Raw genomic sequence first — 288,358 nt, forward strand, 5'->3', positions numbered from 1 at the left:
AGAGTAATGATTTTACTGCACCTTACAGAATAACCCACTTTTTTCTCCTTGAGTAGTTTCTTCCAGAAGAGAATTGAGTCTATTAAATAAATAGTTGGCCAATAGTGGCCTAAAAAATCGATTTACAAACATTTATAAATAATATAAAAGTAAAGTCATTTTGAAATAAAAGTTGTCATAAACATGGGATGGCGGACAGTAAATAGTTAAAGGAATAAGAGGTGATAGAGTGTGAGTAAAGAATTTCAACCAGGTGAATAGGTAACTTTCCATGGTACACAATTTTTGGCACTGGAAAGCTTCTCCTACTCCATTTTCTCTAAACTGTCAACAGCCTCCAAAATTCCTTCCGGAAAAATCCTAAAATTATCTAAATCCAGATAGGTATATTTTTAGGCTGCGAGTATGCTGGATGTGAAGTTGCACTTATCAACCCTAGAAAGAATGTAATGTTCCTTGTTACTTCAAAGCAACCAGATTTAGAATCAACACTGATTTTACCAACACAAATTTTAGTGTTGGATTTTAGTGTTGAATTGATTTGCACTGTAGAGCAGAGGAAGACTGACACCATAGGGGGCTCTTGAAGCATATGGCTTTGTCCATCTGGAAAGGGGGTAGTGTGCTATTGTTGCCAAAGTTTCACTGAATGTTCTGGGTTTAGATATGTCTAAATAAAAATAAAATAAAATATGTGTATTACACTTCAGTAAAATGTTTAATACTTTACAGTCATACTTGAAGAAAATTTAAAGGATAGGTCTATCCTCTATCCTGGTCTATTCTGGAAATTTTAGTGTTGGAGAGAAGCAACTTAAAGTCAGGGCAACAAATCAGCACAGGTAAGGATTCTCTAACTTTGCCAGAATAATAAAAAATGGTTGACAGAAGAAAGACTGCCTGTAAGATTTCCCTGATTACTGTTGAGGAGGAAACATTGACTTTACCTAGCAGCTAAGAAATTGTAGTACTAAAGAACCTTGAGCACAGTAGCTTTATTTCTTCTCTTAACCACTGTGTGCCCAGAACACAGCACAGTGTCTTGCATGTAGTAGACACCCAAAATATTCGTTGCAAGTTTGAGTGGATAGGTTACACAATGTCCATCTACCAGCACACTCTGAGCCTTGGCTACTCTTGCTACTTAAACAAGGCTGAGTTTCTGTCTTTTAATTTTACTCTTGGATATTTAACTATTAAGATGACATAATTAGTATTCAATAAAAGGTGGGGAAGGTAAATGGAGGACCTCTTGTCATTTCAACGTCATCCTGACTCCATATACTTTCAGAGAAACTCTTCTAGGTTTCCGTTTTTAAAGTTATAACATTAAGAGCTTTGAGCAAATGATTTTTTAAAAATCCAGTAAACATTGTCAATATAGCTCTGATTTATTGATTCCCTTTTTTCTCTTTATTTCTTTAAATATGCCATGTTTCCTCTGGATTCCCTTTTCTGTTTCTCTTTTTCTCTCCCCGTTATTTCTCTTTCTCTTCTCCCTCTCTTTTTCTTTCTATCACTCTCTCTCTCTGGTTCTTCTGTCTGACAAATCACAGAATCGCTTTCTTTCTCTCTACTCTATATATAGATAGATATATACTTACATATCTTTCTATATAGAATATATACATTTATAGTTATAGAAATATATATTCTTATATATTTATAGATATATAAATATATATTATAAGACATAAACATATTGTATCTATATAGAGAGATCTCATCTTTTAAAAAATATAAAATGTATAACCTATAGATACCTTAATAAAGTCACAAAAGTATGGGATATTTACCTTATTTACCTTTATTATTATTTTTTTCTTCCAATCATTACTTTAGGTTCAGGGGGTACATGTGCATGTTTGTTACATGGGTAAGTTGCATGTGGCTCGTGTTTGTTGTACAAATGATTTCATCACCCAGGTAGTAGCCAAAAGGTAGTTTTTTTATCTTCATCCTCCTCTCACCCTCCACCTTCAAGTAAGTCCCAGTGTCTATTGTTCCCCTCTTTGTGTCCATGTGTACTCAAGAGATATTTACTTTCTGACTTAAGTAGCTGAATAATGTTAGAAGTTCCTAATGTTTCCACTTTAAATGAGTTTCTATCATTAGTAGATTAAGTGATCCCTGGAAATATTTTGTCAATTATATGTCACTACCTTGAACCTGAGAGCCTTTTATAAATGTTTGATATAACTTTCATTAATGAGGTTTATATTTTCCTGAAATGAAAAAAACAGAGATTCCCATTTAATAACATTTAATAAAAGTGTTTACTCAATATGTTGTTTTCCTCAGTAGGCAAATAACTGAAAGACACTGAAGTATTGAATAAAGTGTTTATGGTATTTTGTAAGCATATAATATAGCCTTGATTATGCACTGAAGAAAGTGGGGTTTTGGAACATTGTCATGGTGGCTGAGAAAGTTTTTTTTATAAGAAGTCCAGCTCTCTTTGGGGAGGTAGTTATGAGCAGTGCCTGAGGCGTCAGCAAAGCTGCAGTCTCCAGGAACCTCACCAGCCTGGCCTAGAGCTCCTGTAGGTTGCATTATTTCATTACTTATTATGGCTGCAAAAAAGTTTAGTATGAAATGTATTATATAACTGAAATTATGAATTTCTTGGTTAAAAATGTTTTGTGACAATAATCCAATTCAAAAACTATTTTTTGAAAAACAAAGTTTGACCATAAGAAAAAATTACTATTTCCTTGTTTCCAATTTTCTTTATTTAAAAACATGCCTTTAATGTAAAATTTATATGTGCTCAGGATAAAAAAATCAAATACACCTGACCTTCACTCTTACTCCCCAGAGGCAGCTACTGTCAACATTTTCTTGTGTTTATATAGCTCTCTTCATGTGTGTATGGATCTTGCTTTCACTCATTATGCTTTTACATTTTTTCATAATGAAAAATATCGGTCTGTTATATTACAATCTGTCATAAAACCCATTGAATGGTTATGGTATACTTCATTTATCTAGCCCCTTGTTCACGGACAATAAAGGTTTTTCAGTTTTTTAATTAATATCAAACTGTTGTATTAAACACTCTTGCATTCATCTTTGCCTGCTTGAATTAGTATACTTATTTTTAAAATGTTCTTACAAATGGAATTGTTGGACCAAGAGTTTGTGTACTTTAAACTTTGATGGATGGTGCTAAATGTTTACTCAAAGAGAATGTACCTATAGACATTTCCCCATCCACTTCAATATTGGCAGTATTGCACACATAATCTTTTCCTATCTGAATGATAAGAACTTGAATCTCACACTGATTTACATTCCATCTTAGGAATGAAGTAGCACACCTTTTCATGTTATTAATGATATTTCTCTTTCTTTTCTGGCAGATTCATAATGTGAATACATTTTTAATTTGCAGACCCTCAATGAGTCCTCTTAGTTTCTGCCAAGTTTCTTTACTAGCTAGCAACAAATGATTCTTAAAATAAATTACATGCCCCTTCACCACTCCTGGCCAACAGTCCAGAATCAGAACAATAGTACCTCATTCAGAAAATGTTATAGGAAATAGAAAGAGAAAGGTGGGGAACTGGGGAGAGAAAAAGAAGGGACAATGAGAGGGGTCAGACTCCTGAGTGTTGTAATTTTGAATTCCACACCTACTGAAAAGAGATTTCTTTTAATGCTCCTGTCCATCAATGTAAGAGACTGACAGTAATTCCAGAATTTTCTCTGGCTCTCACCATCCGTCTTCACCCAGGCAGTAGTAGTTTGGATGGGTAAGGAGTCAAGAACTCTGTAGAAACATTGTAGTACTGCACTGGACTTGAAACTAAAGGTAAATGTATTCCTCAGTGTCCTCCTTTAACAGCATATTTGTAAATAAATAAGGAAAATATATGCACGTATAATCCTCTTACTTCTCTGTTTACCCTTGTGGAAAGCATACACCTAGGAAAATGATTTCAGTCACCAGACTCTCCCACCTTGCTTCTGTAAACTGTGAGTGAAACATGTCAGGCAGACAGGGTGTTCTAATAAAATTTGTTTTTTTCTAAGCATGAGTTGCTCTAATATGACTGTGACTGCTTTCACTTACAACACATTAAATGACATCCCCTCACCCTATTTATGTGTGAGGACTATCAAGTAATAAAATTGAAAAATCACACAGTAAAATTAATCTCCTCACCTCGTTGCCACCATGCAGACAGGGCTTTCCATTCATGTTTCTTGTTTTCTAAAAGTAAAAACTGAGAACAAATCTAACTTTTTCATCCATTATGATTTATCAGTCATTATCGTATCATTTCTTGCCTCATGTACTGCTCACTGGCCTGTGCTGAAAATAAAAATACTTAAGAGAAGTGGGATTGATACACAAAAGAGCAATGATGATAATATGGGAGGAGGAATATAAAGAATCCTAAAAATGATAAAAAGAATCAGTACTTAATCTCTTTTAAAATAAAGAAGGGGCTCAAATTCTCCCTCTTTTGCTGTAGAAAAATTATTTATAGTTCTGGTACAAAGAGGCAGGTTCTAGGCAAGGAACCACTGTCAGCCCTGTCGCTCTTGAGGCAAATGTGAGGTCTCCTGATTAGTAATGAATGAAGATGCTGGTCCTCCTTCAATTGTCCATGTGTCCTAGAGGTGTGTATCCATTTTTCAACATTGATGGGATTTAGAAAGAAAGATCTAAATCTTTCTTTCCCATAAGAAAGTGGACTTATGCCCATAAGAAACCCGTGGACTTATGAATATGCAAGAAGAGCTTCAACCTCATTGGTTTGTACATTTAAGAATCATTCTACTATATCCTCCTTTATTCTTTCTTTACTATTATCATTTTTTAAAAAAATCAAAAAATCAAACAAGTATCTATGTTTAATGCAGTATGACATGCTAGATATGCAAAAATCTACCCAAGTCCACATGTCTGTATTCTCAGTTTATAATCTAAAGCAACACTAACCTTTAACAACATTTTGGAGTCGGTGTTAGAAGTGTTTTTTATTAACTGCAAACAGCAAATTGCCCAGCAGCCAGGGGAATGAGTCAGCAGCTTTTTAATAATTTTATTTACCCTGAGAAAACAAAATAACAGGTTTTCATTGAATAAATATCATTCCATGTTTATTCAATTCCAAAAATAAATTGGGAGAAATTGTTTTTCAAAAATTCCAGAATTCTTTAATCTGTCTTTGAAATCAGAGTTCTTTCTTACAACAGAGTTTAGAACTCATTTTTAAAGTACTGAGGAACTAATCCTTGATATGTTTAAGCAATAAATTTCCTTTGGTCCCTATTTTAGTCATTTCCTACATTCCATGAACAGGATGTGGGAGGAGTGGCTGTTTCCCATTTATCTAATCTATCTCTAACCTTGGAGACTAAGGTTAAATTCAACTCCTTTCTTGTCCATGGGCTGACAGGCGGGAATCATTCAGCGATAGCAACCACCCACTTAAATTTTTGTGTGAGACATTATCCTCTCTAGATTAAAAATGATAAAGGGCAAGAGGAAAAAAATCTATGTCATCCATTCAAACATACCTGAAATTTCTCTGAGCAAAGAGAAACTATAAATAGCTTCAAAGTGGTAACATGCAAATATGAATTTTTCTATCATGATTATCTTCTTTTTGTTAAATGTTTAATAATAGTGTAATAGGAATAATCTCCTTTCCTTCAAGTATGAAGATGACATTATTAACTTTGCAACATTGGGCCTGTAATTTGAATTATTGTCTACGTAATGAGGCAATTTGGAAATTTTCTATTCATTATAATATAAAAAGGGATACATAAACATTAACACTCAGCTTAAGATACAAACATCTGTAATGGAGGCTGGAAAGAGTATTTACATTTCATATAGGGGTAAGGTACAAATAAAATAATAAGGATTAATGGTTTACCTATTTTCAGGGCCAAAAGACTTGTGAAAACCTTGCTGCATTTGTCATTTGTCTGTGGATGGCTAGACTTTTCACTCTGTAAATGAGAAAAAGCAATTTTCACTTTTCTCACCAATTCCATGCCATCATCTCATTCCAGAAGAACTGCCTCTTGGGAACACGTGGTTAACTTGGGATTCTGGGAATTTGCTTTAGTAGCTTGTAGAAATCATGTAACTTTAGATATTTGTCTCACGATCTATATAAAAAGAATAAGAAATTAGAAACAAATAAAGAGGTGGAATTCTAATGGTGGTTTAAATAAATGCTGTTACAGACAAATCCTTCAGTTTTGAAAACCTTAAGAATTCTCTTGCATTCCCTACTTGCTTAAAAAGTAATTGCTGCCCATATTCTCTCATGTTTGAATTCTATAAGTAAATTTTAAAATATTACTTAATACCTATATATTACTTTGAAACAAACTAACATGACGACAAAAAGCACCCCAACTCCCAAATCGAAATGCGTAAGGAAACTGCAGTTAATCAGTCTGTGACCTTTTGGATACACTGTCACCTTGGGATATCATCTGATCCTTTGTTCTCTACCTTCTGCTTTTGATGAAGGCAGAGCGGCCATGTGTCTGCAGTTATTTATTAGAGACAAGAGGAATGCATATTAGGATATATTCATAAACATTTTTCATCTCTTTGGAAGATGACACAAATAGAAATATCATTACATTTGCATTTATAATCAAAATCCAAAAGGATTTGGAAGATGATTACTTTATAAGCAAATGCAAAATGAAAAGACAACTAAGAAATGCTTGCAGAAGTAAAGCATTCCCTGATGAAGTACTCTGTGGGTTAAATGTCATTCATATTTTAATTAAAGAACCAAACATGTCTTCTGAAATTCAACTGCCGAAGCTAGGTTTTACTTCATGAAAAGATTATAGGACACTTAGCAATTAGAGGTAGTGAGTAAAGGGAAGTCAAGTCTGATTCCCTTTCCTGCTCCTGTGATGACAAGTTTTTTCCTTGGAGAGTCAGCTTGTCTTCAGAAAGAAAAGACTTCCTGGTAAGATATTTTAATAGTTGGAATGATTCTTTAATGCCCTAAATCTCTACCCAGAAGATCTCACCAACATCCCGTTAGTAGGTTGGTGAGCACTGATCCCGTATGCTCTATTTTCTTTTACAATTAAATATAATTTATCTCTTAAATATGAGTATTTAATAATAATGATTGTTATATAGTATTTGTCACTATCTTTTAATTAATCATCTAATTACTTTCACTGTGAAGTGGCATTCACAATCTTCTGATCTTAATTTGGTTTCACAAACAAACTTTTCAACCAGAGAGAATGCATAATCCAATAACTTAAGTGTGGCTGTTGTATTTTTCCTCGTAAGTTGGAAAGTTTTGCCAGCCTGCTTATCAATAAATAAGATTTGTTACCGAGGTTGGGGTGGACCTGAGACTGCAGGTGATTGTAAAGGACTCAGTTCCCAGGGTTGACAGTCCTAAAGGAAAGAAACCAAATGGGCCATTACAGAGATATGAATTGTTTTCTTTCATTCTTGTTTCTAAACCCAAACCAGCAGGCCTAACAAATCAAACTGGCAGCAATAACTAGAAGCAAAGTATTAAGAAAAATCAAACATCTGCCTTGTTACATGTCATGAAATCGCACACAGTGGCAGGATTGCAGTCAGGTGAGGTCCTGGAGAGAGCACAGTGCCACTGTGTAGCAGCTGCTTAGCTACTTCTCCTATTTATATTGTGAAACATTAACTTTTTCTCTGGAAAAAGAGAAGTTTGGACACATCAATTTTTCTTTGGAAATGTCAGCTTCCCTTTGCCATTTCCCAGTCTCATGTCTTGTGATTGGTTCCCTGATATGCGTGCAGCTTATCACTCTTTTAATCTGTGAACCTTAGGATACCTGGCTAGCCGTGCACACTGTGTAGCATGTGACTGCTGTTCTTAAGGCTGGAATTATAATAATGTCTTTATTGACTTTTTGCCTCTTGCGCAGAGTAATGTATGAGAATCAGAGCTCAATTATTCTCTTTCTCAGAGAGAAAGAAATTTAAGAAAAGAGGACTACACACAATTTAAAAGAGTGTTCCAAGAACAAAACTAGTCAAACATGTCACCTTTCCATAGCTTATTTTGCATCTAACATGAAAAGTATGGTTTTGCATAGAAAGTAAATCAAAGATTGAATGAAAATTAGAAGACCTAGCTTGTAATCTTTGCATTTGCCACTATTTAAATGAAAATTAGAAGGCTTATCTTGTAGTCTAAGCATTTGCCAGTATCTGAATGAGTGACTCAGTGACTTAGGAAAAAGCATCCTTTCTGCATCTAAACTTGTATTTATTTTTATTATATTTCTTTTTTTTTAAGAGATGGAGTCTCGCTCTGTTGCCAGGCTGGAGTGCCAGTGGTGCAACCTCGGCTCACGGCAAACTCCACCTCCCAGGTTCAAGCGATTCTCCTGCCTCAACCTCCCGAGTAGTTGGGGCTACAGCCGCGCGCCACCACATCCAGCTAATTTTTGTATTTTTTTTTTTTTTTTTTTGAGACGGAGTCTCGCTCTGTCGCCAAGTCTGGAATGCAGTGGCCGGATCTCAGCTCACTGCAAGCTCTGCCTCCTAGGTTTACACCATTCTCCTGCCTCAGCCTCCCGAGTAGCTGGGACTACAAGCGCCCGCCACCTCGCCCGGCTAGTTTTTTGTATTTTTTTTTTAGTAGAGACGGGGTTTCACTGTGTTAGCCAGGATGGTCTCGATCTCCTGACCTCGTGATCCGCCCGTCTTGGCCTCCCAAAGTGCTGGGATTACAGGCTTAAGCCACCGCGCCCGGCCTAATTTTTGTATTTTTAGTAGAGACGGGGTTTCACCATGTTGTCCAGGATGGTCTCGAGCTCTTGACCTTTCTGTCTGCCCGCCTTGGCCTGCCAAAGTGTTCGGATTACAGATGTGAGCCACTGTGCCTGGCTCTAAACTTGCATATATCTTTTTTTTTTCTTTTCTTTTTTATTACTATACTTTAAGTTCTAGGGTACATGTGCACAATGTGTAGGTTTGTTACATATGTATACATGTGTCATGTTGGTGTGCTTCACCCATTAACTCGTCATTTACATTAGGTATATCTCCTAATGCTATCCCTCCCCCCTCCCCCCTCCCCACAATAGGACCCGGTGTGTCATGATCCCCTTCCTGTGTCCAAGTGATCTCATTGTTCAATCCCCAGCTATGAGTGAGAACATGCGGTGTTTGGTTTTCTGTCCTTGCGATAGTTTGCTGAGAATGATGGTTTCCAGCTGCATCCATGTCCCTACAAAGGACATGAACTCATCCTTTTTTATGGCTGCATAGTATTCCATGGTGTATATGTGCCACATTTTCTTAATCCAGTCTGTCATTGATGGACATTTGGCTTAGTTCCAAGTCTTTGCTATTGTGAATAGTGCCGCAATAAACATATGTGTGTGTGTGTCTTTATAGCAGCATGATATATAATCCTTTGGGTATATACCCAGTAATGGGACGGCTGAGTCAAATGGTATTTCTAGTTCTAGATCCTTGAGGAATTGCCACACTGTTTTCCACAATGGTTGAACTAGTTTACAGTCCCACCAATAGTGTAAAAATATTTCTATTTCTCCACATCCTCTCCAGCACCTGTTGTTTCCTGACTTTTTAATGATCACCATTCTAACTGGTGTGGGATGATATCTCATTGTGGTTTTGATTTGCATTTCTCTTATGGCAAGTGATGATAAGCATTTTTTCGTGTGTCTTTTGGCTGCATAGACGTCTTCTTTTGAGAAGTATCTGTTCATATCCTTTGCTCACTTCTTGATGGGGTTGTTTGTTTTTTTCTTGTAAATTTGCTTGAGTTCTTTATAGGTTCTGGATATTAGCCCTTTGTCAGATGAGAAGATTGCAAAAATTTTCTCCCATTCTGTAGGTTGCCTGTTCACTCTGATGGTAGTTTCTTTTGCTGTGTAAACTTGTATACTTCTAAGAGCCAGGCATGAAGTTCAGTTCTTGGATAATATGCCAAGTCAAGACTTATTTTTAAATACACATTCTATATGTAAGATAACATGGTAGTATGTTAATATGTACACTAAAATATTCCTTAGCTGTGTCACAATTCCTAATCCCTCTTTCGCTTTGTACGTTCATCTTTTATTTAGGAGAAATCAAAAGCCACAATTTGAAAACTTTAGGATAGAGTTCAGTGTGTGATTCAGCTTCTATTATTGATGTAAATATACAACTATACTGTTTTCTACTCTTTAACACTCCAAAAATATCCATAGAACTTAGTGGGGGAAAATTAACAATAACCTCCTTTGCCCTCACAAAATGTAGTCATTAAGTAAGGCACAGTCTTTTATGGATACATAAGGACCTCATTCAGCAGTGCCTTAGCTGAGAAGTTTTTGCTTTAAAGTTCCACGTAGAAATGTGATGTGACCTAACAAAGGCAGATGAATGCAGTGTGAGCCAACGCCGGGTTTTACAACATTTAAAAAAAATTAGCTTTACTAATTAGTGCATTTGAACTAGGTCCACATACACTGTGAGTTTTCACTAACATTGTTGAATGTTCTGAAAACAATAGTTACTTTGTAAAGAAGTTATAAAACCACAGAGAGGCTGTAAGTAGTCACATTTTTATCCATTTATCAATTTTCTTGTATTTAATATTTTTAATGCATGCATACAAATTTGTGACACTTAAGTTTTCCTTTGGAACTAGCTATAATAAAGAAATGTCGGTCGACTCCTCATAGTTGGTCTGTAAATAAAAATTCCAAAGAAAGAAAAAGTTATCTCCTCTACCTCACAGAATCTGCAGGAATTATAAAAGCCTCTCAGGAAATCTTGCTTGTTTTTCTCTCCTTTATACTTATTTCTCTTGAAAACAGAATGTCTAGAACATGGTTGAAGTGAGTGACTGTGTGGAACAAGACATGCGTAGTTTGTGTGGGATCCAAACAAAGCTAGGGCCATTAGAGCCATGTCAGTTTCACTGTTTTTAACCAGAAGAGAGAAGTTCAGAGGGTATTTCTAATTCACTCCTGTTTCCAAGTGAATTCAACCTGATTGCCGTATTTGCAGAAATGCTAAATATCTGATTTTAATCCCAAATAAATCATAATTTCCAGAGTGAATACTCTCACAGCAACCTTAGCTCTGCTCTCCTATGCATAAGGATTATTCTAGGCACAGGGTGTCTCATTACAGGGTTATGTAGTACAGCATCTTGACCACTCTGAAAATACTCAATTACAATAGCAGCCATTTTGAATCTCTATATCTGACTTCGATTGTGCACTTTCTTCTATTTGAAAGACAAAAAAATAAGTATCATAAGGTTATTTTCAACAAGCATAAAGACTTGTCAACTTAAAGATTTTTTCTCTTTCCTCTTCTTTCTTCCCTATAAATGTAGCTCTTACATGTTTTGGGAAAAGATTCCAATTTAAATATAATTAAATTAGGCCAAATAAGAACAGAAAAGATATTCTTATTAATTTCTCATTTGTAAATGATTTGAATTGAGAACATATTCAAGAAGAGTCAAAAAAGTAAGAGAGATAATCAGTTTCTAAATATATCAATAAAGACTGAATCATCATTTACAGAAAAATTACTAGAAAAATAATTACAAAAGTTTCTGATTTCACTTATATTTTCATCTTTATCATTTCTCTCTGAGACAGAACAAAGGTAGCCTTAATTCAATGAAAATGATTTATACTCATATCTTAGGCATACTCGTTATTTCATACTTCACCCAACTTTAGTGTGGTATAACTAGTATGCCATTTGGAGGCAACAGATATCAGTGGGACTCCCAATTAAACTCCTTGATAGTTGTTTATATTTAACCGCTTTCTAACTCAGTGTTTTCATCTGTAAAATGGAATGACGACACCCTTCGTGCTTTGACAAAGGATTTTTGAAATAATAAAAGCATTGAACGCAAACTTGCACATAGTAAACATTTAATACATATTATTTTCATCTACCCTGTCCTCTCATGTATGTGTGGTATAATTTTCATCCAAAAAAATACATTTGTTTGAAGAAACTACTACAGGCTTTAGAACCATAGATTGATTAAAGTTGCAGCTATACCACCTGTTTTGTAAATTTGTAATCTCCAAATCTTAATCTTTGCATTTGTGAAATGAGAATAGAAATATCTACTTTGTGGAATTTTCAGTGATCCAGTGTATAAAGTATCTGGGATAGTCCCTGTCACTCGATAGAGCACCGAGAATGGTCACTGACACATTTTTCTGTCTTAATTTTGTTTTAAAGAAGACAATGTCAGTAGTATCCAAGGTCATGCTGGAAAGAGATTAGTCATGAATGGAGTGTGAGAAATAAAAACAAGCAGATTAGAAACTCAAAAATTGTGATGAAAGTATATAAATATAATTTTTGATGATAAATGATTGTCATTCATAATGAAAATAGGAACTTCTTCCTAATTTAATAAGATTCTGTATTAATTGGATGTAAAATACATCACATTGTTTTCTGTCACTTGATTTTTCTGTTTTTGAAACAAAAATACACATCATATGCATTCTATTCCTCATTTGTTATTTCTTACTTGAGGGAAATAATTTTTTCTCTTCAGACCAACTATAAACATGGCAGTATTTCATAAGAAAGTAAAAGTACATAAGGATTTCTGTCTTCATTTATATGAGACTTTGACAGATAGTTTGCAACCTTTTTTTTAAATTACGTATACCTTAAATAGAAATTACATTCTTTAATTTCCTTTTCTCTTGAGGTTTCATGGTAAATCAATTTGACTATTATATATACATGGCAAATAAATCAATAAATTATCCTTATTAATTTGGTATACTTAAAAGATCTACCAAATGCTTAGAATGAAATGAAAATTTACTTATTCTAATCTGCCTTCTGGCAACACACATAAGAATGCTCCTTAAAGCCAGTCCAAGGTAGCTGGTTTTAATATCAGAAAAACTGTAATAGCCAGAGAATACAGAATTAGAACTAAAATGCCATGCCAAATTGGGCCTCTAGGCTACAGTCTATTCAGATCTCACTGGCTGGAGGAAAGAAGCTTTATCAGACATTTCTATAAGACTTCAAGGTTAAGGTCACTGGTGACACCTTGATGTTAGAGTTTAGAAAAACGTCAGTCTACAGCACAATTCATTCTATTTATTAAACTCAATAAATATTTCTATCTGCCTTCAGATTAAGCATAAATATTTATTGAGTTTCTTCTCTGGACCAGACATTCTTCTAGGTTTGAGTTAGCAATGAACATAACAGAAAAATATGCATATATTCATAGAGTTTATATTCCAATAGCGGGAGAAAGATAATGCATAAATAAGTAAACTGTATGATAATATCTGTTGATAACAATGGAGAAAATAAATTACAGGGGAGTTCATGGGCTGTTAGAGTTGGGGAGTGTTCTAATTTCATATAGAGTGTCCAAAGAAAGCCTCACTGAGAAGCTACCATTTTATCAAATGCCCGGAGGAGGGGGAGAGCACAGCAGAGCTGCATGGATATCTTGATGCTGGATGCCATAAAAGCATTTCCACAATATACTCGCAGCAATCCCCAGTATGTGTAAAGGCCCTGAGTGGAAGCAGGTCCTACATTAAAAGCACAATAAGGAAAGCAGGACTGTGGGAGCAAAGCAACTGAAGGCAAGGTGGTGATAAGACAGAGACATGATGCCAGTTAGTGATTCTGGGCCATTGTAGGGATTCTGGCTTTTATTTAGAGTGAGATGGAGAGCCACTGGAGGGTTTTTAGAAGAGTGTCACAATCTGACTTGTATTTTAAAACAATTCATCTGTCTTCTAGGGTCATCTGACTTCTGGGGAACTGTAAGTCTTGTATTTCTTTATCATTGCTATTTCATTTCTATCCCTTCTTTTGAAAAGTGAGTTGATTGGGAGGAAAGGCTTGCATTAGCTCCATACTGAGTATAAATTCAATACTTTCACTGGATTTCCAGAGCTCAGTGTTGTAGAAATGACTACACAGAGAGCGAGTAGGAGACTATTTCAAGTGGCTCAGGAGAGATCAAAATGGCTGGGGTCAGGAATGAAGCGGGAAAGGTGGTGATATGGTTTGGATATATTTTGAAAATAAAGTCCCAAGCACATTCTTTCTCAGTATCTTAGGTCAGCAACATTATAGAAACTTCCCACTCTAAGGAAGTAGAGTTTCCTGGAAAGTCTTTATTGCTTAATTAAGTAGGGAAAAATACTTTCAAGTGGTCTCCTGAGTCTCTTCTGATTTCACCATCCTTAGCCCTACTGGAATGCCAGGATTCAGCAACTCTTCTGGGTGAGTAGGTGACCAAAAACAATGATCTCTGGTTCCATATTCATTTAGGAATGTTGTACTTGGCACAATGGATTTCCAGTGGCTAAAGGCTTATTTCCTTAGGTCAACATACCATCTGGCAGTTAACAAAGACTTTCTTTATAAGCCTTAAGATATAGGACAAGCCAGAGCAACACTGAGCTCTGGAAATTCAGTCGAAGTATTGAGTTTATACTCAGTGTGGAGCTAATGCAAGCCCCTCCACCCAAACAACTCACTATTCAAAAGAAGGAATAGAAATGAAATAGCAATGATAAAGATATACAAGACTTACAGTTCCCCAGAAGTCAGAACCACAGAACTTTCTGTTCAAGTAATTCTACAAAAATTAACTTTGCTTGCTAGCAAGAGAAATTAGGACTTAATACCAGAGAATAAATCTTTATGTGCCCTCAGTGATATAATTGCTTTTTTCATTAATATCTCATGTCAAGTCTGAGATTTCAATAGTACTTCATTATGTTTATGTATTCATACTTTGCATCGCCATCCTGATTTTAAATCCCTTCAGAGGAAGTACTGTATCTTGGGATGCTTTTACTCAACAGGTATTCCACAAATGTGTTAATCTAATACATATTTTACACAATTTCTCTGGTTTCTCAAAGGATATTTTAAAGTCAAATATGGCAGTACATACTTTAGAATATTCTGAGACAGCAAAACACAGATATTTATCGTCATGATCATTGCTATGTTCAAGATCACGTCATAAGCATGAGAATCTTCATTTTCAAGCAGTGTCCATTGTCACTGAATGTTGAAGCTAGTGCAAAATGAAGCCACACACACATTGACAATGTCAAGCACAAGTGATGTAGAGATAACAAAAAACATCAACTGTGGGTCAAATATTGTGCTAATCATGTCAGTGCATTAACCCATTTAATATCAGAGTTTCTAATAATATAACTAGCATTATACATTTTTACTATGTGTAAACATGTTTTTAAGTGTTTTGCAAGTATAAAGAAGTCTTTCCCTGGTTTTATAAATGAGAAACAAAGAATTTGAAGTAACTTAAGCAAAGATTTCTACCCAGGTCATTCTGGTGCTAAAGTGTATGTTCTTAACCAGCACACAATGAACTTATATAATGACATAAATATAACTAAACATGTGTGTTTGTGTGTATAGATGGATTTATACATACTTTTCTGTTGTTCCATTTAAATGGTTTTGCTGCATGTTGTCTGCATCCCTTGATATATCACAACCAGAACATACACATTGCTCTATTCTCTAACAGCAGTAGCATTACAAATTTTTCTGTTCAGTACTTAAGGATGTGTAAAGAAAATGGTGTAGGTTTTGGAGCAAGGTTATTTTGCTTATTATGTTGCCACAAAAAGCATCCAAATATAGCATGGGATTTCTAGAATGATATGAAGAATCTCTTTAGGCAAAATAATGTGACTAGTTTTTTTTTTTTTCATTCTCCCATACTTAACGTATATGCTGCAGTTTCCAAACTCTCAGCTTGAAGTTAAGACACCCCACTTTAAAGCATATGTTAGGTAGATATAATTTCCATTAATAACATATGATAGTTTATCAATTTTATAATTATAATGATATGTTTGTATATACTTATTAATAATGTAATTATGATAATGTAATTATTTGTGTTGTTTTTCTTTTCTTTTTTATTAAATAAAATTCTTAATCATGGGTCAGCTCCTTTTATGTGTTGAGTTTTGGCCAACAACATGAAATAAACCGATAGATGAGCTGTGAAGGGGATATTGCATCATTTCAGAGTAAGTAAGTATATGCATATATAATTATGTCGATAAAGCTACAGATTCGAAGGAAAGAATACTTGCTGTTGGGAAAAATACTTTTTGACTATGTAGATCTCTAAAATTCTTTAATAGAATGAATGCCCACAGTACAAGTGATGCAACATTTTCTGGTTTGGAATAATAAATTAAGGAGAATATTAAACATGGTCCTGTTGAAATTCTTACCCTTAATTACAAATGCCTAATCAATTATTGGTTATATATTAAATTTGTACCTGTCTAATAAAATTACATCTTATTTGTTGGACTCATTTCTTACGATGCATTCTTAAGAAAGTGGGTATTTTGGAACATAAAAACAGTCTCAAAGCCCATAAACAACTGTGTGTAACGTCCTTGGGAGAGGTTTGCTGTTTAATTTGTTTTGAAGGAAGTAATTGATTTTCTTGGCAGATCTGATAAAAAATAACAAAGCTTTGATTGTCTAATCTAGAGGTCATGTCCTCCTCAGAAATCATCAGTGCATAACTCCAATTTAAGTGAATTCAAGTTCTCCTGGGACTGTATTTTGATATATGACTACAATATGATATCATGAAGCTCCACTACCACAAAAGTACTCACAGATCATAAATCAGCAATGCATATGTGTGTGTGTTTATGTATACACTTGTGTGTGCATATAGACACACATAGGTCACACAAAAGAAGAAACTTTCTCTAGAAAGAATAAGTCACTAGCAGGCATTATGAATACTTCTCTAGTGACTTTCTATTAGTTCTGTGTACTTCCATCCTAACCAGCTTAATTAATCCTCAACTTACGAAATTTTACACACTTTGATCAATAGTTTTCTTTTTATGACATACCATATATGAAGATAGAATTTGAAAGCAAAATAAGATTGTAAAGTTACTTTTAACAAATTATGAAATGAAATACAATTAATTTACAAGTTTCATATATTGTAAAATTATTTCAATATATTTATTAGAGGAAGTCTAAAAAGACTTTTAATCTGCAGCAGTCATTAAAAATAGGTGGACTGAAAAATAATGGGAAATGAATTTATTCAAAATCTTTTCCACAATTTACTTTTTAAATTAAATAGTTCATATTGTCACTTCCATTCATACAAATTAGTATAATTTGGGAACTGATAAATTAAATAGATAGTGTAGGTCTAGTATACGTTGATTCAGTAAAGCTTGTGAAATAAATATCTTTAATATCCACACTATCCTTGTCAAACTCCAAGGCAAGTTCAAAGGAATAAACATTTATCTACTTAGTTCTGGTCACATGATATTGTGAGCATTACATCCAGTTCTGAGCACTATATTTAAAGACACACACTCTCAAATAAAAGTCATTTAAAGGAGATCAAATGGAATGGTGAGAAATCTGGAAAGCACATCACACTGTAGATGGCATGGTGAAGCATTTGAGGATGTAAACTCTGCTGCAGGAAATAATGGAGTTTAAAACCAAGTTCCATCACTGACTAGCACTTGACCCTTGCAAGCTCTTTAATTCCTGTGACCATTACTTGGGTGTTCCTCTGTAAAATGATGCTCTTCATAAATATTCATAGGTGTTCTGTGATAGTTAAGGAAATTGTACATAATAAAATTAGGAAGGTATTTAATACTAACTAATATTATTATTTTTATATTATATTACCAAATGGCTTCTCCAGAAACAAACTCATGGTAAAATCATAAATAATTTTAAAGCATTTTTAGGTATGTCCTTATGAAAGAGATTTATTCATTTTTGGACCAGAAGACATAACTAGAAAGTTCAGTAGAAAGCTACAGGAAAGGCAATCGATTTATTTTATATTGAAGATTCTCACAGCATGAAACTCTTGAAAATTAAATAAGCCACCCTAAAAAACAGTGAGATCCCTAACATTACTCTTCTTTAAGCAGCAGCTGGAAGCTTATATAGCAGGGAAGGGTTAAAAGGAAATTCTACTATGATTAAAATGTTACACTGGATAATATTTTCTCCTAATATTCATGATTCTATGACTTAATTATTTGAGTATTGACACCAGTGTTCTTCACAAAGCAACTGTTTAATTCTGCTTGATTTGTCCAAGTAGAATTTTAGGTTCTGGTTAAAACACAGCATAGAAAAGTGGAGGGAAAGGCCAAACTTCCAATATGATCATTGGGAAATAGCTTAGGAGGCTGCCGTTCTACATGTTTACAGCAATAAGGAGTGGGTGCTGACTGTGATGCTGATGCTGAGAAGATGGCTTTGGGCTAAAATAATGGATGCTTTAGTCTGTCCTTTTGAATTGTTGCTAATACTTTAATATACAGAACCACACTATAGGGAGAGTGAGAGAAAAGCAGGATAAGAAAATCCCAGGAGTAAAGTCATTACTTCATAAAGTTCTTAAAGAACAGAAGAAAAAAAGAGAGGCAAGAGTGGTGGAAGAAGAGCACTTTTAGGCTATTCCACAAAACAAAAAAGACTTTCCCAGTGAAGAAGATATAGAAGGAGTGGTTTAAAGGTGGGATATATGAGAAAAACAACTGCCACAGTCACTAAAGTCAGCTCTAACAGCAAAGCACAGTGCTGAGCTAATAACAACCTGAGCTGCAATTTAAAAAAAAAGTTTAGAATCCAGGTCATGGAACAGAATCAGCCACTGTATTCGGTATAGAATAGACCACATATGGGTATTAAATTTAATTTTGTGCATGATATTTTAAGACAAACACTGACCTAGATTTGGTTTAGAAGAGAAGATGCAAAACAGGAAATTACTTGGAATCATGTCGTAAACTGAATGGTTAAAAAAACTAAAGAAGACAAAGCTTTGGAAAGAGAATATAGGTCCCTTAAGATATCTGAAGGATTCTCATGTAAAAATACCATTTCCATTACCTCAGAAGGCTGAAGGGAGTCAGCAACTAGTGCTTACCCACAATGGAAGGAACCAACTCATGAAACAGATTCCTTGCTGCTGAATATATCCAGGTAGATACTGGTGGATAGAAACTGAATTAGATGATGAAGATCTAAATTCATAATTTCTATTTTAAAACAGTGGCTTGTCTCATGTAAGAGAGGTGGAGGATTAATTCTAGACTAGTGCTACTCACATGACATCCTAAGTATTAGTATTACATCCAATTCTGAGTACTATATTTAAAGAGGCACATTCTCAAATCAATTCTAGACAGTGGTTCCCTATTATTTTGTAGTGATTCCAAATCTATTTCTTGAAGCTTTCAGATATGTATAGGGTGGGAGATAGGAAGTATGAATGATAAATCTGCAGATTTCTGAATAGTGAGAAGGAGGCAAAAGACTGATGGATGTAGATGGGGAGAGGTCACTGAAAGCAACCAAGAGTGCAGTAAAATAGGATACATGGAAGAAAGGAGACAGAAGTCTGATCAGGACGTTAGTCATATTTCATTCGACAATTGTTTGTTCGAAGAATACAACATGTTCTGAGGTACTGTTCTAGGGCTACAATGGCAAACAGAAACACTAAGGCTATTCTCATTTACCTGTTTAAGCCTCCAGATCCAGAGAAAAGATGGATTTTTTAAATCTTGAAAAGATTCATTTAAAGGAAATTTCAATTGAGTTACTAAGATCTACCACTTAAAATTATTATATTTTTAGTGGAACACATTGATTTTAAGACAGCAGTACATATATAAAGTATAATACTGAATGGAGGAATTTTAGAAGTGTATATTAATTTGGACAGGATAGAAATCATATAATGGGTAGAAATGATAATTAAAATGTAAGATAATGATATGAAAGTAAGAGGGCCATTATTTTGAAAGTATCACAGACTTCAGAGATGACATATTTTGTCCAGTGTAAAGGAAATATAAATTTTTATATTAAAATAACTATTGCTATTTCTTTTTTTTTTATTTTATTTTATTATACTTTAAGTTCTAGGGTACATGTGCATGACGTTTATATCATGTATAACTCCCCAATGCAATCCCTCCCTCCTCCCCCCTCCCCATGATAGGCCCCAGTGTGTGATGTTCCCCTTCCTGAGTCCAAGTGATCTCATTGTTCAGTTCCCACCTATGAGTGAGAACATGCGGTGTTTGGTTTTCTCTTCTTGTGATAGTTTGCTAAGAATGATGGTTTCCAGCTGCATCCATGTCCCTACAAAGGATGCAAACTCATCCTTTTATATGGCTGCATAGTATTCCACGGTGTATATGTGCCACATTTTCTTAATCCAGTCTGTCACAGATGGACATTTGGGTTGATTCCAAGTCTATTGCTATTTCTTTTATCTTTTATTGAATAAAGCAACCACAAGTCTTTTTTTGCCACAATAAATTTCCTAAATTTTAGTTTGCCAAAATACTTTTAGTCTGCTACAAGTAATTTTCAAAGTTTGCAAACTCCAAATTGTTTTGATTGGTCTTAGAACTCTAAACAGGAGGACAATTTTTTCGCCTCAAATATTTCTTAAACTGTTATTGCTTCTTAGTATAGCTTAAAATCTGCATAGAATTAGCAGGGAAACATTTTTATCAGTTTTCATTCACCCAAAATTTTAAAAAATATCTGCTTAAAAACAGTGGACCCTCATATAACTCTGTTTTGTTTCTTCTTTTGTTCACACATTAGTACCAAGGGTTATGTCAACTAAGCTCTGGAGATGAATTGCTACACTAGCACTGGAAGATAAGTCTCCCACAGTGGCTTGTTAAGGCTTATCAGCAATTTTATTTTATGTATACTTTTTATGTGCACACGTCATAAATGTACAATGTGAAAACTTTACAAAAATCAAACACAGTAAGCTACTGACACCAAGATGAAGAAATAGGTAATTACCAACACTTCAAAACGCCCCCTCTTTGCCACTCCCAGACACTAGTTCCTCATACATAACTACTATCTTGACTATTAACACAAAAGATTAGCTTCCGCCATGTGTAAATGAGATAAAAAAATACGTGTTCTCTTGCCTCTGAATTTTTTCACTCAAAATTTTGTTTGCGAGATTCATTCATTGAATAGTATACTGTTTTAGTTCATTCTCATTGTTGTGTAATATTCTGTGGTATGAACATGTAACTATCCATTCTATTAATGGATATTTGGTTTGTTTCAATTAGGGCTATTAGGAATAGAACATTCATATAGTTGTGATTTGATGAACATATCAGTCCACTCTGTTGGGTATATTCATGGAAGTAAAATTTCTGGGTCATAGCTATATATGAATTTAGCTTTAGTAAATGTCAAAACAATTTCTAAAGAAGTTGTACCAATATTTCCTTTCTTACCAGCATTGTGTAGTTGCCCTACACCCTTGCCAACACTGAGTATGCTCAGCCTACTTCATTTTAGCTGTTCTGCTCAAGGTGTTGTGGTATCACACTGTGATCTTCATTTGCATTTTCCTGATGAATAATCAATTTGATCACCTCCTTATTTGTTTACTAGCCAGTGGGATGTTCTCTCTGGTGAAGGCCCTATTCAAATATTTGGTCACTGTTCTATTGTCCTTTGTATTTCTCCCACTCTGTGGCTTTCCTTTTCATTCTCTTACTGGTGTCTCTTGATCAACAGAAGTTCTTAATTTTTGTGTTGTTCTATTTACCAATATTTCTCTATGGATTCTGTTTTTCAAATTCTCATTCTGTCTTCCATGAGATAACTTGCCAATTTTTTTATTATTGTTCTCATATCATTGGTCAAAATACTTAAGGTTGACAACCCAGAAAGAATTTGGATATGTGTCTAATATTGAGCCATTGCAATTTGACATGTGTAACATAACATAAACTAGTTTCTGGGCATCATAATAAAGGAATTATTTATGAATTCATGGTATGCTCAAATCTTAGAAAAAATTTGCCCTTTCAGCACTTTTGTCTTCCATCTGCTATATGGAAGAAAATATATATTGGTAGGATATCTTCAGTTTCATAATTTTTTTCTAAGGATGAAAAATTGGGAAGTAAATAATCTCATTGCACACCTATTATCAGGAAAGCTCCTGGTCATCTTTGCAGATGGAGGATCTTATTTAAGCAAAATTTAACCCTAGATATAACTTAAAACTCGTAAATGCTTTGATGATTTCCATCAAGAATGATGGCTTGCATGGACATTAACAAATACACGAATTTTTCAAGTTTCTATTTTCTTACATAAGTTATTAGTTCTGAAGAAGTAATGTCTCCTAACAGAATTTGAAAGAAATTCTGTACTAAGTGTTAAACCAAGTGAATTTAACACTTGGTTTAAACCAATAAATGTATACTAATATTTCAAAAACCATTTATTGGCTTAAACCAATAAATGTATGCTAATATTAATTAGTACACATTACCAGAAATTGATGTTAATATTAATATTGTTAGATATATTTCTGTATCTAAAATTGTAAATATCTTTCACAGTAAACTAGATAAACTTTGTTTTGAAATTTTTATTCTTTTCTATTCATTCACATACCCAATTAAATGATAGCAAGTTTTCTCAGAAGACTTAATGTTTTTTCTGGATGCCATAAAAGTTGTCAAACCATCCTCTAGGCAATGAAGGAAGTTGTATCAGTTCTAAGCCTTATAACACTAATATTTTACCATTGTTTAATACCAGTACTTGAAGCCAGTTCACAAATCAGAGATATTATTTATCCTGATTACTAAAGATGGCTGTATTTTCATTGCTATTTATTACAAGGATAAAAACCTTTGCTCTTCAATCTGTGGTATAGATATTATTTAAATGTTTTACTTCAAATGTTTAAATTACATTTAACTTAAATGTAATTTAAATGTTATAATTTAGTTATTGTAATGTTACATGTAATCTTTCACTCAGTTCACATTTGGAAGTTGCCTAAATCCACTTTCACACAGGAAAAATAAAAAGTTACATTATCATTTTTTATCACAGCATTTTTCATTGTGCATTATAATTCAATTGTATCCATTATTCAGGGGTTAATGCAAAATATAAATTAATGCCTGAAATCTATAGAGAGTAGATATAAGAAAAACAAAAAACAAAAAACTGACCAGCCTCTAGAACAATGAATCACTGAAGAATAGAAAATCAGGGCAGAGACAACATTTCAAGGTCATAATTTTTAGTGCTCTCCTAGATTCACTAAATATATAAGAGTAATTAATGTGGGCAAAGCCATATCTGATACAATGGGATAAAAGACTACTACTAATTCCAAGTTATGTCACCATTCTACCGGGTGAAGAAACTTACCTTATTAAGAGTTTATATGACATAACGTCCATTTAGTTCATCAGTTGTTTATTTGTTACTGTAGGCAATGTGCTGAAATTGATGCACAACTGAAAAAGATATCTCCTTCCTCAATTAATTAAAAAAGACAAGGAAGAAGAAGAAATAAAACACCTTGTAAGGAAACCACTATATTTCAAAAACTATGTATATACTGTGTGTGTATATATATATTTGTATGTATATTTCAAACTATATATGTATAGTTTTTGAAATATAGTGGTGTACACAATGTATACACAAATATTTCAAAAGCTAGGTTCTTTATATACATTCTCTCATTTAATTATTGTAATCATGACAAAGAGGTATTTTTTTCTTCTGTTATACATATAAATAAGCTGAAGTTCCACGTAAGTGGTGTGCCCTAAATCATACAGTTAGAAAGTAAAACCTAATTCTGTGTGGCTTCAGTGAACACTTCACAACATCAATTTATTCCTATAATCTAAAATAAAAGCCTTAAATACTACACCAAGGAAGTGCTACAATAATACAAAATAGCAAACAGCACGAGATTATATATGAATGGTAAGATCAAGAAAGGTTGTCTGAAGGGAGGGCTCTTCCACAAGATCTTTGAAAGAGAAGTAGGATTGGAGAACAGAATAGACACTCTTTCAGAAAAGGGTATTAGAGGAATAAAGATGAGAAATTAAAGAGAAAGTCTTGAGAATTGATTTTTTGAAAATCAATCAAATAAAAATCTCAAACAAAATGTCAGCCAAACAAAAGATAAATTCAGTAAACATATAAACAGACTCCCTTACATCCGTTCTGCCCTCCCCACATTTTTCTACATTGCAGTCAGGCTAATCTTGAAAAACACAAGTCTGACATCTCACTATTCTGTTTAAAACCTTCCCTGACTGCATTAGCCTTTAGGGTAAAGTCCAGCAAAAAGCTCAGAAGACATCAGGATCAGGTCCTCTTTCCTTTGTCACTTTACATTTTAGCCATAGGGACTCTATTTTAATTCCTTAAAACCACCATGCTCTTTTGAGCCTCAGGTTCTATTGAATACTGTCCCCTCTACCAGAAATGCTTCTCCCTTCTTTCTGTGCACTTGTTCGAAACCTATTTTTCTCAGACTCTAAACTCCTTAAAGGCAGAGATCATTTATTTGTCTTATCTGCTGCATTTACCAGAGCCGTCTGACTCAGATTTTTATTTTTTCATCCAATACATGTAACTATGAACTATGAAAGACCCTTTAGAAAGTGCCATTTATGGGACCTAAAAGCCCTGGCATTGCCAGGTAACAATTCTTCCTTGTTTCAGGAAGAGAGAGAATTAAAGGACTACTAACTATTGTTCTCAAGCAAGATTTCTGGATTTCTAGGCCCCTTCCAAAAGATGGGATGAAAAGCTCTAACAAAGGAAGAGACTATGCAATATATATTAAATCTGTTTTACGCCTCTTTGTTAAGAAATTTTTATTCTTTTATTTATTTATTTATTTATTTATTTTTTCTGAGATGGAGTCTTGCTCTGTCACCCAGGCTGGAGTACAGTAGCACGGTCTCGGCTCACTGCAACTCTGCCTGCCGGGTTCACGCCATTCTCCTGCCTCAGGCTCCTGACTAGCCTGGACTAGACAGGCGCGCCCGCTACTACGCCCAGATATATTTTTTACATTTTAGTAGAGACGGGGTTTCACCTGTGTTAGCCAGGGTGGTCTCGATCTCCTGACCTCGTGATCCACCCTCCTCGGGCTCCCAAAGTTCTGGGATTACAGGCGTGAGCCACCGCGCCTGGCCGAGAAATTTTGATTCTTTAGTAGAGAAAAATCAATACCAGATGAGGTAAGAATGTTGTGTCTGAAGATCACCAAGAAACATTAATATCTGCCAAGAAGATATAATAAAAGGGGTCAGAACACTCCCCAGGAACAATTGCCTAGTTGGGCTGACAAGGGCTTTGACAATGTAAGGGGCAACCCCATTGTCTCCAACCCCGTAGCCAAGGTAGGGAGCCCAGCTCTGGGGTCCGTATTAGTCCTAAATTACAGCACATCATCTTTAAGGAAATGAAACACACAAATAATGGGTCCACGGGCACAATTTTACATAGGAAATGAAAACATCATTAAAAAAAAACTTTTGGCCCAGTGTTTGCCCTTAAAATTTTGTGATTTTTGATGCATTAAAATAAAATAAAAAGAATAAAAGTAGTCCTACCCAGAGATGAGAGGCAGCCCTAATTTGGATAAGCTACAGATTACCATGTGCTTAGCCTATGATAACCCTTTCATAAATATTTGTTGAATTAATAAATAGATTTATCAGCAGAGGTGATGTCAGCCTAATTGGGTATCTAACAAATGGCTTAGGCATAGTAACTTGTTAAATCTATAAATACATTGGGCTGTATATAAATAAGCCTTATATTAATACAGAGTTGTTATAAAAATATTGGGCAATTTAAGTGTATTTTCTAACACTTCATTAAATTTTTTCAAACAGACAAATTCTTTCATCATGATGATAAACACTGATGCTCAGTATCATGGTTTCAATTTATTATTATTTTATAGTCTAAGAAGAACTGGATTTTGCTTGGATAACTTGTTTTCTGAGTCTTTTTTTGTGGGAGATGGAAGAGATAGGAAGGATAATTGATCTATTGTAAAAATCTCAGGATATTTCTAAACACAAGGGAGTAGCAGAGGTCTCAATTAACTTTGCTTCTTTGAACTCATCTCTACCCAGGAGAGGTGAGAGACACAATGTGAAATTATAATGATTTACTCTATAGGATGAGATCATTCATTTATTTTCTTTTCTGGTTTTGAGAAGCCTCAAATCTCACCAAAAAAAAAAAAAAAAAAAAATTTCATGAAAAGATGACTTGTTACTCCATAACATAAACAGAAAGATACTGTTTTTAGTGGTATCAGGTTACCTCTGTAAGAGATCAAGTACTCTTTTATTAAAATGATTAATAAAAGTAATAAAAACAACTGACATTCACAGATTGCTTATTATGTGCCTTCTCTGTACCAAGGGCTTTGTTTAGATTAATCCTCACCTTGACTCTGAGAAGCAGGTGTTTTTAACAAAAGTACAACCCCTTTTTACAGACGAAGAACCAAACAAACAAAAAGTTTACATATGCTGCTCAAGGTTACCCAGGATAGTGGCAAAGCTGAGGCCTGGTTTGTCTGATTCTATTGTACATGTTAATAACTCCATTGTACATCATAGAAATCTCTCTTTATAAAACAAGTATGGATCTAAAGTATATTAATCACCTTCAATATTTCTTCCATCAACTTATTTAGTAAACAAATTTGAACTGACATTTAAAAGAACAATGAGAAATGTCTTTTTTGAATATATGAAGTGAGATATGAGGAGAGTAACCTGTTCTTGGTTTCTGAAATGCAAATATTAATTTTCTAACATGAGAAAGAGACCATTTGATATTTTCGCAAGTCATTTGAGGTCAGGACATCAAGTCATTAGGCTGAATCATATGAAATTGTTAGTGTTATAGGTCAAAACTGGTCAAATATTGATAATTTCAAGTGATTCAACCTAGTAGCTCTCTGTTTCTGGTAACAGTAAACAATACAAATTAAAAATTATATGTATAAACTCAGAATTGCTTAGGCACAGCAAAGGGAAAGAAAAATCAGAAGATAAACTTCCTGTATTCAAAGACCATAGAATAAAGTCATACTGAAAAAAACCAGGGTTAAAGAACATGCCAAATATGTAATTGTTAGATCATCATGGAGTTGTAGATGGAGAAATTTACAGAAATTTGAATAAGTACTTGGATGTGAGCTTTGAGAAAAAGAATTGACAGAGCGGAGCCATGGACCTCTTCTAGGCAGAAGGGAACAGCATGATAAAGAGCAAACAAATGGGGGCTGTCATGAGGCACAAAATATTAGAGGCCAGAAAAAGAAAGAACTGATTGGATCATTGGGGCTGTGCGATCCACAAGCAGGACAGGTTAGACAGGTAAGAGAGAAGAACTGAAAGTGGGAAGAGACACCTGGACTTGATTCTGCTAAAAGTCATACTAGGCATTTCCAGGATTGCATTGGTAAAGTTACACACACTGGGAAGATTGAATGAGTAACAGGCACAGTGTAAGAGACTTGGAAGCAGAACAATTGATTAAAGACTAGTTATATGGTCCAGGACCAAGAGTGTGGATCTGCATCATGGTGGTAAAAAAGAGAGCAACATTTTGAATTCAGCATGTTGAACTAGAGACACAATTCGAAAGAAGAAGTAACAGGATTTGATTTCCAATTTGACTTATTTGTGGAATAGAAAAATGACTCTAAAATATTGAGCCTAAGTGAGTTCTTAAATGGGAGTTTTGTTGTTTTAAAACTAAAATGACAAGACAAGTGTACAAGGTTGAGGAGATAATTTATTCTAATATGTAAAGTAATAATAGCTTATTATTTGCTGCTGTCTCAGACACTGAGTACTAAGCAATATACATACACACTCATCATACATATTTTTTCACAATTCCTTAAACAGTATTGAAAGATAAGTATTAATCAAGTATTAATATTTAAATTTTATAACTAATAAAATAGAGATTAGAGAGGTTAAATAATTTTCCCAAAGTCACATAGCACTAAATATTTATGATTCCCAAAAGCCTTTGTTGTTTTATCTGTTTTAACCAAGTAGAATTTGAAATGACAGCTGAACCTCTATGTTACTGTATCTTAAAGAGGGCATATAACAGAGGACTAGAGCTAGAATGAGAGACTGAATATTTGGGTTTGGAAGTCATTAGGATTCGCTGAACTTTGAAAGTAGGTCATCACTTCAGGGTTGAGGAACACAAGAGGAAAAAAAGGAAATAAAACTAAAATCTGGAAGTTACCTAGAATGAGGTACAGAAAGTAGAGAGGGGCAGATCAGGAATAAGGCAGAAACAGAGAGACAGAGTGCCAGAGAAGAAAGTACTAAGCCGTCTAAGTCATTTGTTTAACAAGTATGTCCCCAGCTAAGGAGCAAGTGAGCTGACATCTGAAAGGTCCATTGGAAGTTCAACAAGTATAAAGTCTTCCGGCCAAAGGGAACTGTTTAAGTAGAAGGGGGACATATTCAAAAGATGAATGTCAAGAGGGAGCAGAGATTGCGGATAATAAGCAATGGAGGGCTGAAACTAGAAAAGGCAGTTTCTGCAGATATTTTGCCAGATTACAGTCCCATTAGCTATCTACTTTTTTCTGGATCAAGTACTTTTTTTTTTTTTTTTTTTTTCTGGAACATGCACTGTCTAGTCTCTCAGTTTTGTTCTAGGTTTCTGGTTATCTTAGTCAGCTCAGACTGTCATAACAAAATACCATAGACTGGATAGTTTGAACAGCAAGCATTTATTTCTCACAGCTCTGGAGACTGGAAAGCACAAGATCAAGGTGCCATTCAATTTGGTCCCTGGTAATGGCTGTCTTCATGACTTGCAGATAGCTGTCTTTTTGCTGTGCCCTCATATGGAAGGGTGAGAGAGAGACAGTCAGACAGAGAGAGATAGAGTGTACAAGCATAAGCTCTCTAGTCTCTTCTTACAATGTCACTAATCCCATCACAGCAACTCCATCCTTACGACCCCTTCTAATCCTAATCACCTCCCAAAGGCCCTATCTCCAAATACCATCAAATTTGGGGTTAAAGCTTCAACATATGAATTTAGTTGGGAAGCGGGGAGGTCACAAACATTCCATCGATAACAATGATCACAGAGGCAGCTTCTATTTGTACCTAACTATAAGAGGGCTGCTGCACTGGTATTTCACTGACCTTCCCCAGAGTTTCATTTGATAGTAAACAAGACCTTTTCCTGAAAACTTCTAAAATTTTTAAAATATAAAAATTGCTGATGTGATTTTTGCTAATTAGATTGCCACCCTAGAATATAAATTATAACATCAATAGAGAATCTTGGCATACCATGCCTGACATAATGTACCTCCAAAGGTATGAAATAATGAAAATTAGTGGGAATTTTAGGGAATATTGAGGGAAATTGATTTCTCAACAATTTTCAACTCTAAAATTTTTGATTATTTGGTTCTTTCTCTATTTTCTATAGTTCTAAAATGTAGTAGAACAACAGCAGAACGCAAGTCTTTGCCCCATGAGAAAAATAAAACCCCATAGCCCTGTTTCAATTTCATGGTCATAAAATAGGGAAAAGAGAAAATTAGTGATCTTACTTAAAAGAGAACCGCACCCCTAAGTCAGCATGCTAGGCAATTTCCCCGTTGTTACTATATTTTCATAAACAGCAGATCTTAAGGAAGCCATATTTGCCACAGCAAATGAATTGGGGGGAGCAGCTATCCACATGGTTGATACATTCAGTATCCTTTGTTTGGAAGTGTCTTGGTCTCCTAGCAACATCATAGGGAAATCTATCAGGGTTATGAAATTAAATGGCTATGTAGGCGGAATACCTGTAGAGTGTTCAGTTCTATGAAAAGCTTTCACTAGAAATTATATACATATTGTGCAAAATGTTACAGTAACATAAGGTTACGGTAGAAATTGTTCAACTCCCCCATAAGCAATTTACAGTTCCAGCAGTACCCAGTAGTCAAGGATCTACAGTGCACAGAAAAAAATAAAAGAGAAAGACACTATACGAAATGCCAGTTAGGTTAATTATTTATGACTGGGGAGACTTTCCTCAACAAAATAAAAAATAAAAAATAAAAAAAAAAAACAATTTAAAAAAATATTTCAGGGCACCCTGATCTCCAAGCTCTTCTTTTGTTAAAACCTTCTCCCAACTTTGGGGGTAGAAGGAAGTGAAACATTTTCTCCTGTAAACAAACAAACAAATAAATAAGTTAGAAATACAAAATTCAAGAAGCAAGACTACAAAACCCTGCCCTTTTGTAGCTACTGGCTGTAGCTGCAAATCAAATCCGAGCCTGTGCTGGTCTGCTCCCTATTGCCTAGTTTCTCATATTGTATCTGAGAGACAGCTGCAGGCAGACTCCTGGGCTGCAACTCCATAATTTGGAGTCCTAGAGAAGTGGGTCCTAGGAGCTGCATGTAACCAATCTGCCCTGGTGATTCTTGAGAACTATTCCTTCCTGTTACAGAAAGTGCTCTTTTTTTTTTTTTTTTTTTGAGGCGGAGTCTCGCTCTGTCGCCCAGACTGGAGTGCAGTGGCCAGATCTCAGCTCACTGCAAGCTCCGCCTCCCAGGTTTACGCCATTCTCCTGCCTCAGCCTCCCGAGTAGCTGGGACTACAGGCGCCCGCCACCTCGCCCGGCTAGTTTTTGTATTTTTAGTAGAGACGGGGTTTCACCGTGTTAGCCAGGATGGTCTCGATCTCCTGACCTCGTGATCCGCCCGTCTCGGCCTCCCAAAGTGCTGGGATTATAGAAAGTGCTCTTAATGTGTCTGTCCCATTCCTTCATTCAGGGACATTATCTTTCTTTGCTGGGTAAGAAAATGTGCACTTGGAAAGGGCCTATCATGTTTTCCTTCGGTGGATGCTGTTAGTCCGAACTGCACCATTTTTTAAACCCCCTGTCATTTTGCAGGCCTTGGTCAAGGTGGAAAATGCCACAGGGGTTTGGGCCTGAGAAATAGCCTGCCTAACCACCTGACCACAAGGCACAGGAACATCTTTCTTTTTTTTCTTTTTTTTTGAGTCAGAGTCTCGCTCTGTCACCCAGACTGGAGTGCAGTGGCATGATCTTGGCTCACTGAAACCTCCACCTCCCGGGTTCAAGAGATTCTCCTGCCTCAGCCCCCTGAGTAGCTGGGATTACAGGTACATGCCACCACGCCCAGCTAATTTTTGATTTTCAGCAGAGATGGGGTTCCACCATGTTGGTCAGGCTGGTCTCGAACTCCTGACCTCATGATCCGCCCGCCTTGGCCTCCCAAAGTCCTGGGATTACATGTGTGAGCAACTGTACCTAGCCACATATGAACATCTTTATCATACTCTGCAGAGCAAAGGCCCACTTGAAGGAACATCCCTATCAAATCTTGCTGGGCAAAGGTACAAGGAATATCCTATCACATCCCACTGAAAAAAAGGGCTGAACCATCTAATCATAGGAACATCTTACCAATATCCTGCCAGGCAGCAGGCCATACAGCCTAGGCCCCTCCCCACCAAAATTATAAATACCCCGGGCTGTAAGCAGCGGTGGTCTCTGGCATTAAGCTGCTCCCCTACCTCTGCAGGTTTATGCTGGACGTAAATGCCTGCATTTGCTGTTAAGCCACTACTCTCTCTCTATTTTTATTTAACCCTCATCTTCCCTTCAAAACCTATCAAATGTGACACGCTAAAATATCCCTTTAAATAACAAGTTTTTTCTCCGTTCATTTATTTACATATATAATTTTACTCATTTTTATCTTCCTCTTTCCTTTCAACTAATTTCATCAAACCTCAAACATTTACTGTTTACTGTGTATCCACAACAAAATTGCAATCAAGATCAGTTGTTTAAAAATGTAAGCAAAATTTAGGTATTGAAAGACTTTTTATTTTGGATTTTAATTATACTAATAAAAGTTAATTGCTTTATATTATGTATGTTTATTTGCAGCTTAATTGTAAAAGGTTTTTAAAGCCATCAAAGACATGCAATAGAAGAATTAAAATTTTTTAAAAAGGTTAAATTATTTTGACAATATTGGAAAAGTATGAAATACTCTGGGACAGAGGAGAAGAAGATATCTATCTTTTCTCTCTCAGTTTTTCTGCACCCCACACCTGTTTTTCTCCTGGATAAAGGACAAGGAATAGGAGGTGGAAAAACAATGACCTTGCCAGGATACTACAAATTGATCTTTTATATGTTTAGTTAGACTAGGACTAGCTTCCTGATGAAAGTACCTGCTACTCCAACCAAATAACCTAAAATCTGATTTAATTTTGTCAAAATCAACATTCCAAGTTTTCCCAATCTTAGATGGGGAGAGGAGGAAAGAGGACCTGGGGTAGGGAGCTATGTAAGAGGCCTGGTACAAACTCAGTGATAGTCTAGAACTGTAGGATAAGTTTCCTTTGAGATTCAGCATCAAGATTTCTAGGGGAGGAGGGTGTCTTAGTCCATTGGACCTGCTATAACAAGATACCATAAACCAGGTAACTTATAAATAACAGAAGCTTATTTCTCACAGTTCTGGGGGCTGGAAAGTCTGATGCCAAGGCGACAACAGATTTGGAGTCTGGTGAGTGCTCTTTCTTGTTCCCAGATGGCAGCTTCTTGTTGTGTTTTCACATGGCAGAAAGGACAAGGCAGCTCTCTGGAGCCTCTTTTATAAAGATACTAATTCCATTCACAAGGGCTCCACTTCATGACCTGACCACCTCCGAATGTCTCATTTTCTAATACTATCACACTGGTGATTAGGTTTCAATATGTGAATTTGAAGATGGGGGAGTGTCACAAATATTCACATGATAGCAGAGAGATTCCAGAGTTAGCTTATGTATTTGACATTTGTTGTTTCTGTTGCCCATAACTGAGCTCCCTTTCTGTAAGGGTCACCTTTCATTTCACTACAGAAGCCAAATGGGAGAAAGTATTTCCTCTTCCTACTCTTTGGCAGTCAGAGCTTGGGCATAGGAATCACAACTCAGAGACACCAAGGTGCAAAGTGAGAGAGAAATTCTTTGAAGCAGGTGTGATGGAGTGAAGATTCAAATAGCATGCAGAGTGATGAGTAGTTAGTGGTGCAGAGTGATATCACTAGCAGCCGTATCCTAAGCAGAAAGTCCCCGCAAAAGGATTTTTACCTTTGCCTTGAGTCTTTTGGTTATAATTCAAGCTTCTTTCTTCATCCTTCTCATAATTTTTGTGATCTGACACCTTCTAACAAATTCTTTTTCTGTTTATGTTAATCTGAGTCACTTTCTGATTTCATGCATGCAAACTTTTACTAGTATGGGCATGAAGCTGGGTCACAAATAATGGGGGAGAAAGGTATGACAGAAAAAGCCTCAGCTTTGGAAGAAAATATTGGCATGGATGAGTTCTCTAGCTTGGATCCTGGACCTGTGAGTAAACATGGATCATGACAGAGAGAGAAAGTTAGATAGTAGCTCAACTATTAGTAGATACCTAAACAGGTGAAATTTATTCCTGAGGTGCCACCAAAACTAGGGGAAAGCTATTTTCAGAACCTACTTGATCTAGGCCTAGAAGGACTTCTAATGTATTAATTAATTAATTTACTCAATCTATCATTACTGAAGACCTGATGTGAGCCAGCCTCATTTGTTAGACATATAAATAAGAGTAATGGTAAACAAGATAAACATGGTACCTATCCTAGAGAAAATTACCAATGAACAAGACAGACATTAAATAAATAGTTTAACATATAGTTGATCTTCTTTACTCAGGTCCTATATGAATTCATCTACTTGCTAAAATGTATTTGTAGCTCTCAAATCAATACCTGCTGCTTTCAAGGTCATTGCTAGACAGACCAAAAGCTGCCAAAAGCTGGAGTCACCAAATGCACAAGCTGCCAGCTGAAGTTGAACAAGAAGATGCTGTGCTTTCTTATTTGTGCCTTTTTGTTTACCAGAGATGACCAGAGTATGGAGAAAGTAAAGAGTGCAGTGTAGGGCAGTTCAGGAAGCTCTCTGGCTTGGGAATCAGTCGTAGTGAACTTGAATCTCATCTCTGGCATCTGTTAGTGAGGCAGCCTTTTTCCCCTTGGAGTAATATACATTGTTTGATAGTTCAGTGTTCGGGGCATAACTATGGCAAATAATGGGAACTGAATGTTATATATGTCAATAAAACGACATTATGGTGGGAGTACAGAGAAAATCTTATGTCTGGGTGTTATGGTGGGAGTACACACACAAAAAACATAATTTAATCAAGAGATCAAGAAAGGTCATCAAGAAAAAAATCACATTAAACTAATGCCTGAAGCATGAATAATAATTATTGCAGCAAAGTTGTGGAAACACTCTAGACAATGGTGCAGATAGAGTGCTATGGCCTGGCAAAAATTGAGCATAGTGTGAAGAAAGGAAAGGGGAAAAGTGTAGCTGAATAGGCAACAGGAAGTTAGTTCATTCACGCCATGTAGGACCTTTAGGGAAATTTGAGCTTTACCCTATGGACAATGAGAAGCTATTAATGGCATAAAGCTAAGGTTTGGCCAGGTTTTTCCAGCTGTTATTATCCTTGTTTGACAACATCAATTTAGGTATATAAGACAGACAGGAATCAGGATGGATTAATACTTCTTGTGAATTTTGTGCTAAAATTGATATTAAAAGCACATCTAAGATGGATCTGTGTAGTTTCTGATTCATGTTGCCAAGCCCTTTCCTAAGGGAAATCAAAAGAATTGCTGACTAAATGACTCTAGAATTAAAAGTAAGATCTCCTGGCTGGGCGTGGTGGCTCACGCCTGTAATCCCAGCACTTTGGGAGGCCGAGGCAGGTGAATCACGAGGTCAGGAGATGGAGACCATCCTGGCTAACACGGTGAAATCCCATCTCTACTAAAAATACAAAAATTAGCCCGGCATGGTGGCGGGCGCCTGTAGTCCCAGCTACTCGGGAGACTGAGGCAGAAGAATGGCGTGAACACAGGGAGGCAGAGCTTGCGATGAGCCGAGACTGAGCCACTGCACTCCAGCCTGCGTGACAGAGCGAGACTCCGTCTCTAAATAAATAAATAAATAAATAAATAAAAGTAAGATCGCCTTAATTTAACAGATTATTTAAAAAATAAAAGAGTAATTAAAATATTATTTGCTATTATATTAATTTATTAAATAAAATTTAATAAATATTTTTAAATTATGTAATTATTATTAATTTTACGTATTTTTAACTATAATTTTAAGTGGCTTTAAAATAATACTTAAAACACTTAAAATTAATAATTTAATAGTAAATTAATAATAGAAATTACAATTAATATATTATATAAGTATAAAAGGTTTGTTAATACATTAGTAATTTATTAATAAATTGATACTTTAAACTAAACTGTTTTTAACTATTATTTTTATGCTAGAGAGAGAAGTTGTCTTTTTCAAGTTTAGAATGTAACACAATTCTGTTTAAAAAACATGAAACTTCAAAGTTCTCCTAAACTATTTATTTTTGCCATAAGATCTATTGTTGCTTCTTCCCCAACATTTGGAAGTCTACTAAACATTTTTGATAATTTAAATAAATTCTATCAAACTTAATTTACATTCAATAAAATTTCCATTTTTTGTAGAGAGTTTGACGAAACTCACCACGATCAAGATTGAGAACATCTTTATCACCCAAGCAATCCCCAGTGGAACTCTGCTGTCACACTCTGTTCCTACTCAGGCTTTCTGGAACTATAGGCTTGCTTTGTTTAGAACTTCATATAAATGGAATCAGTATGTACATATTATGTCAGCTTTGGTGCCTGTCTTATTTCAGTTACCCTGAGTTATTGAGACTCTGTTCAGTAATTTTCAGTCTTTTTCCTCTATATACTTCATTTTGGATAATTCCTATTGTTACGTCTTCAAGTTTACTAATCTTTCTTTCTGTAATTTCAAATATGATTTTAATACTATTCAGTGTAATTTTTTATGTTAAATACTCTATTTTTAATCTCTAAAACTACTATTTTGAATTTTAATATCTTGTAATTCTATACTTATAATTTTAAGTTTTTCTTTAAATCTTTGAGTGTATTTATATGCCTTACATCAGTTCTTTTAAGAGCCTTGTCTACTAATTCTATCAATTCTGTCATTTCTGTTTCTAGTCTATTGGCTGATTTTTTTTTCTTCTGCTTATAGGTCATATTTTCTTGCTTTTTTTACGTACCTGGTAATTTTTACCTGGTGCTAGATGTTGTGAATTTTACTTTGTTGAACACTGGATTTTGTCAGGGATCTTTTTTCCTTTTTATGCATTAGATTTTTTTCTGATAAGAATTACATTCCCTGAGAATCAATTAGATAATTTCAAGACTTCTATGTTAAGCTTTGTTGCAGTGAGCCCAGAACAGTTTTTACTTCTGGGAGTAATACAGTATTATTACTAAAGTGCTGCCTTTTTGAACACTATACCTAATGACTTGCTTATTATGAGGTCTCTCTACTCTTGCTGGTGAGAACACAAACTATTCCCAGTGTAAACTCAGAAAACTATACTACCTACTCCTCTCTGGTGTGTTTCCCTCACTCAAGCCTTGGAGAGTTTCATCCTACCACATACAGATAAATATAATGAGTCAAAAGTATCCCTCTGCAGATGCTGAGAACCCCCTTAGAGAGCAGCTTTCTTTTTCTTTTTCTTTTTTTTTTTTTTTTTGGTACTCTGCTCACAAATTGTGTCTGTCTTGCTTCCCCAGACTCTGATTACTTCCTGTGGGAAGTAAGTTCATGCAATTATAGTGATACAGGAGTGCTGGGAAGGGAAGAGCATGGTCCCTTTAAGTGGTATAGAAGTGGGAAAGGGAAGTGCTGGGCAGAGGAGGGCATGGTCCCTGGCTAGGGCTCCACCCCCACGGACCTACATGAGGACAGGCACTGCTGCCTTCTCGCCCAAATGTTACATTTCCCAAGACCACTCTGGCCTGCCCCACCTATAGAAACCCTTGAGACCATAGCAGGCAGACATAAGCGCTGGACATCATGAGGAACACGTTGTCAGTAGAAGACATAAGTGGGGCTGGTCAAGAGCACGCCAGTGGAAAAGCATGCCAACCTGCAGACCGTTGGGTCATTGACTAGCAGAATGAGGTGGAGTTTGACGGGGCAGCTGGAGGAGAGCCAGGACTGACCAGGGACCCAACTCCAGGGGAAAACCGGCTCTCTTCTAGCTCCCCTGTCTGCTGAGAGCTACTGCTACTCAATAAAAGCTTGCACTCATTCTCCAAGCCCACATGTGATCCAATTCTTCCAGTACACCAAGGCAAGAAATGCTGAAATACAGAAATCCCTCTGTCCTTGTGATAAGGAAGGGGGTCTAATGGAGCTGGTTAACACAACTGCCTATAGACAGCAAACTGAAAGAACACCTTGTAGCACATGCCCACTGGGACTTCAGCTGTAAACATTCACCTCTAGACACTTCCATGGGGTCGGAGCCCCACAGTCTGCCCGTCTGTATGCTCCCCTAGAGGTTTGAGCAGCAGAGCACTGAAGAAGTGAACCATACTCCCATTCCATGTCCTGCAAGGGGGACTAGGGGGCATTTCTCATTCTAATAGAACTCACCTACATTGTATCTCCTCTCTTCTAGTTCGTGATTTAAATTTCCTGTTAGCCAATGTCTGAAAACACATGTTTTATAAATTTTGTCAATTATTCTAGTTGTTTACAGCAAGAAGATAATTCTCATAGCAATTAACTTTTCTCAAACAAGAGAAAAAAGGAGAAAATATATACAATTATACTGTCTTTTTAATTTACCTGTATAATGATCTTTACTAGTTTTATTTGTATTTTTGCATGATTCAAATTACTGTCTGGGGTCACTAGCTTTCTGCTTAAATAATTTACTTTAATACGTCCTAAGGTAGGTCTACTACTGACAAATTCTCTCAGCTTTTGTTTATCTGGGAATGTCTTTATTTTGTCTTTATGTTTGAAAGAGTTCTTCTGAATAAAAGATTATTGATTAACAGTTTTTACTTTCAGTACTTAAACATGTTATTCTACTGCCTTCTGGCTATGATTATTTCTGATGAGAAGTCAGTGATTAGTCTTATTGGAATCCTCTTGTATGCGATGGGTCATTTTTCTCTTGTTTTTTTCAATATCTTTCTCTTTATTTTTGGCTTCCAACATTTTTTACAAAGATATGCCTGAGTATATATCTCTCTAAGTTTACCCTACTTGAAAATTGTTGAGCTTCTTGGATAGCTAACGTTCACCATCAAATTTAGGGAGTTTTTTCATTATTTTTTCAAGTATTTTTTCTATCCCTATTGCTCTCTCCTCTGTTTCTGATACTCTAATTACATATATGTTGATACACTTAATAGTGTTCTATATACCTCTGAATCTCTTTGTATTTCTCTTCTTCTTTTCTCTCTGTTCTTCAGATTGCATAATCTTTATTAACCTGTCTTCAAGTTTGCCGAATCTTTCTTCTGCCAGTTCAAATTTGCTGTTGAAAGGGTGCCCATTCTCATCACTCCTGTTCAACATAGCACTGGAAGTCCTAGCCAGAGCAATCAGACAAGAGAAAGAAATAAAAAGCATCCAAATAGGAAAATAAGAGGTCAAACTAGTTCTCTTTTATAGATGATATAATTCTATACCTAGAAAACCTTCGACTGCCAAAAGGCTGCTGGAATTGATAAAGGACTTCAGTAAAGTTTCAGGATACAAAATCAATATACAAAAGTTAGTAGCATTTACATACACCAATAACGCTAAAATAGCTACAAAAAAGTACCTAGGAATACATCTAACCAAGGAGGTAAAAGATTTCCATAAAGAGAACTACAAAATACTGCTGAAAGACATCATAGATGACACAAATGAAAAAATATTCCATGCTCATAAATTGGAAGAATCAATATTGTTAAAATGGCTATACTGCCCGAAGCAATCTACAGATTCAATGCTATTTCTATCAAACTACCAACATCATTTTTCACAGAATTAGAAAAAAATGACTCTAAAATTGAAAAGGAAGTTAAGAAAAAGAGAGAGCCCTAATAGCCAAAGCAATCCTAAGCAGAAAGAACAAAGCTGAAGGTATCACATTACCTAACTTCAAACTGTGCTATAAGGCTACAATAACCAAAACAGTATAGTATTGGTAAAAAACCAGACATACAGACCAGGGGAACAGAATATAGAACCCAGAAATAAAGCTGCACATCTATAGCCATCTGATCTTTGACAAAGTTGACAAAAATAAGCAATGAGGAAAGGAAACTCTATTCAATAAATGGTGCTGGAATAGCTGGCTAGTCATATGCAGAAGAATGAAACTGGACCCCTACTTTTCACCATACACAAACATCAACTCAAGATGGATTAAATATTTACATGTAAGACCTCAAACTATAAAAGTCTTAGAAGAAACCCTAGTAAACACCATTCTGGACATCAGCCTTGGCAAATAATTTATGACTAAGTCCTCAAAAGCGATTGCTACAAAACCAAAAATTTACAGGTGGAATCTAATTGAACTAAAGAGATCTTGAACAGCAAGAGAAACTACCAACAGAATAAAAAGATAACCGTAGAATGGGAGAAGACATTTTCAAATTATGCATCCTAAAAGGTCACATATCCAGAATCTATAAGGAAGTTAAACAATTCAACAAGAAAAAACAAATGACCCCATTAAAAAGTGGATAAAAGACATGAACAGACATTTTTCAAAATAAGACATACAAGTGGCCAACAAACGTCAAAAAATGCTCAACATCACTAATTATCAGAGAGATACAAATGAAAACCACAATGAGATATCCTCTCACACCAGTCAGAATGGCTATTATTAAAAGGTAAAAAAAAAAATAATAGACAATGGCAAGGGTGCAGAGAAAAGGACGTGTTGATACACTGTTAGTGGGAATATAAAGTAGTTCAACCACTTATAGAAAATAGTTTGGAGATTTCTCAAATAACTTAAAACAGAATTACCGTTCAATCCAGAAATCCCATTACTATGTATATATCAAAAAAACTCACTCTATCAAAACAACACATGCACTCACATATTCATTGCAGCACTGTTCACCGTAGCAAAGAGATAGTATCAACCTAGGTGCCCATCACCATGGATTGGATATAGAAAATGTGGTACATATACACCATGGAATACTATATAGCCATAAAAGAGAGCAAAATTATATTCTTTGCAGCAACATGGATGCAGCTGGAGGTCATGATCCTAAGCAAATTAATGCAGGTAGAGAAAACCAAATGCCACATGTTCTCACTTATAAGTGGGAGCTAAATATTGAGTACTCATGAACACAAAGATGGAAACAATAGATACTGCTAGAGGGGTGTGGGAGGGAGTGAAGGAGACAAAAGCTGAAAAACTAACTATTGGATATTGTGCTCACTACTTGGATGATAGGATCATTTGTAACCTAAACCCATGTAAATGCAATATGGCCCATGTAAAAAACCTGTTTATGTATACCGTGAATCTAAAATAAAGGATGAAATAATTTTGAAAATAAATAAACATTTTAATAAGTTAATTTAAAAATATAATTATAGAAAAATACCAAAATAATACTTTTGAGGTTCTCTGGTGCTTATTGTAATTTTTGACTCCACAAAGTCCGTTTGATTCTTTTTAATAATTTTTATCTCTGTACTGATATTTTCTAGTTGATGAAGCATCATCCTCGCCATCTTCCTTTAATTCTTTAAGCATGGTTTCCTTTGATTCTTTGAATATAATGTCATAGTTGCTTTTGGGCTGTTTTGTTCCATTCATCTATGTGTCTGTTTTTATGCCAGCATCATAATGTTTTGATAGCATTTGATAAGGATTGAATTTTTCATTTATTTGCATCTTCTTCAATGTCTTTCATCAAAGTTTATAGTTTTCAGTGTAAACATTTTTACTCCTTGGTTACATTTATTTCTGTATATTTTTATTATGTTATTGGAATGGGAACATTTTCCTGACATCTTTTACAGAGAGTTCATTGTTACAGTATAGAAAAGCAACTAAGCTCTTTTTTTATTTCCTGGAATACATTTTCAATTACATTATCTTTAACTTTTTTATTCTGAAATAAATAGTACAGCAGTCAAAGAAGTATGATTTAGTGAACCATATAAAAAACACAAATTATAAAAAAAACATTTATTGCAAAAGATTGATCTTCTTCCACGTCAGTATAGCATACCAACATAACCTCAAGCAAGGCTTTGCACGTCTACCAAATAATCCCATGAGTAGCAGGGTGCCAATTTTAGTTTATGTGACAAAGTGTTGGATAATATTTCAAGCACAGAAACTTCTCAAGAGTTTCTTTCATTAACAAATACCAAGCAGTAATAACATTGTTAATAAACACCAAGAATTATCCTTAGCAAACTATCAGAGGAACAGAAAACCAAATACAGCAATTGATTTTTATGTGTTGATTTTTTCTAATGCAACTTTAATGAATTAATTTATTGTTCTAAAAGTTTTTGGTGGATTCTAAGGGGTTTTCTACCTATAAGATCATGTCCTATGCAAAAAGAGATAATTTTAATTTTTTCTTTCTAACGTGGATATCTTTTATCTTTCTTGCCTAATTCCTCTGGCTAGGATATCCAGCACTATGTTTAACAGAAATTGTTAAAGTAGGCATCCTTGTCTTCCCTAATCTTAAAGGAAAAGCTTTCAGCTTTCACCATTATGATGTTAGCTGTGAGTTTGTCATATATGGCCTTCATTATTTTGAAGCACATTCCTTCTTTACCTAAATTGTTGACAGTTTTTGTCATTAAACGAGTTTGAATATTGTTAAATGCTTTTCTTACATCTACTGAGATAATTATATGATTTTTATTCTTTTGTTTGTTTGTTTGTTTGTTTTTGAGACAGAATATCGCTCAGTCGCCCAGGCTGGGGTGCAGTGGCGCGATCTCGGCTCACTGAAAGCTCCGCCTCCAGGGTTCACGCCATTCTCCTGCCTCAGCCACCACCCCCCCACACCCCCCCCCCACCGAGTAGCTGGGACTACAGATGCCCGCCACCACACCGGGCTAATTTTTTTGTGTGTTTTTAGTAGACACAAAGTTTCACCGTGTTAGCCAGGATGGTCTCGATCTCCTGACCTCGTGATCCACCCGTCTCAACCTCCCAAAGTGCTGGGATTACAGGAGTGAGCCACCATGCCCGGCCAATTTTTATTCTTTATTCTGTTAATGTGGTGTATATTTTTATTTCCATATGTTAAATAATCCTTACATTGCAGAGATTAAATCCCACTTGATGATGATATATAATCCATTAATGTGCTGTATGATTCTGTTTGCCAGTATTTTGTTGAGGATTTTTTGCTTCTATGTTTATCAGGGATATTTGCCTATAATTTTCTTTTTCATAGTGTCCTTATCTAGATTTGGTGCCAGGATAGTGCTGGTCTTACAAAATAAGATTGGAAGTGTTTTATGCTCTTCAAATTTTTGGAAGAGTTCAGGAAAAATGTTTATGAATTCTTCTAGAAATGTCTGTTAGAATGCACCAGTGAAGCAGTCTGATCCTGGGCTATTCTTTATTGGAAGGTTTTGGACTACTGATTCAGCCTCCTTACCCTATAGGTCTGTTTAGATTTTTTATTTCTTCATGATTCGGTGTTGGTAGATTATATGTGTCTAGGAATTTATTCATTTATTCTATGTTATCCAATTTGTTGGCATATAATTCTTCATGGCACTCTTTTTTTGTATTTCTGTGTTATCAGTTAAAATGTCTTCTATTTCTGATTTTATTTACTTGAACTTTATATCCTTTTTTTCCCTTAGTCTAGTTAGATGTTTGTCAATTTTATTTATCTTTAAAAAAACTTTGTTTCAGTAAATTTTTCTGTTGTTGTCTACTGTCTATTTATTTCTGCTCTGATCTTTGTTATTTCCTTCCTTCTGATAACTTTGGGCTTGGTTTGTTTTTCTTTGTCTAGTTGCTTGAGGTGCAAAGTTAAATTGTTTGAGAGCCTTCTTTTTTCTGTAGGGATTATTACTGTAAACATCCTATTGAACTGCTTTTGCCACACCCTGTAAGTTTTAGTACATTCTGTTTCCATTTTTGTTTATCTCAAAGTATTTTTAGATTTCCATTTTGATTTCTTGTTTAAGGCATTGGTTGCTATGGAGTGTGTTTTTAATTTCCACATATTTTTGAATTTTCCAGGTTTTCTCTGGTTACTGATTTCTAGTTTCAAACCACTGTGGTTTCAGAAAATACACTTGATATAATTTACATAATTTTTAATTTGTTTAGACTTGTTTTGTCACATAATATATGGTCTATCCTATTTATGTATGCTTGAGAAGAATGTATATTCTGCTACTCTTGGATAGAATGTTCCATATGTCAAGTACATTTGGTTTAAAGCATTGTTCAATTTCAGTGTTTTCTTATTGATTTTTGTGAAGATGATCCGTCCATTGTTAAAAGCAGGATATTAAAATTCCTAGCATTATTGTCTTACTGTGTATTTATCACTTCTATTCTGTTAATAGTTGCTTAGTATACTTAGGTTTTTTTGACATTGGGTTCATATCTGTTTATTATTGATATATCCTGAGGCTCTCTCAGACCTAGTCTGTGCATGCATCTGTTCCACACATCTTGTTCCCTCTTGTGGGAAGGGAAAATTTTTAATATTGTATGCCTTCTCTTGATCCCAATAAGCCAGGCCAAGTTCTGTGAACCTCTCATTTATTTTTCCTTGGGTATTGTCTGAAATGTGCACTTTGTATGCCTTCTCCCAGTCCTGCTCAGGCCAGCTGTCTGCACATACTCAAAAGCCATCTGAAGAGGCTCACACTTGCCATCCATGGGGATGCATGTGGGATGGTGGCTGCAGAAATAGGGAGTGAGTTGTATGGAGCATCGAGGGTGCCCATGGACCAATTGGTGGGGATCTCTAGGTGAGGTGTCCCAAGCAGCTCATGGGTGGACTTTCTTATGAAGTCCGTGAAGTGGTTTGTAGGCTCCATGGTCATTTGTTGAGGACTAAGTCCTGCCTGCTATGGATCCCTGCCTGTCTTTCCTGTTCCCAGCCCCTCTTAACCTCTCAGCCATGCTGATTACCTCAGTATTCAGGGTGGGACAAGTAATAAGTGGGTTCAGGATGCCAGGTACTCATTATTCCCTCACTTTTACCCATGGGAGGAATCGCAGTCCGAGGAGGAAGGTCTCACTTGGCATTGAGCTGGGCCACCTTGGGGGAGGAGTGATGTGGATAAAGTGACATTCTTCTTCTTACCCTTATCAACACATCTATTCTCAGATTTTTTGCCCCAACTATGTGCTGGAACTTCTCTGCTAGGCTCCTGGATTCCATAAAGGTATTCTCATCCATAGGTAGTTGTCAAAATTGATGTTTCTATGAGGAGATGATGGTAGAAAACTCCTATTCTGCCATCTTGCTGATTTGTCTCTTCTCTCTCTCTTTTTTTTTTTTTTTTTTTTAGGTACAAACTATTCTCCCAATAAATAAAGTATGTATTTATATTTTAATTAATTCTAAGAATTGTATCTATGTCAACTTTGAGGTAAAGGATTTGTGAGGTAAGAGATGCAGAACAGTAGAGGAGCACAGGAAATTGGCTTTGAAATCAGATTGCTTAGATGTAAATCCCGGTTCTTTATGCCACTTATTAGATATGTGATTTTCAACAATTTACTTAACCTCTCTGTGCTTCTTTTTTTCTCCTTTTAAAATGCAAATAATAACTGTACTTAGTTCAAAGGGTTGAGAAGGTTAAACTAGTTAATTTATGTAGAGTATTTAGAATAATACTTATCATACATTAAGTAGACAAAGTATGTAAAGTCATGTTTATTTTTAATAAAAACCTTTTTACATAGACTTGCAGAGAGAAGTAGAACTGCCTTCAGTATTGACCCTGTGCAGTAGGCTGATTAGGTGACATTATAATGAGCATATGTGAAAATGTGGCACAGAGCAGTGGATGACTTGCCTATGCTCATACCATTGAGCAGTGACTGGCTCAGGACTAGAGCAAGATCTGCTGAATGAATAAATATACTGCATCACTTACCGTGTTACTGAGTTAATTTTGAGTATAAAAATGATAAATTGCCGCTGGGCATGGTGACTCACACCTGTAATCCCAGCAGTTTGGGACTCTGAGGCGGGTGGATCACTTGAAGCTAGGAGTACAAGACCAGCCTGGCCAACATGGCAAAACCTTGTCTCTACTAAAAATACAAAACTACTTGGGCGTGGTGGTGCATGCCTGTAGTCCAAGCTACTCAGGAGGCTGAGGCAGGAGAATTGCTTGAACCCAGAATGTGGAGGTTGCAGTGAGCCAATATCATGTCATTGCACTCCAGCCTGGGTGACAGAGTGAGACTCTGTCTCAAAGATAAAAATAAAAATGAAAATTAAAAAAATAGCCAGACATTTGTGGCACACACCTGTAGTCTCAGCTACTCCAGAGGCTGAGATGGCAGAATCAGCCGAGCCCAGGAAATCGAGGCTGTAGTGAGCCATGATTCCACCAGTGCCCGTCTCTCAAATAATAATAAAAAATTGCATTTGAATAGAGTTTACTGTTTTCATGTAACTTATCCTAGGTACTTTAACAAGAGGGGGGATAAGCAGTGCTATGTGAACAAAGGGATGTCACTGTCCTCTAAGAGATTCCAAGTCAAAGGCACACAGCTATTGAAAGGTAGACTAGGACTACCTCTAGGGCCAGTACACTTACGTCTCCACCAGGCTGCTTCAGCACACTTGCTGTCAGGACAATCATATCATCTCCTACTCCATAGAAACGTCTTATTTCATATTTACAGCACTATTCAGTCAGGTGAATGGTGACTATTACTCATAAAATCACCAGTGCTCATTGAGAAGGCTTGGGATTACAAAAGCTTACCATTCCTGTTCCACAAATAAGATTTTAATGTTTCAGGAGGCAATTTGGGGCTATTGCTTCCATTTTTTTTTCCAGTTGGGTAATTTACCCAGATGGGTAGTTTAAACATGGAGGCCTTTGCAATTCTTCCATCTGTCTGCTCAGCTAGGTTCACACTGTATTTTTTAATAGCAAGATCTTACTCTATGACTTGATTTCTCTCAATAAATAAGATATTACCTGCACATATGTTCACAAAGTAATGTGGGCACTGGCTCACACACTGATTTACCAACCTTATGCCAAATTCCTCAAATGTCAAAAGACATAGCACATTTTTAATCAAAGTTTTAACCAGTTACATCTCTGTGAAATATCATGAGTCACATTGTATAATTTTTCATATTTTTTTAAAGTTTTAGAGGTAGAAAAATGCCATGTAACATTCCCTCATGGATTAAAATATATTAATGTCAATATTTTACAAAAGAAACACTCTGCCACCTTAATTAGGGTATTTAAGTACTGCTTATTTGTTCAGTGAAGATTGATTTTTCTCACACTGGCTCTTATTGTGTTTGAATATATTTACACAAACAAAAACAGCTGACTCACAACATGAGTTGTGATGATATTCATATAATATTTAAAATGTTTAACTTTTCAAAATATGAAAATAGTTTATTCCTGTTTAAGTTTTTAAAACTACACAGTCCTCATAAAATATTTTTTAGGAGGCAAAAAATAAAAATCACCCATCACACTGAAAGATAACCACAATTAACATGTTTAAAACTTACTTCCAGATATTTCAGAGATATACGAATCATTTGCAATATTCTTTTGTAACTTTGTTTTCACTCACAAGTATTTGTACTTACATTTCCATATTAACAAGTACAGATATATAATAACCTTTTTTCTTTCATTGAAACAAGTTTATAGTTTTTGGTTAATCTTCTACTACAAATGTAGTTTTTCAACATTAGACCTCCATTCAAAGCCTTCTATTATTGGGCAATACAAGGTTCATTTTTGGTTAGTTTTAGTTTTACCTTTGCTATCAATTCTTGGTCCCATCTACTCTTGTTATATACACAATACATTTGCCGTATGATCTTGGGTATATATTTTAATGTATCTTTACAAATCATATAATGTTAGCTTGTAGGTACATATGTGTTAATTTATTATATTAGCAAAGAGTAATGTACACCACCACAAAGTACACTAACAAATTAAACAAAGCAAGCCACACAGGAATACAGTATTATTCATAATCTCCACTCACCAATGTTTTTCCTGTGACCCATTTTGACTGCAGACACTGTCTTGAACATGTTTTGCGTGGTTTTACCCCATCATTGTGCAAAAGAAGCAAGCACAAAACAACAAGTCAAAGGAATTTTTCTCTGGCACTTCCACATTTTGTTCAAAACCTGAATAAATTGTTTCTCCATCTGCAACTTATGAAGATGTTTTCTCTGTCTTTATCTTTTTAATTCATCCTGTCCTCTTCTTCAAAACTCTTTCCACCAAACGACATTCTTCTTATTTCAGTGTAAGAACTTATATTTTACAATAGTGTTTTTTAAAAAATGTATTAATTGTAAATTTAACATTTTTAAATGGTGCCATGTGTTTATTAGAATTATTATTATCTGTGTTAGAGTTCTTTTTATAAAACTGTAAAGCTTTGGAGTGAGCTGTCTCAATCTCATTTCTTCCATGAGCCCTGTTATTGTTATTTCATGAGTTTTCAGTTGTGTTGTTTATTTCAGGAGCTCATATATTGTGTTTCCCTATGAATGGGCTGCTATTTTACTGCCAATCTATATTTGTGCACCTGTAACTTACTGACTTGTGGTATTTATCAGAGTGAAATTACTGGATAATAGGTTGTATGAATATTTAATTTAACTACACACTGAAAGATTTATTTTCAGAATGGATGTAATGGTTCCTATTTCCACCAATGTTTCCCCCATATGATGGTTTTATAAGCTAAATAATATTCCATCTTATGGAAGGAGGTACCATAATTTATTTCACTATCCCTCTATTTTGGGGCCTTTGTGTTATTTCCACATTTTGATATATTATATTAAAACTCATAAATATACATATGATATGGTTTGCCTGTGTCCCCACCCAAATCTCATCTTGAATTCCCACATGTTGTGGAAGGGACCCACTGGGAGGTGATTAAATCATGGGGGCTGGTCTTTCCCACACTGTTCTCATGAAAGTGAATAAGTCTCATGAGATCTGATGGTTTTAACAAGGGTAGTTTCCCTGCACAAGCTCTCTTCTCTTGTGTGCCACCATGTGAGATGTAACTTTCACCTTCCACCATAATTGTGGGGTCTTGCCACCCACGTGGAACTGTAAGTCCAATAAACCTCTTTCCTCTGTAAATTGCCCAGTCTCAGGTATGTCTTTCTCAGCAGTGTGAAAACTGACTATTACCACATCCTTGTCTTTCTAAGTCTTTGTCCAGCGTTTTGACTATTTTAAAATATAATTTTCTAAAAGTATAGAAATAGTGGATGAGAAAATAACAAATGTATAATGTTTTCGATACATATTGCCAAATTGCTTTCTAGAAAGTTTCTGCCAATTACATTGCCCATTGGAAATTCCTCATGTGTTCACTCACAAAATATTTATTAAATACCCACTATTTTCCAGGTACCCTTTTGGGCCATTAGAGAGTCAACAAAGAGTGAATCACCATTATTTGGGGGAGTTTTGTGGAGGTGGGAAGCTAAAGAGGGATAGAATCTCAGTGGGAATTAACTTCAGGGTCAAGCAACATTGAGGTGGACTGGTGGAAATATTTTTAGAAAGACAAGTGCCAAACATTGAATTCTCTATTCACATTTCTCATACTAGGGTTCTCCATCTCTACCTTCAGTAGTCTTTTACACATGCAAATGTTGTGCAAGTTGCACTTTATAAAAACTGAGAAATGAAATTGTATTCTACTTCAAGACTGACACAGTTTAATAGAAAGACAAATGGAGTAGTATGGAAAAACAGACCCTAAAACTGAACTACTTCAGTGAGCATACAAGCTCAAACATGGATACGATGAAAACACTTCAAAGATATCTTTGGAATGTGATTGCTGCAATGTATGGAATGGGAGTTCAGAATACCCTTACTTGAGTATTAAGGGACAGGGTGATTACATTAGCAGGTATCTGGGCAACATTTGTACACTCCATGGCTCCCTAAGATCCAGGCCCTAGAGAGTGCATTATCTACCCTATCCAAAATGGAGTGCCTTGTCCATCCTGTCTAAAACTGACCACACCTACAGAGACCAGTTTTGACTGCAATTAGGATATCAGATAAGACAGCCTCTGCTCACATGTTCTTTCCTACAATACTGCATGCTGGGATAACTTATTGTTTCTGATAAAGTGCAATCTCATTTCATATCAATCACATCTTTCCACTACTCAGTACCTACATTTATATTCCTATGAACTGAAAAGTAAAAAGTTACATTACAAACTCTGCTGTGAAAGAAGACCCATTTCTGTTGATGGGCTTAGCAACCTTACATAAATTGAGTGATTGCTCTGAGAAAATATGCAGCATGTAAACCTACCAGCAATGTTATCAATTTATTCTTCTCTGATAGATGCAGGGCAGAGTGTCAGTAGGTCCATGTTTGGGAGTCACAAAAATTATAGATGGGGAAGATTACTTGATGCGGGAGCCTTATCAGGAGATACAGATTGTTACCAGCAGCAAGGAAATGACTGTTACACTTGCAAACGAGATGCTTTATTATATGCTTCACTCAGTCATTGTAAACATTTCTGGGGTGTCTTTGACTAAGACATACCTTTGCCTATGCATCCTTTTGAAAATATTTATGAGGTACAAAAGTAGAAGTCAGCTTTGACACTAATATCAATCTTGACTGTGTTCCAAGTCCAAAGTTGATTTATTTTTCTGGGAGAGGACCATGAGAAAGAAACTGATATTCCTATTAGGTCACTACTCCAGTCACTGGGGACAGCTCATTGTAATATGCTTATTTGTTTTTATCTTATCTTTGTAGACTTTGTAAAGAATAATGTTTCCACAGCCTCCTAAGGAGAATTCATGTACACGTATATAAGGAAAGTTCTTTCATAGTGTAACTCCCTTTTATTAATTGTCATAAAAACATGTTTTATTCTTTGCTAAACTCTGTAATCTCCATCGAAGTCTGCAGATTTCCCTTTTTTCAGACATTAAATTCCTTGTAAGAAAAATTAAGCAAAAAATACACAGCAAATTAATGCCTATCACTAGGTCTGGAGTATGTGTAATATTTAAAATAGAGAATATTACTCTTTATTTCTTTCATTAATTACCCTATTGGATGTAAAATGAAAAAAAGGAATTTTTCCCTTCTAAAAGTCATGATTTTTCTCTATTTGATAAACATATTCTAGAAGCCAGACTTTTCAACTTTTTTAATATTTTTAATAATTACAATCTAAAATCCCTATTCATCTCTTTCCAGACCACATCCTTAATCCTAGATACTGCAAAGACCCAGAAGAAATAGAGAATAATGAACTATTTCTATCAAGTAGCACTAACTTACGAAGACTTGAAAAACTTTGATAGTTTGAGATAAGGGAGTCTGGGGCTTAAAGAAAGAGAGTCATTTATTCATTCAATAAACATTTATGAAGGGCTCATTATATGTCAAGCACTGCACTGGGTGCCAGAGATAGAAAAATAAACAAGACATATTTAAACTATAAAATAATATGTACTCTAATGGTGTTAATAGTCACCATGTATGCAGTATTTGGCACAAAAGAGGGAAGTTTCCATTTTTTCTTGGGGTTCGGGAATCAGGAAAGCCTACCTAAAAGTTTCCAAAATTGAGATTGAAAGATAGGTAAATCTTTGTCAGGGACACAAGACAAAGAAAGGAAAAGTAAAAGAGGAAAAGAATAAGGTCTCATCCCTTAGGGACCACAGCACGCAAGAGGGTAGCTAAATAAATGTGCACTGAACAATTATCTACACATCGTGCACATGTCCTTACACATCAATATTCTCTGCCTTCAGAATTTAAGTCCGAACCCTTAATTCAACAAGGGAGTTTTTGTTGTTGTTTTTAAGGACCATAAAAAAGTAAATACTTAATGACTGCTTTTTGGTAAAGAGAAGTAAAAGAGAAGGAGGAGCAAAGGGTTATATTTCGATTTTTTACAATTTGCAAGACTCTGCCTTCCTTCCTCACTGCCGATTAGATAATGGGAAAAACACTGAGCCACTTTCTATCAGAGGCAAAAAACAGTCACTTGCCGGTTGTCTGGGCTGAGGTTCCTCTGAAAGTCTGGTGCACTGTATTGTTCTTTATTTCTTTAACCTAACAGGAATGAAGAACATATGTGCTCTTTTCCTGATGGAAATTGTGCCTCTCAACTTTGCTACAACTCCATCTGCATTTCAGCAGAGAAAAAGAAAAACACCATTAAACAGGAGCTATTTTCTTCCGTGAGATAATCAGAGTCTTCTACTCCTTCACTTCCAAACACAATCAGCCAAAGCAAAAAAAAAAAAAAAAAAAAAAAAATGAGCGTCTCCGTGTTCCCCCAGGATCTGAGGAGAGTTCTCTGACTGATGGGGTATTTGGGCTTTTGCAATGTTACAACAAGAAAAGGGAATCACAAAGGTAGTAAGTAGGAAAATGAGAAGAATTAGCCAAAATTGTTGTTTTGTTTGATGAAATGGTCAGAGAAGGCTGGGAAAATGAAGAGGAGAGAAAAGTCACAGGGAGGGGATGGGGGCAGATAACAGAGAATGCAGGAAGTAAGAACCTGAGGGAGGCGGTGGAGGAGCTGCAGGACATAATGGAAGTAGCCTGGTCTTAACAGAAAAGTTTAAGAAACTATGCTGCCCTCTATGTATTTAGAGCCCCTTCACAGCTCTCATGAAGTACTAGTAAATAGATTGAATCATTTTAAATATACCTTGATTTTTCAGGACTCTATTTCTTTTATCATACCTGTGCTCCAATATTGGACCCTATAGCTCGTTTCACAGGCTTTATGCCTTGACATGGTCAGCCATAATATTAATCCTGCTCTGCCCAACACAGTAGCCACCAACCACGTGTGGCTATTCCATACTTGAAGTGTGGCTAGTGTGAATGGAGATGAATTACAAGTACGGCATAGACACAGGATTTTGAAGACAGTAACAAAAAAAAAAAGGAATCAAAATATTACATTAATAATTTGCATATGAAGTACATGTTGAAATGATAATACGTTGGCTATACTGGGTTAAATAAAATATATTATTAATATTAATGTCATCTGTTTTTTTTTTTTTTCTTTTAGCATCGCTACTAAAAAAGGTTCAAGTTACATATATGGCTTGCACTTGTGGCTTGAATTATATGAATTATATTTTTATTAGATAGTGGTATACTAATTTATAATGGAAACAAACCATAGACTATGACTGCACATACTGTGTGAGAAGGATGTTGTATTAGGTAGGATTCTCTAGAGGGATGGAACTAATAGGATATATATACATATGATATTTTCATATATATACATATAATCATATATGATTTTATATATATACTATTATATATGATTTTATATATATATATGTAAAAGAGTTTATTAAAGATAATTGACTCACACAATCACAAGATAAAGTCCCACAATAGGCAGCTTGCAAGCTGAGGAGCAAGGAAGCCAGTCTGAATCCCAAAACCTCAGAGTAGGGAAGCCTACAGTGCAGCCTTCAGTCTGTGGCTGAAGGCCTGAGAGCCCCTGGTAAATCACTGGTGTAAGTCCAAGAGTCCAAAAGCTGAAGAATTTGGAGTCTGATGTTCAAGGGCAGGAAGCATCCAGCATGGGAGAAAGATGTAGACTGGGAGATTAAGCCAGTCTAGTCTTTGAACATTCTTCTGTGTGCTTTCATTCTGGCCATGCTAGGAGCTGATTAGATTGTGCCCACCCAGATTGAGGGTGAGTCTGCCTTTCCCAGTCCACTGATGCAATTGTTAATCTCCTTTGCCAACACCCTCACAGACACACCCAGGATCAATACTTTATATCCTTCAATCCAATCAAGTTGAAACTAAATATTAACCATCACAGACTTTATATGAGATTTTCTGTAGGATATGAAGCATTATAATATAGCAGTTGAGTTCATGAGAGCTGGAGTACATACTTCTGTGTTTACTCCTGACTCCAGTATACATGAGTATGTGACCTTGGGTAAAACATTCAATGTCTTTGGGCCTCTTTTTTGTAATCTCAAAATTAGTATTGATAATAATACCTTCTTCACAGGGTGATTAATACAGATAAAACATTTAGAACAGTGTTTTACAAGCCTGGCACATAGTCATAATTCAGTAAATATTAGCTTTCATTATTAATATTATTAAGGAGGGAAGACAATGAAAATGTGCAGTGTGCCCTTCTAGATTTTGTTTTATTTTATTTATGTCTCTATAACTTCATGAGGACAGGGACTATTTTTGTTTTGTTCTCTTCTTTACATGCAATAGATAATACAACGTGTGGTAGGAACATATTTAATAAATGTTGAATAAATGAGTAATGAGCAAAGAATTAATTAATGGACAGTACAAATAAACCCATTTTAGAGAAGGGATAATTGAGGTTTATGAAATTTCAGAGGTTAAAAACGTTGAATGAAGTCACACGTAATTCATAGATGTTAGAACCAACATTTAAATCCAAATTTACATGAACACACACAATCCATGAATTCAAGGAACATTCTGTCGAGTTAGAGAAATAAAATGTATTTTAAATAAATACAAAGCAACATTAATACTACCAGCCCATAAACGATGTTATTTAAATAACCTGATCAATGCTTACTAGGGAAGTTGAGTGTAGGAAGACTTCACATATAGCATGGGTGGGCAGGAAGAGCTCAGAAGAGATGGGATGGAAGCCAGATCCCTTGAGAAGCCTCGAGCTTGATTTGGTGGGTGCTTGGTTTGAGGAAAGGGACCACTCCTTGCAAACAAAACAGACTGAGCACAAATGTGGAGGCTGGAATCCCTAAGGAAGGACTTGAAGCTCTGAAATGGCTCTCTTTTCCTGGAGAAGAGAGTACATGTAAATGTACTAAATAAGATTTAGGCAGAAACAGACTTGGGATTAGATCTTAGACTTTGAATGAAGAACAGACTAAGGAGTTAGCAGTGTATCAAGCAAATACTGGAATATCACTATTTTCTTCTTTTGAGTATAGTCAACACATAATAGTAGCAATGTAGAGAAAGAAGTAGGAGAAAAGGGATATTGGAGGTGGGGAAATAATTAAAAAGACTTGAAAAATCCAGCCATGAGGTAGTAAAGGTAAGCATTAGGGATTCAGAAATAGGAATGGAAAGAAAGGGAGCAATTTCAGAGATGCTGAGGACTTCAAGGATTTAATCTGAATGATTAGTCACTAAAAGTAAAATATGTGACCCAATTAAAGGACAATTAAGTCTCAAAACGTATGCTGTAAGTAGAATGGGATTTCAATTCTTTTTATTCTTCTAGGATTTTTTAATGTATTCATTCTTTTTTTTCTCCTATCTTACATATAACCCACAACTGGTCTGTCACACGGTAGCCATATTACTCAAAAATGCCTAATAAACTGAATTCCTCCCTTTATTCCTATGTTTTACCACAAGCTTTTCTGTTATTTTATGTAATTGTTTTTATCACTGGAGTTAATTTAAGAGCTCCTGTGGTGGCTAAGAGTATTCATTCGCAATTCCTTTCTTCCCTTTCCTTCCTGTCTTGGCTTCCTGCAGGTAGAATATACCATCTCTCTTCCTCCAGCCCAGAAATCTCTACCCTGACATCTAACATTTAATCTGTATTTTAAAAGATGACCAGCTGCTACTAAAATTGCTCACAATTAAGAAATTTTAATAAAAAGTATTCACATTTTAGGTCTCAGCTTAGAAAATACATTGTGAAGCCTGCTCGAACTTTCCAAAGCTGCTTTTTAAATCTAATTTTACAGTTAATCTTCTTAGAATTCAATACTATAAATTGTCTATTTTTGACAATTCATAATATTGTCTTTGTCTCTTCTAGCTGCTATAACAAAAGACCTGAGACTGGATGGTTTATAAAGAACAGAAACTATTAGCTTGCAGTTCTGAAGGCTGAGAAATCCAGGATTGAGGGGCCAGCATCTGTCAAGGAACTTCCTACTGAGTCTTCCTTTGGAGGGAGGCAGAAGAGCAAGAGAGGGCAAGAGGGAGTGAATTCATTCCTACAATAATGGCATTAGCCCATTCATTAGAATGAAACCTTTATGATCGAAACACCTCTTAAAGTCCCTGTCTCCCAATACTTTAAAAATGGCAATTAAATTTCAACATAATTTTCGAAAGGGACAAACATTAAAACCATAGCAGTCTCTCTCATTGGTCTGCAACTTTTGAGGACAATGACGATGCCTTAATTATCTTTTCAGACCCAGTATCTAGAATATTTAGTACTTTTAGCAAACTAAAATATAAATACATTTTTATGTTTAAATAATAAAACAGAAATATATTTTTATATTTTTATATTCACTTAATAAACAGAAAAAATAAATGGCTAAAGCTGACATTTCTTTTTCAGTGCTTTTTGCTATGCTGGGTCCATATATGCATTCTAAACTTTCCACATAATTTTAGAAGTTTTTTTTTAAACTTCTGTCAAAAATTTTTAAAAGCCTGTTGAAATTTGATAAAGATTGAATTAAATTTATATATCAAATTGAGCAAAATTGATGACTTCCCCATATTGGGTCTTTCAGCTATCAACATATTCTACCTCTCCATTTCCCTCAGAAATGTCATATAATTTTCAATGTGAGGTTTAACATATCTTTTGTTAAATTTATAACTAAATATTATAGGTTTATTGCTTTTTGAAGTGATAATTTTTAGATTTCTTGTTTTTGTTTTTGATAGAGTATTAAACCACATTCAATTTTTCTATATTATCTGTCTTCCTTGTAATCGTACTAAACTTATTTTTAGCTCCAACAGTGTTTGTATTCTATGCATACCATCATGTTGTCTTTCTAAAGATATTTAATTATTCCTTTACTTTCTTTTGTTTTAATGTTTTTTTCCATTTCTTCAGTGCAGTGACTAAGTTTCCTAGCATATGCTAAATATAAGTGGACATCTTGCCTTGCTCCCAAACATAAGAACGTATTTATTCTTTCAATACTAAGTATGATGAAGTACGGTATTGGCTGTCAGGTACATCTTCTGCATCTATGGCAATTACATGTGATTTTTCTCTTTTATTGTGGTAAATTACATTGATATTTTTGAAAGGTAAATTAACCCTACAGTACTGCCTGAGACAAACCCCACTTAGTTATGATAATTATTCTTTTACTTGCTTGCTAGTTTTGATTTCATTGCCCAATATTGTGTGACGAGAAGGTTAGTCTAGAACCCAGTAACTTCATCATGACCGGATGCAGAAATGGCCAAACCAACATCTTTAAAACTTCACGGGACTTGAATAATCTTGACAAGCTCATTGTAATGCTCAAGAAATGTCTCACAAGGTGAATATTTAAATTAAATTGCAGAGCATATTATAATGTAATGAATGTACTCTGCATTAAAGCTTTCTGGGGTTGCCATAACGGTACTACAAACTGGGTGCCTTAAAGCAAGAAGAATTTATTCTTTCACAGTTTTGGAGGCCAGAGGTCTGAAATCAAGGTGTTAGCAAGGTTGATTCCTTCTGGAGGCCCTGAGGGAGACTCTGTTCCATTCGTCTTTCCTAGCTTCTGGTAGTTACTGGCAATCCTTGACTTTCTTGAGCTTGTGGAGATGTTATTCCAATCCCAGCCTCCATTGTCACGTGATATTCTCCTTGTGTGTCCTAGTGTCCAATTTCCCTCTTTTTAAGGATACAAGGCATTGGATTAGAGCTCACCCTAATCCAGTATGACTTCTTCCCAACTTGATTATATCTACAAGGACCTTATTTTAAACTAAGGTCACATTCACTGGTTTCGGAGAGACATGGATTTTGAGGAGACAGTCCAGCACACACTTGAATTCCGTATTTGATTATGCTGGTGTAGAACTAAGACCCTCTTCTGAAATAAAGCTTTTGATAAACTGTATTTTAAGGTTAAACTGTTCTGTGTGCTAACACAGAAATGTTAACATAGGCAGAGTCTCATCTCTGCTGACATGAAATGTTCCTTTACTACATATGCTGTTGGGTCACTCAGGGACTCATAAATCTTGCTCATTCTTGCAGAGAGATGCTTACATTTAGGTGGTGGTTCACAGGAGATTAGGACCTAAAACCAAGAGGAGCACTCTAGAATTTTATCTCATTCTAGAAGAGATTGACTTGGCTGAATGAAAGACTGAGTGAAATAGACAATTTCTATTTTTAAGATTGGATAACTCAGACCTTAAAAAATCTAGCCACACACAGAGACATACACACACACACACATATACATATACGTGTGTGTGTGTGTATATATAGTTTTGATTTCATTGATACGTATACATATATATGTACGTGTGTGTGTGTGTGTATGTTTTATTTATTACTAACTTTTATTTTCACATAAATACATTTTATTATGACTAAAGGGTAAGGTCATATTCTGCAGGTAGACAGTGATATCTCCTTTAAAAGACTGTACTTTTCCAGTCATTCACTGTGAAAAGAGACAGATACTAGAAGAAGAAATAAGGAATTGAAGTCAAATTCAAGACACAGATAAAGTGAAAACATCATCTTTTCTCTGTGTCGAGAATGTCCAAAGCTTGGACAATGATTTTAGAGGATCTTTAGGGCATTCCTGGTGTGGGATAAGCAGGCCACAAGCAAATGGCCTGACTAGAGAAGGTAGGGGAAGTGCTTTGTAACTAGGTAGGAAGGAACCTTGTAAGAAACACCAGGGGCATGAGCCACAGTCTGACAACTGTGACTTGCAAAATGCAACTTGAAAGTTACTCTGTTTTGTGATTCCCTTCTGTTCTCCTAGAGCTTTCAGTAAAACCCCAGGAGGTTAAAGTGTGTTATCAAATGTGCTGTAGGGAATTAATAGTCTGTATTTACAACCATCTGAGAGAGTAGACCCTCTGTCCGCCTCCCCTGCTGACTCCTGCCACCATTCACGATCAAAGTCAACTTAGTGCATAACAAATATTTGAACCAGAAACATGAACCCTACAGGAAATGACTCAGTGTATTAATGGTAGCCCTTGGATGGAGGAGAAATGAGGAGTGCAGAGCCAGATGGCCACAGAGGAATACTAAGGACAAGAAAAGGAAACATACCTGAGACATCCCTAGCTTCCACCTGCCCATTCTCTGACTCCTGAACACACACACACAAACACACACACACACACACACACAAACACAGAGAGAGAGAGAGAGAAAGAAAGGGAGAGAGAGAGAGAGGAAGTGACATAGATCATAGATAAACAGAATGAGGTCTACTAGTATGGGCTATTAAAGGGTAGTAAGGAGATGATTTGGGAGTTAACTGTTAATACAATCTAACTTGTAGCAACCAGCCACTCAGCTGGGGAGGCCTTCCTGAGAATGTTAAAGTATCATATTGAAAAAAGAAAATGGAAAAGCGAAAGGTGAGTTAGTGAATATACACCTAGCATACTAGTCAGCTTCATGAGTCTGGTTTATTTATAACACGGCTGGGCCCTTTCTGTTGCCCATGGCTGGGATGTTAGTCTATGGTAGGAAGGTTGACTTGGACAATAGGACACATGAATGGTCTTTCAACTTTCTCCTCAATCTGAAAAATCACACTTTCAGGGTCATACTATTTTCTCTTCTGTTAACGCAAACCATAATAATTCCAATTTTTTTCCTAAAGAAGTCTTAACATACTTCTGAAGATCTGAACAGAGGAGAAAAGTATGACTGAGGCTATCTGTCACTGTTCTGAATAGAATCATTCGCCTGAAGCAGCTGAGGAACACGTTTGTTTTTCTTTTTCTATTTTTAGTTGATTTTTTTATAATTTTATTTTTTGCTGCCTTCTTGTTTAAAAGTTAAAATCATGTGTTCTCAAGGATGCCTTTGCTATATGTGTTGAGATGTTATGCATTTTCCCATTTTTGCTATGCTGGCAAAAGAAACAATGACTTCTCAGGATTTCTATGATACAACAGCACTGTTGGGATATCAAAATACCATCAATCCTACCCCAACTATTACTACCTCACACAGTGTTTTAAAACACAGACCTCTACAGTTTTCTTAAGGATCTCCAGACCTAAGTTCCTTTAGTTGTATAACCTGCTCAAGTGTTTCATAATTTTATTGGACTGTACCTTTCCTAAATTCTGCTCTAGCTACTTTAGTTTGCTATTTTCTTCACTACCATAATTCCCCAAACTGTAACTCCTCAGATTTTTAAAAGGTGTCATTAAAGCATCTTGTTCTTCCATATGTAAGAAACTATTTATATATTAACTGTATGTCCCTGTCACTATGCTATGACTTTGGAGAATATAAATGAATCCTTATTCTATTTTCCTTAAAATTTATTATGAAACGGTATTTTAATACATCAAACTATATATCAAAGTAATAGAAAATAAAGTCATGTGTATATATATACATATATGTATTTGGAGTCAAGAAGATTTGGTAGAATTTAAATAAAAGGCTGCAGGGAAAAGCAAACAACTTGTGAAATAAGACTCAGAGGCTATAATATGAGTATGGTGTTTGTTGGGGACTGTCAAGAGACTCTCCTGGCTAGAATTAAACTGGCAAAACCAGTATGATAATTAAAGACACACTCAAGGAAGGTCTGGAATACCTGAATGAGGAGGTTAGATTTAGGAATAGCATTGCTAAATGTGCTTAATCCATTTTCACTACATTCTGTGGCTTTGAAGTATCAGGAAAATTAGAAGTCCAAAGCTACTTTAAGCAGTTAAATGGAAAAATGATACATTCAAACAGTTGCTAAATAAATTATGTAAGTGTAGTTGAAGTAATTACTATTCTCTTGGGTGAACTGACTTTTTAAAGCAGTTCAGAAATTCACTGATATGGGACATAAATGGAGAAACAGTGAAAAAGGAAGAAGAAACCAACAAAATGCTTCCTCTACGTATTGGGAAGTAGAAAGTTGCTGGGCCCATTATATCTTGTATAATGCTACTAGAAATAAGTAGCAGATCAGGCTTGAGAATGCAATTATCACTGAAATTTTAAATAGATGCTTAATATAAACTGCAATAAATAAACTGAAAAGGTACAGAAGCCTTTCAAAGAAGGGAGAAAGTTTCTTTAAAAACCGCAATTACTTAAAGATTCAAAAGTCTAAAATAAGTTAGGCTTATTAAATTAAATGAGGACCTTTAATGAGGACTTAAGAGACATTTTTAAAACCCATTTAGCATTCTAGAGTATTCCTGCTAAATGGCCTTTGAGCTATCTTGAATAATTTATAGTAGCCTTTGGCAAGTTATCCTTAACTACTCACAAGGTTCACTATAAATGGTAAAGAGGCCCAGATAATAGAGTGCCCTATATAAAATTAAGGAGAGAGATTACAAGTGGTGCTGATCAAACTCATCCCACTAGTATTCTACTCTAGGCCACATGTTAAAGGAGTTTAAGAATGGAACATTTTTCTTAAGAGAAGCTACAGGAATGGGGTGATCTTAATAACTTTTCTTAGACACATATAAGTTGGTGCAAAATCTCTTTCTGTGGCTTGGATTGTTCTGAGTGTAGCAATTAAAGGAGGTTGAGTTGGGTATTATGTACTATGGAATTATGTGAGCAAAGGAGATATATATTCCACTAGCCTCCACCCCTTTTATAGAGCATTCACACTGTGGCTTCTCTGCAGTAGAAATTACCCAGCTCCTGACTGAGCAATATGCTCTGAGCCTTTTATTTTAGAAATCTGAAGGTGGAGTAACGATATCTTATTTACAGAAAGACCTAGGCAAAGGTATGAGAAGCGAATACAAATGTGTTTAATTGTTTTAATTTACTATCTTGGTCCATTTGGGACTGCTATAACAAAATACCATAAAGTGGGTAGCTTATAAAAGACAGAAATTTATTTCTCACAGTTCTGGAGGCTGGATAGTCCAATATTGAGGTGCTAGCATGGTTAGTATCCTTAGAGAGCCCATTTTCCAGTTCATAGATGATGGCTTCTGTCTATTTCCTCCCATGGTGGAAGGGAAAGGCAGCTCTCAGGGGCTTCTTTTATGACAGCACTAATCTCATACATGAGGGCTCTGTCCTCATGACCTAGATGTCTCCTAAAGACCTCGCTTCCTAACACCATAAAGATGATTAGATTTCAACATTAGAATTTGGGCAGAGGGGAGCAGATCATTTGAGTCCAGGAGTTCCAGAACAGCCTAGGTAACATGGCAAAACCCCATCTCTACATTAAAAAACAATTAGCCAGGCATGGTGATGTGCGCCTGTGATCCCAATTACTCAGGAGTTTGGGGCAGGAGGATCTCTTGAGCCCCGGAGGCAAAGGTTGCAGTGAGCTGAGCTGTTGCTGTTACAGGAAAGGGACCCCTATCCAGACCCCAATTGAGGGTTCTTGGATCTTGTGCAAGAAAGAATTCAGGGCGAGTGTGTAAAGAGAAAGCAAGTTTATTAAGAAAGCAGAGGAATGAAAGAATGGCTACTCCATAGACAGAGCAGCCCCGAGGGCTGCTGGTTACCCATTTTTATGGTTATTTCTTGATGATATGCTAAATAAGGGGTGGATTATTCATGTCTCCCCTTTTTAGATCATATACAGTAACGTCCTGACATTGCCATGGCATTTGTAAACAGCCATGGCTCTAATGGAAGTGTAGCCGTGAGGACGAACAGAGGTCACTCTCATCGCCATCTTGGCTTTGGTGGGTTTTAGCCAGCTTCTTTACTGCAACCTGTTTTATCAGCAAGGTTCTTATGACCTGTATTTTGTGCCAACCTCCTATCTCAGCCTGTGACTTAGAATGCCTTAACCACCTGGGAATGCAGCCCAGTAGGTGTCGGCCTTATTTTACCCAGCCCCTATTCAAGATGGAGTTGCCCTGATTCAAACACCTCTGACAGTGCGTCTGCACTTCGGCCTTTGTGAAAGAGTAAAAGCCTGTCTCAAAAAAAAAAAAAAAAAAAAAAACAGTATTTGGGAAAGACACAAATATTCAGACCACAGCTCTCACGTAAGTGGAAAACAATACTATCTGGCCTCCTCAGTGCCTCAGAGTGAATTCCTAGATTACCTTGGAACATGTCTCGGTTTAGAGAAGAGCCATTTAAATGACCCCCTCTTTCTTTACTATTGTAAAGTGAGGGCCATCCATTGGCTAAGCTGGGTGTAAGGATATAACAGACCTAGGAGAATTAGCCTAGAGGCCTCTTACTCTCAAGCCTAAGGAATTGGTACATTGATTTACCTCAGAATCCCAGCACTTATCCAAGGAAAGAAGTCCCAACCCAAACCCTTGAGAACAAAAATTAGGCAGATGAATTGGAATGGGTCAGAATGGTACAAATGAAGGCCCCATGGAAGAGAATGACAACAGCAACAACAAAATCCTGAAATTAAACGTCACTGAGTTAAAAATATATTTATGTAAAGTAGATATTCCATTCATGATGAGGGTCGATTACTTATGGTCATATTCAGGTGTTAATTCCATCACCACTAGAATGCAAGCAACATTAAGCCAGAAGTTTCTGTTGGTTTGGTTAATTGCTGTCTCTCTAGAACCTAGAACCTAGAACCTAGAGGAGCAACTTATATGTTGTTGAGGTGAGAAATTCCCTTGATCCAATAGTAGCCACTGAGAACACAGTGAGTCTGATTATGTCTATCTGTTTCTGTTATATGTTGCATCATTCTTTCCTACTGATGGTATGGTTATGAGGACCAGAGTTGAGGAAGCAGCTTTAAAATGCCTAGAACTTGCTACATGAGAAAAACCTGGGGTAAATGTGCATGAACACAGCTATAACTTACCTGATCACCTAGTGAGCAACGATAGATTATATCTGCATGTATCAGGTGGAGAATAGAAGAGCCAAGAACGAATCACCAATGGGTGGCCAGTTTAATTTCATTGGAATATTGGATAGTTTAAGAACATTGAATGGCTCAGGTATACATAGTGCCTACTTGGTCTTTACATCCATTTTATGAATTACTCATACATATTCACTCTTCTTGCTTTTTGTCTAAATATGTATGCAAATTAGTTGCTCCTGTAGTTAGTTTCATCTATTCTTCTTATATATTTGTTTCTTTTATTTCTAGAGCAGAATGGAATATTCATAAAAAACACAGTGAGCACATCACATACAAAGTAGGCACTCTGTAAACATTTGTTGAAAGAATGAATGAATACATGAAGGATTGGTCTTGACATAGCATATGGCATCTAACAGAAGATTCCTTGGGCCCAGTCACTCTTGCAGAATTATTAGGCTTCAGTAAAATGGCTGAGTATGGAAACTTAAGATAAAAAGAATTGAATAACATAATAAGGCATGCCATGGTCACCTGAACCCATGAAGGTCCTCCCAGTTGTAAGCATTGTCTTTTACATCTGCAATATCACTTCAAAAGTGATAATATAAAGGAAGCACCATATTGGTGGACCGATGAGATTCCAGTTATGTTTCCAAAGGACTGTCAAAGAAGACTTTTTTTATTGTAGAATGCTAAGGTGCAGACAATTTTAGGCAAAAAGAGAAGAAGCCGGACTTCCTGCAGTCACAGTATGTACAAGTAAAGTAATTAATTAGACAAATGTAAAAGCTGTATCTGCATTTGCATTCCAAGTTGGTGTACTGGGTTATAGACATTACAGTAGGAAATCCAACATTTCTCTGGTCAGTTTTCACTGACCAGTTTAATGTTATTTCTGATCCATCGTGTATTTTGTAGTTAAAACATATTCATTCTCTGAACCAGGGAACAGAGATTGAAAATTACTTAATTTTCTCATCCCAATCTCTAAAAAAACAACTAAAAATGACTTTAATAATAAATATCTGATACAGATTCTTTATTGTTTCCATGTGTTCATTTGTCAAAGTAAACCTATGCATTAACATGGGTATATGTAAAATAGCAATGAATGTTATGTTCCTGTTATTTTCATATACATTTATACTTAAAGAAACACTAGCTGGCAATCCCAGCACTTTGGGAGGCCGAGGCGGGCAGATCACGAGGTCAGGAGATCGAGACCATCCTGGCTAACATGGTGAAACACCGTCTCCACTAAAAATACAAAAATAAATTAGCCGGACGTGGTGCAGGCACCTGTAGTCCCTGCTACTCGGGAAGCTGAGGCAGGAGAATAGCGTGAACGTGGGAGGCGGAGCTTGCAGTGAGCCAAGATAGTGCCACTGCACTCCAGCCTGGGCGACAAAGTGACAAAAACAAACAAACAAACAAAAAACACTAGCTGGAATACTTATGCTACCCTAATGTAGCAGCCATATAAAGACGAGACCTGACTTGGAATCTATGAGATTTTTCTAAATCTCAACAGTTTTTTACTGACACTGTAACACCTGATTTGAAAGGCTATGGAGAAATATTTTAAGTTCTTGAGCAATAAGAAAAAGTATTTGTGGAATTTGTAGAAAGGACAGTCTGTGAAGAATGCTGTGAAGATGAGGAGATTCGCAGTTATCAGCAAAGTATTTCCTATTGCTGGAAACCAATGGAAAAGTGACTAGAAGGAAGGGTGTGAAAGCATGGTCTCCTCAAGACTGTTCAAGGGAAGAATCAAGCAGCTGGGGCCAAGCTGGATATAGGAGGAGGTATAAAAAAGGACTTGCTAGTTGATTAAAAAAAAAAAAAAAAGATAACTTTTGAGAAAATGGGTTAACCAGTAATGGTTTGTTAGTTTACAAAGAGAGGCAAGTTGAAAGAATTGTGTTATTTTTTTCTAAGCCCTTTCCAGTTCTTTTCTTTTAGGTTTAAATGATAAAATTTCACCAGATGTGATGGCTCACTCCTGTAACCAAGACATCAAGGTGGCAGGATCTCCTGAGCCCAGCACATCTAGACCAGCCTGGGCAATGTAGTGAGATCCCATATCTACATAAATAAATAGATACTGTAAAAAGGCAAATATTATCAAAGATGGTTTAAGCATAAATGGACACAATGCTTAGAAGACAAGGATGCTGTGCTTTGGAGTTTCAACACGCTTTATTCTGCTGTACTGTTAGTTTTTAGGATTGTTACTTTTACCTGTGCCATATTGCTGATGTACATTTTTAACTTTTGTTGCTTTTATCAATCCTTGTCAATTCTGAAGAAATTCTTCATTTCTAGAGACTTAACTATGGTAAAAAAATCAACTGACAAGCACCTAGTACATTGCACCCTGTGGGCCTTCAATAAGCACTTGTTTTCGAACTGCCTGGCTGAAAGTGTCTTCAGGAACATAGGCAATAAACCCAACTGCCTTAAAAATAACAGATGGTGGTATCTAGTAGGCGTTCCCCCTGACGTCTTGTTAAATATACAACTGATGTCAGGAGACATTTGCATCTTGTTGCCTATTCAAAGCAAGTAATACTTCAGTCATTTGCCAACATATGTACGTATGTGGGAGAGAATGAACTCTAGTCACATTGATTCCTAAGCACCAGAGACCTGTATAATGATTAGGAAAGGTCAGCCACAAAGAGGGAGTAGTTGACAGTTGCAATCTGAATTGCAAAAGAGATGGAAAGCCAAAAGGATAAGATGATGTGAGGTTATAACAAACTTCGATAGTTTGAATTGATGAGTCCATCACTCAGTCTTAAGGAATGTATGATAAGAAAGTGAGGAAAAATGGAAAGATGAAAGCAGGTACATGTAAAAATTGTGCCATATGTATTCCTGCCAGTTATCTTGCCAAGGCACAAGTCTGATCATTTTATTTCTTTGCTTAAAACCCTATAATTAATAAGAAAAGAAATTGGACATGAATAATAAATTTGGGGGTGGATGAAGCCTCCTAAACAATAGAAGAAAGAACAATAGACTTAACTACACAAATCTTTAAATTTTCCTACATATAAAATAAAGCTCAACTAAAAAATGAGGAATGTATTTTCAGATACTCAGTGTTGACTTGTTAATGCATAAAATGCTTCTAGAAATAAGAAAATCATTAAACACTGACACAGAAATGAGCAAATCGTATAACGATATCATTCTCAAAGTAGAAAATATGTGTAACTCACAACCTTTCTCTTTTTCAAAAAAGTTCGAGTATTTCTAATCAGAAGAATATAGATTAATGCATTTTTACCTACCAAATTAAAAAAAGATTGCTTTAAAAATAAGAGTACATAATATTATTTTAATAATAATATTTTCTAGTAGAACAAAATGAACAAGGTTTTTAATAATCAGAGTACTAATGTTTTAAAATTTTAGTTCCTCACCTTTGCCTCTTAGCAAGTCATACAAGTTCCTCTATGGTGGAGACCCCATCCCATTCCAGATCATCTCCAACCATCTCCCTTCCAAGTTATTGTCTAGCTAACGTGGAATGTGCAGTTCCCCAAATGTCATGGTTTTTCACATGTCTGTGACAGAGGCAGCCATACTAGAATGTGTTGCGGGTTTGTTTACCCGACAAATTCCTATGAAAGCCCCTCCCTCAACACACTCCACTCTCTTTAAATCTTTGCAGCAGCACTCCCATTTTCCACTTCCTTCTACTGCCTCAACCCTTCTGCATCTTGATCATGTTCCTTTTATTTTATATTTTATACCTCATTTTAATAATTGATTTATGTATTCATCTTCACTTAATTAAACTATAGGTTTCTCGAGAATAGGTGTAGTGTTTTAATTATCTCTATATCCCAAGTTTCTACCACAGAGCTTGACAGAAGAAACTGTTTGCTGATATGAGTTGAATTAAAACTTTAACATCAATATGCTGCAGTGAACACATAACTTTAAACCATCATTGTATGCACACAGACACACACATACATACACGTTTTCTCTGTAGGTGCCTACTTTAAATATTTTGTTAAACTGGAGGTTTTATATAGGCAATTTCCGCCGGAGTTTTTGAAAATATAAAACTTCTATTATTTAATTACTTTAGTTCACCAAAGTAAATCCTCAAAGCTCAAGAAATCTCATGGCTTAATTTCTTTCACTCTGGAACTGCCATCAGGGAAGCATAATATAAACAGACTTAATGGCTAACTAAATAGTGCTGCAATAAAAACCCAATACTTAATACGCTAGTTTGCTTCCCTAGGCTTCGTGACTTGTTCAAATATCAAGGAGGCATGCTCAGTTATTTTCACCCAAAGTTTCTTTCACTTATCCCAGAATTTTTTTTTTTTCCTGCTAGAAAAACAATATTTTTCTTGTAGTATAGTTTGAAGTCAGGTAGCGTGACGCATCCAGATTTGTTCTTTTGGCTTAGGATTGTTTTGGCAATGCGGGCTCTTTTTTGCATTCATATGAACTTTAAAGCAGTTTTTTCCAATTCTGTGAAGAAGGTCATTGGTAGCTTCATGGGGATGGCATTGAATATACAAATTACCTAGGGGAGTATGGCCATTTTCACGATATTGATTCTTCCCATCCATGAGCATGGAATGTTCTTCCATTTGTTTGTGTCCTCTTTTATTTCACTGAGCAGTGGTTTGTAGTTCTCCTTGAAGAGGTCCTTCACATCCCTTGTAAGTTGGATTCCTAGGTATTTTATTCTCTTTGAAGCAATTGTGAATGGGATTTCACTCATGATTTGGCTCTCTGTTTGTCTGTTATTGGTGTATAAGAATGCTTGTGATTTTTGCACGTTGATTTTGTATCCTGAGACTTTGCTGAAGTTGCTTATCAGCTTAAGGAGATTTGGGGCTGAGATGATGGGGTTTTCTAAATATACAATCATGTCATCTGCAAACAGGGACAATATGACTTCCTCTTTTCATGATTGAATATCCTTTATTTCTTTCTCCTGCCTGATTGCCCTGGCCAGAACTTCCAACACTATGTTGAATAGGAGTGGTGAGAAAGGGCATCCTTGTCTTTTGTTAGTTTTCAAAGGGAATGCTTCCAGTTTTTGCCCATTCAGTATGATATTGACTGTGGGTTTGTCATAAATAGCTCTTATTATTTTGAGATATGTCCAATCAATACCTAGTTTATTGAGCGTTTTTAGCGTGAAGGGCTGTTGAAATTTGTCGAAGGCCTTTTCTGCATTTATTGAGATAATCATGTGGTTTTTGTCTTTGGTTCTGCTTATATGATGGATTATGTTTATTGATTTGCATATGTTGAACCAGCCTTGCATCCCAGGGATGAAGCCAACTTGATCACTAACCAAAACAGTACAGTGCTGGTACCAAAACAGAGACATAGACCAATGGAACAGAACAGAGCCCTCAGAAATAATTCCTCACATCTACAACCATCTGATCTTTGACAAACCTGACAAAAACAAGAAATGGGGAAAGGATTTCATATTTAATAAATGGTTCTGGGAAAACTGGCTAGCCATATGTAGAAAGCTGAAACTGGATCCCTTCCTTACACCTTATACAAAAATTAATTCAAGATGAATTAAAGACTTAAATGTTAGACCTAAAACCATAAAAACCCTAGAAGAAAACCTACGCAATACGATTCAGGACATAGGCATGGGCAACGACTTCATGACTAAAACACTAAAAGTAATGCCAACAAAAGGCAAAATTGACAATTGAGATTTAATTAAACTAAAGAGCTTCTGCACAGCAAAGGAAACTACTGTCAGAGTGAACAGGCAACCTGTAGAATGAGGGAAAATTTTTACAGTCTACCCATCTTACAAAGGGCTAATATCCAGAACCTACAAAAAACTTAAACAAATTTACAAGAAAAAATCAAACAACCCCATCAAAAACTGGGCAAAGGATATGAACAGACACTTCTCAAAAGAAGACATCTATGCAGCCAACAGACACATGAAAATATGCTCATCGTCACTGGCCATCAGAGAAATGCAAATCAAAACCACAATGAGATACCATCTCACACCAGTTAGAATGGCGATCATTGAAGTCAGGAAACAACAGGTGCTGGAGAGCATGTGGAGAAATAGAAACACTTTTACACTGTTGGTGGGACTGTAAACTAGTTCAACCATTGGGGAAAACAGTGTGGCGATTCCTCAAGGATCTAGAACTAGAAATACCATTTGGCCTAGCCATCCCATTACTGAGTATATACCCAAAGGATTATATATCATGCTGCTATAAAGACATATGCACACGTATGTTTATTGTGGCACTACTCACTACAGCAAAGACTTGGAACAAACCCAAATGTCCATCAATGATAGAGTGGATTAAGAAAATGTGGCACATATACACCATGGAGTACTATGCAGCCATAGAAAAGGATGAGTTCATGTCCTCTGTAGGGACATGGAGGAAGCTGGAAACCATCATTCTGAGCAAACTATCACAAGGACAGAGAACCAAACACCGCATGTTCTCACTCATAAGTGGGAATTGAACATTGAGAACACTTGGACACAGGGTGGGGAATGTTACACACTGGTGCCTATCATGGGATGGGGAAGAGGGGAGGGATAGCATTAGGAAATATACCTAATGTAAATGTTGAGCTAAGGGATGCAGCACACCAACATGGCACATGTATACATATGTAACAAGCCTGCACGTTGTGCACATGTACCCTAGAACTTAAAGTATAATTAAGAAAAAGAAAAAGAAAAACTATTTTTTCCAATTTTATTTTAATTTCACAGGGTACAGGTACAGGTTTCTTACATGCGTATATCACATGATGCCAATGTTTGGATTACGAATGATCCCGTAACCTAGGTACTGAACATAGTACCCAATAGTTAGGGTTTCAACTCCTAATCTCCTCCTTCCCCCACCATAGTCCTCAGTTTCTTTTGTTGTCATCTTTACGTCCATGAGTATCCAGTGTTTAGCTGCCACTTATAAATGGGAGCATGCAATATTTGGTTTTCTGCTCCTGTTAAAAAATTTTTTTGATCACAGACTTTATTTCATTTAGGCCACCAAAGGATTTTCATTCTTGGTCTTGACATTGTTAGATTTTAAGATGAATTATTCCATCATAGACCACATGATATGCATTTTAAAATGTGATTAAAAAGGTGTGATTCACAATATCTTACTTAACAAAGATTCTTGGTGAATGTGTCTATATAAATTCATATCCCATTCATAAAAGATGGTTCTGAAACTATCATGGCTTTTAACATTTAAAACATTTTAGAGGGGAAAAAAAACTTTCTGAAACGTACTTTATGTTTTCTATATCTGTAACAAAGAAATCAGTTAATTGAAATTTTCTTGATGCTTCAGGATCATCAGTATGAACGTACATTGTTATTTTGTGCCCTAATTCCTTAAGATCAGTCATTACACATAAACCTGCTTGGTGATATTTTAGGATCTATCCCTATACTAATGAATTCCAGATTATTGTGCTTTTAGGCCTCTTTAACTTTCTTTGTTTTCAGCTGAAACCTATTTTTTGTTGTTAGTTAATTAGTCTGTAACTTATACCTTTCCAAGCTTGTTAAATTGCAAGTAGATTTTTCCATATCTGTAATTCAGTCAACTTTAGAATGACTGAGGGAGGCTTAATTCTATACTCTGGATACAAATGTCCCATAAGTTTATTTAGCAGGTTTTTCAGGTTATCTGGGTTGACTGGAGCATGTCTGACGGTTGGTCAATTGGGTCCTTCAGGGAGTTGACTGATTTAGGAGGGCAAGAAGTTTATTGGAGGGTATACCAGGAGGGAAGAAAGCAGGTTGGACAATGAAGGCCCAGATTGCAATGCAAATATAACAAATTCTGGGCCAACCCAACAAGGAGCTCTTTGCTCTGAAGCAAAGAACACCCATTAGAGAATTCTTTTGTTGGTCAGCAATAGCTGGGCCCTAATAGCCTGGCCAGTAAGGCTGGAGACTTCCTGGAAAGAGTGTGGCTTCAGATTGACTGACGAGATGGATTCTGAAGCCAAGGACAGCTGGGGGCTGTCAGCTGACTGCATTATTGCAGCTGGAAAGCAAGTTCTTTCCTTTTTTTTTTTTTTTTCTTTTTTGAGATGGAGTCTTGCTTAGCCACTCAGGCTACAGTGCAGTGGCGTGATCTCGGCTCACTGCAATCACTGTCTTGCAGGTTCAAGCGATTCTTCCGTCTCAGTCTCCCAAGTAGCTGGGATTACAGGCACCCACCATCATGCCCGGCTAATTTTTGTATTTTAGTAGAGACGAGGTTTCACCATGTTAGCCAGGCTGGTCTTGAACTCCTCACCAAGTTATTTCTTAAAGAGAAGTTCAAACATGCGTCCCTTCTTGGTTGCACTAATACATATGCCAACAGGAAATATGCCTGAAAAGTGAGTTATTTCTAATATTTTCTTGTTTCAAACAATGCAAAATAACAAATATTTCACAGAAACCATTTTTATGAGTGCAAAGATATCTGTTGGATAATTTCTGACAAATGAATAAAATATTTAGTATAGAGGTGATTTTGTAGATATTGTCAAATTGTTTTCAATAGGGGTTGGCTTAATTTATTTTCTCACAATCTCACCAACAAGTGTTTAGAGAAAAACATATTTAGGGTATTACCAAACTGGAACATAAAAATTGTTATCTAAGAAGTTTTAAATTTTTACTCTTGTTATTATTAATAATCTTGACCATCTCTTCCTATGGGTCCCACTATATAAAAAAGGTGCCATCTGTAGGGACTGGTAAAATAAACTGTGTGGCATACACTCATTGGGATTTGGTGTAGCTGTAAAAAAGTGAGATAACCACGTATTTGGAAAGCTACCCATGATATATTTTCAAGTAACTAGATAAGGTACAGAAAAGTGTTTATAGTATACTATCACTAGTGAAAGAAAGTTGCAAGAACATAAAAATATATATATTTGCCTAATGAGATAATTGATGCATACAGATGCAACTAACTTAAGTGGTTTTTTTATAATGGGTGAGAAGGGGATAAGTGTTTACACAAATTGACAGTGTTTACACAAAACATCATTCGGATTATATGAATATGAGAGATGAGAATTGTTATCCCAGAAGCTTTAATTTTCACTTCTGTTATTATTAAAGATCTTCAGCATCTCTACATGTAGTAAGACCTATTTTCATTTATTTTTGATGAATCGTCTGTTCATTTTCTTAGCTTACTTTTCATTGTTTTTTTTTTTTCTTACACTAAGATTTAAGAACACTGTAATATTGGGGATATTAGTGCTTCTTCTGTAGAATGAGTTGTAATATTTTTCTTGTCAGTTGTCTTTTAACATTATTATTATTATTTTTTTTGCCATGCAGAATATTCTACTTTCATGTAGTAAAATCAACCAGTCTTTTCTTTTATAGAGCCTGGATTTTAAATAATAGTTTAATTGGCCTTGCCTGTCCTAAGGTTGTAATAGATTTTTCCCAGATTTTTCTTCTATAGTAGATTTTTCTCAGATGCTTATCATTTCTTTTTTTTTTAATTTTTGTATTTAAATATTTATGAATTGGGGAATATCTTTATGCATGTTAGCTATTTATACAAATATGTGTTGTTCCATATTCTAATTTTACTTAATAAAAAGATTTTAAGATGCAGCCTTTAATATATACTAAATTCCTATATGTATTTGCTTCTCTTTCTGGATTTTCCATTCTGTCCTATTGTACTGTCTGTGTTTTCATGTATTTTCTTTTCATTATTGATGCACTGTATTATAATACTATGTTTTAACGTTTGGTAGGACTAGTTTTTATTTAAGCTACTTATTTTAAATGTGTTCTTCATTTTACTTGGTTTCTTTTTATTTATGATATTTAGAGTCATCTTTTCTGTCAAAAAAGTAGATTTTTTACTGTAATCAGATAAAATACATTGATTAACTTAGAAACAACTAACATCTTTATAACGCTGAATCCAACCAGGTACATAAGTGTTTCTGTTTGTTAATACAATCTCTATGTATTTCAAGAATGTTTTAGATATTTTCTCCTGTATATTTTGTATTTTGTATTACTATATCAAAATTGTACATGTTTTGGGTGTACATGTGATATTTTGATACATGTATACAATGTGTAATGATCAAGTCGGAGTAACTGGGATATCCATCATCTCAAATGTTTATCTTTGTGTTGGAGACATTACAATTCTTCTCTTCTAGATATTTTGAAATATACAATGAACTATTGTTAACTATAATTTTCCTACTCTACTATTGAATACTAAAATTAATTCCTTCTATCTACTGAATTTTGGTACCCATTAGCCAACTTATCTTCATCCCTTCTCTTTTGCATATGTCTTATCAAGTTAATTTCTAGACATTTTTAATTGGTGTTCTGTAGGCAGTTTTCTGATCTAGCAGATCTTCTGTTTAGAGGCTTTTATATATACATGAAGGGTAGCCATTTGTGAATATTTTTAATATCCCCAACCTTATTGAATTCTCATGTTTTTAGTTATCTTGCATTTCTAGTTTTACAATTATTTTTCTTAAAACAGTAATAATTTTGTCTTTTTTTCAACTTTTATATTTCCAATATATTTTTCTTGTCTAATTGCATTGGCTTGTAACTCCAGTACAATGTTAAGTACTAGTAGGGATAGTCAATATCTTTGTGTTTTCCTCATTTTAGCAGGAATTTCTCCATTATATATGATGCTGGCTTTGGGGATGATTATATGTAGACACACAAATTAAAAAAAAAAAAAAAAACCCTTGTTAATTATCTTTCAATTCCTATTTAGCAAGTAATAATTCTTACTTATCAAAATAGCTTAAGTTTTGTCAAATGTCTTCCGCATCTACAAGATGGTCATGTATTATGCTAATATAGTATATTCTATTAATGGATTTCTTAATATTGAAACATCCTTGTTTCTGTGAAATGAACTCCTCTGTTCAAGTTTTTTTACTCTTTTTGTAACCTAATAAATTCTATTTTTTATTTTATATTGACTTTTTAAAATTTAGATGCATAAGAAATGTTTTTCTGTAGTTTTCATGATGAACTATCCCTTTTCAGATTCAATGGCAAATTATATTCGCTTCATTACAAAAAAGTATTAGAAAGTTTTTCTGTGTTTTCTACATCTAGAAAAAGGTTAAATAGCATTCAAATTAATTACTCATTAAAGTTTGATAGAATTCCACAGTTAAACTGTCTAGACATGAAGCTTTTGTAAGATTAATCCTTTGACAACTATATTTGTGAAAATGCATGTGCACTTTTCTTTCTCTTCTGGGTCAGTTTGTAAATTATATTTTCCTAGAAAATTATCCCTTTCATCCAATTTCATATAACATTTGTATAGCATTTTAAAAAATTCTTAAAATTCTTTGTTATTTCTTATTCTAGATATGTGTTCATTATTGCTTTGTGATTACACTAGGTTGTTATATATTATCTATTAATAAATTTGCTTGTTTACATATTTGTTCTACCATTTAAATATCTTTTAATTCATTAAGATTTGTTTTTATATCTCTTAATTCTTTTTTTCTACTTTCTTTTTTTATTTTCATTTTTCTAAATTCAGAGTCATAGGATTAATTTATACCTCCATGCTTTAATTTTTATTGATAAAAGAATTCATAACTACAAGCTTTATTTTAAGCAAGGCATTCATTGTGTCCTACAGTTTGTCTCCATTTTTTTTAACTTGCTGAATTTAAAAAGATAGACATTTTACAGTTTCTATTTTTATGACTTTGTAACTGATATATTATCCCATCCTATGGCATTTAAAAACTTGTTTATAATATTTTTATTATTTAATTTATTGAAGTTTTATATTTTGAGGCACAGAATACTTACAATATTTATAAATGTACCTTTGACCAGTGAAAATAAGCATTCTCTGTTATTAGGGTATTAAGTCTGATAGTCGTCAGCTTTATCTTCTTGCTTATGACATTTAACATTTCTGAATCCTTTCTTTTATGGGCAGTTCTCTCTTTCACCAATCCTTTCTTTTATGGGCAGGTCCATATAAATGACTATGCAAACTTAAACTGTGTAAAACGTTTTTAATAATCAATTGGACAAATTATATTAGTGAATGACCTTAAAAATTTTTGTCAAAACGTTATGAAGTTTCTTACCATAAGTTATAAATGTTTTGGACTGAGAGAAGTAAATTAAAGCCTCATATCATTTGTGTGTTTTCCTTTTTTCTAATGTTTTCTGAAATGTCTGTCTATGAAACTTCTTACTATTCACAGATACAGTCATGGCATACTGCAACCTGGAACTCCTGGGCTCAAGCATTCCTCCCACCTCAGTCTCCTGAGTAGTTGGAACTGTGGACATGTGTCACCACACGCAGCTGAAATTATTTGTATAGGTCAATTAATCCTATTTGTATTTACAGAAAGGAAAGATAGGCCGGGCGCGGTGGCTCAAGCCTGTAATCCCAGCACTTTGGGAGGCCGAGACAGGCGGATCACGAGGTCAGGAGATCGAGACCATCCTGGCTAATACGGTGAAACCCCGTCTCTACTAAAAATACGAAAAGAAAAAAAACTAGCCGGGCGAGGTGGCGGGCGCCTGTAGTCCCAGCTACTCGGGAGGCTGAGGCAGGAGAATGGCGGAAACCCGGGAGGCGGAGCTTGCAGTGAGCTGAGATCTGGCCACTGCACTCCAGTCCGGGCGACAGAGCGAGACTCCGCCTCAAAAAAAAAAAAAAAAAAAAAAAGAAAGGAAAGATATGTCGCAATGCATTAATTATTAACGTAGAGCAGGGTTTTCTTCAGTTGTATCAATTATTGTAATGCCTTTAATGCTTCTTCTCTGGTCAGTGACAGCTTCGCAGGGCAACTATGATAATAGTTTTTATTAAAGTGATATAATTACAGCTGAGATTTTGATTAGCATCGTTAAAATTCCAGTCAATATTTTAGCTATGGATCTTAAGATTATTCTGAAACTGATTATAATTCTGATCTTTAATTCCGACATTAGAGATCATGATGCTTGTTTCATCTTTCAAGAGAGGTCAGCTATTGCTGCTATAAGAGTTTCATTTTTGCAATATATGGTTTTCAAACTATAAATTTGTACTTTAGGTATTTGTGCTTAAAACATGCATCATCAGCTACTAAGAGAAATGTTATAGTATCAGAATGCCTATTCTAAAAATTTTGTAAAAAATGTTTGATATTTGAAAAAAATAAGTTTGATATTTGAAAAAAGTTTGATATTTGTAAAAAATAAGTTGATATTTGAATTTGATATCTTCTAATACCTTTTTTCTTTGCTCTTCTCTCTCCTAGAAATACCAATTTCCTCTCCTGACCCCACTCTCCCAGTCATACTGTTTCCAGGCTGCCCACAACCTCCCACTGTAGGGATCCATTCTGACTTTTACTAAAATTTACTAGTCTACTACTCCAGGGCCTGCTCTCCCTTTAAAGTAATACTGAGTATTTGGTTCGACATCGTATTTCTAACAAATCATTCATTTGCATTTTATAACAGAATTTACAAGATTAAATTTTAATGCAAAGCATTCACCACTTTGGAATGAAATGTTTGTGTTGGTAATTCACTTTTTAAAATTATTTATTTCCATAGGTTTTTGGGGAACAGGTGGTATTTATTTACATGAGTAAGTTCTTTAGTGGTGATTTGTGAGATTTTGGTGCACCCATCGCCTGAGCAATATACACTGAACCCAATTTGTAGTCTTTTATCCCTCACTCCCTTCCTATCCTTTGCCCGAGTCCCCAGAATCCACTGTGTCATTCTTATGCCTTTGCATCCTCATAGCTTATGAGTGAGAACACACAATGTTTAGTTTTCCATTCCTGAGTTACTTCACTTAGAATAATAGTCTCCAGTCCCATTCAGGTTGCTGTGAATGCAATTAATTCATTCATTTTTATGGTTGAGGATATTCCATTGTATCTGTAGTCAATGATAGTGTATTTTACACTTAAAAATTTATTAAGAGGTAGAACTCATAGTAACTTGTCTTACCACAAGGAAAACAATTGGTAAATACTTTTATAAGATTATGAAGAAAGAGCTACAGTGTTCAGAAAAGGAGTTACTGACTCGCTGAAATAATAAGAAAGATTTTACCTGGATCTCTATGAACCAAGTTCTGAAGAATGAATGAATAAGAGTGTGCTAAAGTAGAGTTAGTCTCTACACATGCTGATGGTGGGAAAACTATGGAGAAGGCACAGAGAGGGGAAAAACTAGTGAATGTAAGGTAATGAGGAGTTTGACTGGGCTGTCCCATGGGGCACATTGATGACTGGACACCAAGAAAGAAGGCCACAAAATCATTTTTTGCTTCAGATTATAAATGTTCTTTTATGATTTTTAAAAAATTTTGAGTTTCTTCCAGGTAATGGAGAGTCAACAGAGATTTTTAAGGGGTAATATGGCAGGATAGGTTTGTTTTTTAATAAAAGATAAAATGGGAATGAAATATGAAAGATGGACTGGAAGAAGGAGAGTCCTGTGAGGAGGAGGCCAGTAAAGAGGCTGTCTCAGTAGGTCATAAAGAAGGTGAAGAGTGCCTAAGGGAAGAGACAGGTCACGATGAAGAGAAAACTTAAAATTGAATTGAAATCGTCTAGAGACTGGAAATAATGTAGTACTCCACCAAAGGAAAACATGTGAGTATATTCTCTGTTTCATTCTGTTAAAGAGAAAAAAACACACTTTGGGAGGAAAAAAAAGAGAAAAATTTAAAAACTCAATTTTCCACAGAGCCTGACTAGAAACTGTTATCTCTCACAGGTAAATATATAGTCAGTCCATTTGCAAAGGCTAATGGATGACTTAATTAAGGCCTGACAAGATTTTCTGGGACAAGAGATAAAGGATAATTCCCATTTAATAGCCCCCTTTAGATAAGATGATAGTGATATTATTAATAATTTCTCCAGGCATTTCCCATCTTAATGAAGAATTAACACAGGAGCTCACCTTAACATTTGGAACATCTTGCCAAATAGTACAATCTGGAGTCTCTATTTTTGTTAAGTCAGAAGGCTTGATAGTTAGCCGTGGCAGGTTATTAATCTTTGTGTTGACTGCAAGCATAATATCAGAGTGGTGACTTGGCTGGGAGGTTTGTCAGAATGAATTGTTTTCTGAGATAGCAAATGGTTTGGAAATCATCCTCCATGACAGACTGAACAGACTAGAGTTTCAATTCTCTGTTACCAAGGTGGTGGTGAGAAGGACACACACAGGAAATTAACTCTCCTGGTTTAGCTGAAAACGACTATGCACTGGATGGACAGAGCACAAACTAACAACAACGATGAAGGATAAATAGAGGCAAGTGGGAAGTTCCTAATTAACTCCCATCTACTTCAAGTTAATTTCCCTAACTCAACATTATTGCACATATGAGGAAAGTCAATTTATGCATATCAAGACTTGATTTTATAATTTTGCTCTTGAAAAATGAGATAATCAACAACAGAAGGAGTATATTAACTAGGGACCCGGATCACAGTGATTCAGAGTGAGGAATCAGGTAATTGAATCTAGTCAGTTTATTCAGAGCAGGATGCAAATAAGTAATTTAGACATCTTGAATGAGCTCTGCCAAGTTAAAAGCCTCATGAAAATTTTGTAAATAGCCATACACTTTAATGTAATCTGAGAATAGAGGGTGGTTTACAATAATTTCAGATTTCTATTTAGCTATTATTATTATTATAGTTTTTTAAATGTTTCCCCTGACATCCTTCCTGTGTAAATGAATATGTCCCAGGGACACTCCAGTAAATGAGATGAACTAATGTAAAATATTAAATAATTCATGTCCTTGGAAGCCACTGAGACTTTGCTCATGTTTTTAGGTAAAGCAAACCAATGTTGTGATGCAGAAAAAGACATCTGCATATGAAAATATCTCAAGTATTATCTTTTAAGTCTAAATGTGTACTTAATTTAAAAAGAAGAAGAGGAAGCATGTTAAAGAATGCATCAGGCACCATTTAAAAATAGTAGAGATCACTAACAGGATTTTGATTTTTTTTTTTTTTTTTTGCAAGGGGAAAGGGGAGCTCTTTTTACTGCCTTTGGCATCATTTCTATGGTTATGAATTAAACTGGAGTGTAACAATGAAGTCAAGTGAAATATGGAGAGGAGCCTGGGACAAAGGAGGCAGTATTGTGGAGTAGGGGATAGTATGAAATTAATAAGGCCTGGGATATTTGTGTTCTTAGTCCTATTCCCATCAAAGTCTGACCTTGGGGTTGTTATATAACCTCTCGGGGATAGTGGGTTCTTGTCTGTGAAATGAAATAATAATAACATCAGCCTCATAGGGATGTTATCAAAATTAAATGTACAAGCAGAATTAAGTGTCTGCCACAGAGAAGGCACAGAAAATTTAGAAATTACCTAACTACTCTGTTTAGGAAAGGACTTTATACTGTCAGCTTTGCCCAAAAGCAAATTTCTACACATTTCTAGACATCCCTTCAGCAGTGACAGGGATAAACTAACGAGATTGTGGGTTAATTTGGAAACAAATTCCTTGGTTTTAAATTCTAACTCTGCCACTTAGCAGTTGTGTAACAGCTCTTCATTAAATTTCTCTTAGTATCAGTTTCCTCATCTATATAATAAATATAGTAATAATACTTACACCTATTGGATACTTGCAGGAATTAAATGAAATAATCTGCATTAAGAACCTAGTACAGTCTCAAGCACAGAGCAGGGACTCTAAATGTTACCTTTGATTATCTATTTATTAGCCCCACGTAAGTATAGCCATGAAAATTTTATCTGCCATAAGGGACAAACATAGAGAATGACTTTTCTGTCTAGTATATCATCTTGCTATGAAAATGTGACATATGTGGTTTGTTCCAAAAGGAACTCTTGACCTTTTAGCAAATAAGTCTGAGTGATTTCAATCACTGTTTGAGAGATGATACTTAAAGTTATTAGTAGCTACGCTTTCAATATTTGAAGGCATTAAAGAGTAATTGAAAGTGATCAAGTATTGAAGGAATGTCAACTCTTAAAACAAGGAGACTACTGGGTGAGCTTGCATTTGTACAGTTTTTCTCTTGTGGGAACACCCCAGTCCTTACTGTGTGGCAAGGCTGAAGACCAAGGAAAAGCCATATTGTTACTGGCTTGATGAGTCAAAGGACAGAATTTGGAACTGCCAGAGTGGCTAGAAAATAAAAGGAAAAATGAAGAAAAGCTTTTAATGCTGTATATTATCTGCCTAGGTCCTGAGCTGAACCTTGAACTCCATATACATGAAGGAGACATTAAAGAGAATCTAAAGACTATAGCTAGAAGGGTAAGATAAATGAGTCAAGATTTCAACTGATACCTACAGCAGGCATTACAGAATTCAGAGTTTGATTGCAGCCAAAGACAATATCTTGTTAAAATCAAGATAATCATTCTTTAGCAGCAGATTTCAGAATACAAAGTATCTATATTATTTATAATATTCAGCATATAATAAAAAAATCACTAAACATGTGAAAAACAGAAAATGTGGCCCATATTCAAGAAAACAGCAGTTAGGGCTGGGTACAGTGGCTCACACTTGTAATCTCAGCACTTTGAGAGTCCAAGGCAGGTGGATCGCGAGGTCAGGAGATCGAGACCATCCTGGCTAACACGGTGAAACTGCGTTTCTATTAAAAATACAAAAAATTAGCCAGGTGTGCTGGCGGGTGCCCATGGTCCCAGATACTCAGGAGGCTGAGACAGGAGAATGGCATGAACCCCAGAGGCGGAACTTACAGTGAGCAGAGATGGTGCCATTGCACTCTAGCCTGGGTGACAGAGCTAGACTCCGTCTCAAAAAAGAAAAAAAAGAAAGAAAGAAAGAAAAAGAAAACAGCAGTCAGTAAAACTGACTCTGACAGATTGGTATATATATATGAGCACTTTAAAGCAGTTATTATAAATATATTCAAGGATGGACAAAGAAAATATTATAAAAATCAATAAACAGATGGGAAATCACAGCAGATAAATGAGAACTATTTAAAAACAAATCAAATAAAAATTCTAGGAGTTAAAATTATAGTGTCTAAAATGAAAATGTCAGTAAATTTGAAGACACATTGAAAGAATCGTCCAATCTGATAAAACAAGGTCACAACATATATGTAATTGAAATTTTATAAGGAAAAAAAGAGAGATAATAAGAAAAATATCTGAAGTACTGATTATTAAAAATATCCCCAATCTGACGATAAACAACAATTTATAGATACAAAAACTTAAGTAAATCCCAAGCAAGTTAAAAACAAAGAAAACAACAATCCATATCACAGACAAAATCTTGAAAATCAAAGAGTTATGTTAAAGTAACAAAATGTCAAAAGCAGCCAGAACAAAATGACTTATTACATGAAGGAAGAAGGTGGTAACATTGATGACTGACTTATCAGAAAGAACAAAAGCCATAAGACACAAAAACATCTTTAAAGTGCTGAAAGAAAAGGAAAAATAACTGTCAACCTAGAATTTTATATTCGCAAAAATATCCTCTGGAAATGATGCCAAAATAAAGGTATTTATTAAATAGACAAAAATGAGGATTTACTGCTAAGTAAATTACATCAGGATGTAGAGAAATGACAACATATACATATGTGAATCTATAGGAGGTAAAGAAGAGCAACAGGTATGGGAAATATGTAAGAAAATATACTTTTTAAATAATTCTTTTAAAGATACATGCCTCTTTAAGAAAAATGGTGTAATACCCTACTATGGAGTTGATAACATATAGATGTCATGTATACACACAATACATGACACTAGTACAAAAGATGGGAGCAGCAAATGGAACTATACAGCGGCACAATTCTTATGTTTTATGTGGTACAATACTAACACTTAGTAGAATGTGATAGGTTAGGATTTATATTGTAATCCCTACAGAAAACACTGAAAAATGCTAAGATGTGTAACTGAAAGTACAGCAGAGAAATCAAAATGAAATATTTAGAAAACTATTAACTAAGAGAAGGAAGTAAAATGAACTAAATATTCATATTGAAAAGCAATGTTTTTAAGACTGGATAAGAAGCAAGACCTAATTATATGTTTTATAAAAGAGATGTAAGCTAAATATAAAGGAAAAGATAGGTGTAAAAGGAATGAATAGATGGGAAATATATATATATATAAAATTTGAATAGTAAACATAATAAAAATGGAGTCATTATAACAGACAAAATAGACATCAAATAAGGAGTATTGCCAGAGAAAGAGTGGATCATTTTATAATGATAAAATAATCAGAAGGGTATAGATGTGTATGAGCCTGAATATAGAATTTCAAAACTTGAATTAACTGAGCTATCTAGAAAGAAAAGTAAACAAATCTTCATTATATCTGGAAATTTTAACATCCCTCTTTCACTAGTTGGTGTAATAGTAATTGATTATAATTAATAGAACATATAGATAAAAAAATCAGAAAGAATGTCTGAAGAAGACTGGAACAATGCTATTAACCACTTTGACTTAATTCACATTTATAAAACATTATATGCAACAAATGTATAAAATAATTCTTTTAAAATGTACAGGACACATTCACAAAAAATGTTATGCTGTGTCATAAAGCAAGTCATAATAAATGTCAATAAATGTTACAGAATATGCATTTTAGTAAAAACAAATTAGAAATAAATAAGTCATGAGATATGTAGAAAAGCCCCAAATATTTGGAAATAAGTAACAGTTCTACTAGCAGGTCAGAAGAAATTACAAGAAAATTTAAAATATTCTGAAATTCATCATATTTTAATACATGTGATGCACTGTATGATAGTTAATTTATGTGCCAATTTGTGCTAAGGGATGTCCAGATAGCTAGTAAAACATTACTCCAGGTGTGTATGTGAGAATATTTCAGGTAGAGATTAGCATTTGAATCACTAGACTAAGTAAAGAAGATTCAACCTTACCAAAGTGAATGGGCATCATCTAATCCATTAAGGGCCTGAGCAGAACGCAAGGGTGAAGGAAGTGCTAATTCATCTCCCTGAACCGGGACATCCATCTTCTGCCCTCTGACTGCATTCCTGGTTTTCAGATTCAGACCAGAACTTACACTATGGATGCCCTCATCATCAGCACTACCAAGTTCTCAGACTTTCAGAGTTGGACCAAGACCTACACCATTGGCTTCACTAGTTCTCATGGCCTTCTATTTTGGGACTTTCTGCCTCCATAATTGTATGAGAAAATTCCCATAATAGATGTTTAGTTAAATTAATTAATGAGTTTATTTATTTTTAATATATTTTAATTATGAGGTCTGTTTCTCTGGAGAAACCCAAATACATAGCTAAAGCAGACCTAAGAGAAAAATTTGTAACTACTTATATAATCAATATTATCTATAAAAGCTAGAAACAGAGGAATAAAAGTCAACTTTAAGTAAAAGTAGAAGGAAGGATAAAAATGAAGATATTAGAAATCAGTGAAATAGATAATAAAAACTAGATAACTGACAAAGTGAAAACTTTGTTCTTTGAAAAGATTGATGAAATCAATAAAGCCCAAGCTATGATAATTAAAAATAAAGAGATAAAACAGAAATTTAAAAAATTATGATAAACTAGTATCAGAAATAAATTAATATGCATTTTATTATACAATAGCAAAATATTAGGAACTACTTTATGATTTAAGTAGACAATTTTCTTGATGTATACAGCTTACCAAGACTAACCTGAGATGAAATTTTTAAAAGTTCATAGTTATATTTATTAGAAAGGTCAAATTGGTTATCAAACACTTTCTCACAAAGAAAACTTCAGGCTCAGATGACTTCACTGTGAATTGAACAACACATTTAAGGAACACATTATACCAATATTAACAGAACTCTCTTAGGGAATAGAAAAGGAAGGGGCACTTACAACTTCTTTAAACAGAATAGAAAACCCTGACACTAAATTGATGAATACAGTACAAAGACCTAAAATTAATAACCAATATCATTTAATGTAGAGGCACATTAGCAATTTAATCCAACAATATATAAAAAGGTAGATATATTAGGACCAAATGGTCTCTACACCAGGAATGTAAAGATTGGTGAAACAAGCTGGGCGTGGTGGCGCATGCCTATAATCCCAGCACTTTGGGAGGTCTAGGCGGGTGGATTACCTGACGTTAGGAGTTCGAGACCAGCCTGGCGAACATGGTGAAACCCCATCTCTACTGAAAACACAAAAATTAGCTAGATGTTGTGGCACATGCCTGTAAACCCAGCTACTTGGGAGGCAGGAGAATTGCTTGAGCCCAGGAGACAGGTTGCAGTGAGCCGAGATTATGCCACTGCACTCCAGCCTGACCGACAGAGTGAGACTCTGTCTCAAAACAAACAAACAAAGAAGACTGGTGAAACATTCAAGTGCGTCAAGCAATATAATTCTCTATACTAACTGAATGAAATAGATGAACCAAATGATTAACTCATGGAGTTGACACATACATCTAAAGATACAGAAAGATGTAGAAAAACCATTTGGCGAAATTCAACACTCCTTATGAAATGAAATGGAAGGAAGGAAGGAAGGAAGGAAGGAAGGAAGGAAGAAAGAAAGAAAAAGAAAGAAAGAAAGAAAGAAAGAAAGAAGGAAAGAAAGAAAGAAGGAAAGAAAGAAAGAAGAAAGAAAGAAAGAAAGAAAGAAAGAAAGAAAGAAAGAAAGAAAGAAAGAAAGAAAGAAAGAAAGAAAGAAAGAAAGAAACTTCCAATTATGAATGGGAAGCAACTTCTTTAATCCAGTAAAGTACATTTATTAAAAACAAAAAAGCAAACACACATATTGAATGGTAAGAATCTAAAAAGTTCCCCTTTATATTCAGAAAAAAGAAAATGATATCTGTTCTCACTGCTTCAGTCAGACATTTTGCTAGTGGATTCAGAAATAAAAGAAGTAAAGGGCATGAAAACTGGAAAGGAAGACAAAATTTTCTCTTATTGTAGGTGACATGATTGCTTTCAAAATCTTAAGGAATCTACAAAACAATTTCTAGAACTAACAAGTGAATTTAGCAATGTCACAATTACAGAATACAAAATTTGATTGTATTTCTATATTCTAATAGAAAACAGTGGGAAAAAGGAAAATTTTAAATTCCACTACAATAATATGAAAACCTAAAATAAGATAAAAAGTAACAAATATTCCAAGATAGCTGCACTAAAAGCTATAAAACAATGCTGAAAGAAATTAAGACCTAAATAAGTATATAAACATGCTCTTAGAGAAGCCTCACTATTCTCAGTTCACCCAAATAGATCTGCAGTGGTAATCTGCAAGCACCTTTTGTTTCAGAATCCCCAAAACACCTTTGAAATTATTGCGAATCTCCAAGGACTTTACTTTTTGTAAGTTATATCCATCAACATTTACAGTATTAGAAATTAAAACTGAAAGAATGTTAAATACTAATTTAGTATTTGTTTAAAAATAACTATAAATCTATTACATTATCTTAAATATGTTTATTTTTTAAATCTACATTCTCTAATACAAAAGTAATCTAGGAGAGTGGAACTGTTTAAACTTTTGGAAAATCTGTCTGGCTAATAAAAGACAGAAGATTCTTGTATGCCTGAGGTACAGTTAATTGATGTGACATGTTGTTTTACTTGCAGTATATGAAGTAATACTGGCCTCATATAGATAAGTAGTTGCAGAAGGGAAGGGTATTTACGTAGGCTTTTCACATAACTGTAGATATTCTTCTTTGATATTATACTAAAACTTGCTGAGAAAATAAAGGCCCAGTTACAGTGCACTCTGAAAGGGATATGGCAAGGATAATGCATGGTCCTGTCAAAGTACACCGATAGGACCACAAATTAGGACAGGGATCTCAGAGAAGACGCTATAAAAAAAATGATGGTTAAACTGAAACCAGAAGATTAAGGAAAGAGTATCCCAGGAAAGGAAAATACTCAAGTGAAGACATGATAGATGCACAGATTCAAAAAGACTTGTGATGATCTCAGCTTAGTAGTTACACTGAGTACTGAGGTGGGGTGGGAGGTTGTTACGAAGAGTAACAAAAGATTAAACTGAAAAGATAACCGAGCTTATATGTGAAAGCTGTCCCTATGCAAAGTTAATAACTTTAGTCTTTTCTATAAAGATAATGAGAATTTATTGAAGGATTTAAGCCAAAGAATGACAGCTCATAAAACGTGAAAGTTTAAAGAAAAATTGATGAGTCAGTGTGCGAGCTACAGTAGAAAGGTCCAATACAGTAGTCCTGCCTTATCTGTGGTTTCATCCCACTTACCTGTGGTAAACTGCAGTTGAAAAATATTAAATGGAAAATTCCAGAAATAAACAATTCATCAGTTTTAAATCGTGTGCCAGTCTGAGTAGTATCATGAAATCTTGTGCCATCCCACTCCATCCTGTGCAGTATGTGAGTCGTTCCTTTGTCCAGCATGTCTATGCCTCTGTTACCTGCCTATTCGTCTCTTAGCCACTTTCTCAGTTATCAGATCAACTGTTGCAGTATCACAGTGTTTGTGTTCAAATAACCCTTATTTTCCTTAATAATAGCTTCAAAGCACTGGAGTAGTAATGCTGACGTATTGTTATAACTGTTCTATTTTATTATTAGTTATTGTTGTTAATCTCAAAGTGCTTAATTTATAAATTAAACTTTCACATAGTTATGTATGCATAGGAAAAAACATAGCATATACAGGGTTCTGTACTATCTGCACTTTCAGGCACCCCTTGCCGCATTTTGGAACATATCACCCACAGGGAAGGATAAACTACTGTAATATAAACTCTTAAATACATACATTGGTTTTGGCAATAACAATGTTGTTTGTGACTTCATTGAGGAAAAATGGCAGATGAGGCTATGTTGCAGTGAGCTGAGGCACGAATGGTGAGGGTAGGCTTAGCTTTCAAGAAGCTTGTCTGGGAGCAAAACGTGACAGGGCAGAAAGTAGAAGTGACTAATGGGAGGAAGAGGGTGAAGGGAAATAGCCAGTGTACCAACAAACATTAAAGCCATGAATCTGGAAAAGGACAAAAGATGAACCTTGCATGTGGTAGTATGCCAGGTCTACTCTAATAAAAGTAAAGAAGGATTGAAATGTATGCATTAATTATTTTTGAACTTATTTTCCTTACTATGTTCTTTTAAACAGCCTTCATATAGGTTGTGTCATTTTCCTCATGTTGCTTAGTCAACTTTTATCTCCCAGAACGTGTAGAAGTAAATCATGGTTGAATACTAAATACATAATTTTTAAACTTCAAATTAATCGTGTCTGAATGGCTGAGCTTTTATTTTATGCCAAAATCAGGGAGGGTTGCTTGCTTCATTCATTTATTTGAAGAATGAAAAACATGACTACATTCAGAACCGAATCTACTAGGACATTCATGTGAGTCCCACTGAAGTCCATACCTCACAAGCAACATATGTGCCTTATTTGTTTACTTCTTTTGTTGAGAGGATTTGGACTTTTTGTTTCTGTGGATTTATAATATAAAAATTCGGCTGGTTACAAATTCCAGAGTAGTGATTTTTAATACTGTTAAAATGGATAAAATCACTTGGAACCAGTTTATCAAATAGATTCAAAGAATCTTTAATATCATTAACTTGCCTAAAACTGAAGTGTAATTTGTTTTATAATCTGTTTCCCCACCATTTGTAGTTGTGAAGATGCCTATCATTTGAAATCTTCCTGCTGTAGCAATTAAGTGAGGAATACAAGCAGACTGGCTGAATGTTCCTTGATAACCATGTGGCTAATGAAAACCATTTGAGTTTATCAGTTGGAAACTCAGGAGCATGAGGATGACTAGAGTTTATAGCAGTCATTTCTCTCTTGTACTTCTCTGGGATGAACAAATAAATCTTTTCAGAAACCTTGAAGCTATAATAACTGGAGGCATTGCCATAGAAACAAAGCAAGAGCATCAGTAAATCAATAAGAAAAATATTCCAAAATACAGAATAACTGGTGAAAGTGGCCCAATTTTATAAAATGCTATATATTTTGATCCAGATGTATATGTGAGTATATAAGATATTTTGAATAGAAAACAATTACATTACATTCAAGTGTTATAAAATAGAAGATTAGTTTGATATGTGTGATTTTATTTCCACAGGTTTTTGGGGAAAAGGTGGTATTTAGTTACATGAGTAAGTTTTTTAGTGGTGATTTGTGAGATTTTGGTGCACCCATCACCTGAGCAGTATACACTGAACCCAATTTGTAGTCTTTTATCCCTCACTCCCTTCCTATCCTTTGCCCGAGTCCCCAGAGTCCATTGTGTTATTCTTCTGCCTTTGCATCCTCACAGTTTATGAGTGAGAACACACAATGTTTGTTTTCCATTCCTGAGTTGCTTCACTTAGAATAATAGTCTCCAAGTGTTGTGTCAATCTAGAGTAAACCAAGGCAGATTGATTTACCATGTATGACAGATTATACACTGGGGGCATTTGTTCTTAGGAACCAGTGATTGTGCCAGCTGAAAATGAAGACCTGCGTGTCAAAAACAAATAGGAAACACATTATTGGTATATGCTTTCAGAATTTGATTAAATAGATTATAGTATATTTGGGTCAATGGTTATAACACACTGAATTTGGTAGATATTTAGTTTGTGTGCCATTTATATTCACAGTTACATGTTTCAGACTCTTTATTTTTAAAAGTTTGATTTTCTGATGAATTCATTACTCACCACCATGAAATTGCTCCCCACTTGCTGTGACCAGAAGGTAAGTAAAAATCATCATGTTATTACCATAATAATTATAGTTTTACATATTAGTTCTGTACCTAAAATGCTTAAGTTGCAAAGATGAAAAAAAAATTTTTGTGTATTTAACACTGAAAGGATTTATTTTTTGAGCTTCCATGTTCCAGGAGATCATTTTTGTGTTATAATCTCTATTTTTGTGTGTGATGTGATTGTTGTATTCAAAACTGCAAAGAACCTTAGCTCCTTTCTGTAGATTTATATTGTCTTAGTTCAAACCCTTGGGACTCCAATTTAGTGGATAATCCTTGCTTTCCCACTTGCAAGCACCCTGTTCCCAAGGAAACAATAAGATTTTAATAAAGACTATTGGGCAATATGACAGCCCCAAAAAGACAAGGTCCCACAAACTCATGGCCACTTTGGAGCATAATTCAGTATTTCTCTTCCTTTTCCAACAGAAAATATTTTCCTAAAAGCATTAGCAAAAGCAGAAGTTTTACTTTTAGTTGGGGAACAAGATAGAAAATTTTGTATCATATATTAAATAGCAACATTCTATATAATCACAACTAGATGTCTTTATTTCTCTTTTATTCCACTACTTCATGTACTATGGCGTCCTCTTTATTTCCTTCCTTGTTCTCTCCTTCTCCTAGCCTCCGCCTCCCTGCATTGTCTAAAATGGCATCCTTTAATAGGATAACAACTAGCCACACACAGCTATTAAGGCTAATTGAATAAAGGAAAACATTTCATGATTTAGTTTCTAAGGCACATAGCTACATTTTAAGCAAGGAATAGTCACATTGGAGAGCAGCTACCACATTGGACAGCACAGATAATGCTGATCTAAAACAATTAAAATCTTGCTCCTAGCTTAGTATTTTATTTTTCCAAAAATGTAGAGAGAGAATGAGAAGAAAAAGGGGGAGGATAGAGGGGGAGAAGAAAAAAATCCATGTTGCTATTTATCCTTACTCTTGGAAGAAAGCAGTTGAAGAGCTCCTTGTTCCAGTAGAAACACAATGGTAACTTAATGCCAAATCTACTCTCTTCTCATCCTGGAGGAGGTGAGGGTAAGGGGATCCTATAAATTACGTCTTCAGTGAAACTAAGAGACAGAGAAAATTTGAAAACTACAAATTGCCTGTGTGGGCAACAGCAAGGAAAACCAGCAAAATCTGCACGGAAAGCTATAGCGGCACGGTAGAGAGAAGCGTGGAGGACGAAGGTGGTCTAGAGTGGACAGATCTCAGAAACGAGCAGCAAATATGAACTACTATAAGGAAAAAGTCCCTCTTAAATAGAAACTGTTGTGACAAGGCTGAGGACTAAAAGAGCACAATCACTGCAGCTGCTGTGACATAAGATACTGAAAGCCCTCTTGGATCCTCTTGGTGTAAGAAAGCACCATCTTTCAAAAGACAAAAGGATACCTCGGAAGCAAGGACTATGTTCTTAATAGGAGTGTTTAGTAAAGCTAGGTCAGAGGAGTATCAGAGGCATGGCTAGGCAGAGAAATTTCATTATAATGAAACAGTCCATCTCCCTAGCCCCAGATTCCTAGCAAACTGTCTCACTCCCTAGATTCCTGCTCTGACCCCCACAAAAGTCTCCTGCTAATATTTTGTCTGGAAATTTTAATTCATTCAAATATGAGTAATAGTAAACCCTACAGCATGCTGTAAGGGTTCAAATGTGTCCCCCAAAAAGTTTTGTTGAAATCCTTGTCCTCAGTACCTTGAGATGTGACTGTATTTGGAAACAGGGTTGTTGCAGATGTGTTTAGTTAAGATGAGGTCATACTGGAGTAGGGTGTACTCTTAATTCAATATAACTGATAGATTTATAAGAAGAGAAAAGACATGGAGATGCAAGAGAGAACACCATGTGGTGAAAAAAGGCAGACATTGTAATGTTCCAGCTGCAACTGAAGAAATGCTAAGGACTGCTGGCAAACTACCAGAAATTAAGACAGGCAAGGAAGGATTCTCTCCAATGGCTTTCAAAGGGAGCATGTCCCTGAAAGCATTTTGACTTCTGACTTCCAGCCTCCAGAACTGTGAGACAGTACATTTCTGTGGTTTTAAGCTATCCACTTTGTAGATTTTTTGTCACAGCCTTAGGAAGCTGATACAATCCTTTCAAAGATACCATAAAATAGGAAATAGCAACAAAAGGTATTTGTTTAATAAAAGAAAAAAACTTAACAGAAAAAAATGTTGCCACAAAAAGATACAAGTTGCAACACAACCTTTCACCAACAATATAGATACAATTACAGCCAAGAAGGAAATACCAGGACTCAGGATAACATGACTGGACAAGAGAAGCCGATGTCTAGACATATGCAGTAAAACTGTAGGATTTAGGGGAAACTATAGGATTTAAGGGAAAATGGAAGAAAAAGAAAATTAGAAATAAAGAATAAATTACAGAATCAAAAGAGATACTAATACCATAGAAAGCACAATAAGAGATGTAGGTGAGAAAAATGAGAAAATCAAATGAAAATTAATAGAAATAAAGATATAGAAAGTACTGGAAATAATATGATGAGTAAAAGGTAGGCCAAAGACATCCAAAATTCACATAATTAGGACCGCAAAGAAAATCAATGAAAGAGAAACAATATTTAAAATTTTAATTCAAGAAAACTTTCTTAAAGAATATTCAATCTGATTATTGAAGAGAAAGCTATAAACCAGGGAAGGGGTACATTACAACACAGGATTGTCAACATTGAGACATAATCTGAATAAAATGTTTAATTTTAAAGATAAAGAATCTTTGAGCAGCAGAAGGAAATATCAAAATAATTTTAGGTGAAAGAAAATCAAGCTGGTCAGACATCCCCCAGCATTTTTTTACTAGAAGACAGTGAAAAAAATATCTCCAAGGAAAGAAAGAAAAACACTCAAGAAAAAAATTGTGTCAGAGTTTTTATACTTAGTCAGACTGTCCATTGAGCATAGAGGTTATAAATAAATAAAACTTTTTCAGGTGCATCTGCAAGAACCTAAAGAGCATAATTCACATAAGCCCATCCTATTAAGAGACAAAACTCAACTAAAATATAATTTTAAAATAGCAAGAAAAGGACAGGTGGTAAGACTTTAATATACTTAAGATATATTTAAGATAAAAGCAAACTACATTAAAAGTGGTAAAATGAAAAAAAAAGTAATATGCTTCAAATTACTGACTAGTTTGAAAATGTATAGCTATTATCAAAAACACAAATAAAGGAGAGAAAAAAGTTGATAAGTGGCCTAAGCTCACCAATACTTTACCTGGAATAGCTACAAATTAAAAGACATCATTCAAAAGTGGCAAATGACAGAAATCTAACGCAATTGCCCATTGGTCTACCCAGTTGAACCCCACTGATTTTGCAAGATGATAGAGTGACACAAAGAATTTTACGCAAGACTACTTTCAAAAGAGTACTGATTACAATAGAGCAAGCAATAAAATGGGGACATTTACATATCAGAAGTCTATCATTTATTTAATCAAAGTTAAGCCTTGACATTCCAAGATTAATTGGTGTCATTTTCCCTTATGCTCTCTCTGTCTCTCTACTCTCTCTGTCTCTGTCTCTCTCTCTCTGTCTCTCTGTCTCTCTCTCTCTCTCTCTCTCTCACACACACACACACACACACACACATTCTTTAATACAGAGACCACTGATAATGGACACTATGTACATCAGTCTGAGGTCAGAATATTTCAAGTAAAATTGCACTTTGGCTACATAAATCATTGTCCAAGAAAATGGACCAATCTTCCAGTCATCATAGCAAAAGAAATTTGCAAATAGAAAGGGAATGCATAGGAATAGCTCAAGTAAAGGACGAGGCTATGGAAGGACAAAACTCAGCTCTGGGGAATCTGCATAGAAGGAACTGGTAAACAGTCTTTTCAGGGTGCCATCTTTGAGGGGAATGAGCCTTAACTCTTGCAAGTATTTTTGATGCTGTTCTCAAAAGTAAATTTCCAAGAAATTGTATGGATCACATGCTATAACACCAGATTGTATGCAATAGGTAAAATATAGCACCCCAAATGGAAGAAAATTTAGCAGGAAAAGGTAGAATAAATGCTGAGGTCTAAAGCAGCAGGTGTCCATTAGGAGGTGTCCTTTAGCAGGTGTCCATGGTCTTTATGCTTACACTGGTGGGTTGGGAGAAAGGGACCGACAATTCATTTAAATCTCACAGATGTTAGAGAAGCTAAAAAGTAGAGAAGCACTGATGAAAGCACAAGACATAGAAACAGTTGATGGGGGCTTTTTCCTACACATCTCCACCTCCTGCTCACTATTGTTTTTCCCAAACATCTTCCTCATCCCATATAACTATTCTATATTCACATTCACTCTTGCTTGTTCATGTCTTTCTCCCACTGGCATTTCGTGACTCCTGCCCAAGGATGTAAAACCTTTCCATTTATCTCTACTTTCTGTAATTCTGAGATAGTCCCTTTAAGATAATGCACCTGAATTTGCCTATATTTCTCATGGCATTAATGAGTAGTAGATGTCTATGAAAATTATCTGTTACCTTTCTAGGTACCTGCATTCATTTATCTGAAAGCTGTCTTGGATATTTGAAACCTTCAGCTCAAAAGAGTGTCTATGCTTATGAAAATGTACTAAATCCCCTTAAGTCAGAAGAACCACTGTTCAGAACCACAGGCTCCAAAGAACCACTGTTGGTTGGGAAGATACTGCCAAACCCATAACCAATGTGTTCAAGACCCAATAAGTTGGCAACAGTTTTTTCAAAAGTTTCACAATTTTATTTTCTGATTTGATAGTGTAAAATTTCCATCTGCTTTCACTTTGGAGCAGTTTGGAAAATACTAGAAAAAAATTAGGAGGTAACCAAATCATTCTTAGGTGGAACTTTATTTTTGTGATGACATAATTTGGAATTTAAATAAATAAAAACAAAAACAACACAAACAATATAAAGGCCGCCATATAAGCCATCTGCTACTAAAGGCCTTTGGCTAATCTTTTCCATATTTACTGCCAAGGGAGGTCCCTAACTTATTACAATTTCAAGTTTAGGATTCCAAATGGCAGCCTTTTAAATAGCAGCAAAACAGTAGCAGTGGAAACACAATAACACATACTTGTCATTTACAGGTCTGAATATTTTTATATTTGTAATAAGTATATTTTGAGATAAACACATGAAGATGAAAGAGCAGAATGACATTTTCATCATTCTTAAGCAGGAAAAAGATAACTATCTTTTTTTTAGCATGGAAACTTTCCACTTTTAGTAAGAGGAGATTGAGAGAAGGCAGAGTACACTGTCAGGTTCAATTAATTGTTGAAACCAAACAAAAATAGCATCTCATGGTTCCCATTGTTCTGCAGCTGTTGGCTTCATAACGCCTGTTGTCTCCTTCCTTATGACTAATCATCATGGTTGCCCAGTTTCCTTTCTTGATTTTCTGCCAGAAGTTGTGATGTGTCATAGAAAGAAAGGGCAACCCTCCAGGCATTTCTTTCCAGGTCTTTTGAGCACATCCATCCTGAAGCGTTTGTCTTTTTCTTCAAATTGCTGAATTTCTTGACCTCCCTGGACTGAGAAGCTGTGTTTGTGAATGTGCATGCTTCAGTCATTTGATAAGGGAGCCTAAGTAGCTTCCTGCTTTAAAGAAGTCAAAATAACGGGGGTCCTGAATGGAATGTGTGCACAAGTCTTCAGCCGAATGTGTTTTTCTTTTACAGAATCTCATCTTGCTTCTTGTTACTCTGTTGAACAGTTCTAGATTGCTAAAAGTATCAACTGCTTTCTGAGTTTAGCGATTTCTAAAAGGTTTATATCATGAGCACTTAAAATCCCATTTAGTTGAATATCAAAATTTTAGCCACTTAACTTTTCAGAACACAGAAAAGAACTTCAGAGTAAAAGGAAAAGACTGCTGACACAGTTGTAAAAACTTGATGCGCTAAGACTTAAGTACTTTTAGTATTAAGAAGAGTCTTACAATTTTGAACACTGTCTGGTGTATATTAAACATTATCTAAGTATTTATGGCATTATTGGAACTTAGGTTAGCTATTTTTAAATGTAAATCTAGCACACTTGGTTATTACGTTTCTGAGGAAGAAAGAAAAAGATTACCAATAACATTTTTGAATTATGGCAGAAGACAACAAAATGAGAATGTTTTAAGAATCTACGGCTGATATCTAGCTATAAAAATGTGACCCAAAAATTACAAAACACAATTGCAGTAATTGGTCCATTTGACTTGCCCGATGATGCAAAATAAATTAGATCACCCTTTAGAGACACCAACCTAATGATCATAGTAACTACCATTAAATTATCAAGGAAAGGTCCAATTAGGTTTCATTTATGCTAAGAAACCAATATAAAGTAAAATAAGAAAAAAATAAAGTTTCAAGGGGGCAGACTGAAGCACTAAGGATTTTCATACCTTGGAAAATCTACTTAAACAGGGCAGGTCATTCATCAAAGATTTTAGTTCTCAATGGGACCTTGCTGTATTCACTGATGCTGTCAGATCTGAAGATATCCTATCGCACAGTCTCATGCTTTACAAAGCAAAAACATTAGGGTGAACACAATCCCCTCTCCTCATGTTAGGCCATGTCTGGCTCTCTTAAAAAAAAAAAAGCTGTCTGAACTTAGAAAGCCTCTAACCTGCCTTCGAGGAGAGTGCAACTCCTTTGCTCAGAATGAGTCACTCAGTCTCTTTGTGCCCCACCTAACTGTTGTGGACGCTGGCCTTGCTTCCTTATAAGTTCATGAGGCAGCCTGGCTGGATTTATGATTCAGAGTAACCTTTAGTCCATCTCCTGCCTATGTGTGCTTCCTACAAGTTCTCTCCAGGCCACCAGTCAGTTTTTCCTCTTCTATCATCATCAAAACCACTCATGGCCACATTGTACCTCATGCTCATGCCCCAGCAGCTTTATACATACCCAGATCTTTTACCTCCAGGCCGTCATCCCCATTGTGTCCTCTCCCTGACAGGCAGCTTTCCCTTTCTAATAGCCCCAGTCACCTCCCACCACCTTTTCCCCCAGCTCAGTAGTTCTCAACTTTGGGCAATTTTGTCTCCCAGGGGACATCTGACAACACCTCAAGACATTTTTGATGGTCATAACCTGAGGAAAGACACTGCTGGCATCTAGTGGGTAGACACCTGGACTTCCATCCAACATCTTCCAATGTACAGGCCAGTCCTCCAAACAAAAAATTATCTAATCCAAATTGTCAAAAATGCCAAGGCTGGGGATGCTGCAACCTTCTCAGTCCTCATTCTTACATCTCAGAGCAAATCTCACCTCCCTTGAAACCTTCCCTGAACATTATTCCTCACTATAGGAGAAGGGTTATCTATCCCTACTCTTTTTTCTTTTAGTACTTGATATAATATCCATTCTTGAGGTCTCTATACCGTAACAAAATTACCTTTGTCTATGTTCCCCTCCAACCCTCGACACTCAACTGTTAGCTCCTTGTGAACAGGGGTGGCGTCTTTTTCATCCATATCTATCCAGCACCCAGACTAGTGCCTGGCTTATTGTAAATGTTTTTTAAAATGTTTGAGTGATTGAATTTAAAAGATTAATTTTGTTTGAAACTTTATGCCTTTGCTTTTTTGCTAGTCATTTGGCAACATTAGAGACCCCTTGCTGATCCCCAATAATCTTCTGATTCATTAAGGATCTTTAAATATAGAGTAAGTGATCCTCATCTCCTCACATTTCACTATGTCTGTGTTCGGGAGTTCCTCAGAAAGGATGGCATCTTTGAGGATAATCTTTGAATGTTGATAACAGTGCATTTAAAGTTAACTGAGAGGCCATTTTTAGCTGATAATAATCTGCTGAGTTGGATTTCTTATCTAGTTAACAGCATAGTCACTGAAGCCAGATTACTTGGGTTCAAATCTAGGACCTGCCACCTACCACCTGTGTGACCTTGAGCATTTTAATTAAACATTCTGTGCTTCAGTTTTCTTTCTGAAAACAAAATATGGGGATGATCATAATATAAAACTCATAGATTTGTTATGAGGATTACCTGAGGTAGTATTTGTAAAATGCCTAGGACAGTGCTTGGTACTCAGTAAGCGGTTGTTAAACAAGGTTGGAAGGAGAGGCTAGTGTCAACCCTCTGCTACTTGTGATGAATGCATCAAGCCAGGTAAATACATATCATTCTAAAATATAACTCTAGTTTATTGCATTTCTAAGGAAACTTGGATGAACACATGTTAAAAGATAAGACAATTAAGAGTTACCCATTATGTGTCTTAGACCAAAATGACCCTCCAGAACTTGTCAAACTTTTCTATAGGCAGGTGACAGAATGTCTCATAATCCCGGCATAAATACAAAAACCACTGATAATCTCTGATGGCCACTGCTGCTGCATTCTAATTTCCTGCTTCAAACTGGCATTTTAATCATTCTGCCCATAGCAACTAATGTCCTTTAAATTAGCATTAAAAATTCATTCTTTTGGTTTATCCTTCCTGAATCAAGCTAATTAACTATCAGCTCAGAGCCCTTTACATTATAACCTGAATGTGTTACATTTTCTAATTTATAATGCCTTATCTAGGCAAATTGAAAACCCAGAAAAGAGTGAATTAATTAATGTTAATTAAAGAGAACAGCATGGAACAAATGCCAGGTCAATCTTTGGAGTGTGCTTGGAAAGCCATTGTTGGGACTAATTTGCCCCTTTGCAGCATAGAACTTTGGACAGAAGGCTTTTCTGTGGTGGTTTTGTAAGGAATTAGAAAAGGAAGCCAGAGATAAGACTAGAAGTACCAATGAACACAGGTATTATACATCTGTATTTACACATACTGCATATGTAATATTTCATATTCCTATAATAAGAAACCAAATAATCAAATCAGTCCCTGAAGCTTTTCACATTTTTTTCTAGACTTTTTAATAGAAATTGCCTTTTATTTTTAATCAGCAAGTATTTTCTGAATGCCTCTAACATACAAAGTTTTATGTAGGGAAATACGAAGATAAGAGGATTGTAACCCAAACAACTTAAAAGTATAGAGCGGCACCGTTCAGTACCAATCTCTGATAATGAAATGTTCTATATCTGCACCATCCAATAAAGTTGCCACCTGTGCATATTCAGCACTAGAGATGTGGCTTGTTATTGAGGAAATAGGTTTTTTAACTTTACTTACATTTAAATAGCCACATGTAGATACTAGTTGTTGTATTATATGTCTCAGGTTTATAAGGTGAGAGAAACTGCATAATGTTTATTTTTGTCACTTAAAATTTTTCAAAGTTTGTCAGTGTTTCTTTTACGCCACACTATTGTGTGTCTCTCTTTCTGTGTCTTTGTCTCTGCTTCTCTGTCTGTCTCTTTCTCTCTCTCCCTCCCTCTCTGTCTCTCTGTGCCTCTCTCTCACACACACACACACACACACTAACACATACACACATGCACATACCTCTCGGAGGGATGGAGTAGATCAGAGTTACTGGAGGGCAAAAAAGAAAATGCCTGCATAATCAATGTTATAATTTTATAATTAAAAATGAGAAAAATATTTATACATATTATAGAAAAGTAAAATGGAGGGATGATTTAAAGAACACAGTTTTCAAAAGAAAACTGTACCTGTCTCCAAGGTGAAGTATCAGAATCTAGGAAGGGGTAGAAGAGATGCTGTGAGATTGTTATGTTGAACAAATAGGCACATGGGTTTACAAACTTTAAGAAATACTAAATTAGCTTAAAAATAATTAAAACATATTGCCCTAAAGGGCCAAAGGGTCCTTTCACCACATAAGACATTATATATAATCATTATTTCAACAGACATCAGAAATTCACTAAGCATTCTGGAGACCAACTGCCTTCATTCATCCAGAAGTGGTCCCTGAGTCCTCCACAAAGTTGCTGACACAATTCCTAGTTGTAGATATTGGACAGTATAATTTGGATTTTGCCCTAATATTCCTAAATGTGAACAAAGATATTAGGAATGTAGCTGTGAAAAACTGATTTAATACAGAGTTTAACAAACCACCATACATAAACAAAAATACGTTCAAAATACAATAACATTTTTTCAGGACATATAATTTCGACTTTAAAAAAAAATCCAAACCTATAAGTCAGTGGGGGGTATTTTGTAAGTAAGGGCTAAATTCCAGATTTGGTAAACTTATTTTATGTTCATCAAAGCTGGATTTCAGATTCAATCATTTTCTTCATTGCGCTATTAAATTATGTTGCCTTACTCACCCCCATCTTTTTATGCTTGACTTGCACAATACCAATATTGCCACCTATGGGTCAACATAATGTTGTGGGATGTTTTACATGACCACGATGAGGAAGAAAAAAAAGTACTTGGGGAATGAATCATTTTGGATAGTTGAGTTAGACAGCTACATAGGATCCATGCTTTTATATATCTTTTATTTAGTAGTTTCAGATACAAAGCCCCTTCAAAGATACTACACAAGTCCCTAACGTCCTAGCTACTGCACTGAAAATAATTAACATTTTTGATGACTACAGATAATTATCATCAATATAAATTACTATGCTAGATCAGAGATATTTCTCAAGTGCAAATTTGACCCTAGGCAGAAGCATCTCAGACTGTTGTCTCCTTTGAGTATTTAACTCAGTAGAATATTCAGTCACATGTCTAGACTCCCCGTTTGCTTTTCACTGCCCATAGTACATAATTCTACTTGTCAATTCCCACCCTTCATATGTTGATATCAATTTTCTATAGTTATAAACCAAATAACAATCCTAGTTAGAGTTGTTTACAAAATAAGGGTAATTGGAAACTGAATATGTGCCTGGAATTTATAAATCTTACTATAGGGATTTTGTGACTCTGATTTTGTCTCCTCACATAAAATTTTTGTAACTTGCTTCATGGATACACAGCTGCATTCCTAACAGGTAATGTAACTGAATAACATCCTGGATAGGTGACTCATTAATTACTTCTCATTTGAATTTCTTGTTATCACTTTCCATTGTTTGAATGACTTGTCATTATTAGTGATTTCTCTCTTCTTTTTACTTAATTTTTAATTTCATATGTTGTAATTCTTCATATGAGAAATAAAGTATCAATTTTTAATAAAAAAAGTATGATATTAAAAAGATGTGAAAACCTATTATTATCCCTAAATAATCTAATTCAGTTTCCATATACCATGTAACTGTTGCTAACAAATTTTTGTCTCCAGATTAGCAGAATGTATTATTCTGAGCAAGAGTTAATAAACTTTAATTAATTTTTATCTCACTGAAGTTTTAGATAAACCACATCTCGCAATCTGGCAGGCTCTTAAAAGTTAAATCTCTCCCAGACTTTAAACTTAGAAGTACCATAGTCAGGTGGTATAGACAAAGCCTTGGACACTTCTTTAGAGTCTCAAAGAAATTTGAAGTAAGCCTCTTAGTCTATCTGCCACCATATACTTTAACATTCATCATTAAAATTCTAATGTATAACTTTTCTGAAAAAAAGAGCTTCATTTAGACATTCATGATATTTATTTAGAAAAGTTCTCACTTATTATCTCTCTGCATCAAACATTTTAATGAATAATAAATAAACTATCCTATTAAATAAAGATAAATTAGATAAGTTGAAGAGGGGCTCAGAAAGTACCCATGAAATCCATCTTGGAAAGAGCACCAAGCAAAGAATGTTTCTCCAGATGCTATGTAAAGAAAAAAAGTTCCACAGTTTAATGAATTTGGAAAACACTTCATATCGTAACACGTTCTTAGCTATTCACAATCCACTTCACAGCATTAAATACTAACAATCACACAATGAAGAAATATAGTTCAATTTGTTTGACTCAAAGTTTTCAAATGTACTGGACTATAGAATCATTTCTTTTCTGAATGTCCTTTAGTGTCCAACTGAACTGTACCCTGGTACATGCTAGCCACCTACAGGCTACTCAGATATTTGCTTCTCCCCTCTTGTGAGGCCCATTATAGATTTATACCTCTTCACATCTTCAACAGTTAGGTATCACCAAATGACATGCATTTGTCCAGATGAATGTAGCAGATGTGACCTGTGTCACTTCTAGGCCAAAGGTTTAAGGGCTACTATGTAATTGGCTACATTCCATTTTCCCTGCCTTGGGCAACTAGAAAGCATATGTCAAGGTGTAGCCTGGGTCAGCCTGGGGCAGTAAGTGACTATAATGAGCAGAGCCCCATGGCAGACCTATAAGAGGTGAAAAATGAGCAGGAAATAACCTTTGTTGTATTAAACCTTGAGGTCTGGGGGCTACTCGTTATTGCAGCGTAATGAGCTCATTCTGAAAAATATATTGAACTGGCCAGCAAAAAATTTAAAAATATCAATGGACTTATAAGATATCCAAAATAACTTATAGTACCAGAAACAAATTTTACTGGGGTTTTTATAGTAACTTGACTTCTTTAAAAATCTCAGACATTTTAATAAAGGAAAGCTGGCTACATGAAGAAGGCTCTCTTGGTGAAATTATAATCGAGCCAGAGGGCCTCTGTTCATGTTTGGGCTGAGTACTGTAAAACTCTTGCAGGCATGCAAATACAAGAGCGTAGTTATTATACATGCTATTGGCTCACCTCCCCGATAACATTTCTCTTTGCACACCATTCCCCCAGAGCAATTCTATATTGTTCTTGCTACTCTTATAGGATTATAAGTTCGTAATGTATAAGTCAGTCTATGGACTTGATAAAGAGGCCAATTTAATGTTGTCACTGTTTTTCCTGAAAAACTAGCTTTCCTCATTTGCTTTCTGGACATTGATTAAAATACTACATTTTTTTTTTTTTAATAATTTGTGTTCCAGGCCCAAGTGGGAGTTCCAATTTCTTTACTGAATAAACTAGAAGTAAATGAACTTCTTTACTCATTGACTGAAGAAAGGAAAATTGATGTTATGTGTAAAGACATAAAATAGCTCCTCTTTTAGGCCAGGAATCAGGTTTCTAAATAAAGAAAAGTTTAAATCAGTTTACACGTACATTTGGTACAGACCTTTACTAAAACCATATTAAGAAAAAAAATTAACATGAAATTATTTCCCAGTTGTCAGAATCACATTTCTGTGATCTTTCCAGGCCTCCTCAATCTTTAATCCCTATATTTTTTGTTTGTTTTAACCTCAGAGCCCTGGAAAAACTGAATCAGTAACATAATTTAGATCAAACTGGAAGAATAATCGCTTATTTTATATTGAAGTAGTAAAGCATTCCCTTGATTTGTTAGGCCCTCCTGCATAAACATTCAATTTTTAGCCTTTTAGCATGTATGCATTCCTTTATGTAAGAATCACTAAATACTGAGTGTATATTGGGCATTGAAGAAGGCAGTCAATACATCTCTGCTTTTAAAACAAAATAGTGAACTGTACTTACTAACATGGTAGCCACTAGCCACCTATCATTATTCATGTTAAATTATTTAAAATTAAATAAAAATAAAAATTTAATTCCTTAGTAACACTAAACCTATTTTAAGTGTTCAATAGCCACATGCAGCTAGTGGTTACCATACGGGACAGTGCAAATATAAAAAATTCACATTATTTCACAAAATTCTATTGAACAGTAAAGATATAGAACATTCCCAACATCACAGAGCAGAGCTGCTACTCTATGTCCCTTACTTAAGATTGAGTTTGAGACCAGCTTGACCAACATGGTGAAACACCGTCTCTATTAAAAATACAAAAATTAGCCAGGCGTGGTGGTGCGCATATATAGTCCCAGCTACTCGGGAGGCTGAAACAGGAGGATCGCTTGAACCTGGGAGGCAGAGGTTTCAGTGAGCCAAGATTGTGTCACTGTACTCCAGCCTGGGTGACAGGGCGAAACTCTGTCTCAAAAAAAGGAAATAAGATTGTTATCAAATATTATTGTTCATAAACATGCCAGTTTCATTATCTAGAGCCTACACTATTGAATAAAACTTTCTATATGCAGTTTATCCTGGACAATGAGACTTACAGGCAGAGCCAGCTTGGAGACCTAGAACCAGTCTGCAAGTATCATTGCTAGATGCCACAGCCTTCTCCCCTGAGGTCATGGGGCAATGGGGTCCTCTCTGCTCCATGCCCAGGCAAACCATCAGGCAGTTGGAGAACTCACTACCTGGATCAGCAGCCTGAGTCACCTCACCCTTCCTGTATACAGACCATGGTGCAGCAGGGCCCTCTCTGCCCTATACTCATGCAGATCTCCAAGCAGTTGGAGCATCTGTTCATCAAGGTCAGCAGCCTAAGCTGCAACACACTTCCTACACAGAGATTGTGGTGCACGGGACCCCACTCTGCTCCAAGATCAAGCAGATCACCAGGTATTTGAAGCACCCACTTTCCCAGATTTGGAGTTTAGGCTACCCCCTTGTCCAGTGCAGAGACTTGAGGACAAGAAGATTACCTAGATCCATGCCTAGGCAGACCTCTGGGCACTTGGTGGCCATGCACTGGACACCCTCACTGGGCTAGTGCTTGTGCCAGTAATTGACAAACCTAGAATCAGGCCTGCCCAGTCTAGTACCACTCATCTTGGCCCTCCCAAAGGGGCTGAACAGGGAATCCAGACCTCTGTGCAATTAATGGATCATCCAATTGCCTGAAGCAACAGAGAGTTCCTCCCAGTAAAAAAGATATCAAGTGCATACTCAGCTGTGTTAGCCACAGATGACTCTTACCCATAACCATCATCTACTGATCTGTACATAAAACTGCAAAGTCCTGTTTAAAACATACTGACAGAAGTACGTAGAGCTGTAAAAGCAAAGTCAAAAGACCCTACCCAACATACTCTACCGTCACTTTCCCTAGGAGGAAGTTAAGGGAAAGAAAGAAAAAACCAATAACAATATAAAGAAAGAAAGAAAAAAAATCATGTTTGCATGAAATTAACTACAAAAATTAGTAGTGCCAGTATTGCTAGATGAGAAGAAACCAGTAAAAAAATTCTGCTACCATGAAAAATCTGAAATTGTGACACTATCAAAAGATCACATTTGCTCTCCAGCAATAGTACCTAAACCAAAATGAAAACTCAGAAATGACAAATGAAGAATTCAAAGCATGGATTGCAAAGAAGCTCAATGAGATCTAAGATGAGGATGGAAATCAACACAAAGAAAAACTTCCAAAGAAATCCCGGAAAGGAAAGAAAAGATAAACATCTTAAAAAGAACTCAGTCAGAGCTTCCGCAATTATAAAACTTACTTAAGGAATTTCAAAATACAATTGAAAGCATTATCAATAGACTGGACCGAGCAGAAGAAAGAATTTCAGACCTTACAGACCTGCCTTTTAAACTTACCCAGTCAGACAAAAACAGAGAAAAATTAATTTTTAAAACTAATCAAAGTATTTGAGAAAAATAGCATTATGTAAAGTGACCAAACCAACAAATTATTGGCATTCTTGGGAAAGAATGAGAAAAAGTAAACAGCCTGGAAAATATATTGGAGAAAATAGTTCAAGAAAACTTTCCTAATCTTGCTAGAGATGTAGACATCCAGATAAAACAAATCCAGAGAACACCTGGGGGATATTATACAAAATAAATATCACCAAGGCTTATGGTCACCAGACCATCCAAGGTCAAAACTAAAGAAAAAAAATCTTAAAGGCAGCTAGAGAAAAAGGTCAAATCACAAACAAAAGAACCCCCCATCAAGTTAATAGAAGACTTCTTAGCAGAAACTCTGTGTGCCAGGAGAGACTGGGATCAATTTACAACATTTTTAAAGTAAAGAAATTCCAACCAAGAATTTCATATCCCATAAAACGAAGCTTCATAAGTGAAGAAGAAATAAAATCTTTTCCAGACAGCCAAGCACTAAGGGAATTGGTTACCGCCAGACTGGCCTTCAAGAGATCCTTAAGGGAGTTTTAAAATGGACTCAAAAGGACAATATATGCTACCACAAAAACACATGTAAGTACATAGCCCACAGATCCCCAAAGCAATCATGCAGTAGAAACTACAAAGCAACCAGCTAAAAACCTCATAATGAGATCATAACTTCATGTATCAATGTCAATTTGCCAGCATACATTTTTTTTGCATTTATTAGTCAACCAATTTCATACTTATTCCTGTCAAATACTATAAAGTGTCAAAATTTAGCATAGGGGTTACAAAACTATAAACCCAGCCCAAAACAGAATAATCTTTGCTTGTGCAGTCTCTAATAAATAAGACATTGATAATGGTTCAATAAAAGTAGCTACATTTTAAACTTAGTAAGATTAAAATAACTTTTAATCCTGTGGCTTTAAGCAGTCTAGTCCACAGACAGAAAGGTTTGTTATTGTCTTTGTTTCAAAGCTAAACTATAAGTTCTTCCCAAAATTAGTCTGGCCTACGCTCAAGAATGATCAGGGATAGCTTGGAGGTTAAAAGCAAGATGGAGTCAGTTAGGTCAAATCTTTTTCACTGTCTCAGTTATAATTTTGCAATGACGTTTCTATAACTTTAAATGATGACTACTACAGTTTTCATAAATAATCTAGGTAAACTATTAAAATAAAATAATTAGATAAATGTAATAGGATAAATACTTGTAGACAATATCATCATAATTTAGAATCTAAAGTTATATTAAGTAAATATTTCATTATTTGGGTATTTTCCGATAAAAATATATTTATATGAAATCATTCTTTCTTTAAAAAAGTGTGTCCGGCCGGGCGCGGTGGCTCAAGCCTGTAATCCCAGCACTTTGGGAGGCCGAGACGGGCGGATCACGAGGTCAGGAGATCGAGACCATCCTGGCTAACACGGTGAAACCCCGTCTATACTAAAAATACAAAAAACTAGCCGGGCGAGGTGGCGGGCGCCTGTGGTCCCAGCTACTCGGGAGGCTGAGGCAGGAGAATGGCGTGAACCCGGGAGGCGGAGCTTGCAGTGAGCTGAGATCCGGCCACTGCACTCCAGACCGGGCGACAGAGCAAGACTCCGTCTCAAAAAAAAAAAAAAAAAAAAAAAGTGTGTCCTTTTTAAAAGAGTGAACAATTTTTGTCTAATTCAAAGCTTATTTAAAGGTTATACATAAAGCAAAATAAAAGGAACCAGGGAATGAGAGAGATGTAAAAGAAAGTTATAAAAATTAAAAGGTTTTTTGATAATAAAGCTTAAAAGAGAAATAATTTTATATGAGCAAGGATATTGTGTGGTAAATTTAATCCTAGAATAAAATGACTGGTTATTTAAAAAAGAGGAATCTTCAGGACAAATGAGAAACTCCAGCCATGTCATGAATGGTCTGTGTAAGTCACAATAGCAGGATATACATTAAAAAAATGTATGTGATCAAGTTGTCATAAACTAGGTTTTGGTTTGCTTAAGAAAAAAACTGGGATTAACTTTTTTTTTAATTAAGACTATTATATTCATTTATCTCTCTATATATGTGCTTTTAAAGTACTTGTGACCTTGAGTTACAGGGCTTTGACTCCTCAGTCTAAAAGGACACCAACTCCTGCTAAATTTTAAACACAAATGGCAAGTAAAGCCTCATCTTCAGGCCTGGTAGAAGATGCCAGTCAAAACAAACTGCATTCCTGAGACATAGAGCCAGAAAATAAAGCTACTGAATTCCTCAAGACCCAGTGACTATCATGGAAGAGGTGGTTGCGTGATATTGTGAGGGCCAATTTTAAGAGATGAAATAAGTTCAACCTCTCTATAAATTAATCATTAATATCAAAAGCACACTGATGCAAGACCAACATATAGGCCCCTGTGTTAGCATTAACTGACTCTTTAATAAATGTTATAAAGTTTATAAAAGGTTTATGGAAGTTTTGTCTTATGGTCAAGATTAAAATTTTATATAGTGTTTATAAAATTTTGAAAAACAAATTTAATTGGTTTAATGCTGTTTTTATTAGGGCTTATTGTCTGGAAAATTAAGTGTCTTCTCAAAGAATGAAGGTTTTTGACTTTTTTTGACGTTCTTGAGTTACCACTTTGGTCAAATAAATGACTTTATTTTACAATAACCTGTAATATCAAGTGTTTTAAATCTTTAATATTTGGCAAACTTTCCAAAGCCAATTAATAATTAAAATCAAATTATAAATGATGTCTTTTTCTGACCTAATTCATCCTTTAAAATAGTAGTTTCCTGAAGGTCCAGAATGACATAATTTGGCTTAGTTGGTATAGAAATTATACAGAAAGCATTGTCAAATATGAAATGGTGTTTGGTTTTCTTTGGACTGTATTTCTTTGTTCGTCTCTTTGTTTGTTTGTTTGTTTGTTTGTTTTTTGAGATGAAGTCTTGCTTTGTCACCCAGGTTGGAATGCAGTGGTGCAATCTCGGCTCACTGCAGCCTTCACCCTGCTGGGTTCAAATGATTCTCATGCCTCAGTGACTGTAGGCACACACCAAAATGCCTTGCTAATTTTTGTATTTTTAGTAGAGACAAGGGGTTGCTATGCTGGCCAGTCAGGTCTCAAACTTCTGACTTCAGCTGATCTGCCTGTCTTGACCTCCAAAGTGCTGGGATTACAGGCATGAGCCACCACACCTGACCTGGGCTGTATTTGTATAAATGTTATTGGCATGTGTTGCAAAATCATGGGAAACTCCTATAATTCTAATATAGTTTAGTGTACATTATCAGTAATAATTACAATTATTATGTTAAATTATTGTGTACCACAGAGATAACAAATTTCCTTGTCAATTGTGTCTTTGACTATGGCTGCCCTCAAATTTTCTGTCAACCATGAAGAATTGTTGCCTAGTTTTGGTCCTCTTTAGAAGATATTTTTATAATCAGCTATAAAACTCTAACAGGCACTCTTAAATGCAGGTTTCTGATAACTTTGGAAATTGTAATATCAGAATAGAGAAAAAACTTTCAGGACTGATGGAAAGCTGAAACATTCATGAATATCAAGCAGAACAGGAATTAACTGCATGAACTGAACTCATAAAAGACTGAAGGAATCTTTTTAACTTTTTGCTTAAAACATTGCTGATCCTTTTGTTTTTTCAGAGACAAGGAAACTTTTCTTCTGAACTATTAACAACTTTTAACAAGTTAGTGTATGCCTACGAATGAAACTTGGAGCATATTTTTTCTCTCTACCTGATTTCTCCAGAATTTGAAAACTGTTTGTGAGTATTCTCAATTGCAGCAATACAATATCAAATATCAATATCAAATATCAATATCAATATCAAATATCAATATCAAAAATATGCAATATTATTTGCATAAGTGAAATAGGAATCTATTTTCATTTGTAACAGGACACAATTATAATAACTGGTTATTCCACCAAGGCTTTAACTGGAATGGTGTGCTTTCCTGTAAGGAATTAAACTTGACTTAGGGAGCCAATACAAGCCCCTTGGAAAACTGGCCTCATACTTTGTCTACAGTCCCTGTACAGGGTTCCTCACCTATGGTAAGTAAAGCATGTCACTTTCTGACAAGCCCAGAAGCCCCAAGTTTATCTTGGGACTTTAAGAGGAGAGGATCACTCAACTCACAGGTATTTAACAGTACAAATCCAAGGCTGGGATCAGCTTTAAAAATGTCTTATCTAAGATTCCTTCTATGGAACAAAACTCCATCAAAGCCAATTTAAAAGTATATGTAAAAAAAATTATTATTCTTGCTGCACTATATACAAAAAATCAGGCCATGTATAATAATGTAAATCAGCCTAGCATGATTTGTCTTTAGGAAAAGTGGAAAACTGAAGAGAGAAAAATTATGCTCCAAAAACTATAGTACACCTGTTGTTAGATTCTAGTCTTGACTAATACTTTTTCGATTTTTATTATTTTCTACAGTTTGGACTGAGTTCTAATTTTTCTTGGCTACAAGTCTTCAAAATAATCTTTTCAATTATTTTCCTTCTTTTTTTCCCCACATTTTTTTCTAATTTGGAGTCACTGAAAACTAAGCTGTGCTTTTGTAAAGTCCTGTGAACTGAAGCTGAACAACTTAAACTTCAGAAGAAAATAACAGCAACCTATTGACATACATAAGCCACTTTCTTATCTGCCTAACTGATGTATGGACTTTGGAGTAATGTGGCCTATTTCAGTTTTCCAGGATTGATCTTTTGTTTATCATTGTTTTTCTCCCTTCTTCCTCGTATTTTCTCTTCATAGGACATAAGACTTCAGAATTTTCTAAAAATGAGCTTTCCTAATAACTCAGGACCTACCCATCTAGGAATAAATCATCCTAGCCATAAGAGATGAGATAAAACCTGAGATCAGAGACTAACTGTCTTCTAAAATGCTTTCTGCCAAAGATTTTTGAAAAGAAAAGGGGAAAAAATGTGAATGGAAAATATCTTGGGGCCCCAAAATCACTAAGCTAAAAGAAAAAGTCAAACTAGGAACAGTTTAAGCCAAACTTGCCTCCCATTCTATTCAGTCACCTCTCTGCTCATGGAGAGAAATGCATATCTGATTGCCTCCTTTGAAGAGGCTAATCAGAAACTCAAAAGAATGCAACCATGTGTCTCTTTATCTACCTATGACCTGGAAGGCCCCTCCCCACTTAGAGTTGTCTTGCCTTTCCAGACTGAACCATTGTTCCTCTTACATATGTTGACTGATGTCTCATGTTGCCCTAAAACGTATAAAAGCAAACTGTATTTTGTCCACCTTGGGCACATGTCCTCAGTACACCTTGAGGCTGTGTCACAGGTGCATGTCCTCAATCTTGACTAAATAATTGTTCTAAATTAACTGAGACCTGTCTCAGATTTTTGGGGTACACACTAAGTAGATATCCAAGAAAACATAAGTCATTTAATCAAAATGACACATTCCCTCATATGTTCATTGCAGCACTATTCATTATACTAAAGGCATGGAATCAACCCAGGTGCCCATCAACAGTGGGTTGGATAAAGAAAATGTGATACAAATATACCATGGAATACAACACAGCCATAAAAAACCAAAACGTTATTTGCAGCTGCATGGATACAACTGGTGGCCACTGTCCTAAGCAAATTAATGCAGGAACAGAAAATCAAATATCACAAGTTCTCATTTATAAGTGGGATCACATGTCCATTGGGTACACATGGATATAAACATTGTAATAATGGATACTGGAGACTACTAGAAGGGGAAGAGATGGGAGTGGGACAAAGGCTGAAAAACTACCTATTGGATACTATGCTCACTACCTGGGTAAGAAGATTATTTGGGCCGGGCGCGGTGGCTCAAGCCTGTAATCCCAGCACTTTGGGAGGCCGAGACGGGCGGATCACGAGGTCAGGAGATCGAGACCATCCTGGCTAACATGGTGAAACCCCGTCTCTACTAAAAAATACAAAAAACTAGCCGGGCGACATGGCGGGCGCCTGTAGTCCCAGCTGCTTGGGAGGCTGAGGCAGGAGAATGGCGTAAACCCAGGAGGCGGAGCTTGCAGTGAGCTGAGACCCGGCCACTGCACTCCAGCCTGGGCGGCAGAGCAAGACTCCATCTCAAAAAAAAAAAAAAAAAAAAAAAAAAAAGAAGATTATTTGTACCCCAAATCTCAGTATCATGCAATATTCTTATGAAACAAACCTGCACATGGACCCCTATATCTAATATAAAAGTTGAAATTATTAAGTAAATAATAAAACATTTAAAAACTGAAAGTCAAGGCAGTTTGAATCTTAGTGGTTGATCACTTGGCTCATGGTTTGATGAGTTGATTAGAATTAATATGAATTACAGGACACATTGTTTGTCGATCTTTGAATGCACTTGCATACCTGGGTTCCTCCTAGCGTTAAAAAAAAATCAAAGAAAATAAAGAAATGTTTGCATATTAAAATAAATCAAGAGATTTCACTACCTACAGATCCTTAAATATTAATTAAGGGATATACTTAAGGAAAAAGACAAATTCAATCCAAGGGAAAATTATGATGTACAAGAATGTTGTCTACAACATTGAAAAATATGTAAGAAATTTAATTACCTATTCGCTATAAAAAATAAACTATAAGAAAACTACGGACTATTTTATTAACTATGTACAATCCAATATTTTGTGATAAAAATAAAATTAAGGACTTCTAGCTTTCAGACTGGCATATAAGGAATTTAGAAGTTGCTACTCTGTCGTAATTAGTAAAGCTGAACAAACTGAAACTCAACAATGCTTCTTAGACTTGTCAGAATATTGAAATTATAGGACAAATTGCTGCTCCATAACCAAAGAGAGTAGAATATACAGAGAATCACAACTTACCCAAGCAGAAATCTACAAACAAAAATCTTTGTGGGAACCAGTACCAGGGTAAGGAAATCAGAATTGTAATTGACAAATTGCTGGAGGTTCAGTGTGGAACACATCTTGGAGACAAAATCTCCAGAAAGATATAATCATGTAAAGCTGCTGAACTTTTGTGAGTTTTACTTACAAGAGATTTATCAGGCTCTCACAATGAAGATCTGGGGAAAATCTTCTCATGCTCTGCCAGGAGGAAGGGAAAAAGAACCATTTGGAAATATGCCGAAGCATTCTGTTCTGTTTAACAAGGTTTGCCCTCAGGGGAAACTATCTAACCAGAGCCTAAATGACTGGGGTTTTATCAGAGCCTAATTGACTTGTAAAAAGGGAAATAACCAACTCCAGCATCCTTCCATATGAGAGAAGTTTGATACCTAATCCCAACTCACGCTAACCATTTTGTCCTACCTAAGGTAGGGGAGGGTACAAGGAAGTATGTGTGAAGTTCACAGTCCAGGGTCACAGTCTCACTACAAGTCTGAAACCTAATTATAGAACTATAGAATCTTCCCCTATTGCCAAATCTTACTACCTCATGACTAAAGGCTTACTTGCTCTAATCCCTATTACCCAGTACGTCATGTCAGGTTTTCAATCAAATATTACAAGGCATAATAAAAGGCAAAAAGACACAGTTTGAATAGACAGAGTAAGCATCAAAACCAGACTCAGACATGGCAGAGATGTTGGAATTATCAGACTGAGAATTCAATACAATAATGATAAATACGCTAAGGGCCCTCATAAATAGAATAGACAACATGCAAGAACAAATGGGTAATGTAAACAAATAATTAAAAAATTTTTAAATATAAATGCTAGATATCAAAACACTGTCACAGAAATGAAGAATGCCTTTTATAGGCTTATTAGTAGCCTGGAAACAGCTGAGGAAAGAATCTCTGAGCTTAAAGGTATTTCCACAGAAACCTCCAAAAAAGAAAATCAAAGGGAAAAATGTCTGAAAAGAAAACCACAAGACAGTATCCAAGACCTGCAAGACAACTACAAAAGGTGTGACGTATATGCAATGAAAACACCAAAATGGGGAGGGAAAAGAGATCAAGGAACAAGGGAAATATTCGAAACAATAATGACCTAGAATTTGCCAAATTAATGCCAGACACCAACCCAAAGATCTAGGAAGCTCTGAGAACATCAGCAGGATAAATGCCAGAGAAACGACACCTAGGTGTATCATTTTCAAAGTACAGTAAAACAAAGATTTTTAAAATCCTGTAAAAAGGCAGAGGAAAATAACAGTTTACCTATAGAAAGGCAAAGCATGACATCGAACATCTCAGAAACCATGTAAGTAAGAAGAGAGTGGTGTGCAATATTTGAAGTTTTGAGAGAAAAACCCACCAACCTAGATTCTGTACGCTGCTAAGTTAACCTTCAAAAGTAAAGTAGAAATAACAATTTTCCCAGACAACAACAATTGTCTTGAAATAAATGTTAAAAGAAGTTCTTTAGAGAGAAGGAAAATAAAATAAGTTAGAAACTTAGATCTACATAAAGGAAGAGCAATGGAAAAGGGATAAATGAAGGTAAAATGAAACTTTTATTTTTCCTATTAATTGATCTCACATAACAATTTCTTCAAAATAGTAATAGCAACATTGTATTTCATTGTATATGTTTATGTGTGTGTATATACATATATTTACATATATATTCTTGTGCATGCTGGTATTTTACCAAAATGAATTACATCAATTATAAAAGGGATGGTAGGAAAAATTGGGATTATTTTGTTATTATGAGGCACTCACACTACCTGTAAAGTCATGTAGTGTTATTTGATTTGATTTGATTTTTTTTTTTTTTTTTTTTTGAGACAGAGTCTTACTCTGTGGCCCAGGCTGGAGTGCAGTGGTATGATCTCGGCTCACTGCGAGCTCCGCGTCCTGGGTTCACGCCATTCTCCTGCTTCAGCCTCCAGAGTAGCTGGGACTACAGGCACCTGCCACCACACCCAGCTAATTTTTTGTATTTTTAGTAGAGACGGGGTTTCACCGTGTTAGCCAGGATGGTCTCGATCTCCTGACCTCGTGATCCTCCCGCCTCTGCCTCCCAAAGTGTTGGGATTACAGGCATGAGCCACCGCGCCCGGTCCATATAGTATTATTTGAAAGTGAACTTAGATTAGTTGTAAATGTATATTGCAAACTCTGGGGCGACTACTAAAAAAAATGTTTTTAAAGGTACAAATGATATGCTAAGAAAAGAGAGTAAATTACATTTTATAAAACGCTCAATGAAAAACACAAAAAGAATAAAAAATAGAAGACAAAATAAGAGCAAAGAACAAGGACAACAAATAGAAAGCGGTAACAACTATGTAACATTAAGAACATTACATTAGTAATCACTTTAAACATCAATGGTCTCAATGCACCAATTAAAAGGCAGAGATTATCATAGTTAAATAAAAAATAAGATCCAATTATATGTTGTATACAAGAAACCCATTTTAACCACAAAGACACATATCGGCACACCTTGTTTTATTGCCCTTTGCATTATTGTGCTTCACAGATATTACACATTTTTAGAAATTGAAGGTTTGTGGCAACCCTGTGTTGAGAAAGTCTACTGGTACCATTTTTCCAATATTATGTGCTCACTTTGTGTCTCTAGGGAACATTTTGACAATTCTCCCAATATTTCAAACATTTTCATTATGATTATATCTATAATGGTGACCTATGAGCAGCAGTCTTTGATATTACTCTCATAATTGTTTTGGAACACCCAGAAGGCAAACTTAATCATTAAATGTTGTGTGTGTTCTGACTGCTTCAATGACGAGGCATTTCACTGTCCATCTCTCTCCCTTGAGCCCTTGCTATTTTTTAAGAACAACCATATTGAAATTACACCAATTCATAATCCTACAACAGCCTCTCAGTGTTCAAGTGAAAAAAGAGTTGCACATTTCTCACTTTTAATCTCAAGCTAGAAATACTTAAGCTTAAGAAATACCTTGCTCAAAGCAAGGCCTCTTGTGCCAAATAGTTATCCAAGTTGTAAAACCAAAGGAAAAGTTCTTGAATGAAATAAAAAGTGCTACTCCACTGAACACATGCATAATAAGAATGCAAAACAGCTGTATTGCTGATATGGAGAAAGTGTGAGCAGTATGGATAGAAGATTAGACCAGGCACAACATTCTTTTCAGCCAAAGCCTAATCAATAGCTAGGTCCAAACCCTGTTCAATTCTTTGAAAGCTGAGAGAGGTGAGGAAGCTGCAGAAAAAAAAAAAAAAAAGTTGGAAGCTAACAGAAGTTAGTTCATGAGATTTAAGGAAAAAAAAAAACCCTCTCCATAACATAAAAACACAAGGTGATGCAGCAAGTACTGAAGGAGAAGCTGCAGCAAGTTATACAAAAGACCTAGCTAGGCTAATTGATGAAGGTGGCTACACTAAGCAACAGATTTTTAATGGAGATGAAACAGCCTTCTATTGGAAGAAGATGCCATCTAGGACTTTTATATGTAGAGAAGTCAATGTAGGGCTTCAAAGCATTAAAGGACAGACTGACTCCCTTATTAGGGGCTAATGCAGCTGACAACTTTAAGTTTAAGCCAATGCTAACTTACTATTTTGAAAATTAAAGGGCCCTTAGGAATTATGCTATATCCACTCTGCTTGTGCTCTATACATAAACAACAAGACCTGAGTGATAGCACATCTATTTGCTGTATAGTTTACTGAATATTTTAAGCCCACTGTTGAGACCTACTGCCTAGGAAAAAAAGATAACATAAAGAAAAAACAATCACAACTTATGGAAATAGAAGACATACTAAGAGAAATACAAAATGCACTTGAAAGTATCAACAACAGACTACAACAAGTAGAAGAAAGAACTTCAGAGTTCAAAGACAAGGCTTCAAAATTAACCCAATCAGGCAAAGACAAAAAAGAGTCAAAAAATGAACAAAACTTCCAAGACATTTCAGATTATGTTAAGCAGCCAAACCTAAGAATAATTGGTGTTCCTGAGGAAGAAGAGAAATCTAAAAGTTTGGAAATTTTATTTGCGGGAATAATTGAGGAAAACTTCACTGGTCTTGCTAGAGGTCTAGGCATCCAAATACAAGAAGCTCAAAGAACACCTGGGAAATTCATGGCAGAACAATCATTACCTAGGCACATACTTATCAGGTTATTTAAAGTCAAGATGAAGGAAACAACCTTAAGAGCTGGGAGACAAAAGCATCAGCTAACCTGTAATAGAAAATTATCAGATTAACAGCAGATTTCTCAGCAGAAACCTTACCAGTCAGAGGAGATTGGGGTCCTATCTTTAGCCCCATGAAACAAAATAACTATCAGCAAATAGTGTTATATCCAGCAAAACTAAGTTTTATGAATAAAGGAGTGATAAAGTCTTTTTGAGACAAACAAATCCTGAGAGAATGTGCCACTAGCAAGTCACCACTACAAGAATTGCTAAAAGGAGCTCCAAATCTTGAAGCAAAACCTCAAAATTCCATCAAAATAGAACCTCCTTAAAGCATAAATCTCACAGGGCCTGTAAAACAATAACACAACGGGAAAAAAAAGGATTTAGGAAGCAACTACCATGCAGAATAGTACCTCACATATCAATACTTACATTGAATATAAATGGCCTAAATCCTCCACCTAAAAGATACAGAATCGCAGAATGGATAAAAATCCACCAATCAATTATCTGCTGTCTTCAAAACACTCACCTAACACATAACGACTCCCATAATTTAAGGTAAAGGGGTGGAAAAAGATATTCCATGCAAATGGAAATCAAAAGTGAGCAGGAATAGGTATTGTTGTATCAGACAAAACAGAATTTAAAGCAGCAATAGAAAAAAAAAGGCAAAGAGGAACATTATATAATGATAAAAGGATTAGTCCAACAGGAAAATATCACAATCCTAAATACATATGCACCGAACACTGGAGCTCCCACATTTATAAAACAATTACTACTAGACTTAAGAAATGAGATAGACAACAACACAATAATAGTTGGTACTTCAATACTCCACTGAAAGCATTAGACAGATCATCAAGGCAGAAAATCAACAAAGAAACCATGGACTTAAACTGTACCCTAGGACAAATGGACTTAACAGATACTTACAGAGCATTCTACCCAACAACTGTAGAATATACATTATTTTCATCAGCACCTGGAACATTTGCCAAGAGAGGACATATGATAGGTCACAAAAAACGTCTTGGTAAATTTTCTGATTCTACAAAACAGTAAACTTAAACAACTAAACTATTAAGATTCCCATTGCTTACAAAATGATTTTCCTTTACATTCTCATCATGAATGCTATTTTAAGCATCAAATGCAACCATTTATAATATAAAACTTTGACCACAAGCTCTTGATTAAAAATTTAGTAATATTTCATCTACTTATTAAAATAAATCATTTCCCTTTGGTTGGAGAGGGGGAGTGGTTTCATACAATTACAAAGCCATCTTTAGCATATTGCTTATGTCTGGATCCATGTTACTGATGGAAAAGACATTCTCAGTTGATGTATTTTTTCATGCATTCATATGCATTTCTAAAAACTAATGCATGTTTATCTAATAATTTTCACTTTGTATGAGATGCCATGTGAAGAAATTGTGGAAATGTAGAATAAAGTTATAGCTGTCAAATTTCTATTAAACTCTTAAAAACAGCTCATGTTTGTCCTCTTGTTTTGTGGCCTAGCCTAATTGCAATGTAATGAACCTACAGGGTTCTCATATAGCTAAAGTGTTCAGTGCATTTCACGTGCTATGGAGGTGGGTGCTCTAAACAGGCTTCTCTTCCTGCTTTCAAAATACTTCGGCTTGACATTTGGACAGATTCTGTCATTGTTTAAACTGAGCAAAAAAACACGCAAAAGTCGTGTAAGAGATAACAAAGGAGAGGGAGAAATCTCATGTGAATTTTCAAGTTTCAGTTCATTTTCAGTGTAAGATTTTCATTTAAGTGAAAGTCACAGCAGAAAAGGAAACTTTTTGGAGTTTCTGATAATGCCAAACCGTATTTTTATCACTCTTCTTTGAAAATCAATGCCTTTGCATAGAAAATCAAATTCAGGGACCACAAATAATTTTCAGTGGGAACATCTAGTTGGAGATTGTTTTAACTGTATTGTGTTGTTTTAGATATTTTTAAAATATCTTTAGTGTTTGTTTGATCTTTTTTTTTCTCTTTAAGCTTTTAATTTGGTCTGAGAAAAGCTGAATGTTTGGGTGTGATGTTGACTGAGATGGTTTGGGGCTGCCTGTGGACATGATTAAACAGGTGGTAGGCTTCAGCAATATCCAGTTTTAATCAGTTGCATTTTGCACAGAATTTTGAGTAACAGTGAAAATTGTTGTCTTTGGAAAGCACAAAAGAAACCTGGAAAGGCCGTTTGGCTCAAGTAGCTACACATACACATAATGCATAATTTTCACTTCAGAGCTGACTGGAAGGAAATGCAGTCAGCTCCAATTATTACTGTTTACATACCCAGATAACCAAGAAACAGATATCCTTTCATGGGCTTGCCTTAGTCAGAGGCCTTTTTCTCTTGTCCTGAACCTCCAGGTCTGGGTGACATTGAAAATTACTAATCTATTGGCAATCAGTTCCTGACATAGTAAAGTTTGCTTTCATAACTGCAGCAAAGGGCATCATCTCACCAAGTCACTGCTGTCATGTGTGTACTGTACTATTTTCAGAAAAAATATGATAGTTTGAGTCCAAGTTATCTTGATTTAAAATTGATAAAGGAAAGAAATTATGAAGCATGTTATATAACAATTAACAGCGTTGCACTTTCTATATATAAAGTCAATATTTAAATAGCTTATTTTTCTCCAACGCTGTTCTTTAAAAAAATGTAAGTAACTGTAATATACCAGTACCAATATATTCGTGCACAACAATATGTTCAGCACAAGAAAGCTGTGTATTATTTTTAAATTTTTAAAAATTATTGTGATGATTTATTTAGCATAAAGAGAGGTGGACAGAAAAGTTTTCCTGTGTATTGAAACTTGTCTATAATTATGTCTTGTATATAATTATATCTATGCACCTAGAAAAAAAAAAGTAAATTTCTTCAGCTAAAAAAAAAAAATCTTGATTAACTTCAGAAAAAAAATTGTATCAAGTATCCTCTCAGACCACAGTGGAATATAACTGAGAATTATCTTTAAAAAGAACTGTCAAAACTATACAAATACATGGGATTTAAATATTCTGTTCTTAAAATGATCTTTGGGTCAAAAATAAATCAAGATGCAAGTTAAAAAGTTATTTGAACTGAATGATATTAGTGACACAATTTATCAAAACCTCTCAGATACAGCAAAAGTGGTGCTAAGAGGAAAGTTCATAGCATTAAGCCTACATCAAAAAGTTTGAAAGCGAGCAAATAAACAAGCTAACATCACATCTCAATGAACTGGAGAAACAAGAATGAACCAAACCCAACCCCAGTAGAAGAAAAGAAATAACCAAGATCACAGCAGAACTAAATGAAATTGAAACAAAAAAAGACCCCACAAAAGAGAAATAAAACACAAACTGGTTCTTTGTAAAGATAAACAAAATTGAGATTAGCCAGGAAAAGCAGGGAGAGGATCCAAATAAGCTGCATTAGAAACTAAATGGGAGATATTACAACAAATACTACAGAAATACAAAGATTGTTTAAGACTACTATGAACACCTTCATGCACATGAACCAGAAAATCTAGAGGAGATGGATAAATTCCTGGAAATATACAACTCTCCTAGATTAAACCAAGAAAAAAATAGAAACTCTGAACAGACCAATAAGAAGTAGTGAGAATGAAACAGTAACTTAAAAATTGCCAACAAAAAAAGTCTAGGATCAGATGGATTCATAGCTGAATTCTATCATACATTCAAAGAATTGGTACAAATCTTACTGAAGCTATTTCCAAAGATAAAGAGGGAATCATCTGTAAATCATTATATGAAACTATTATTACTCTAATACCAAAGCCAGGAAAAAATATAACAAAAAAAGGAAAACTACAGACCAATATCCCTGATGAACATAGATGCAAAGATCCTCAATGAAATACTCACTGAGTCCAACAGCATATCAAAAAGATGATACACAATGATATAGTGGGTTTCATACTAGGGATGCAGGGATGGCTTAATATGTGCAAGTAATAAATGTGATATATCATGTAAAAAGAATTAGAAACAAAAATCACATGATTATCTCAATAGACACAGAAAAGGTATTTGACAAAATCCAGTATCTCTTTATGATTATAGTCCTCAGCAAAATTGGCATGGAAAGGACATACCTCAAGGTAATAAAAGCCATCTATGACAAACCCATAGCCAACATTATACTGAATGGGGAAAAGTTGAAGGCATTTCCCCTGAGAACTGGAGGAAGACAATAATGCCCATTTTCATCACTTCTATTAACCATTGTACTGGAAATCCTAGACAACAATCAGACAAGAGGAATAAATAAAGCATATCCAAATCAGTAAAGATGAAGTCAAACTGTCGCTTTTTGCCAATGATATAATTGCATACCTAGAAAAACCTGAAGACTCTTCCATAAAGCTCCTAGATCTGATAAATAAATTCAGTAACATTTCAGGATACAAAATAAATGTACACAAAGTCAATAGCACTGCTATACACCAGCAACGACCAAGATGAGAATCAAATCAAAAACTCAGTCCCTCTTGCATCAGCTGCAAATGAAAATAAATAAATAAAGTACTTAAGAATATACCTAACCAAGGAGGTGACAGATCTCTACAAGGAAAGCTACAAAACACTCCTGAAAGAAGTCATCAACAACAGAAACAAATGGAAACACATCCCATGCTCATGAATGGGTAGAATCAATATTGTGAAAATGACCATACTGCCAAAAGCAATCTACAGATTCAATGCAATTTCCATCAAAATACCATCATCATTCTTCACAGAACTAGAGAAAACAATCCTAAAATTCATATACAACCAAAAAAGAGTCCACATAGCCAAAGGACGACTAAGCAAAAAGAGCAAATCTGGAGGAATCACATTACCCGACTTCAGACTATACTACAAGGCCACTATACTACACCAAAACAGCATGGTACTGATATAAACACAGGCATATAGACCAATGAAACAGAATAGAGAAGTCAGAAATAAAGCCAGATACTTACAGCCAACTGATCTTTGAGAAAGCAAACAAAAACAAAGTGGGGAAAAGACACCCTATTCAACAAATGATGCTGGGATAATTGACAAGCCACATGTAGAAGAATGAGACTGGATCCTCATCTTTCACCTTACACAAAAATGAACTCAAGATGAATCAAAGACTTAAATCTAAGACCTGAAACCATAAAAATTATAGAAAATAACATTGGTAAAACTCTTTTTGACATTGGCTTAGGCAAAGAGTTCATGACCAAGGACCCAAAAGCAAATGCAACAAAAACAAAGATAAATAGATGGAACTTAATTAAATTAAAAAGTTTCTGCATAGCAGAAGATATAATCAGCATAGTAAACAGACAACCCACAGAGTGGGAGAAAATCTTCACAAACATGTAACAATGGACTAATATCCAGAATCTACAAAAAACTCAAACAAATCAGCAAGAAAAAACAAATAACTCTATCAAATAGTGGGCTAAGGACATGAATAGGTAATTCCCAAAAAAAGATATACGAATAGCCAACAAACATATGAAAAAATGCTCAACATTATTAATTATCAGGGAAATACAAATTAAAACCACAATGAGATACCATACCACCTTACTCCTGCAAGAATGGCCATAAATAAAAAATAAAAATAAAATAGATGTTGGCATGAATGTGGTGAAAAGAGTACACTTTTACACCGCTAGCGGGAATGTAAACTAGTACAACCACTAGGAAAACAGTGTGGAGATTCCTTAAAGAACTAAAAGTAGAACTACCATTTGATCCAGCAATTCCATTACTGGGTATCTACCCAGAGGAAAAGAAGTCATTATGTGAAAAAGACACTTGCACGTGCATGTTGATAGCAGCACAATTGACAATCGCAAATTGCAAAAATATGAAACCAGCCTAAATGCCCACCAACCAACAAGTGGATAAAGAAAATGTGGTACCATTTCATGGTATATATATATAAAATATATAAAATATATAATATATTATGCATAATATATTTTATATTATGTATATAATATAATATATTTTTATATAAAATATAAATATATAAAATATAAATAGATATAAAATATATGATATGATCATGTAATATACAATTATATATGTAATTATATTTTATATATAAATCTTATATATAATATATATTTTATATATTTTATATATAATATATATTTTTATGTAATAATTTTATATAAAATATATATATATTTTAGAGGCTATTTTTACCAAACTTGTATATAACCCTATTTTTTATAGCTCTTTCAGGGTCTTTAAGAACAGAGAAATTGGTAAAGCTTTATTTTACAAGGCTAGAATAATTTTGATGTGAGGCCATACAAATAGAACAAAATATTATAAATAAATCTTACATATAAACATAGATGTAAAATCTTAAAATATTACTGTAAAAATTCAAAAATATATAAGAAAATGAACATACCATTATCAATTTTTAACTATTTCAAGAATTCATAGATCATTCAATATCTTTTCATAGCCCTTGCAGAGTTTTTAAGAATAGAGAACTCCATAAAGGTTTGATTTATTTTACAAGGCTAGAATAATTCTGAAGTGAGGCCATACAAATAGAACAAAATATTATAAGTAAATCTTACATATAAACATAGATGCAAAAATCTTAAAATATTACTACAAAAATTCAAAAATATATAAGAAAATGAATATACCATTATCAATTATTAACTACTTCACAAATGTATAGATCATTCTATATCAGAATATTCATTCACACATTAAACCAGACCAACAAATTAAAAGAGATAAACAATATAAAAATATCAAATATTTTGGAAAAGCTTTCTGCAAAAGTCACTTCTAATAAAAAGACAAAGAATGCTTATGAAACAGGTAGGGAAAGAACATTCCAAAACTTGTGAAACAAGATTTGTCAGATATCTACTGCAAACATATTTAATGATGAAATTTTAGAAACATTCTAAACAAAGTTAAGAGAAAGATAAAGATAGCTTCACTGATTGTATTCCACATATTAGGAGATACAGGAGTTGCTTTGGTGGTTCAGTGGTAGAATTCTCGCCTCCCACATATTTTGGAGATCCTAGTCAATGTAACAAGAAAATAAATTAAAGAAATTAAAAATTGAAAATAAAGAATTTAAACTTATTTTGAATGCAGAATATTTTATTGGTAATGAAGAAATTACAAGTAAATCCAGAAATATAATGTTAGAACCAAGGAGAGAATCTATAGTTTTCCAGGAAAACAACACCCAAGAACCAATAGTGTTAATATATGCAGTTAAAAACATTTTGGAAGACGTACTAAAATAAAAGACATAATTCACAATGGGAATATATATATATATGTATAAAACATGTAAATATACATTATACATATATAGACATACATTTGCATGTATGTCTTTCTAAAAATAAATGTATCAAACATCTTCACAGTGCTCAATCACAAACTCACTATCAGTTTATCCTATGTTCTACATAACTGAAGACTCACTAGACATGGTATATTCTCACCAGTAGTGACTACAGCACACAGCTAAACAGCAGCTGCAGTTTTATTATACTTTCTTCATACAGTATTGTTTTTACCCTTTTATAAGGTAAAACCTTTATAAAACTGTTTTATTATACTGTACCCTTTTACAAATTTAACTTTACATCTGATTGTTCTATATAATTTGTGCCCTTTCATAAACTTGCTTTTATATCTAATGGTTCTAAAGTAAAACTTATTTCCTCTTCAGGCCAGTTTTCAAAGGAATTTTATCATTCAATTTTTTAAATATTCAGTTATTCTTGATGATGGTGTTATTCATCTCTATGTCCAACTAAGCATACAACCTCCAACAAATCCTTTACTACTCCAAATAGCAGTAGATGTGATATTTGATATTAATGTGTTAACATTAAGCATCTATTAATAATAAATTATTATTTTCCCTCAATCTCAGAAGAGAAAGTATCCCTTTCCCATGTATTGTATATAATTTTAGGGAATAACTTTCTTGACTTGAATTAGTCCACACCCACTTCAAACATATCTCTTGACAACTGAGGACTTTCTGTGTAGTAAAAGTCTGCAGACTACATTTAAGAAGTTGCAAGACTGTTTTTTCATTTTTTAGTTAAGGTATAATTGACAAATAGAAATGGCAAGCATTTATAGCATACAACATAATGTTTTGATGTGTATGTTGTGAAATGATTAAATCAAGCTAACTAAAATACCCAGCACCTCTCTTAACTTAGCATTTGTGTGTTTGTGTATGTGGTAAGAACATTTAAGACCTACTGTCTTAGAAATTTTCAAGTATACAATACATTATTAACTATAGTCACCATACTGTACAATAAAATTTCAGAACTTATTCATTCTGTGTATAACTGAAACTTCATGCCCTTTGACTAACATATTATCCTTTCCCCAACTTCCCTGGCAACCAGCATTCTACTCTCTGCTTCTGAGTTTAGTTTTGTTTAGATTCCACATAGAAGTCAGATAATGAGGTATTCATCTTTTTGTGTCTGACTTATTTCACTTAAAATAATGTTCTCCAGATTTATCCAGGTTGTTGCAAATGGAAGGATTTTCACCTTCTTTATGGCTGACTAGTATTTCATCACATATTCTATATCCATTCATACACTGATGGGCACTTAAGTTGATTCCATATCTTGGTTATAGTGACTAATGTTGCAATAAGCATGGGAGTGCACATATATCTTTGAGATATGGATTTCAGTTCCTTTGGGAATGTGCCCAGTGGTAAAATTGTTTGGCCACATGGTAGTCCTATTTTTATTTTTTTGAAGAACATTCATAGTGTTGTCCATATCATAATACTAACTTCCATTCTCACAAAAAGTGTACAAGGGTTCCCTCTTCTCCACATTCTTACCAACACTTTTTGTCATTTTTTAATAGCCATTCTGGCAGATGTGATGTGGTATCTCATGATAATTTTAATCTACATTTAAGTTTCTTGTATATTTTGGATATTAACCTCTTAAATGGATGGTTTGTAACTATTGTCTCCCATTCCAGAGGTGGCCTTTTTCTTTTGTTGATTTCTTCCATTTGTGTGCAGAAGCTTTTTAGTTTGATGCAATCTCATTTGTCTGTTTTGGCATATAATGATCTCCATTGCTAGAGGAAAAAAATTGACAAAATTCACCACCCTTTTATGATAAAAACAACTTCACAACAAATTGGGTATGGAAGGAATGTACATCAACATAACAAAGGTTATATATGATAAGCTTACCACCATCATCATACCCAACGGTGAACAGCTGAAACCTTTTTCTCTAAGGTAAGGAATAAGATAAGGATGGCTAGTCTTACCATTTATTTCAACATAGCAATAGAAATTTTAGCTAGAGCAATTAGGCAGAGGAGAGAGTGAGAGAGAAAGGAAGGAAGGGAGGGAAGCAGGGATGGTGGGAGGGAGGGAGGGAGGGAGGGAGGATGGAAAGAAGGAAGGAAGGAAGGTAAGAAGGAAGGAAGGTAGGAAGGAAGGAAGGAAGGTAGGAAGGAAGGAAGGAAGGAGGAAGGAAGGAAGGAAGGAAGGAAGGAAGGAAGGAAGGAGGGAGGGAAGGGAAGGAGGGAAAGAATAAAAGGCATCCAAATCCAAAAGGAAGAGGTAAATTGTCTCTTTGGAGATGACATATTACATATAGAAAACCCTAAAGACTCCACAAAGAAAACTGCTGGAACTAATAAACCAATCCAGTAAAGCCGCACGGTGCAAAGTCAACATACAAAAATCAGCACTTCAATATACTACACTAACAATGAGTTATCTAAAAAATAAGTTTTCAAAAATCCCATTTATAATAAAATCAAAACACACTTAGAAATAAATTTAACCAAGATGAAAGATCTGTATGATGAAAACTGTAAAACACTGATGAAAGAAATTAAAGACACAAATAAGTGGAAAAATATACCACATGAATAGATTGGAAGAATTAATATTTTTAAACGCCTGTATTATATAAAGTGATTTATAGATTCACTACAATCCCTATCAAAATTCCAGTGGCAGTTGTAAAATTAATATAGAACCACAAAAATCCTTGAATAGTCAAAGCAATCTTGAGCAAAAAGAACAAAGCTTAAAGCATCACACTACCTATAGTATGTTTCAAAATATACCACAAAGCTATAGTAATGCAAATAGCATGGTGCTGGCAAGAAAACAGACATATGGACCAATAGAACAGCAGAGAGCCCAGAAGTAAATCTACATATTGCAGTTAATTGACTCTTGACAAAGGTGCCAAGAACACACAATGGAGAAAGGATAGATTATTTGACAAAGAGTGTTGGAAAAATTGTATATCCACATGTAAAAGAATGAAATTGTTATTTGTTTTACACCATTTACAACAATCTGCCCAGGTGTGGTGGCTGATGCTTGTAATTCAAGCACATTGGGAGGCTGAGGCAGGGAGATCTCTTGAGAATAGCAGGTCAAAACCGGACTGGGCAACACAGCAAGACCTTGTCTCTAAAAATAAAAATCTGAAAAATCAGCTGGGTGTGGTAGCACATACATGTAGCCCCAGCTACTCAGGAGGCTGAGGTAGGAGGATCACTTGAGCCCAGAAATTCAAGGCTTCAGTGAGCTATGATCATGCTGCTGAACTTCAGCCTGGGCAATAGAGCAGGATCCTATCTCAAAAAAAAAAAAAAAAAAAATCAACTCAAAATGGATTAAATGCTTAAGCATCAGACCTGTAACTACAAAAATCATAGAAGAACAGGTAGGAGAAAAGATTTCTGAAATTGTCCTGGAAACAATTTTTTCATATAATAAAACACAGGCAATAAATTTTGTTTTATTCTTTTAGGTTAGGATTGCTTTTGCTATTCAGGCTGATTTTTGATTCTATATAAATTTTAGAATAGTTTTTTTTTCTAATTCTGTGAAAAAAGACATTGGTAGTTTTATAGGAATAACATTGAATCTGTAGATTGTTTTGAGCAGTACGACATTATAATGATACTGATTCTTCCAATCCATGAGCTGGAAATGTTTTTCCGTTTATTTGTTTTATCTGTGACTTCATTCAGCAGTGTTTTATTGTTCTCCTCTTAGGGATCTTTTACCTCTTTGGTTAGATGGATACCTAGCTATTTTGTTTTGCTGTGTGGTTATTGTATATAAGATTGCAATATTGATTTGACCCTCAGCTTGAATGATACTGATGTATAGAAATGCTACTAATTTTTATGCAATGATTTTGTATCCTGACACCTTATTGAAGTTCTCAGTTCTAGAAGATTTTTGGCGGAATCTTTAGGGTTCTAGATATAGAATTAGAGTGTCACTGATGAGACATAATTTGACTTCTCTTCCTCCTTGGATGCCTTCTATTTCTTTCCCTTGTCTAATTGCTCTGACTAGCACTTCAAACACTATATTGAATATGAGTGGTGAATGAAAATGCCTTCTTGTTTCAGTTCTCAAGGGGAATGCTTCCAGCTTTTATCCATTCAATATTATGTAGGTTGTGGGTTTTTCATAGATGGTTCTTATTGTGAGGTACTTCCTCCAATACTTAGTTTCTTGATAGTTTTTAGCATGAAGGTATGTTGGATTTTACTGGAATCTTTTTATGAGTCTATTGAGATGTTCATGTAGGTTTTGTTTATAATTTTGTTTGTGTGGTGAATCACACTTATTGATTTGCATATGTAGAACCAAACTTGCATCCCAGGAATAAAGCCTACTTGATCATGTGCTGCTGGATTTGATTTGCCAGTAATTTGTTGAGGATTTTTGCATCTATGTTCATCAGGGGTATGGCCTGTAGGTTTCCTTTTTTGTTGTGTCTCTGCCAGATTTTTGTTTGTTTTAATGCTTGCTTCATAGAGTAGATTAGGGAGGAGTCCCTCCTTCTTGTTTTTTTGGAATAGTGAGAGTAGACTTGGTACCAGCTCCTCTTTGTACCTCTGATAGAGTTCGACTGTGAATCCATCTGGTCCAAGACTCTTTTTGTTTGGTAGTTTATTCTTGATTGAATTTTAAAAGTCCATATTGGTCAGTTCAGGGTTTTAATTGCTTCCTGATTCAATCTTGGGAGATTGTGTGTTTCCAAGATTTTATCTATTTCCTTTAGATTTTCTAGTTTGTGTGTATAGAGGTGTTCATAGTAGTCTTTGAGGATCTTTTGTATTTCTGTAAGATTGGTTGTGATGTCACCTTTGTCATTTCAAGTTGTACTTATTTGGATCTTCTCTTTTTTTCTTTGTTAATGAATCCTCTTTTATTTTTTTGAGACGAAGTCTCGCTCTGTCGCCCGGGCTGGAGTGCAGTGGCCGGATCTCAGCTCATTGCAAGCTCTGCCTCCTGGGTTTATGCCATTCTCCTGCCTCAGCCTCCCAAGTAGCTGGGACTACAGGTGCCCACCACCTCGCCCAGCTAGTCTTTTGTATTTTTTAGTAGAGACAGGGTTTCACCGTGTTAGCCAGGATGGTCTCGATCTCCTGACCTCGTGATCTGCCCGTCTCGGCCTCCCAAAGTGCTGGGATTACAGGCTTGAGCCACTGCGCCGGGCCTGAATCTTCTCTGTCTTTTAAACAAACAACTTTGGGGTTTGTTGATTCTTTGTATAGATTTTGGGGACTAATTTCTTTCAGTTCTGCTCTGATTTTAGTTCTTTGTTTTCTTCTTGCTTTGGGGTAAGCTTTTCTTTCTTTCTTTCTTTCTTTTTTCCTAGTTCCTCTAGGTGTGATGTTAGATTGTTAGTTTGAGGTTTTTTTTTTTTTAACTCTGTGAGGTAGGAATTTAGCACTATAAACTTTTTGCCATGTTTTTGTCTCTATTTTCATTTATTTTAAAGAATATTTTGATTTTTGCCTTGATGTTGTTGGTTAACCAAAAGTCATTCAGTAGCAAGTTGTTTAATTTCCATGCAATTGTGTAGTTTAGAGAGATGTTTTTGGTATTTATTTCCTTTTTATTTCACTATGGTCCAAGAGTATGATTGGTATCTTTTTGATTTTTATAAATTAAATTTATTTATCCTTCCTTTATGGTTGAGCATGTAGTCAATCTTGTAGTATAATTCATGTGCAGGTGTAAATAACGTATATTCTGTGGTTGATGGGGTGAGTATGCTGTAAATGGCTATTTAGGTCCAATTGGTCAGGTTTTAAATTTAAGTCTAGAATTTCTTTGTTTTCTGCTTCATTGATCTTTGTACCATTGTCATTAGGGTATTCAAATCCCCCATATCATTGTGTGGCTGGTTAAGTCTTTTTGGAGGTCTAGAAGTTCTTATTTTGTGCATCTGGGTGCACTAGTGTTGGGTGTATATATATTTAGAATAGTAAAGTCTTCTTGTTGAATTGAACTCTTTATCATCATGTAATGCCCTTCTTTGTACTTTTTTTCTGTTGTTGATTTAAAGTCTGCTTTATTTTATATAAGAATAACCAGTCTTGCTCTTTTTTATTCTCCATTTCTGTGATAGATATTTCTCTGGCCCTTATTTTGAGCCTGTGGGTATTGTTGAGTGTGAAATGGATCTTTTGAAGACAGCAGACAGATGAGTCTTGTTCTTTACCCAACTTGCCACTCTGAGCCTACTATGTGGAGGTATTTAGACCATTTACATTCATGGTTAATGTTGATATGTGAGGTTTTGATTCTATTATGAAGTTTTTTAGCTTGTTGCTTTGTAGTTTCTATTGTGTGGTTGCTTTATAGTGTCTGTGGGATATGTATTTATCTGTGTTTTCATGGTAGCATGTATTGCTCTTTTGATTCCATTTTTAAAACTCCTTCAAAGATTTCTTATAAGCCTGGTCTAGTGGTAACTAATTCCTTTAGTGCTTGCTTACCTGGAAAATATTTATTTCTCCTTCACTTATGAAGCTGTTTGGTGGAATATGAAATTTGTGGTTGTAATTTCATTTTTTTTTTTAACATTGCTGAAAATTGGCACCTAATTTCTTCTGGCCTGTGAGAAGAAGTTGTCTTTTGCCTAATAGGGTTCCTTGGGTACCCTGGGGTGATCTTTTTCTCTAGCTGCCTTACAAAATTTTTGTAGCTTTGACCTTGGATGATCTGGTGACTACATGACTTGGTGATATTCATTTTGTATAGTATCTCACAGATGTTCTCTAGATTTCTTGTATCTGAATGTCTACCTCTCTAGCAAGATTAGAAAATTTTGTCTTGAATTATTTCTTCAAGTTTGCTTTCCAGATTGCTTACTTTTTCTTCTTTTCTCTCAGGAATGCCAATAATTCATAGATTTGGTCACTTTATATAATCCATATTTCTCAAAATCTTTGTTTATTCTTAAAAATTATTTTTTATCTATTTTTGTCTGGCCGACTTACTTCAAAAGACAGGATTTCAAGGTCTGAAGTTATTTCTTCTGCTTGGTCCAGTCTATTGATACTGCTTTCAATTATATTTTGAAATTCCTCAAGCCTTACAATTCCAGAAGAATTAATTGATCTATTAAAGGTTTATATCTCTTCCTTCATTTCCTGGATTGCTTTAGAAGTTTCTTTGTGTTGATTTTACACCATATAGTGGATCTCATTGAACTTCTTTGCAATCTGTGCTTTTAGTTGGTTATTTGTCATTTATGAGTCTTCGTTTTGGTTAGGGACCATTGCTGGAGAGATAGTGTGATATTTTGATGGTATCACAACTTTCAGATTTTTCATGGTTGCAGAATTCTTGCATTGATTCCTTCTCATCTGGGGTTATTTGCACTACTAATTTTTGTTTGTCTGTTTGTTTTGGAAATTGATTCTCACTCTGTTGCCCAGGCTGGAGTGCAGTCACATGATCCCAGCTCACTTCAACCTCCACCTCCGGGGTTCAAGTGATTCTCCTGCCTCAGCCTCCTGAGTCGCTAGGATTACAGGCACCTGCCATCACACCCAGCTAATTTTGTATTTTTAGTAGAGACAGGGTTTCACCATGTTAGCCAGGCTGATCTCAAACTCCCACTGGGAGGCCAGTGATACACCCACTCGGCCTCCAAAATGCTGGGATTACAGGTGTGAGCCGCCGCACCTGGCCACACTACTAATTTTTATAACTATTTTTATGTGGTTAGAATTTTTTATTTTTCTTTCTTTCCCTATATTTTTATTCTTTTAAATTTCCCTTTCACCTTATCCCTCGGGGCGTAACTATAGAGAATGTTGGGTAGGGTCTCTGGAATTTGCTTCCCTAGGCACTTCTGCCAGCAGGTTTTACACTAGGCTGTGTGGTTCAGTCTGCAGGCCAATAGAAGGTGCTTAAAAGTAAGATCCTACTGTGGGCAATGTGGCTGGGTACATACTTGGTCCTTGTTTACTGATAAAAGCTTTCTGTTTCCTCAGACAATGGGCTGATCCGTGGAGTGACAGTGGTCTGAGCTCCCTGCTTAGCCCTGGGGTGGTGGGGGGCAAGATGGGTAAGGCAAGATTGGGCAGAGCTGCCTATAGGTCTCCTGATGCCAGACACAAACACTAGCACAGAAGGAGAATCCAGTGGGTGGTCACCAAGTGCCCAGAGGAACACCTAGGCATGAACCTGGAAAACTTCCTCAGCCCCAAGTTCTCTGCATGGTGGGGATGTGGGGGTGACCTACTGAAACTCCTAATTCAGAAGAGTAGGTGCTCCAAATACCTGGATATCTGCCTAGGCATGGGATGTAGATGACCCCACTGCACTCCTATCTCTACAGAGGGAGGGTGTAGTAGCTCAGGCTGTTAATTTAGGAGAATAAGTGTATTAGTTCATTCTCATGCTGCTTTAAAGTACTGCCCAATCCTGAGTAGTTTATAAAGGAAAGAGGTTTAATTGACTCACAGCTCTGCATGGCTGGGAAGGCCTCAGGAAACTTACAATCATACTGGTATGAGAGCCAAGCAAAGGGGGAAGCCCTTTAGAAAAATCCATCAGATCTCGTAAGAATTCACTTACTACCAAGAGAACAGTATAGGGGAAACTGCCCCCATGATTCAGTTATCTCCACCTGCTCTCACCCTTGACATGTAGGGATTATTACAATTTAAGGTGAGATTTGGGTGGGGACACAGAGCCAAACCACTTCAGTGGGCCTTCTGACTGCCTGGTGATCTGCCTGGGCTTGTAACAGAGAGAACCCCTATGCACCAGGATCTCTGCACAGGAAGGGTGCAGCAGGTCCAGCAGCTAATTCAAGCAAGCAGGTGCTCCAAACACCTGGAGAGCTGCCTGGGCATGGAGAGGGGAGGGCCCTACTACATCATGATCCATGCACAGGAAAAATGGGTCAACTGAGGCTGTTCTAGGTGAGTGGTGCTTGAAACACCTAGAGATCCGCCTGGTCATGGAGTGGAGAAGGCCCTGATGCACCACAATCTCTGTATTGGAAGGGAGGGATAGCACAGGTGGTGAGTCTGGCTGAGCTGGTGTCCCAAATGTCTGAAACTCTGCCTGGCCATAAACCAAAGAGGACCTCCCTTGTACCAGGATCTTTGTACAGGAGGCATGGAGTGACAGGCTTCTGAGTCAGGCAAGTGGGTGCTCCAAGTGCCTGGAGATCTGTTTGGACGTGGAGTGGAGAGGGCTCGCTTACACTTGGATCTTTGAAAAGTGGTGGTGGGGTGGCTTAAAATGCCAGTCTGGGCAAGCAGATGCTTTGAATGCCTGGAGACCTTCCTAGGCATGGAGCAGAGAAGGCCTTACTGAATCACAATCTATGAACAAAAAGGATGATGCAGCTCAGAATGGTGATCTAGGTGAGTGGGTATCTCAAATGCCTGGAGACTTGCCTGGATGTGGAGCAGAGAGGGCTCTGAGCACCACAATCTCTGCACAGAAGGGTGGGGCAGTTCAGGCCGCTGGTTCAACCAAGCTCCTCCAAATACCAGGACTTCTACCTGTGGGTAGAGCAGAGAGGTCCCTGCTGCATCACAATCTCAGGGAGCAGGCTGAAGCGCCCAGCAACACATTCAGACCAGTTCCAGGTTGAAAAGCTGGCCCTGGGTACAAGTCTTAGAGTCCAGAAGAAACTGCAACAGGGAAGAGCACAATTCCAGCACACACTGCTGAAGAACTTTCCATAAATCTGGCTGTCAAGGCCTCTACTCCACTCCAGAGCGAGCACTGCAATCTCTGGCTCGAGATTAAACTGTCTGCATGGTATGCTGCCAGGTTGCCAAAAAATGACTGACTTTGTGTACAGTTAGATTAAAAATGTCACCCTGCTCTTGGTCCAGGATCTAGAAAAGAGACTGCAGGTTTTCCTGGTGTTTCTCCCTCTGAGCATTTCCAAGCATCTTCCCAATTTAGCTCTAGGTCTTGAGAGAAACAAAGTATTCTCCCTTGGCCTAGGTTGCTCAGATCCCCAGTGGAAAAGTGAATCACACAGAGAGGCTCTCTGCCTATCATATAAAGGACTTTGCTCAGTTTTATCAGCTGGACACCATCACTGGCTCTTTCCGCCCATGTTCTCCTCCCTGGGATTTGGGACATCCTTCATGATTCTGGTGGATTCCTGTTTTTCTTCTTAAATTAAAGCTCATGGAGTTAATCTTTATGCTATTTCCAGGTGGCCGAAGCATGCTAAAAGCCTCTAATCTACCACCCCGGAGAAAAGAAAAAAGAAAGCGCTTAATTAAGACACAAATGTGCAAATTCCAGAATTAAAGATTAAGAACATTAACCATGTCAAAATGATAAACACCTATAGAGCAGATGCTTTCATAAACAAAGTAAAATCCACAGAGTGGGAGAAGATACATGCAATGCATGTAATGAGTGTGAAACTTGTCAGAAGCAAAACAGAATCACTTGTGTCAAACTGACAAATGGAGCTGGGAAAGTCCATGAAGAAGGGTGCTCACTCATGTTACCTGATAACAAGAGCTATTATAAAATACTGCAAAATTCATGATTTTGCACAAAAACCACTGCAACCTTACACAAAATAATACTCTATGAGGACATCTGCCCAGCCACTTCCTGTCCAACCTTGGGCTGACAACATCCTTGTTATTGATCCTTGTAGACAAAAATAATTATCTCAAAACAACCTGTGTACTCTTCCTCATTTTTTCTTTAAAAACCTTTACCTCTCTGAATATGTCCATTGAATTCCCATTGCAGTGCTCAATCACAAATTAATATCATTTTCTTTTAGGGGACATCTCTGTCTGTTATTTAGGTTGATACTAGGAAAAGATTAGAATTCCTCCAAATCTTTAAAGAACTCCTACAAATTCCTACAAAGAAAATCACTTCTATGAATTGATAATCTGATCAAAAAAAGACAGAAGATATAAATAGATTCTTCAAGATAAAATCCAAATGTCCAATAAATATATGTAATGACTCTCAATTTAACCTCAACAGTAATCAAAGCAATGAAAATGTGATACTATTGGCAAACATTACAAAGTTAGACTATGCTGAGATGTTGGTGAATATATGAATAAACAAACTGGTACAACCATGTTGAAAACAAATTTTAATTAAATTTGTTGCAAATGTCCATACCTACAGCCCATCAATAACACTTCTAAGTATATATTCTTAAGAAACTTGCTCATGTGCACAGGGAAATACACACAACAATGCCCATTATGAGATTATCTATAATAGTGAGTGTCTTAAAATGATTTAAATGCCCATCATCAGTATGATGGATAAATACATTACAGTATATTCATAGAATGGTTTAGAAGACAATTCTGTATGCCCAATATACGGAGCTAATGTTGAGTCATAAAGCATAAGCAAATCTGCCTCTTGGCAGCTAAAACTGAGATAGCAAATAAGATGCCAATAATAAGTCAATAAAACCTCAAATTTGCTGATCACATCTGTACTTGTGATATTTGAAATGTGCTCTTTCAAGGACATCTGTCAACATGTCGCAAAGAATAAAGCAAATGTCAGGTCAACATTTCTGGATCTCTGATATAAATGTTCCAACTTAAGGTATGATTGCTAATTAAAGAGTTTAATTTTTGCACTGCTTCTCTAAACCTCGACTTCATTGCTTTTTAACGTTCCAATTTATTATATCCCTTCTGCCTTCAAGTGTTCTCTTTCTTATTACAATTTAGCATAGACAATATATCTCCTGACCACTGAAGTATTTCCCTGTAAGACTCAGTTGACCCTGTTGTTGATTCTAATATTGGAGTAAGAAAATGCACTCATCAAGGAATATAAAAGATGTTATTCCACTTGTAGCCATTTCTTGACCTGGGAAAGAACTTACATCACACAATTTACTTGCATTCATTCCTAAATTTAGACATAGATAACTTTTTATCATCTGTGACTAAAAAAAAACCAGAAAAAATAGTTTTTTTCATTGTGATTAAATTATATTAAAAAGGCCGGGCGCGGTGGCTCAAGCCTGTAATCCCAGCACTTTGGGAGGCCGAGACGGGTGGATCACGAGGTCAGGAGATCGAGACCATCCTGGCTAACACGGTGAAACCCCGTCTCTACTAAAAAATACAAAAGACTAGCTGGGCGAGGTGGCAGGCGCCTGTAGTCCCAGCTACTTGGGAGGCTGAGGCAGGAGAATGGCGTAAACCCGGGAAGCGGAGCTTGCAGTGAGCTGAGATCCGGCCACTGCACTCCAGCCTGGGCGACAGAGCGAGACTCCGTCTCAAAAAAAAAAAAAAATATCAAAGAACAATAACAGGAAATATTTTCCAGGGCACTTCATAAGTCTCTCTCCTCTTCCTCCTCCTCCTCCTCCTGTATCCCTCATTAATATTCTTTACCTTCAGAAGTAAGTAAAATCCAGGTGTGACACTTGTAATACTCTAAAGACCTCAGGGTAGATTTGCTCCATCAGGCTGGGTAGCTGTTTTATCTCTTTATTTCTGAACAGTTCTATGTTCATCCCATACAATTTCTGAACTTCTAGAAGCATATTATTTGCAAAGGTAATTCCATGGAAACAAGATAAGAAGTGTCCTTGGCCCCTGGTCCTAGACCCATAGTTTGTCTCTAGTCATACGACATTCTGGCCTAGCCACTTGTCCTTGAAAGTTTTATTGTTAACACATATAATACAATGAGGTATGAAGTTCTTGCCCACCAGTCTCCTTACTCAACTCTTCTGTATCAAATAGACTGAATTGATTGGGTATGCAAGCCTGATTACAAAGCAATGATCCATAGAACTAACATATAGAAAGGAAAGGGGGTTTTGATCCAAGATCAAATTATGCCATAACTTTGCATGCACTGAAAGATGTTAGATCATATAATATTTGGAATTTGGTACATTTCATAATTCTATTGAGAAATAGGGCAGTGAAGAGTAGGAATAGGGTCCAGTTCCTGGGAAATAGGTTTGAGGGGAGTAAAACAGAGAGCAGATTCTCTGGTTGACTTGAGTTTTAAACTTTTAAGCACCACTATTTCCTAAACCCAAGCAGAAAGTGACCCAATCAGAAAGGGACTGGTTTCCCTACAGAGTTATACTGCCCTTTTGCATCAAGGAAGAACTTTATATGCTATCTGTATTAGTCACAGCAAATTAACATTATCTGCTGTAATGAACAATCCTAATTAAAGTGGTTTAACATGTGCAAAAAGAAAAATAAAGATTTAAAAAAAGTTTATTTTTTTGTTTTTGACACAGCTCCATGTAGGTCAGGCCCTCTCCTGAGAAACATTCCTTGAGAGAAAGACTCAGGAACCAGCCTCTTTCCACTGTGTTCCTTTTAGTTATCTTGGAGCTCTGTTTTTCCAGTTACATAGAGGAAAGAGAGAAGACGTGCACAAGAGTGCGTGAATGGAGATCACGTAAGTTGTTTGAGAGGCCAGATCTCCAGGGAGGATACATCACTTTTACTCTCATTTTGTTGGCCAGAGCTCAGTTCATGTAGCCTCAACCTTACTGAAATGGTGATTGTGAAACGTGGCTCTTCTGCATGTCTAAGAAGAGGAAGTAGGATGGTTGGGTATCTAGCAAGCGTCTGACACTCTATCTTCTGTGAGACAAATAAGAATTTTTCCCATTTTGCCAATAAATGCTGTAAAAGTTCCTGGTAAACTGACCAGCAGCCTTCTTACTGTTTCTAGTCACAAAAAAACTGGAGGCTCAGTTAAGTCAAATCTAGTTGTTGCTTGAAGTTTCAGCACACCCAGGCCTCTGAGACCAATCCCATTTCTTCTTAAGTTAATTTTAGAAATCTAGGTCACTAAATAAGTTATCAGCAAGAAGTCAAGTTTTCTTACACTACTGCTGTGATCCTGTGACCCAGTTTAAAATGGTTGGCCCTGGAGACAGACTGCCTGGTTTGCTTTCTGAATTGCTATCTATGTGCCTTTGCGCAAGTTACCTCATTTTCCTTTTCTGTAAAATTGGAATAATGTTATACTTAACTTGCTGGGGCTTTATTAAAAGTAAATTTGAAACTCTGTAAAAAGCAGCACAATGCCTAGTTTCCAAGCTATTATTATCATCATTATCATCATCATCATCATCATCATCATCATCATCATCACCATCACCAGTATTTGCCAATGTTGGATCACACTATAATGGGGCACCTGTCATATTACCCCAGAGCCTGAATGACTATCAATATTTATCTTAGAGTATGTCCAGGGCAAGTTGCTCTCTAGCTTTGGGCGAGAGGGCGGGTAGGGGAGGTGGTCTAGAGTGAGACCAAGAGTGAAATGGTAACAAATAGAGTCTCCCAAAATAAAAGATCTTGAGCCGCTTAAGCCAAAAGTCAATGGACAAGAGTGGATCAACAGAAGATATTCCAGGAAAAATCCAGTACTCATAGTTAGGCTCCAATATACAAAGATTCACTGCTGAGCCTGTGTGCATCAGGATTGAACGGACTCAAGAGAAAGACAGCTTGTGGCCATGTCAGGTCAGGTATCCAGAGATAAATGAACACCATGACTCTGTTCCAGTAGTGTGTGAGTGGGTAGAACAAACAAACAAACAAACAAGAGAAGAGTAGTTAGTAGGAGGGCCAACAGCAAGCAGAAAGAAAATACTTATACAGGATTCAAAATGATTTTGCTGAAGCTGCTTTTTATTCATATTTGATGTGCTGGGCTGTCACTTTTGCAGGTCTCTACTTTACTTTGCCATTCAATTTTCTCAAGAATAGAATCCTGCCTTGCCCTTTTCAGTAATCATACCCTTCCACTTCAGTCTGTGAGATGATTACCCTCTAAAACTGCCACATGTCTCCTGGGTCTGTTGTCTTCCTGGACCTTGGTTTGTTGCCATTTTAAATCCATCACTTCTTGGTTCCAACCATGCAGTGGTCATCTATTTGATTATGCACCATAATTTCTTTCCAGTACCTACTTTTTGACCCTTGAAAAGGCTATTGGTTTATCAGATCCTAGACTTTCAGGGCCTGGCTAGCGTTATTACCATTCACGTTCTCATCTTGCCTCTGCTTATATTTGGAAAATCCTCTCTCTAAGGAAGACACATCATGTAAGATTTAGCCACATCAAGAGTTCAGTCAATAGGAGAAATTTTACTTTATTGAAGCTTGTTAGATTTTGTTAAATTTGGGTTGAAGTTTCTTTTAAATGCTCTGGTATCTTCAAAAATAAATATTATTAGGTTGACGCAAAAGTAATTGCAGTTTTTGCTATTACTTTTAATATATTTTCCTTTAAATAAAGACAATTGTATTTATGCATAGATATATTGCTGGTAAATGTAAAAATTAGTATTACCTCCAAAGACAACAATTTGGCATTATCTATCAAAATTAAAAATTTCAGACTGGATGCGGTGGTTCACGCCTGTAATCCCAGCACTTTGGGAGGCCGAGGCCGGCAGATCACGAGGTCAGGGGTTTGAGACCAGCCTGGTCAACATAGTAAAACCCCTGTTTCTACTAAAAATACAAAAATTAGCTGGGCATGGTGGCATACGCCTGTAGTCCCAGCTACTAGGGAGGCTGAGGCAAGAGAAACGCTTGAACCCGGGAGGCAGAGGTTGCGGTGAGCCGAGATCAGGCCACTGCACTCCAGCCTGGGCAACAGAGCTCTGTCTCAAAAAAAAAAAAAAAAAAAAAAAAAAATTCTGCATTCTTTGAAACTACAATTTCACTTTTAGAAATTTTCCCTAAGGATAAAGTGGCTCTAGGATTAATGATGCATGTACCAAAATGCACATCTCAGCAGAGTCTATAAGAACAAAAGACCAGACACTACTTAAATGTCCGTTAATAGAATACTGACTTAACACATTTAATTAATTACATACAACACAATACAGTTATCAATAGTTATCAAGTATAACATATTCATTTATTGAATAAATTCAAATATTTATTGTGTAATTACTATATGCCAGGCACTGTACTGGGCATTAATAATGAGTGCAGTGAATAAAACAGTTGAAATTATTTACTCTCATGTAGTTAACATTCTAGCTGGGGGTCAGAGACAATAAACAAATAAATAATGATAGTCAGTTCTGTTTTTTTTTTTTTTTTTTTTAAGCAAGTAAGAGAGAGAGAGAGCATGGAGTGTTGAAATGTTATATTAAAAAAGAGAGGAGGTTTTTAGTACCAATATAGAATAATTCCTATTGTATATTATGTGAGAAAAGGAAGGTATATAACAGTATGTAAAACATATAAATGTACACCCGCAAGAGTATTTGCTTATATAAAATATCTCTGAAATAAACTAATAAACTGATAACATTGGTTATCTCCACAGAGGAATACTGGGTGAACAGGGGCAGGAGGGAAAATTTTATGCTTTCAAAATTTTGTATCATGTAAATGTATTTATTTTAAATAGCAAATTGATACAAAAACAAATTTAAATTCCATATACTTCTAATGTCCTAATATCAGAACAGTTATATTACATCTTTGGAAAATACGAATGGTTTACAGTTTTGGGTAACTACTTCTGATTATAAATATCTTAATAATATGAAAAAAATTATTCACACTTCTTTTACAAGTTTGTTCTACAGAATGACTTGATGTAGTTAGTCCCCATTCCAGAAGCCATAAGGATGAAGTCAAAGGGCAGGGATGAGGGTGGTTTGAGTAACTGTTTTACAGGGTCTTTGCTGAACACTCATAGTGACTTGAGTTAGCACTGTCATTGGCACTTCAAAGATTTGAAATGCTATTCAACATTTGTATGGGTCCAGTCCAATCATATAATGCATTTCAGGATTTGTGGAATTGACAAGTAGTACGAAGGAGAATTCTTTTATTTTTATTTTTTTTTTTATGATACTTTATGTTCCAGGGTACATGTACACAACATGCAGGTTTGTTACATATGTATACATGTGCCATGTTGGTGTGCTACACCCATTAACTTGTCATTTACATTAGGTATATCTCCTAATGCTATCCCCCACCCCACAACAGGTCCTGGTGTGTGATGTTCCCCTTCCTGTGTCAAAGTGTTCTTGTTGTTCAATTCCCAACTCTGAGTGAGAACATGTGGTATTTGGTTTTCTGTTCTTGCGATAGTTTGCTGAGAATGATGGTATCCAGCTTCATCCATGTCCCTACAAAGGACATGAACTCATCCTTTTTTATGGCTGCATAGTATTCCATGGTGTATATGTGGAACATTTTCTTAATCTAGTCTGTCATTAATGGACATTTGGGTTGGTTCCAAGTCTTTGCTATTGTGAGTAGTGCCACAATGATAATATGTGTGCATGTGTCTTTACAGCAGCATGATTTATAATCCTTTGGGTATATACCCAGTAATGGGATGGCTGGGTCATATGGTATTTCTAGTTCTAGATCCTTGAGGAATCACCGCACTGTCTTCCACAATGGTTGAACTAGCTTACAGTCCCACCAACAGTGTAAAAGTGTTCCTGTTCCTCCATATCCTCTCCAGCACCTGTTGTTTCCTGACTTTTTAATGATCACCATTCTAATTGGTGTGAGATGGTATCTCATTGTGGTTTTGACTTGCATTTCTCTGATGGCTAGTGATGATGAGCATTTTTTCATGTGTCTGTTGGCTGTATGAATGTCTTCTTTTGAGAATTGTCTGTTCATATCCTTTGCCCATTTTTTGATGGGGTTATTTTTTTTTTTTCTTGTCCATTTGTTTGAGTTCTTTGTAGGTTCTGGATATTAGCCCTTTGTCAGATGAGTAGACTGCAAAAATTTTCTCCCATTCTGTAGGTTGCCTGTTCACTCTGATGGTAGTTTCTTTTGCTGTGCAGAAGCGCTGCAGTTTAATTAGATCCCATTTGTCAGTTTTGGCTTTTGTTGCCATTGCTTTTGGTGTTTTAGAAATGAAGTCCTTGCCCATGCCTATGTCCTGAATGGTATTGCCGATGTTTTCTTCTAGGGTTTTGATGGTTTTAGGTCTAACATTTAAGTCTCCAATCCATCTTGAGTTAATTTTTGTATAAGGTGTAAAGAAGGGATCCAGTTTCAGCTTTCTACTTATGGCTAGCCAGGTGAGTTCTTATGAGCTGCAATGGGGCAGGCACATGCCTCTCACAAACTAAAGATGAGGAAACAGAAAATTCCATGGACATTCCCACAGATATTGTGGGCTGAGAAGTGTGAGACTCCTTTGGCTTAAGAAAGAGTTTTCACTAAAATTAAACAGTAGCTGCATTTTGTTCTTTTTGTTTCTTTCTCTTTTCTTCTGAAAGTAATATTCCCCCTTTAATCTGTTCCTTCCATTCTTGACTTTGTAGTCTTCCAAGGTCTTGAATGTGTAATAGACTCCTGGTGGGAATGAGATTAAGTTGCGAAATTCTGCTTTGAGTTACCAGTGAGATAGCTGGTGTCTTTTTCTTAGCCATTTAATACTCCACTACGCCTACGCTTCTGAATTCTTAACAAGCTCCTTTGCTGCTACTCAAGCAAAGCTCCTCATATGCTCTCAGACACAGAAAAGTGTAATTCACGAGTAACTGATACGTGTTTAAACTTTCCAGCTTCTGAAGCTTCATGTATGGCTTTTCTTTTGGCTGTTTATGATTGTGCAAATAGAATCACAAAACTAAAATCTAGAAGGAAGTTTATGTATCATTCAGTGCAAGTCCTCAGGTGAGTGAACTAAGGTCTAGGAGAACTAGCACACCAGCTTGCTCAGGAATCCACAGTAAGGAGCTGAGTCAGGGCTAGAGCCAAATGTTACCTCCGGTCAGTTGCTTTCAGGCATAATTCAGGTCTCAACCTTACCATGCATCTGCCAGCTCTCTTGCTTTCTTCTCACAGGAAACATAAGGTCCCTGGCTATTTCTTTTGATCTCCTATGCCTAGAATTACCTCAATTCATAATTCTGGTCATTTATGCCTCTGTGGATTAATCTTCTCACTGATATACTGGGAAGTGTATAATCAAAAACAATACCACCATTTCCTGTAGTTCTAGCTGGGGAAAAAGTTGTCTTGATTTATGCTTTACCAGACATTAGCCTTGATTCCCAGTCATTGCTGGGAGGGTAGGGAGGGAGTAACTTCATTATAATACCTTAAAAATAGCATGGCATCCAAGACATAATAAACCTCTTTGTGCCTGTGAAGTTTTTACCGCAGTGACAGCTAGATATGATTTTAGGTTCCCCAGAAGAAGACAATGAGACAAGAGTTTGTGTGCAAGTGATTCAGTACAGTTGGAATCAGTATAGTACTGTATAGGAGAAGCCTGTGAATGGATGAGGGACAGAAGGAAGGAAGGAAGGAAGGAGAAGACTAGCAAGAGTATAATTTCAGGTAAACGTTCAATCTCAGGTTCATCCTGCTGGGGAGCTCTGGAACCTAAATTAAACCTCAGATTTGTTCCTCCTTGGGCAAGGTTGCTGAGATTTTATAATCTGTGCCTGTCTGTCCTTGGTAAGGGCTATCCTTGAGGGCATGTTACCGCCATGGATGCTGGCTGACTGTGCATGCAGGCACCATGGTGCCAGTAGCCCAAGGGCAGTCCTTCAAAGAGACTCAGAGATGCCAGTCTCTAGGAGCCAAGCATGTTGAAGCCAGAGGATGGGCACACAGAAAGAGTTAGAAGAATCTGAGGATAATTGCTGGAGTACTGATAGCATCTGCTTGAAATATTGCTATATGATCTGTCCAAAATAGAATGGGCAAAAATATAATCAATTACTGAAGCCTGTTATTAAAAACCAGTTATTAAAACTTTGCTTTCTCTTTAAAACAAAGACTCAGCACCACCATATCTATATTTTTTTCTAAAATGCTTACATCTATTTCTAGAATAGATATATACACAAGCATACACACTCATATATAAATATATATATACACACACAACTAGGGTTACATATATTTGTTTAAATGTATTCATATAAATAAAAACATTACTCTTATTCACAATCATAATATTTCATGCCTCTAAAAATGTTCCTTAGGGATTTATTTTTCTCCATTTAAGTCTCACCAACTCATTTAAGATCCTGATGACTTTACTAGAACATGTTGGAACTATTATTTTATATACCTTTCAATTTACAAAACAATAAACAGACCAGATGACCAGTTTTTTCCTTTATCAGGCAAGTAGCAGTCATGGCTTGTTTGCATCTGTCTATTCTTTGACATGTAGTTAAAATGCTTTCTCTTCTCAAAATAAAAATTAAACAAAAGGGCATGCTTTTATCAAATATTTACACATTGGAAGATTAAAGAGTTAGAGAGATCTTCACTTCTTAGCAACCCTATCCCCATATTTTGCCTGTTTAATGTTGCCTACATTGCCGCTCAGGATTATCAACAATGAGAATAGAATATGTTTAAGAGCAACAGGTCCCCTGTGGCACTGTTTACTTATTTCTAATGTAAAATTTCCAAACTTCAGGATATATAAATAAATATCAAAAGCAAAACACCATGTGAAAATCATACATTTACTTGGGGCATAGACACATGGATTAAATAAAAGAATTTTTAAATAAAAAATTCTTTTTTAATAAAAGAATTATTTTGTCTGGCCTAAAAATCACATGAACCCAATATGAAAATACTCATATATATTGCTCAAAAGCTCTGTTGGCAGTTATATCTATTTGGTTAAGAGATCAATATATGCAAACAGTTATTAAATAATTACATTTATTTAGTTAGACCAATTATCTCAAAACATAAGCTCCATGAGTGAAACATAATAGAAGACAGTCTGGCTAAAAAGGTTGAGAACATTTTCATCCATCTCCTCCCCATCTCTAAGGTGGTTTAAATATCTAGGACTGGTCATTAAGTTATCAATAATCATGGTCTCTATATTTAATATTCACGCAAAACCCCCTGTAGACTTATTCTAGTGCTGCTAGCCATTTCACATCTTACTATTTAGAGCTCCACATACCCTTGTAAAGTATGTGAATTGTGCAATGATGCCAGGCTGCAGGGGGGGAGTGGGGGCTGAAATCCACCCATGCCCAGGAGCCAAGCTGTGGCCCACAGGGATATACCTACACGGAGGGGGTGCCTTTTCCTAATTAGCAAACGACACCACAGAGACTAAGGGCATTTCTGTTCATCTTGGTAACGTAAACATATCCAACCAGATATTCTTCTCTGTGGGTCTAAAATGTTAGCCTTCAGCCTAGAAAGAAACACTCTCAACAACCTAGAAATCAAATTACGAACAACTAATTATGTCATTTTCAAAAGATTCCAAACTTGGTTTCAAGATACCGAGTAAAAACTGTACATCTACACAGACACACACACGCACATAGACAAATATGCAGATATGTTTGTGTATAGGTGAAAATATACTTAGCTACAGAACAGATTCAGATAGAGGAAAAAATATTTTCTTATATGGGTCAGGTAACTCATTTCAACAGCCGCATTCCAGGATGAGACATTTTGTCATACAAAATGGGAATACTCACAGGGTCAGAGAAAATGTAGCCTTTTTAGATTCTGTAATTTCCTTAGATACATTCAGTACACCACCAGGATCCAACGTTGGCTTTCAAGACCTAAACAAAATTATCCCTCTAGGTTCCAAAATTAACCTAACTCTTTCACCAAGTGTTTATCACTAGTGTTTTATATTCATTAAATCCAAATGTCACAATGTATTTTTTATAGATAGATATAAATAATCTAATCCTTAAAATATCCAAACTGTCCTTCCGTGTCCTCAGGGAGCTTGTACAGTTTCTATAGTTATCAAATGTGGACAAGACAAGACTGACTGTCAAGTGTTATATCTTTTCATTTACCGTTTTCTAATTTATTTCCACCTCTTCGTTTATTAGATTCTGTTCCAAAACTGAAAAATATTACACATAGAAAATTGTTCCCATTTTTAAATCTAAATTTGGCTTTTCTTCTTTGATAGAAAAAAAGGAGTTTTATTCAATTGATAATTACTCTATCGGCTAATGGAGAACTGTCAAAAGTTTAACTCTTTCTTTTCTGAGCAGTGATCTTACTGTCATCCAAATAACAGCCAGTCCTGTAATCTTTCCATTTCTCTCACCCTTCCCATAGCCTGCTTAAACACAAAGACACAAACACACTCATACTTGTACACTCACATAGAGGGGCTAGAGAGAAAATCTATTTCTTTTTTTTTTTTTTTTTTTGAGATGGAGTCTCGCTCTGTTGCCCAGGCTGGAGTGCAGTGGCCGGATCTCAGCTCACTGCAAGCTCCGCCTCCCGGGTTTACGCCATTCTCCTGCCTCAGCCTCCCGAGTAGCTGGGACTACAGGCACCCGCCACCTCGCCCGGCTAGTTTTTTGTATTTTTTTTAGTAGAGACGGGGTTTCACCATGTTAGCCAGGATGGTCTCGATCTCCTGACCTCGTGATCCACCCGTCTCGGCCTCCCAAGAAAATCTATTTCTTTATCAGATATACTTATCCATCTATTGCTCTTGCAAACACAGGACCGAGGTTTATAAAAGTGTTAATTATTAGAGGAAGATGTAGGTAAATAATATAATGATACTATGAAGAAATAGTCTGGAACTTGCACTAGGCTACTTCTTATAGTAAATACAAAAATAATATAGTCACATCCCTAGGCATCATGCAGCTTGCCATCTGCTTAAGGAAATAATGTAATAGCACCTGAAATTATTAGAGAATGTGTTAGTACTACTAACATATTTGACTAAAAGTCGAAACAGAATTCAGACATTCAATGGTTTGCAGTGGTCAGGAAAATGTTCATGAATGTGAAGGAGCTTGAACTGAGTCTTCAAATGAGTAATATTTAGATGAGGGGAAGATTGGAGAAAGCAGTCAGAGCAAAGGACAAAGCAGAAGCCACATGGGGAGAGAGAGTTGAAGAAAACATGTGGGGCAGGATGGGGAAGTCGAGGGAGAAGACTAAAGGGACAGAAATAGAGAACATTCTAGAATATAAGTTTGCACTTTTCAGGTAGATGCTGAGCTGTATGACTGCCTGCTTATTAGTCTTACAGTTGGAATTAGAGTATCCTCATTTAAAACTACAGATTTACACATTTTCACAACTGTTCTTTGATGGAACGGTCCACCTCCAGGGCAGTCAGCTATTGACAATTGCTCAGGGAAGTAGGGAAAAAAAATATTTAAATAATTCAGTACGCATTTCACAGTAGAATTTTTCAAAACTGCAGCAATTTTGAAAATATAAACACTAAGCATATTATTCTTCCTTCCTCCCTCAAAGGACAATAGCCATGCTGTGTAAGAACAGGAACAAGTATATCTAGCTTACTGACTGTGGAGGCCGCAAACACGGCTAGTTCTCCTGAGAATTAGAAGCAAACTATCACAAGAACAGAAAACCAAACACCGCATGTTCTCACTCATAGGTGGGAACTGAACAATGAGATCACTTGGACTCGGGAAGGGGAACATCACACATCGGGGCCTATCATGGGGAGGGGGGAGGAGGGAGGGATTGCATTGGGAGTTATACCTGATATAAATGACGAATTGATGGGTGCTGACGAGTTGATGGGTGCAGCACACCAACATGGCACAAGTATACATATGTAACAAACCTGCACGGTATGCACATGTACCCTAGAACTTAAAGTATAATAAAAAAAAAAAAAAGAAGTTTAAAAAAAAAAAAAGAAGAAGCCCCAAGCCTGAGTTAAGTGGTATCTGTGAAGCACAAGTTAAATCATGAGATTTACATATGAAAAGCTGTGTGCCTTTCACCTCTGAGGGATATCAGAGATAGACTCAATTTCCTGGTTCTAAAGGCCAACTTAACGTGCCTATTACAAGCAGATACTCACGCTTTACCCTGTGAACAAATTCCATTTCAGTCTCCACAGCTCAGTAATAGCCCCCTCCAAAAGCATGCAACAAAGGAGTAATTCTCACTGTGTGTACCTTTCTGGAGCTGATGCAAGGACAAGGTGACATTTGTTCTGTTTTAGTCCTCTCGTTACTGACAATGACTCCTGTATTTTGTGTGGGCTTGACTAAAGCCACTGCATGTCAAACGTTGATGCTAATGATGACTATGGAGACTCCTGTCATTTACTCTCTAGTCCTCTGGCATTTCTGTTTCCACTTTGATTTCTTTTGTCTCACACTCTAAGAGAGGTTTTCTTCATGGCACCCTGCTTGGCAGGAAAATCTTGTCTGACCTGGAAATAGTGACATTGTGTTCTGGAAAAACCTCTGCAGGGAGTTAAATCAAAGGAAGAAATAAATGCAATACTCTGCAAAACCTGTCTGTTGGCACCAGAGATGCTCCCTACAGGGACTTTTCAGTAGAAGGGATCCCAGGCAGATGGGTGCTGTGCTGCACAGTGTTTATGCATGTCATCTACTGGTGTGCACAAAACACACACTCCAACATTTGACACAGCTACATTCCAGTTCCAGATTACATGTGAAACCTGACAAACTCATAACCTGATTAGAATAAACAGTACCCACCGCTGCTGTTTTTACAGTTACTATCATGTGTCACTTAATGATGTGGATTCATTCTGAGAATGCATCACTAAGTGTTATTAGTACCTCACAGTCCATACTTACACAAACCTAGATGGTATAGCCCATGGTAACACACCTAGGCTGTATGGTAATAGCCTATTGCTCCTAGATTAGCAACCTGTACAGAATGTTACTGTACTGAATACGGTAGGTGATTGTAAAACAATGACAAGTATTTGTGTTTCTAAATACAGCTAAACATACAAAAGGTACGGTGAAAATATAGTATTGTAATCTTATAGGACCACCATTGTGTAATGGTCATCATTGACCAATATGTCATTATTTTGGCACATTATTATACCTAAATTTTAATAATGTCTTTCATTTATTTTCCTTTGAAGGGGAATGATTTTTTAATATGTTGGTTTTGTAATGGTTTTTAGAAATGGTGCCTGAATTATGAACAAAGTGGTATGAAAGAGGTACATAAAATTGTTGTATAAACTCCATGGGAAGGGAAGAAAACTGGTTGGGTTTGGCAGTGAAAGGGCACTGGAAGACTGGAGAAGAGAGAGGCCAGAATATTTCTTCCCTGACTCCTCCCTGTTTTGAGGCTGTACCTCTGGCAGTAGTTCCATCCCTCCATACACGTCTCTGACTAGAGCCTCAGTCAGAATCTCAGCACTCCTTGGGCTCTAATGACTCTGTTTCCTCACCTCCTCCTCCAAATCTAGGGTTAACAAAAGCCTCCCACTATGCTAGTTCCTGAGCACCTCATCATCATTTGTTTGCTCAAAATTCTGAAAGTAGTCCCCTCATTGCAGTCTCTTTATTTGAACCATCTGAATAAAATTCTGTACCCTGCCAGGAGCCTGAACTGATAGGCCATCAGAGAGTGTTAGAACTTGGAGGCATCTTAGAGAATGGAGTGCAGTATCCTCATTTTTAAAACAAGGGAGCCAAGTTTCTGAGAAGTAAAGTGACTCGCCCAAGGTCTCACAACAAGCAACTAAATGAGTTGAAATAGACATGAATTTCAGGTCTCCTGACTCTTGGCCTGGCTCTCAGTTCCTTCCACAATGCCAGATTAGTTCCTGTGTTGTTGGCTTGTAAAAAGGGAGAATAAACGTAAGCATGTCAATCACATTGCAATGCAAATTTTATGTGTAAATTAATTTTTATTTATTGATATTTACAGAGGACTTTAGTGTATATATTAAGTAGATAGATGGCAACTGAAGACACAGAGCAGAGAGTTTTGTTATTGTTGTATAATTTCTGTGGTGCTGATGTTGCAGTTCAGTAGTCTTATTTCTCTACTCCAAATATAACACTTTTTTAAATGGCTCAGATACCTAAATTATCACATATTTTAATTTGATACAAGTGTAATAAAGTTTTTTAAAATTTATTCTTGTGCCATTTGAATAAAAATTAAAGGGTGGAGGAAGCATTTTTCTTCAAATGGACTCAAGAGTAATGAGAGCAAATCTGAAGGCCTGAGTTCTAGCCCCAGGCCCATCGCTGACTCAATAGCTTCTTTCTCTGGGTGTCAGTGTACACACCCTAACCAAAATTTATTTGAACCAATTAAATAAGTTTATCTAAAGAAATTAATTCTTATGTTCTTTTCCATCTCCATTATTCAATAATTCTATGAAAGAGAAAATACTCAAGAACCCCTTCTCAAGGACTGCCATCAATAAAACATGGAAAAAATTTCAAATAAAATTTTTGGCTTGCCTTTCACATTATTTTTATTTATTTAATTTTATAAGTACAAATAAGAAAAGAAAATGTGATACTATTTCTTTATCAGTGCTGGAATTCATGGAAAATATAATGCGAAAAAGTGGAATTCTGGTATCTCTTTGCTATGCTATATAATTGCTATATAATTGTGGAACGGTGTTGCTTTTAATGTTTTTTGGTCATTGACTACTTTCAGGGACTTTTATGGGTTGTCTACAATTTCAGGGGTCCACAAAATAAGTCTTCCATACACTCACCATCAAAAATTCCTTTTTACTAGTATGCAAATAATGATACATTTTATAATCACATTCCCATTTTCTTCTTTGCCCCAGTGGTCTTTTCTTGTAACGGTGAAATACTTAACACAGATTTCAGTGTGAAAATAGGGGTTATGTCCCAGTTTTTTTACTACCCACCTGAGTCGGTCTGACAAATTACTTAATTCTTTGTGTCTCAGCTTCCTTATCTTTGCAATAGAGCAAACATTTTGTTATTATGAGATAAAATTAGGTAATATGTGGAAAACAGCTCAAAGTACAGTAAAGTACTTCTCTAAATTGGTTACTATTTTTCTACTACATAACATAACACCTGACCAAGTAGGTGCTCAATAAATATTTGAAAAATGAATACAGTAGATAAATAAAATGGTGACTGTTTTCCTTCAAATTCTCTGTTAAGATTTAGATTGTTACCATGAGAGTTTATGTTTACTGACCTAGGTCTTCAACTTGGAAGTGTTGCTCATGATCTTAGTTACCTCTGTGTTAAAAAAAAACATTATGTTAAAAAATGCTAAAGGCTGTATTATACTATGAAGCAGTAAAAAAAACACACAAACAAACAAACAAAAATCTATTGAAAACTATAGCTTGAATCCTTTGGGTCAAGAATGAAGAATATCATTTTGTTATTCATAACAATTTGTTGTTATGAAAGTACCTCAGAGAAATAGTAACAGTTTTCTTTCCTTTCTTCTCTTCCCTAGAGAAGCTCACAGTTTTGTAAATGCATCAGTCGAATCAGGTTAACTTCTACCGAGGTAAAAACTAATTCTTAAAATCTCAGGGTCCTAAAGTAACTGAAGTTTATTTCTCACTCATAATCTATGTTTCTTATGTGTCTCTTAAGACCTCTGTTTTTTGTAATTAATCATGGGCCCGGGCTGATAGAACAGGTATCGTCTCAAACATTTCTAGTTGCTGGTCCAGGGAGATACAGTTCTGGAGGGTTTCATATAAGCAATCAGATTTTCCTGCCCAGAAGTAGCATACATCTCATCTGCTCACAGCTGTTGGTCAGAACTAGTCACACAGCCAACCATAGTGGCCTAGGGAGTGCAATCCTACCATATCCCCAGAATGCAGAGCACCAGAAATTCTTGGCAAGTTGCACTAATGACCACCATAGTAGGGGTATAAACTATTATTGTTTTAGATGATCTCAGTCTACACTTAACTCATTCACCCATTCAGAAATAGTGTTCCAAACCAAGCAAGATCTTCTCTGTGTTTTCTTTCTGTAGAGAAAGAGAAGCAGGAGATTGGGGAGAGAAATAGTCAGGAAAAATGGAGAAAAGAGAAGAAGAGAGACATAAAAGAGAAAAGTCAGGCAGAAAAGGAGGGAAGTAGGAAGGGAACAAATCAAAGAAAATATAATTATTCCAGAATATGTGTAATCCAATGAAAGGATGTTGGTAGCTACAGCATTTTAGAGAACCCCAACTTCTTTTAGAAATTTTCAGAATCCCTAGAGTTCTTTGGAGAGCTTTTCTGTTTTCTGTTTCCTAATCAAATAATTGTGGAAGAAGTTAATATATGATCATTTATTTTTAAAATGGTTTCACTGACATCATCCTGCAAGATTATTATCTTATCCCCATTTTATAAACACCAAACCTAAGGCCCTGAGGAGTTCAATGAAAAGTTGTCCCACTGCTGAATGATTCAGTGCTTATGTGGGTCATCTGGTGGAGGAGTATCGTGTTCAAAGGGGAAAGGGTCAGAGTGAAGAGAATTAAAGGGGAGAGAATATGGGCCCAAGAAAAGAATGCAGGAATGAGAAAACCCTAACTCCTAAGCTACTCTTACAATGTGGCAAAGGAGTTTTTGCTTGTGACTTTCTCTGGCCTCTTTTGGGCATGACCTCTTGCACTTTGGATGACATTTGAGATTATTTTAAAGCCATAACAATAATCAGAGAGAGTGGTCAAAAAATGGTAATGTATGAATTACATTTTCCCAGAACTTGTTCAGAACACAGGGCACAGGAAAGAACGTTTTGACAGAGTCACCTGTGCCAACTCCCTGCTGGTGAGCTCTGGGAGACGAGGTTTTGCAGAAGGACTTCAATCTGCAGGCTTGGTCACTGCCAAGAGCAGCAGATGGCACTTGCTGGACAGAGTTGCCTGTTATCCTGGGGCACCTACCCATATAGCCTGACAGTATACACGAAGTTCAGCTATTCTGGACAGGCCCAGGAAGTCTCCAAAGGAGGAAAATATTATATTAGGTTCAGTATAGTTTTCCCAGTGCATAGAAGGTACATAATCTCCTGATACATGTTTTTTGAATCTATATTCTATTTTTATATATCTACTTTTCTTACAAAGGGATATATTGTAATGTTACGCTGCAATATTCACATTTTTAAAGTATTGAAGGACAACTATTATTTTGAAGGTGAGATTTCAAATTTTTCCTGGGAAGAAGTTTTTGGCAACTGGTCCCTTGACAAGCATCCAAAGAGCCAATTATTGCACATAATTTTAAAAGCTGAAAAACTAATGATGATTTTATGGGTTCATTAACCTCATAGCATTGTTGGTGTGTTCTCACAGAACTCTGGAAGAGGGTGGAGAGGTTGGAAAGAGTGTTCCTGTGAGTATCCCACTGGGGAAATCTCTGTGTACATTTCTCCTTGGATTGTGTTAATAACTCAGCCCAGCGCAGAGCCCAAAACTGCTGGCGCAGCACATGGAAGGAGTTCCTGCTCCATCTCTCCTCTTGAGCCCAACCCATCTCTACTCCTGCTGAGAGCCCTGCCTCAGGTTGGCAACCCCTCTATGTGACTGTCAGAGAATCATACTTTTCCCACCCCTCAGGGGCACCACCCACAGGACTGCCATCTGCTTCTGGGTCCAGGAAAGGTTCTCTGCCTGCAACTTTGGAGCACAAATTCTCTGAAGATTCTATGGCCAAATTTTCATGGAGCATATTGACTTGGGGACAAGGTTTTAGAAACTCTCTGCTCACTTCCCAGCAGTGTGTAACAGAAAAGGAGCAGATGGGTGGGCATGTAAAATGTCATTGTTATGTTGTGGCCAATTTCCTCGTACTCATGAGACATTAAAGAGTAGAGAGCCACAATAATGTGTGGTGACCTATAAGGGCCTGGAGCTCAAAGTAGAAGCACACATTTAAATGGGTGCCAACTATATATATATATATGCAAAGATGGTGCGATATACTAGGGCATTGCTACTCAAGTGTGACCCTGGAACCAGCAGCAAGAGCATCACCTGGCAGCTTGTTGGAAATGCAGCATGTGCAGCTACTTAGTCCAGATGTATGGAATCAGAAACTATATTTTAGCAACATTCCTAGGTGATTTATAGACACATGAAAGTTTGAGAAGCAAACTGAGACACATTTGTATCCTTTGGACTATGTGGTACAATTGAAAGAACAAAGAATGTGAAATCAAAAGATGGGTGCTTGGTGAGGGTGATGATATAAATATAGTTACAGATAAGTTCCCCGGGTGAGGGGGAGAAAGGAAAGCAAAACAGGAGCAAGCAAAAGAGGGTCTTGGGCATCTTTCTGCTGTTCTCGGTCAGTACTCCTATGGCAGCAGAAATTAAATGTTCTCAACATGTACTACTGTGGTCCCAATTTAAGTGAATTTAATGTATTTAGCAAACACTTATATAGCACTTACTATATGCCAGAAGAGCTCTCAGCACTTTACACATATTAACTTACATAATCTCCATAACAAGTTTAGGGGGCAAGCATGGCTAGTGTGAGCCCCATTTTACAGCAAAGGGAACTGAGACACCTCCCTAGAGACACAATGGGGTTCAATAATTTGCTCACAGCCACACAGTCAGGAAGGAACAGAGCTAGGATTCAAACCATAGAAGTCTGCTTAAGGCTGGGTCTTAAACAGTAAGGTCAATTGCTTCATAAATGGCAGAGGTAATTGGAACCTGATCCTAGGCATTCTAAATGTGACTTTTGTTGGAAAGCCTTTGTTGTATTAGGTTGTTATATTTGCCATTAAAAATAATGGCAAAAACAATTGCATTTGCACTAATATTTATATTTAAAAATCGGTGCCACTTTTGCTTTCTGTTTCATCATATATTAACGCATATTATAACATAAAAATGATTCTTTTATTTACCTTTTATTGGCTAAAACTGATGTTTTCAGCCTCAGGCTTCACATAAATATTATAGTGTGGGTAAGCCTACATGAGAAGCAGAGACTTAAAACTTTCCCAAGGACCATCTGCAGCCAACAACAGCCACAAAGCCAAGCCCTGGGCCAAGAACATAACACCCTGAAGGTTCTCCTAGGCTGAAGGAAAGATTTCCAAACCACAACTTCCATTGGAAATCATAGTTAAGTTAGATAAGATAATCATAGATAAGAAATCATAGTTAAATCATATATGCAATCTGGTGGGGTTGTTTCTAACTTGGGGAAGCTTGTAAAATACAGTCTCGGTTGACATATTGTTCTTGTTCATAAAATGAACTGTTACTTTATACCTAGAGTATTCTTGTAGATCCTGCTTACCATTTTCTTTTTTCTCTGTCTTTTTTTTTTTTTTAGATGGAGTCTCTCACTCTGTCACCCAGGCTGGAGTGCAGTGGCACAATCTCGGCTCACTACAACCTCCACCTCCCATGTACAAGCGATTCTCATGCCTCAGCCTCCCAAGCAGCTGCTGGGATTACACTCGGGTAATTTTTGTATTTTCAGTAGAGACGGGGTTTCACCATGTTGGCCAGGCTGGTCTCAAATTCCTGACCTCAGGTGATCCACCCATCTCGTCCTCCCAAAGTGCTAGGATTACAGGCGTGAACCACCACACCTGGCCCTGCTGACCATTTTCAAAGACAAAAGATAAGTTTACACATTATGATCTACCCATTTGGATAACAATAATTATTTATCTAGTTATTATCGAACATTCAAATATTTAATGTGAACCTCAGCTATACACAAAAACCAAATAATGGCTGTTGTCAAAGATTTCAGAAGATCTTATGGAACATTTTTCTTCTGAAGTAGAAAAATACACACAATTCTCCATGTCTTTTCTTGTAAATACAGTCTCATGAAACAGTTTGGTTTGGTGATATGTAGTTCAATTGTAAGCACTAAGCACAGCTGAGTGTATTAAAATTTCTTAGTCAATATCAGAAAAAAATGTAGAACAGGAAGGTGCTACAAGAAGAGCAAGATTGCTGTTTAATTTCATTTTTTACAAAGTCTGAATCATTTGGCTTTATAAATATTAGAGTAAAATGAGAATCTCACCATCTGTAAAGTACAGCCTGCACCAGAGTGAAGGTGCTGGATGTGTAAGTAGGCCTGAGCACAAAAGAAAAGGAAAATCACCTTCTTTCATCAGGGCAAACTGAGCAACTTTAGCCTGGTGGTGAAGCACATGGGCTCAGGGCTCAACAAGCCTGACTGGGTGACTGATTTTCCCACACAGTAGTTGTGACTTCTTAGGGTTGTTTGAAGATTAAATAAGAACTGTATATAAACCATTAAGCACAACCCCTGTTTGCCTGGATTTACAATATGGTGCTCCCCATTTTCCAGCCTCTCAAACATACAATCCCATAACAAAAGTTTTATTAATCCACAGTCATGAGGTTCACTGAGAAGCCAACTTGATAAAGGGAAGCCTCAGTTAACAATTTTGTGCCACATAACATGGGTTTAAAATGTTCATGGAGAGACTGCAGTAAGGAAATTTGGACACTGACTAGGAATACTTGATAATTATCCCCTTTTTGAGCCAACAAATATTTACTGACACCAAGTTAATACCAACTCACTACTGTCTGTAGAGAGTACAAGGAGTCATGACCCCTGATTTCTAAGACCTAATATCCTCAGGAAAATAAAGCACTAAAAAAAAAATCTGTGATTCAGACTTTGTATGCCAATTGCTAGAGGTATATATGCTATGAAAGTTTCAAAGAAGGTGAGATTTCATTCAACAAAGCCAGTAGGAACAGCTTCAAAGGGATACAGAACTGAGCTGGGCTGGGCTTCCCAATGAAGGAATCCAGGCCTCTCACAGGGCCCCACCAGCCTGCTCTGGGTTTGGCTGCTAGCTCTCTGATCTCATCCAGAATTATGCTCCCTGACCTCACTCTGCTCCTCCTCTCTGTCCTTCTTTCTGTGTCTTCAACCTACCAAGTGTGCTCTGTCTGAGAACCTCTGCAATTGCTGTCACTCTTCCTGGAATGTTTTGCCCCACATTCTTGAATTGAGTAGCTCCTTTTAATTATATCTCAGGCTAAATGTCAGTTCAATTTTCTCTTCTGTTTCTCTAACAGTTGACTTTCTCTGCCTTCCCATAGTTTCTGCTTGTCATGAGACTGTCCAGCATGTGGTTGGATTTGGTTTGAGGTTGTTCTAGTGGCTTGACACAGTCCTCACTCCAATCACAAATTGACGCAGTCTCCATGTTTCTTGGCTTCAATTCTCAAAATAGGTGTTCTATTTGACGTCAGACCAGGTGTACTTCCCTGGCCTGGTTGTTTGAGGTCATGAGGTTGAGGTTATGGTTTAATAGATTCTTAAAGAGCCTATACGGAGGGAAGGTGGTAAATCTTTCTCAATACTCTTATCTACTATGGTATTTTCCTGACACCAAGGTTATTTTATTAATTCTATTATCTTTAAGTTTGTTCCTTTAGGTTTCTAAATATCCAAATGCATCATCTAAAATAATAATCATTTTGTTTTCTTTATGCCTCAGTTTCTTAATTAACAAATTTGAGGATTAATGACAATACTGTGCTCTTAGATTTGTTGTGATGTTTAAGTGAGTTAATGCCTATAAAGTACTTAGGGCAGTATTTAGCACAGAGCAAACACTCAACAAATATTGCCAATTGTTCTTACCATTATTGTTCATTTTCATGGCAAAGTCCTTTGTAGGACTTTTAAATTTTGAGTAAAGTGTGGGAGATTGGTGGAGTAGTATACCAGGTAAGAGAAGTTATCAGAAATATGCAAATATAAGGCATGATAACATTTTTAAATGTTAGATAATAAAATTATCAACAGGTACATTTGTTAGATATGCTGAAAAAAATATTAAACTTAAAAACTGATTTCATATGTTCCCACAGCAATATTTCTCAAAAAATTATTTGCTCCCTTTTCTACCTCCTTTTGAGCACTGTTGTCAATATTCTCTAAACACCTATTATATTCCTGGCCTTCATCCATGCAGTTGGGTTCCCCCTGGAAGAGCATCTCCAGGATGGTCAGGTAACAAGAGCGTGACATAAACTTTTGTTACTGAAAGCTACGAAGATTTAGGGGCTGTTAATTGTTGCAACATTACTCTGCCTCAGCTGACTGATAGACCATGAGTGAAAAACCCACATTCATACCTTTAAATAGATATTCTAAATTCTTTGAATACGAAGGTAAGTGAGAGGTCATCTAGCTGAACTAGTAGGTTCTAATGTCTCTAAAGAAGGAAAAACAAGAAATATTTAAGTAGCTATAGGCATAAGACTTAAGCAATGTTCTCAGAATTATCCTAATGCCCTACATCTAGAAAAATTAGTTATTTATATGTTGAAATGAAATTCATACATGTTATGCACCAATAAGTTTAACTTTCTAAAAATTTAAAGCAACATCCTAATTAGTATAAAAATGAGATATCAAATATATTGATGAGGTAATGTGGTTTCAATGTCATAATAAAATAACGTGCATTTCAACATGTAAATGGACAGACAAGACTATATCTGAAGGCATCAATGTAATTTTATAAAAGTACAAGAAAATGTAAGTGCAGAAGTCCAAGAGGCTACTGGAATTAGAATCAATGATAGGGTATTTAATAACACAGTAGATTTGTTATGATAAAGAAAAAAAAACCTTAATTAAAGTAGTGATTAAAAATTTAATTAAGTAATTAAAAAGCAAGTAATAATGTAGAAGTATATTTTTACAAATTAGCTGAGCCTTTCTTATAACACTTACATCAAAATAATTTACTCTATGTATCATGTTATGTATAGTAAAAACTGCATCAAAGAAAAGATATCTCTTACTTTAAAAATCCCAACATATGACAATGCATGAAGAAATATCTTGTATATAAAAAGCCTTTGGGCATATAGTGGATTATCACTCAGTAACAAAAGGTACAAATTATTGATACATGCAACAACTTAATTGAATCCCAAAGGCATAATCCTGAGTAAAAGAAGACAATGTCAAAAAGTTACATACTGTATGATCCAAGTTACATGGCATTCTTAAAAAAGACAAAGCCTATAGTGACCTTAACAGAAAATAGATCACTCATTGCCAGGACTCAGGAGTGAAGTGTGTGACTTCCCTGAGGGGCAACCTGAGAAGAATTTTTGGAGCAATGGAACTACTCTGTGTCTTGGAACTGTTCTGTGTCTACACACATGCTAAAACTCATACTGCTATACACACACACATACACAAAAGACACCAACTCTACTGTATGTTTATTAAAAAAACAAAAAGACTGTTGTATTAGTCAGGGGGTTCTTCAGACTAACACAACCAATAGGGTGTGTGTGTGTGTGTGTTGTATGTGTGCATAATAAGAGATTTATTAAAAGCAATTGGCTGGCGTGATTATGAAGGCTGGCAAGTCCAAATCTGCAGTGTGTGACAGCAGACTGGAGACCCAGGAGAGCCAATGCTGCTGATAAAGTTCAAAGACAGTCTTCTGGAGAATTTTCTCTTGCTTGGGAAGACAGACCTTTGTTCTATTCAGGCCTTCAACTGATTGTATGAGGCCCATCCACACTATGAAGGGCAATCTGATTTGCCCAATGTTCGCCAAGTTTAATGTTAATTTAGTCCAAAAATATCCTCCAAGCTGACACATAAAATTAATTATCACAACCCTGGATGCAATATACCTCAATAGGCAACTAGAAATTAATGGTAGATTGGAAAAAGAAAGGAATATAAGAAGTCAGGTTAAATCAAGATGCATGCAAAACATAAATAAATAAATTATGTCAACATAACTTTCACAACATTTATCACCTACTGACTTCCATATTTAAGAGTTTATGAGAGAAAAAAAGAATTTTTGAAACAGACTTTATTGATTATATTTTAAACAGACTTTATTAACTACGTGTAGTGATATTCCTGGATTGTTTTTCTGTCTATTTATTGAATAATGTTTATTTTTAAGTCAATCTGTTAAGGAAATCTCAAATTTTCAAATCTCTTTCATTCCAAGTAGTGCTCACTTTGTATGGTACTGTGTTAACTGAAACTGAGTATATCAGAATTGTGCAAAGCAAGGACACACAACTTCAATATGCACAGGTTTCAGTTAACTTAATGCCATGCAAAATGAAGACTACCTACACATATTTGACTGTAACAGCTACAAATGCAAGCTGACACAGGTGTATATATTAGCAGCTCTAATACCATAAATAGCATCATTGTCAGTGATGTGCATTTACAAAATTGTAAATCATTCTTGGTACATTTCCTAACAAAACAAAACACAATTCATTTTTAGTTTTCATAGTGTTTGCATTCCTAAGAAAATTGGTATGTATTAAATGCTCAAAAATTACATTATATGTATATCCCTAGATCCCTGTCTGCTAAATGTCAGAAGACCCCTCCCCGTACCATGAAACATAAGAATCAACCCCCGCCAAATTTTCAAAATACTTCTAAGAAAGGATACCCTCCAACAAAATCATCACTTACAGCTTTACAGCTTTAAGAAGATATCATAAAGATTAACCACTTAAAGTCCTAAGACAAATTAGACTATATTAAATTTCAGAAGATATTTTTTATACATATAATGACTGGACAAAGCAAGTATCTTACAGTTTGGGGATCTCTGACCTTTAACGTTCAGATTAAAATTGCTCATAAAATCTTGGTCCATTAGCAATTCAGACAGAGAGAAAGGCTACTTCTGTTCCTCATATACAGCGAATGCTCAATAAATTTAATTGAAATTCAAGGCAGGCAAACTTGGTTTTGCTTAAAAAAATTATTGGGATAATTGGCGTGGTAATTCCTAAACTGACTTTAGTATAAGGGAAAATAATTCACTCAAAAACGACAGATTTTCTTTATTTCCTTTGGTATACTATTAGTTTTCCTTTTGCTGCTTTACATCAAAACCAATAACTCCTGAAAACCCTATTCTCAAGGTAATGAGGAGAATCGTAAGAGAGGCTATGGCCTTAACGTAAACCATCCCAAGGACAGATTGAAGGTAAAAATCTTGGCTTTGAAATCATGCATTAAATGCACCATGTTATTCAGCTCACGACAATAGATACTTTGTTGTTTTGTTTTGTTTACTCAAAAATTTTATTTGCAAACTAAATTTCGGTAATACGTTGCCAAGAGAGTATAATTGTTATCTATGTAAATGTTTGTGGTAACATACTAAAACAGCAATTTACTACTTCAGATATTCTTCTGATAGCATCATTTCATTTTGGATCATTCAAAGACAGTTGGGTCCTTGATTATAAGACACACTGTCTCTATTTCTAGAAAAATAAAATAAAATAAAGAAATATGCTTCTAACGAATTGTTTATCACTTGATAATTACAGAGCCCTTGAAACTATTCTCTATATTTCAAGAACTCTTATTTTTTTTTCTCAGGATCAAGCAGTTCTTTGTTTTAATTTATTTTCCTCTTAAATACCTCCTGCTATTTAAGCAATAATTCCTTCCAAATCAATTGTTAGCAGCAGTTAATGACTGGTTGGTTAATTAATAGCTCAAAGCAAAGCTGAGGGTGTTCCGTGTTCTAACAAACCACCAGAGTCTAACTGGGGTATTATTGTTACTATACCTTGTAATCAGTGGCTTCTCATAGCATTGTGGCCACATATTACTTTATTTTTACTAAACAGGATGAGTTGAATGGGAAATAGGTGACAGCATTATAAAATCAATTACAATAATATACATATTCTAAAATTATTTGCATGTCCAGATTGATTCTTATTTCCATAGGATGTGCCAGAAGGCAGGGGGGTGAAATGTCAGCTTGTACTGGTTAGTAAACTCATTTAACTGTAGCAGTTTCCTCTCCAGGGCTCCAAGCCTGATGTATCTGCAAAAGCCTCATGGCATTTCAAATGTTTTCTGTTCCAAAATTGTAACACTGCACTCGCTGACAGCAAAAGGAAAGAAATTGTGCTGCATGTTTTCTGCCTGATAAACATACGGTTTACTTAATGACACCAGATATGCCTTCTGATTAGTTAATAAAGGGGATATGTGCTTAATAGTTACCGCAAGAACTTAAATATCAAGAGTCCTCAAATTCTATTCCTAATACCTCCTGCCTTGTTCTATGTGACCACAGGGAAGTAATTCAGCAACTTTGTGCTTTGTTACTAAGAATTCTAACAATCAACCAAAATCAAAGACAGCTATTCCAAAAATGAGCCTAGAGATGCTATAATGCCCTAGAGTTTTGCCTTATTAGAAATATGTTGATAAATGTGTTGCATGGAAATAAATGTCAGGCATATATTTTGTGATTTACTAAAGTAATGCTTTCACTATTCTATATGGTCCTTTCAACTACCAACTCCTTGAGACAGTATTGAAATGGAAAATGTTCCCCTATCCCCCTCGCAGGGCATGCGATGGGAGTGTGGCTCACTTCTTTGGTGCCCTGCTGCTCAAATCCCTATTGGGAACATGCAGATGGACAGGTTGTGGGGCTCCAACCCCATGGCTGTGTAGAGGATTGAATGTTTACAGCTCCTGAAGCCCCAGTGGGCGTGTGTTACAGGGTGCTCTTTTACTTTAGCTGTCCATAGGTAGCTTGTGTTAGCTCAATTAGAATCTCTGCCTTATCACAAAAACAGAGGGCTTTCTGTATCCTGGGATTCTTGCCTTGGTGTACTGGAAGAACTCAGTCACACCTGGAGAATGAATGCAAGGTTTCCTTGAGTGGAGGTAGCTCTCAACAAATGGGGGAGCCAGAAGAGGAGGAAGTGGGAAAGTGGTTTCCCCTGGAGTTGGGCCACTCAGCAGCCAGGCTGTTCTCCCAGCTGCCCTGGCCAAACTCTGCGTTGTTCCACTGGTCGATGACCTCCCTTCCTGCCAACGTCTGTTGGTGTGTTCTTCTGCCGGCATGCTCCCCTCGACGTCCTCTCGACGTCCAGCCACTTGTGTCTCTGTCCACTAGGGTCTCAGGGTTTTTATAAGCACAGGATGGGGGCATGGAGGGTCAGCGTGGTCTTGGAAAATGCAACATACGGGCACGAATGCAGGAGTGCCTGTCCTTACCTAGGTCCATGGGCACAGGTCCAGGGGGTGAAGCCCTAACCAGAGACCTGCCTTTCTCTACCTAGCACTTCTGTCCTCCCTCCCATATCAGTATTAGCAAGATAGCTCTGATTTTATCATTTATTCCTCTGTGTACTTACAAAATGTTGAGATACCAAAGGTAAATCTGTGTGGAGTTAGGGTATAAACATTAGTTAATATTCTGGCTTCTGTATTTCAATGTAATAAACTATTGCCAGATGAAAGTTGAGATATCACCATGGAATAATAAGTCTCAAATCCCAGTTTCAGGAATTTGCTGTCAGTACAGTATCATAGACTTTCAGAGATGATAGTGGAAGAAAAAGTTGATGCAGCTAGAAACAGGAATGAAAAGTATAGACTATTCCTGGATAGAGGACTCTGAAGGGGAAAGGAGATGGAAGATACATAATCACTGAAGAAAAAAAAAGACCACAATGAAGACTTTGTCAAATGTATAGCAAGTAAAGGTCACATTCATGTCATATATTCATTCTCGTGAGAATCACAAATAATGCTGTTGGCTGAGTCACAAAGTAAGTAAAACCCAAAGCTTGTGTCTCCTGTTCTCTGACAGTATTTCAAACTTGGTTAGCAAGCTGTTGCCCAGATTTTTGTTAAAGGTTATTCACTGAATCTCCAGTCCAGGTATATTTTATTATTTTCACAATTTCTAAAATTTCATTGTTCACTAAACTGCCTCAAATTGGCAGAATAAGCAAAACATGTCCCTTAAGATAATAAATGTCCAAGAAGCTTCCTGTCTGAAGAGATGATTAATGACTTAAAAGATTAAAATATCCCCAGAAATGACTTTTTGACTAAACCAGGTCCCTAAGTGGATTACCTTCCCATGAGTCTACCTGTAAGCTTTGAAATATGATGTTTCTATCAGAAATATAATAGATATTCTTTACATTGTAGCCATTTGAACAACATTTTCAGATTTTGGGGGAATAAATTTATTTAAATTTTGATTGGGGTTTATTTTAACTTTATTATTAATACTACAATTATATTAATGGAGAAAACTAACTTCTGCTTGCTGAGTATCTAAGCTATTCTAAGTGCTGTTCCTTATTTTATTTAACCCTACAATAAATTTGTCTGGTTAGTGTTTTTATATACATTTTGTTGTGCATACCAAAGATACAAAGGTGCAGAAATGTTAAGTGTTTTGGCCAAGGTCAGCCAGCTGGCAGTGAGCAGAGCCAGGATCCAAACACACGTCTGCCTGACTCCAACACTGTTATATCCAATAAGTGGCACTGACCCTTGAATCTCACATCAATGCCTAAATCAGAATGTGTTACTTCTGATGATGATACAATCATCCTTTTTGTCTTTCAAGTTCCATTCTTGTACAACTTTTGTTTTATGTTTTCCTAACTTCTAGGTCAAACGGTAGAAGTGTCTGGAGCAGAAGACATAGGGAATGCAAGGGCATTCTTGCCTTCTGCAGTCTTCCAGTTAAGAATCACATGGCTGACCCTGAAATAGAATTCCCCACCTTAAAGCTCATTTTGATGGCTCAGTGGAAACCTATGGCCAAACAAACCAAAAGCGATCAAGATATGGACCCAAATGCCACAAGAGCACTCAGGGTTTATTTTACTATGCTCAGGCGTGTTCAGGACTTGTTTTACCATATTCACTAGGCTTTACTGAGAATCAGTCATGGGAAAGTATACCATATAGTGCTCTGCAGAACTTGGTCTAGTAGTTCCACTGAAGGAAGACTAAAACAGTTCACCTGAGGCATTCACAAATGAGCACAATGCAATAATGTGAGAACCCGCAGCAACCTTTGGGACTTCTGAATGATCTTGGCAGTAATTATAGCTGTGGATCTTGAATCAGCAATAATACTTCTACATTTGTCAAAGTAAGGCGAACAAAAACCGTATACATGTTCTACTTGTATCAAAGGCAGATATTTTTCTTTTATTAATACAGCTTTTCTTTCATGTCAACAACCTAGACTTCTCTGCTTTAAGGCAGGCTGCCATGTAAGCCTGTCACAGCTATTAATTAGCTATGGGTTAAAAAGTTAAGCATAATCTATGACTCTGTGAATTTGGGGTCACCCTGTGGTAGAACATGCAGCAATATTTTAGTCAGTTGGTCTATGTTTACTTTATGTAAGAATGCAAGAAGAAATAAGCCATACACAATAAATTTATTTCTCACATACAAGCTAATCAATATATTTGCCTTTGAAACCATGCTAATTATCCACACAATTTGGCAAGTATTCAAAATACAGCAGCAGTGGAAACTAATGCAATAAAAATAATTTTCACACATTTTTCATTTTCTGTGAGAATTGTTTTTCCAATTCCCTTTCTAAGTGTTTATAGTTCATTTAAACTGTTTAATCTCTAACAAATTGTATTTAGAGAAGTATAATTTCTATTCCTTCATATTACATCATGGGCAAATAATAATCTAAGAATGTGTTGTTGAATAGTAAAGGAGGCAACTAGAGTCTGTTTGCAAGTTTCCAATTTGCAAAAGATAAATTTCAGGCCATGGCTCAGCTTCAGAAAGGGAAAGGAGTCAGGCCCAGATTGAGGGGACAAACTCATATTGGGAGGGGCTAATGATTGCAGTAGTGGATTGCTTGGCCTAAGTTGGAATCTTAGGGACAGTTTAAAGAGCAGACATAATTAAAGCAAGTCACCAACTGGGAGAAATACGCCTCTTGGCTAAGTCTACATTTACCCATTTACATTTGACTATGACTACCAGTGAGTGTGGGAAGGAAATGGAGGTGGTAAAGCTCAGGGTAAATCATGTTACAAACATTGGTAGAGACATCCAGTTCCATTCACTCAATTAGTTGAGGAAATAAGAGCCATCTCTTTTCTTTTTATTCATGAGCAGAGAAAAAAGTCACTTTACCCTGTTTTTATGTGAATAGCAATCACAGATATTTAAGTCTGGCCTAGAACAAGCAAACAAACAGACAAAAAGGCAAATCTTCATTATTTCACCCTGTTAAACTGTTTTTCCTAAGGTGTGCCTTTCATAACGATGGTTGTCATAAAGTTATGCAGTCAGAGCCAACAGAATATACTCTGCAGAACTAAGAAAGAGTAGCATTCAAGAGTTTCACTTAATTTTGAATATATCCAAGTTTTTAAAACCACTTATTAAATAAAGTATATTATCTTTTCCTACCTAGAAAGCATCCTTTAAAACCACCCGAAAAACCAGATTGGAATTTTGAATTCTCAGATGTCTTGTTGCATGATGGAAGGCAACAGGCTCAGGATCTATGTCCTGGACTGTGAAGCTTGTGGAAAGTTATTTTCTAAATCTGCTTCAATTTTCCAGCACGATTCCCAGAATATACAGATTAAAACTTAACAGATTATGCTCTACTTCAGAAAGAAAAGAGGTGTATACATATTTTGGAAAGATATCTATCCAAAATAGTTTCAGCACTCAAAAGAGTAATTTTTATTTGTCTGAAAATGCACTTAGAAGAATAAGCTCATTCCTAAGTAACCAAATAAATGTGAATTAACTGGACTTAACAAGAGTTGGGCTAATAGCAAACATACATTAAAAGGTTCTTGGCTTTTACATGTTATCTCATCACCACATGAAAATATTGGCTGTGTTTCGTGGCACGCACAGTCACAGCTTGATGAGGCTGACTGAAGGGCTTTTTTTCCTACAAGTAGCTTTCTTTATAGAAAATGCAAAACTCATGTTTTTTTGTAGTTTAATTTCTAAGTATTTTTTATTGTCTTTATTTTCTTTTCCTTCCTTCCTTCCTTCCTTCCTTCCTTCCTTCCTTCCTTCCTTCCTTCCTCCTTCCTTCCTTCCTTCCTTCCTCTCTCTCTCTCTCTCTCTGTCTCTTTCTCTCTCTCTTTCTTTCTTTCCTTCTTTTTTTTTTTTTTTTTTTTTTTGATGGAGTCTTGCTCTGTTTCCAGGCTGGAGGGCAGTGGCGCAATCTCACCTCACTGCAACCTCTGCCTCCCGGGTTCCAGTGATTCTCCTGCCTTAGTCTCCCGAGTAGCTAGGACTATAGGTGTGCACCACCACACCCAGCTAATTTTTGTATTTTTGGTAGAGACAGGGTTTTACCATGTTTGCCAGGAGAGTCTCCATCTTTTGACCTCGTGATGCACCCACCTCAGCCTCCCAAAGTGCTGGTAGTAAAGGCATGAGTCACTGCACCCGGCCAATTCATTTCTTCTTTAATTCACTCTTTCATCACCTATTATTTACTGGGAACACTTTCAGGTATGAGATCTACACGTATGTAAAAGACAAATTTTTGCCTTTGAAGGAATTATGATATTATTTGACCTACCCAGGATTAAATATTTACATTTGATAATATTCAAATGCTATAAAAATGTCTAAACACTTTCTCAAGAAAAACTGAATTACAGTAATTTGCAGAGATTTTATAACAGCAAGGCACAATTTGAAGAGTTCAACTTTATATATGGGAAAGCAACATCCTCAAGCAGGCCAACAGCTTCAATTGAGTTAATACTATTAGGAATTATTAAGCCTACCTTCCTCCTATGAGTAACTAATTTGTATTGAGCGCTCACTATAAGCAATTCTAATTTTCATGTTTATTATCTTATTTATTTCCTCATCAGAACTACATAGGATTAGAAGCCTCCATCCTTTCTCACAGGAGAGTATCATTTGCGACTAGCAGCTTTGGAAGAATCTCACAGCTTTTTAAATGTTAATTCCTGGCTAGAAAAAAAAAAAAGTTTAATTCTATGTTCTGTACAGTGTGTAACTCCATGTCGGTGCTCAATAAATGTTAAATACCAATAATAACTATGGTGGTAATCAGAATTTCTTTTCATATAAACTAGTTTGTCTCAACATTGTTTTTACCCTGGGTCTCCTAGTAATTGTCTGGCATTTTCCCTGCTGTTCTTGTCTTTTCTAATTACATCCTACTGACATGACTCTTAAAGCATCTTGAAGCAAATGGAAGAAAAGCTTAATGGTTTCTACACAGAAGGAGCAGCAGGACACAGATGCCTAGCAGTCAGAACAATAAACTCAAAAAAATGGGCAGGATCTTGCTTTGCTTTCATTCCTCATAAATGGAAAAGGGGAGGATGGGGGAGAGTGAGAGTACAAGAGAAGAAGGAAGAGGAATTTGCTTGCATAGGTTTACTGATGAGGGCAAACACAATTTTCTTTGTTTTCGTTTTATTGGGAAGAGTTGGTACGTTATTTAATTCACAGCCACACCATAAGGCATTTGCTTAGGGTTGGGTAAGGAAGAAGATGTGCATATAAATGTCATTCGTTGACAGATATTGAGCATCTATCTCACAAGAAACACACTTGTGGCCCAGTGGAGAAATATAAAGTTCACCCCATCTCCATCCTTAGAGTTGCAGATTGGAAAATAAATTATTTTCAGAGACCTACAGCTGGTTGTGGGGCTTTCTCCATAGCACCCTGGATTTCACATGTCAGGTAGACTTAAGAATACTGAAGTAATGTGAACTGTTAAAGCACCATTGAGACCGTCTTAACATAATGGTTAGTAGCAATAGTTTTGGGACAGTATAGCCTACCATATGCACTACTTAGGTTACAATGGAGTTGCCATAACTATATATGAAAATAACGAACATATATTGTCAGCCTTTTATGTGCACTTTTGCTTGTGCTGCTCCATATGATCAGGTGGCCAACTCTGTAAGGAAGCGTTCCCTTCATCATTTTCTAGTTGCAGAAACCATCTAATAGAGAAGTAACATTCCTAAAGCCACAAGTAGCCAAGCCAGGAGTTCTACTTGGGTCTATCTGACTCCATATTCAGTGTCCCTCTTGTTACAAGTGCTAGTGAATGATTTGAGAAGAAAAGGAAACAAGATTAAAAACTTGAGTTCATATTATTCTGGCCTTGTAGGAATGAGATTTACAATGTGTGCTTCTGAAGAAGTTGTGTGTGGTAGGGATGAGAGGGAATGGTGGGCGTTGGTAGGAAGTAGGAAACTTATCTTCTCCTTGGCCAACCATATTACAGTTTCTGTAGAGTATCACAAAGGTAGTGGAGTCAACAAGAATGAACAGAGAAGTACAAAACTATCAACACTAAGTGATCTAAAGAACAGCACAGGACCAGTTTTCAGTAGGTGAAGAGCAGTATCTGTAGAACAACACTTCAATATGGAGTGGGCAAGCCATTTACCCTCATCTGGCCTGAGGAATATCTGCATATCTGCTCTTTTTTTTAATGTTGTTTAATTTCACTGGTTATTGATCAGGAGACACAACCATCTTCATTCATTGGAAATTTACACTTTCACTTCTCCTATTATCACTGTCTGAAATGCCTTTTTAAAAACATTTTTCCTGGTGAAACTATGGTTATTCTTCAAGATGATCCTTCCCTGGTCTTCAGTCTGCTAGCAAAATTAATAATTCCATTAAGTATTTTATTTCTTCTCCATTAGAAATAGATTATTTGTTAGATAATCTAACAGAGAGGTTGTAAAAAGTATTTCTTCCACAATATTTTGAGCAATTCAAGATGTTTAAATCATATTTACATTCCAAGTTTTGGACATTCTGCCTACCTAGTACATAGCTGATATTCAAAATATAAATTCCAAAAAGTGAATAAAATTTCCATTGTCATTAACTCTGGTTAAATAGTCATGGAGGCCCATTTATGAAAAAAGGGCATGCATTGGTCCAGCTGTAATGAATACACTTTTATTTTACAGTATTTTATTTTATTTCATTGGTTACTTCCTTGAGGATTGATATTCAAATTTAAAAATGGTTTCATTCCCCCAAAGGTCAACCACTGGGCAGAGATTATTTAGAGTCTTCTAAGCCATAGAAAGAAATCCCTGAAAAAACTTATATAATCTTCCAAGGTCGGTACATAATGCTAAGCCCATTCATACATTCTTTAAACCAATATTTATTAAGTTTCTGCATTATACATAAGGAATCTGTCACTGCACAGCTGCAGTCCCTGCCTTCAGAGAGTTTATAATTCAGTGGGAAACATGGACATATTAAAACTTACAACAATAGTTAATAAATTACAAATGTAAAAATGTAATTGTGATAAGTTCTGTAGGAAATACATGGGTTGCCATCTAAGTATGTAAAGGAGGAACTCATCTTCTTTGGTGAAAGGGGATCTTAACAAATAACATGAGGTAAAATCATGGAAATAAATTAAGAAATTACTGCAGTAATCTAGGAAAAGATGATGTTCACTTGGGCTACAACTATGACAGTGCAGATGCCCAGTGTGGTGGGTACATTAGAAACATATTTCAAAATCAGAATCTGTAAGACTTTGTGATTAGGTAAGGAAGAAAGATGAAAGAAAAAGATAGATAGCAAGGCTGCCTCTCAGTGAATAATGATAGCATTTACTAAGATAAAAAGCAATGATGGGGGCAGTATATGCACTAGGGGACAGTATATACATGGAGGTGGAGTGTGCAAGGATGAGAAATTCAATTATGGACATTACATTAGGACCTTCTAGCCATGGAGAGAAAGAGTGTTATGTCAGTCATAAAAAATGGAAATAAAATGATGTAAATACAATTTTTGTCAGCCTTTGAATAAACTTTTAAAACAATAGTCTCCACTATTCTTGAGAAGACTGTGTAAAATGCAGTGGACTAATGCCATGCAAGGCTTTCCTAAAATTTTGAATACCTCACACATTTTGATAGATTTCTATATTTTGAATTCCACTTCCCTAAGATAAATTTTTAAGAAAAAGTCTTTCCCAGGCTCTTTTATAGGTAGAGTGCAGACATGTGCCTTAAATTCCATCAATCAGATGAATCTCCTGAGACTTTGATTTAGAACTGAGCTCCTTAGAACAGGAAGCCAGGCATCGATTTTTGTTGTGTGCTGGAATTGTTTTGAAGTCAATGGTGGCAGCAACAACCAAATCAGGCCAGTTCAGAAATGAAGCTCTGTTATTGCTCCTAAACACTTAGAGTCTGTTTCTCCAGTTCTCCCAGTGATTCTACGAACCATGTAATGTTCCCTAGTAACTGCCAATCTGTTTAAAGAAGAAAGAATTATTGCCTTCAACTAAAACAATTCAGTCTGATTAATATAGAGTGAAAGTTAATACTCTATTTTATATATATAAAAACATGTGTACTCCAAAACATAAAAATATCACACAGAGATGCTTTTAAGAAAATAATAATTTTAACTTGATAATGAAGTTTATGGAATTTAAAGGAATACTACCAAAAAAAGGAAATAAACGTCAAAAATTGCAGGAAATAAATACAGAAGTTAATCCTAATAAGTCTATTTATAGTTCATATCTAGGAGACAGGAAAGAAAAATGCAAAGATCTATGTATATAATTCTAAGTTAACAGATGGAAAATTATTACATAACACAAACACTCACACTACGCTTTCAAATTTTCAATTTATATCAAATCCAGGAAATGACTGCTGTAGCAAAGCCAACATGTAAAATGTGTGAATGGAATTTGATATGTTGCAATTGATATGTATAAATTAACACATTTTTCAATAGGTGTACTTACCTAAAAACAATAAATTGGTCTTGTGCAAACTATAATTAAGAACAAAAAACATAAGCTTTTAAAAAATCTAGATGTTCTTATTCCATCTAATTCTTCCCAACTACACACAATGCTCAGCCAGTCACCTGAAGTCTGCTCAAAAATGACACGCCAGTCTAACAAAATCTGAGGAATTTTCACCAAACCAGCAAATTAGGTTGGAAATAATATTTTGCTGTCTTAAAACCAGATGCAGATTGTCTTAAGAAGAACTAATATTTATTTATTGCCATCTACTTGTCCAACCTTGTATTAGGCAATTTCTTTACAGTATCTTATAGATGAAGAGATGAAGTTTAGAGAAAATTACCATCACACAACTAATGAAAGGAGAAAATTTGAGATTCAAGCAACTGGCTTCAAAGCCCTAGATAGATGGTGTGTCTCTATTGTATCACACCATCTCTGTGAAGATGTGGAAGTGTTAAGTGGTATAGCCTCTGGCTCCTACTAGCTAATATGCTTCTGAACTTGTCTTGCCCACCAAGACTGCCCTCTTCCTCTGAAAACTGAGTAAGAAGAGGGTAGTTCCATGGTTCATTTTTCCAGCTGTGGTTCGCCCCTCATGCTTTAGTCCTGCCAGGGCTGAGCCTGTCTTCAGCCTTTGATGATTGCACTCAGAAAGATCTCCTGAATCAGTCTGGTCCTCTACCTCACACCCCAAGTATGTCCTTTCTGTATTTTTCGTATATGTTTCCTATCTGCTGTATTCAATCTAGATCCCCCTTAAGTACTGTCATAGACATCAAGTTAGATTTTTCACTCTGTCTTGAATCTATTTAAATTTGGGGTGGGGCAAGGGAGAGTTCTTGATTTGACCTTGATGTTTTCAATTTACCTTCAACAATTTCCTTTCAGTTGGACCAATGCTTCCAGAATGCCAACGCTATGGAGCTAGAACTCCTCTAAACTCTATTCTAGAATAGCAAGTATTAAACAATTTTGTGACTGTATTTATACATGTTTATATATATTGTAACTAATATAATAATGTCTACTAAATGAAGGATCCCCAATGTGATTATAGCATCATCAAGTGCCATTTATATTACTTTACCTATTACAAAGCACTTTCACATTCATTGTCCATTGTTCATTGTAAGGTAGTAGATAAGTGTATTATACTGTTATTACAGAATAGCAAAGATCCAAAATATTAAATGACTTACCCAGTGGTACAGAGTTAATAGCAAAGTTAGTAGATGGATCAGGGTCTATAACTTGAGCTTCTTGATCCCAAATTTTATCCTTCTGGAAAGTAATCAGCACTTATGACAAGTATATCTGCCAGTGAAATTCACACAAATGTATTAGTGAAATACTCAGTTCCTGATAATTCAGTTTTAATGAGTTTTACAAAACAGATATGAAGAACAGAAAAATATTTCAGCATAGATAAAAAGTTATTAATTCTTCTCTGAAGTGCAAGTCAACCATATCAGTGTTTTTGTAAAGCTCTAAATGTATCTTGACAGTTGTGGGGCTGGTTTTTCCAAATTGGCAATTACATGTGATTGAAGCTGAATTATTGACAGACATAGGGGACTAGAAATATTTACATCAATATGTGCAGGTCTAACACATCTGCCTCACTGACATGAAATAATTTTTCATTTCTTTCTTCAAAAATAGAACCCAAATTTCCAAATTAATCCCTGAAGAAGTTTATAGTAAGGAGTGTAACCAATAGGGTAGGGCTGTGATAGAACTGAATGTGAGGTTATGAAATTAGCTAGTAATAGAGTTCAGAGAAAGGAAGAGATTGCTGTGATCTAGAGTAGGAACCAGCAAACTATAACCAATGTATCAAATCTGGCCTACCATATGTTTTTGTATATAAAATGGTTTTGGAACACAGCCACACTCATCCACTTACTTATATTCTATGAATGCTTTTGTGCTAGAAGGACAGAGTTGAATAGCTGCAACAAAGACTTGTTTTGGCCCACAAAGTCTAATCTTTACTCTCTGATCCTTTCGAGATTAAGTTTACTGACTATTGTTGTATAGTAATTGCACAAGATTTTATGGAGGTAGAAGAGTCACGCTTAGGTTATTGAGAAGACTGTAGAAAGGGTTGAAATGAGGCAATTCAGGCAGAGAACTAGAAAGGGCAGAGGCACATTAGTAGGCTGTGACTGAGGATGATCAAAAGATAGTAAAAAGTATTTATTAGCTCAAATGGGGGACTGATAATGGGAACTGAGGGCATGTACATTTGTACAAGTAGGTGGATACAATTTGGAGGACTTTTATGCCAAGCTACTTAATATCACTTTTTCTTGAAGGAGTTCATCGGCAAGCCACTAAAGGTGTAACCCAATTAAATTCCAGTGTTCTTGTAGCCCAGTTCTGAATTGAGAATATTCAAAGAAGATAGTCCAGAAACAAACAGAATTTTTAAATTTCAACTAAAGCAAATCAATTTCTAAATATTTTTCTAAGAGAATCAAAGGAGATCCCATTTGCAATAAAACCAACCCTTCAAAATTCTCCTTTTCATTTTTCACATATTTTCTTACCTTCCTTACTTTCTCCCTATCCCTAACTTTTCACCTTCTATTTCTCCACACCAACTCATACAACACTTGATATTATCTTCCCCACACTTCCCTGATTTCCTTGCCCTGGGCTTCATCTCTCCTCCTTTTTTCTGTTCACCCTCCTCTATTAATATATTATCTCTGCTTTATACAATCTTGTAGGCCCTAGAAAACATTAGACTCTCCCTATAGTAGGGACATGTGACCTTTTTTATACCATTGAATAGACAGTCTGGTGAAAGTGAAGTCTATGGGCCTTAGCTCAGAACAATGGTTTTTTGTTGTTTGTTTTTTGTTTCTTTTAACATAGTTTCACTCTGTTACCCAGGCTAGAGTGCAGTGGCACAATCTCAGCTCACTGCACCCTCTGCCTCCTGGGTTCAAGCGATTCTCATGCCTCAGCCTCCCGAGTAGCTGAGATTACAGGCATATGCCACCATGCCTGGATAATTTTTGTATTTTTAGTAGAGACAGGGTTTTGCCACATTGGTCAGGCTGGTCTCAAACTCCTGACCTCAAGTAATGCACCCACCTCGGCCTCCCAAAGTGCTGGGATTACAGGTATGAGGCTCCATGCCCAGCCAGAACAATGTTCCTAAATACCTAAAATAAAATATAGATTAGATCACAAAGGAAACTAAATATATTGAAATACAGTTATCAAAATATTAAAAACAAAACTACATCATAGCAATACAAATTCTTTATTAATATCTTGAGTAACAAAGCTGGTGATAAGATTAATAACTCATACAACTACAAAGTCATGATTAGTAGAAATAGTATGTTGAGATACCTGTAATAATCAAAATATGATATATGAATATCTATGATTTGTTTTCTTTTTCATTAGGAGTAGAAGGGTATGCCTGACAGAAGTGAATATCTATGATATCTGTTGGTGAAAAGCCCAGGAATTATTAATATTACTGTAGTTTGTTGCTACTTACATTTATAATTGAAAATGTTTAATTTTAATTAGAGTTCTGTGAAATCAGTGATGGAGTTTTTTTTTACCTTTTCTGTTAGATCTAAGTTGAAAACTTTCGAGAGTGAAGAAAGAGGAGAAGTTAAACAAGCAAAGGCAAGAATGTTTTTAATAGGTATGGGAAATCGGGGAAGGCTAGGAGCTCTCACATGGGAATAGTTTGTAACCACTAAAATTTCTAGGTAGAAGAATAAAATGGTGACAATGGGGCTTTATTTTGTATGCTGACAGCAGCATTCAAAATATATTGGCAAAAGCAGATGCAAATAAACAAGGCAAAAACGCTTTTGCAATATTCAATAGATGAGGTAAACTACATTGGTTGCATTAAGTTTGGGGGAAAAACAGATATTACTTGAATTTATTAATTATTTTGTTTAATTAGCTGACATCCTTAAATCAGGAGTAGATTATGATTAAGCAAATGTTTCCAAAGAATATTGAATATTTTGTTTCACAAAATAGTTGACCCCTTTAGCTCTTCTATACACACACACATAGAAAGAATACACAACTAGAGAAACTAACAAGGTTGTCAGAAATCTAGTGCACTGAAATTATCCAAAAGGAGATTATTAGAAAACTCTTTTGAAAAATAGACATTGTGAACAAAGGTTTGCCTGTATATCACGGAATAAATATTAAAGTTGGAGTTGAAGTTCCCACTCTCATTTATTACCATGTAATCTGAGGCAAATTCCTCTAAAAATCAGTGTTTTCCATTTTTAAAATGAGAACACTACTAATGATATTTATCCCTACAGGGCTATAGAGAGAATAACTACTTCATAAATGCAAAAGCACTAATCATGGTATTGGATACATTATAGTTAGTCAATATGGGTTGATTGTATTTGGAAAATAAGAGTGTATTAGATCCACGGATTAAGATGCTATCATTTAAAGTTATCTTCAAATGAAAGGTTTCCCATGTTCTCCTTTTTTTCTTGGATAAATCGTGTATTTGTTGTCCGAAAAAGAAAGTTATAATTTGGCTACCCATAAAATTTCCTTGATCCTGAGATAATACTAAGGCTATAACCTGTAAACATTCAGAGTATTAGAAAGCTGAATATCTAAATAGGGTACTTTGAAAGAATTTTGATTACATTGTATACTCCCATATTATTGCCTTGGTACAAAATAATTATAATCTTTGAACACAAGGTTTCCATGTACCAACCCAGCATTTCTGAAGCTGCATAGTCTCTGTGAAGACAGTGCTTAAAGTTACAAAATGTGGTTTCACATAGTTCTATGGATAACAAAAGTCAGGGTTAAAATAAGGCATTCAAGTACCATGCAAAAGCTGGCAATGCAGCACAGAAGGGGGCGGGAGGGGGTGGCTTAAACTCTACAAAATGTACTTAAAGATGTGCTCAGTTTCATCTGAAAAATAAAAAATAGTAGCTTTTACACTTGTTTTCTTGGAAAGGAAATCAGGTGATCTTCTGCCAAGATGTAAAGAGAACATGCACAACCAGCCTTCAAGACTCTTTCCAGAGGATATGTATTTTGACAAATTAATCATTTTTAAAACTCCATGTGCATTCTGCACTGAGAGAAAATGTTGGCCACTCTCCCTTGATTGGCCTGAAATCTTTTTTGTGTCAACCTTGTTTCACATTGATTTCTCTGCACATTTCCTCATTTTGGCTACATCTTTATACCTTCCAGATTTTACAGGCCATCGGCAGCTTCCTGCTGTCCATTACTTCAATTGAGAAAGACGGAACCATATAATTAAAATTTAAGTCAAGGTGAAAAAAATGTATGGTTTGTCTTAGCCTTCTCTGGATATTAACCTCCTCGAACTCAGGTGCTTTCCTGAGTTTGCCTGAGAGGCCCGTAAGTCACAGCTGGTCACTCATGTGACTCCAAAAAACACATCAAATCCTGTTCTTTAATTTTACCTATTGTCATGCCCCTCTGTTCATGGAGGTAGATTTTCTTTAAAGATTATTCTTGACTAAGACCTCATGACCACAGGTTTGTTACCACTTTTCTGCATTCTCCTTCCCAGCTCACATTTCAAGAGAATCAGAGAATCCTCATGTTCTTTTTGTAGCCCACACACTGACATGGAAACAACACTATTTTCTTCTGCTCCAAAAAGTTTGCATAATTGCAAGAGCTGTGTGTGGGAGCTGTGTAACCATGCTGCCACACGATGAAAGGCAAAGGCAATTTTTGTAATTCTGCTACCATTTAGAAGCACAGTATTGTAAATTTGCTGTAAAAGGATCTCAAAAATATCTAAGGCAGAGGTTGCAAATTCAAATGCATTTTGAGTCCAGGTAGGTAAAATTATTATGTAATGTTGTTATACGTAAGACAACAGCACAGAGGGGCCTCTGGTGAGTTTCTGCAGTCATTGAAATTAATTAAACACTGTGCTATCCTAACAAAACCTGTAAATGAGCCACATTCTGGCCATTGCACATGCCAGCTTTGTGACCAATAACTGGTCAAGCTAATTTCCTCCTATTCATGTAACCCTTGGTGAAGAATATACCTTCTCTATCGTGTCTTAGAAAGCAAAGTACTGATATTACATTAATGCTAAGAAAGTTTTACATCGCACCCAATATCCAAGCCAAGAAAGGTCCTGCAGGGATTTTTGTTTTGTTTTGTTTTGTTTCTGAAACATTTCCCTAGATGTCATCATTTCTGTTTTCAAGACACAATTGCAGCAAAGATTTTAATCACCTTGGATTTTAGTCTACCACTAAAACTTTCTAACTGTATCTCTACCTTCAAAACTTTATGCTGCACATAACCACAAAAACCATTTTCTTAAATATAGTGTGATAATACTGTTTCCTGGCCTAAAAGCCTACGGCTGACTTCAGTCATTCCTTATGCTCCTTCTAAATTCTTAATCATGAAGAAGGTTTCTATTTGGCACATCCATTTTCAGTTAAGCTTCTTCTTCTCTACTCACATTTAGATCTGTCTCTTGTGTTGTACAAGCTTGCTTAACACCCAGACACAAGTCCTGTTTCTGAATTTGGGCCCATTTGTACTCACTCTCTTCTCTCAGGAATGTCCTTCCTATACCTTTTTCATAAAACTATGCCTCTTGCTTCTTCAGCACATCACTCAAAACTCAAGGTCTCAACAAAAAAACTGCAGGCAAACTACAAAGATTTTGCTCACATAAGCCATGCAAGCATCACCTCAGCACTCCTGGACATATAGAGTTTCATCTATCATAGTTATACAATTAATTACACCAATTATACCATCAGAGGTATGAAATGGTGGCTAAATATGAAAAATTGAAGTCAGACAGGGTTCATATTTTCACTCCTTACTAGCTATGTGGCCTTGGGCTAATTATTTAACTCTCTCTTTTTAAATTTTTGTCATTTGTAAAATAAAAAGCTATCGTGAGATTCATTCATTCATTCAGTAAATATTTATCAAGTATCTGCTCCATGCCTAGAACTGTTATCATTGTTAATAATACAACAGTAAGAAATAGGAGAGAAAAAATATCTAACCTCATGGAGCTTTAGGTTTAGTGGATGATAAGAAAAATATGACACATTAACAAAAAGATTCTCACATAGTAAGCACTAAATAAATGTTAGCTACTAACAATATTATTAAGTTAAAATTGTTTGGTAACTTGAGGAAATTAGTAAATGTTTCATGGGGAAAATGTAATATGGTTTTAGTGCTAGCACTGCAAGAATTTTGTGAGCATTGAACTAGATGTTACATTTAAAGGACTTAGCATAGTGCCTGGACCATAACTAACAATTAGTAAATGGCCATTGCTGGTGTAGCTATTGCTGTTGTTATAAATGAAAATGTTCAAAGTATTCCCTTCCCTAGTATGGTGTGAGAAAGTTTAATTTGCATAGTCAAGTCATTAATGTTGTTGTTGCAACTGTCCTTTTCTCCCTTAGAAAAGGAGAAAATGAGACATTTCTAATGTTTCATTAGAATTGGCTCATGTCTCTAATGTCTCATTAGAAATGTACTTCATTAGAAATACTAGCTCACTTGGCCGGGTCCGGTGGCTCACGCCTGTAATCTCAGCACTTTGAAGGGCCAAAGTGGGTGGGTCACTTGAGGTCAGGAGTTTGAGACCAGCCTGGCCAACATGGCAAATCCCAGTCTTTACTAAAAATACAAAAAAATTAGCCGGACGTGGTGGCACACACTTGTAATCTCAGCTACTTGGGAGGCTGAGGTAGGAAAATTGCTTGAACCCCAGGAGGCCCAGGTTGCAGTGAGCCAAGATTGAACCACTGCCTGGGTGACAGAACTAGACTCTATCTAAAAAAAAAAAAAAAGAAAGAAAGACAGACAGACAGACAGACAGGAAGGAAGGAAGGAAGGAAGGAAGGAAGGAAGGAAGGAAGAAAAGAAAGAAAGAAAGAAAAAGAAAGAAAGAAAGAAAAAACTAGCTCATAGGATTCTCCACTGATGCTGTGTTTGTTGTTGCTCCTATCCCTGTGGCCACTTTTTAAACTTATTCATGTGATAAGAAAATTGCAAATTTTTTTTTTTTAAATACCACTTGAAGCATGTCAGTGATTGTGCATCTATGACAAAATACATCTTCCCGAGACCAAATGTGGCAGAATCTGTTGAGCAAAGTGCTGCATGCTGAGAAACAGAGAAGGAGCAGGTTCAAGAGAGTGTGTTCCAGAGATGCAAGAGACACTATTTATTGGCAATTTTGTCTAGATCTGATTTGTTTAATCTGACTCATTAAGACACAGCCTTGATATCAAGTAATTACTTTCCTTTAGATCAAGGTTACCTAAGGGAAATAGTCTTGACTTTGAACTACATAGCTGAAGTAAAAGGGAACTTGTTTTACAGATAAGTAGCCTCAAGGCAAAGGTAGGATGAGAGACAAACGGTTCATTGATAGAGAAATAAGGCTTGCAAGTGGCCCCACTTTAAGGCCTTTATGCCTTTATGAAAGGAATTCTACATTTTGCAAACTAAACTGACTGAACATACCTCTGAGATTAATCACTGGCGTTGTCAAAAAAGCCTTCTCTAAACTATTTTAAGAAGACCTCGGGTATCTATCTAACTCCTTCCCTTGCTGACTCATTTGACTCAGCTGTCACTCATACTGTGTAGAAAGAACCTGAAATCTTCCCTCATTTACTTCTTACAAAAGCCCCATTTTACTAATGAAGTAAATGAAGTTTAGTAATATTGGACATATTTCTCAAGATGAACCACCTGGCAAGTTGGTAGGTATAAGCCATAATGCAAACTCTGGTTTGTTGAGCCAGTGCTTTATTCTTGTGGCTCATTATGGTTTGGGGATTGCTTTCCTAGTATGAGTGTGGGGGACTTCCACCGTCACTGCCACTCACTGGAGTTTCAAGGCTCTGTGTTCCTTTGCTTGGTCATAAGAGTGTCACAGGAGCATGTCCTAATGGTGTTCGTATGGAATAAGTCAGATGAAGGTGGAGCAAAAGCTCAGTATTCTAATGACCTTGAACTCTGTTGTATGTCACTGGTGATGGTAGTGGCTGTTGACACAGGGAAGAGTGAACCAAGGGGAAACTAACTTGCACTAGGCTCTTGAATGAAGTGTTGGATGGTATTGACTCAAATGATATTCGAACAGTCACAGAGGATGTTTCAGCTCATACACAACTCCTAGGTGCTTTCTCCTGTCCGTGTGGCCCATTTAAGTCTGGTGACACTGTAGACCATTGCTATTCTAAGTGTGCAACTTTGTTACCACCTGGGAACTTGAAATAAATGCAAAATCTTGGGTTCCAATCCAGGCCTCCTGAATCAGTGTTTGCATTTTAATTAGATCCCAGGTGATCGATATGCACATTAGATTTGAGAAGCACTCCAGTGTGTTGCTTCTGTACAACCCTGAGATAGAAGAAATCTTTGTGAGGCTGCCTATGGTCTCATTTGTATAGGCCTGGCAAACTCTCAATCTAGCTGCTGTTCTGGGAATCTGCCTAGTAAACAGAACCCAGGTTTCCTCTCCTTTGGAGACAGCAATCCTTCTATTCCCATTACCTGCCCCCTGTCTTCTCTTTCCAGTTCATAGGAATGTTTTTTTTTCTACTCTGTGTGGACCCTAGCCTCTTTCTAATGTTTGTCCTAACATTTCCTCCATTTTTGCTTAGGTCCACTAAGGGCTTAAATGCTTTTGGAATGAAAGAACCTGAGAGATTAGAAATCTACCTCTGATTTCTACCTTGCCTCAATCTTCAGCTGAAGCAATTAAATAGAACTAATTTCCTACTTGAATTAGGAAAAAAGAAAGAAGTAAATGGGGAACATGATTAATTTATCAAAGAAGTATTCAACTACACTTATATATGATACACATGTTTGAAGCATGTTATCAACAGCATATTTCTGCTCATGTCATTGCAGTTTGTAGATTTCTATAAACACAGGCCTATGCCTTTCTAGCTTGTGTTCACATAGATGTTAGAAACACACCTGGAAAATTCTGATTAACTTAAAACACCTCTGGCTCTGAGATTACTCAGCTGGGAAATGAGCACAATTCCTTACACTTGGAGCTTACGGAGAGGCTGTCCAGTCTAGAGAATAGCAATGAGTGTGCTGATATTCATTACTTACTGTCTGTCACAACTATGTCACTTACTGGCTGGGTGGCTCCAAACAAGTTTCTGAACCTCTCTGTGAATGAGCATAATATTATTATACCTAACAGAGAGAGATTGTGTTTGTCTGTTTGTTCCTGAGACAGGATCCCACTCTGTCATGGAGGCTGGAATGCAGTGGCACAGTCAGAGTTCACTGCAGCCTCCAATTCCTGGGATCAAGTGATTCTCCTGCCTCAGCCTCCTGAGTACCTGGAACTACAGGTATGTGCCACCACACCTAGCTAATTTTTTTTTTTTTTTAAGTAGAAACAGGGGCTCTGTGTTGCCCAGGCACTGGTCTTGAACTCCTGAGTTCAAGAGATCCTCCCGCCCAAAGTGCTGGGAATACAGGCATAAGCTACCATGCCCAGCCTTGAGAGAGTTTTCATGTAAATGTTGCTACAGTACTGTCATATGGCATGCCTGATAAAGTTGAGCTTCTGTTATCATTTCTGAATTACTACTCATGAAATGTTGATTTTCACCTGTGGCAACTGAAATACTATGAATACTAATCTAGACTTTCAGTTTTGAAAATTATTATATCAAATTTTTAGTTGGCACATCATCATAATACTATGTTTATTAAGCATTAACTGTGTGTCACATTCTCATCCATTATCATGCATATTGCTCACAATTCTTGGGAGATTGTTTCTATGTTTATCTTGCTTTTTCCCCTAATCATCAAACTTATTTTTTCTTTTCCTGGGCACATAACTGGAGACTAGATGGGAAGCCACCTTTGCATGTTGGTGTGGAATGTGTGAAGAAAAAATATTTTGCTACCATGAGGGCTGGACCATTAACACTCAGCATGTACCATCCCATGTTCTCTCCTTTTCCATAGAAACCTGAGAATTATATGGTAAAGATGGAGGAGGTACAAGTTAGGGAGAGTTACCCAGTGGAACAGGTACAACCATCAACCGTTTTGAGTTTTACTTAAGTAAGAAATAAATCCCAACTGTGTCAAGTTTCTGTCATGTATCTGTTACAGGAGCCAATCTGACCTTAATTAATTCGCTTAAGAGGTTAAGTAGTTTATTTAAAGACATACAGCTTATAACTGGGGACAGTGTATACCAGATCTCCAAAGTCAGTCCTGTCAATCATTAAAGCTTATCGGCATCAAGCTTCACTTGTGAGAAAACCAAAGTGGTTCAGGCGTAGCCACCTGCCAAGTTACGCAGAATGGGAAACCCTAGAAGGGGAGGAAGCTGAAAACACTTGAACTGTATTGTTTTAGGAAGGAAGTGCATGAATCGACCAATGTATGAGCCCTGAGAGTGTCCCACAGCTGTCATCACATCATCTTGGGCAATGCCAATTTATTAGGAAAGCAATTGTGCCTCAAGGTCTTGTCATTGATTTTCTGAAGCCTGTTGTCAGTTTTACTTCTCTCTCTATCGGGGCATTGAAACAGTGACTTGTATGTTTGGAGACTCTAATGAGGTGGTAATGGTCTTATAAACTCTCCACAGAGCTCTCACACCTCTAATTGAGATTAAAGCTTGAGACTGGGGAAAGCCTAGGAACTATTCTCAGGGTGCATGCTCATGATGGCAAATGTTTTCTCAGTAGGCTGATGGGGCATCATTCTCTCTACCAAAGCCTTAAGGAATTAGGGCAGGCCTAACACTACTTGTTTGAACAGAAGCTCTATATCCAAACAGGAAAAACAACACCTGTAATAACAACAAAAAACACATGCCTGGCACATTACTGATACCAAAGCACTTCGAAATGTATAGTTTCAGTGCTCCTGGAATATAGGCATTGAGATGATCTCTATTTTATTGATGAGATTCCTAAGAATCGGTGAAGTTAAGTGACTTTACAAGAGTAGAATAAAATGAGGTGTAAACATTGTCCTCTTAACTCCAAATCCATCATAAAGCTATTGCAGCTCTGTATGTCTAAATTCTCAAAGATTCTAGTAAGTTCACAGTAATACACATCAATGGCACTGACTGTCACACTTTCAAAGGATGGAAGCTGACCTGTAAACAAAACATCTGTAGCCTATGAGTAGGGGTCTGTCCCAGGCATCATCTCTGCCTGGTACACTTGGGAGCATTGTCCTCTTTCTGCATCTGCCAGACTCAGGGGCCCTTCAGACCTGCCAGTCTGGTGCAATCATAGCTCACTGCAGCCTCAAGCTCCTCTGTTTTGTCTTAATTATTTGGCTATATATGAGGCATGCAGTCGATATGGCTTGTGTAATTAATTTTTCTAGCTGTAAAGTCAGGAAGCAGAACTGTCCCAGGCTCTGAGCTTCTCTCTTCTGCTCAGACCTCGACCTGACTAGCACCAACTGAAAGAACCCTGGCAGAGGGCAAGACAGCTTTCTCTGCTCTGCAACCCTCCCACAAGGCATATCCCAGGAATATGTACACATGCAAAGGGGAGCATCAGGTCTGTTATTTTCAAAAGACTTGTTACCACCAGTTTCATCTCAAAACCGAACTGTGAATCTGTCTTCCCACCTTGTAACAGTACATGGTTTAAAAAAAATCCAAAGATGGGCTAAAAATACCTGAGCCAAATGCAGTGCTTCTGTGAGAAGGCTGAGCACACCGGTGACATCCATGGTGAAGGCAGTGCCAACATTATATGCAACAAGTCACATCCTGATGAGTTAATTGCCCTAATTGAACATTAAGTTCAGTGGAGGAAAAGGGTATGCTAATGCATGAGTCTTTACTTTTTCACACATAAAATAAAACCCCAAATAGAGATTTAACATCTTAGAAAAACGTATGCAAAGATTACTTTAAAGGAAAAAAAGAATTGCTCAGATTTGCAGATGAGGATGTCTCATGAATAAAAAATAGTCATGTTTCATAGGTTTTAAAAGAAAAAAAAAGGACTATTTAGCACAGTTCTGTATCCTTCCCTTTCAGCATAGGCTAGAAAAGAGTAAATGTCCTAGAATCAGGAAGACCTAAGTTATAAATCCCTCTGCCCCTCTTACTGATTATGTGGCAATTGCCAAGTTTATTAACTTCTCAGTCTTGGTTTCCACATATGTAACATTGAGAATAATGTCTCTCCAGCTCTTTTGAAAATGAAATGAAGTGATACAAACACACACATACACACACAGAGCCTGGAGTCATCCCTAGTACATTACAGGTGTTCAGTAAATGTTGGTTGCTCCTTCACTCTGCATTGCAGGGGATTAAATCAAGAAATGGGTAGAATAAAGGAAAAGAAAAATGTAGGAAAGAAGGGTATTGCAAAATCTGCCCAAAGGCTGATCAAAATATTGGTAGAGGAAACAGAAAAATGTTCCCATTCCTCAAAGCTTCTTCAAATGTAAACATAGTGGAATCCATTATTTTTTCATTAGTTGAATTCTAAGCCTCCCTTAGGTGACCTCAAGTTACAACTAAAGGCAGGAAAAGAACCAGTGATGATAAAACAGGTAATATTAATTTGCTAGACCAAATATGCGTTCCTTGAAAAACATAGTGTACACATATAATCTATATATATATCATATAACATATATATCCTATATATATGTGTGCATGTATGTGTGTCTATACATATATACTAATATATATAAAATACCAACATTTATATCACTGAAAAATGATTATAATAGAAGCATTCAAAATAAGTCCAGTGGGAAAAATAAAATTCTTACTTCAATTGTTGTTGCCTTAGAAAACCACATCTTGTCTCGCTATTTTGATTATTTTGAGTTTTCCCCAGTATGTGCCCCAGGCAGGATCTGCAGGGTCCAGGACTTGCAGAGGAAGCAAGCTCAAAAGCTCTGCATACCTAAGTAGGAAACTGGAAGTCCTGGGGGCATTGCTGAAGGGTAAGGAAGGACCTGTGCAGAGACTACAAAGAGTAGACGGGAAGATACAAAATAATATCTATAAAGAACACAATGGTCAGAGAAAATTTTCTGGTGCTGCTGTTGGCTGAGGGGTTCTTAAATGTGGGATGTCAATAGTACATATTAAACTGTATGCTGGGGCTGTATAGTAATCCTCATTCATTGCCTCCAACCTTTAGAAAAACCCTATTCCACCCATTGCCTTCTGGTGCTATTTTGAAATAAAGAGGACAGAGGTCCATTTTACTGCTGGTTTTCCTCTCAATTTTTTGAAAAGGGCAGTCCAAGCAAAGAAGCAGGAAGAAAGAAAAACATGTCAACAAGTAAGAAACTGGAACAAGAGGTTACCAGGAGAAAAAAAGAGTCCCCTGAGAATTGAATTCTTGCTAATTATGGGCTAGGTGCTTGTGTCAGGGCTCCCTAACATCATCCCTAGGTTCAGTGCTTTGCTGCAAGGGTTCACAGGACTTAGCATATAGTTCTACTCAGAGCTATAATTTATTACAGTTAAAAGATATAAAGTAAAATCAACAAAGGAAAAGGAACAGGAGGCAAAGTCCAAAGGAAACAAAGCTCCCAAGAGACCTCTCCCAGTGGAATCACACAGAATGTATTTAATTCCTCCAGTAACAAGTCATGACAACATGTGTGCACCAGAGAAGCTCATTAGAGACTCAGTGTTCAAAGTTTTTATTGGGGGTTGGCCATGTAGGCACCCTGTGCCTAGAACATATTGAAATTCCAGATTTTCAGAAGGAAAGTAGGTGTTCAACATAAACTACATTGTTTGCACAGTTTAGACACAGTGAGTCATTCTTAACATGAAATGTTGGGAAGCTTCCTGGAATCCAAGTTACCAGATGCCAGTCAAGAGCCAACCTTGAAAGCAGACTTTCTAAGGATAACAGACTCATGCCTGCTTTGCTAACTCTTTTCTGCACATAGCTCAAGACAGTTTTTGAAATACTTTGAGAGCAGTATGACCCTCAAATCCTGGAAGACTAAAGATGCCAAGTGTCTAATATTTGGGTTACACAAATATTTTATAGAACTTTATTGTATAATAGGCACTATTACTTATACATTAATTTTATCTTTGCAACAATACTGAGGAGCAAGTAGTGTTATTTCACAGATAGGGAGTCTGAGGTTCATCAAGACTTAGTAACACTCTTATGGCTTTGCATTCAGGGTGTCATGGAATTGTGTTTTAAACCCAGATCTGTGGACTCCAAACTCACCACACTTTCCACTAATTCACAATACCAACACCATTTCTCAGCTTGGAACTTAAATTCTCATCCTCACCTCTAATCCACCTCTTCGAGAGCTCTGTTCCCAAATCTGAATAAATCCAACAATGAGACTGTGGCAGATTGTATTTCTGAAAAAAGGCACCAAGAATGTTTAGAGCTCCACTTGCTCTTCAGTCCTTGCCATTTTCCAATCAGGGTGTGAAGCCCATATCCCCCACCCTTGAACCTGGCCAGCATTTATGACTGGCTTAACCTGCAGAATGTGGCAGAAGTGATGCTGTATGGTGCGGTTGCCAAGGCTGGGTAGTAAAATGCTATAAAGTGTCCCTCTGGCACACTCTTGCTTTCTCTTGCTCTCTTTCTTTGTCTCTCTTTCTCTGTACACCTGGTAGTCTGAACTGACAAGTAAAACACACAGCTACCTGCTACCCTGAAGCAATCATGCTGGAAAAATCATATGAAAAGACCACACAAAGATAGACAGAGATACCCTAGAAGCCTCAGTCCCCAGCTGTTTGCTTCCACTCAAACAAGGCACCTGAAATGCAAGTGAGTGAAACTCAGGCGATTCCCAAATCTAGCCTTCCAACTACCCCAGCTAATGCCCAGTGGAACAGAAATAGACTGTCTCCACCAAGCCCTGTCCAAATTACAGACTTGTGAGATAAGTAAATCCTGTTCTTGTTTGAAGCCACCTAAGTTGTTTAAGTTTTGGTAAGGCTCGTTATGCATCAATAGATAACAGTGACACTGACAGGACAATAGCTATACATGTAAGAAAAAGTGGGCAATTTAGATATATTAAAAAAGTCAAATATATACATAGGCATACAAGACTGTTAAGATGCTTTATGTTTACATTGTAAATCTAATCTTTTCAAGATAAAACATTCCTAATAAACATAGTGCCAACCAGCAACATAATAATACACCTGAATTTTTGAAAATAAATGTAAATTTTGAACTTTTTACATTACTAAGGAGGAAATGATTTTAACATTTTCAGACAATAAATCATATTTAAGTAGGGTCTTGTTAGTCCAGTAATAAGTACCTGCCACCAAAGAATTGGGCATATGACCTCATTTAATGAAAGAGTTTCCTTCCTGGCAGACATGAGCTCCTATGTCTATTACATAACATCTGTTATAACTTAAAGGGCTGGGCCTCTTGAGAGGTAAAACAATTAGACCACTTGGAAAGTGGAGTCTGACCCCTGGGGGCTGAGAAGTACTAGAAACGCATCTTTGCTTGGACAGGTACATATGAAAGTGACAAGTCAGGAAAACTGGGGTTTGGAGCCAGCACTTGAGGGTAGGAAAATTCCTTGACACCTGAGCTGGGGGTGGCACTAAGTAAACTAATTGGAGGGCAAAAAAAAATAGGATGTTAATGAAGTGAGAGACTATGGAGTTTAGGCATTTGTCATTACTGAGGAGAGAAAATAAAACAAGGGCATTCTATTCATCTCAAGGAGAGCAGAGGTGCTTCATCTACATTTTCTGAATAGGTCTCAGAGAAGTGACACTGCCAGAACTGCTTAAAAGTGGTTTCCCACTACTCAGTAGGGTGGCACCAAGTGGAGTTACCACACAAGATGAGTCTCCAGAAAACAGCCATATGCCCTTTTACCTGGACACCTGTAACCACACCTACTGCTGGGGAACAGAGGAAGAATTTCTCTTCTTTTTTTCTTTTTTTTTTTTTTGAGACGGAGTCTCACTCTGTCACCCGGGCTGGAGTGCAGTGGCCGGATCTCAGCTCACTGCAAGCTCCGTCTCCCAGGTTCACGCCATTCTCCTGCCTCAGCCTTCCGAGTAGCTGGGACTACAGGCGCCCGCCACCCCGCCCGGCTAGTTTTTTGTATTTTTTAGTAGAGATGGGGTTTCACAGTGTTAGCCAGGATGGTCTCGATCTCCTGACCTCGTGATCCGCCCGTCTTGGCCTCCCAAAGTGCTAGGATTACAGACTTGAGCCACCGCGCCCTGCCGAATTTCTCTTCTTATTCCGTATTCATATGAGACTGACTTTGCTGTTGACTTAGAAAGAGTAGAATATGACCTCAACCCAGAACACACACTGGCAGAGATAAGCAAAGGGTGCACATCTGGCTCTGAGGCCACCTCTGTATGAAGGAGCCTGCAGGAGAGACCAACCTCATTTCATACATTTTCTCCACGCTTGTCCAAAGGTTTTTAAATTAAAATTAAACTGTACAGAAACTTCATAAAGTCCAGGGGTAGACTGTGAACCATACGTACAATAGAAAAAGTAAACTTTTCAGACAAAAAAGGAATTGTAATTATGATAATATTTTCAATTGTTTTTCATCCACTGTTCACCCCCAACAACTCTCAAATCTTACTCCTACAATATCTTACAGCCTCCAAGGATTTACAGTGTTTACACACAAAGAAATGCTTTTTGGTTTTTAGAAAGCTTTGAAAACAATACCTCATGCTGTTTTATTGATCTATACTTTTAGTGGTATTTGAATATTTCTTTTCATAGACTCTTTTGATATACAGAATTCTATGATTCTCCTCCCTTAATAATCCCACTCTTGGTATACACCCCCTAATAATCCCCCACCTTGAGTGTGGGCAGAATCTGTAAATGTGATGGGAAAGTCACTGTGTGATTGTTACATTACACCAAGACTCATGCAAAGCAGGCTAGAGAGCGCTTCCTATGGGCTTCGAAGACATAAGCAGCCACATTTTGAGAAGGCCACTGTGTGGCATCTGAGGACAAATCTTAGGAGCTTAGGGCAACCTCTGACCAATGACCAGCAAGAAGACAGGAACCTCAGTCCTACAACCACATATATGTGCAACATCCTGGTGACTAAGTATTATTATTCCCATTCTACAGATGAGGAAACTGCAATCCAAAGAAGTTATGTCACACAGCTAGTAACTGGAAGGTCTAGTATTTATATTTGTGTCTATCTTATATCGAGTTATATGCAGTTCTGGTTACATAAACGTATCTTACTTACAAATTCTAATTGGCCTTATTAGTCATAGTTCACATCAAATTGCTCCTACTACTTACTGATAAATATTTACACCAGCCCTACTTACAAACAAATAGTAACAGCACAGAACTTTGGAAAAGTCTGAACTTTATCCTGCACCCATGAAGAGTCATTGAAGAGATTTGCTTGTTGTTCTTTTCTTTTGTTTGAAAGGCATGCTATAATGGATTCAGTCTTTCAGGAAAATGCATATGGCCATAACTTCAAAGGACAGACTGGAGAAAGGACTGGAGTCACAGAGATCAGATAGGAGGTTATGAAACAGTTGTGGAATGAAGCATTGAAAAATTAGACAATAATGATGCAATAGAAATAAGAAGAGAACATATGTGAAAAAATCTTATGAAGAAACAATCAACAACTCTTACTGGAACGTAAGATGACCTTCAGCTCTCCAGCTAAAAGATGCAAAGTTGATTCATCTGATAGTAAAAAGAAAAAAGAAACAAATAGTAAGCAGCTTACTCTGCATAATACATGCTCTTTCGACAGGTCTGAACTGTGACGAACAATATGAAGACAGCTAATAAAACATTTCTGCTTTGTATGTATATTTTAGAAATCTCTGCTTATATACAATTAATAAGTCCAACACAATTTGGAGTGATTAAAGGTTGTATTGTCATTGTTTGTTTTTGAAATCAAATGCAAAGTACGTAAACTCTTTTTGAGTTGTTCACTATTTCCTTCAGAAAGTAAAGGAGAATGTCATTTTTTGCTATATCAAAAGAACTTGGTTATGCTTACTTTGTGTTAAGGGAACAAGTACTCCTTCAAGCAAGTTGCCATGTGACTTAGTGCTTGCACACATACACACACACACATTCTCATTTACACACAATCACACAGTTTCCTAGACCGGTGTTATAAATAACTTGCTTCTTCAGTACTTTTCAGGAGGAGTGACATGAGGCTTGGTAAATGTAAATTACTATTTGTTGGACTGTCTTAACGTAGAAACACACGAGCAAAAGGGTCAGTATTACAATGGGAAGACTGCTGACTTCACATATTTAAATAAATAATCTTAACATTGTCAAAGACTATATAAAGCTGTATTCATGTTCTATCACTTTCTTCTCTTGAATTCATTTAGTGCAAATAAAATGCAGGAGATGAGAAGGTAACAACGAAAGGAAACAAGAAAAGGCTACACTAATGTCAGGGACAACTGAGGATTTTGAAAAAGAGGAACAGTCTTTATATGTGGCAAAAATTTATTCATGGAAAGTAAACATCAAGATTCTGGGCATATTTCAAAAGCTGTCACTACTTGAAATGTGACAAAGCAGTGTAAACTCCAAAAGTCACAAAGTCATAATTTATTATTCTATAACATTGCTAATGTTAGATCACTTGAATGCTACCTTCCTAGGTACGAAGTTTCTGGATTTTTGCAAACTTTTTGGCTCAACTCCATGTTTTAGCCTGTGCCAAGAAAGTACAGAACTTACCATGGAGGTGAAATTATTTTACTTCGAGGAGAAAAATATAAAAAGAAACAACATTTGAAAAATGCTGATGAAATGTAACTTTTTCTCATAATAATTTTTTGGCATTTATGACAAAGATCGTCTGTTACTCACAACTTCCAGTGATTTTCATTATTGGCTTAGTTGTAACCCAAAGAACTGACAGCGGAAGGATATTAATGTATCTCTGAGCAGTGAGTAGCTGTTCTTAAAGTGATACAGAGGCAATGAGAGTTTGGAACACCTCATATTTCAATGAAATCCAATTTTCTCTTACAGGTTTCACTCAGTAGCAAGGAGGCACTCATATTGTTATGCTTAGATTGTAGCAGCATCTATAAAAGAGAAAAGACACTCTGCAATGATGTTTAGAGGTTTTGTGTTACTTGCAAATATACTTTCATCTTGTCCAGTTCCAGTGAATTCTAACCACTGAGGCAAGACCCCAGACTTCCAGTGATTTGTAGAGAATTATGTTACCAGTGGTTTTACATATCCTTTATGTCTGAATCCTCTAAGTTTTATGGAAGCATACTGCCAGGGATTTGCTTGCAGAAGGGAATAATATTTTACAGCAAATGATTAGATGGCAAGAAGGGCAATTTCAATAGGATAATATGTCATAAATCACTGGAAATATGGACATTTTCTGGTATGGAGGCATTTGAAGGTTCAAGAAGCTTTATAAATTCTACAAATATTTAATAGGTTCCTATCGTGTGGCTGCCCTTCAAAAAGCTCCCTACCTAGTCATGAAATCACCTCAGGCTATCTGAGGTCATAGGAGTTAGAAAACCTGAACCCTTTCTGTTAAATAGTCAAGATACTGGGAAGAAAATAAAATGGGAAGAATTTTGTTCATAGCCATTGAGGTATCTCAGTGGTGCCTTGTAGAAGCATTATCAGAGGTTTTCAAATCTGAGAGATAGTTCACAAAAGCATTTTCAATCCCCTTGTACAAATGTGGGTGTTGTTGCTATTGTTGTTCTTCTAGCAATCAACAAAAAGTCAAACATATTTTAAATATGACAAGAGCTTGAGATAATTTGATTTTTCCTAATAATACCATATTCTCTGAAAGAAGAACTTCAGTTTGTAGCAGGAAGGTTAAGGCACTCTGTTTTAAACTTAAGGTTTAGGAAAGATGTGAATATAGGTGTTAGGAGAATATGGTTCACTTTCAGGAGCCTCCATAGTTAATTATCCACTGATATCTGCTACATTTATTAATGTTCCACTGCAGGTTGTAACATGGCTGACTGAGAATTAATAAAAATCTGAATCTACTTAAGCCCAAATTGGGATCTCAACTTGATATAATTTGGCTGTGTCCCCACCCAAATCTCAATTTGAATTGTCTCTTCCAGAATTCCCACATGTTGTGGGAGGGACCCAGCAGGAAGTAATTGAATCATGGGGGCGAGTCTTTCCCATGCTATTCACATGATAGTGAATAAGTCTCACGAGATCTGATGGGTTTATCAGTGGCTCCTACTTTTGCTTCTTCCTCATTTTCTCTTGCTGCCACCATGTAAGAAGTGCCTTTCACCACCCGCCATGATTCTGGGGCCTCCCCATACATTTGGTACTATAAGTCCAATTAAACCTCTTTTTCTTACCAGTCTCAGCAGCATGAAAATGGACTAATACACAACTATTCTATCTATTGTATTTCAAGCTCACTCACCTAGATTAAGGGGAGAATCTCAGTTCATTTATTTGGCACTTAATCTATGTCAGATACAGTTTAACCATGTTATATAACCTTAGCAAATTCTTACAATAACACCACCAGGTATATATTATTAGTATCTCCATTTTATCAATATATAAGTGAAAATCATGCTCAGTTATTGGTGATTAAGCTGGCATTTGAACACAGAAATGACTTATTAAGAGCTGATTTTCCTACACCTATTATCAGACACCTTGCTACTATACTACTAGTGGAGTTTACTGAACAAATCATTTACATTAAAAAGGACAATTATATAAAGACAATGATGGTATGATTATTGGTAGCATCTTTTCACAGAAATTGAAGGCCACTGAAGCAAGGTGAGTCTAAGAAATTTTCCCAGGAACCTTTAAACAAATGAGTAATAGTAGTTCACAAAAGAGTTGACCAAAAGCACCATCTTTTACTAGCAGTGATATTGCTGCATGGGACATCATGCAGTAACTGCTTTTTCACCTTGACTATATCAACAACAGTCACAAATGTCCACGGGGAGATATTTTAGCCTACAATTCTATTTGGTGCAATAATAATTATCACTTAATTTTGCAAAAAGATTTAGGTGTTGTTTGAGAGAAGGGAGCATTGGCCATTCTATCTATTTTGTTTGTTGGCTTTTTTGGTCTTGATTTTGGTCAATCATGTTGATAATGGCAAATAAAAGTAGAAGTCTGAACTTTAGTCAATAGCAAGATATGTGGTTCTATGTGTGATGTGTTCGTTGCCCTTCTGGCATTTTAGCATTTTCACCAGGAGAAACTAAACAGGATTTTCCTCTCCCTGCAATGCATTCCAGTTCCTTCCTTTCACTCCTGCCTCTCCCCAGCTCCCACCACCACATTGCTGGAGGGGATGACTGGCCCAGCTGATCTAAATATACTCGGTTCTGATCATATTGCTTTAGAAACTGCTAGTAAAATTGAGCTGTAATGCATTAGAAATATCCAGAGATTTGACTCTCAAGGAAACCATGTTTTCTTTCTTCTAAATCCCAAGATGCCAATAGAAGAGCAAAATCAAACCTGGTAATGCAGAGACCCAAAGAAACCAGTGAAAATGATAATTATGCTTTTTTTTTTCTTCCTGGGGGAAGAATAATCCTTGTGAATTTTCCTCCTACAGAACAGAATGGTGTGGGATTCACAGGCTGCTTGCTCTCTCCTTTTTCTTGACTTCTTCAGGAACTTTGTATCCCTAGGAAAATGTGTGTTATATAAAACAGGGTTGACTGATCTGCCTGTGATGGTAGCAGGAATTTGTACCTTTGTTCTCTTAATGAGTATGTGCACTCAGTTGAGGATTAGCAGAAGTTGCCAGTTGCATTAGCACTGAACCTGAGCTTCCTCAACCACTAGGGAACTTAGCAAATCAATGCTTACTCACAAAGACACCCCAATCTTAACCACACCATCACCTCCACTCATGGAACACACACTACAGTTACCAGCCAACTGTGAAAAAGGAACAGGCACTCTGGAAATTAATCAGCCTCTTTCTCTCTTTCTCTGCATCCACATCAACACACACACACACACACGCACTTGCCACATATAAACACACAATTTTCTGCAACGGTATCTCACTCCGGAAACCAAGAGCTATCATAACCAACTATTGAAAGGGGCCTTTTAGAGATAGGAGGTAATGAGAAGATATAGTTGACCTACAATTTTTGAAGCAATCACCCTCTAAGAGATGAGTTGCTCTAAGAAAAGTAGTAGTTTATGTTTTTTATACCAGAACTTATATTCCAAACCCTATGTCTTTTTCTGTGGCTACCCTAAAGTCCAATATAGCACTGGTCACTTCTGCTAAAAAGTCATTGCACTTTCAAACTCTGTATGCTGTGGCCTTCTTATGGCGAAAAATGGCATAAACGTGGTTTCATCAAAGCTGACTCAAGTTGCTTGTGTCTTTTTTTAGTGGCTGTTTGTTTTCTTCATTGATGCACAGAAAACTAGAGTCCACCCAAGGACTTGGAGTGAAAAGAGAAATAAATTAAGGTTTCTGGGACTTTGATGAGAGTTTAGTTTTTCAGACTTTGCTTGATCCAATAGATGACTGAAACCCTGATGAGAGGTTCAAATGCAGAGATTTCACCATCAAAGCTCAAGTTTTGGCAAGTATCCATTTCCAACTCCACATTGATTTACATGGTCCTCTTGTATTTTAATTGTAAACGATCAACTTTGATTTATTTAATAATTTTGCATTCTCACTTGTTATAACCAAATATTTGCATTTCAAGTACAAAAATTAAAATAAAAAAACCATACAAAGGTTCTTAGCTCATTCAAAATGAAATTTCTAGGTTTTTATAATGCAAATTTCTCTTGTGGTCCAGCATTCTAGTCAGGAATGTCAGTGTTTCAAATTATTCCAACCTTCTTTTGTGGAGAGAAGCTCATCATATTCTACTCTCTCTAGATTTACTGCTGGCTTCTTTTTGCTAAGGTTGGATTACATTTGGCTAAACACGAGGAAATTTTAAAACAGCCCATTTGTAAATTGGGAATTGCCTGCCAATGAAACCCATATGTAATCTCAAATCCTGATTTTAATCAGTAGTTTTAGCTTTTCCACTAAGTAAGTCTATATGCCAGAATGCTCATGAGACAATCCTGAAGTGTCATTAGCATAATTGTGTGACGCCAGGGATTAAGAGTAGAACAGGTCTTGGCTGAAGTCCAGCTCTGCCACCAACTAGCTGTGTGACCTTGAGCCACTTACTTCATTTATATAAATCTCAGGTAGTAGCTCTCTCATTTGGCTTTTGTGAGGATTAAATACAGTAAAGTGTGAAGAATGCATTGTTTAATGCCTGTCATGTACTCAGTAAATATTACCTAATGCTATGCTTCTTCCCTCAAACTTTCAAGCACATTGAACATACATCATTGATCAAAAACCAGACTGGCATACGATTTCATATGAGAAAGATTCAGGCTAGCAGACAGCAGAACAATACTTTCAAAGTTTTGAGACAATGAAGTTTTTAACCTAGGATTCTATATCTGCTAAATTATCAATAAGATATATAAATGTCCACCAATCAATCACCTGGGACATACCTGAAGTTGAACAGGATTGGGTTAATTGATATATTCTGCAGCAAGGAAGACCTCAGTCCATGTGGAGCTATGGGCGACTCTGCAAGAGGATGTTAGGAGAATTCGTGTTATACAGTTTAGGCTTGTGCTGAATTATTTTGAATGAAGTTCAAGGAAGTATGGGTTTGGCTGCTGTCAGGAGGTAGGAATAATCCTATGATTAGGTATATTAATAATTTTCATCTAGGAGTCAGGAGAAATCTAGGAGTAAGAAGAATGTTTATCTAAGATTCAGAAGAAATGGAAGAGGCAGGTCTAAAGCTTAATTGGTATGGAAGTGGCAGTCATTCATGCTACCTAAGAAAGAAGATGTTGGATGTCTTTGTGATTTGCTATTTTCTGTGCTCAGACACAATTATGGTTGCCCTGCTTTTATTTGTCTCACTCTGTCACCAGCCTGGAGTGCAGCGGCACAATCTTGGCTCACTGCAACCTCCGCCCTCCAGGTTCAAGAGACTCTCCTGCTTCAGCCTCCGAAATAACTGGGATTACAGGCATGCACCACCATGCCTGGCTAGTTTTTTATTTTTAGTAGAGATGGGGTTTCACCATGTCAGCCAGCTGGTCTTGAACTCCTGACCTCAGGTGACCCACCCACCTCAGTCTCCCAAAGTTTTGGGATTACAGGCATGAGCCACCACACCCGGCCACAAAGTTGTCTTGTCTGATGTTGATGTTCCATGAAATTGTTCATGTTAAATAGGAAGCATCAGTAGTAGTACCACGCCTGCCTTCAGCTGACAGCATCTGTTCCTTCTCAGGTGGGAGGAAAGAATAAGGACATTTTCAAACATGCACAGACTCAAATATTTTGAATTACAAACACTTTTTCCTAAGAAGTTACTTAAGGAGGGGCAAAGTGCAACAATGGAATGACCAAGACTAAAGAGGATTTAGAATCCAAGAAATATTGGCACTGGGAAAGCAAATATTGACCACGGAAAGGGTGAGGGAAACCCATGAGAGGAACAAAGTCGGGGGGAAGGTAAGTCAGTAGAATACCTGTCTGAAATACAGAATTGAAAATATAGGCTATGATAAGCTAAATAGTATAAGAAATAAAATGGGAAATTAGATACTCTAGAAAACAAGTGTAATTAAAGTACCTTTTCTAGAAGTAATTAAATTCCACAGTCTGAAATAGTTAAATAATACAAACTTTTTAAATTAATTCTATTAGAAATAAACTATAGGCAGTGATTAGAACACTTCAGTGTGGATATTTTCAACCTTGATAATATGAAAATAAAATTTCAGATGACAGAAGTCTACATGTAGGAAAGATGGGAAGAGCTGAAGGAAATAGTAGAGCCAGTAATGTCATCAGCCTACACAGTGGGCTTCAGGAGAATCTAAGATAATTTGATGGAAGCAGTAACAGTGTTATTAAATTACTCGAAGTTATAAAGCAATCAATAAAGAATCTGAAAACTCCTGTTTAACTCTTTAGGAGAACGCAGAAAGGGGTGGTGGTATAATGGTATAATGAGGCAAATACTCATTTATCAGATCAAGAAATCTAAATTGCTCAACAAGAAACAGCAACATAAGCATATTTGTTAAAATTGTGAAAGTAACAACCAGAGGAATTAGAACCAACTAACGAAGGTAAAAGTTGTTGTCTCTAAGCAGCAGGTCTAGCATTAGAAAGGAATATACCATTTCCTCTACTAGAGGTAATAACAAAGAATATAATAACAAAGGATGTTATTATCTCTAAATATTTTTTCTATTTGATTTTTTTCACCTGCACTTTGATAAAATCCAGGTGAACAAAGAAAAGGAAGTAAAATGAGCATGGCAATGTCTTAATAAATATTTATTGAGTAAATTATTTACTTTATATTAAATATGAGAAAAATGTAGCTTAGAATCAAAATTTTATCAGTATATTTTTGAACTGTCTGGATCTTCTTTATGGTTTAAAACAAGGGGCAGAATTTTTTAATGTAATGTTGTCATCCCAGATCCAGCTCTTAGAATTCACTAGCACTTTTTCATCATGGGAAGCTGTTTTCTAACTCCACACCTTCTGAGTAATCAATGCCATCGAAAGCAAGCAGATTTCCTTCTGCAATAAACTACATTCCCTGTGCCATCACCTAAGCCTGCACCAACCTGAAGATCAAAGAATATAGAGACTTTGAACATAACATTACCTTGCTAAGTGCAGCTCCATAGAATTCAAGACACTTTAAAAAAAACAGCACAGTCCTCCCCACGTATGCCTACCCAAGGCCCACAGAGATCTCTGTGAGAATGGCAACCAGACACTTGTGCCTCTCCTTTCTACTGAAACTCTTCAGCCGCTCCCATCATTATTGTTGTTTAGATTTCAAGACTTTGCTGAATCACAATGCCACCATACAGAATAATTCTGAATGTCCAAATGTAAGATTACAAAGTAGGTTTCCCCAAATTGGAATGAGGTTTCTGCTTGGAAATACTTAGTCCAGTGGTGTTTGCTTTTTGACCACTCAGCATTAATTTTTTCCTTCCTAATAATATCACCTCCTTCCATTGGGTATAATTTAGTAGGACTAAATGGGGAAAGCTGGCCATCTCTAGCTAAGTTCATGATTCAAGGTAAGTCAATAGAAAAGTCTTTCTACAGAATCCAAATCCCTAGTAGAGGAACCAGGTCACCCAGGTCTTAGCTCACATCAGGTTTTTCCAAGGTCAGGCTGCTCCTACAAGAGAGGGTCATTATGGTTTCTGCCACCCAGCTTTCAGGGGTGCTTGAGATCTGCCTATATCCAAGATTGGGTCTCCAGCTTCCCATCAATCCTGTAAGACCGAGTGGTTTTTGACTAAGTTAGCTTTTGCCACTGAGAATCAAAGAATCCTAACTAGGCCTATAGCATAAACTGATACTTACATACTTATTGATAGAGACTTTCACCGAGTAGAGAATAATGCTATCAATAAACTGAAGATGATATTTAATATAGGAAAGTACAAAAGAGAAAATAGTGACTTCTTTTCTTTCCACTGTATGGTGACAACTGACTTTCAAATGTTTGTTTCTATGAGGAGCAGAAATAGAGGTGGGAAAGAACGAGGAAGAAGCTCTTGAGTGTACCCAGAATTTTGTGCAATTCTCCATGTGGTAACCACAATTCCAGGATGAATCAGAATGTAGCAATGACATTATTGCGGAAAATCATTTAAGTCTATTTTTCTCTAGAAAAGAGTAAATTATTCACAAATTATGGCAAGTTAATCATCTCAAGTAGCAAATCCACTAATAGAACACTCAACTTGTCACATCCCACCAATGGTTTTAACACTGAGTTTAAGAGCTGTGATCTCATTTTTTAAATGAGATACCTTTTAAAAAAATCATCTCTTAAAGCTAATCTTATAGTAGGAAAAAAAGAGAGAATTAAATTAAGCTTTCCATGGGTCATCTAACATATAATTGCTTTACAAAGAAGAGGGTTAGGAGATAAGAACATGGTGACAAGATAATCAAGTAAAACTAATTGCCGAAGGTTGTAGGGGGTGAAAAACTGAATGAGAAGGTAGTCTATAAAGAGAAAGAATAATTTAAATATATTACACAGAGAGAGAGGATTGAAGACTGCAAATACAAATGAGGAATAAGTGAAGGGACTGATAAAGCTTCTTCAGACCTGCAACTAGTAAGGAAATATAACACAAATAGGAAAGAATTAAGGTGATATCAACTGGGTTGAGGATATTTGAAGATGAGAGAGATAGATAACACTTTCCAAACGATTAACATTTTAAAATTATAGTTCTAAAGTGTTGTATAATTAAATGAACATTAAAAGTGAAGCAAATAGATGTTTGAAACCGTGAGGGAAATGAGGGTGTGTAGAAAAGAGACCACTTGTACACTGTTGGTGAAAATGGAAATTGGTACAGCCATGAGAGAAAACAATATGGAGGTTCCTCAAAAATTAAAAATAAAACTGCCAAGTAGTCCCTCTGCTGGGTAGATATCCAAAGGAAATAAAATCAGTATGTGGAAGAGATATCTGCACACCCATTTTCATTGCAGCACTGTTTACAATAGCCAAGATACGGAATCAGCCTAAGTGTTTGTCCATAAATGGATAAAGAAGTTGTGGTATACGGGAGGCGGAGGTTGCCGTGAGTCGAGATCGCGCCATTGCACTCCAGCCTGGCCAACAACGGTGAAACTCAATTTCAAAATAAAATAAACGAATTTGTGGTATATATGCACAATAAAAAAAATTCATCTTTAAAAAGTATATATTGCCATTTGCAACAACATAGATAAAGCTGGAGGACATTATGCTAGCTGAAATAAGCCAGGCACAGAAAGAAAAAAACCACGTGATCTCACTTATATGTGGAATTTAAAGAAAGGTTGAATACTCAGAAACAGATAGTAGAACAGTGGTTACCAGGGCCAAGGACATGGGGGGAAGGAGGAGGAAATGGAGAGATGCAGATCAAAGGGTACAAATTTGTAGTTATGTGAGATGATTAAGTCTAGAGATCTAACAGAGAGCATGAGGACTATAGATCATTATATTGTACACTGAAAATTTGCTAAAAGAGTAAATTTTGGGTGCTTTCATCACCAAAAAAAGGTAACTATGTAAGGTGATGGATAGGTTAATTTGCCTAACCATAGTGATCATTTCACTGTGTATATGTGTATTAGAACAGCACATGTACACCTTGAATATATACTATAAAAATTTGAGAACAATCATCATAAAATCAGAGGAATTCTGTTGTAATTCATCAAACTATATAAGAAATGTTGTTTTCTGAATAATATAGACAACCAAAGTCAATTCTCATCTCAAATAAAGCAGACTTTTCATATAAAATATAAAAATAAGGTATTAATCACTTTTACCATATTTTAAGTATGACAGTTTCAAACATTTCTGAGTAAAGATTTGTAGTCAACTCACTTAATTGCTTTTTAAAAAAAACATAAAAGAATAGAGTCCTTTCCCTGTTGTTTGTTTTTATCAGCCTTGTCAAAGCAGAAAACAAACCACCCCCTTGGGTGAAGGATATGAACAGCCACTTCTCGAAAGAAGACATATAATTGGCCAGCAAACATATGAAGAAATGCTCAGTTTCACTAATCATCAGAGAAATGCAAATTAAAACCTCAGTGAGATACCTTCTCACATTAGTCAGAATGGCTATGATTAAAAAGTCAAAAAACAACAGATGCTGGTCAGGCTGCAGAGAAAAGGGAATGCTAATGCACTGTTGGTGAGGATGTAAATTAGTTCAGCCATGGTGGAAAGCAGTCTGGAGATTTCTCAGAGAATTTAAAACAGAGCTACCATTTCACACAGCAATCCCATTACTGGGTATATACCCCAAAATAAATAAATATTTCTACAAAAAAGTCACATGTACTCATATGTTCACCGCTGCACCATTCACAATAGCAAAGACATAGAATCAAGCCGGGGCATATCAATGGTATATTGGATAAAGAAAATGTGGTACATGTACACCATGGAATACTACTCAGCCATAAAAAGAATGAAATTACGTTCTTTGCAGCAACATGGATAGAATTGGAGGCCATAATCCTAAGCAAATTAATACTGGAACAGGAAAACAAATACTGCATGTTTCCCTTATGAGTGAGAGCTAAAAATTGAGCACATAAGGAAATAAACATGGGAATAACACACACTGTGGACTACTAGAGGGTGGGAGGCATGGTGAGTTTAAAAACTACCTATCAGATGCTATGCTCACTATCTGGGTGACAGGACCCATATTCCAAACTTCAGCATCCCATATAACAAATCTATACATGTACCCCTACATCTAAAATAAAAGTTGAAATAATAAAAGAAAGTACAAGATGAGTTGCAAATTTGGTGAGCAGGTAACCATCTCATAAAATAACACTTAAGACTTCATTCAGTGTATTTGAGTTGGCTGGAAAATTGGCTGGTGAGCTATAAAATAAATGGTAAGAAAAAACAGTGACATTTTGAGTACTTGATGAGGTGCCCCAGGAACCAGTATTACTTCAACCTCACTTTATATACAAACAGAACACTGTCGTCACTGAAGCAGTAACTGAACACAAATACTCGAAGGGACATTTTCAGAATCCTTATGAGTCTAGGGCATCAAACCTTGACTATACTTAAATTGAATGAGTTTTGGTAACAATTTACCTCTGTTTAGTTTCTTTTTAAAAACCTTCAAGTAGTCAGGCCTCCAACAGAAGTAGTTAAATTTAATAAGTTAAACTTCCTGTGCTCGCTGCATTTGTTTCTATTTGCAGATGGAATGTAGGTAGGAGAGGAGGTAAAGAGACTCTTCTGGCAGTGAAAGAAATCCTAGGAGAGGGACACGTGGAAGGCAACACAGAGGGCCCGAAGGTGGCAGAGAGCAGTGAGAGATGGATGCTCAAAGCAAGTCCATGCCAGCTTCCCATTCTGCTGCAAGTCGTTAGGGAATTGAAAATTCACTTGCTCTGGAGAATTACATAGCCAATTCAGTGTGAACATTCTTCACACCTGTTCCTGTTCCTAGGGCAATGGGCTTCGATGTAAGTGAGGAATACAGCCATACAAATCTCAAGTTGCATTGAGAAATTGATTTTATTTTTGTAAAACTATACCCTGAATCACACAGTGCCTCAACTGTTTTACCTGTAAACATAGAAAACCTTTGTCTACACAGTCCTCACAGAGATGGTGTAAGGATTCATAAAGTCTACAAAGGGCTGTTCCTTAGAGAAAGGAATTGCATGAACCCAAGATTTTCTAACCTATTAATAAAATCTTGACTTCCCCCCAAAAATATGGGAATAATGTGCTCTTCCAGCACACCAGCTGCATTCCAGATAAAAACATGATCAATGTTGAAGTTACTTGTTTGAAGAAAATTTGGCAATTTCCCTTAATAACTCAGTCTAATATAATTATGTACCTGACAAAAATGTTCATTATGTAAAAAAGAGAGGTGGAAAACAATCACTAGGTAATTGAAGTATAATGCAGGCCTAGCTAATTGTGAAGAGATGTAATTAACTAGTTTATGTTCCTGAGATGAGTGGCTTAAATATAAAATAATGAATTTTTAAAATTTCGGTCCCTGACGCCTGTAATCCCAGCACTATGGGAGGCCAAGGCAGGCAGATCATGAGGTCAGGAGATTGAGACCATCCTGGCTAACACGACAAAACCCCATCTCTACCAAAAATACAAAAAATTAGCTGAGCATGGTGGCACTAGCCTGTAATCAATCCCAGCTACTCGGGAGGCTGAGGCAGTAGAATCACTTGAACCTGGGAGGCAGAGGTGGCAGTGAGCCGAGATTGCACCATTGTACTCCAGCCTGGGTGACAGAGTGAGACTCTGTCTCAAAAACAAAAGCAAAATTCAGTCCCAAATGAGTATTGTTACCCTAACAGTCATATTTGTTTAATTTTTATGAGGCACATTCATTTTTTATTTGGACATAATGCAGTTTTTCCTGTGTTGACCCTGCCACGTGAGAGAGACTTTTTGACACCACTTGTACTCTCTCTCCCTGGTTTTTGTCACACAGGGATTTACCCTCCCTGGCCCCGCATACTGCGGGGCCCATGGACATGCATTCCCTGTCCCTACAACCTGCCACTCAGCACACACTCAGAAGGGAGCAGCAGGAGCAGCAGAGGAAAGTAATGAGAGCTTATAGTCCAGGTGGGAAGACAAGCTTCTGCATAAACTTATCACATGTGCTCCCCACTCTTCTCTGCTCCCTTGTCACCTCTGCATGCATTAAAATTCCCAAATTTTAAAAAATCTTTCTCACTTTCTTTCACATCTACTGATATGTTCCTTTTTTTTTTTTTTGAGACGGAGTCTCGCTCTGCCACCCAGGCTGGAGTGCAATGGCCGGATCTCAGCTCACTGCAAGCTCCGCCTCCCGGGTTTACGCCATTCTCCTGCCTCAGCCTCCCGAGTAGCTGGGACTACAGGCGCCCGCCACCTCGCCCGGCTAGTTTTTTGTATTTTAGTAGAGACGGGGTTTCACTGTGTTAGCCAGGATGGTCTCGATGTCCTGACCTCGTGATCCGCCCGTCTCGGCCTCCCAAAGTGCTGGGATTACAGGCTTGAGCCACCGCGCCCGGCTACTGATATGTTCCTAACAGGTAAACAACCATAAGAGAAATCTGGTGCTCGATCTCCAACATGTGAGTCTCTCCCTGCTCCATGCTGCCCTACTCACCACCCCAATCATGTTCATCAGCTGGATTCACCAGCCAGCTCCTCAGCCAGGCATCAAAGGCCCTGCTCGGAAACTCCTAGGTAGATGGGCGGCATTACCTTACGCTGATCCCCTTGATTCTTACTTTTAACAACATTCACTTCTTTGAATTCCTCAAGATCAACAAATTAGATTTTTCATTCTTATGAAATAGTCCTCTTCCTCAACAGAATTACTGTAAAAATTATGCCAATCCTTCAAAGCCTGGTTTAAATGTTACCTGCTTCCTCTATGAAAAATCTTCTAATCTCTACAAGTAGACATTCTCTGCATCTCTTTTTTACTCTCATTGTCATCATCATAATCATCATCTTTAGAATACTTTCATAGTTTCAGATTCAGGCTGGCATCACAATATTTATGTCTGTATCCAATACCCTCTACTAAAGTTGAATACCTTGGTGGTCACAGTGCCTTGTCTAGAATATATGCCTCCTCATTGTTGAGCAAGTAAATGATTAAGTTCTTCCTTACTGTTTTCTCATTCAGTTCTGCCAATGACAGCATGAGACAAAAGGGTGAAAGGAGCATGGACTAAGAAAAGCAGGGCATGCCAAAGGGCCAGAAGTAGATTTTATTTTTTCGCCTCATTTGCTAATTTCTTCTGTATCTCTATAACATGCTGCTCAGTAGGGAGCAGAAAGTGAACTTGGTATGGCAGGAATAGAAAATGGAGGTGCAATATGTAAGATTGCAAGAAAGGGGAAAACTACCATTTTTTATCTCTTTTAGTCCCATAATTTATTTTATTTCCAATTTTCTATAGGAGACACTAGAGCAAGGCAAAATTATTCATGTTTTAAAAGGTGTATTGAATTCTACTCTCTATTCCCAAGATGAAGCTAGTAGGAAATCAGTCAACCAGCAAGCAGGCAAGGAGGGAGAACCTCCTCCCTCCTCTTGTCATATGCTTCTTTCCCTGAAGCTACTCCTGGTCAAATGAAACAACGGTTCTTCTCAAATCTACTGGAATCGGAACACATACTCCTCGTCATGTGTGTATGTTAGCACAGTGTAACAAATTAGCCAGTCAACAAATGTTCACTCACTGCCTATGATGCATCAGGAAGATTGCATGCCCTTGGGGATTCAAAGGAGAACCAAACAAACAGCTACCACCCTCCTGGAACTTATACTCTCAACATTGCCAACAGTCTTCACACAAATAATTTAAATAACTGGAAGCAGGCAAAGTGTTATTTAAGAAAAGTATCACGCACAGGTGCAGCGGCCAGTCTTTCCACGTATGTGTGAGTGATCATGGGCAAAGACAAAAGCTTTAAACATATTTATTAAGCACTTACTGGTAATCCTACATTAAAGGCCCTTAGCATAATGCTTGGCATACATTAAGTATTGAATAAATGACATGGAATATATAAATTGTTCCTTGCTAAGGAATTACGTATTTCCACTTCTAAAGTCTACTTCTCATTTCAGTCAAATTAGACTAAGAATATTAGAAAAGCCATTAATTCCACCTTTACAGTGTTGGTGTATCACCCCTAAAAAGTTGGTGTACAAATTGTCAAGGGTCCTAACTGATGCCAAGAGTCTCTCCTCTTTTTCTCCTCATTAAAACTCAGATACAAGGTCTCTATGGCTTAATCCGTGGGTTACAAGTGATAGAGTAGCAAGGGCATGAGATTTAGAGTTAACTGGATTTGGGTTTATGCTGTGCTCTACCAGTGATTTGGCCATGAGACCTAAATCATCTGTAAAACAGAGATAGTAATATTAATTGCATACAACTTCTGTAAGCCTGAGATGAGAAAGCATACAAAAGGACTCATGATATTTACTGGTAGGAATACTTGAGATATTCTCTGAGGACAAACAAGATTCCATTCCCTATTTAGAGGCCATTGATGCCAAACCAGCCATGCACTGATACCTTCCAAGGATAAAGAGAATGTGCTTTGTCCGAGGCACATTCTAAGCACAGACGCTAACTAGTGATTTACAATGTAGCTCATGGAAGAAGACTGGGGCTGCCCGCTATTGTGCCTGTTAAAATGCCCAAATGGTACTGCCCTTCGCACTTAGAGCTCAAGAGAAATACAAAGTCACCTCAAGAGTGGACCTGCTGTCGCTGTTTCATTGACAGCTAGGTGGCAGGTCCTGTGGTTGCCTTACTTGCAGTCTCATTCCAAACCCTCAACTTTTGGCCTCCTTTATCACACCCTACAGTCTCTAAATTGCTGTGCAGGATTTTCTGAGGGCTCTTCTGTGAGAACATCTTGGGCTGCTGGCTGTGTGCATGCACTTGCACAAATAAGAAACAGAGAGCTGGTTCAGGAAGAAAGACTTACATTTTTTTTCTCAAATAACATATTTGAGTATTAAAAGCAATGTATTCTGTTCTGCTAACAAAGAATAATAAAACCAGAGTGTTGCCTTCCCAGCAGCTCTTGCCTTTGAATCGTGCAAAACAGAAATGATCCTTGGTTTGTAGGCAGCAACAGCCTTCAAAAGCTATAGGAACATTGCCAAGAGCCCTGAAAAACCTCCACAGCTAATTGGGAACTGGCTTATTAGTGACACTTTTGAGAGTCAGGTTGTCATTGAAGAGAAACGAAGGAGAACACAGTGGGCTGTAGCCTGGAATTAGGCAGTGGGAGGAGGGAGGGCTGGTCCCTGCTCCTTGCAAGAACATTGCTCTGTAATTTTCTCAGACAGTGTGCTCAGCTGGCTTGCAAAAGCACTGGATCCTGGGATGCTGCAGACAACAACACCTTAGCTTCTACTCTTCCTTGAATACTGCCCCTTCCATACACATTTGGAGAGCCCTGTGGCCATGTCAAAGATACCCTGAATTTGTTAACACAACTGAGAAAAACATGTCATGCCCTCTTAGTAGCCTTTGGAACATGTGTCTACATGATTTTGTGTGTGTAACCAACTGAAAGTGTTTTATTTCACAATGATTAGACAACTCCAGCAGCAAAGAACTCCTGATTTTTTGTATAAACATTAAAAACACAAAAAAAGGAGAAATGAGTTAAAGAACTCACAATTTTTATTTAACTAACTTAAGTCAAAATGCCAGGTAGGTCAATTAATTAGGAAACATCACAAGAAATAAATATGACTAGCAGTTTCAATTAAACTCCCTGATTTTTAAAAGAAAGTTAAGGACACTGATGACCAGTATCAGGTCAGCAGTCAAGCAAAATACTGTGTCCTGAGAGTCACCTTTGAGCAACTAGCAAGATGTTGCTCTGATAACAAACTGGATTTCTCAGTTCCCTCCACATTGGGCTGATGGTGATTGATCTGGATAACCTTCTCTGATTTGTATGCTAAAATTCTAGCCCTAACCCAATTTTTAAAAAATTTTTAAAAAGAAGAATCTGTGTCATTCTTCATTAGCAATGATAGCTATATAATGTGGGTAAGCATATACCACATCCATCTGCTGTGCTCCCTGCTGGATTAACTGATGGAATTGAGTTGTCACCCTGCTAGAAACAACAGACTAGATCCTAGAATTAGCTCCTGAAGTTCTACACTGGGGTGGGGAACAACCCCACTTCTTTCCTGATGGTACTAGAAGTCCCTCTGAGTACAGAGAAACTGGAACACGGAAAACATAGTTTATAGCCACCTGTTTGTTGTCTTACTCCGTAAATTGTCTCTTGTTTCTCTTTTAGCAAATTCATTCTTCTCTTCTCATAATGATTCAGAATTTGTCCATTTTCTAATTCAACTCAACCTGTGACACAATAGGTTCCCTGAATCTTAAGGTAATTCTATTTGTTTCTCTAACTCTTGCTGTTAACATACACACGCACACATATAGACACACCCACATGCATTTTAGTGGTAGACAACATTGGGTTGGTGGCCTACCTAATAGTCGGCCATTTTCTCCCCCTTTCTTCTTTTCCAGGCAGGCTTGCTCCCTACAAGAGAAGCTAAACTGTCACTTATCAGTATTCCCAGCTTTCTTTCTTCTAGAGGTAGTATGTGACCAAGTTTTAGAGTGGTCCTCTAACAGAGTCATGGGATGGCATTATGACACAGTTGTGGGGTAGAAAGTGATAGAGTCCTGCAGCAGCAATGTGAAATCATGGGACAGATTTCTGGAGTAGCCATGTGACAAAATCTATGGCAGTGACACACTTCTGACATGGTTGTGTGACACAGTTTTGGGGTGACCATGTGATGTAATGCTTGGGTGGCAATGTGACATATTGATGACCATGGGGCACAGTCCTGGGGTGACAATCTGACATACTGAACATTTCTGGGATGGCCATATGACATAGTTCTGGGGTGGTAATGTGACATAGGAAAGGTACATGTGAAAAGTCTCTGGTCAATGAAGTCTTAAGGAAGTCTCCTGGAGAACTTCTGGGAAAGATTCTCCCTCCATCTAAAGAGGAATATGAAAAAAGACTTTCCTCACCACTAGGACTGCCCCTTTCTCCTCTCATGTTTGAACAGATTGACATGAGCACATAATGCTCCAGGCTGCTGCAGCAGACATACTGCTGCAACAATGGCAGACATTTCATCTACTGAGAATGGCAGACGAATGAGAAGTGCCTAGAACCTTGATGGCATTTTGTGCAATAACTGTTAGCTTGTCTACCCCTAGATTGCTTCTTAAGTGAGTGATATGGTGAGACTTTTTGTCTCCACCCAAATTTTATCTTGAATTATAATCCCCATAATCCCCACATGTCAAGGAGAGACCAGGTGGGGGCAATTGGATCGTGGGGGCAGTTTCCCCTATGTTGTTCTCATGATAGTGAGTGAGTTCTCACAAGATCTGATGGTTTTATGAGTCTCTTCCCTCTTTGCTCAGCACTTCTCCTTCCTGCCGCTTTTGTGAAGAAGGTGCCTTGCTTCCCCTTCAGCTTCTACTATGATTGTAAGTTTCCTGAGGCCTCCCCAGTCATGCTGAACTGTGAGTCAATTAAACCACTTTCCTTTATAAATTACCCAGTCTTGGGCAGTTCTTTATAGCAGTATGAACGTGGACTGACACAGTAAGAAAACAAAATCCTGCTATCTATGCCGCACACACATGTACATGCACATGTGACCATTTATATTGCATGCATATAGTTAAGCATAAGCCTTTCCCTGTTGAAATTAAATTTATTTTTACAACAAAGACACAAATTGCTTTTTCATAAAAGTTCTGGAGAAAAAAATTAATTTGAAACTTCGTAAAGAATAATACAAGTAGTATCCTTTAGTTATATAAAGATAATGAAGGCAGGCTCCCTGATATAGAGTAAAGACACATAAGACTTTTTCCTTGACCAAGTTATGTGCTAAAGACTGTGGTAAGCAGCTCTAGCAAGTGAGTGGCCAGTTGGCACACAAAACTTTAGGAGACTGAAGCTTCCCCATTGTTGCTTTCCAAAGTTCAAAATAAGGGAAAACAATCAATTTGCACCAAGGTGACCATAACCACCTACAATACAATTACCTGTATCATAGGTGAGGCTCATGATCTAAGGTTCAGGTGTAGGTCAAGCTGAGAACTCTGCAGTTTCCAGTATCAGTGGTTGAGGCATAGGAAACAACATTGAGTATAAAATCTGGAAATCTTGGTGTTGATGTGAAGGGATGTGAACAAGCAAGGGCATGTCTGAGCCAGTGGACAAATAGTGTCATCTGTCACACAATGTAAGACATAGAGGTAAGTCATGTCAGCAGTGGGATCACAAATAACAACTCCCTCTTTGCTTTTTGTGTGTAGAAATAGGCTGAATCTCCTGCAACAACTCACTTTGGTCGTATGAGCAAACGGACAGGTTCTTGAACAAATTGGACCTGGGGAAATATGAAGGAGGATTTAATAAAATTTTCACTAATAAGACTTGTGGACTTCAAAGCATTAACTATAAATGAGTGAATACATGCATCAGTATTCCCACATTAGTGAGGCAGAGTATATACATATTTGCCTTTGTCATACATATATCTACTTAAATATCAACATCAAATACTATACAACTGCTAATTGCCCCAAAATAGAATGATTAATTAAGCACAGTTATTTTTTACTAATCTACCCTTATTAAAAATAAATTTTATTATGCATATTTTAGGTATACAGCATGTTACAAGATACATATGTGCACATATATACACATATATGCATAATATAATGGTTACTGTAGTGGAACAAATTAATATATCCATCATTTCACTTAGTTACTCATTTCTCCCTCTGTGACAAGAGCAGCTATCATCCATTCATTTAACAAAATTTCTGGCTACAATACATTATTATTAACTATAGCTCTCATGTTGTATATTAGTAACGTATTTGCTACTTTTTACCCTTTGACCTACATCTCCTCATTGTCACTCCTTCGCCTCAACCCTGGTAACCACTGTTTTGTTCTCTATCTCTGTCTGTATATATTTGATATTTTTAAGATTCCACACATAAGTGGGATCATGCAGTATTTATCTTTCTGTGTCTGACTTATTTTACTTGGCATAATGTGCTCTAGGTTCATCCATTCTATGGCAAGTGGCAGGATCTTCTCCTTTTTTTTTTTTTTTTTTTTTTTTTTTTTGAGACGGAGTCTCGCTCTGTCTCCCAGGCTGGAGTGCAGTGGCCGGATCTCAGCTCACTGCAAGCTCTGCCTCCCGGGTTTATGCCATTCTCCTGCCTCAGCCTCCCGAGTAGCTGGGACTACAGGCACCCGCCACCTTGCCCGGCTAGTTTTTTGTATTTTTTTAGTAGAGACGGGGTTTCACCATGTTAGCCAGGATGGTCTCGATCTCCTGACCTCGTGAACCGCCCATCTTGGCCTCCCAAAGTGCTGGGATTACAGGCTTGAGCCACCGCGCCTGGCCAATCTTCTCCTTTTTTAAGGCTGAGTAATATTCCATTGTGTGTGTGTGCATGCATGTATGTACATGCACACAGACATTTATTTATACACACACACTATAGTTTCTTTATCCTTTCATCTGTTAGTGGACCATACATTGTTTTCATATCTTGGCTATTGTGAATAATGCTTCAAGGAACATGTGAGTGCCAATATCTTTACTAGGTGGTGATTTCTTCCCTTTGCGCATATCCTGAGCAGTGGGATTGCTGGGTTATATGGTAGTTTTATTTTTCTTTACGGATCTCCTTCCTGTTATACCAATGTACATATCCACCAATACTGTACAAGAATTACCTTTTCTCCATACTCTCACCAGTACTTACTAATACTTATTAAAATGTTAGGAAACCTTATTTGAAATAAAACATTTTAGCAAAGAGTGGAAAGATCATAATGTATATGATTAATTATATATTACTTCATATAATAATATATACTATATAATCATAAAATAAGATATATAATTAATTATATATTATTGTACATAATAACATATTATAATATAGAATTAATGATAATACATATAATCTATACGTAATTCATCATAGTATACATCATCTTTCTGGTCTTTGTCAAAATGTTTCATTTCAGAGATTATTTCTTAACATTTTAATAAGTGTTTTTTTTTTTTTTTTTTGAGGCGGAGTCTCGCTCTGTCACCCGGACTGGAGTGCAGTGGCCGGATCTCAGCTCACTGCAAGCTCCGCCTCCCGGGTTTACGCCATTCTCCATTCTCCTGCCTCAGCCTCCCGAGTAGCTGGGACTACAGGCGCCCGCCACCTCGCCCGGCTAGTTTTTTTTTGTATTTTTAGTAGAGACGGGGTTTCACTGTGTTAGCCAGGATGGTCTCGATCTCCTGACCTCGTGATCCGCCCGTCTCGGCCTCCCAAAGTGCTGGGATTACAGGCTTGAGCCACCGCGCCCGGCCAAGTGTTTTTAAAGAACAATTTTCTAAGGTCAAATAAGTCTGGAAAATACTCTTTACACAAATTTAAACTGGTTGCTTTGATGCAAGCTTTCCGAACCTTTGCATATGCAGTACGAATATCCAAGAGAGGAGAGAGTAGATATTGCCTCTAAAAATTATGTATCCACTGAAGTCTTCTTTACAAAGCATCTCATGAGACTAGTTTCTTGCAGAACATAATTTGAAAAACACTAATTTAGTTTTAAATTCAACCCACAGATAATAAATGTTTAATTTTACATATATTTTCTTTAAATTAAAAATATTCAAATTTATTACAATTATTTGAAATTTAACCTTGTATTCAATTGCATTTTTATTCACCAGGAGTCCCTTTGTGCCTTCGCCATTCTAACACTTTTAATATTAATGCATGGCTTGATGTGTTGGAGTAGATTTTTAAATACATTTTCAAGAATGGTTCATGGGTAATATGTTTTAAGATCCCACCCAAATATGTGAAATATTTTATTCTGTTGGCTTATTGTGTGACATTGATCTTGGCTATATACACAATCACTAGGTCCTCAGACTATGTCCTTAAAATGCTAGGCAAAATCTGTTATGTATAATTGTATAGGAGTTAGTAGCTGGCCGGAATTTGTTCTTTTGTTCATAAGTTTAGTTTGTGAGTGGGGCAAGAGAGGGTTTGAGGTGCATGGAGCTAAATCCAAATACTCTGTTTTGTCCAGCTTCTTTAACTTAGCCCAATTTTCTTGAGATTCATCCATGTTGTTTTAGGTCTGAATACTTTATTCCTTTTCATTGTTAAGTAGTGTTCTGTTATACAGTATACTGCAATTTGTTAATGGATTCACCTGTGGTGGCCATTCAGGTGGTTTTCACTTTCTGGCTATTGTTTTTATTTATATGATTAAAAATTTTTGCAAGGATGTGTCTAGTGTGGGTATCCAAAATAAATACATGTTTTTCAAATATTTTTGCCGATCTGTGTCTTGCTTTTTTATTCTTTACAATGTCTTTTGAAAGGCAACTGTTTTTAATTTTCAGTAAGTCGAATTTATTAATTCTTTCTTTTTAAGCCTTTTGCTTTATTCATTGTACTTAAGAAATCCTCATCAAACCCAGGTCACAAATATGTTCTCCTAGTTGTCTTCTAGTTGTTTTATAGGTTTAGCTCTTACTTTAAGGTCTATGACCAATTTCAAGCTAATATTTGTATGTCAGATGAGGAAAAGGGAAAGCTTCATTTATCCAAATGACTATCCAATTTTTCCATCACCATTTGTAGAAAAGATTATAATTTTGGATTCTCCTCTTAAATTATCTTAACAATTTGGTAAAAATCAGTTAATGATATATGTGTGGGTCTGTTTCTGGACTCTTTATTGTATTCCATTGATCTATTTTTCTCTTTATGCTAATATCACATTATTTTTATTTAAAATAGGTATTGAAATTGGGTAGTGTGAGCCCTCCAACTTGATGGAGTTGTTAAAGTTGTTGTTTTAGCTATTCTAGATCCTTTTTTTTTTCATTTAAATATTATTACCTTGTTAAAAAACAGATGCCTGCTGGGATTTTGATTAGAATTTCACTGAAACATCAATTAGTAAAAAAAACTCATCTTAACAGTGTTGAGCCTTCTGATCTGTAAATGCATATATCTTTCTAGTTATTTAGGTTTGTAAATTTCTCTCTGCAGTATTTTGTAGTTGTAGTATACAGATGTTATATATCTTTTATCAAATTAATCTGTAAAATTTTCATATTTTGATGTTATAAATGATACTGTTTTTCATTTTAATTTGTGATTATTTGTTGTTAGCATATAGAAATGAGATCAAATTTGCATACTGACCCCATTATTTCTTTATAGAAATAAAATTGAATTTGCATATTGATCCTGTGTACTGAAAACTCATCCAACTCACATTTTAATGCTGGAAGATTCTTTTGTCAATTACATCAGATGTTCTACACAGATAATCATGTTATCTACAAATTAAAAGACTTTTGCTCCTGCCCTTCAACCTAGACGTTTTTCATTTTTAATTCTTGCTTTATGGTAATTGATAAAACATCAAGTATAACGTTGAATAGAAGCAATGACAGCAGATATCTTAAATTTTCCAGAAGCGTTTGCATGGAATTGGTATTATGACTTTCATAATCGTTTGGTACAGTTAATCACTGAAACTATCTATGCTTGAATTTTTTTGTGGAAAAATATCTTAATAAAAATTAAATTTCAATATGGAAAACTATGGAAACAGTAAAAATATCAGTGACTTCCAGGGGGTGGATGAGAGACAGGGGTTAATGTGTGGAACACAGAGGATTTCAGGGCAGTGAAATCCTCTACACATACTCTATATGATACAATAATAGTGGATACATGTTATTATAAATTTGTCTAAACTGCTAGAATGTACAGTCACCTCTAATGAAAACTATGGACTTTGAATGATAATGGTGTGTCAGGGCAGGTTTGTGAATTGTAATAAATGTCCCTGCCTGGTAGGAGATATTGCATGTGTAGGAGCAGGATGTATATGGAAAATGTCTGTACTTTCCTTTCAATTTTCCTGTGAATCTAAAACTGCTAAAAAATGATGATAATAATAATAATAACAATAAAGTCTTTAATTTTTTAGAAAATCTTTTTAAAAAATAAATTTTTGATGTACGATTATTTAGGTTATTTTTTATTGTGTGAGCGTTTGTAGTTTATCATAATATTTATTATTCTTTTAAAATATATATCATATTATTTAATTGTTTCTGATACTGGTAATTTGTGTCTTTTCTCTTTTCATCTTGATCATCCAGGTTAGAAATTTATCAATTTTATTAATCTTCTCACAGAAATGTTTTTGGTTTTGTTGATTTTCCTTTTTTGTTATTTTCTAATTGGTTTCTAATCTGATTTCATTATTTTCTTTCTTCTGCTTACCTTGGTTTTAATTTTGTCCTCTTTTTTCCAGTTTCCTAAAGTGGCGGGTGATGTCATTTATTTGAAATCTTTTTTTCCTTTCCAATTAGGCATTTTAAGCCTATACATTCCCATCTCAATACTGCTTTCACTGCATTCTAAAAAATAGTGATGTGTTGTGTTTTCTCATTAATTTAGTTGAAAACATTCTAATTTCTATTTTTATTTCTCTTTTTAACCTCTGAGATTAGAAAAATTGTATTGCTTAGTTCCCAAATATTTGGATCTATTTGAGATATCTATTATCAATTAATAATTTAATTCCAGTGTGATTAGAGAACATACTTTGTATAACTTGGATTATTTTCAATGTATTGAGATTTGTTTAATAATTCATATCATATTCCATCTTAATAAATATTCCACATGCACTTGAAAAGAAATTGTATTCTGCTATTGTTGAACTGGATTTTTTTTTCTTTATTTCAATAGCTTTTTTCTTTGCTGATTTGTTTAAATTCCTTGTAGAGTCTAGATATTTGTCCTTTGTTAGATGTATACTTTGTAAATATTTTCTTTCATTCTGCAGGCTATCTATTTACTTTGTTGATTATTTCTTTTGCTGTGCAAAAGCTTTTTATTTTTGTTTTTGTTGCATTTGCTTTTGGGGTTTGTTGTATTTGGTTGTAAATTCTTTGCCTATGCCAACGTCCAGAAGTGTTATTCCTAGGCCTTCTTCTACATATTTAAAGTTTCAGGTCTTACATTCAAATATTTAATCCATCTGGCGTTAATTTTTGTATGTGGTGAGAGAGAGAAAAGCACTTTTACTCTTCTGAATATGACTGTCCAATTTTCCAAGCACCATTTATTGAACAGAGTGTCCTTTACCTAGTATATGGTTTTGTATGCTTTGTCAAATAACTATTGATTATAAATATTTGGCTTTGTTTCTGAGGGTTTTTTTCAGTTCCATTGGTCTACATATCTACTTTTATACCAGTACCTTTGTGTACTGGTATGCTACAATAGCCCTGTAGTATAATTTGAAGTCAGGTGGTATGATGCCTCCAGATTTGTTCTTTTTACTTAGGACAGCTTCAACTATTCGGATCATTTTTTTAGTTCCATATGAATTTTAATATTTCTTATACCAATTTTGTGAGAATTGACATTAGTATTTTGACAGGAATTGCATTTAATCTGTAGATTCCTTTGGGTGGTATGGTCATTTTCACAATATAGATTCATTCTATACATGAGCATGGGATGTTTTTTCCATCTGTTTGTGTCATCTATGATTTCTTTCATCAGTGTTTTTTAGTTCCCCTTGTAGATATCTTTTATCTCCTTGGTCGTATGTATTCCTAGGTATTTTATTTTGTGTGCAGCTATTGTAAATGGGGTTGAGTTTTTTATTTGCTTCTCAGCTTGGGGAATATTACTGCATAGCAGTGCTACTATTTGTATATGTTGATTTTGTAACCTGAGATCTTATTGAATTCATTTATAGAATCTAGGAGTCTTTTGGAGGAGTCTTTAGGGTTTTCTAAGTGTACGATTGTATCAGCAGCAAACAGAGATTGTTTGACTTCCTTTTCCAATGTGGAAGTCCCTTATTTCTTTCCCTTGCCTGATTGCCCTGGCTAGGACTTCCAGTGTTATGTTGAAAAGAAGTCATAAAATTGAGCATCCTTGTTAGTTCCAGTTCTGAGGAGAAATGCTTTAAAGTTTTCCCCCATAAAGTATGATCTTGGCTATGTGTTTGTCATATATGACTTTATTATTTTGAGGTATGTTCTTTCTATGTCTAGTTTGTTTAGGGTTTTATTATGAAGGGCTGCTAAAAATTTTTAGCAAGTGCTTTTTCTTCATCTATTGAAATGATCATATGGTTTTTATTTTAAATTTTGTTTATGTGTCAAATCACATTTACTGATTTGCATATGTTAAATCATTCTTGCATCCTTAGAAATAAATTCACTTGATTGTGGTGAATTATATTTTTTGATATGTCGTTGGATTCAGTTTCCAGCATCTTGTTGAGGATTTTCACATCTACATTTATCTGTTCATCAGGAATATTAATCTGTAGGTATTTGTGTTGTCATTGTGCCCTTTCATGGCTTATGTATTAAGGTGATACTGGCTTTATAACATGAATTGGGGAGCATTCCTTCCTTCTCAATCTTTTTGAATCATTTCAAGAAGATTGGCATCAGTTCTTCTTTGAATACCTGATAGAATTCAGCTGTGAATCCATCTGGTCCTGGGCATTTTTATGTTGTTGGAAGATTTGTTTATTACTGATTCAGTCTCACCACTAAGTATTGGCCTGTTCAGGATTTCTGTTTGTTTATGATTCAAGGAAGGGAGGATGTATATTTCTAGGAATTTATCAATTTCTTCCAGATTTTCTAGTTTGTATGCATTGAGGTGTTCATACTAGTCTCAGATGATCTTTTGTATCTGTGGTAGCAGTTGTAATGTTTCCACTTTCAATTCTAATTGAGCTTATTTGAATTAATTATCTTTTCAATTCATTGATTGTTTGTATTTGTTTGTTTGTTTGTTTCCATTTCATTTAGCTTTGCTCTTATCTTGGAATTGATTTCTAGTTGTATTCCTCTGTAGTCTGAGAAGATAGTTTGTTTTTATTTTTCTAGTTTCTTGAGGTTTGCTGTAAAGTTGTTCTGTCTTTTTGATGTAAGCATTTATCCTATAAATTTCCTTCTTTGCACTGTTTTTGCTGGATCCCAGAAATTTTGATAATTTGTGCCACTGTTGCTATTCATTTGATTTTAAATTAAATTTCCATCTTGACTTCATCATTGACCCAAAGATCATTCAGAAGCAAATTATTTAATTTTGTGTATTTGTATAGTTTTGAGAGTTCCTCTTGAACCTTAGAGCTCCTCTGTTAGGTGCATATATACGTAGTGTTGCTGTATCTTCTTATTGAATTGGTCTCTTTATTATTATATAATGGCCTTCTTTGTCTTTTTGTACTGTTTTTGATTTGAAGTCTGTTTTATCTGATATAATAGTAGCCACTCCTGCTCTCTTTTGTTTCCTATTTGCATGGAATATTTTTTCACCCCTTTACCTTGGGTCTGTAAGAATATTTATGAGTTAAGTGGGGCTCTTGAAGACAGCAGATATTTAGATTGTGTTTTTTTCCATTCCACCAGTATATGTCTTTTAAACGGGGCATTTAGACCATTTACATTAAAAGTTAATATTGACATGTGAGATACTGTTTCAGTCATCATGTTGATTGTTATCTAATTACTATATCTTCTCCATTGTGTAATGTTTTATAAGCCCTGTGAGTTTTATACTTTCAAGTGTTTTATGCTGGTGTATACCAACCTTTAGTTTCAATGGTTAGAACTCCTTTAAGCATTCTTGTTGGATTGATCTAGTGATGATAAATTCCCTCAGCATTTGCTTGTCTGGGAAAGACTTTATTTATCCTTCATTTATGATATTTTAGTTTCACAGAATACAAAATTATTGGCCAACAGTTATTCTGTCTAAGAAGACTAAAGATAGGACTCCAATCCCTTCTGGCTTGTAAGGTTTCTGCTGATAAATCTGCTGTTACTGTGATAGGTTTTCCTTCATAAGTCATTTGATGTTTTGTTTCACTGCTCTTAGAATTCTTTCCTTTGTGTTGACTTTAGATAGCCTGATGTCTGCATTCCTTGGTGATGTTCTTTTGCAATAAATCTTCCAGGAATTCTTGAGCTTCTTGTACCTGAATGTCTAAATCTCTAGTAAGACCAGAGAAGTTTGCCTCAATCTCTCCCTCAAATAGGTTTTTGGAACTTTTTTCTTTTTTTCTTTTTGTTTTATAAAAATCTATCTATTTATGTTATTTTTTCATCCATATCCTGAATTTTTTTCATTTCCTTTTTTTTATGCTTTAAGTTCTAGGGCACATGTGCACAATATGCAGGTTTGTTACATAGGTATACATGTGCCATGGTGGTTTGCTGCACCCATCAACTAATTATTTACATTAGGTATTTCTCCTAATGCTATCCCTCCCTCAGCCCCCCAGTCCCTGACCAGCCCCAATATGTGATGTTCCCCACCCTGTGTCCATGTGTTCTCATTGTTCAACTCCCACTTACGAGTGAGAGCATGTGGTGCTTGGTTTTCTGTCCTTGTGACAGTTGGCTTAGAATGATGGTTTCCAGCTTCTTCCATGTCCCTACAAAGGATATTAACTCATCTTTTTTCTGGTTGCATAGTATTCTATGGTGTATATGTGCCACATTTTCTTAATCCAGTCTATCACTGATGGACATTTGGGTTGGTTTCCAAGTCTTTACTATTGTGAATAGTGCTACAATAAGCATACATATGCAGGTGTCTTTATAGTAGTATGCTTCATAATCCTTTGGGTACATGCCCAGTCAGAGGATTGCTGGGTCAAATGGTAATTCTAGTTCTAGATCCTTGAGGAATCGCCACACTGTCTTCCACAATGGTTGAACTAATTTACACTCCCATCAACAGTGTGAAAGCATTCCTATTTCTCCACATCCTTGCCAGCATCTGTTGTTTCCTGACTTTTTAATGTTCACCATTCTAACTGGTGTGAGATGGTATCTCATTATGGTTTTGATTTGCATTTCTCTGATTGATAGTGATGATGAGCATTTTTGCCTATGTCTATTGGCGCAAAAAATGTCTTTTTTTGAGAAGTGTCTGTTCATATCCTTTGCCCAGTTTTTGATGGGGCTGTTTTCTTTTTTCTTATAAATTTGTTTAAGATCTTTGTAGATTCTGGGTATTAGCCCTTTGTCAGATGGGTAGATTGCAAAAGTTTTCTCCCACTCTGTAGGTTGCCTGCTCACGCCAATGACAGTTTCTTTTGCTGTGCAGAAGCTCTTTAGTTTAATTATATCCCATTTGTCTATTTTGACTTTTGTTGCCATTGCTTTTGGTATTTTAGTCATGAAGTCTTTGCCCAGGCCTTTGTCCTGAATGGTATTGCCTAGGTTTTCTTCTAGGGTTTTTATGGTGTCAGGTCTTACATTTAAGTCTTTAATCCATCTTGAGTTAATTTTTGTATATAGTGTAAGGAAAGGATCCAGTTTTAGCTTTCTGCATGTGGCTAGCCAGTTTTCCCAGCACCATTTATTAAATAGGGAATCCTTTCCCCATTGCTTGTTTTTGTCAGGTTTCTCAAAGATCAGATGGTTGTAGATATGTAGTGTTATTTCTGAGGCCTCTGTTCTGTTCCATTGGTTTATATATCTGTTTTGGTAGCAGAACCATGCTGTTTTGGTTACTGTAGCCTTATAGTATACTTGGAAGTCAGATAGCGTGATGCCTCCAACCTTGTTCTTTTTGTTTAGGATTGTCTTGGATATGCGTGCTCTTTTTTGGTTCCATATGAACTTTAAAGTAGTTTTTTTCCAATTCTGGGAAAAAAGTCAGTGGTAGTTTGGTGGGGATAGCTTTGAATCTATAAATTACCTTGGGCAGTATGGCCATTTTCACAATATTGATCCTTCCTATCCATGAACATGGAATGTTTTTCCATTTATTTGTGTCCTCTTTTATTTAATTGAGCAGCGGTTTGTAGTTCTCCTTGAAGAGGACCATCACATCCCTTGTATGTTGGATTCCTAGGTATTTTATTCTCTTTGTAGTAATTGTGAATGGGAGTTCACTCATGATTTGGCTCTCTGTTTGTCTATTATTGATGTATAGGACTGCTTGTGATTTTCACACATTGATTTTGTATCCTGAGACTTTGCTGAAGTTGCTTATCATGTTAAGTAGATTTTGGGCTGAGACTATGGGGTTTTCTAAATGTATAATCATGTCATCTGCAAACAGAGATAATTTGACTTCCTCTTTTCCTAATTGAATAATCTTTACTTATTTTGCCTGATTGCCCTAGACAGAACCTCCAACATGATGTAGAATAGGAGTGGTGAGAAAGGGCATCCTTATCTTGTGCCAGTTTTCAAAGGGAATGCTTCTAGTTTTTGCCCATTCACTATGATATTGGCCGTGGGTTTGTCATAAATAGCTCTCATTATTTTGAGACACATTCCATCAATACCTAGTTTATTGAGAGTTTTCAGCATGAAGGGCTGGTGGATTTTGTTGAAGACCTTTTCTGCATCTATTGAGATAATCATGTGGTTTTTGTATTTGGTTCTGTTTATGTGATAGATTACGTTTTTTGATTTACATATGTTGAACAAGACTTGAATCCCAGTGATGAAGCCAACTTGATTGTGGTGGATAAGCTTTTAGATGTACTGCTGGATTTGGTTTGCCAGTATTTTATTGAGGCTTTTCACGTCAATGTTCATCAGGGATATTGGCCTAAAATTCTCTTTTTTTGTTGTGTCTCTACCAGGCTTTGGAATCAGGATGATGCTAGCCTTGTATAATGAGTCAGGGAGGATGCTCTCTTTTTCTATTGATTGAAATAGTTTCAGAAGGAATGGTACCAGCTGCTCTTTGTACCTCTGGTAGAATTCAGCTGTGAATCTGTCTGGTCCTGGACTTTTTTTGGTTGGTAGGCTATTAATTATGGCCTCAATTTCAGACCCTGTTATTGGTCTATTCAGAGATTCAACTTCTTCCTGGTTTAGGCTTGGGATGGTATATATGTCCAGGGATTTATCCACTTCTTCCAGATTTTCTAGTGTATTTGCATAGAGGTGTTTATAGTATTCGCTGATGGTAGTTTGTATTTCTGTGGGGTTGGTGGTGATATCCCTTTATCATTTTTTATTGTGTCTATTTGATTCTTCTCTCTTTTCTTCATTAATCTTGCTAGCAGTCTATTTTGTTGATCTTTCCAAAAAAATCCAGCTCATGGATTCATTGATTTTTTGAAGGGGTTTTTGTGTCAGTATCTCCTTCAGTTCTGCTCTGATCTTAGTTATTTCTTGCCTTCTGCTAGCTTTTGAATTTGTTTGCTCTTGCTTCTCTAGTCCTTTTAATTGTGATGTTAGGGTGTCAATTTTAAATCTTTTCGTCTTTCTCTTGTGGGTATTTAGTGCTATAAATTTCCCTCTACACACTTCTCTAAGTGTGTCCCAGAGGTTCTGGTATGTTGTGTCTTTGTTCTCTTTGGTTTCAAAGAACATCTTTATTTCTGCCTTCATTTTGTTACTTAGCCAGTAGTCATTCAGAAGCAGATTGTTCAGTTTCCATGTAGTTGTGTGGTTTTGAGTGAGTTTCTTAACCTGAGTTCTAATTTGATTGCACTTTGGTCGGAGAGACAGTTTGTTGTGATTTCTGCTCTTTTACATTAGTTGAGGAGTGTTTTCCTTCCATTTATGTGGTCAATTTTAGAAGTGCAATGTGGTGCTGAGAAGAATGTATATTCTGTTGATTTTGAGTCGAGAGTTCTGTAGATGTCTATTAGGTCCACTTGGTCCAGAGCTGAGTTCAACTCCTGGATATCCTTGTTAACCTTCTGTCTCATTGATCTGTCTAATATTGACAGTGGGGTGTTTAAGTCTCCCATTATTATTGTGTGGGGGTCTAAGTCTCTTTGTAGTTCTCTAAGGACTTGTTTTATGAATCTGGGTGCTCCTATATTGGGTGCATGTATATTTACAATGTTTAGGTCTTCTTGTTGAATTGATCCCTTTACCATTATGTAGCAGCCGTCTTTGTCTCTTTTGATCTTTGTTGGTTTAAAGTCTGTTTTATCAAAGACTAGAATTGTAACCCCTGCTGTTTTTTGTTTTCCATTTGCTTGGTAGATCTTCCTCCATTCCTTTATTTTCAGCCTATGTGCATCTTTGCACATGAGATGGGTCTCCTGAATACAGAACCCTGATGGGTCTTGACTCTTTATCCAATTTGCCAGTCTGTGTCTTTCAATGGGGGCATTTAGCCCATTTACATTTAAGGTTAATATAGTTATGTTTGAATTTGACCATGTTATTATGATGTTAGCTGATTATTTTGCCCTTTAATTGGTGCAGTTTCTTTATAGCGTCGATGGACTTTTAACATTTGGAATGTTTTTGCAGTGGCTGGTACTGGTTGTTCCTTTCCATGTTTAGTGCTTCCTTCAGGAGCTCTTGTAAGGCAGGCCTGGTGTTGACAAAATCTCTCAGCATTTGCTTGTCTGTAAAGGATTTTATTTCTCCTTCACTTATGAAGCTTAATTTGGCTGGATATGAGATTCTGGCTTGAAAATTATTTTCTTTAAGAATGTTGAATATGGCCCCCACTCTCTTCTGGCTTGTAGGGTTTCTGCCAGGAGATCTGCTGTTAGTCTGATGGGCTTCCCTTTGTGGGTAACCTGACCTTTCTCTCTGGTTGCTGTTAACATTTTTTCCTTCATTTCAACCTTGGTGAATCTGACAATTATATATCTTGGTGTTGCTGTTCTCAAGGAGTATCTTTGTGGTGTTCTCTGTATTTCTCGAATTTGAATGTTGGCCTGCCTTGCTAGGTTAGGGAAGTTTTCCAGGATAATATCCTGAAGAGTGTTTTCTAACTTGGTTCCATTATCCTTGTCACTCTCCAGTACAACAATTAAATGTATATTTGGTCTTTTCACATAGTACCATATTTCTTGGAGGCTTTGCTCATTTCTTTTCACTCCTTTTCTCTAATCTTGTCTTCTCACTTTATTTCATTGATTTTATTTTCAATCACTGATATCCTTTCTTCCACATGATCAAATCAGCTATTGAAGCGTGTGCATTTGTCACGAAGTTCTTGTGCCATGGTTTACAGCTCCATCAGGTCATTTAAGATCTTCTCCACACTGTTTATTCTAGTTAGCCATTTGTCTAACCTTTTTTCAAGGTTTTTAGCTTCCTTGCGATGGGTTAGAACACGCTCCTTTAGCTTGGAGAAGTTTGTTATTATTGACCTTCTGAAGCCTACTCTGTCAGCTCATCAAACTCATTCTTTGTCCTGTCTCGTTCTCCTACTAGCAAGGAGCTGCAATCCTTTGGAAGAGAAGAGGTGCCCTGTTTATTGGAATTTTCAGCTTTTCTGTTCTGGTTTCTCCCTGTTGCAGGAAGTCAGGGACCCTGAATGGAGGGACCTGCTGGAGCCGCGGCAGAGGAACATAAATTGTGAAGATTTCATGGACATTTATCAGTTCTCAAAATTAATACTTTCATAATTTCTTACACCTGTCTTTACTGCATTCTCTGAATATAAATTGTGAAGATTTCATGGACATTTATCAGTTCTTAAATAATATTCTTATAATTTCTTATGCCTGTCTTTACTTTAAGCTCTTAATCCATTATCTTCATAAGCTTAGAATGTACATCATCTCAGGACCGCTGTTGTACAAATTGATTGTAAAACATGTGTGTTTGAACAATATGAAATCAGTGCACCTTGAAAAAGAACAGAATAACAGCGATTTTCAGGGAAAAAGGGAAGACAACCATAAGGTCTGACTGCCTGCAGGTTCGGGCAGAATATAGCCATATTTTTCTTCTTGCCGAGAGCCTATAAACAGATGTGCAAGTAGGAGAGACATCACTGAATTCTTTTCCCAGCAAGGAATATTAATAACTAATACCCTGGGGAAGGAATGCATTCCTGGGGGGAGGTCTATAAACAGTCACTCTGGGAGTGTCTGTCTTATGCAGTTGAGATAAGGACTGAAATATGCCCTGGTCTCCTGCAGTACCCTCAGGCTCACTAGGGTGAGGAAAAACCCCACCCTGGTAAATCTGAGGTCAGATCAGTTCTCTGCTCTCCAACCCTATTTTCTGTTGTTTAAGATATTTATCAAGACAATACGTATGCAGCTGAACGTAGACCCTCATCAGTCATTCTAATTTTGCCCTTTGCCTTGTGATCTTTGCTTTTTGTCTTTGCCCTGTTTCCTCAGAAGCATGTGATCTTTGCTCTGCCTTTTGCCCTTTGAAGCATGTGATCTTTGTGACCTACTCCCTGTTCATATATTCCCTCCCTTTTTGAAATCCCTAATAAAAACTTGCTGGTTTTGTGGCTCAGGTGGGCATCACGGTCCTACCAATATGTAGGTAGGCTGGACTTACAGCCCAGATGCCCAGCTGTAAAATTCCTCTCTTTGTACTCTTTCTCATTATTTCTCAGACTGGCCAACTCTTAAGGAAAATAGAAAGAACCTACATTGAAATATTGGGAACGGGTTCCCACGATACTGCCCATCTTTGTGGTTTTATCTACCTTTGGTTTTTGATGTTGGTGACCTACAGGTGGGGTTTTGGTGTGGCTGTCCTTTTTGTTGATGCTGATGCTATTCCTTTTTGTTTGTTAGTTTTCCTTCTAACAGTCAGATCCCTCAGCTGCAGGTCTGTTGGAATTTGCTGGAGGTCTACTCCAGACCCTATTTGACTGGGTATCACCAGTGGAGGCTGCAGAACAGCAAATATTATTACTCCCTAATCTTTCTTCTGGAAGCTTCATCCCAGAGGGGCACCTGCCTGTTTGAGGTGTGTCAGCCCCTACTGGGAGGAGTTTCCAATTCAGGCAACATGGGGGGTCAGGGACCTGCTTATGGAGGTGGTCTGTCTGTTCTTGCAACTCAAACATCATACTGAGAGAACCACTGCTCTCTTCAGAGCTGTCAGACTGGTAAGTTTAAGTCTGCAGAAGTTGTCTGCTGCTTTTTGTTCTACTATGCCCTGACCCCAGAGGTGGAATCTATAGAAGCAGTAGGCCTTGCTGAGTTGTGGTGGGCTCCACCCAGTTTGTGCTTCTAGGTCTCTTTGTTTACACTGTGAGCTGCTTAAGCCTCAGCAATGGCGGACACCCCACCCCCATCCAGCTGCAGCATAGCAGGTTGATTTCAGACACCTGCGCTAGCAGTGAGCAAGACTCTGTGGGTGTGGGACCTGCAGAACCAGGCACGGGAGGGTATCTCTTGGTCTGCTAGTTGCTAAGACTGTGAGAATAGTGCAGTATTTGGTCAGCAGTGAACCATTTCTCCAGATGCAGTCTGTCACAGCTTCCCTTGGCTAGGAAAGGGAAATTCCCCGACCTCTTGCGCATCCTGGGTGAGGTGATGTCCTGCCTACTTCAGCTCGCTCTCTGTGGGCTGCATCCACTCTCCAACCAGTCCCAATGAGATGAACCCTCAATTGGAAATGCAGAAATCACCCATCTTCTGTGTCAATCTCGTTGGGAGCTGCAGACCATAGCTGTCTCTATTCAGCCATCTTGGCAGCAACCCAAATTGTTTTTCTTTTTAATTTCTTTATCTTCATTTTGAACTTTCCTTTGTATTTCATGGAGCAAAATATTTATAATAAATATTTTGAATTTTTTATTTGATATTTCAAAGATTTCATTTTGGTTAGATCCATTGCTAGAAAGTTAGTGTGATCCTTTAGGGGTGTTGTAAGATTTTGGTTTTTTTTTTTTTGCATGTTGCCACAATTATTTTTCTGATTGCTTCTTATGTGAGTAGACTCTTTATTCTAATTATTTTTGAATTTAGTTTTAATTGGATAGGGATTTCCTTCCCCTTGAGAAAGTGACTATAATGTGTATAGTTTATGATTGCCTAGCTTTAGCTCTGGGTGCTTTCAGTGGCAAATACTTTGTATAAGTTCCCTGGTTATAGATAATCTTCGTGTAATGTCTTCCTCAGATGCTGCTTGCAGTAGCAGTGTATTGGGTGTAGGAGCAGTTTCACTATCTCCTGTGGGGCTGGCATGGCAGAGGTCTCATGAAGCTTACCTCATTCCCAGTGGTATATGCTCTTGTGTCTTCCAGTATTTTTTCCACTGGGTTGAACAGTTCAGCCTTCAGGCCAATATTAGTTGCCCATGAGTAAAAACCAGCTGTGTCTGAAGCAGGTGTGTGTATGCAATATCCTGGAGGCAGTTGCGTATATGCAATACCCCAGTGGTAGGCATAAGTCCAGGCCCCGATGGAGGAAGTTTGAAGAGTTCCCAGTGAAACTCACTGAGGTCTTCACAGGGAGAAGGAATGCAGCTGCCTCAGCTCTACTACCAGGCCAGCAGGAAAACAATCCATCTCCCAGTCATGCCCTGGTCCTGATGTTTCAGATATTCAGATCCGACAGGCATCTCTGCCCATCTTCAGGAATGCTGATGTTCTGTGTAGAGACGAAGGAGGACTCTACCACTTGTGCAAGTCTCTCATGGGGACACAATCACCTCAAAATGCTCCAGAAAGGCTGTCTACAAGTGCCCTCATGCCAAGCTCCCATGGGAGAAGTCCAAGCTGTGACTGCAGGGTGGGCAAGGGAAAGGAGAAGTCCCCTTCTTCATGTCCTTTCATGATCACTGGTGTTGTTCAACTGCTGAAGCAGAACTCCATAGAGCCCAGCACTGTATCTGTGCCTCTGCTGAAAGAGGTGCAGCCATTCCCTGCCCATGAACAGGAAGTTCTGGTACATAGAAAAGCTTCCTTTTGGTTTATTTTGTCCCACAGCATGCTCCCTTGGTTAGTACAGTCTCTCTTACCCTGAAAATGGCAATCCCTGAAGGCCAGACTAATGTGAGTCTTGCTACTCCTCTAGGTTTAGCCACTGTGGGGCTGCTGTAATCCAGGCTGGTGCCAGGGAACATTTTCAAGGGATCATTATGTGAAGACCTGAGGATTGAAAGTCTCTGAGTGGAAAAATGTCTGACAACAAGTATGCACTTAGTATGGTGTTTACTACTACAGGTTGAGTTCAGGGCAAAAAGGAAGGGATCCTAAATGAGGTGGTAGGCCAGTGTAATGCACTAGAGAAGTTCCACAATCACAGTCCATTAGGGTGGAACCATGAAGGCGAAGAAGCTCTCTTTGAGTTCAGATACTGCAGTCTGCCAGAAGAACTAGAGAGGTTGAAAGCACTCCCATCTGCCCTTTCCACAGACTCCCAAGTCTCACAGGGTTTAATCTCTGCTAGTTTCTTGTTTCTTTCTTTTTTGTATGCCATAGATTCTTCCAGTGAACTCTCCAATAGGCTCTAGTACTCTCCTCTTAACACCCTCTTTGGGCTATGATTTTTCCCCTGCAATTTTACTTCTTCCTTCTGAGGAGAACTGGTCCCTGAAATCTCTAGTCAGCCATCTGGAGAAGCTCTTGAATGCCTTAGGCTATGGACTGGTCTGCAGGATGTCTAGTGGCTTAGGGTCCAATCTTAGCTTCAGATGGGTACAATGTTGGGTGCTGCTAGACCAGGCTGACCTATCCAGCAATACCCAACATGTGGGTCACAGAGGAGTGGCATGGACTTTGTAAGATTTCCTGGGTTATAAGTAGACTTAAAGTGGTAACTTTCTCAATTGCCAATAATAGTAATAATGTATTGGGCACTCCTGAGTAGCTGGGGTGGTGTGGGCAATGGTGTTAGCAGAGGTCACGCACACCTTTTCTCCTTCCCAAACACTGTGTTTTTGTACAAGCAAATGTTGTAATGGGCTATGCTGATTGACCTCTGACCAAAAGGTGGCACTTGCAGCAAAGATTCAGCTGCAGAGGTGGCCATAGAATTTACTCTTGTCCTATGTTACCCAAAGGAAGTACTCAGCTGTCCCAGGCAATAGGTGGGGCCATGAAACTCCCCAAAATGCCTACATGTGTTCTGTTACTAAGAGGGGTCGAGGAGCAAAACTGGGTGGAAGTTGGGTCAGGCAAGTTCGCACTCTGGCTTCCCAAGTGTGTGTGCAAGCAAAGGATCTGACGGTGGCTGCTGGAGTAATGTACCAGGTAGAAGTAGAATCACCTCTGCTGCACAATAGAGTCATGCAAGGAGAGAGGGGCAGCTGGAGGCAGTGAGACCCACCCAGGTCCCATGCCCTTGACATGGCATGTCTCACACCCTCAGACTTCTACTGGCAGAAAGATGCAATAGCCAGCTGGATCCTAGGCAGTCTGTGCTCAGAATACATAACTGCCCCAAGCCACAAGACTTTCCACCTGAGACAGAAACCTAGGCTCTCAGGCCACACCCTTCCTGGTTTGGCTTGCGAAGCATAGGCGCTCAGTGCACACACCCATGGCAGGAGAACACCTGAAACAAGTATCCTATAAATGTCACTTAGATTAGGTATTTGACAGTGTCATTCAAGTATTTTATGTCATTACTGATTTTCTGCCTCTCTATAAATTATTAGGAAAAGACTATTAAAGTATTTAACTACAATTATGGATTTGTCCATTTTTTCTTGCACTCCTATAATTTTCTTCATGTATTTTGAAGCCCTGTTACTGCATGCATACATGTTTAGAAGTGTTATTTTCTTTTGATAAATTAATTGCTTTGTCATTAGGAAATAACATTTTTAAGCCATGATAATACTCTTTGATCTGAAATCTACATTTTGTAATATTGTTATAACTACTCCAGCTTTCTTTCTGTTTAATGTTAACATTATGGCATATACACATATATGATGATAACGTGGATTCAAACTGCTACCTTTCTTTCAGTCCTTTTACTTTTCACCTTGTGGCCTTATATTTAGAGTGATTTTCTGGTGGTATCAGATAGTTGAATTTTAAATAGCTTTTATGGTTGATATGGCTATGTGCAGTCTTGACCTAACTTTTTAATGAAAAACTTTTGCAATTTCATCAACAATTTTTGACTTTACAAGTACATGTTAAAAGACTGACATCATTCAATTTTTTTTCAAAATTTTAAGTACTAAAGTGTTTAATAATCCTTATTTCATTGACAAATATAATATGAAATTTTCTTATGATTGATGAAAGACTTCTGAATCCAAATTTTTCTATATTAGTTGTTTCAAATTTGTGAAAAAACATCCATTATTCAGAGAAGACAGTTTATACCTAGTGTGAATGTAACTGAAAGTCACATCTGTCCCAAATGAACACAGGAATTCAATATATGTGAAGGGAGAGATTCAGGTTGATACCATTCTTGGGTTGTACACTAACTTGTAAGTATGAAGCATCAGCACTTCCAGACTTTACATGGTTTTCTTGTCTATGACAGGCAGGGCAATGGTCTGTATCTAGTTGCTAAAGTAGATATCCAGATGCTAGTACACCTCGATAGTCACACTCAGCACTTAGTATTTGAGCATTCATTCCCGGCATGAAATCACTTATGCTCTCTGGGAGAACTTTCTTGCCCCAAATCCTCTGACTAGGGTTCCTTTGGCTATAGATGACTGGCCCATGTGCTACATTATCCTAGCTATTCTATTGCCCCAGATTCACCCCAAGGTGTAAAATATTTCTATACCCAGTTTTATGGTGACGAAGATTCAGTTCAGGCTTGACCTCTCCTGATGTACCTCAATTCAATACCACAGGCATTTCACCAGTTCTTGCTGCTAGGATTCTGTCATTTAGAAGACAGCCTTCTCTAGGAATTACAAGGAATCCTAACCACTCTGTGCATTGTTTATCTGACTCACAGATTGCCATACCAAGGAGTGGGAATGCAAGCTGCCCTACCCCACTGCACTCATTCCTCAACTTTGCCATTTCTTCCATGTCTCTTTTTCAAGGTTTCCAGCAACATTAGCCCAATTTTGTGACTTTGTCCTTGCAGGAAAGTGGTAAGGTAGAGGACAATTTAGGCAGCCCCAAAGTTTTACAGAGTGACTGTTGAATATGTAAAATAGATCCTTCATTAAGCCTTGTTGGTAGTGGCTAGCCTCCAAGAGCTGGTATTGCTCTCAGCTTAGCAGCTATTTTTCTAAGCTGAAAGCATCAATATCTAATTTTTAGACAACAGGAAAGATGTCATTTGACATTTCATATTATCTTGTATATCAGCATGCACTGATTTTCTTTCCCTATCACAGGAAATTTTGTCTTTGATTATAGTTTCTATTCTAATAATGTTATCCCTTTAGAAATAGGTAACTTCTCTAAGCTAAAGCTCTAATATTACTCATTCATTCCTTCCTTCACTCACTCAATAGTTCATTCAATAAATATTTACTAAGTGAATAGTACCAGGAATCATTCCAGGCATACAGAAAATAGTGATGAGAAAAATATACATGGTTTTTTTCCCCAACTCAAGAAACAGCAAAAATGACAGACAATTAAAGACATCATTCCAATAAAATGTGATATTCTAGAGTATTGAGAGAGTACTAGGAAACAATAAATCAGGAGGGCTCAAACTAGGTCAGTGAGTCAAAGATAGCATTAGGTAAAAATTAGTCCGGTAAAAGAGGCAAGAAAAGTGTTCCAGGCAGAGAAAACAGCATGCCAAAAGGCTTTGGCAGTAAACAACAAAATGTGTAACATATTTGAGGAATTATAGAGATTCATGTTATAGGAAACTCTACTAATGAAGATAAGAGCAGGATAGTGACTAGGTCACTTAGGGTCATTTCAAGTTATGCATGGCAGGTATAATCTCAAAGACAATGGAAGTCAACAACGCTCCTAAGCACTGAAATCATACAACTATATTTTGGGAAAGTCACCTGGCTACAGTGTAGAGTTTAGACTAGAGGATGAAAAGGTTGGTATCAGTAAATTTATTAGAAGTTTGCAATGGTCCAGGCATGAGGAGATAGAGGGCTGGATTAGTTAGATTAGGGGTCGTGGACATAAGCAAAACTGGACACATTTGAAAGATAGTTAGCAATAGGCTCAGAAGAACTTAGATTGCTTCATTGTTGAAGCCTAGAGTGGGGTGTTGGAAGATAACAGAGATGTTAAAGATAATTGGTTTCTATTTCTAGCCAACTTTAAACAGGCAACACAGAAAGAAAGCTGATGAATTCAGAATTTGGAGATCCCCTGTGAAAGTCAAAAAGAAATGTCCAATGGCTGGTTGCTCAAAGGTCAAGAGATATCAAAGCTAACACAAATATTTGAGAGTTATCATATCTAACTTTTAAAGTTCATCTCACATTACTTTTCTCTATCATTTTTTCTGTCTTCCAAATAATCTTTTTAAGTTTGAGCTCTAAATCACTTAGTTTTCTGCTACAGGATTTTTATTAAATATGGTATCTATTCTTATTTCACTGAACTCCCTTTACATTTTGTCTTTGCTTTCATGATTTGGTACCTTCTACGGTTGCCTATTTATGTTACATAGCTTTTTTTGTATTGACACTGTCAAGCAGTTTTCAAATTTCTCTTTAGGTTTCCATAGTAAAACATTTTTTATAATTTTTCATAATTATGCTCATTCATTCCCTGTTTACGATATTGTTTCCATTCCAATGTAACATAATCATTTTTTTAGTGAGCCCTGTGTTATTTTCCCTCTCACTCACCCTCAGTCCAGAAGTTTCTCTAGTTTTGATTCTCCCAGAAGCAGATTCTGGGGGAAAATATTCTAAGCCTTGTAGTTTATTTAGAAGGTATAGGAAACACCAATAGAAGAGACGGAATGATAAAGGTAAAGGAAGACAACATATAAAAGATATATTGTTGGACCAGCTAACACTGTAGGTAAATCTATGGGAAAACTATATGAACCAGTGCACATTACATACTTGAGAATTATCCCACCTTAGGTGAAAGCTGTAAGGTAAATAAACGCACATATTGGTAGTTGGAGATCTGTCCTGTCCTGGAAGATGTTTGTAGGACAGTGGGTCTTCTACAAAGCCTTTTTGTTTTTTTTTTTTTTGCCAATACTCAAGAAGTGTGGATGTCTCTTGGTTCTTTTGACCTGTTATTTTGTTTAACCCCCAATTGGGTGTAATGAAATGTAATTCTAAGGTTAATCACCTTGAGTTAGCATTGGACTTCACAGTTAAAGACTCGATCATCCACAAGACTACTTCAGATACCACCCACAACTTTGGGATCCTCATACCACCCATACTACTGACTGTCTATACATTCAGGGGTTCCCTTAACCTCCTCAGTTTTGGTAGTTCACTAGAATGACTCATAGAACTCAGGAAAGTGCTATATTCATGAATACATTGTATTATAAGGGATACACATAGAGTGATATCTGATAAGGAACTTCCATACACTCTCCCAGTAAGTCAGGACTTGACACCCTACCAGAATATAAATGTATACTCCACTGAACTTCAGTGTCCAGAGTTTTTATCAGGGTTTCATTACATAGACATGATTGTTTGAATCACAGTCCATGTAATTGGATTCAATCTCTAGCCTTCATGCCTTCCCTGAAGGTTTGAAGGTCAGCTGATATCAAATGACTCAACATCTTCAACTCCTCTAATCACACAATTGGTCTTCCTGGGATGGCCAACCCCTATCCTGAGCCATCTCGCTAGCATAAGCTATCTAGGGTCCATCAGGAGTCACCTCATTAACATTAACTATCAGGGCCTACTACAAATGAAAAAGAACTCCATAACTCTGGGAGTTCCAAGGATTTAGTTTCTCTCCCAGGAACAAGGGACAAAGACTAGATTAATTTTTTATTATAGCACACTTCTCCATCTGGAGACAGCTGAATCTCCCTTGATCTAGATCTGGAGGGAGAGTTGGAGTTATATAGGACTATTGAATTATTATGTTTAGTAGGCATCAATTTAGTTTATTTTTCATACTAAGAATCCTCTCTTCGCACTCCCTGATCCTCTGAAAGACTGGAGCACATTAAAACTATGTCCCCAGCATACATTTCTTTCTTCAAGGACTTCGTAAAGGTACAAAATCCAAATGAATGTAGAAATATGAAGGAGTAATAGTACCCTTGGAGGAGAAGACAGATCTCCTTGTGTTCTGGGTCAAGAAAGATCCTGGGTCACAGAATCACAAGGTAACTAGTGGGAGAAGCATAAATGTCATGCTTTTCTTTATCCTGATGAATTGGCTTTGTTTTTCATAGAAAATTTCTCAGAGATTTTAATGATAGCCTTAGTTTTAGGGTATGGTGTACATTTTTCCACTTTAGTAAGAAGTTGGGGGAAGCTGAATAAGAAGATGCAAACAAAGCATTATTTCAAAACATAACTCCAACAATTATTATGCACAATTTAAAATGGCATTCTTAAAAAGCATTACCACATCTAATCATGTATCATTCTAGTTTTTGTTATCTTTTAATTATTAACAAGCTTAGACTTGCCTTTTACTAGGAAAGTGATACAGCAAAGTTGGCTCGTATGACATCTTCACACAGACACTCTCTGTGTGAGTTCAGGCAGAACTTTGTTGTTGAGCTCACGTAAACCAAATCTATATGCAAGTAATGTGCAGGCTTCCTTCCTCCCTGAAACATGAAAGTTGTGTTGGAAAAAAGGCATTTCATTCTCACACATCTTCTTTCTTTGCTTTTCTTTTGTTTTCCTCTACTGGAAACCTCAACTAAATTCTATATCTATATAGCAATATCTGAAGTCATGCATAAAATATAACCACATACCAATCTTACATCAACCTCATATTCTCCTTCCACAATCTGACTATTCCCTGTAACTTTTGTTAGTGTTAGCTAACAACTAGTATCATATTCTGTTTGGACTAACCCTCTGTAATGTCACCAATTTACACCCCAGGAGGATGAATTTGGAGCTATGCATTAAATATTTCATCAGGGTATGTAAATTGTGAGCCATTGGATTTAGAGGTGAACAATCATCTCAGCTATCATGCTCTAATATGAAATGTCTGTATTTTAGTTTCAAAAGACCATCAGGGAAAATATTATGCACAAAAATAATTTAAACAACATCTGCTCCAGTCACTGTTATAATTATCTCAGAGGCAACTGAAAGGATAATCACTTTTGTCATGTGAGAATACAGTGTTCTGTTGTAACTGGGTTAAGTACATGCCATGGCAGAACACAGTGGAAAGGCATAATAGGAAAAAATGAATAGAAGATAGTTCAGCTATGATCCTTACAGCCTTATTTCATAAAAATAACAAATTAATCCACAGAGAAATTTTCTCTGGCCAGTCATGATTCTGTCAACTAAGTATTAGTCTTTGAGTCTATTCCCTGAGCTTCCAGTCATTAAAGGCTTTCTGCTTTAATTTTCTCAACTCATAATAATACTCATCCCAAGAACATGGGCTCTGTAAGGTAGGTATCTGCCTTTTATCCTCTATTTCAGGCAAAACATTTAGCTTACTAGAAGCACATACTTGACCCTTAATCAATAGTCATTGACTCATTCACTCATTCATTTAACAAACATTTAGTCTGTTCTAGGCATGAGAGAAAGGTAGGTTACACATCATGAGGGCTATCACCACTTTAGTGAGAGAGAACAGGGCAAAGAAAGAAATATAAAGTAAGCAATTAGAATAGCCTCTTATAGTGGAGTTATGTCCTAAATGTTATTAGAACACTGAGAAAGGAGCCATTAATTCTGCCCCAAAGAATTAGAAAACATATACAAAGGATGTGTTAGTCATTTTCATATCACTATAAAGATACTACCTGAGACTGGGTAATTATAAACAAAAGATGTTTAATTGACTCAGTTCCACATGGCTGGGGATACCTCAGGAAACTTACATTGATGGCAGAAGGTGAAGGGGAAACAATGCACATCTTACATGGTGGCAGAAGAGAGAGAAAGTGAGGCCAAAACTGCCAAACACATTTAAACCATCAGGTCTCAGGAGAATTCACTCACTATCATGAGAACAGCATGGAGGAAACTGCCCCAGTAATCCAATCACCTTACACTAGGACCCTTTCTTGACGTGTGGGGATTCCAATTCAAAGTGAGATTTGGGTGGAGACACAGAGCCAAACCGTATCAGAATATGACATAAACTTGATCATAAAGAATAACTGAAATTTATCAGATGGAGAAGAATGAGAAGGATATAACAGAGAGAAGAAACAACATACTCAATAACTCTTAATAATATAAGAGTTTCTAAGGCTCATACACTACCTGATGTTTATTTCACAGGGTAGTAATGTGGGGGAAGAGTAACAGGAGAGCATTCAGGTGAGCCAACCCAAGACCAAATCATAAAGTGCTTTGTCTCTCACACCACACACACACACTTTCATCTTATAGGTAATTGGAAGCCACAGAATGCTTTTAACAAGATCAATATTGTAGGATTAACAGATGACTTTTACATTAAATGGTTTTTTTAGAAAGTAGCTAAAGAAGGAGACTAGTTAGGAAATTCTGGCATTAATTTGTCAATACACGATGAGATATGTGCTAAGGCAACAGTAGAAATAGAAAATAGGCCGGGCGCGGTGGCTCAAGCCTGTAATCCCAGCACTTTGGGAGGCCGAGACGGGCGGATCACGAGGTCAGGAGATCGAGACCATCCTGGCTAACATGGTGAAACCCCGTCTCTACCAAAAAAAATACAAAAAGCTAGCCGGGCGAGGTGGCGGGCGTCTGTAGTCCCAGCTACTCGGGAGGCTGAGGCAGGAGAATGGCGTAAACCCGGAAGGCGGAGCATGCAGTGAGCTGAGATCCGGCCACTGCACTCCAGCCCGGGTGACAGAGCGAGACTCCGTCTCAAAAAAAAAAAAAAAAGAAATAGAAAATATATACAAATTTGAAAGATAATTAAAGGGGAGTATAGTTAGGGTTTAATGATTTTATATTATTTTCAGCTATGTGCCAGACACTATTCTAGACTCAGGATAAAACAGAGAAGAAACTTGACAAAACTGACATTCTCTGATCTTGCAGAGCTCATAATCTAAAGGATAAAAGATATGGTGAGTTCTGTGAGATTCTCTTAGCTCCATTCTCCAGGGCCTACTCATCCAAACCCAGCTTCTCAGAATATTGGCTGCTGATGGCCTACTTCAGCAAGCCCTCACTGTGAATTGCCTTTATCCAAGATTAAGGCTTATCCCAGAGAATGTCTATAACCTATGTCTATCTGATGAAAGCATGTGAGAGTCCAGCGCCACTCCTTTAGATCAATTTGGGACAATGCCAAAGCTTCAGAGCCACTATAAAATTGGCTGTGGCCTCCCCTGCAACAACAACATTACAGATCTATGTATCTCTTTACCCAATCCTACCTTTCTAACTCCCTTACACATGTATCTCTCAGAAGCAGTCACCAATAAACATCTGCACACAATCCTTCAGCTAAAAGTATATTTTCAGGGAACTCAGTTGAAGATAGTCAGTGCCAGGAGTGGTCTTAGAAAGCAGACTCCTGGAAAATTGATCACTTGTCAGAACATGGCAATGAGAATCCCATTGCTAGAGATAGATGGAGTATGGATAGTCCCTGGCCTACTGTAATGGTGCAATTAACAAAACTATCACCAGAAGTAATATGTGACAAGACACAGGTGGAAGGGGTCACACTAGCTGAAGAAATTGGCACTTGAGAGGTATGAGGGACACACTCATTGTGAGGACAATGGAATAGGGTGACTTGCTGAACACCACTGATTCATCAGAGAGAAATAAAGACAGACTCAATATGATTAACCATAAATTCAAGACTTATTGTAAAAGTCAGGGCGTCTTGTAGGTTGCATTTGAAGTTCCTCACTTTCTAAAGCCAGAGGCAAAACAAAGCTGAAGATCAGGTGCTGGACTTAACCAAAGTGTTGCAGAGCTTCAGTGGAGGGAGGATTCTCAGCCCTGGTAGAATTTTTACTTCAAGGCCAGGACTCTATTCTGGAAATAGTAAGACATTAAAACTTGGAAAATCTATGAGAGTGCAGTGGCAAATCCCCTGAACCCACTAGGTCTGAAGTAGAGGCCACTCACCTCTCTTAGTAGATTGTGACTCCTCCTTACTAAAGGTTATAAAGAAACTTCGTATGAGGCAGGTGACATCATACAATGCTCCTTTTTTTCAGCATCTACCATCCTGGCTGAGAATTAATGTTTAGTTGTCAAACCCTGGCATAGATGTGCTGTGCCTGCTAAGGGAGGAAAGGAGCTATAGGAATTTGACTAATCTGCATTGCCAAGGGCTGGATATTTTATATAGACTGGACCCTGCTGGGGGTGGGGCAATACTAGATCCTAAGGGTGCTTGATACTGTATGTGGACCTGGCTGCGAGGGGTGCCTGATAATCCACAAGGAACTGGTCCCCAAGTGTTCTGGATACTGAAGGGAGAGTTTATCTGGAGGAACACATTCTCATGGTACAGAATTTAACACTATGGTGAAGGTCTCAAGACAAAGTGCAAATGTGCTGCAGAAGTGACACTTAAAAGCTTGGAAAAAGTGATGGACACAGCTCATGGAGTAGAAATGTGAGAACTACTATGGTGACAGTTCGTGGAGCAAAGGCTCCCAAGGCTCAGAAAAATGGTCATGCTAGATTAGAAAACCCAGCAGATATTTAGGCTCCTTTGAAGGACCCGGAGGACACTCCATGTAACATAATAGACAAAGAACATGCTGGTGAAAGGGGCACCGGCCTCACTGAGAAGCTGAGTGTGGTTGTTATTAATAGGCCAGGACTCATGGTAGGAGATGCTATTGCAGGACTGGGCTACTTCATAGTAATAAGGGTGATGGGACCCAGAATAATGGAAACTACATGGTATCACTGAATAGTCAGTAAACAAGGTGAGTCAATTATCACAATTAACAGCAGAGTCAGAGTGGTAGTCAGGAGCCCTGATACACAAATAACTTTTGGGATAGTTTATAGAATATTGGTCCTAGAGGCAAGATTAGGAATTCAACAAAAATTTGCTTGATTTATATCATCAAAAGAAATCCAGAGTTGATGATTATGAGACTAAATGTAATTGGCCTAGTAAAGAGTCATGATCCCTTGCCTAGCTTTTAGATCTGGCCAGTTCTCAGACAAATCCTGAACTCACTGACCAAGGGAAACATTAGTTCCCTATGATAAAAGAACACTGCAGCAAGACCACAACAAGCATAAAAATTGTTAATTCCCCCAATTTTTTTTTATCACCAAAGAGTCCTACAGCTATTTATTCAGCAAATCATATGCTAGGAAAAGTGAAATACCTGGACCTTTCAGGGACTTTTGAACACAGAGTCCAAATCGACACTAATTTCCAGAGATGCAAAATGCTACCAGAGCTCTCTTTTAGAGTCGGGAACAAATGGAGGTTAGTGGTAAATGGAGTTCTGAGCAGTAGTTAATGAGTAGTTCATAGTGTGTCCACAGGATCCATGGACAACATCTGATTATCATAACCCAGGTTCCTATGTATATTGGAATGCTTTCTCATTAGGAGAACTATAACACTGGTTCACAAGTCTGTGATATGACAGTTATTTCAATAGAGAAAACCAAGTGAAAGCCTCTGTATCCCTCCCCCAGGAAAGAGTAAATTTTAAAAATACTAGTTTGTATGTGGGGAATGGCAAAGCTTAATGGCACTCTCAAAACCTTGAATGCAGGCGTGCTGGTCAATATGGAAGCTATAGGAGCAATTTCAAAGAAAACATGGGAATAAAGGCCTGACTGAGTGGGTTCAAGCAGATTTGTTATGACAGCAAGCAGAAAAGTGACTTTGAATGTGGGTTGTAAAGGAAAGAAAAGAAAAAGATCAAAGTCACTAGTTTGTTTGATTAAATGTGTGTTAGTATCATTAATCAAGATTAAAAATCAATATGGAAAGCCATTAGGCTTTTGAAATTTGGAAGAGGAATATAATGGTTTACTTTGGAGCCTGTTTGGTTTGAATATAGAATTGCCTAAGCTGGGCAAGCCAGAATCAGGGGCGACAGATCTCAAAATGGGGCTGGAATCTCAAGAACTAAGATGGCTGTGAGAGAGACTAGGACTTTCCCTTAGTAACCAGAGGGGTTCTGAGGATTTCAGGTTTGATTTGCCATGAAATGGGGCTGACTTACAGTGCTAGAGAACTAGGACTGAGAAAAATAGTCTTGATACCTTGGGACAAGCATATTTGATGAGGGTAGCAGAAGAGTTCAAAAGGGGCCAACACAAAGGAGAAGAAATAGAGCAAATTTTACTGGAAAATAGGATAAGCTCAGGTGAATGGGAAAGCAAAGCTGTGATAATTGCATACCTGATATTGGCCCTCAGGAACGCTGCTAGGTAGATCACAGGAAGGATGGAATGCTAATAAAGGCAGAGACTTGGGAAAATACAATCATTTCATGGCATATAATCAAATATTATTATCTTCATCTCCTAACAGCTTTTCATTCTGCTATTCTTATTAATTTTGGTCTGTTAGAAGCCCAACTCCAAAAGCCCTTAGTTTTTTTCATCAGATTGGTAAACACCTACCTTTCTCTTGGGGGCAGATAAGAGACTGGGGTCAGGACTAGGAGCAGAGATAAAACAGGGATCACAAAACCATAGCTGATGTGGGGACTGCTAACCCATGGTGTCTGGGACTCACCAGGAATTTAGAATCTGAGCAGATCTATGGGACTATAAAGAGTTCCATACTAGATATAATGAGTTTAAATGCCTGGCCAAGTGAAAGTGTAGGTTTAAAACTCAAGATGTTTTCAAAAGAAGTAAAAATTAATAGTACCTGAATATTTCATATTTTGCTCCTCCTCCCTTCAAATGGGGAATGATTTTTTCACACTTGCCCAGATTCTCCTTTCCATACAGGAGTTGGTAATTAGTAAAGCCCGGAGAACACCACATAAAATGAGGAAGTGAAGTTAATGTACATCATAATGAGCTTGAAGAGTAAAACAGAAAAATAAGATGGGCTAAATGTTGAGAAATTATTTTGAGAATTTGGAATCCAAAATGGAAAATGGTATGTTTTAGGGAGAAGCTGCTATCCGCTTCAGGATCCTCAAAGCAGCAAAAGTAGAGGCAACATTTTAGTTGTGTATGGAGAATGTTCTCATTTTATGCACTTCATCGAGAGGCTATTTAAAGACTGAAGAACTTTAATTACTTTAGGGCTAATGGCTGTTGTTTTTTAAATTGCAACATCTTTACTAAACAGGTCTACATACTCTTTATTTTTATTATTTTTTAAATTTTCGTGGGTACATAGTAGGTGTATATATTTGTGTGTTACATGAGATATTTTGATACAGACATGCAATGCATAGTAATCACATCAGGCTAAATGGGGTATCCATCACCTCAAACATTTATCCTTTGTGTTACAAACAATTCAACTATACTCTTTTAGTTATTTTTAAATGTACAGTTACATTAATTTTTACTTTAGTCACCATTGTTCTAGCAAATTCTAAGTCTGATTCATTCATTTAATGTTTTGCTACCCATTAACCATTCTCTATTCCCACCCAATCCTCACCCACCAAATACCCTTCCCAGTCTCTGGTAATCATTCTTCAATTCTCTAACTCTATGAGTTAATTGTTTTAATTTATAGCTTCCATAGATAAGTCAGAACGTGTGCTATTTTTCTTTCTGTGCCTAGATTATTTCCCTTAACATAATGACTTCCTTTTCCGTCTATGCTGTTGCATATAACAGCATCTCACTTTCTTTATGGCTGAATTAAACTCCATTGAGAGAATTTACCACATTTTCTTTATACATTCATCCATAGGTTGCTTCCAAATCATAGTTATTGTGAATAGGCTGCAACAAACATGGAAGTTCAGATATCTCTTTGATATACTTATTTCCTTTCTTGTGGGTATATACCTACAGTGGGATTGTTGGGTCTTACAGTAGCTATATTTTTAATTCATTGAGGAACCTCCAAACTATTCTCCATAGTGGTCATCGTCATTTACATTCCCATCAGCAGTGTACAAGGATTCCTTTTTCTCCATATCCTTGGCAACATTTGTTATTGTCTGATTATTTGATAAAAGCCATTTTAACTGGGGTGAGATGATATCTCATTGTAGTTTTGATTTTTATCTCTCTGATGATCAATGATGTTGCACACATTTTCATACACCTGTTTGCCACTTGTATATCTTCTTTTGAGAAATGTCTGTTTAAATCTTTTGCCCATTTTTGACTGAATTATTCACTTTTTTTCCTGTAGAGTTGTTGTTTATACATTCTGTTTATAAATCCCTTGTCAGATAGATAGTTTTCAAATATTTTTTGCCATTCTGTGAGTTGCCCTTCACTTTGTTGATTGCTTTCTTTGCTGAGCAGAAAGTTTTGACTTTATTTGATCCTATTTGCCCATGTTTTCTTTGGTTGGTTCCCTGTGTTTACAGGGGATTACTGAAGAAAAGGTTGCCCAGTCTAATGCCCTGAATATTTTCCCCAGTGTTTTCTTTTAGTGGTTTCATCATTTGAAGTCTTAGATTTAAGTTTTTAATTCATTTTGGTTTTTGTATATGAAGAGAGGCAAGGGTCTAGCTTCATTCTTTTGTATATCAATATCCAGTTTTCCTAGAACCATTTATTGCAGAGACTGTCCTTTCCACAGTATATGTTCTTAGGACCTTTGTCAAAAATGAGTTCACTGTGGATGTATGGATTTGTCTCTGGGTTCTCTATTCTGTTCCATTGATCAATTCTGTTTTTATGCCATTCTGGTTACTATAACTCTGTACTATAATTTAAAGCTCTATACTACTAATTTAAAGTCGGGTAGTGTGATTCTTCCAATTTTGTTCTTTTTGCTTAGGATAGCTTTGTCTATTTTGAGGTCCTTTGTGGTTCTATATCAGTTTTAGGATTTTTTTTCTACTTCTATGAAAAATGTAATTGGTATTTTGATAGGGGTTGTATTGAATCTGTACATTGCTTTGGATAGTATGAACATTTTAACAATATTTATTCTTCCAATCTATGAACATGGAATATCTTTCCACTTTTTTTGTGTTCTCTTTAATTTCTAGCATTAATGTTTTATAGTTTTCATTGTAGAGATTTTTCACTTCTTTGGTTAATTCCTAGGTATTTTATTTGTAGTTATTGTAAGTAGGATTACTTTCTTGATTTTTTCGGATTTGTTCACGGTTAACTTATGGAAATGCTACTGATTTTTATGTATTGATTTTTGTATCCTGCAACTTGACTGAATTGTTTATCAGTTCTAATTATTTTTTGGTTAGATCATCAGGTTTTTCCAAATATAAGATCATATTATCAGCAAAGATAATTTGACCTCTTGAATTCTTTTTCTTGTCTGATTGCTCTACCTAGGACTTCTAGCACTATGTTGAATAGCAGCATTGAAAGTAGGCATCCTTGTCATGTTCCAGATCTTAGATAAAAAAGGCTTTACAATTTTTCCCATTCAGTACAATACTACCTATGGGTCTGTCTGTCATATATGGCTTTTATTATGTTGAGATATATTCATCTATCCCTAGTTTTTTGGGGGTTTTTATCATGAAGGGATGTGGAATTTTATCAAATACTTTTTTGGCATCAATTAAAAAGATCATATGATTTTTGTCCTTCATACCATTGATATGATGTATACATTAATTGATTTGCATATATTGAACCATCCTTGCATCCCTGGGATAAATTCCATTTGGTCATGATGACTGATCTTCAAAATGTGTTGTTGAATTCTATTTGCTAGTATTTCTTGAGGATTTTTGCATCAATATTCATCAGTGATATTGGCCTATAGTTTTCTTTTTATTGCTGTGTCTTTGTCTGGTTTTGGTATCCAGGTAATACCGTCCCCATATAATGAGTTTCCCCCTCCTCTATTTTTCAGAATGGTTTGAATATGATTGATATTAGTTCTCTCAATGTTTGGTAGAATTCAGCAGTGAAGCACTCAGGTTCTGGGCTTTTCTGTGATAGAAGACTTTTTAATTACAGCTTTGAGCTCACTACTTGTTATTGGTCTGTTCAGGTTTTGGATTTCTTCATATTTCAATCTGGGTAGGTTGTGTTTGTCTAGGAATTTCTCCATTTTTTTCTAGATGTTCTAATTTATTGGCATATATGTTGCTCATAGTAGCCACTAATGATCCATTGAATTTCTGTAATACCAGTCATAATGTCTACATGTTCATCTCTGATTTTGTCTAGATGAGTCTTCTCTCTTTTTTTCTTAGTCTGTCTACAGGTTTGTCAATTTTGTTTATCTTTCTGAAAAACAAACTTCATTATATTGATGTTTTGTATTGTTTTATTCATTTCAAATTAAATTATCTCTGCTCTGATCTCTGATATTTATTATTTCTTTTCTTCTACTATATTGGAGTTTGCTTTGCTCTTGCTTTTCTAGTTACTTAAGATGCGTTGTTAGGTTGTTCATTTGAAGTTTTTCTTCTTTTTTGATGTAGGCACTTACAGCTCTAAATTTGCCTCTTAGTACTGTTTTTGCTGTATTCCATAGGTTTTGGTATGCTGTGTTTCCATTATCATTTGTTTCAAGAAATTTTACAATTCATTCTTTTTTCATTGACCTACCAGTTATTCAGGAACATATTGTTTAACTTCCATGTGTTTGTGTAGTTTCCACAATTCCTCTTGTTATTGATTTCTAGTTTTATTCCATTGTGGTCAGAGAAGATGCTTCATATTATTTCACTATTTTTAAATGCTTGAAGACTTGTTTTGTGACCTAACATATGATTTATCCTTGATAATGATCCATGTGCTGACGAAAAGAATTTGCAATCTCCAGCCATTGGATGAAATGTTCAAATGTTCAATAAATATCTATTAGGTTCATTTGGTCTATATTGCAGATTGAGTCTGTTGTTTCTTTGCTGATTTTCTGTCTGAGAGATCTGTCCAATGCTGAAAGTAGAGTGTTGAAGTCTATAGCTAGTATTGTATTGGGCCCTATCTCTCTCTTTAGCTCTAATAATATTTGCTTTATATATCTGTGCTCCAGTGTTTGGTGCATATATATTTACTATTATATCCTCTTGCTGAATTGACCCTTTATCATTGTATGCTAACTTGCTTTATCTTTTCTTATAGTTTTTGTCTTAGAACCTATTTTGTCTGATATAAGTACAGTGACTTCTGCTGTTTTTTGATTTCCACTGGCATGAAATATCTTTTCCATCCCTTTGTTTTCAGTTTGTGTTTCTTTATAGATGAAGAGTTTCTCATAGGTAACAGATCATTGAGTACTGTTTTTTTTTTTTTTTAATTCATTCAGCCAGTCTGTGTCTTTTGATTGGAAAGTTCAGTCCGTTTACATTTACATTCAATGTTATTATTGATAAGTAAGGACTTACTCTAGCCATTTTGTTTTTTGTTTTCTGGTGGTTTTGAAGTCTTCTCTTCCTTCCTTCCTTCCTTCCTGTCTTCCTTTTAGTGAATATGCTTTTCTCTCGTGGTAATTAATTTTTTACTCTTTATTTTTTGTGTATCAAATGTACTTTTTAATTTAGTTTACCATGAAGCTTGCAAACACTATCATAACCCATTATTTTAAGCTGATAACAGCTTAACACTGTTCACATAAACAAATAAAAAGAAAACTAATAAAAAGTCTACACCCTAACTTCATCCCCACACTTTTTAACTAACATTTTGTTTCTATTTATATCATGTTGTACTCTCTATGTCTTGAAATGTTGTTGTAGTTTACATAGTCTTTATTTTAAGATTGTTCGTATGACAACTTTGTACTAGGTGTTATTCGTGTGATTTTACTGTCCAATTTACACTCATGTTGTCACCAAAGATTACTGTTTTTTTGTTACGAAAAGGGATGGGAGAAATGGAACTGAACATAATTCATGATGATGAATTTGTGCCAGCTAAGTACAAGTGAGATCACAATGCCCTAAACAAATAAGTGTTTCCCAGCAGTTTGAAAACAGAAAACTAGTTGAGAAAATGAGTTGCCGTAGCTACCATAGTAGTAGAGCAACCATGCAATTTAAAGGGCTCTTGTCTTAGCAGTCCTTACTAAATTCAGCTCTTGAGTAAGAATATAATAATTTCATCAAAATAATATAATCTACAGTATTAAATTAATGATGCTAATTTTAAAATATAGTATTTTTGAAGTATTTATAATTTACAAATGTGTCTTTTTTAAGATATTGATTCACATCTGAATATGTTTAAGTGATGTTTTTATTAAAATAATTTGCTAATATGGGAAGAGAAAGAATTTTGCTTCTAAAAGTGATGCTCATTTTATTAAGTTTGAGAAAAAATTGGAATACAACTAGCCATAATGTGAGGAATGATTAAAAAAAAAAAAGTGCTCTCAGACAGGTATAGGCCACAGAGGGAAACTGGCAAAAGGGAGAAAAGATGCCAGAGCAGTTCTAGAGAGAAGTAAAATGTTTGGTAACTATCAATCAAACCCACAGAAATTTTTCTCATAGCAAGGTTTTTAAATTTCAGATAATTTCAGAGTTTTAATTTAATAATACCCATTTATGCTTGTGATGTTTTTCATCATGTCACAAATTTATGTGGCAGTTACAAATGATTTTGTGTTTTGTCTGAGCAGCCACTGCATTAACTAAATGTGAGAAGTGTCTTGGTTCTCCTGGCAACTGTAGTTTAAAGTAATGTAGTCATATTCTAAACAATGTGCTGAAAAGTGACATAATAAGGTATTATAATGTTGTTATAACAACTGGAACATTTTGACTTAAACATTATGGATCCATAATTTTAAATCACACCTAAGCAAAGAACCCTGTATCAATAAGTAAGCAATCCTTATTCAGTTATTTCTACTCATTCCTGAATGCTATTTGCCTTCCTTTAACTCTCACTTTATCACTTATCCCTTGTGAATTTTTGAGTAATTACAATATTCAAATCTTTAGTCTGGAGGGAATTACAATAAGATTTTGTCCCTTTTCATTCTGTCTTGTCAGTATGGCTTCTCCTATTCAAAGTAAGCTCCAGCCAAATTGAAATGTTTCCGTTCTTCGAACAGGGCATAATCTTTCTAATGTTAAACATCTCTCTCAAATGTTCACACCATGAGTCCAAACAATTCAGCAGCTTTTCCCCCAGACATCTTTCCACTTAGATAGAGATGCCAAATTCAGCTAATAAAAATACAAGACACCCAGTTAAATTTGAATAACAGATAAGCTCTTTTACCATAAATATAACTTATCTATTGCATAGGACATACTTTTTATACTAAAAATTATTTGTTGTTTATCTGAAATTCAGATTTTACTAGATGTCTGTATTTCACCTGAAAATCCTGAGCTGGAAGGACTCTCGATGCTACAGCCTTTAATTTCTCTTAATGCATATCCTCTCCCACTGGCATGGCTAAAACAAGTGAGGCTTCTATATAGAAAAGTGAGAAAATGGCAACTTTCAGTGTGGCATCAATGTCTCTCTTTGCTGATACCATGGTCCTCTTTCTAAACTAATTTTCTAGCCTACACTTCCATGTTAGTTAATATAGTTTCTTTTTCTAGATCCCTAACCTTTCAACCCACTCTTAGGCTGTGTTGAATGAGAATCAACTTTTGAAAAGACTGCAGCCCTGTATTATCTCATCTGAGTAGCCCAGAAAATCTCAGTTTCAGAAAGTAGATTAAAGTGACCCTAGGTTGCTTGCAGAGGCAACCTCAAAGCTGTGGAGGTAAATGAAAATCCTCTTTAATAAAAGAAAACACCATCTTTGGTAGAGTATTAGTGCTACTTGCTCATATTTTTAATTATCTCTTATGCACAGGAAAAAATTGTTCTTCCCCATCCCTTCAAATTTGGGAGTAGCCATGTGACTTGTCTAGGCAATGAAGTATTTAAAACTGGTACACAATTCTTCAGTTTCTCTTCCTAGCCATATATATGGCCAAGAAAGATAAAATGGGGCGGGGCGGGGGGGACTGTCAAAGGGAATAGCCAGAGACGATGGAGAATAGTGGACTGGGGAAGTCTTCCCAGGTAACAAAATTGTCTAAATAAAAAATTATCCAAATAGGGACCTGTTGAAATGTATTTTCAGGATGACTTCAGTATTACTATGACTCAGTTACTTCTGTGGGTCTCCCACTCTTTTTCTTTCAAAATGAGAGTGCTTTTTGTAACGATCCGATCCCCATTTCACCACTGTATATTGGTATGGAGTAGAAGATAACTTTATCTTTTTAGTTCATTGATCTCTGGATCAGTAGATCCACATTTGGATTTGATGTAAATATTACTATCCATCACACCCTAATGGACAGAATACCATGTATCACCAAAAAATCCTGGATTTTCAGCTCAGTGATGTTTGGAGAGGATTTCAAGTTAGTCACCTTTAAGTTAAGAGTTTGTGTATTTGACATGTAGAAAAGAGACTGAACCTAACATCTGGTAACCAGAACAGTAGTCTGCAGTAGACATTAGTCCTACTCTCCACCAGTTTTCCTCCCCTTCTAGGCCTGTGGAACAATTGCACTTGCCTGTCCCCTTGCTTTAGCTAATACAATGCAAATAGAAGTGACATGTGTATTTGCAGGTAGAAGTATTTATAATACAATTTTACACTTTTCCCCCTATCTTGGCAACTGTGGAAGCAACTATTAATATGAAGTTATCATAAGATTAGAGCAAGCTGAATCATTAAATCAACACATGAAATATAGCAACACTGGAGATTAACTGGTACCCCTTGCATGTTAACCTACTGATATTGAGGTTGTTACCACAGCATAACAAAGGTAATCTGATACTTTAACATAAGCTAAAAAGTCTTTCTATAAATGTTTTCAATACGCTGTGCAGCACATATTCAAAAATAATTTATACAAGAAAAGACATTATAAACAAAATCCAGTAGAAACAACAGATAATATAAACAGATCTATGGAATCACCAGAGATTATATTATCAAACACAAATTTTAACTATGCTTATTCACTTTTTATTATTAACTCTACGTTAATTCAACAGTGATCCAGAAACATCCATTTTATAGCTTTAATCCTATCACATTTTTTGAGAGCTGCTTTATTGCTCAGTATATTATAGAACTTGTTTAATGTTCTATGTATGTTTGAAAGAAATGCATATTCTACAACTGTTGGGCAGTTAATTAATATGTTAATTAAGTCAATTTTGCCATACTTTAAAACTATTCTGCTTATTCTTGACCTTTTTCTCTTGTTATATCACTAATGAGATAGAACAAATTGGAAATATAGTGATAAAATCTTCCAGTATGATTTTAGCTTTGTCTATCTCCTCTCATGGTTCTGTTAATTCTTTCCTCATGTATTATAATTTTATTGCCTTTGTTTGAAATTGGAATTAAATTGAAAATTGTATTGATTTCCCTGTTAATTAAATGTTTTGTCATACCAATTGCCTTTTTCTCCAAAGAAATATTAAATAAAGTAGACTTTAAGGCAAAAAGTAACATACTTGTAAATAACATGAGTCAAAGAAGAAATCACAATTGGATATTACAAAATATTTTAAATTAAATACACTTCAAAATACAACATAGAAAAACTTTTAGAATATAGCCTAAGGTACATTTAATGGGGAATTTATATTTTTAAATTACTAGAAAATGAGGAATGTTAAATATCAGTGATCAATAAGTTAGAAAAAGAATAACACATTAAAAATGCACAATGTCAAAGGAAGGTAATAAAAAATATAAAGTATCCCTTTCCAGTTACTTATTTCCTGTTATTGTAGTTTCCTTTTGGTACAGCTTGTGATCAATAGTTGACTCATTATGTTTTTTTATTCATAAATATCTTCATTTAATAACAATGATAATAATAATTAAGAAACTTATGTGCCAGATGCTGTATAAAAGTTTGGTATGCAATATTTAATTTAATCCTCTGAATAATTCTATAAAGAAGGAACTATAGTTTTTCCTGTTCAACAAATGAGAAAACTGAAACTTAAACAAATGTTGTGTAATTTGCCCGAGGTCAAATGGCACATTCTGACTCCAGAGCCAGCACTCTCAACCAGAACACTACATACATGGCTCCCACTGTCTCTTACACACACACTCTTGCATACACTCACAAAGCACAGTCAAGAAAGAACCCACTCTTCCACTCCTCAGATTTTCTAGAGGCTGGCCTGTAGAGATAACTGTCAGAACATAGATGTTTTGTCTACAAGATCCATCCAGCTATGCCACATATGAGATAAATGCCAAACTTTTTGGACTTCTAAAATATAGAAATATTTTTGTATATCTCTAACTCTTTTTATTTATTTATTTATTTATTTTTTATTATACTTTAAGTTCTAGGGTACATGTGCATAAAGTGCAGGTTTGTTACATATGTATACTTGTGCCATGTTGGTGTGCTGCACCCATCAACTCGTCAGCACCCATCAATTCATCATTTATATCAGGTTTAACTCCCAATGCAATCCCTCCCACCTCTCCCCTCCCCATGATAGGCCCCGGTGTATGATGTTCCCCTTCCTGAGTCCAAGTGATCTCATTGTTCAGTTCCCACCTATGAGTGAGAACATGCGATGTTTGGTTTTCTGTTCTTGTGATAGTTTGCTAAGAATGATCGTTTCCAGCTGCATCCATGTCCCTACAAAGGACGCAAACTCATCCTTTTTGATGGCTGCATAGTATTCCATGGGGTATATGTGCCACATTTTCTTAATCCAGTCTGTCACAGATGGACATCAACGGTGCATATCTCTAACTCTTAATTGTAGAGTTAGAAGAATTGCTAGTAATTTTCTACTCCCACAAATGCAGAAAATCCATTTCACCGTGTCGCTGATAAACATACTCCTTGTCTGACCAGCTCTAAAAACACAAGCTCCTTCCTCAGCAGGCCATTTTGAAATGCTGTTTCTTACAGCGCCCTCCACTCCAACGCCACTTATATTACTTGTTTATATTCTCTCGTATTTAGTAGGAGGAGGTGTGTTGCGAAAGGATACACCTATGGCAGTAAATCCACATAAAATATCATTTCCCTTGCAAAGTAATATTTTTATGGCACATATGTTTGTTCTGGTTACAATAGTAATGCTTGTTCACTGAAGAGAACTGGGGAGATCCAGAAAGAATAAAAGGGAAAATGTAGATTACTTTCAAAATCATCGTTATAAGAGATAGAAAAAAATGCTTAATCTTCAAAGATTAATTTTTAACAGTAAGTCACCAGAGAAGCTCTAGATGGATGATTTTACTGACTAATGCAATGCACCTTCTAAATGGTTAATTTATACATGCATTGTGTATACATGACACATGCATTGTGTCAACATGTTGACTTATATAGTTTCTGTAGCCTAGAATGGGATATATATGAATAAACAGACATAAAAGAAAAACTTTCAGCGGCCAATGAAACATTATTGCTAATTAGCGACCACACATGCAAAAATATGTTAAATTGTTTTAATTACAATTGGTTCATAGCTTTGAGTATTGTGAATCTCAAGAACTACCCTTTAGTCTGCTTGTTTCTCTTTGAAAAGTGGCTAACCAAAGTTTATTTTCCACTTGTCCATGAACCACTTAGGATACGGTTCAACTGGCTTGTTTTATATTTATTACTTATCTTACCAATATTTTCTCTCTCCAAGGGTATTTCCTACATTAAATAATATATTGACAATATATTAGAGTAGAACAAATATATGGTAGATAGAGCCAATTTCACTTGACTTTGAGTCTTCCTAACAATGCAGTGACAGTATGAGGTATAAATTAACCATTTAGAAGGTGCATTGCATTAGTCAGTAAAATCATCCATCTAGAGCTCCTCTGGTGACTTACTGTTAAAAATTAATCTTTGAAGATTAAGCATTTTTTTCTATCTCTTAGTATAATGCTTTTACGGTATATATTCTAAATATTAGTATATGTGTCTTTTGCTGCTAGACCTATTTCAAAGGAGCTTTACTTAAGGTGAAGATGTATTTAGTCCATAGGGGATGCTTGTTGGGTAACTGTTCTGTGCCTAGCATTATGTAGTGACAACACAAGGGGAATCAAAGGCACTTAAAGAGTCCTTATAGAAAGTGTACACATGTTCTTTCGGCTGTGTCTTGCAAGAAGCTGCTTACATATAGTTATTTTCAAGAGAAAATATATGAGTAATATATGTATTCTGATTTTATTTCAGCCAGACTGACACCTCATATGCTATGCACAGACTGATGGATAGAGATAAATATGTATAGGAACACTCCAAGGGTATTCTTGAACTTTTCCCTGGACCCTTCTCTCATAGTTTCTAACCTGTTCTTAATCTTACTCCATCCCATTTGACCCTAAACTCTTGGCAGCCTGTGTTTGATCCCACCTCTGGCAATTTAGACTTGGTGTCTATAATTGGTCTCACTGAGGTTAGCTTTACAGCTCTTCCTTAGAGATTCTGACTGTCTCCTGGGCAGACTGCCTCACATAGTATAGCCCATCTTAATCCTAGTTTTCATAACTTGGCTAATACCCCAGTCAAACTGACCCTGAGACTGTAATGGAACACTGCATCTCTTTTAGAAATCATGACTATTGCGCAGTATTCATTTCTCCTGATCCTCTTTGTGTTACATGTAGATGAATGAGTCTCTGCTTAGAAAAATACCATGAAAATAGTGCATAGTGACTTTATGTACTTTTTTTAACTAAAAAACTAGTTGGAAAAGTAAAATTTCGAGTTTATTTGGTTATGGAAAACAGAGTTCATAAAGAGCAATTGAGAGTACAGCACTCCTGTTTCATGTTGCATTGCAGTTGTTTTATGGTACTGTGCAAAGTCTTACTTTTTCCAAACAAAGAAAATCACCAGGCCTCTCTGCACTTAGTACCAATTAAACTGAGCATATTCAGTTCCATTATTACTGAAGAAAAGTGAGTCCACTGCTTTTGACAGGGAGCTGGCCCCCTTCTGAGGCCACATAAGCACATTGTGCAGCCACCTGTTATAAGAGCCTGTAAATTGGCTAGCAATTATTAACCAGCCTTTCTCCATCAAAGAGCTTAGAATGAGGTGGTAATTATGAACAGAAAAGTTAAGAAACAGATTGATTCTCAGATCTGTTATCAACCACAGGCAATGTCATCATACATAAAATGACATTCAAAAACCATTTATCTCTTCTCTTTGCATTAATAAGTTTTAGGTTTAAGGCCTCCAGCCTATTTCCTATAAAACATTTATACCTATATTGACATTCACCATAGCCTGTAAAGATAGAACAGTTGATCTTGTATATCCACTTAAAAATGAGGACACAGAGGCACAAGAAGTGTTCAACATCTTACTCATCATCAGAATTAAGGAGGCCTGAAAGTAGAAGAAGCAGACTGGCCCATTGGGAACTGCCATAGTTTTGGCACCAGCAAGATGTAGATTTAACACCTGCTTTGATGTGAACATGTTGTGTGACATTGGGCATGTAACCCAAACTCACTGAACCATAGTTTTATCAGTAGCATGGGATTTTTAAAAACTGTATCATAACATTGTTGAAAATATTGAATAAAATACGACTGTTCACACAAATAAGTTATAAATAAATGGTAACTATTCCTATTGAACTTCTTTTGATGAAAATTGCTTAGAGTCAACCTTAGAAACATCAGTCAGTAGATACGAGTATTGAAGTAGAAAGGAGATACTTTAACCAGTCAAGGTGAACAATTACATCCAGGAAGTACAATGCCCCTGGGGCTGGGAATCATTTATTATAATTTGGGAGTGGAGGCCAAAATGATTTGTTAAGGACAGATGCAAAGAAGAGTGCTACATAAAAATGTTTGCAAAAACAATTTTGTGGCTGGCAATGTAACCGATAATGCTTCTCTGGAAAAAAGACCAGCTTCTTCTACAAATGCTGTCATTGACTCAAAATCATCTGGTTTTGTGGAATTTAAAGATGATTATACGATCAAAGGGATTATCTGCTTTGTGCCAAGTGGTTCACATCAATAAATTTATTTAATTTTACCACAACTCTGTGAGGCATTATGTCTTTTATACAGATAAGGAAAGTGAAGTTTATAGGGATTTAATGTCCTCTTTATGGTTTTATGGCTCATTCAAGTCAGAGGCAAGGAAACCCAGTTCCATGTAACTTGAAAACTCAACTTCTCTCCATCCTATCTTGTTTCCTCCCCCAGAACAAGAAACTCACTAACAAAAAACACATCTACATTCTGGGCATTTGTTTTTAGTTTGGTTTTTTGAGACAGGGTTTTATTTTGGTGCCTAGGTTGGAGTGTAGTTGTACAATCATGGCTCACTGTAGCCTCGACCTCCTGGGCTCAGGCAATCCTCCTGCCTCAGTCTCCTGAGTAGCTTGGACTACAGGTGCATGCCAGCATTTCCGGTTGATTTTTTGAACTTTTTGTAGAGATGGGATCTTGTTATATTGCCCAGGGTGGTCACAAATCCCTGGGCTCAAGCGATCCTCTTTCCTTGGCCTCCCAAAGTGTTGGGATTACAGGTGTGAGTAACTGTGCCCAGCCTACATTCTGTTTAAGAAGGAAACAAGATAATTAAAAAATGAATGTGTTTCTTCAGGGAATAATTCACACACACACACACTCAGATATCATAGTATTTACTTACCTTCCTCCCCAAGAACAGGAGAAGATGGAAAATCAGCTTTTAAACTATAAGAAAATAGATGATGGGGCTAAACTTTCAGACATTTATTTATTATAACTTTGTTGTCATCTTATGATGATAAAGGGAGCCACTAATGTGTTTCCTATCTAGATGTTTCTAACTGCTGTGGAGTTATGTTTCTTAAATACTTTTCTCATAAGACATTTTACAATAACATCATCTATCATGAAATTATGAACTCTATGAACTATTCATAATATGTATTCCTATTTTGTTTTCCAGAACAAGTTCAAGGAAATTCAGATTTAGATTTTCTCCGAGGAAAAAATGAGCAATGGATTATGCTGTTTTCTGCATCTCCCTATGAAATTCTTTGCTTCTATTGAAAGAGTTGTAATTCATCACATAATGATGAATGAGCAGCTACTGTTTTCAAGTCACTACACTAGCCACTACTTGGAAATAGGGGGAAAAAAGAAGGGGGGAGATGACAGGTTCTTCATCTTTAATAAGTATATAATCTGAATTAAAAACCAACACAAAAGAATCATCATGACTGTTAAAGTCATGCAGGAAATAGATTGCTTTTCTATCTACCAGTGTTTCTGATCCCTGTCCTGACTTTCCTTCCTCCACTAGGACTAATAATACCTACTACCATATAATGTGACATAATGCCTCTATAGGACAGTGTAAAACTTCTGGATAACCTCCTCCCTTCCTGATGTTTAGGTATTTTTCAGAGGGCCAATTTTCAAAGAACACTAGTGCCTTCTTTACAGTTTTTTTCCAGGCTTTTGTAAGCACTTACTGTTCTCCAGGCATTTCTCTAGGAAATTTCACATCCACTATCATACTTATTTTCATATTGTCTTGATATTAATAACTTCCATTTTACAAATGAAGAAAGGAATAATCAGATATATGAAATAAGTTGCCCAAGATCACGCCACCAGCTCATGCTAAAACCAAGATGTAAATACAGGACTTCAAAAGGCATTCTAAGTTCAGTACATTTTTCACTGCACCACTTTGTACTTAAGTACAGATAGTTGGCCTTGTGTCCCTAGTTGGGTCCTCCAGGAAGTCCAGTACAAGATGGAGATTAGTGACCATGAAAATTATTAGGTAACACTCTCAGAATCAACAAAATTAGTAGTAGGGAAGGAGACTAGGGGAGATGAACAGTGATGCATTCACAACCAGACCTCAGACAACAAGACTTTGAACTGGCACATTGGCACAGTTTTGGATGTGTGCTACTTCAGAAGGAGAGTTTAAATCTGTATAAAGTGGCTCTCTTTAGTGAGATAATTCCCAGAGAATACTAATGGTTGAGAGGTGTCAACTGGCTTCCCAGCAGATGGAGGAAAATCCTTTAGTCTTAAATAGGGATTTGTGTGGCAAAGAAAAGCATTCACATCTTAGAGATTTTGCATCTGACTCTCAAACTAATTCTTGGATCTCTTTCAATTAATTCATCAAACCATTCACTGTGGGTTTTTCAAAAGCATGCTCAATTAGAGTCTTGGGAATGCAACAATATTATAATGTGAATATTTAGTCTTTAAGTATTCATCACAATGTCCAAGTCCATAAGCTTCCCTCTTAATCAAGGAAGATAAACTAGGGATGCCTTGGGTTAGCTGACCCTGATGTATATTACATGGAATCTAAAAAAGACCACCATATTGGATTTCTCACTTTTTGCTTGAAGGCTCTATTTTATGTAAAAATTACTTAATATATAAGCAAATCAAACTGAAATTCTGCTATAAACCATTAAGGCAAAAACCTTTGTATACAGCTTCTCACATTTCATGCAATATTTTGTATTTGTCCACCATTTTAATATTGCATTGCTCCTTCTGATATACAATCTCCAATCACCAAGTAGGAGCTGAATATTATAGTTGATGAAATTCCTGACAATCAGTGCTAACCACAACAAAGATCCTAATCTTTTAGCAGATATAGAATGAAGATTCCTCCTCCCAATCTATTTCATTATTGTTTAACCCCTATTAGACTTATCAAAACAAGTTTAGTAGTCTCCCATGGGAAGTATTCTGACATTTTAAAGCACTACTGCGTTTTAGTTATTTGGCTGCAAATAAAGGTTGTTTTAATTAAGTGATTTTTTTGAGTAGAGGTAATCTATAAAGAGCTCAGCATTTTTTCCGACTTTCCCTAAATTATCTAAATATGAAATGTTTCAATTTTATTATCTTGGACCTAAATGAATGAAGCTGAGTGAAAACCAGGTAGCTTCAATAAATCTTTATAATCCTATCGTCCACTACAAATTGCACAAATTGTCCTTCATTATCTCAACAATCTCTTTTAATAATCACAGTGAAATCTTTGCCCATGCTTGAACATTTAAAATGCATTTATTCATTCCAAAGGTCAGAAATCCTGATTTTTATTCTGTTTATTTTCACATCATCAAAGACTGCTATATAAGGGGAGTCTCAAAAGTGATGTGTACACAACAAATGCGTGTGTACAGAGTTATACTGGAAATATCAAAAGAAAGTATCAAGACCTACTTTTGAAAATAATATGTAATATATTCAGTATTAGTAATAGCACCTCCTCACTCAGTCCAGAGAACAGACTGGAGAGTGGTAGAGCCAGGGATGGAGGGTTGACCATAGTGCTCTCAAATGTTCCACAGCAAGTGCTCAGAAAGGTGTATTTACAGATCCTGCCTAGTTTAAACAAAACGAACCCTTGCACAATAGATGAGTGCTTTAAAAAGATAACTATTGGGTACAGGGCTTAATACCTAGGTGATAAATAATCTGTACAACAAACCCCTGTGACATGAGTTTACCTATGTAACAAACCTTCACATGTACACCCAAATTCAAAATAAAAGTTAAAAAGAGACCAAGTCCCTCCAAAAAAAGGTTATTGCAAAGAAACAGTTGATTAAAGTAAACATAATATTGCAAACTTTTCTAACATGAAACACATCTTGACAATTTTTTTGCAATCTTTACAATCATGCATCTTAATCCAGTAATCTGTAAATATCCACTCACCGTAATGATATATTTTTAAATACATCTTTTGAGATTCCTTGCTTATCGTTAAAGCACAATAATCTACATACCACTGAGAAACATCTTTCTGCTGTGGTCAAAATGATCAAAACAAAAAACGTAAATTAATATTGGCAATCAACATTCATTCTTCTGCTAGCAAATGCTATTTGAAAATGCAGAGAAACTTAGTTAAAGGTTTAAAAAAACAGGTATTGAAACAAGTTACACGGTATGGGATATTTGTTATACAGTTGGGTCAAGGCACAAACGTTTCTACCATGCTCATAGAATATAGTACTTACTAGATTCTTTTTAATCATAAAATATACATACAACTGTAATTTGTGAGTCCTTAAAGGACAGATGTCCTGCAGAAGATATGCTCTCAAAGGAAATGACTTATTTTTATATCACTGTAATTTACGGAACAAAAACGTGCTGAATAAATTAACTCCTAGTATAGTAGATGCTTTGTCTAGAATTCTGGGAATAGGTCACAGAAATAGTCAAATATATACAATTCAATCACTGCATCATTTGTTGAACGATGCAAGCCACTGCAAAAATGAATTGAAGCAAAATCGCACAAAGTACTATAGTGTGTCGTTCATCAGATTAAGCTTATTTTTTAATGACACCTTCAAATAAGAATGCATCTTTATAATAAGTGTAATGAAATGTAGAAGGACTACGAAAATCTTTTGTTCCAAAGAGAAAATCTTTTATTCCAAAGAGCTACATCTTTTGACATGTGAAAAAGTAAATATAAGACTTGCTGATAGTTGGCAAGATGGCTGAATAGAAACAGCTTCGGTCGGCAGCTCCCAGCAAGATCAACGCAGAAGGCGGGTGATTTCTGCATTTCCAACTGAGGTGCCCAGCCTATCTCATTGGGACTAGTTACACAGTGGGTGCAGCCGAAGCAGGGTGGGGTGTCATCTCACACAGGAAGAGCAATGGGTGGAGAAACTCCCTCACCCAGCTAAGGGAAACCATGAGGGAGTGCCATGAGGAACAGTGCACTTCAGCCTAAATACTACATTTTTCCCACTGTCTGTGCAACCTGCAGACCAGGAGATTCCCTCTGGTGCCTACACCACCAGGGCCATGGGTTTTAAGCACAAAACTGGGAGGTTGTTTGGGCAGACACTGACATAGCTGCAGGAATTCTTTTTCGTACCCCAGTGGCACCTGGAACACCAGCAAGACAGAGCCGTTCACTGCCCTGGAAAGGGGGCTGAAGCCAGGGAGCTAAGTGGCCTAGCACAGTGGATTCCACCCCCATGGAGCCCAGCACGCTAAGATCCACTGGCTTGAAATGTTTGCTGCCAGCACAGCAGTCTGAAGTTCACCTGGGATGCTCCAGTTTGGTGGGGGGAAGGGTGTCCACCATTACCAAGGCTTGAGTAGGCGATTTTCCCCTCACAGTGTAAACAAAGCCGCCTGGAAGTTCAAACTGGACAGAGCCCACTGTAGAAGACTATGTGCTTGCAAACAAGATGTTCCCGTTAAGTCCTGCTCTTCCAAATGAAGCAGGGCGTTCCTTCCCTGCAAACAGGGAGGACAAAGGAGCCAGCTGCAAACAGCAGACTCTGGGGGCTGGTTTATGTATAAACATCTTGAAAATCCAGAAAGTCAGGGAAAGGTCAGAAAAATAACAATGTGTCTTGTGACTTGGCAACATTCCACAAATGGCGGTATAAAATAAAGCAGAGTGTGCCATTCGGGGCAGCCACCATGTTTGTCTCGTCCTGTGTTGCCTTGTGTGTTCATTCCTTTGTTTAGAAAACATGGCCGGGCGCGGTGGCTCAAGCCTGTAATCCCAGCACTTTGGGAGGCCGAGACGGGTGGATCACGAGGTCAGGAGATGGAGACCATCCTGGCTAACACGGTGAAACCCCGTCTCTACTAAAAATACAAAAACTAGCTGGGCGAGGTGGCGGGCGTCTGTAGTCCCAGCTACTCGGGAGGCTGAGGCAGGAGAATGGCGTAAACCCGGGAGGCGGAGCTTGCAGTGAGCTGAGATCCGGCCACTGCACTCCAGTCCGGGAGACAGAGCGAGACTCCGCCTCAAAAAAAAAAAAAAAAAAAAAAAAACACACGGACCCCAACATCTGGTGCAGCGAGCAGGGTCCGTGGCTCCATGAGAGCAAGGAACGGGAGGGGGAACACCCCGGGCAGGTAAAATAGGAAGGGGGACCCACGGGAAAATTATGGGGAATTCCACCTCTCTGGCCTCTGAATATTTGCAGTTACTCCAGGGACTGTTGATGTCTGTAAGAGTAGAAGTAAAAGAAGACTTTGAAGCGATTGTTTGCCCATGTTGAACAACATTGTTATTAGTTTCAATATCAAACCAAAGTGCAGTTAAATCGAAAGGAATGGTTACAAGTAGTTAAAGTCCTGCCTCGAGCTCATCAGTGAGGGCAAACGATGCTTCTGACTTTGTGTAGTTCCATTACTCAGGCATTAGAGTTACTTGAAACTGACTCAGAGCATGGTGATACTGCCACAGGAGGTGAGGCATCTGAAGCTTTAGAGAGGAATGATCCTAGAGAGGAACATATTTACACCCAGGTTGTTGAGGACAAGAAATTGGAAGAAGAGCTAATGCCTCCTTCATCTGAAGGAAATTCTGATTTGCAACGTATTTTAGAGATGTTACAACAGTTGTTAAAATTGCAAGGTGCGGCTGCTCCTGTTTCTCCTATCTCTCTGCCACGAGCCTTCCCTGTTACCTTCCCTTCTGCTCCTTTGGAAAAAGATTTCCCTTTGCCTCCACCTACAACCTCTTTGCCTATGTCAGGTCAGGTTTTCTCTGTGCCTTTTCCTCCTGTAGGAGAAAAGAAGGAGTCGAAGGAAAAGGGTGATTTTGAGGAATTAGATCTATTCCCAATAACACGGGCTGCTTTTGGCCCCAATGCTCAGTTCCCAAACGGTGGCCAGAATATGACTTTTACAGCCCTACAATTTAAATTTTTGAAAGAAATGAAAGCTACAACAAAAATTATTAAGACCTTTAAAGGCCAGTGGAGCTAATTTTGATGAGTATATTCGGGCTTGTGCAGGCATTGGGGGAGCTATTTACAATGCTCAATTGTTCGCTGGAGCACTTTCTTAAAGTGTAATTCTAAACAAGGTGTATGTTTTCAATGTGGGAAACCCGGCCATTTTAAGAAAGAATGTCGGAAAAAACTGGGCTTTCCAACCGCAAAAGAGAAAAAGTTACCCTCTGGGGAGGGCAAACGATGTGGAAAAGGTCGACATTGGACAAATGAATGCAGTTCAAGAACTGTTAAGAGTGGACATTTATTGTCACCCCTCCCGGGAAATGGGAACTGGGGGCCCACAGGCTTGGGGCCTCAACAATTACAATGCAGGCCTACCACAACACCCAGTGAGAGATGGCTTACAACATCAAGGAGTGACTTCAAGTCATCCTTAAGGGTATCACCCCATACCCCTGTTTCCCAGCTTTATGCTGCAACTAAGCAGAGTGCTGCTGCTGACTTAGCTATTACTCAACCTTATACTCTGTCTCCTAATGGAGGAATATATACGTTAACTACTGGAGTGTGTGGCCCTTTGCCAAAGGGACAAGTAGGACTTTTGTTAGGTCGAAGCAGCAGCGCTATGCGGGAGTTAATGGTGGTCACAGGAATTATTGATCCTGATTTTACTGATAAAATCCTTATTATAGTACAAGTCTCACAATTTATGTGCCTAGAGGCAGGGGAACATATTGCACAATTGCTTTTATTGCCTTTTTTTTCCTTTCCTGTCTAGAGATGTGTCTCGTCAAGGAGATTTCGGTAGTACTGGGAAAACTGTTTTCTGGGAAACTTTAGTTTCTGATCAAAAACATTTATGTTCATTGCAAATTAATAGGATACTTTTTGAGGGATTAGTCGACACAGGAGCAGATGTATCTATTATATGTTTGGTTCAATGGCCTGATCATTGGAAAAAGAAACAAGTATTGGTTACTCTATCTGGCCTAGGTACTGCTTCTATAGTCTACCAAAGTGTCGAGCCCCTGACCTGTGTAGGACCTGAAGGACAACAAGGAAAAGTGTTCTTTTATATTGTTCCCATTAATATTAACCTTTGGGGCCGTGATCTTTTACAACAATTTGATGCCTTTTTAAGCATTCCTCATATTTCTTCAGCTGCCAAAAATATGATGTTCAAAATGGGCTATAATCCTTCAAACTCTTAGCCACTGTCCACAAGCCTCAAGCTTTACAATTGAAGTGGAAAACTACAACTCCTGTTTAGGTGGAACAGTGGCCATTATCTAAAGAAAAACTTAAGGCTTTAAAGAATTTAGTTAAGGAACAATTGGCCGAGGGGCATATTGAACCAAGTACTTCTGCATGGAATTCCCCTGTGCTTGTCATTAAAAAGAAAAGTGGAAAATGGCACTTATTAACTGATCTTAGAGGTGTAAATACTTGTGTTCAACCTATAGGGACTTTACAACCTGGGCTTCCTAATCCAGTTCTTATCCCACAAAATTGGAAATTAATGGTTATAGATCTTAAAGATTGTTTTTGTGTGTGTGTGTGTCTTTTTCATACTCCCCATTCACCAACGGCCATTTTACACCAAGATAATAATATTCTGGAGTGGCTGTTTTTGGCTAATAAAGCCATTAAGAAAATTCACCCATATATTGATAAATTGGCTAAATTAATTATTAAAGGATGACATCGAGCTCATCAGTTGCTTGGTGCTGACCCTATAAAAATTATTATCTAATCAATACATTGAATCTCTATTGGAAACTCATGAGGGTTGGCAAGTGGCTTGTGCTGAGTATACTGGTTCTTTTTCTCCACATTATTCTAGTAATAAATTATTTGTTTTTCTGCAACAATATTCTTTATTGCCATATAATCCTATCTCTTACACTCCGGTTAAAGATCCTACCTTTTTTACTGATGCTTCCAACAATGGAAAAGCTGGATACTGGACATCAGATAATTCAAAAATTTCTCACTACCCATTTGAATCAGTACAACAAGGAAAACTTTTTGCCATTCTTATGGTTCTACAAGATTGGCCTCAAACCCCTTGTAATATAGTTAATGATTCCCAATACGCTGTATATGTAACTAAATATATATCTCAAACTTCTTTACCATTATTTCCTCAAACTCCTTTACAAAAATTATCTTCTTATTATTTATGGCTCTTACTTCTTGCACTGCCCCCCTTTTCATCACTCATATTCGTTCCCATTAGGTGTTGCCAGGACCTTTAACTTTTAAGAATAACCAGATTGATTCCTTACTTATTGAAAGTGTCCAACGGGCTCAGAATGAGCACCAGCTACATCATACTAATAGTTTAAGATTACAACGGTGATTTTCTATAACACGCCGTCAAGCCCAAGCTATTCTCAGAGCCTGCCCATCTTGTGCTCCTATTAGTGCACCTTTTTAAAGTCCAGGTTTAATCCTCAAAGCATTCAACAAAATCACATTTGGCAAATGGATGCAACTTATGATCCTACTTTTGGTCGTTTAAAATATGTTCATCATACAATTGATACCTGGTCACATTTCCAATAAGCTACACCATTGCCTTCTGAAAAGGCTGACTCTGTTATTACTCACTTACTTACTTGCTTTACAGGTAGAAGAGTTCCTGCTAAACTAAAAACTGATAATGTCCCTGCTTATTGCTCTTGTAAATTGGCTGCCTTCCTTTCTTAATACCATATTCATCATTCCACTAGTATTCCATTTAACAGTCAAGGTCAAGCAATTATTGAAAGAGCCAATGCTACCTTAAAATTACAACTTTTAAAACAAAAAGGGGGAGATGGGCGAGATTCCCCAAAATATCAAATTCTGAAAGCCCTTTTTACTTTAAATTTTCTCAACCATTGGTGCCAATTACAGCAGTCTGCAGTGGTGAAACATTTTCAACAGCCTTTAGAAAAGCCGCAAAACAGTAATCTGTGGGTGTATTATCCTCCATTACAAGGACAATATTTAAAAAGAAAAGTTTTACAATGGGGCCGAGGCTATGCTCTTGTCCGTACAGGTGCTGGAGACGAGTGGTTTGCATCTCGATGGTTGAAACAGTGCCATGGCGAAGAGGATCCGATCCGAAGAGTTCCTCAAGGAATTTCAGGAGCTGAATCTGAGCGCTCAGAGAACATTCACCTTCGGGACTCAACGTGCGGAGCCCTCGACATGGGGTCAACTGAAAAAGCTTACTCAGAAAGCTGAAGAGGTTGTTCAACAAGCTGGGCAGCCCAAAACCCCACTGACTTTATTCCTGGCTACGCTGGCTGTAGTAAATTGTCAGGTAACGCTGGAGAATTTACATACTGGGCTTATATCCCTTTTCCACCCTTTTATCAAGGTGTGGCCTGGGGAGACAGAGAAGTCCCAGTATTTACTAATGATGCTGCTTGGATGCCATCACCTTTTTTAAACCAGGATCCTGAATTAGACACTGGCACAGTAAATAGTTCATATCAATTTGGGGTTGAAGGGTTACCTATATGTCTTGGGAGTAGTCCACATTGTCTGCATCTTTTTCATGAGGCTTAGGCTGTTCGCTATAACCATAGTCATATCTCTGCCTTTACTATGTTTATTGTTGCTCAGAGTTTCAAGTATAATCATACTGCATTACTTAATGAAACTCTGCCAACTACATTATCTTTATACCCCATCCCCAATGTGTCCGGAGGTGTTTCCCAACTAGAGTGGACTAGTTGTAGAGGTAGTGGGCCGCGACTGTTGTTAGAAGTAAAAGGGAAAGGTTGTAAATACCTTGTTACTGATTGGAGTGTACATGGAGATTTTCAAACTAAATTTAGTCATGTCAACCTGCGCTGGCATAAGAGTAATCACAGCATCGCTACAGATGGCAATGAAACTATTATTTGGCATAATGGTGGTTTATCACTCCCTATGCCGCATTTGGCTAATACAAATACAAAGTCATATTTGGAAGTTGCTAGCTGTTGATAAACCAATGTTCACTTTCATGGGAAACATGTCCTTAAATCTTACTACTAATATTGCTAACACTTTCCATATATCTTTGCATCGAAATAGTTCTAGATATGCTATTGCATGTGTAAGAAAACCTTATTTGTTGTTAACAGGAATTTTTAAATGGGATAATTATACAGGGGTAGCTAACTGTACGGACAATTGTACATTCTTAAGTTGTATAAATACTACTTGGTGGAATAATAATTGGAATGAGTCTCATTCCGATTTATATATACTAAGAGCCGGAAAAGAAACCTGGCTACCTGTGAACTTAACACATGCCTGGAGTGAATCTGCTGAGGTTACTCAAATTTACAAAGTAATGCAAGATCGTGTCCACCGCAGCTGGAGAGTGGTTGGGGTTGTCGTAGCAGTGGTGGTGGGACTTGTAGCAATTGCTTCCACCACCACTGTTGATGGACTAGCTCTACCCTAGAGTATACAAAATGCAGAATTCGTACAACAATGGCATGAACAATCACATTTGTTGGGGCAGTAGCAATGAGAAGTAGATGCTCATTTGACTGAACGAGTGGGTAATCTGGAGCAAGTGGTTTCTTGGTTGGCAGATTAGCTAACAGTGTTGAATACCCGAGCTTTGCTGAAATGTGATTGGAATACTACCCAATTTTGTATTACTCCTGTTCCTTTTAACAGCACTGTACATAATTGGACTGAGATAAAGACACTTTTATTGGCCATAATAATCTTTCCCTAGAAATACAAGAATTAACACAAAACATTTCTGAAACATTTCGCAATCAGTTACCATTGCTGACCAGAGCAGATTTAATGACTGATATTGCACAAAGTTTGATGTCTTTGAACCCTATGAGTCCTGTGAAAACTTTACTGACTTCTGTTTCTAGTAATGTATTGATTGTTGTTCTTGCCTTTGTCATTTTCACAGTCTACTGGAGATGGTGCCGAAGGGCAAACACCGAATCCCAGCGAGCCCAACATGTGATGATGGTTTTAAAAGAAATTCAAACCTGTAAATAAGAAGGGGGAGATGTAGAGGACTACGTGCTCGCAAATGAGACTTTCCCGATAAGTCCTGCTCTTGCAAACGAAGCAGGGCGTTCCTTCCCTGCAAACAGGAGGACAAAGGAGCCAGCTGCAAACAGCAGACCCTGGGGGCTGGTTTATGTATAAACATCTTGAAAATCCAGAAAGTCAGGGAAAGGTCAGAAAAACAACAATGTGTCTTGTGACTTGGCAACATTCCACAAACGATGGTATAAAATAAAGCAGAGCATGCCGTTCGGGGTGGCCGCCATGTTTGTCCGTCCTGTGTTGTCTTGTGTGTTCATTCCTTTGTTTAAGAAACACACGGACCCCAACATCTGGTGCAGCGAGCAGGGTCCGTGGCTCCATGAGAGCAAGGAACGGGAGGGGGAACACCCCGGCAGGTAAAATAGGAAGGGGGACCCACGGGAAAATTATGGGGAATTCCACCTCTCTGGCCTCTGAATATTTGCAGTTACTCCAGGGACTGTTGATGTCTGTAAGAGTAGAAGTAAAAGAAGACTTTGAAGCGATTGTTTGCCCATGTTGAACAACATTGTTATTAGTTTCAATATCAAACCAAAGTGCAGTTAAATCGAAAGGAATGGTTACAAGTAGTTAAAGTCCTGCCTCGAGCTCATCAGTGAGGGCAAACGATGCTTCTGACTTTGTGTAGTTCCATTACTCAGGCATTAGAGTTACTTGAAACTGACTCAGAGCATGGTGATACTGCCACAGGAGGTGAGGCATCTGAAGCTTTAGAGAGGAATGATCCTAGAGAGGAACATATTTACACCCAGGTTGTTGAGGACAAGAAATTGGAAGAAGAGCTAATGCCTCCTTCATCTGAAGGAAATTCTGATTTGCAACGTATTTTAGAGATGTTACAACAGTTGTTAAAATTGCAAGGTGCGGCTGCTCCTGTTTCTCCTATCTCTCTGCCACGAGCCTTCCCTGTTACCTTCCCTTCTGCTCCTTTGGAAAAAGATTTCCCTTTGCCTCCACCTACAACCTCTTTGCCTATGTCAGGTCAGGTTTTCTCTGTGCCTTTTCCTCCTGTAGGAGAAAAGAAGGAGTCGAAGGAAAAGGGTGATTTTGAGGAATTAGATCTATTCCCAATAACACGGGCTGCTTTTGGCCCCAATGCTCAGTTCCCAAACGGTGGCCAGAATATGACTTTTACAGCCCTACAATTTAAATTTTTGAAAGAAATGAAAGCTACAACAAAAATTATTAAGACCTTTAAAGGCCAGTGGAGCTAATTTTGATGAGTATATTCGGGCTTGTGCAGGCATTGGGGGAGCTATTTACAATGCTCAATTGTTCGCTGGAGCACTTTCTTAAAGTGTAATTCTAAACAAGGTGTATGTTTTCAATGTGGGAAACCCGGCCATTTTAAGAAAGAATGTCGGAAAAAACTGGGCTTTCCAACCGCAAAAGAGAAAAAGTTACCCTCTGGGGAGGGCAAACGATGTGGAAAAGGTCGACATTGGACAAATGAATGCAGTTCAAGAACTGTTAGAGTGGACATTTATTGTCACCCCTCCCGGGAAATGGGAACTGGGGGCCCACAGGCTTGGGGCCTCAACAATTACAATGCAGGCCTACCACAACACCCAGTGAGAGATGGCTTACAACATCAAGGAGTGACTTCAAGTCATCCTTAAGGGTATCACCCCATACCCCTGTTTCCCAGCTTTATGCTGCAACTAAGCAGAGTGCTGCTGCTGACTTAGCTATTACTCAACCTTATACTCTGTCTCCTAATGGAGGAATATATAAGTTAACTACTGGAGTGTGTGGCCCTTTGCCAAAGGGACAAGTAGGACTTTTGTTAGGTCGAAGCAGCAGCGCTATGCGGGAGTTAATGGTGGTCACAGGAATTATTGATCCTGATTTTACTGATAAAATCCTTATTATAGTACAAGTCTCACAATTTATGTGCCTAGAGGCAGGGGAACATATTGCACAATTGCTTTTATTGCCTTTTTTTTCCTTTCCTGTCTAGAGATGTGTCTCGTCAAGGAGATTTCGGTAGTACTGGGAAAACTGTTTTCTGGGAAACTTTAGTTTCTGATCAAAAACATTTATGTTCATTGCAAATTAATAGGATACTTTTTGAGGGATTAGTCGACACAGGAGCAGATGTATCTATTATATGTTTGGTTCAATGGCCTGATCATTGGAAAAAGAAACAAGTATGGTTACTCTATCTGGCCTAGGTACTGCTTCTATAGTCTACCAAAGTGTCGAGCCCCTGACCTGTGTAGGACCTGAAGGACAACAAGGAAAAGTGTTCTTTTATATTGTTCCCATTAATATTAACCTTTGGGGCCGTGATCTTTTACAACAATTTGATGCCTTTTTAAGCATTCCTCATATTTCTTCAGCTGCCAAAAATATGATGTTCAAAATGGGCTATAATCCTTCAAACTCTTAGCCACTGTCCACAAGCCTCAAGCTTTACAATTGAAGTGGAAAACTACAACTCCTGTTTAGGTGGAACAGTGGCCATTATCTAAAGAAAAACTTAAGGCTTTAAAGAATTTAGTTAAGGAACAATTGGCCGAGGGGCATATTGAACCAAGTACTTCTGCATGGAATTCCCCTGTGCTTGTCATTAAAAAGAAAAGTGGAAAATGGCACTTATTAACTGATCTTAGAGGTGTAAATACTTGTGTTCAACCTATAGGGACTTTACAACCTGGGCTTCCTAATCCAGTTCTTATCCCACAAAATTGGAAATTAATGGTTATAGATCTTAAAGATTGTTTTTGTGTGTGTGTGTGTCTTTTTCATACTCCCCATTCACCAACGGCCGTTTTACACCAAGATAATAATATTCTGGAGTGGCTGTTTTTGGCTAATAAAGCCATTAAGAAAATTCACCCATATATTGATAAATTGGCTAAATTAATTATTAAAGGATGACATCGAGCTCATCAGTTGCTTGGTGCTGACCCTATAAAAATTATTATCTAATCAATACATTGAATCTCTATTGGAAACTCATGAGGGTTGGCAAGTGGCTTGTGCTGAGTATACTGGTTCTTTTTCTCCACATTATTCTAGTAATAAATTATTTGTTTTTCTGCAACAATATTCTTTATTGCCATATAATCCTATCTCTTACACTCCGGTTAAAGATCCTACCTTTTTTACTGATGCTTCCAACAATGGAAAAGCTGGATACTGGACATCAGATAATTCAAAAATTTCTCACTACCCATTTGAATCAGTACAACAAGGAAAACTTTTTGCCATTCTTATGGTTCTACAAGATTGGCCTCAACCCCTTGTAATATAGTTAATGATTCCCAATACGCTGTATATGTAACTAATATATATCTCAAACTTCTTTACCATTATTTCCTCAAACTCCTTTACAAAAATTATCTTCTTTATTATTTATGGCTCTTACTTCTTGCACTGCCCCCCTTTTCATCACTCATATTCGTTCCCATTAGGTGTTGCCAGGACCTTTAACTTTTAAGAATAACCAGATTGATTCCTTACTTATTGAAAGTGTCCAACGGGCTCAGAATGAGCACCAGCTACATCATACTAATAGTTTAAGATTACAACGGTGATTTTCTATAACACGCCGTCAAGCCCAAGCTATTCTCAGAGCCTGCCCATCTTGTGCTCCTATTAGTGCACCTTTTTAAAGTCCAGGTTTAATCCTCAAAGCATTCAACAAAATCACATTTGGCAAATGGATGCAACTTATGATCCTACTTTTGGTCGTTTAAAATATGTTCATCATACAATTGATACCTGGTCACATTTCCATAAGCTACACCATTGCCTTCTGAAAAGGCTGACTCTGTTATTACTCACTTACTTACTTGCTTTACAGGTAGAAGAGTTCCTGCTAAACTAAAAACTGATAATGTCCCTGCTTATTGCTCTTGTAAATTGGCTGCCTTCCTTTCTTAATACCATATTCATCATTCCACTAGTATTCCATTTAACAGTCAAGGTCAAGCAATTATTGAAAGAGCAATGCTACCTTAAAATTACAACTTTTAAAACAAAAAGGGGGAGATGGGCGAGATTCCCCAAAATATCAAATTCTGAAAGCCCTTTTTACTTTAAATTTTCTCAACCATTGGTGCCAATTACAGCAGTCTGCAGTGGTGAAACATTTTCAACAGCCTTTAGAAAAGCCGCAAAACAGTAATCTGTGGGTGTATTATCCTCCATTACAAGGACAATATTTAAAAAGAAAAGTTTTACAATGGGGCCGAGGCTATGCTCTTGTCCGTACAGGTGCTGGAGACGAGTGGTTTGCATCTCGATGGTTGAAACAGTGCCATGGCGAAGAGGATCCGATCCGAAGAGTTCCTCAAGGAATTTCAGGAGCTGAATCTGAGCGCTCAGAGAACATTCACCTTCGGGACTCAACGTGCGGAGCCCTCGACATGGGGTCAACTGAAAAAGCTTACTCAGAAAGCTGAAGAGGTTGTTCAACAAGCTGGGCAGCCCAAAACCCCACTGACTTTATTCCTGGCTACGCTGGCTGTAGTAAATTGTCAGGTAACGCTGGAGAATTTACATACTGGGCTTATATCCCTTTTCCACCCTTTTATCAAGGTGTGGCCTGGGGAGACAGAGAAGTCCCAGTATTTACTAATGATGCTGCTTGGATGCCATCACCTTTTTTAAACCAGGATCCTGAATTAGACACTGGCACAGTAAATAGTTCATATCAATTTGGGGTTGAAGGGTTACCTATATGTCTTGGGAGTAGTCCACATTGTCTGCATCTTTTTCATGAGGCTTAGGCTGTTCGCTATAACCATAGTCATATCTCTGCCTTTACTATGTTTATTGTTGCTCAGAGTTTCAAGTATAATCATACTGCATTACTTAATGAAACTCTGCCAACTACATTATCTTTATACCCCATCCCCAATGTGTCCGGAGGTGTTTCCCAACTAGAGTGGACTAGTTGTAGAGGTAGTGGGCCGCGACTGTTGTTAGAAGTAAAAGGGAAGGTTGTAAATACCTTGTTACTGATTGGAGTGTACATGGAGATTTTCAAACTAAATTTAGTCATGTCAACCTGCGCTGGCATAAGAGTAATCACAGCATCGCTACAGATGGCAATGAAACTATTATTTGGCATAATGGTGGTTTATCACTCCCTATGCCGCATTTGGCTAATACAAATACAAAGTCATATTTGGAAGTTGCTAGCTGTTGATAAACCAATGTTCACTTTCATGGGAAACATGTCCTTAAATCTTACTACTAATATTGCTAACACTTTCCATATATCTTTGCATCGAAATAGTTCTAGATATGCTATTGCATGTGTAAGAAAACCTTATTTGTTGTTAACAGGAATTTTTAAATGGGATAATTATACAGGGGTAGCTAACTGTACGGACAATTGTACATTCTTAAGTTGTATAAATACTACTTGGTGGAATAATAATTGGAATGAGTCTCATTCCGATTTATATATACTAAGAGCCGAAAAGAAACCTGGCTACCTGTGAACTTAACACATGCCTGGAGTGAATCTGCTGAGGTTACTCAAATTTACAAAGTAATGCAAGATCGTGTCCACCGCAGCTGGAGAGTGGTTGGGGTTGTCGTAGCAGTGGTGGTGGGACTTGTAGCAATTGCTTCCACCACCACTGTTGATGGACTAGCTCTACCCTAGAGTATACAAAATGCAGAATTCGTACAACAATGGCATGAACAATCACATTTGTTGGGGCAGTAGCAATGAGAAGTAGATGCTCATTTGACTGAACGAGTGGGTAATCTGGAGCAAGTGGTTTCTTGGTTGGCAGATTAGCTAACAGTGTTGAATACCCGAGCTTTGCTGAAATGTGATTGGAATACTACCCAATTTTGTATTACTCCTGTTCCTTTTAACAGCACTGTACATAATTGGACTGAGATAAAGACACTTTTAATTGGCCATAATAATCTTTCCCTAGAAATACAAGAATTAACACAAAACATTTCTGAAACATTTCGCAATCAGTTACCATTGCTGACCAGAGCAGATTTAATGACTGATATTGCACAAAGTTTGATGTCTTTGAACCCTATGAGTCCTGTGAAAACTTTACTGACTTCTGTTTCTAGTAATGTATTGATTGTTGTTCTTGCCTTTGTCATTTTCACAGTCTACTGGAGATGGTGCCGAAGGGCAAACACCGAATCCCAGCGAGCCCAACATGTGATGATGGTTTTAAAAGAAATTCAAACCTGTAAATAAGAAGGGGGAGATGTAGAGGACTACGTGCTCGCAAACGAGACTTTCCCGATAAGTCCTGCTCTTGCAAACGAAGCAGGGCGTTCCTTCCCTGCAAACAGGGAGGACAAAGGAGCCAGCTGCAAACAGCAGACCCTGGGGGCTGGTTTATGTATAAACATCTTGAAAATCCAGAAAGTCAGGGAAAGGTCAGAAAAACAACAATGTGTCTTGTGACTTGGCAACATTCCACAAACGATGGTATAAAATAAAGCAGAGCATGCCGTTCGGGGTGGCCGCCATGTTTGTCCCGTCCTGTGTTGTCTTGTGTGTTCATTCCTTTGTTTAAGAAACACACGGACCCCAACAGCCCACCACAGCTCAGCAAAGCCGTTGTAGCCAGACTATCTCTCTAGATTCCTCCTCTTTGGGCAGGGCATCTTTGAAAGAAAGGCAGCAACCCCAATAAGGTGCGTACAGATAAAACTGTCATCTTCCTGGGACAGAGCACCTGGGGAAAGGGGCAGCTGTGAACACAGCTTCAGCATACTTAAATGTTCCTACCTGTTGACTCTGAAGAGAGCAGCAGATCTCCCAGCACAGTGCTTGAGCTCTGCTAAGGGACAGACTGCCTCCTCAAGTAGGTTCCTAATCCCCATGCCTCCTGACTTGGAGACACCTCCCAGCAGGAGTCAACAGACAACACATACAGGAGAGCTCTGACTGACATCTGGCAGGTGCCCCTCTGGGACGAAGCTTCCAGAGGAAGGAACAGGCAGCAATCTTTGCTGTTCTGCAGCCTACACTGGTGATACCCAGGCAATCACAGTCTGGAGTGTACTTCCATCAAACTTCAGCAGACCTGCAGCAGAGGGGCCTGACTATTAGAAGGAAAACTAAGCAACAGAAAGGAATAGGATCAACATCAACAAAAAGTACATCCACACAGAAACCCCATCTGGAGGTCACCAACATCAAAAACCAAAGGTAAATAAATCCATGAAGATGAGGAAAACCCAGCAAAAAAGGCTAAAAAGTCTCTTATCCTCCAAAGGATCACAACTCCTCAACAGCAAGGGAATAAAACTGGATGGAGAATGACTTTGATTAATTGACAGAAGTAGGCTTCAGAAGGTGGATAATAACAAACTCCTCCAAGCTAAAGGAGGATGTTCTAACCCAATGCAAGGAAACTAAGAACCTTGAAAAAAGGTTAGAGGAATTACTAACTAGAATAACCAGTTTAGAGAAGAACATATATAACCTGATGGTGCTGAAAAACACAGCACGAGGACTTAATGAAGCATACACAAGTATCCATAACTGAATCAATCAATCAGAAGAAAGGATATCAGAGATTGAATATCAACTTAATGAAATAAAGGGTGAAGACAAGATTAGAGAAAAAAGAATGACAAGAAATGAACAAAGCCTCCAAGGAATATGAGACTATGGGAAAAGACCAAATCTACATTTGATTGGTGTACCTGAAAGTAACGGGGAGAATGGAACCAAGTTGAAAAACTCTCTTCAGGATATTATCCAGGAGAACTACCCCAACCTAGCAAGACAGGCCAACATTCAAATTCAGAAAATACAGAGAACACCACAAAGATACTCCTCAAGGAGAGCAACCCCAAGACACATAATCATCAGATTCACCAAGGTTGAAATGAAGAAAAAAATGTTAAGGGCAGCCAGAGAGAAAGGTCGGGTTACTCACAAAGGGAAGTCCATCAGACTAATAGCGGATCTCTTGGCAGAAACCCTACAAGCCAGAAGAGAGTGGGGCCAATAGTCAACATTCTTAAAGAAAAGAATTTTCAACCCAGAATTTCAAATCCAGTCAAACTAAGCTTTATAAGAGAAGGAGAAATAAAATATTTTATAGACAAGCAAATGCTGAGAGTTTTTGTCACCACCAGACCTGCCTTACAAGAGATCCTGAAGGAAGTACTAAATATGGAAAGGAAAAACTGGTACCAGCCACTGCAAAAAAATACAAATTGTAAAGACCATCGACACTATGAAGAAACTGCATCAACTAACGGGCAAAAAAACCAACTAGCCTCATACTCACAGGATCAAATTCACACATAAAAATATTAACCTTAAATGTAAATGGGCCAAGTGCTCCAATTAAAAGACACAGACTGGCAAATTGGATAAAGAATCAAGACCCATGAGAGTGCTGTATTCAGGAGACCCATCTCACGTGCAAAGACACACATAGGCTCAAAATAAAGGAATGGAGGAATATTTACCAAGCAAATGGAGCGCAAAAAAAATAAATAAATAAAAAGCAGGGATTGCAATCCCAGACTCTGATAAAACAGGCTTTAAACCAACAAAGATAAAACAAAGACAAAGAAGGGTATTATATAATAGTAAAGGGATCAATGCAACAACAAGAGCTAACTATCCTAAATATATATGCACCCAATACAGGAGCACCCAGATTTATAAAGCAAGTTCTTAGAGACCTACAAAGAGACTTACACTCCCACACAATAATAGTGGGAGACATTAAAACCCCACTGTCAATATTAGACAGATCAGTAAGACAGAAATGTAACAAGGATATTCAGGACTTGAACTCAGCTTTGGACCAAGTGGACCTAATAGACATCTACAGAACTCTCCAACCCAAATTGACAGAATATACATTTGTCTCAGCACCATATCACACTTATTCTAAAATTGATCATCCATAATTGGAAGTAAAACACTTGTCAGCAAATGAAAATAACAGAAATCATAGCAAACAGTCTCTCAAACCACAGTGCCATCAAAGTAGAACTCAGGATTAAGAAACTCACTCAAAACCACTCAACTACATGGAAACTGAACAACCTGCTCCTGAATGACTACTAGGTAAATAACAAAATGAAGGTAGAAATAAAGAAGTTCTTTGAAACTGATGAGAACAAAGACATAACATACTAGAATCTCTGGGACACAGCTAAAGTACTGTTTGAGGGAAATTTATAGCACTGAATGCCCACAGGAAAAAGTAGGAAAGATCTAAAATTGACACCCTAACATCATAATTAAAATAACTAGAGAAGCAAGAGCAAACAAATTCAAAAGCTAGCTGAAGACAAGAAATAACTAAGATCAGAGCAGAACTGAACAAGATAGAGACACAAAAAAATCCTTCAAAAAAATTAATGAATCCAGGTTCTGTTTTTTTGAAAAGATTAACAAGATAGATAGATGGCTAGCCAGAGTAATAAAGAAGAAAAGAGAGAAGAATCCAACAGACACAATAAAAAATGATAAAAGGGATATCACCACCATTCCCACAGAAATACAAACTACCAACAGAGAATACTATAAATACCTCTAAGCAATTAAAGTAGATAATTAGAAGAAATGGATAAATTTCTGGAAACATACACCCTCCCAAAGCTAAACCAGGAAGAAGTCAAATCTCTGAATAGACCAATAACAAGTTCTGAAATCGAGGCAGTAATTAATAGCCTACCAACCAAAAAAAGCCCAGGGCCAGATGGATTCACAGCCAAATTCTACCAGAGGTAAAAGGAGGACCTGGTACCATTCCTTGTGAAACTATTCCAAACAACAGAAAAAGAGGGACTCCTCCTTGACTCATTTTATGAGGCCAGCCACATCCTGATACCAAAACCTAACAGAGACCCAACAAAAAGGAAAATTTCATTCCAATATCTCTGATGAACATCAATGTGAAAATCCTCAATAAAATACTAGCAAACCAAATATAGCAGCACATCAAAAAGCTTATCCACCACAATCAAGTCGGCTTCATCACTGGGATGCAAGGCTGGTTCACCATATGCAAATCAGTAAACGTAATCCATCACATAAATAGAACCAATGACAAAAACCACATGATTATCGCAACAGATGCAAAAAGGGCCTTCAATAAAATTCAACACCCCATCATGCTAAAAACTCTCAAAAATCTAGGTATTGATGGAATGTATCTCAAAATAATAAGAGCTATTTATGAAAAACCCACAGCCAATATCATACTGAATGGGCAAAAACTGGAAGCATTTCCTTTGTAAACAGGCACAAGGTAAGGATGTCTTCTCTCGTCACTCCTATTCAACATAGTATTGGAAGTTCTGGCGATGGCAATCAGGCAAGAGAAAGAAATAAAGGGTGGTCAAATCAGAAGTGAGGAAGTCAAATGGTCCCTGCAGATTTCATGATTGTATATTTAGAAAACCCCATCATCTCTCAGCCCAAAATCTCCTTAAGCTGATAAGCAACTTCAGCAAAGTCTCAGAATACAAAATCAATGTGCAAAAATCACAAACATTCCTATACACCAATAATAGACAAACAGAGAGCCAAATCATGAGTGAACTCCCATTCACAATCGCTACAAAGAGAATAAAATACCTAGGAATACAACTTACAAGAAATGTGAAGGACCTCTTCAAGGAAAACTACAAACCACTGCTCAAGAAATAAGAGAGGACACAAACAAATGGAAAAACATTCCATACTCATGGATAGGAAGAATCAATTTTGTGAAAATGGCCCTATTGCCCAGAGTAATTTATAGATTCATCCTATCCCCATCAAACTACCATTGAATTTCTTCACAGAATTAGAAAAAAAAAAAAACCTACTTTAAAGGATTATAAATCATTCTACTTTAAAGTCACATGCACATGTATATTTATTGCAGCACTATTTACAATAGCAAAGACTTGGAACCAACCCAAATTCCCATCAACGATAGACTGGATAAAGAAAATGTGGCACATATACACCATGGAAAACTATGCAGCCATGAAAAGGATGAGTTCATACCCTTTGCAGGGACGTAGATGAAACTGGAAGCCATCATTCTCAGCAAACTAACATAGAAACAGAAAACCAATCACTGCATGTTCTCACTTATAAGTGGGAGTTGAACAATGAGAACACATGGGCACAGGGAGGGGAACATCACACATCAGGGCCTGTTGGGGTGGGGGGACTAGGAGATGGATACCATTAGGAGAAATACCTAATGTAGATGATGGGTTGATGAGTGCCGCAAACCATCATGGCATGTGTATACCTATGTAACAAACCCACACGTTCTGCACATGTATCCCAGAACTTAAAGTATAATAAAATAAAATAAAAATTAAGAAAAAAAAGTACTGATATAAAGCAAATTAAAAATTGGTGGACTAAGGTTTAAAATCTAATACTAAGGAGCTTAGATGCAATTTCATCCCTAATTATAATGACAAAAAAGGAGTTGCAGAACTTCAAGACAACATATATTTTTTTCTTTAAAAAACAGAAGTGTTCCGGGCCGGGCGCGGTGGCTCAAGCCTGTAATCCCAGCACTTTGGGAGGCCAAGACGGGCGGATCACGAGGTCAGGAGATCGAGACCATCCTGGCTAACACGGTGAAACCCCGTCTCTACTAAAAAATACAAAAAACTAGCCGGGCGAGGTAGCGGGCGCCTGTAGTCCCAGCTATTCGGGAGGCTGAGGCAGGAGAATGGCGTAAACCCCGGAGGCGGAGTTTGCAGTGAGCTGAGATCGGGCCACTGCACTCCAGCCGGGTGACAGAGCGAGACTCCGTCTCAAAAAAAAAAAAAAAAAAAACAGAAGTGTTCCAACTTTGCTTTCCTTCTGTAATTTAGAGAGACTGTTGATATAATACAGATATTTAAAACAACACATTTATTTTGTCCTTTATAGGTAAAGGTAACATTTTTAAAATAAATGAGAAAGTGATTGCTTTATGAAAGAAAACTGAGCAATGGAAAGAACATTGAAAATTAGTATTTGAAATCATTTTCCTCATTTTTTTCCTGAAAATAATGAGTGTCACATAAAAACTCCTTCTATACTCTTAAAAAACTGTTAACAAAATCTTGTTTAAAAAATAATAAAAAATCAACACCTCTTCCATTCGCTTGCAAGAACAACTGACTTACATCAAGGAAATGGAAATTTACTAGTAGTGTTTTAAAAATCAAAATTTTGCATAATCCATGAGTAGAAGCTATTGATTTAGTAAGCAAAACCAGTGCAAACCACTTACATTTGCATTTATGCTTTTCTCTGCAGTAACGTCTTCAGCTATGAAAGCCATTTGAAACATTATTGAAATAAACTAAATAAACTAAACCAAATAATCGCTTTTTGTATTCACAATGAGTTAAACCAGGACTTTTTTTTTTTTTGATTTTTTATTTTTTATTATACTTTAAGTTCTAGGGTACATGTGCATGACGTTTATATCATGTATAACTCCCCAATGCAATCCCTCCCTCCTCCCCCCTCCCCATGATAGGCCCCAGTGTGTGATGTTCCCTTCCGAGTCCAAGTGATCTCATTGTTCAGTTCCCACCTATGAGTGAGAACATGCGGTGTTTGGTTTTCTCTCTTGTGATAGTTTGCTAAGAATGATGGTTTCCAGCTGCATCCATGTCCTACAAAGGACGCAAACTCATCCTTTTTGATGGCTGCATAGTATTCCATGGTGTATATGTGCCACATTTTCTTAATCCAGTCTGTCACAGATGGACATTTGGGTTGATTCCAAGTCTTTGCTATTGTGAATAGTGCTGCAATAAACATACGTGTGCATGTGTCTTTGTAGTAGAGTAATTTATAATCCTTTGGGTTTTTAATAGCTAAGAATATCATTCACATCACTCTCAAAATATTGTTTTTGGCACCAATAATGAAAATACTATCTTTAATGTTTATTCCATCTTTATTTTATGTTTAAAATTCATTCCTGTATGTTTTATGGCATATATATTAGTATTGTACATTACATATAAATATACTATACTATAGGTGAAAGCATAAACATTTTTACATGTTTATGTAAGTCTGAAATCCAAAAAGATTGGTGATGTTTTATTAGTCTTTCTACATGTTCTTTCTGGATGTTCATGTTTTTGACCAGCAGGTGCCAATATCTGGAAGTGTGGCTGTATTTTGCCTCCAGCCACACTTCCAGATTTGGTGACATCTTACCTCACTCAACAGGAAAAGCATTCCGCACTCTTCCACACGTTAAAGAAAAGACAATGAATTGAGTCTGTTCACCTGGCAAAAACAAACAAACAAAAAACAGGGAGGGCCTGTTTCATTGGTCAAAGATAGTGACCTGGCAGTGCATTTTTGCATTCATATTTATTAACTGGGTTTTAGGAACAACAGAAGTCTTACTGAACTGCAGGAGATTGCTTAGGGAAAGGGGACACCAAAACACCATGCTTTAAGACAACCTGATTACTGAGGTGGGCTTATGGCAGTGGAATGAGTATGTGCTATGGAGCAAGAGATACTTGGTTTCCAATCCTATTGGTAGTGACCTTGTGCAAGTTAATTAATAGCTCACTGCCTCAGGCAACTAATCTATAAAAAACACATAATGATGCTCAAACCACAAGATGACTATAAGGATTACAGAAAGTGGTACAAAGAAAGCATCTATCATTCTGAGGTAACTTACAGACTGAATTTAGGTAAATACCCTTAAAATAAAGGCTAACAGGATGATTTGCTCTTCCCTGCTTTGGATCAAGGGCGAGAGTTCATTCCAGTATCCACGGCATTCTCATGCTCTCTCTTGATCTCTCTGTCTCTCTTTCTGCCTCTTTCTTTCTCTCTTATATCTCTCTCTCTGTCAGCACCACATATATAGCTTTTCTGAGATATAGCCGAAATGCAGTGAATCACACATTCTTAAAATGTACAATCTGGTGACTTTTGAATTTATGTATACATTCATGAAACCATCACAATAAAATTAATAAATATATCCACCACTCCCCCAAATTTTCTCATGCCTATTTGTAATACTTCCTTCTCCCAGCCCGTACCTATCAACAGGGAATCATCTGTTTACTTTCTGTCATTATAAATGATTTTGCATTTTCTATAATTTTATGAAAATAGAATATATAATATGAAATCTTTTTTGTCTGTCTTATTTTATTCAGCATAATTGTTTTGAGATTCATGCATGCCATTGTTCATTCTTTTTCATTGCTGAGTAGTATTCCATTATACAGACATACCATGATTTGTCCACTGACCAATTGATAATTATTTGGATTGTTATCAGATGTGGGCTATTACCAATAAAGCTGTAATGAACATTATTGTACAAGTTTTTAATGTGGATATATTCTTTTGCTTTGACTGGAGTGAAATGGGTTGGAGTGAAATGACTGAGTCAGATTGTAGGTATGTATTTATCTTTTAAGAAACCACAAATTGTTTTCCAAAGTAGTTGTATCATTTCATATTCCCACCATCAGTGTATGAGAGTTTCAGTTCCTCAATCTCTGCTCCACAACAATTGATATGATCAGATATTTTAATTTTAGACACTGTCACTTTAATTTGCATTTCTGTACTAACTTTTGGTGTTAGTACATCTTTTCCTATGTTTATTTTCGTATGTATATCTTCTTGGGTGAAGTGTCTATTCAAATCTTTTATTACTTCTTTATCAAATTGTTTGATTTCTTATTGTAAGCATTTAGTGTTCTTAAAGCATTCTGTATGGAAGTCCTTTATCTCATATGTAATTTGCAAATATTTTCTTGCAGTGTGTGACTTGTTTTTCAACAATGTCTTTCAAAGAGTCATAGTTCTTAATTTTGATGAAGCCCAATTGATTCACTCTTTTCTTTTAAGAATTATATTTTGGCATTGTATCTAAGAAATCTTTGCTAAATCCAAGATCATAGATATTTTTTTCCTGTTTTTCACTAGACATTTGTTACTTTTAGAATTTGCACGTCAGTGTATGACTCATGTTGGGTTAATTATTATATATTATATGAGATATGAACTGCAGAGTTTTGTTGGGGGAAGGAGATATGGATATCCAATTTTTCTAACATCATTTTTTTAAAACACCGATTTTCTTCATAGAAATTCTTCTGTACTTTGGTTGAAAGTCAACTGACCATATATGTGCAAGTGTATTCCTGAATTGTCTGTATTCTGTTCAATAACCTATTTGTCTATATTCACACGAATGGTATATTGTTTGGATTACTGTAGCATTATTAGTCTTGGAACTCAATATTATAAGTCCTCCAACTTTGTTCTTAAATTTATTAGGCTATTCTAGTCTTTTGCTTTCCATATGAATTTTAGAATCAGCCTATAGAAGAACCTTTAAAAATATTGCTTTGGTATTTTGATTATGATTGCATCAATTATATAGATTGCTTTGAGTAGAATTGGCATCTTGACAGTATTCAGTCTTGTGATACAGGGACACAACACATCTCTCATTTATGTGACAATACATTCATTTCTTTTAGTAATGTTTTATAGTTTTTGCTTTATAGATCTTGCACATCTTTTGTTACATGCATGACAATGTACTTTATATTTTAATGCTACTATATATGCCATGTTTTAAAGTTCAAATTTATGATTTTAATGCTAGCATACAGAAGCACAACTGACTTTTGAACATTTATCTTTTATCTTGCAGTGATAATAAAGTAATTAGTTCTAGTACCTTTTTTAAAAATTCCATAGGATTTTCTATATTGACAACACGTGGTCTTTGAATAAAGATCATTTTGTATCTTTGTATCTAATATGAATATCCTTTTGTTTTACATGCCTTAGTGACTAGTTCCTCCAACACAATGATAGCTATAAACGATGAGAGCAAACATCCTTAGAAGGAAACAGTTAGCAGGTTTATTTTTTTCTTAATTAGGACATTAGATGTAGGTTTTTCTTAAATGCTTCTTATCAGATTGAAGGATTTTCTTTCTATTCCTAATGTGATGAGATTTTGATTTTTAGCTACTGCTTTTCCTACATCCATTGGTGTGCTTGTGTGTGTGTGTGTCTGTTAGTGAATGGTGAGCTACAAATATTAAACTAATCTTGCATTTCTAGGATAAACGCAATTTGATTATAATGTATTATCTTTTTTCTATATTATTGGATTTGATTTGCTGACATTTTGTTAAGAAATTTTACATCTTGTGAAATATATTATTCTTTACTTTTATTGAAATGCATTTTTCTCATCTTAGTATCAGGGTAACACTGGCTTCAGAGAATAAGTTGGGAAATATTGCTTCCTACTCAATTTTCTAAAATAAAATTTGCATAATTAGTATTATTTCTTTCTTAAATGTTTGGCAGAATTCATCACTGAAGACATCTAGGGCTGGGGGTTTTAATGTGAAGGTTTTTAACTTATTTTTTAAAGTGTAAAATGGAGGTAGGGCTATTTGTATTACATATTTGTTCTTCAGTAAGCCTTGATGGCTTGTGTCTTTCAATAAATTTACCCATTTCATCCAAGTTGTAGAATATATATATATATAAAATTTGATTTCTTATTATCCACTAAATATCTGTAAAATCTGTAATGATGTCACCTCTCTCATTTATGATATTGGTGATACAGGTATTCTTATTTTTTCCTGATTAGTCTGACTGAGGTTTATCTTCTTTTAAAGCTTCTCAAAGGGTCAGCTTTTGATTCCATTAATTTTCTCTGCTGTTTTACTATTTACTATTTCATTCATTTCAATACTAAATATTATTATTTATTTTCTCCTGCCTACTTTGGGTTCCATTTGATTTTGTCTTACTATTTTCTAAAGATAGAAATAAGGTTATTTAAGACCTTTATTTTTCATATAGGCATTTTGTTCCATAAATTTTCTGCTAAGTAATGCTGCATTGCAAATATATTGACATGCCCTTTTATTCTCCATTAAAATGCTCTGATTTCCTTTTTGATTTATTTTTTGACTCATAATTTACTTTGAATTGTTTTATTTAGTTTTCAGGCATTTGGAGATTTTTCAGATTTTTTTCTATTATTGATTTCTTATCTATTCCACTGTGGTCAGAGAACATACTTTGTATGACTTGAATCCTTTAAAGTTTATTGAGACTTATTTTATGGCCCAAATTTAGAGTATACGTATTGAACTTACAATAGTATCAATATTAAACTTACAATAGTATTCTTCTTACTGAAGAATAAATATGTAATACAAATAGCCCTACCTCCATTTTATAATTTAAAAAATAAGTTAAAAACCTTCACATTAAAATTTAGAGTATATACATTGAACTTAAAATAGTCAGTGCTCAAGTAATATTACACTTCATATATTCCAAGAGTCTTAAAATATTTCTGTCCTCTTGACCTGTTTGTTATTATTGTCATATGTCTACATATATTATAAATCTCAAAATTGCCATTAGTTTTAATGTAAACAGTCATTTTTAAAGAACTTATTTTACGGCCCAAATCTTGGTAAATATTCCATGTACACTTGAAAAGAATGTGCATTTTGTTATTGTTGAGAAGAGTGTTCTATAAATGTCAACTAGGTCAAGTTGGTTGATAGTGTTATTCAAGTCTTCTATATCCTTACTGGTTTTCTGTCTCCTTATTTTATCAATTATTGAGAAATGAATATAGAAATCTTTGATTATTGCCGTGGAATTGTCTATTATTTCTGTTTCAACTGTACCAGTTTTTGCTTACTGGGTTTCAAAACTCTTTTACTAGGTAGATGAACACTTAAGATTGTTAGATCATCTTAAAGAGTTGACACCTTAGTCATTATGAAATAAGCTTCTGTTTCATTAATGATGTTGTTTTCTCTGAAATATATTTTGTTTGATATTAATATACCAATCCCAGTTTTCTTTTTATAAGTGTTACCTTATTATATCTTTTACCATCCTTTCACCTTGAAACTACTTGTGGTTTAAATATCACATGTTCTCACTTGTAAGTGGGAGCTGAATAATAAGAACACATGGACATACAGTGGGGAACAACACACACTGAGGCCTGTAAGAGGTTGATGGGTGGGTGGGAGGAGGAATAGCATCAGGAAGAATAGCTAATGGATGCTGGGCTTAATACCTAGGTGATGGGATGATCTGTGCAGCAAACTGCCATGGCACACATTTACCTATGTAACTAACCTGCACATCCTGCACATGTACCCCTGAACTTAAAATAAAAGCTGGGAAAAAAAATTTATTTGTGGTTTTATATTTAAAGTGGGTTTCCTACAGGCAGCATATGATTCAGTCTAGCTTTTTTATCCAAGCTGATAATCTCTACATTTTGATTGGTATTTAAAGTAGGGGTCAATAAACTCTAGCCAATTGGCTAAATCTGACAGTGGTATGTATTCCTATGGCCTATGAACTAAAAATAGATTTTTATCTTTTAAAGAGTTTGTAGAAAGAACAAAGAAGAAAATGCAATAGAGATTATATGTGGCCCACAAATCTAAGATATTTGCTATCTGGTCTTTTATAGAAGTTTGTCCACTTCATTTATCATACCTGTTCTTTGTTCTCTTTTATTCCTTCTTCCTTTAGATTAATTACTTATTGTGATTCCATTTTCCTGTCTTCTTGGCTAATCAGCTATAATTCTTTGTGTATTTGTTTAGTGGTTGCATTAGAATTTAGAGTACACATCTTGAACTTACAATAGTCAGTGCTCAAGTAATATTACACTTCATATATTCTAAGAGTCTTAAAATATTTCTCTCCTCTTGACCTGTTTGTTATTATTGTCATATGTCTACATATATTATAAATCTCAAAATTACCATTAGTTTTAATGTAAAGTCATTTTTAAAGATATTTAAATAAGAAAAAATATTTTCTGTTTACCCATGTACTTTTAACATTTATACTCTATTCACCTTTATGTAGATACAAATTCCCACCTGCTATCATTTCCCTTCTGCTGCAGGGACTTATTTTAACATTTCTTGTAATGCATGCCTTCTAGTGGTGAATTCTTTTAGCATTTCTATGACTTAAATGTCTTTATGTTACCATCATTTTCAGGAAAGAACTCCCTGGGTATAGAATTCTAGGTTAATAGTTTTTCATTACTTTAAGATCTTGCTCTACTATCGTCTGATTGAATTATTTCTGATGAGAAATCTGCTGTCATCCTTGTTTTTGTTCTTCTGTATATAACTTATTCCACCACCACCCCTCTTCCTTCTGGCTGCTTTTATGATTTTATCTTCATTGCTGGTTTTGAGTGATGTGATTATAAGGAACCTTAGTGTACATTTATCCATACTGCCATATTTCTGGCCTAGGATTTTTTTTTTTTTTTAGCTCCATGTACCTGTGGGGAGCAAATTTAGAAATATTTCAACCATGATTTTCTCAAATAATGTTTCTGCTCTCTACCTTCAGGGATTCCAATTACCTGCACATTTGTCTTTTGACATCCCTGGGGGATTGGTTCCAGAACTCCCTCAGACACCCAGCTCCTACAGTGCTCAAGTCTCTTATATAAAAAAGTGAAGTATTTGCATATTGCCGTCTTGTATACTTTAAATCATCTCTAGATTAGGTGTAACACCTAATGCAATGTAAATACTGTGTAAATACTTGTTATACTTGATTCTCTAGGGCAAAGGTCACCAACCCCCAGGCCAGAGACAGGAAGTGGGCTGCACAGCAGGAGGTGAGTGGCAGGCCAGCAAGCATTACCACCTGAGCTGGACAGATGAGTGGCGGCATTAGACTCTCATAGGAGCACAAACACTATTGTGAACTGCACGTGCGAGGGATCTAGGTTGCACGCTCCTTATGAGAATCTAATGCCTGATGAACTGACGGTGGAACAGTTCATCCCGAAACCATCCCACCTCCCACAGTCTGTGGAAAAAATGTCTTCCACAAAACTGGTCCCTGGTGCCAAAAAGGTTTGGGATCACTGGTCTAGGGAATAATCACAAGGTAAAAACGTCTGTACATGTTGAGTACAGACACAATCATCCTTTTTAAAAAAGTATTTTTGATCTGTGGTTGGTTAAATCTCTGGATGCAGAACCCGCAGAAACACAGAGCCCACTGTTTATTACTCTATTTGAAGTTGATTATTTACTTTTTGCTGCTTCATTTTGGATGATGCTTATTTCTACTTCTTCAAGTTCACTTATGTTTTCCTCAGTAAAGCCTAATCTTTCCTTGCAGTTAATCCTTATTATTTGCAGATTCTTTATTTGTAAATTCACCTATTGCTAAAATGCATTTGTAACCCCCAAATCAATACTTGCTGTGCTTTTAAGGTCATTCATGGTCATTAGTAAACTAGCAAAAAAAATTTGAGTTATTCCCAGCTGAGGTCAAACAAGACAACACTCTGCCTTCTGGTTTCAGCTCTCATATGGTAAATAAATGCCTGTTTTTGTGGTCTACTTGGTGCCACATTTTTGTACTTTTTATCTTAATTTCACTGTTCAAACTGATCCCCAAACTTAGTGTCAAAGTGCTGGTTAGTATTCCTAACACCAGAAGACTGTGATATGCCTTGTGGAGAAAATGTATGTGTTAGACAAGCTTTGGTCAGCATGAGTTATAGTGCCGTTGGCCATGAGTTCAATGTTAATCTATTAACAATCTATATTAAATAGGGTGTCTTTAAACAAACACAAATATAAAACAAAATCTTATATTGATTGATTGAGGAAAATTTTGTGACCAGAAGCTCACAGGAATCTAATCCTATGCTATGATTTAAAGGTACATGGGCCCCCAAAATGTGTATGTTGGAACCTAAGGCCAAATATGATAGTATTAAGAGACAGAACCTTTATTAGGTGATTAGGCTATCAGTGTTCTACCTTCATGAATGATATGAGTCCCTTTATACAAGGGATTTAAGGGGTGAGTTTAGCTTCTCTGGTCCTTCTATCTCTTCTGCCATGTGAGGACACAGCATTCAAAATGCTGTTTTGGAAGCAGAGACCAGGGCCTTCACCAGACATTGAACCTGCCAACATCCTAACTTTGGAATCTCCAGCCTCCATATTTGTGAAGAATTAGATTCCTTTATTTTTTTCTTCCTTCTTGTTTCTTTCTTTAATTTTTTTTTTCTTTTGAGAGAGGGTTTTGTTCTGTCACCCAGGCTGGAGTACAGTAGCATGATCGTGGCTTACTGCAGCCTCGACTTCTTGGGTACAAATGATCCTCCCACTTCAGCTTCCCAAGAAGCTGGACTACAGGCACATGTTAACATGCTCAGCTAATTCTTTTATTTTTTGTAGAGACAGAGTCTCCCTATGTTGCTCAGGTTGGTCTCAAGCACCTGGGCTCAAAAGTGATCCTCTCACTTCAGCCTATCAGGGTGCTGGGATTAAAGGTGTGAACTGTTCTTTACAAATTACTCAGTATCAGATATTATATTTTAGCAGCAAAAATGAACTGAGATCTTATATTTTCCCCTAGGGGGAATTGTTCAGTAACCACTAATTTAATGGTCATAACTACTGTGAATGGCAAGAATATGCAGCATTTTTCATCACGAACTTCATTTCACCTGTCTAAAATTTTCCTCTCTATAAGTTTGATTTTGGAAATTTTTATGTGTTCCAATTCTTACCATGTTCAGTTTCTCCTCTACCTTGTTGAACATATGTAATATAGTTACAACCACAGGTTTTCTACAAATTCTATCATCTGTGTCATTTCTAGATCAGTTAGTATTGATTGATATTTTCCCCTCAACATGAGTTGTATTTTTCTGCTTCTTTGCATATCTTTAAATTTTTTATTAGATATCAGATGTTGTGAATTTTACCTTTTTGAGTGGTTGATATATTTGTATTCCCAACAATATCCTGGAACTGCATTCTAGGATGCAGTTACGTTACTTGGAAATAATTTGGTCCTTTCAAGTCTTGCTTTTACAGCTTTAAATCAAGACTCTTAAGGATCAATGACTGATGCATTTTTAAAACAGCATTCTAGAATATCTATGAGATATGAGTCTTATAAAATTGTAATTAATTTAGTTCCACTTCTGAAGCAATTCTCTGGATTACCAGGGTTATTAGCCTTCTGTCTCTCTTTTTTCTGATATTCTAATTTGCAAATTCTACCTGGTTTTAGCCTCCTGATTCCAATTCTGAGACCACTAGCTCTGCATGAGGTCCCCTTGCTGTGCTGTGACTCGGAAACTCACTCACACTACTTAGAAGGAGCAATCGCAGTGCTCATTCCATCTGTTTGTTGTCACTCAGTAATCACTCTCCTCTACTTGCTGATGTCCAATGCCTGAAGAACTGTTTCTTCATAAAATTTGCCCAGTGTTTCAGTTGTATCAGGTGTAAGGGCAAATCTGGTCTTTGTTTTTCCATGTTTGCCATCTTTTCTCTCTATATAACTTCAGTTCTGGAAAAAATGAAATTTAATTCTATTTTTCTCAATTAAATCAGCTCAAAGCCCATATAGAAGAGTTAACCAGGAGAAAAAATTATGAGTTTACGTCTTTTTTGTACTACAAACTCTAAAGGACAATATATAAGCATAATCTAGTGAATACATTTGAATATTCACAATAATACTCTTCATCAAGTCCCTAGTGTCCATTTACTTAAAGTTCAGAGATAAACATTATAAAGGGTACAACAATCCCTGCCTTCTATGAGTTCAAATTAAAAAAGTCTTTGTAAAATTAATATATAAATTTAGATTACTGAAAGTTGAGCAGTTATCTAGCCTTATACTTTGTTTTACGAAGAGAATTAGACTCATAAAAGTTACAAGATCTTTCCAAAGTAGCACAGATAGTTATTGACAGGGTTGGAAAAGAGTCCAGGTACTAATTTCCAATGCACTTTTTCTCTCTACAAAAAATGCTCTTTTGGTTGACATCAGTAAGATGGTAGAAGACCCCATCATATCCTTCACCCCCACACACACACAAAAATGCAACTATAATATAAGCTACTCAAAGATAAGACTATCACCCTGAATTCACCAGAACTTTGAGGAAAGAAAAAAAAAAAAAGATTCCTGGGTCTGCAGAAATGAGTAAAGCTTCAACCAGTAAGAGGAATGCTCATTTCATCTTGTGCCACCCTTTCTCCAAGATGACATAATGTAACACACAGTTAACTTCTTTAGATCCATGGTTTTCAAGATGGGAGGAAGAAGTTGGAGGAGGACATTTGATCTCTCACTGGCCTGCAAATCTTCCCAAGATGCCCACTTTGATCCCATCCCATGGGAAGCATTTGGTTGCCAGATTGGCTGAACCACCTAGGGTGAACTGGAGACAAGAAGCTGGGGTGCTGACTGCAGCAGGCACGTGACCCTTACCACCTACTCTGCGTACCAGTCAGTCAGGATACCATACTGAGGAGCCTGGCCGACACCATATCACTGCAGGTAGCACAGTACATAGAAAGACTTGAATGCTGTGCCAAATTTCCCACACATCCCAGGAGGTTGTGTGGAGCTGTCACCTGACCCAGAAACAACTAAAAGGTTGGCAATTAAGTTCTAGTGCTCATTTAAGTCTTCCTGAGATATGAAAATCACTGCAGGCCTGAGTTTAAGTTCTGCTGCAGTGTTTAAATTCCAGTATTTGCAATAAGTCTTCCCCAGACTGGGAAAAAATGATAGGGCAGTGAATTCATTGCAGTGCACTGCTTTAGTTCTTTTGCTCATCATAAGTTCCCCAGAATGGTAAACAACAGAAGGCAAGTAATTAAATTCTGATATCAAGTAGTATAAGCCTAACACCACCAAAGAACCCCTGAAAAGCTGGAAGCGGTTGTGATTTGTCTGTTCTCATGCTGTTGGTAAAGACATACCTGAAACAGGGTAATTTATAAAGAAAAAGCGGTTTAAGAGACTCACCGCTCCATGTGGCTGGGAAGGCCTCATAATCATGGCAGAAGGCAATAGGCATGTCTTCAATGGTGGCAGACAAGCGAGAAAGAGAGCCAAGCTAAAAGGGAAACCCGTTATAAAACCATCAGATCTCATGAGACTTACTCATTACCATGAGAACAGTATTGGGAAAATCGCCCCCATGATTCAAGTATCTCCCATTGGGAACCTCCAACAACACATGGGAATTATGAGAGTTACAACTCAAGATGAGATTTGGATGGTGACACAGCCAAATCATATCTCCTCCTCAAATGCACAGGCATCAGTATAAAGACATGAGGATGGGGAAAACTCAGGGAAATATGACACCATCAAAAGAAACCAACAAAATTTTAGTAGTAGGCCCAGATGAAATTGAAGTTCTGTGAAATGTCTGATAAAGAATTCAGAATAATTATCTTAAAGAAGTTC

General features: G+C 36.6%; 1 long non-coding RNA gene across 1 annotated transcript; it reads right to left on the minus strand.

Moving 5' to 3' along the window:
* Window positions 1–4,991: 4,991 nt before the first annotated feature.
* On the minus strand, window positions 4,992–146,710 carry LOC117064170. The gene is made up of 3 exons (XR_004429301.1): window positions 146,630–146,710; window positions 6,010–6,135; window positions 4,992–5,063 (listed from the first exon to the last, which is right to left on the minus strand). It is a non-coding gene; the product is annotated as an uncharacterized LOC117064170 (long non-coding RNA).
* Between the last annotated feature and the right edge of the window lie 141,648 nt (window positions 146,711–288,358).

This window comes from Trachypithecus francoisi, unplaced genomic scaffold (assembly GCF_009764315.1).
Source record: "Trachypithecus francoisi isolate TF-2019V2 unplaced genomic scaffold, Tfra_2.0 Contig01566, whole genome shotgun sequence".
NCBI classification, from domain to species: domain Eukaryota; kingdom Metazoa; phylum Chordata; class Mammalia; order Primates; family Cercopithecidae; genus Trachypithecus; species Trachypithecus francoisi.